This window comes from Armigeres subalbatus, chromosome 1, assembly GCF_024139115.2.
Source record: "Armigeres subalbatus isolate Guangzhou_Male chromosome 1, GZ_Asu_2, whole genome shotgun sequence".
NCBI classification, from domain to species: Eukaryota; Metazoa; Arthropoda; class Insecta; order Diptera; family Culicidae; genus Armigeres; species Armigeres subalbatus.
Window position 1 is genome coordinate 172,155,999 of NC_085139.1, and position 288,358 is coordinate 172,444,356.

The window sequence follows — 288,358 nt, forward strand, 5'->3', positions numbered from 1 at the left end:
GAGATATTTCACAATTCTTACTCAGCTATAACTGCAGGTGGCCACCAGACGGCCTTCCGAATAATTTGGAACATCCGTAAAATGGTAATTTTAGATATTTCGTCCTAGAGTAGCGCATTTTTTTCTAAACCGTTTTTGATGGTGGTCTTCGAGTTAATACACCCTGCTTTTGTAGACTACACAAAAAAAAGTCAAATTACAATTACGTCAATATATATAAAATTCATCATCATCATCATCGAGACGAACAAAATAGTTTATCAGTGCCTCAATAAATAAAAAATACAATTGTCCAAACAAACAATCCGTAGGTCTAACTTCGTCAAGATACAAAAATTATTGAATTATAAAAAGTCAACTAAGTAGCTGCTTAAAAGGCACCTTTTACGTGTGAAACACAAAGTCTCTTAAACTGTGATAATCTAATTGCACGTTTGATATGTGTAGGCATCGAATTGAAATAATTGATACCTTTAAAAAACAAAGAATTTTGTGTAGCTCCATGCTAAAAGTACGGTGTTCTTATATCTTCCGCGTTTCTAGTGTTATATCTATGAATGTCACTTCCTCTTTCAATTCTATTACATAAATATCGAGGCAATCCGTTAATTACTTTAAAAATGAACACCATTTTCAAATACACAATTCTTTGCTTCACCGAGAGCCACTGCAATGCATCCATAAAAAAAGATGAGGAAGTGAATCTGTTACATCGTAAAATCAAACGCATAATCTTATTCTGCAAACGCTGCAATCTCGATATTTGTGTCTGATTTGCTAAAAACAAAATGGAAGGACAAAAGTCCAAGTGAGGAGAGATGATTGATTTGTACAACTGTATTTTACTGACAATATTTAATCCGTTTTTCAGTCGACAGAGGATTCCATACTTGGCTATTTTCTTGATTACATTGTCAATATGTTGGTCAAATTTCAATGTGTCATCAATAACCACGCCAAGATATTTAATTTCCTGTACGCGATCAAGTGTCTCGTCATTAATTTTCACCGAAACATTATCAATTGAACGATTTCGCGAAATAATCTTAGTACTGTTTGTACTACAACCATCTACTAAAAGAATGCAAATCTTCATTCAAGCGTTCAATCGCATCTTCTAAGTCTCTAGCTGCAATGAATAACACAATATAGTCTACAAATAAGTTTATATCACAAAAACGTAAAACCCGTCGCATGTCATTTATATACATAATAAACAATAGGGGCCCCAATACACTTCCCTGTGGGACTCCTAGGGTGTTCTCCACAGGACGAGATACAGAATCATTAAAAACAGTCGGTTGAGTTCTGTCAGAAAAATAGCTTTAAAACCAATTGTATTCAGAACCTGAAATTCCAAAGCGCTCCAAAGTTTTGAACAATAAGGGCCTAGAAATTAACTCAAAAACGCGTTTAAGATCCAAGAACACAGCAACAATCGTATCTTTACGCTTTATGCTTTCTTTCCACTTGGCTATTACCAAGTTCAAAGCGGTTTCACATGAGTGACCCTCCCGGTATCCCGATTGTTCCGGCATTAACAAGTTATTACTATTTAAATACATAAGTAGCTGGCCTTTCACAACAAGTTTCAAAATTTTCTCTAATGTGTAAACATGTTGATAGGACGAAACTCATCGGCTTTAATCGTTCCAGCACCTTTTTGAATTGGAATCACTAATGATTCCTGCCAAACTTGCGGCACGTGCCCAGTTTGCAATGATTCATTTATCAGGTCCAGCAGGTTGTATCCGATGGCATGCATGAAAGCAATCTTGTATAATTTTAGCATGAACATTATCAATACCAGCCGTTTTCCTAAATTAAAACAAATCGTTTAAAGTTCTTGAAATGTTCGAATCTCAAGTTACTGTTAACTGGCTGTTTTATTTCGTCAGGTTCATCCACTAACTCGATAGATCGGTTAATGGTTGAAACGCTTTCGATATAATAATCACTGAATTTAGACGCAATTACTTCTTCCGTCTCTTCTAATGTGCCATTAAAAGTTATGGATCGCAGTTTACAAGAACTTGGTTTTAACAATATTTTAATATTTTCCATAACTCTTTGCTGTTGTTTTGATGCTGATAAATTTTCCTCTGAATATATTCGCATCGAGTAGGCTTTAAACATTGCGATTTTTTATTCCGCGCAACTTTGTACCTATTCCAATGACTTCCATTATTACTTTAACGAACAGAAGATCTAGATCGTACCAGCTGTTTGAATTATTCAAAGTAACTAATTTCTTTTCAAACTAATTAATTGGTACAGGATTTTAGAACGCCCGTGATAACAGCTGCTCTTTGATCTAAATTACCAGTATTTTCCCGAAAATCCACGTTTGTCTCGGTAAGGCTCGTAAGGGAAGATCCATTAATTACGTAACGCAAAAATTGGACTTTTTCAACCCCCCTCCCCCCTATGTCACACTTTTTGTATGAAGCTTCTGAAAATTTCGTATGGATCGTCACACTTCACTCAACCCCCCCTCCCCCCTATAAGCGTTACGTAATTTGTGGACGTTCCCTAATTGTTTGTTTCGAATATTTTCTCTAGCACTTAAGTTTTACCAAAGGGGCTGTCCACAAACCACGTAGACCGAAATTTCACTTTTTCAAACCCATCAACCCCCCCCCCCCAGTCCCCCCTAGTAGGCTTTCGTAGACTTTTCCGAAACCCCTTCCCCACCCCTTGAAGTCTACGTAGCCTTTTCCAAATTTTACAATCCTCATATGTGATTGGAAAAATATGGAAATCAACCACGTTTTAAGCAATTCAGCTATTCAATTCTATTTCCATGTAAACATTACAACAAAGTTCGTATTTCAATCAAATTGAACAAAATCCAACAAAACAAAAATCAAATTGAAACGAAATCAAATTTAATCCTCTGTCCATAACTCCTGAAATCAAATCTCAAAGCCACAATACGCCAGCCTTGGGCTGAAAGTCTCGATAATAAAGACATAAAAAAAATCTCAAAGCCAATTAATTTAATTACTGTTGATTTCAATTCCTCCTAGAGGTGTGTGCCACCATCGCCGACACTTTTGCCACTGATAAAATCTGTCACGCATCTGACCTATAATTCTCAACGCCGGTTCAAAATTGGGAAAACCGAAGAATTTTCAGAATTTGGAAACATTTCGAGTTGAAATTCTGACAATGTCAAGTTTTGCGTGGGAATTTCGTAAAACTTCCCAATTGATAACCTTGAAATAGTCCAAAGAACTCTCCGTGATAATTCCGATGCTTTTCTTGAAAATTCCATGCAATATCCCGCTGAATAATCATCTGTTGAAATCCCAAGACTTTTCTTCTAAATTCCAAAAGTTTCCCCGTTCAAAAAACCCGAGTAATTTTCCGTGAAAATTAAGAATTTTTTTTCGAGGTAATATTAAGTTTAAACGGACATTCCGAAATATTTCCCGAAATATTATTTAGATTGGGTTAAAAGGTTAAGGTTCCCCTAAGACGCTCTAAAATAATTAATCATTATTTAGATTGGTTTCCTACGATATTTTTTGATTTCTCTTGCAAATTTGGAGCAATTTCTTTAGGAAATTAAAATAAATCTTATGGGCAGAATTTTCTGAATAACTTTTGGCGGAAATTGTGGAGAATTTTCAGTTAAAATTTTTGTGAACTTCTCGTAAAAAAATCGAATAAATTTTCATGAAAACTAGAAAGGCTTTTTTACAAAAATTGCATATTTTTTTTTTGTGGAGACTCAAACTTTTTTAGTGGGAAATAATTTCTCGTGGAAGTTTTCAAAAATGTATTTAGAAATTCCGAAAATTTTCCATCGATAATTTCATCGAGAATTTGCATTATAACTGCCGAAGAAATTTACGAAGAATTTTCCACGATCATTTCGAATATTGTTCGAATATTGTGCTCATATGTCCAAAGAATTCCTCGCGAAAATTCCGAAAAATTCCGAAATTAATAAAAAAAAATCGAGAAAATCTCCAGTGAATATCCTGAAGGGTTTCTCGCGGAAATTTCGGAGAATTCCTTTTACAAGCTCCAAACAATATCTTTTGGGCATTCTAAAGACTTTTTCTGGGATATTCCAAAATGCTTCCTTTGTAAATTCAAAATAAAAAGATCCGTGGAAGTACGACATAATTTCCATAGTTTGCAAAGAAGTTCCAAAAATCAAAAGAAATTCTAGTAGAATCTGCAGTCAAATCCACGTGAGGATGTTGAAATATTTTCGAAAGTTTTTTTATAGAATACTTTGGAGATGCTCAACACAGAAGAACTTCCTGGTGAAATCTTGATAGTTGTAAGTTGTAAGCCGTAGTTCAGACTTTTACTTCAGGAAATCCAATTCCTGTTCTGGCGATTACTGGAACATGAGAAATATACAAAAAGATACAAAGTAGGCGAATGAAATGAGCCTGAAATCGAACCCAAGGCCTCCTGCGTATGAAACAGAAACGGTGAGATATCTAAAAAAAAACTAGTTAACACATATCTCATCACCTAGCGGATGTAATCCAAACTAAACAGTTTTTCAGAATATTGGTTTTCATTCTCGAACACAGATGTTTTTCATATTGGTTAACGTAAACGAACGCAGTTGCGTTAAGTTACTTAGATCACAACGTCAACGTTAACGCGATGCGTTGAATCAACGTCAACGGACATCGGTAATTTGCCCGTTCATTTGTCTTCGTACTAACTAACAATCAACACGTTTCCAAGCCAAATTGTGGTTTCCATGGAACATGGAAGCTTTTTTTTATGAAATCATAGTTCACCGCCGGCCAAGGGCGCCAGCCACTAGGGGGGCGCTGAAATCAAGAATCATCGTATGAACAGAATTTTACTAAGGGGCAGAAAAATTGGACTTTAAAGTCCATAGATCGATAGGAGAGATATTTTGAGTAATGTAAAGCAAACAATAATATTTCTTTATTTCCACATCAACATGTTATATGGAAAACTTTGAAGTCCTAATATCTATTCTGGTTCTGGACTTCCGGAAGCGGTTACAAGGGGCCAATTTGATAAAAAGTATCCAAAAGTATCATCTTCAAATTATTATTTGAGTGTAATACCTGCACCACGTAATCGGATGAGTTCCATTTTTCCACTATCACCCAGGGACCGTGATGTAATGCAGTAGTGAGGATAATTTACTTTCAATTTAAATTATTTGAAATAACTCAGCTTTCTCAGCACATTCTTTCAGGGGCTTCAGCTGGTTAACCAAAAAAACTTAACCAGGAAAAACTAGTAGGGGGAATAACGGCTTTGGCAAGTTTTGTTCTATTATTGCCAGGGGTTTTTTATGTCTGATTATGCTCAAATTTGGCCTAAACATTCTTTGCATATCAAAGAATATTGTGGTCAAATTTCATAAAATTTGGTCGACAAAAACCCCCTTAACAATAATAGAACAAAACCTGCCAAAGCCGTCTTTTCCCCTATGTGCGGTATAGGTTTAGTGGAGTCATCACGAAAACTTGAACCGCGTTTAAACAAGTGCAGTTTTCCCGTGTGCAAGTTCGCACTCAAACATGCATACTAGATCCAAACCGAGTTCATCTTAAACCGAACCAAAATTCCACCCGGTTTGAACACGAGTGTGCGCCCAAGTTCAAACACACGGGTTTGAACATGGAAGTTTAAACATCAGTTTACACACAGCATGCTGTTCATCTGTTCATATTGGTCAAGTGGTTACCCTTCTTGAGTAGCGGTGATGGCCTAGTGGTAACTCGATTAGGAATGGCACATGAATAGTTTTAGTTTTATAAATGTTACTTTTCAGCCCTTATCAGGTGGTTGCGCTTGGTCCGATATCTCAATATCACAACAATTTGTTTACTCAACATTTTGCATACAATCTTCATATATTATTCTTAATGCTCATAACAACTGAATATTATTTGCATTTTCCCGGTAAGACAACCGGCAGCCTCCAATGTAATGATTATTTAAAGTGTCCTTGCGTTTATGTTCTAAACGAGGTAAAATACATAAGTCTCTGTTCGTCTATCTAAAATGTAGCCCCTACTTATTTTATATCCGTTACATATGCAAGCACGCATTTTGTTTTGTTAGATACGATGGGATTGGCATATCGTGATTAAAATATAGATGTTGATTCCAAAAAGTTCTAATGGAACGTACACACGGTCAAGCAGTTTGACCAACATTGACTCCACCTCTCGTTTATTCAAACGTCCATCAAGTTTTACCAACAGCGACACGAACAATCAATTTATTCGACCAACAATATCACACACGAACGACCGAAGCGCCAACTTGAGTATCAACCGTCCAAAAATATATGGGGGTTTGTGCAACTTCACTACAAATGCTCAAACATGTTCGGCGATCCTTGACTCCACCCCCGACAACTCAAACCAAAATCAAACCGTTTTAATTTTTTCCAACCGAGCCGCCAACTGTCAAATGGTTGTTCGAACAACTTCACACACGTTCCAACAAAGCAGCAACTGAAGCGTTTTCTTGGGGGTGGAGTCAACGTTCGTCGAACTGCTTGACTGGTGTGTACGTAGCATAAGACACACTTTTAGTAGGGGTTGGTAACCAAAAATTCAAATTGATAGAAATTTAAAAAGATAGTAGTCTGATAGATAGGGGTCTGTTCATAATGTATTATATAAAATGTATTACTCCTAAAAATGTCGTGTAATTTATGAATGCTCTAAAGCAATAAAATAGGTACCATTTCAAGAAAAAGCTGGGACTTGTTGGTCCGTTGTGTACTATATCAAATACAAATATGCTTAGAGTACAGAGCCTTCTTTCGAATTTTGGCTTCCGGGGTGATTTAATAAACATTCTTCTACCCCTAAATAAATAAAAACACAAAAAAATGTACGGATTTTGTTTGCTTCGATAGTACGTACACTAAAATAACACGGATGTACGTAACCCTATATAATAACTATAGTAACATTTTTGTTTTATGCTTGTTTTATTACACTCTTGTAGAGTAAATTATGGTCGGCGTTATAAAACTTAAAATGTTACTTGGGAAGGCTTGTAAGCGACAAAATCTGAACACCACAAAACACGTACAACTTTTGAAATATCTCACCAGTGAGTGAAATATTTTCTACAGTGATGAACGTATGTCTGTACTATCTGAAAATGTTTTATGATTAGTATTACAAGTACTTCATGAATAAGGGCTTCGAAGAAAGCGCACGTTCGAAATCAATTATGTGCAGCCGCAACTAAAATCGAGAACTTTCGATTCGGAAAATTGCTAAAAGGCTTTGGTTTTCATGTAAGCACTGTTCATAGCGTCTTTAAATAGTTGTGAAATTTCGAATATTTTAGTTTATTTTCCAACGCTTCGTCACGATTTGTGATAAACTTTGCACATTGGGGAAATCTGATTTCAAAGGTAGAAAAAAGTCACAAGGAAGGATGGCAAAGGATTTCATCTACAAGTGTCGACAAACATTAGTTTCACGGGCCATAATGAACGCCGCTAAAAACATTTGGAGTAAGAGCCACCAACAGAAAGACTACTGAATAAGCTTAGTTTTAGCCTTGACTGACTACACATATCTATGGTTGCTACTCCGTTATTGACCAGTTTCAAATGTCCAAATGATCAATAATGGCGCAAGCCACGGTTAGGAATAGGGAAGGAATAGTAGGTAGTTTTTGCTATTTTAAAACCGTGTCTGCGTCTCCCCAAAAATCACAGGTAGGATTCGAGAGCATTCATAAATTACGTAACGCATTGAGGAGGGAAGGGGCGTTCTAAGTGAAGTGTAATAATCCGTATGAAAATTTGAGATGCTTCATATAAAAAGTGTGTCATAGGGGGGAGGGGGTTGTAAATTGTCTATTTAAACGATACGTAATTAATAAATTGATTCACTCTGATGAGTGTCAGTGCCCTATTTTGGCCCAAAATGTCACTTATGAACTTTCTCAAACAAACGATTCATTTACACATTCTATAGCAACCGATCTACGACTGCTACTTTGGTTTAAAAAATCATCGATACCACGTGAATAAATAATGAATAAAACTATTCCAAGATCCCACCCCTTAATCGAACGTCGGCAATGAAATAAAATTGTCAACGCTATTATTTTTACTTTGCGATGTGGTAATGTTTGCAAGCCAAATGTTGAACTTAATAATTTCGACTCCGTTATGCTTCTCCACGTTTGAGCCTTTGAAATAAATAGAACATGAAGAAATATAATGTATAGCATTTGATTCATTCCTTCTTCTTTCTTCCTCTTCCTTCTTCCTTCTTCCTTCTTCCTACTTCCTTCTTCCTTATTTTTTTTCTTCTTCTTTCTTCTTCCTTCAAACAAGACTCATCAATTTAATAACTTTATCAATCGTAAACAAATTGACTTATCATCAAAATATATCTATTCTGCATGTACAAGCAAAACTGTCACTTATTTGCTTGAGCTTCTATCAATATGGAATAATTATGCTTTCATGGGTAGTACTCCCATGAGCTGAATCGCAATGACATAACGACATAATTTAATTTCATTACATTCCTCTCGATACACGATTAGCGAGAACAGTTTATGACATTCTTGTCCACTTTGAATTCAAAATGTGGATCATTCTTCGCGTGATTGCATTCGAAATGAATTAATTCGTTCTCTACACAGCGCAATGATGAATCTTTCAGAATGCGGCAGCTGCCAGAGGGAAAGCAGTCGACAAGTTTATTAAAATACCACAAATCCATATGCCTGTCACAGATTGTCATGAAGTTCTTCTTGCTCCGGCATATAACCCCTGCTAAAAAAATCGTGCACCCTTGTACGATAATTAGGAACACCAATGCAAAACACGCATCCTAGTTGATGCGGTACCGTGGAAAATTTCAAGCGTTCCACTTTTGTGTCGGCCTCGGCTTATTGTTTACCCAAATTTTATCGGTCAGTGCGCCATGTGACACAAAGCAAAAACAATAAACTCCAACAATGAATCCTACCCTCTTCAAGCATGTAGCCATAATTTTTAATTTAGTTCATTGTTTGATCTGATTTTCATCTTTATGCTACAATCGATTGAAACAATGAACGATTCGCGAGTCCTTTCGGAAAATTTTACGCTTTTCTTCCACCAGCGCTACCAGACGTTGTTACTTGGACGACCGAAAAGGGGGAAAGGACTTATTGGCGAACTGCCGTCACTTGAGTAAGGCACCTTTGCATTTTTGTTGCAGGAGGGGAATAATTGTTGGAGTGGGCCCTCGAGGGCGAACAAAATGTTGATACATTTGAAGTGGCTTTATGATTTCGGAGCACGACTGTTTCGGTGTCGCGGCGGGAATAAATAATGGCAAGAGCAAGAGGTTTCGAATTGGAAATCTGTCGCATGCATCAGAATTTAGCCGGCCGTTGTACTCTGTAAGTAGTAAGGTATGTACCTCTCGTAGATGATGATGCTTGAACTGTGGCAGTTCATAAAAGTTCCCGTCGTCGAATGGGTTAGAGTGGCTGTTTGGTTTCAATCAATGAGAATTCTCACGGTTTTGTCCTTGCGTATTTGATCACCTGGTACGATTTTGCGGGTATATTGCGGTTGGCTACCCTACAAAGTACAAAACACATCTGATAATAACTTTTGGAATAAAACACGGTGGAAAAACTAACTTCCCTTAAAAAATTAAACATGTTCCAAATAAAGTTTAATAAATGTCCATAAAGAAAACAGAGTGTAAGAAATTACGACATCAGCACTTCCACGCGACGCGGTGACATACTCCCGCACTCTGACGTAGAACCGGCCTTACCAGGGAAATTATCCGTAAGATCCAAACTCATATCAAAATTGAACATCTTTGTACCACGCATATGTATCAGTTCTATTTTTAGTCTTACTAGTTATATAGGAATTCTATAATGCTGTTTTAGAGATTGTTAATTTCGCGATAGAGTTATGGTCGCACAACTGCTGATTCGTATTTTCTAACATAACTAATTTTCATTACATAACTAACCTCGAAATATTCTTCTTTATTATAATGCTATAAAACACACAAGCAAAACATGGTAAAAAATAAGACTCAATTAAATTATTATCAAAGTTACTATAAAATTTTGCTTAAAAGGTGCTATCTAACGAAACCGTTTTTTCCTCCCCAAATGCCGTCTGAAATAAGCGCTCAATTCACACCTCTCCTATGAACTGTTTCAAGTACAATCGAACGTCAATTTGTCAGATGGATAAATAAACGGATGGACTTTTGAAACATCTGCAGCAGAAATTCATTGACGTTTCCCTCGAAAAAGACATCATTGTTTGTAAATCACTGTGAAAACCACTCGAAATCATTTGCTTTCTCATACTCTTCATTATTATGCTGATTGCCGTTACTTCCTTCCTCCAACAGTTTCTGGCTACACTCAGCTACCGACGGAGCTGCTCGAGTGTCGTATAATTTAATATTTAATATAAATATTATTTTTTATACTTATACCAATCCTAACGAGCTTTCGTTACCTGCGCCTGACCTGTCCTCCTTGTGTTTTTCATTGATGCAGGGATGCGATAATCCTGCAAAGTATGCAAAGGGGAAAGTTTTTTCAACTCCACGCACCGAATGCATCCCTCTGTCTGTCAGTTTCAGCTTATTATCAATTTTCATCGTAAATGATGATAATTGCATTTTTCTAAAGACCTGCGTACTTGCTTGCAAAACTAAACTTTGCCTTCCGTTTACCTGAAGGCACCAGAAGTGAGCCGATTTAGCCGATCAAATCAAAAAAAGGATGCGCAGTAATCTATCGTTTGACACTGTTGCTGTCCGTCGTACCAGCTTTGACGATTTGCTTCACTCTTCCTTTCGAGCTAGGAATCAAATATCCTACCGACTCTACTAGGTATGGGCCGTCATCAGCAGGCTTGATGTGTAAGCCCGGTTGAAATTCGGCTTTCACGCAAATGAAAGAAAAACTGAACGGACAGAAAGAAAATAATACCTTGCTACTAAATAGGGACAACAAAGTCAGTTCAGTTTTTGGCTTTAAGCATCCTTTGGTCTTGCGCCGCACTCGGTTCGCCGAAAAAAAGATGAGCTTCGACCGGGCAGAAGCCGCAAAGGCGTAATACCCCAGATAGATACAAAAAATGTCAAAACGATGGTAAACAATGAGGGTCTGCTCTTTTCTGTTCCAGGCTTAATTATTTTCAATCCGATCTATTAGCATGAGGATTTGCACTCACGAAGATGACGTGTTCAGGTGAGTTGTCTTTAGAATTGCGACGACTTGAGAGCAGATTGGATAGAATTCCAAGGATTCTGATGGGACCCTTTAGTTTATGATTGAAAACAGTCAAACACTTAGGACTTCGTTTGTGAACTAGCATGCGATGTATCGAATGATTTCAGACAAATCTAAAGATTTTTTAAATATTTAACGGAACCCAACAATGATGACAACCCGGATAAAAATTAACAGTAGCTTGTATCACATAACCCATTGAAATACAATAGATTTTGTGGTAAACAATACAAACTATTGTACGCTTATTGTAAAATATTCACGGTTGTTAAAGATCTTTATTGTACTTACATTAGAAGTACAATATATTCAAATGTTACCGATACATTCTATTATATTTTTATTGTTTGCTTATGTTTAGTATTGCTTATCCAAAAACTAAACAAATTATAAAAGTATTCTACCTGGATGAACAGGAAACCCGTCTTAAAGAAAAAAATAATAATTTTGGAATATTTCATGGATTTATTATATTGATGAAATAACAATTGAAAACAATAAAATAACAATAGCTTTGCTTTTAAATGAAAAAAACCCGACTTAATCCACCTACAGTGAACGCAACCCTTCTTACACTTTTGAATGGTTGTGTGTGCCCAGTGCATATTACAATTTTTGTAGCTTTCGTTTAAAGATAAAATCGCACAAATCGGTCCAAGGACGACTGAGATCTTGTTGGGACATATTTTACCAATGTGTAAAGTTGATACGTCTAATGCTTTATGTTCGTATTTCAGAGATATCTCCGGAACCCAATGTCTAATTGCAAAAACAAAATACAATGGGTTCAATGGCGAAGTCATAGCTTTCGTTTAAAGATAAAATCATGCAAATTGGTTTACAGACGGCTGAGATATTTAAGTGACATTATTTTGTTAGTTTTCTGAAAATACACTTCATGTTCGTATTTCTCACATATCTCTGGAACCAAATGTCCGATTGCAAAAAAAATTGAACTTGTACAATGACAATATCATAGCTTTCGTTTAGTGTTAAAAATCGTGCAAATCGGTCCACGGACGGCTGAGATCTTGATGTGAGATTTTTGTAACGCACACACATACGCACACACGCACACACGCACACACACACACATATATGGGCCAAACACAATGTATACTTTTGCGTGTGTTTTGACAGTTTTGCCATGGGAAAACTGTCAAACCGCACGCAAACGTATCCATTGTGTCTGACCCAATACATACATGTGCTCAGTTCGTCGAGCTGAGTTGATTGGTATATACGACTTGGGTCTCCGAGCCTCGGATAAAAAGTCGGTTTTTCAAGCGATCTTTATACCCTTCTTAGGGTGTAAGAAGGGTAAAAAGGGAAATTTCTGGAAATTTAATAATTTTTAAAAAATACAAAAAGACTGCAGATTTGATTTGCCGCCTTAAATGGCAATATTACAGCGTTTCTTTAAGCCCAAAAGAATTCAAATCGGGTCATAGACGGCTGAGATATTGGTGTGACAATTCTTCATTAGTAGTCTGAAAATATGTCTCATATTCGTATTTCACAGATATCTCTGAAACCGAATTTCCAATTGCAGTTAAAAAATGAATGGGTCCAATGACAAAAACATAGCTTTCGTTTAAAGATAAAATCGCACAAATCGGTCCAAGGACGACTGAGATCTTGATGGGACATATTTTACCAATGTGTGAAGTTGATACGTCTAATGCTTTATGTTCGTATTTCAGAGATATCTCCGGAACCCAATGTATAATTGCAAAAACAAAATACAATGGGTTCAATGGCAAAGTCATAGCTTTCGTTTAAAGATAAAATCATGCAAATTGGTTTACAGACGGCTGAGATATTTAAGTGACATTATTTTGTTAGTTTTCTGAAAATGCACTTCATGTTCGTATTTCTCACATATCTCTGGAACCAAATGTCCGATTGCAAAATTGAACTCGTACAATGACAAAGTCATAGCTTTCGTTTAGTGTTAAAATCGTGCAAATCGGTCCACGGACGGCTGAGATCTTGATGTGAGATAACGCACACACATACGCACACACGCACACACGCACACACGCACACACACACACACACACACACACACACACACACACACACACACACACACACACACACACACACACACACACACACACACACACACACACACACACATACATACATGTGCTCAGTTCGTCGAGCTGAGTTGATTGGTATATACGACTCGGGTCTCCGAGCCTCGGATAAAAAGTCGGTTTTTCAAGCGATCTTTATACCCTTCTTAGGGTGTAAGAAGGGTAAAAAATATGTACCGATTCTCAAGTATATATTTCATATTGAAGGTCAAGAAATATTATGTAATAAAAATTTAAATTAAAAAAATGAAAGGGAACAAAAACTTTTGCTTATCATTTAACTTCGAGAATGGGTGGATTAATTTGAGAGTGTACAGTTTTGTTTATAATTAGTAGAAAGACGAAAATATTGAAACTGTATAGAGCAGGAAGTGTCTTTTTAATTACTGTTAGTGGTGCTGGGCAAACGGTGATCGCTTCTGAATCGAGGTAAATGTCTGAAGTGTTATACTACAAACGTTCAATGTACAGTCGTGATCCGCTGCTTGGGCTCGGCTTCGGTCACAATCTCGACCCAACTAACGAATTCTGTTTTTTAGTTGGGTCAAATGACATCAATTTGAACTCGTGCATTTCAACTTGAACATCGCAAATGATGTCCAATGACGTCAAAACCCATTTTCGGCGTTTGTATTGAATTTTTATGTATGAATGCTTTTTAGTTGGGCCATGGCCCAACCAGCGGAGGCCCAACTAAAAAATGACCCATGTATTAAAATCCCAACCAGCGAATCACGCCTGTAATGGACGCAGTGGTTAAGTGTTATCATCATAATACCTGCGATGATATTGATGCGGGAGAATCTTTAAAGTCCTTAAATCTCAATTGTCGAAGCAATTCGGAACATTTTTGGTAACATGTATCCTTGTTCCTTTTTAAAAATGAAGCTTGATGAAATACTGCTGCTCGCTGCCTTCACTGATTCAAGATCGTTCAGCGGCTATCATTGGCCAATCTTACCAACGGGATGTAATAAGAACTGATGCAGGTATTTTTTTCTGATGTACTTACTCTAATAAAACTGACATTCTTTTATAATTTACATTTTCACAGGTTTATATCTATATGTATGTGTTCAAGAAAAACTTCGATCCACCCATGCAAGGAAAAATAAGTTAGGCTTGACAAAACTCCTCACCCTCGCTAGAGTCAAATAAAATCATCATCAGCAAAATGCTGCCTTCGCGTCCTCACAATTGAGTGGAAGCGTAAAAAGCAGAGGTGCAAAAACGCAGAGTGAGGAAAAGCAAAATAAAAACACATGTGAGTGAGGCGTCGGGCGAAAGAGCATTCATTGAGCCTCCGGAGCGACGCTTTGTATGTGATAAAATCTTGGAGGCTGTTTTGAGTGTGAGTGTACGTGAGTGACGCACCACAAGAAAAAGATGAACAGATAGACTCGCTCTTGTTTTGCGACGCACAAGCTCGGGTTTAATGATGCACAATGTTGTGAGTTTTGATGCTTATTTCTGCTCCTCAAAAAAACTCTTGCTCTTGCTCATTTTCTACTCGGCGAGGAGTTTTTGGCAAGCCTAGGAGATAAATCAAAATCCCTTCCCTTGTAGCAGTAGTTACGGCGTGGTTAACGAGTAGGGTAAGACGGTATAATATGCCCCCCCTAAGGCAACTCCTTGATAACTTTTTACTTTTCAACGCAATTTATGCAAACTTTGTTTTATTTGGTAGTCCAGTAAGTCGCAAATGCATTGCCCGTGAGTAGTCATATAAAAATATCACAGATAACACGTTATAAAGCTTATATGGAAAGTCGTGAAAAAATGGATTTTAAAAAGTGCCTGGGCAATACGCCCCACCTTAACCAAAGACGTTTCATAGCCCTTCATAAGTATTTTATCAATCCCTTAATAAAAAGGTTACAAATCCTCATACGCTTGACATTAAAAAACCAACAAAAGTCCATTTAAGCAGGTGTGAATCACATTTCAATATTTTCCATACAATTTGGAAGCAACTGCTGCAGGCTCGCTGCGCTTGTGTCCAGTTGGTAAGGGCATATCGTCCTGCCTACACTGGGGCGTTTTGGCCAGTGAAACATGTTTTCGAAAATCGTTACATTTTTGAAGATGGAAGCAATTTTTTATCATATTAACCACTGAGAAAAATTATTTTGTTGCCCAACTGAGTGTTCCAGTGCAAGTTTTGCGGACAGTATGCTGGAGTCGCTCCAGAATGTTGAGCAAACAAACATGAAAAGTTACATCAAAACTGTAACTTTTTGTATTTTGCTATTATTTTCATTGTGCAATACAAAAATATTTCCACATTCACATAGTATGATGAGTTTACAAATACTTATAGGTATCAACTGATTCTGACCCTTAATTAGTTGTAGTTTTCTAGAAATCAAAGGGGGGCGTTTTGGCCAGGTGGGGCGCATTATACCGTCTTACCCTATAGCGGACTGCGTCATTCTAACGTCAAATAACAGCAAAGCGAGTTAAAATAAGAGAAAAAAAGTTTGAACTGAATTAAAATTATTTTCAAAATAAAACAATTTGTAAAACAATTAAATGTACATATTGTATTTTTATTGTAATATTGGAGTATAATGTTTTCTAAAACCTGTTGTTTTTCTATTGTAAAACAATAGAAAAAGTAATTGAAAACCTTTAAAACACAATGTTTTCTATTGTTTTGACCCTCGAAATCATCCCATTGAAGAACCGTAAAATCAATTGTTTTGCTCCGAATTTTGTATGGAAAATTTTCGATTTTTTTATTGTAAAGATACATAACAACCCCCCTTTTTTATTGGAAAAGTCCCATTTATCATTCATTTTATCGTGGAAAACCATTATTTCCCATGTGATTTTATTGTCAAAATTCCATTATATTTAATGGTAAAAAGTATGTTTTAAATGGTGCTGGAACAATAAAAATTATTATATTTTAATGATATTTTTTATCCGGGAAGCCCTTCTAATATTTCGTTTCAGCTTTCACTAAAAATGATTCGAATTGAACAAAAAAAAAATAAACAACACCGCGGAATATAAAATATGTAATAATCATAAGAATTACTCCAAAAACGAACTTTTTATTTTATGGTTCGAATAAATTGGGAAAAATTTAAATGCTCTACAACTACAACTGGCTTAACCCTTTATAAAGCACAAGAAACTAAACAATAAATCACCAAAAACAACAATAAGACACAACGTTTACATGGTTTAGAACTCAAACGTATATTTGTGTATACATGCTCCATTCATATCAAATGTTTACCCTGAGACAAATCCTTGATAAACTCCAGAAGTACAACTTGCATACACTACAACGGCATGAAATATGACAAATTATGCAGAACATGGTTTTCCGGCGAAACTGATAAGGCTAATTCGTGTAACGTTGGACACATCGTAATCAAGTGTAACGGTTACGAATGAAATATAGACATCATTTGTTACCTTAAGAATTCTGTTCAATATAAGGTAAATATGGGTGAATATAGTTGTCGCGCTTTAGAGATCCGGTAGAACAGAGTTGAATTATTGGCGCAAATGCATGTGAAAGTTAATAAATTTGAAAAACTAATAAATTGATAAATTAATAAATTTTAAATTCAAGAACAAATAAATTACATAATTGATAAATTTAGGATTGGATACATTCAAAAAAGAACAAAGGAATAAATTAATAAAAATAATAAATAAATGAGTAATTAATAATAAACAATACATTAAAAATGAATAAATAACCCTCTACAACCCAAATTTTTGTTTTCGTTAAAAATCACTACTTTGCCTCCTGAAATCGATCTAAACACGGTTTGGGTATCAAAAATTTTTGATTCCCGATTTTATCAATTTTACACTTTGATTGTTTAGAATTTTGTTTTTCAAGTTTTTTTAATCCAATCAAATAATTTCTTTGATCTAAGGTACACCGGGGCAAGTTGAAACGGTTTTTTCAAAGTTGAACTTTGAAGTGCTATAAAAAAATCGCTTTTTAATAAATTTTGAATCCGTTTGCGGTGTTTGCTAGTTCGGGCCAAAGATTATACATAAAAAATAAGCAACCTCACCAAACTTTTTTATAAATATTTTGTATATTGAAATTACTTTTTTATGTGCATCGTTTCAACTTGCCCCGCGTATCGGGGCAAGTTGAAACACTGCGCTACATACAGAGATAAGCTATTTTCTCCGTATTAAAATCACAATATATGCACTCAGTGAGACTCAAGATGCACGAGGTTGTAAAGGTGACTAAATTCGCATAAGAGTCCCATGTAATTTTTTTATGATTTTGATTTTCTTTCTAGAAACTAGCCTAAAATTGTCTCCTGTTTAAGAAAAACTGATAACATAGTAGGCTTTGTTCTAAAAATTTTAAAACCAAATCCCAAATTGTGTCGCCTCATCTTGATGTTTACTCGCATAAAAGTCACATTCCAGATATTGACATTCTTTTATTCAAAAAATAAACTCAAATATGATCCATTCAATTGTCTCATATCAATATATACCGTGGGACATCGGAATCCGTACTCTAGACTAGACTATAGAAATCGAATGCAAATGAAACGTTTGTCATTGACAAGGGAACATGAAGGCTTCTACTTTTAAAGTGTTTCACATTTACACATAAAAACTACGAAAAACATGAGAATATTATGAATGAAATCAACTACTCCTGAATCGAAATCCGTCCACCGCGCACGGATTTTGAATCAAAGGATCATAATCCGTACAGCTATTTTTAAACTAAATATTTAAATTGAAGCAGACTGATTAAACAAACTACCATTGTAAATAGTTCAATACGCACCTTGAAAAGCGATCCCTTCGATTTGTAGTCCACTTATCTTATGTAATGATTCGCAATTAGCAATTAAAAAACAGTTACCTCTGGTGCAATTATGCTCTACCCGTAGAACAATGGCGGCAGAAACTCCGCGTTTGGTGGGTGGCGACTTGTTTTTGATTTTTTGTTGTTTTAATTTCAAAGCCTACTTTCCATTTCAGTGCCCTAAAAGCTTACTATCAAGTAGGGGTAATGACGGCTTTGGCAGGTTTTGTTCTATTATTGTCAAGGGGTTTTTTTATGACTGATTATGCTCAAATTTGGCCCAAACATTCTTTGCATATCAAAGAATATTGTGGCCAAATTTCATAAAATTCGGTCGACAACAACCCCCCAATAATAGAACAAAACCTGCCAAAGCCGTCTGTTCCCCTATCTGAATTTTAGAAAAAAAAATGCGAGGGAGACGTTTTGAATCGTTGTTTCAACTTGCCCCGCACCACACATTTCTATTTGCCCCGATGGGTTTAAATTGCGGAGCAATTTCAAACGACCGAAATACAAAAATGAAAACGGATCTCCCATCGATTTTTCATAATCATTATGTTTGTTCAACATTGAATGATTACCTACCGTGAAAATTTGAGGAAAGCACTCTTTCAAACATCATTTTGAGACCTGTTTTATTGGTACGTCAAAAAGTTGGTTAATATTTTGCAAAGGGCGAAAAATAAACATAGGCAGGGATTGCGTTTTTGTAGCTGCAATCTTCCGGGAATGGCAGTCAGAAGGTGCGTTCAGGGTAGTAGTTTGTTGTAAAAAATAATCAGGGCATTGGGTCATAGCCGATCCAAATTACAGCTTCCGTTTCAACTTACCCCGCATTTCAACTTGCCCCGGTGTACCTTATTTTTTTTATTCTGACTTATTGCAATCAGGGTTCGTAATGCTCACTCAATCTCAGGAGCACATGATTTTCGCTCACAAAAGTTTTCGGGGAGAAATCGCTTTTCGGGAAAGAAAAACAGCCTGGAGAGTGATGACAATTTTTCGCTCACTTCGATTGCCGCTAAACGTTGGCTTGCTCTTTTTCTTTCATATTCGAAACTTTTCGTGGCATCATAAATGCAAATTGTAGTAGCTTATGTGGAACAAATAACTTAATGCTTTCATACAGATAGCGTGGTGGTGTGGCTAGAGTGAGTGCATCCCCACAGCTATTATTGTTACTATTCTGGGTTCGAATCCCGACGCGGCCATACAATTTTGTAATTGTTCTGTGATAATTCTCGCGAAAAGTGAGTGAGAGGTAAAAGTAATAAAACAAAAAAGGATTTTCATCTAATAGGGTAAAGTGACCCCCAACCAATAGTGGACCCTCCAGCCATTTTTGCATTAGTACTGCACAATGTCAACATTTTGCTATGAAATTCTATCGGGAAAACTTACCTTACAGTCCTATGATTTGATTACATGCATTAGAAATGCTATGGAAAGTCAAATTAGATGATTTTTTACAATTCTATAAAAAATAAAGAAGAGAGTGTCCATTATAAGAATATTTTGGGGGGTCCATAATAGGGAAGAAGAACGTCCCGAAACGGGACATGAAAATCAAATGAAGTGTCGACTATAGGGAAGCAATTTCCTATTATGGACCCCCAGGGGGTCTACTATAGGGCGATTTCAGTTAGACTTTAAAATGTTAATTTCAACGAATAACGTCGTGTATTTGGGTGTTTAATGTGTGTATCGTGAAGAGGGGATGCAGAGCTTGTTGATAGATATCAAGCAGAGTTAATATGTTGAACATTTCTAAAACTTTACTTACTTACAGGAAGAGCAAAATTCCGCTACTAGGGGCACTATTGGGCATTTTATCCTAGGTAAGATTTTCGTTCATTTTCCTATGCTAATTCTAGAGAAAAGATTGATGGGTGAAAGATGATCCTCAACATAAACAACGAAACAAGATTTTCCCTTGGCCCGAAAAACGCTTGCTTTGGTCTCATTGAAATGAAAAGTCGAAACCCTGATTGCAATTTTCAAATTTTCAGAGCTAATTTTTCATTTTCCGTGTAACGAGTTGGATAAATATTTTAGAGTGCAACATTCACCACTATAATCTTCTATTGAATAAGGTTAGTTGAAGACTAAACACTAAACTACAAATATTTTACTCTTCAAAGGTATATGGACGAAAACACAGATGAACAAAATATAACACAAATTTCAACATTTTTTATGAATATGTAGAACTTTGAAAATTAATTTTTAACCACATGTATGTTTAAAGCATTGAAGTTCATATTATTTATCTACAAAAAATAATCAAAATACCACGTTAAAAAGCGGTCTTGGACATTAGAGGGTTAATAAGCTAAAAATTTTTAAAAAGTAATAAACAAATCAAATTGTTAAATTGGTACATAATGAAATTATTTATTCAACTAGTAAATAGATAAATTAATGAACTAATATGTAAATCAATAATTGACTAAATTATTGAGTATAATGCATTCAAAAATGAATGAATCAATAATAAAATGAAAAATAAATAAATTAAAAAGTTAATAGACCAATTATAAAATAATAAATTAATTAATAGGCTAATTAGTTAATAATCTAAAATACTGATGAATAATCTAATTGGTAAATAAATAAATTATTAATTTAAAAAATAATAAATTAGAAAAAAATTAAAGTAAAGAATATGGAAATGCATAAATGAATTAATTAATTCAGAAATTAATAAATTAATAAACTTAAAAGACATTTATGGACTTATTTATTTATTTATTAGTTTATTTATTTATTTATTTATTTATTTATTTATTTATTTATTTATTTATTTATTTATTTATTTATTTATTTATTTTTCTATTTATCTATTTATTTATTTATTTATTTCTTTATTTATTTATTTATTTATTCATTTTTTTATTTTTTTATTTATTTATTTATTTATTTATTTATTTATTTATTTATTCATTTATTTATTTATTTATTTATTTATTTATTTATTTATTTATTTATTTACTTGTTTTTTTATTTATTTATTCTTTAATTATTTATTTATTTATTCATTTATTTATTTATTCTTTTATTTCTTTATTTATTTATTCATTCATTTATTTATTTATTTATTTATTTATTCATTCATTTATTTATTTATTTATTTATTTATTTATTTATTTATTCATTTATTTATTTATTTATTTATTTATTTATTTATTTATTTATTTATTTATTTATTTTTGTATTTTTTTATTTATGTATTTATTCCAGTGACGCGTAAATATCGTATCAATATTGACCAAGCCACAGAGGTCTAGAGAGCAAACTTTTATTGAACACCTTCCAGTCGTTGAATTTGGCCAGCGTATTGTGGTCTCCAGACAACATTGGCATATTCCAGTTTCGACCTAACGAGTCCAACGTACACAGCCAGTACTGCATGCGGATCGTCCAGATCCCTTCCAAACCTTTTTAATAAAGCAAGCAGGTGCAGACCTTCCTGTACAATCCGATTAATATGCTCGATGAACATGAGAGCACGATCAAGAGTCACTCCAATATCACGGACGGTTTCCACTCTTGGCAGAGCGTCATCACAGAACTTTTGGTAGCGTTGACACTCAGCCCATTCTCTCTGCAAAATCTTCCAAAATGCTGAAAATCGGTTTGTCATTCATTTATTTTGTTTACATCTAAACGGAAAACACTAAATCAACAATTTGACGACACAATACATGGTTCGAGGCCGCATCTCTCCATCCTCGAATGCGCCCCACGCTCGCCAAGTCGTTTTGCACATGGTCTGCCCACCTCGCTTGCTGCGCTCCACGCCGTCTCGTACCTGCCGGATCGGAAGCGAACACCATCTTTGCAGGGTTGCTATCCAGCATTCTTGCAACATGTCCTGCCCATTGTACCCTTCCGGCTTTAGCTACCTTCTGGATACTGAGTCCACCGTAGAGCTGGGCGAGCTCGTGGTTCATTCTTAGCCGCCACACACCGTCTTCTTGCACAGCGCACCGCCACACCGCCACACACCGTCTTCTTGCACTCCGAGTGCTTGCAAGTACTCCTCGAGCATTGTCCAAGTTTCATGTCCATAGAGGACTACCGGTCTCAGCGTCTTGTACATGACACATTTGATGTGGTGGCCAATCTTTTTTGACCGCAGTTTCTTCTGGAGCCCGTAGTAGGCCCGACTTCCACAGATGATGCGCCTTTGTATTTCACGACTAATAGCCTATTCAGATTGGGCTATTTATGACTTTGTTAAGTGAGAGGGTATCCAATTATTACGAGGTGTTCAGACTGCAGCAAGATAATATATCTTGACGTTTCCATGTTTCCTCATTTGCACGCTAATACAGGGTTGAATTCAAGGAGAGTTTTAAAATTTAATTTGCGAAATCAAGCATTTGTGTGGCGACAATCGAACATTTTTTTCTGAACAAAGTTTCTACGAAAAAAAAATATAAAATAAAAAATATGAAAAGGGTTTTTCGAAGAATATTTGAAGCTCTCATTAAGGATAATGAGCGAAGCTACATTCATTAGTTGGCCGTTCTTCGGGGAATCGGACTATTCCTCAATTTATTTTTAAGTTTAAAAAGTATTTTGATGCTGTACTATGATTGAACGGAGATTTGATAGAAAAATTTAGATGCTTTCGGGAATTCTAACAAATAAATAAAAAAAGGACGATTGGACCAATTTTCAAGAAATATTATCGAACTAAAATGTATTTCCACCAGTATCTCCATGTATGAAGGGCAACTCAGCAATTTAATTTTTTTTTTCAAAAATGGAAACTGAATCATTGCGTTCTACTCGACAATCAATGATACAGCTTCTAACAAAATCGAATCGTGTGAATGTGATATAATTTAAACTGGATTTTGGATGAATTAATGCATTATCAATCCATGTTTTATTTAAGGTTATTCTACTTTATATATACATCCCATTCAAATCGTACAGTTGTCCCTCGTGAAAAATGTTGAAATCCAAAGTATATTAAGCCATTCAAGGAGCAGAATTGAAACAATTTATGAAATCATGTTTATTCATCAGATATATTCGTTTACAACCATTCCTACGTTTTAAATTGTCTTCCGCATTGGCCCTTGAACTTTGAAAATTTATTCGATTTGTTCTATTAAATCTAGGTTTAAGTTAAATACTTCATGTTAATTCTAGAGAGCATCTGTTTTTTAAACAATTCATGTTGAATAAGTGGAGAATAAATAATTATCATCATTATTTTTCATCATATAAAATGATTTCCACAAAACCATCACAATCCGAGTTATTCTTCAGCGCTCAGAAGATTTACATCTAATATGCATTCGACCCTGCTGCGACAGAAAGAGCATGACTGTCAACTACGAAACGAAATGAAAACAGATAGAATTTTCTCTCTGGCAAAGAGAGCGTGACGCTTGTCAGTTTTGTTTTGTTGAATTTCTCCCTGCATCCCAGTTAGAACGAAAGCTCTCTCGTAATAATTGTTCGTAATAAATTCTTCATGACTCTTTTTAGCGGGTATCTTTTGACAGCGCAAAATGTATGGAATATTACGTAAATAATGACATCATAAAGCGTATTTACCCTGAAACACCAATTATTATGTCATTAATGGCGTAATCTGAATAGGCTATAACATTGTTATCAGCCACCTTTGCAAATGTTCGACCGACAATATCCATGTCATCCGCGAAACAAATAAATTGTCTGCATCTGTTGAAAATCGTACCCCGGCTCTTCGCATGACACCTTCTAGTGCAATGTTGAACAACAGGTTGTTCGCCCGAAATCTTCACACAGTTTTGCACATCATCCACCGTTGCTTTGATCAGTCTGGTGAGCTTTCCAGGGAAGCTGTTCTCGTCCATAATTTTCCATAGCTCTACGCGTTCTATACTGTCGTATGCCGCATTGAAATCAACGAACAGATGATGCGTTGGGACCTGGTATTCACGGCATTTTTGAAGGATTTCACGTACAGTAAAGATCTGATCCGTTCTCGAGTGGCCGTCAACGAAGCCAGCTTGATAACTTCCCACGAACCCATTCACTAATGGTGACAGACGTTGGAAGATGGAATCTATGACAAAAGGTCGAAGGACAAAACGTCGAAAGACAAAAGGTCGAAAGGACAAAAGGTCGAAAGACAAAAGGTCGAAACTGACAGAAGGTCGAAAAGACAAAATATCGAAAGGGACAAAAGGTCGAAAAGGACAATAGGTCGAAAGGGACAAAAGTCGAAAAGAACAAAATGTCTAAAGGGACAAAAGGTCGATAAAGTACAAGTTGGATGTATTCTAAAGGAATTTGTTAAATGCATTTATTTTCAAGCAGAACTAACACACTCATCTCATCAATCAACGTTGAAGAATGAGCAATTTTCAAAGAAGGAGTAAACCAATATTTTGAATATCTAGATAGTTCTGTTAGAGATAATTGACCAAAAAATTATTGAATGAGTGCAAATAATAGATGGAGATCTAGATTTTCTAAATGTCACTTCAATCTGTCTAAATAGTGCAAGCCGCAGCCACGCAAGTGTGCGCATTACAAATACACCGGTGTGTAAAGGCTCCCACAGGCCTAAGCAATTTCATTTCCGAGAAGGCGACAGCTTGTTGCCACGATTCTATCGTTGGGTTAATGCTAGCATTGCTCCATTTACGCTTCCATACCAACAAATAAATTGTCTGCATCTGTTGAAAATCGTACCCCGGCTCTTCGCATGACACCTTCTAGTGCAATGTTGAACAACAGGTTGTTCGCCCGAAATCTTCACACAGTTTTGCACATCATCCACCGTTGCTTTGATCAGTCTGGTGAGCTTTCCAGAGAAGCTGTTCTCGTCCATAATTTTCCATAGCTCTACGCGTTCTATACTGTCGTATGCCGCATTGAAATCAACGAACAGATGATGCGTTGGGACCTGGTATTCACGGCATTTTTGAAGGATTTCACGTACAGTAAAGATCTGATCCGTTCTCTAGTGGCCGTCAACGAAGCCAGCTTGATAACTTCCCACGAACCCATTCACTAATGGTGACAGACGTTGGAAGATGGAATCTATGACAAAAGGTCGAAGGACAAAACGTCGAAAGACAAAAGGTCGAAAGACAAAAGGTGGAGAAGACAAAACGTCGAAACTGACAGAAGGTCGAAAAGACAAAATATCGAAAGGGACAAAAGGTCGAAAAGGACAATAGGTCGAAAGTGACAAAAAGTCGAAAAGAACAAAATGTCTAAAGGGACAAAAGGTCGATAAAGTACAAGTTGGATGTATTCTAAAGGAATTTGTTAAATGCATTTATTTTCAAGCAGAACTAACACACTCATCTCATCAATCAACGTTGAAGAATGAGCAATTTTCAAAGAAGGAGTAAACCAATATTTTGAATATCTAGATAGTTCTGTTAGAGATAATTGACCAAAAAATTATTGAATGAGTGCAAATAATAGATGGAGATCTAGATTTTCTAAATGTCACTTCAATCTGTCTAAATAGTGCAAGCCGCAGCCACGCAAGTGTGCGCATTACAAATACACCGGTGTGTAAAGGCTCCCACAGGCCTAAGCAATTTCATTTCCGAGAAGGCGACAGCTTGTTGCCACGATTCTATCGTTGGGTTAATGCTAGCATTGCTCCATTTACGCTTCCATACCAACGGCCACAGAATCGTAGTCGCCAGGCAATAGAATCGCGTCAAGATTGTCTCGTCGCGTGTGTTTGGGGGAACCTTAATACATTCCGGTGTATTTAATGTGCCGCGTGCGCCATTGTGAGAGAACGAAGTGACATTTTGAAAACTCAAATATCCATCTGTACTCATTGAATGAGTTTTATTTAATTGTTAAAAATTGTAAAAAATTAAAAAAAACAGAGTTTTGCCAATTGTGTAAGGCAACTCTGGTGCGGGATTGATTCTCTCCGTTTTAGTTTCTTGTCTATTTCGACCTTTTATGCCTTTTGATCTTATTGATCTTTTATTTCTTTCGGCCTTTTGTCCCATTCGACGTTTTGTCCCTTTCGACCTTTTGTCCCATTCGACGTTTTGTCCTTTCGACCTTTTGTCCCTTTCGACCTTTTGTCCTTTTCGATCATTTGTCTTTCGACCTTTTGTCCCTAACCCGGAAGATGGTCTGGGATATCACTCGAAAGTTCTCACACTCCAGCTTGTCGCCTTTCTTGTAGATGGGGCATATAACCCCTTCCTTCCACTCCTCCGGTAGCTGTTCAGTTTCCCAGATTCTGACTATCAGTTCGTGCAGGCAAGTGACTAGCTTTTCAGGGCCCATCTTGATGAGCTCAGCTCCGATACCATCCTTACCAGCTGCTTTATTGGTCTTTAGCTGTTGGATGGCATCCCTAACTTCATTCAAGGTGGGGGCTGGTTGGCTTCCATCGTCCGCTGAACCGACGTAGTCATCTCCTCCGTTGCCTTGACTTTCACTGTCTGTACTCTCGGCGCCATTCAAATGTTCCTCGTAGTGCTGCTTCCACCTTTGATCACCATACGATCACCAGACGTTCTCTAAGTGTGGAGGGTCCGGGTTCAACACCCGTCTTTGACCGATTTTTTTGTAAGGTTGCTGAGGTTGTCGAAGTATACAGCATTTCACTCCTCGATGGGGGAGTGTAAAATTTGTTTCAAAGTAGACACAAACACATAAAAAGTTCCTATTTTCTCGTGAATGGAGACCTGATGCAAAGTCCTGCCGTTTACTTAATGCAATCTGTGCATATGTCGCAAATTATGGCAAACTGTACAGAAACTCTTGTTGGGTGTTCTATCAAAAGTTCAATTCTGGAGCGGTCCTATAGCCTTTCCGTAGACTTAGTGCACGAGAAAGGCAGAAATTGAGCGATTGAAAATTAGGCTGAATAATGAAGTTCCCTCCATTCCATCAACCACTTTTTAATGAACTGCGCTCAACGTCAAAACATACAAGGGCAGAAGCTCAAAAGAGGGACAACAAAGCTGCACGAGGCCCGGTGCCAAGCCAGTGCATTATGCGGTGTGTAGTGAGGCAAATCATCACTGCAATAAAATCATAATTTCCCTTTATCCCCTGCTTACAGGCCGTCATGTCGAAAGCAGTGAACGGAGCATAGCAGAGGGTAGGTTTATGTCTACCACCGACCGACCGGTGAGAACAGAGCTAAAATGTCAATTTGTCAGCTTTTATTTCTTTGCCTTTCGTTCAGCACAAAAGCGTAAGCAGTTAGAAAATGATGTTGAGGATTATTTTCTTCACTTTACTTTCGCAACTATGTGGAACTGCCGTACGGCTGAATAGTGTCCATCTGCGAAGTACAGAAATGGTTTCCATCATGGAAGCTTTAAGAAAATTAGATAAGGAGAAGTTCTCACCAATTAGACAGCAACAGTAGTTTGAGAACATTGACAAATTACAAAATACAGTTTTCTTATTTCTTCCATACTGTGCTTCCAAAAAATATTGATCCCTCTCTACATCTATACATAATGTATGGTTAACAGTAATGTTTTGATGTTCTTTTCTCTTTGCCTCTCTTGTATGGAAATTCTTAATCGATTTTCTCACAATGAGTAAACTTCGACGGGAACAATGCTTTCACCTAAAAAACGAATTTTAAATTCTATGTATAAAATCTTAGCATACACAATTCGGCAAGGTAATATTACAAAAAATTACACCTTTTTTACAAGGGACACAATATCTTCTTAGATAAGAATAATTTGTTTTTAATATTCATTTTTATTATTTATACTAGCAGGCCCGACCTGGCCATGATCACATAGTTGACGTATAAGCCAAAATGACCAAAACACACTTTTTTGCGGATATGGATTCTTCGTACGGTTTACATTACATTCTTTTGAATCAATAAAATAATGTTTGTTTGCTAAATATTGTTGCCAAATATTTTGATTTAAGACAATCGCGATCATTCAAAAGGAAGTATAATATAAAAGAAGAATGAAAATCCATTAATTATGTAACGCAATGATTAGCCATTTGTGTCACACTTTTAGTACACACTTTTAGGAGCATATCTAAATTGTGTATGGGAAATTACACTTATCTAAATCCCCATTCCTCCTCTAGTAAGTGTAGTAATTTATGGGTATTTTCTAAAAGTGCATATCAGAACCAAAATCTAGCTTTATTTTTTGCGTGACAGAAGAGGTCTGCCACTGAGGACCTACCACATAAGAATTAGTGCGTGTTAAATGGCTTTTTATTTGTACCTCAGCTTGATAATATTGGTATGTATATTTCGAACACATTTACCGGGAAGGATCCTAATATATTCCAGGTCTGTTATTTTAGTTTTTACAATTGCAATGCAATTCTTATTCAACTTTTTCATTACCTTACCCGGACAGAACTGAATTATAAAACATGATATGGACTTTTATGTAAGATTTAAAAGAGCAGGCAAAAATATCAACAACAAAAAATGCACCGAAGTGTTATTTACATATCAAGATGTATTATGGATAAAAACAAACTAATAGCTCGAGATATTAATCACTTCTTCTAAATACCATTAACTGATAACCTCAAGATATTACAGAGCAAATTTGGATATTGTCGTCTGATATTTTGTGCTTTTATATCTTACATATAAATCATTCCCATATCTCATTTTGCAATCTAATCACAATTGATTTACTTCTAATTCTCGTCTACTCGGGTATTTTAAAATAAGGATTGGAACCATTTTGCTTCAAATTTGGTTGGAACGAGGGCTTTGGCCAATACATGAAAACGGTAACTGCTTGCACACTTGTTACAGAACCATTCTAATGCTGTAATAGTGCAAAAATCCCCGTACGGTACTGATTAAATTCTTTGCGACACGAACTCTTCCACACATAATTTTATCTTTAAGGTACACCGGGGCAAGTTGAAACGGTTTTTTCAAAGTTGAACTTTGAAGTGCTATAAAAAAATCATCCTTTGATATATTTTTAATCTGTTTGCTGTGTTTGATAGTTCGGACCAAAGATTATGCATAAAAAATAAGCAACCTTACCATACTTTTTTATAAATATTTTGTATACTGAAAATATTTTTTTATGTGCATTGTTTCAACTTGCCCCACATATCGGGGCAAGTTGAAACACTGCGCTATATACAGACATAACTTAATTTTGCCGTATTAAAAACAAAATATATGTACTCAGTGAGACTCAAGAACCACGAGGATGTTTAGGTGACTGTACCGCCAGGATTCGCAAAAGGGTCCCATGTACATTTTTGACGGTTTCTATTTTATTTCAGAAATTAGCTCAAAATTGTCTCCTGTTCAAGAAAATCAAATAGAATAGTAGGATTTGTTCTAGAAATTTGAAAATCAAGTCCCATTTATGTTGTCTCATCTTGATATTTACTCTCATAAAAGGCACATTCCAGATTTTGATACTCCTTTGCACAAAAATAAACTAAAATATGAGACTCTTATGCGAAAAAGGGCAGTATACAACAATGTCACAAACGTAATTTTCAGGGACCAAATTCTAGAGATCGCACTTAGCTGAAAATTTATCACACGCAAAAAAAGCGTTCCCGAATTCGTGAACCAGCAAAAATACACCGTGATTTAATTCATGGATTCGGAAACACCAGTCACGTTTTCCAGAACGTTCCAAAACCCGTGACTGTGTTTCCGAATCCGTGGTTGTTGTTCACGACAAAATACACCGTAAACTTGTTAGTTCACGAATTCATGAACGTTTTTTTTTTGCGTGCAGAGATTGATTACGTCCTACTGGTGACCACTCGGATTACTTTTCAGGATGGTTCATTAGTTGGCTCACTTGAATTGTGTGCCTAATTAATTCGGTTGTGTCTTCTCCATAAATTCACATTAATTAACCAGCGTATCTCTCATAAACTCCTCGATTAGAGAAAGAGGGGACTGGGAAGTGAATGGTGGAGTTACTGAAATGTTTACATGCTCAATGTTTCATATTTTTGAGTGCCAGTGATCACTACGAGGAGAAATTGATTACGAATCTCAAAACTAGACCATGCAGTTTAACCATGACCGTTTTTATCCTATTTTTTAGTAAACATTGTAGAAGGGCATTCATGACGGGGTGGGCGGAAATTTATTAAATTTATTATCAGAAGTTTGGACCTTTTCATAAATTTATGTTCTCCGGATGTATTTACGGACCATGTTGAATTTTGGAAAAAAAATATTACTTTAAATTGTGAGGGTGACGTTTTGAATCGTTGTTTCAACTTGCCCCACACCACGCATTTCTATTTGCCCCGATAGGTTAAAAATGCGGATCAGTTTCAAACGACCATATTTCAAAAATTAAAATGGGTTTTCCATCGATTTTTCATAATCATTATGCTTATTCAACATTGTATGATTGCCTACCATTCAAATTTGATGAAAAAACTATTCCAAACATCATTTTGAGACCTGTTTCATTGGCACGTCAAATAGTTGGTTTAGATTTTGTAAAGGGTGGAAAATAAACAATGGCAGGAATTGCTTCTAGTAGCTGCAATCTTCCCGGAATGGCAGTCAGAAGTTGCGCTTAGGGGAGTAGTTTGTTGAAAAAAATAAACAGGACATTCGGTCATTTCAGATCTAAATTACAGCTTCTGTTTCAACTTACCCCGCATTTCAACTTGCCCCGGTGTACCTTACCACATAATTTTAATTTTCACGGAAAGAGCTATCCGAAAAACCTTTCCCGGAAACTCGAACTTTTCAAAAGATTTCCCTTCTTCAATCAATAAATCGTTGGAACTAACTACACTTATTCTTTAGCGCTTTATAACTACACGTAGTAGCCTGGTTTTTACGCCATGTTATGGGAACAAACATTTCACAAAACGTTTGTTTGATCGCATAAACTGCCGTATGCATATTTCGACCACTTCAATCAAAGGAATAATAATTAATTCCCCGCGGCCTTAAAATAACTACTAATATTGTCCATTTAGACAGATTAGTTCATGTATTTTGTTGATTAATATGATAATTCGGGTAAAATTAATAAAAATGCGTTTTCCCAACATCGGTGGTGCTGGTTGTTACATCAACTATGAAATCATGGGCAGCGACGAACTTCGTTTCGCCTAAAATAGATATATGCACTGTTTAGTTCTCGAGTTATGTAGAAATGTCTGTTTCATTTGTATGGAAGCCCCCCTTACCAAAGGAGGGAGGGGTCTCGAACTGTCTTAAGAACCTTCCCCGGCCCCAAAATACCTCTGCATACAAATTTTCATGTCGATCGGTTTAGTAGTTTAGGAGTCCATAAGGTTCAGACAGACAGAAATTCAATGTCGGGCGATGCTTTTTTTGTGGGCAACTTATTTCAAAACAAAAACTATGACTTTAATTAATGTAAAATTTCCTTGATCAACACTTGGGTGTCTTGTTGATAGTTTGATCTGAGAGGGTGAACGTGAAGCTTCCTGTTTTACAATAATTGTTTTGTAAGTCTTGAAAAAAAAAACACAGTTGGTGTACGTCGAACGCGTAACACTCAAGAGGTCAAGAAATGATAGATCGATTTGGACTGTCTTATTTTTATTTTGTTTATCATAAATGTTTTCCTCATAATGCTTTCTTAATTCATTTATTAATCATTTAATCAAATTAATTAATCAATTTATTAAAACCGGTAAACGGCATTCATTCGGAGTGCCAATTTTGTTTCACAGGAAAACTTCGGAATAACAAAGTACGAAGCAAAAAAAATAGGGACTTCAAACTTCTGAAAATGTTCAAAGATAAAATGTGTCTTATTCTTTACTACTCTTCCCTGTACGAAACGAGCCACAAAACTTCGAAGGCTTGCTCCAGCAATGACGAAAATAGTAAGAAACTGGGTCACATGAAAATTCCTCACATGACAGCAAGAAACGGCACGCATATCATTGTTTGGTGTTTCAATTTTCCTGGCAGAAGATTATCGGAATGCGCAAATCTCTAATGTTTGTAACCGAACACAGAACAATGATCGGATTTCGTATGAAAGGTGGCAAAAATATATATACTTTTTTTTACTTCGCCCATATTTAATCTTTCTGTGGACATTAAAAATCATTTGCACAAAAACACATCTTCTATGTGCCAGTGAAATCAGTTTTGGCTGAAATGCAAAATTGGAACATTTTAAAACAGAGTTCAATTGAAATAAATGTACATCAGACCGTTGTGCATTGCAGGAAAGGTAGGCTACACAAATCAACTAGTCAGATACCTTCCCTTGTGTCTTGTTTTCATCCAAGCGATTTCTGTCTGTTTTTGCAATTGCCTATTTTCAGACCCGGATGCATACAGAGCCCAGCTATATACATCCAATTCAGAGAACTGGATATCCTGGTCCTATTCATATCCAGTGATGCGTAAATTTGATACATTTACTGACACATCTTTCATGTGAAGTTCTGATTGCAGATTGCAGAGGGTCGATAAATCGCCCGATGACGACTCACGTTTCATTGAGTGAAAAGGCAATTGGTTGCTGATATACGATGAGTCTCAAAGTCAACGGAAGCTGTGAAAACAAAAAAAAGTTAGAATTCAATGCACGTTTTTGTCAGTTTCTTAATTTTATGTGGGAATGTTGTAAACAGACGCATTTTCATTGGAAAAATAAAAGCATTTCAAACTAGAGTATGTAAGAATCGTGTGCTAGAATTGGCCCTGTTATGAACCAGTTATATTTGCGACATTTCAATCGACTTTGGTTGCAACAATTTTATTGTGATAGAATGTGGTCCTACAGAAGAAACAATAACTTAATTGGTGGTACCAATATGCTTTTAAAAGCTTTCGGTGCCAACCAATGCATGAATTGATACATTTTGAGTAGAGCGCACAATGTTACTTCATCCCAACATAGATACCTAGTTATCCTCTATCGACCGGAACTTACCTTTACCGATTAAAATGATTTCTCTGGCTATGTATTAATTATTAATTAAAATACTGCCTATTATGAATACAAATGAAATGTAAAAATCGCTTAAAATTCCAAACGAATTGATCCGGATCTGCGTCGCCAAACGAATGCGAACCGGCAATCGTAACTGTAAAAAACAAGTTCGGTAACATTAACCTCGGTGCTCGTTCATAAACATTTAGTATCGACCAACCAGTACCTGAAGGTTAATCACTGTACCATTCACAACTTGACGACATTCTCGATTTGCGTGCTCCACATCTCCTCACAGCGGCCGCCACGCGTTTCCCAAGCCGCTTGCATAGTCTGTTACAATTCGGTGGAATTCTTCACTAGGAGTTGACAGCTTGTATTTATAACTAGACGTTAGTTCTCGCAATATACAACCGTGATTGCACCAGTTATCGAAAGCGAGAGTGAATACATTAAATCATTGGTCGTTTTTATTTCGAAGCGCGCGCGTGCTGGAAGCGGGACCGGAGGAAAACAAGTTTTCGCGCTTATTATAGCATTGGAATCGTTTGTTCAATCGCGCAAGACATTTCCTTGTTGCCCACACGGCGCGCGCGCACCCTCCAACCACCCGGTCGCGTGTGAGAGGCGGACTTTTTAGATGCTCGAGGGGAAGGCGTCTTTCAGAACCAACAAATTAAAGTTAGACGGAGAATGGCCTGCGGAAAGAGCCCAGACTGAGTCTCAAATGAAATTGAAAGCGCTCGACAAGCTGTTTGGTGCGGTTTCAGGAAATCGTGCAGCTTTGGTTTTCTTTTGCAGATATTGAAACAGAGTTTGGTCAAGCATGGCTAATCCGTTTGATGGCGAAAGGTGATTTGAAAATCAATGGATCGAGAAAACTATCGGTATTGCATTACGGCCACTGTATGGAATGGTCCAGTACAATTGCTCAAGTGCTAATTGGTGAAGGGTGCTCTATTCGGTTGAATGATTTCTCGTGCATCAATAATAGGCGGAAAAGTAGTGTTTTTGAATCTTTTTTCATTTGTTTCAGACTGATTACAATTACTTTGTTCCGATTGATTGATTTGCTTGAGAGAAAAGTGTAATAAGGTTTCTGTAAATAAGATCTAACTATAGCGTAGTGTAGATGCTATTCATCAGTTAAGTGTCTCCTACGAAAATATATCACAACAAGCAGTAACTCTTACTCGACTACATAAACAAACAGTTGAACAGAACTCGCACGGGTCTGAATAGGAAATAGGATCTTGCAGGTTTCAAGTGAAAGGGGCTTTGGGAATCTTTAATCGTTCTGTAGTTGCACGCATTCTCTCGCATACTCGCTCACACTCTCTTTGACTTGCTTTTAGGATGAGGAATTAAACCTTATTGAAAGTGTAGCTAAAACCATCAGGAGTTCTGTTCAATTGCAATTTGCCTGGAGGCTGGAATCGGTGTGGAGCCTGAGTGGTCCATTCCTGCTGTGGCTGAGGGGCAGCTTGGTGGTAGTTCTGAGCCACTGGAGCTGGGGCTGGCTGCGAGCGGTGATAATTCTGAGCTGGAGGAGCTGGCTGGTGATGATAGTTTTGGGCGGGTGCAGGTGTTACTACGGGAGCTGGGGCACCACGGGAGTGTTGCTGGCTGAATGAGGGATCGTTCCAGCGTGGGTCGTACTGTCCATCTTCATAGCCTTGGTTGTCGTAGCTGCGGCCCTGATGATCAAAGTTAGCTTGATACTGAGGCTGAGCTGGTTGCTGGTACTGAGGCTGAGCTTGCTGCTGGTACTGAGGCTGAGCTGGTTGCTGGTACTGAGGTTGGTACTGTGATTGAGGAGCAGCATGAGCAGGCGCTGGTGGACCAGCTGGTGCTACAGGCAAATGATCTCCCGAAGCTTGGAATCTACAAGAATGATCTTATTGCTTAGTCATCATATTTAAAATTAAATACTATGCGTCGTTTCACAAACATACCCATTTTTGCCAGCAACATAGGAGATGGTTCTTCTTTGACCTGATGGATCAACGTAGCTGTAGGATCCTCGGCGGTTGCCATCAGCATCCGTTTCCTCCTTGAAGTTGGTTCCGTCTTCCTGATCGTAAGCTGCACCGAATTGGCCATCACCGGCTAAGTATCGCTGCTCGCTGACGATCGCAACTGTCTTGGGGTCACGGTTATATCCATTGTACTGGGCGCTTGCCGCTACCAGCAATGTTGATACCACAATCTTCAAAACACAAACAAAATGCAAAAAAATAATTACAATCACTGTTCGTTCATAAATGTCCAATAATCACTCAATAAAGGTCCATATGAATGCCTCTAGTTCACTTTCATTATTCATTAACAACACTCACAAATCTGAACATGGTTAGTGAAGCGGTTTCTTTTTGTTGAGATGAAATATCCTTGAGGTTTCCTTGTGTGGTAAACTGCTTCTATTCAGAAAGCCTATACACCAATAGTACACACGCACACTCGCGGATTGTCACAGATCCTGATCCCGGGAACGCGGATCAAGACTGCCGATAGATTCACTGCAAAGAAAGAACTGATTTTGGCCAGGACTGACAAGTGGCTTTTATACGAGGAACCATTGTAGTAGGTGCACAAACCTTGGGAAACGGACCCGAGACTGCAACGAGTCAAAAACCGCCATTTACACACCCACCACTGCTAGTACTCGTCGGCGGGGTTCGGTAGAAAAAAATTAAAACATTATTGTGGTTCAGTGAGAGCGAGAGAGGATAGTAACAGCGAAAAAAACGTGGATTGATCTACTGTTCTGTATCAGACGCGAGCCGACCAGCCTAACTAGCCAGCCGATTGTTGTCACTACTGGGCCTCATTCTGGTTCGGTGAATATGTGAGTACATGCACAAAGTAGGAGCACAGACTGTTTATGCTCGCGCAGTCGGAACCATGTTCACTAGCCCAGGAATTTCTGCTGCTTACCTTTGATACTAAAAATCAATTGCATTCATAGTAGTACAGTATGTTATTACATTTGTTTGAAAAATAGTCAACTGAATAACTTATATATGGGCACATTATGATGAATGAACTGAGAGTCAATTTTGAGAAGTAACAAAAATAAATAGATAGTGACCAGAACTATACCATTTTGGCTCAAATACTATACATGGCTCATATTTCGAACACTTGTTTATGAATGATCATTTAAACTTTAAACGCGTTATTATTCAGATAGGACCTTGAGTTCGTTTTTAATCCTGATCATCCGTAAAAAAACATTTGAAGTATTAGTTTTAGTGCGTTAAAATACCAGTGTTTGCAATATGAGTTAAGTTCGGGATTTGATTGTCAAAATGCTATCTGTTTCTAATGGTTCACTAAATCGATGGATTTCAACCTAATGCATGTTAATATACATATACAATATCGCCGTTGTTTTAATATGGTGATGTTAAAATAAGTTACCTAAATTAGTATTCGTGTTCACGGTCCGCTCTAGTATGTTTTCCAAATTCATCAAGCTTAACTGCCGGATCAAAACGTTGCCAATAATTTGATTTTATCAACATTTTCATGTGACTGAAAACCAAAACCCCTGATTTTTGTAATTGTAATTGTAATTGTAATTTATTAACTATAGGTGGAGCTGTTAGTTACCTTTACATCAGGTCAAGAATTTTCAGCAACTAATCCACTCGAAATCCCTAAATAGCTATGGTTTTGATTGCTCAATGAGGGGTAAATCAGGTTTGAAGGAATTTTGAAGTCACAATTATTTTAGGCAGCAAAATCGAATTTCCATGAGAAATTTTCCATAAAAAATAAGGAAATTGTCAATAAATCAGGGTGTGAGCAACAAATAAATACCGCCATCGGGGGTGACAATGGGTCTGGGGGTGAGAATGGGTCATCGCTCTCACCGGCAGCCTGGAGGTCGTAGAGCAAAATCGTTCAAAAAGGTCTCTTATATTTAAGTCTTCTTGCCCTCAGATACATTCAATCCATTCTACAAGCATTCTAAGTAGTTGAAACAGTGACCCATTCTCACCCCCATTTGACCCATTGTCACCCCCGACGACGGTATAAAATTTCCACAAATAATGCAAAATTTCCATAAACAATTGAGAATTTTCCACAAAACAAAAATAAATTAGTAGTAGGGTAACCGTACCCTTAGTGGAGGTAGCACCAATAGTGGAGGTAGTGGGGTTTTAATGAGATTCATCATATTTATACAGTTTAAGATGGTTTCAGTTGATGCGTCGTGCTTTAAATATCCTGTTAAATGCAACTTCTCTTAAGATTTCGCTTGAAAAACTATTGAAACCAATGATTTTCCTTAACAAAATTGACTCCCTTGCACCTATAGTGGTGCAACTGTACCAATAGTGGCGAGTCTCATAAGAAACCAGTGGATAGCACCACTATAGGAACCAAAATTAATTTTTACCGCCACTAAAGGAACAGTGTTCCCATAGTGGTGCAAGCAATATTCGGTTATTGTTGATGTTAAATGACATCTATCTCATTGGGGTTAGCAAATTTATTAGTTTATCTATTGACTAATATATTAAAGCAGTAAATTTTCCATAATTATCCATTAAAAAAAATATTTTCTTTTGTGGATCTACTAATACCTCCACTATTGGTACCATTACCCTACTTTTAAAAGCATTGCAATTTTAAAGAAGAATTTTCCATAACGAAATCAAAATGTTCCACGTTAAAAAAATACAAAATTTTCATAAATAAATTAATATTGGCAATATATCGGAGACGAGCCAGCCTCGGGCTAAAAGTCTCCTTAATAAAGACACAAAAAAAAAAAAAAAATATTGGCAATAAACAATTACAACATTTTCCACAAAACAAATATTTTTTTCCAAAAAAGTTAAAAAAATTCCACAAAATAATCAATAAAGAGCAATTAAAAAATTAGAAAATTCCCATGAAAAATACAAAAAAGCAATAAAATTGATAAAATTCTCATGAACTTTAAACGCTTTCAAACAGAAGGCCATCTATGGATAATGATCAGTTTTATTGCTTTTTATATTTCCTCATGGAAATTTTCATTTTTTTTAAAGCTCTTTATTGATTTTTTCGTGAATCTTTTTTTATATTTTTGTTGAAAAAAATATTTACTTTGTGGAAAATTTCAATTGTTTATTGCTAATATTGATTTATTTATGGAAATTTTGTATTTTTTTTCGGTGGATCATTTTGATTTCTTCATAGAAAACTAGCTGACCCGCCGAACTTTGTCTCGCCAAAAATTGGTAAATTTTCTGATGCAATTCTAAAAAACAAATCGGTTCTTCAGAATGATCTCTCATTTTTTTACAACTTTGTTTAATATATATAGATGATTAGAGGTGTGCGCCGCCGCGCCACGCCGCCGCTGCCGACATTTTTGCATCGGCGCGCCGCCGTTTAAAAATTGTCACGCCGCTTATCTGTAATTTTTCACGCCGATACAAATTTGAAGATGTCCGCAGAATTTTGGAAGTGGAAGAGGAAATTCTGAACATTCAATGGAATTCCTGTATAATTTCCTGACCCATCACGTTGGAACACCAGAGATTTTTTCGTGAAGATACCAATGATTTCCATGTAAATCCCATACAATTTCTAGTTGAAACTTTGAAAATATCTCCGTAAAAACTAAGAAAAACTTTGTGTGCAAATTGCGAAGGATTTCCCTTTGAAATCCAAAGAATTTACCATTGAAATTATTTTTAAATGAAAAAGAGGCGTCCAGCAGAAAGTCATATGGCCGGAGATCACAAGGCTGAAAGCTGTTTCGCCGAATATGTCGTTTAACCGAAAAGACTATTTGGTAGAAGCCTACCCGAGCAAAGATTGAGAGCAAATCGATAACTTGTTTCAATGTTGTGAAATAATGGATTATTATTACTTAGCTTGATATCTTTTTGGTCAAAACGACCACGTTTAAGTAACAAAACGTATAGCAGAAAAGGCTTACTGTGACATCAAATCGAGAGCTATTCCTGCTATTATTGAGAGCAAATCGAAAACTAATTTTGATATTGGTTTCCGATAACAAAATAAGTACACAGTTTGATGTCATATCATTCAATTTAGTAATCTACAGCAAAATTAGATCAAAATATGTAATCAATCATGATTATTCATATTTGAAAACAAATTATGAATCAATTTTAAGTCAAAATCAAAATATGTTTTATATATGCACTCATTACGTTTTCAGACTTTGCTAGGGTATCTAGCCCAAAGTTATTTGGCCGAGAATGTCATTTGGTCGGATAGTTTCTTTGGCTAAAAAAATGGTTAGCTGAATAGCTTAATTGGCCGAAATAGTCATTTGGTCGAAAGGGCCATTTGATCGAAATGGACATTCGATCGAAAGTTCGGATGCATCGGTCATTTTGGATATTTTCAACACATTAACGGGAGAATCTTTTGAATTTCGCCAGAAAATTCTTCAAGTTTTTCAAGAATATTCATTTGGAAATTATTTTCAGAGTTTTCACGGGAAGTTGTTCAAAATTTCTTTAGGAAAATATTCAGAATATTCACGGAAAGTTACTATTGAGTTCTGTTGAGAATTTTTCGAAATTTAAACTTCCTCAATCTAGATCATTTAAGATGGATAGTTTTTTTATTTTTTATTAGATTGATTTTTTTCGCAAGGAGAAAGCCATCAGTAGACGGCTAGATTGGCATAGCCAACTTTAAAACAGATTTTTTTTTTTGCAATATCCGCGGGAGACTGTGGAATTTTCACGAGAAAAACTTCGGCATTTCCAATTCTTCAAAATTTTTTGCAGAAGGTGGTTCAAAATGTAGATTTCAACGAAAAATTCTTTGGTTTTCAACGGAAAATTGCTCGGAATTTTTAAGGAATGTTTTTGGATTACTTCAAAAAATTCTTTCTATTTTCGATAAGAAATTCTTGGGAAATTCCATTGACGGAAAGCGACAGACGGGTAATTTGGCCGAGAAAGCCGTTTGTTCTAACAGGTCGTCTGGCCGAAACCATCGTTGGCCGGAAATGCTGTTTGGCCGAAAAGGTTTTTGACAGAATGGGCCATTCAACCGAAAATGTCATTTGACCATTGAACAAAATTTCGTAGCCTCTCTACTTTTAAGTCGATACTGGCTTTATTGTTATCTGGTCGAAACAGGTTTGACAGAAAATGTAGTTTAGTCGTAAGCGACGTACAGGAACATTTGGCCGGATTTTGACCGTAACAGTTTGTCTTAACAGGCTGAAAAAGTCGTTTGATTGAATACCCAACAAACAATTAGGGCTGAATAAGCTAGTTTTTTATTGTAGAAGACTATTTTTGGTTGAATAAGCGCTCTATCAGCTCACAATGTTTATTACGAAAAATATGACGGAATTGAAAAAAAAAAAAAAACGTTCGGCCGAATAGGTAATTTGACAGAAATTGCCATTTGGCCGGAAGGGTATTTTGCAGAAAGGATATTTTCGTGTCAAATGACCATTCCTACCAAACGGCGATTTTGGTCTAATGATTTATTTGGTTAAATGATTTTTTCGGCCTAATTACCAGTTCGGCCGAATGTTCCTTTTGGCTGTATGTCGCTTTCGGCCAAACTACATTTTTTGTCAAACCATTTTCGACCTGATAATAGTTTCGGATAAACGTTCAATTCAGCTTAATGGGATTTGATTAGATGACTTTTGGCTTTAAGACCAGTATCGACTTAAAAAGTAGACAGGTTACAAAATTTCGTTCAACGGTCGTTTGACAAACAGGCCTTTTCGCCGTAAATGTCATTTAGCCAAACGAATGGACATTTTCGACTAAATTACCCGTTCGATAATTGACATTTGACCGTATGACCTGTTGGCCCAAACGACATTTTCGGCCAAATGACTTATTCTGTCAAACGACCATTTAGGTCAAACGGCATTTTCAGGCTTATTACCTATTCGGCCAAACGACCTGTTAGGGTAAACGGTTTTTTCGGCCAAATTATCAGTTAGGCCGCTTGACGCTTTCGGCCAACTGAATTTCCCAAGAATTTCTTATGGACAATACACTAGTCGTTCGATAACTGCAACATGTTTTCGTTTCACTTAGCAAATGCAGCTCAAAACGTTCTAAACGTCCAACTATTGTCACGTCCGACAACGTTAGATGCAATATAAGTGCATGTGATTGTGCAGCGCAATGCAGCTATCATCGAATTTCAAATCGTTTCGAAGTTTAGCGGTCCGATAACTACAAAACTAATGTAGCTATTGAATTGCAGTTAGAAAGCATTGCAGTTAAATAAGTTTCAGTTGTCAAACATCTAATGTACAAAAAATTTCCAAAAATTCCTTAAAAATTCCGAACAATTTTCCGTTGAAATGCAAAGATTTTTCATATTAAAATCTACATTTTGAACAATCCTCCGCGGAAATTCTAATAAAGATCCCGTCAAATTCCGGAGACTTTCTCGTGAAAATTTCCATAGAAATTTCTTTGAAAACTCCTTAGAGTCTCCAGCAGAAATTCTTAAAAATTTACAGTTTTAACGTTAGCCATTCCAAATCAGCAGCGTTAATTATTTTAGTCTGAGAAAGCCAACGTTAAAACATCCATTCTATCAGTCGCACTTTCCTACAATTATGAAGTAAATTTCGAAGAATACTCAACAGAAACTCGACAAGAACTTTCCGTGTATATTCCGAGAATTTTCCTGATGAAATTTAGAACAATTTCTTGTAAAAATTCTGACGAGTTTCTCATGACGAATTTTCTGCTGAAAGCTTCTCTTGGTAATTTTATAGATTTGTCTAAACTTCAGAGTAGTTCCCGAGGAAAATCCGAAAATAATTACAATTAACTGCATATTATTCGGCAACTCGAGGACCTTTTTTTGTTGAATATCTTGGCTGTGCATATGCACAGCACATGTTTCGAAATGGACAAACTGATATGAAATTTGCGAAAAAGAATCCACGTGTCATGGAGGAACTGGAACTCTCAACCTCCTACTCTCTAGATAGGCGTGATAACCCCTACACAACAAGACCACTTAAAGGTCACGTTTGCGGAAAAACCATCAGAATCCAACATCAGAGTAGCAACCTCCATCGCGGTTAGCTCTTTTTTGCAAATTGAATATCTTTCGGATGCTTGATTTGTCCTAAATAATTTCCAAATGAATATTTAGGAAAAAGGCAAAACAAATTTTTAAGGGACGTGATAAAAAAAAATCGCCATGCCGATTCACGCCGCCGCCGCCGATGAATATTGGACCGGCGCACACCTCTATACTGCCGTGTCAAGCATATCTGTCCCATGTCGAAAAATATGCAACTGAGAAAAATGCGATTGAAGTTGGAAACATATTTTTCAGTTTGTAGCTAAATTTCCCCATGAAATTTTGATTAATAAACGTATATCGATGAAAATAGTGTATTTCTAATGGCTTAGTATGTTTCAAAGGATAAACACTGTTTTTTAGTGAAATTTATTCAGTGGGACATTTATGCTGCAAAATTGAAGACAAAATTGATAATTCCAAGCATATTTGTCCCAGTGCTAGAGTATCATCAGATTACTATGCGCTTAGCAAAAGTTCAGTTGGGTCTGGATAATAACCTGATTCAAATTAGGGATCATACACATATTACGTAAGCAATTTTTCTGGGTTTTTTGACCCCCCCTCCCCCATGTAAGATTTTTTTTCATACAAATGATTTTTTATTTATATGGTGCGTAAGAAAACGACGTACCCCCCCACCTCCCCCCATAAGTGCTTACGTAATATGTGTACGGCCCCTTAGATGCATTAGGTCTTTTCAAAGCGTATTGTAGTAAGGGGCCGTACACTAATAACGTAAGCTTTTGGAGGAGGGGGCTCTTACGCTCCACAGAAAAAAATGTGTATAAAAAAGCTGACATGGGGACGAGTGTGTCTGATATTATACCTTACATAAGAGTAAGGACAGTGAGAATTGGTTCCTATACATAATTTGATCTTGAAATAAATTCAGGATAATTATTTATGTTTCAGCGCAGATGGATTTTTGGAAGAAGCATCAAAATCAGGTTCCGTGGTAACTCAATACCGCAATACTGCGAAGGTGTTTGATGATTCCTATGAAATTTATTTCAGATTAGCATCTGATGTGTCGAGTGGAAAATTCCACCTGCTGTATAAACATTTGAAAACACATGTTTAGGACAATTTTTTCGTAATAAGTTGCACTCGACGGGAAATTCGGCCCAATAGTTTGCTATTGAAAATCTTTTAGTCACTTCGTTCCGAAGCTATTGCAAAGTATTATCGTGTTAGCCTCACCATATACGAATGCAAAAATGGAAATGCCAATAAGGAAAGAAGAAAAAGTGTAAATAAATACATAGAATTCGAATAAAAATGAGAGACTATTCTCACTTAAGTTTTAATATAAATATGCTAACTATGCTTCAATCATTACTTTTCAATTTTCATGATGTACAAGAAAGTCATCAACGATGTTAGGTGGATTAACCTTTTTTACCCATTGAAACTATACCACAACTCATATTCTATCTCTGAATGATTTGATAATGAAAATTGGCCTCTTCGAAGTAATTTAATACATGTTGTATGAAATTTGTTTCAATGGGACAGTTATGCTTGGAAATTCTACAATGGGACAAAATGACCCGATATTTTTTCGCCAAGTTTTCGAACAAACTATATGTATTTATTTGTTCACAATAAAATATACATTAATTTAGAACGTTTGTTGCAAAAAACTCATAAATGATAAAAATCGACATGGGACAGATATGCTTGGGACGGCAGTATAGATGATCAAAATTTTAAAATTCCGTGCAAATTGTACGAAAATCTATTTCATCAAAAAGATTGAGTTTTGATTTTCAAAGCCTTCCAATTTCATTATAACGTTTTTCCACGTAAAAAGAAGAAGAAAACAAATATAAATTAGCACAAATTGGGCTGTCTATTCCTGTGTGATGCGCGGTCGTAGAAATGCCAATTTTGTTTTATATATATAGATGAAGAAGAAGATTTTGCATTTATAATTGAAATTTGCTTTGAAAAGCGCTAATTTATTTTTGTTTTGTGGAAAATTCTTAATTGTTTGTAAAAATTTCATGTTTATTTATTGCTCATATCCTAATTTCTTTATTGGCAATTTCCTATTTTTTATGGATTTTTTTTAATTTTTAAGATGGCATTTGTACGAGTTTTTATTTTAGTCATTATTTCATTATTTTCAAACACCGGGAAAATTGGCTCCGCAACCTACTGGATTACTGCCAAATCCAGTATCGATCATTGAAACGTCACTCAATAGTGGAATTAACATCGGCCGAAAAATGGAAATGTTTTTTTCTTCAATTCAATTATTTTCCCCCTTTTTAATAAAGCTGTTCTGGTTCTTCATCTCATAGCTTATATATTTATCTCAAAAACATAAAGTAATGAAAAAATATTTAATTTGTACCCTAGAGCCTTATTAATTATTTTTAATAATATGAAATTGTTACAATCAGATGAAGATAAGAAGATAAGAAAAATGTGAAATGATAATGAAAATTTATAAAATGTTCAAAAACATGTTCCGAGTTTTCAAGGAAAAATCTATGGAGCTTCCAAGGGAAATCGTTTGGACTTTCCAAATGTTATCAAATGTTTTGAATTTCTGAGGGTAATTATTAGAAATTTTAGTGAAATTACCACTGGAAATTGTATCAAATTTTTGGGAGAAATCTATCTTTATATATAAAAATCAATCTAAGTATGTATGTATGTTCGCTATCTACTTCTGAACCACTTGGCCGATTTCAACCAAATTTGGTACACACATTCTCTATCCTCAGGGAAGTTAACAAAGGGAGTGGGAGGGTCATTTGGTAAAAGGGAGGGGTGATGGGAGGGGTTTTGTCAAGCAAACGCATAATTCTGTGTAACTTTCAACTCTCATGACCGATTTCAACCAAATTTTGTACACATATTCATTATGGGGAGACAACTATGTGAGAGTGTAATTTGGGAATGGGAGGCGGGGTATTTACCAGAAAACGGGTAATACAGCGTAAATTCTGAGCCCCTGGACCGATTTCAACCAAATTTGGTACACACATTCTCTATCCAAAAAAAAATAGCAAAGAAGGCAGGGTGGTCATTATAAAAAGGGGGAGGGGTTGTCTTTGTTAAATGAGCAATTCAGTGTAACTTCCTACCCCCAGTACAAATTTCAACCAAATTTTGTAAACTTATTCACTAATTCACTAAGAGTAGCCGATTACAGTGAAGGGTTATTTGGTGTGGTGTTGTTCAGAAAACGTGCAATTCAGTGTAACTTCTGAACCCCTGGACCGATTTCATCCAAATTTGGTACACACATTCTCTATCCTAAGCAGAAGATAACAAAGAGGTGGGATGATCATTGGGAAAAATGGAGGGTTGTCTTTAGAAAACGAGCAATTCAGTGTAACTCCCAACCCCCAGGATCAATTCCAACCAGTATTGGTACACATATTCTTTATTTATAAAAGATGTTTATTGGAAAGGTAGAAGGGCCAAAGGAATTTAATAGAAATATATTGATACAGGGGTACAATTCAATGAGCGGTAGATCTACCTCTGTGGGTTCCGTGCTACAGCATTGGACATTTTAATAGCATAATTTACTTTTCAGTCCCGAGTAAAGCCGGGCACATATAGCTTTTAGCTATCTAAATATAACTCAATGTTTGTATGTTCGTATGTATGTTTCTGTGTATGCTCCAGCATAACTTCTAAACCCATTGACCGATTTTAACGATCAGTTGTTGTTATTCCGCTGAAACATCTGTTTGTCTCCTGTTTGCTTCCCCGGAATTCAGATAATTTTCGTGTAAAACTACACAAAAAAATACTGTGCCGCCCAAAACTACACTTCTAATTGTTTAATCGAGCTGGCGATTACAATATCGAATATCGTGAAACAAGAGTTTTTGATTAATTACTGTTGTTTTTTCGCCACTATAAAGACGTTAAAGGGTAATTGGCAATCTTCTTCAGTAGAAAACAATGCAGTGCAATAAGTGCTCTCACACCATCAACCGCAACAGTGAACGAATCGTCATGTGTGAAGGGAAATGTGCAAAACGGTACCACACCTTTTGTGTTGGATTATCAGAGCCGACTGTATGCGCATTATCAACAAAAAAAAGTTATATGGAATACCGCCGACAGTGAAATTGAATTATTGGTTCGAGAATGTCTTGAAATTCCTGTTTCGAGTATGATTAGTACCGAAAACTAGTACTAAAAAGACAAATGTTTGAAAATTTAGATTATATCTCGTTTAAAATTTCTGTTAGTAGCAAATACAAATTACAAGCTTTAAAGCCTGCAACGTGGCCGAAAGGTATAAAATTCAGAGCATTTGAAAATCAGAGTTTTGCCTGTAAATGTAGTAGTTAATATTAAATTCCATGTACATTTTGCTGTTTTTTCTTGTTTTGTTGTAATGATTTTTATATGTAATTATGTTGATATGTCGTGGTTCTAATTCACAATGTAAGAGAAGTAGCTGTTATTTGTTATCATTGCTTAAGTACAGTTGTATCTTGTAAATATTTAGTTCAATACCACCATCATTGGGACTATACATAGTCTGTTGATGAAGTTACCAATAAACAATCAAACATAAACAATCAAACCATATTTCGAACATGCATTCTTTATCTTAAGGAGCCGACGATAGGGGAGTTAAGGATGCTCTTTGGAAAAGAGGCAGGGTTGGGGGAGAGAAGTATTGTTTAGTTATCGATCAATTCAACCCTTTATCGAAATCATGGTTTGCCCAGTGAAAAGCAATGATTAATGTATTTCCTTCTGGATGGTGAATGTGATCCCTTCTTTAAAAATAGACGTTTGCCCGGAATAAGGCATCGGATGTTTTTCCTTTTTTTAGAAATAGATGTTTGCCCGGAATGGGTTTGCTCCTATAATGAAATCTGCCTTCTTTTGATCAAATGATGAAGTATCAATAAGAAAACACAATAATCCTGTTGACCAATTATAACCGGCCGGCCTGTCAGGATTCCCATTTTAAAATGGGTGGCTTAAGCGCCACTCCTTTTAGGAGACCACCCAGCAGGTTTGCCCGAACTGAGACACTTCAGAAGGAGGGGTTGAGTTTCCCGAACTCGGGAGGGAGGCTGACTGACTACCAGATTGGGGTCAGATACCGGCTATACCATCTAAACTACGGAAACTAATCCCAGGAAACGTTAGAACTTATAACGTGAGGGGAATTCATCATCATCGGTCCCAGTTGCTCATACGATCCGAAGTGGACGAGACTAGTAATTGTCCTCAGAAAAACCGCCAGTTTGTGATAATAAATTCTGGGTACAGCAGTACAATCTCAGGATTGCGGATCCGAAAGTTTAGAAAGCATGTTGACCTCTCTTACCAGCTGCTTATTTAAAGCGTGCAGTCAAATCGCTCCCAAGTTCGAATGGAGTGGGCTTAGCCGAAAGGGAAAGGTCAACGGATCCTGAATGGAAACCTGACCAGGTCGATGCCCGCTAATAGCATCGCAAATTTGCATTCGATCGTGATTGAGTGATTTTTTAATTTTCGGCGCTTGTAACTGAGTTGGGGACTCATCTAAGCAATCGTATGCCAGTTGCAACTCTGTGAAGAATGTGATCTAGTGCGGTGGACAAAGTTTATAGTTAAAATTTAAAAAAAAACGAATGAACATGCAGAAACGTGAAATAACGAAAACCAATAAATATTTACAGTGAAAAGAAACATTTAAAGAGCGTACTTGTTACACAATTGGTTTATTCATTTTCCGATTGTGAAAAAAATGCGAATCAAACTGGCAATTCCGAGCAAGGCCGGGTACATTCAGCTAGTTGTTCATAATTTCCACGGGAAGTTCTTTGAAATTTTTAAATTCTTCGGAGTTTCAACAAAAAAATCCGGCTTTTCCAAAGAAAAATTTTCGGGTTATCGGGAAACTGTTTAAAATATATATTTAAACATGAAATTTTTTGAATTCCAACAAGAAGTTCTTCGGATGTTTCATACCAAATCTTTGGAATAGAATAGAAAACTCTTTGTAACTTGCCGTTTTTTACTTCCATGGGATTTTTGACGTAAACTACGTCTAAGGGGAAGACTCTGATACAGGGTGTAAAACGGAAATTTCCAAATTCGAGACCGTCACGAAATTAGGATAGATTTCAAACGCTAATAGCTCCTTTATCTTTTAATGGATTTTCGAGATTTTATTATCAATCGAATCGGCAGCTCTCCAGCAATTTTTTAAGCCTAGTTTTACGTAAAATCATTAAAAATTCCAAATCTTTTCCAAGCTAGTAAAATTTCACAGTTTCGTTACGACCGCCGTTTGCCGTTGGCTCTTGCGCTCTACTTTTGTGCGGTGATTCGCACAAAAAGTGCAAAATAGAAAGAACCACGACAATGACCGGGGTCGGAGCAAAAAAGTAGTGTTTATGAAAAATTGCTACAGATGCTGGACATGTTCATGTAAGCAAGAGGTGAATATTAAAATTGATTACCAACAAGGTTACACTCTAACTTTTTTGACAGAAATTGAGTGAAATTTCTGTGGGATCGTAAGAGAGAGCAATGCAATTTTGCTCAGTCACTGAGTAGGTGAAAGTTAGCGTTAGTTAGGCAGCATGGATTGGTGTCCGATCGAACATGATTTGCGGAAAAACTACACATTACACGCGGCAAAACGTTTACCAAAACAAACCTCGTTACCTCCTGACCCCGTATATCCAACATCCCAATGGCTGTAATTTGACTTAGCACGCACGCGCGGTTTGAAGTTTGTATGAGAATTACTAGGAAAACAGTAAATTTTTCGGAAAACCGTTTTGCAACGTTGGACATTAATATCTAAAAATATATGAGTACGTTGGCAACATAGGAAACTTATCAAGTGAATAAATCGTCTTTATTACGAAACAATTCGCTGCTTGCAAGAAAAATTATTAAGTCGTGGGAAGTTCAATTGAGCACGTAAAAGAATAACATATCAATAATGAGCTTTTTTATTTTCTTTATAACTTTGCTTACGAAAATCCGATCGATTCGCAACAACAATCGTCTCACAGATTTAGCAATATTCTATAATCTTCGGGTTGATTATATTTAGGGGAGATTCAATTTAACAAAAAAAAACTTTAACTATCCGGATTATGTTTCCTTTTACACCATACTAGCAGAACGTACCCTGCGTTGCTTGGGTTTTTACGTTCAACGTTCGAAATGTCATTTTTTGCATTGATTGCGAGCGACGCCGCACTCTAGATCATTTTTCGAGCATTAGGTTTCCTCCAAACTCGCCCTAATATTGTATTTGGCAATTTTCCCAACTTTTCCTTTAAAATTTACTAAGCTTTTGCATATAGAAACACAGCTGATCCCAATACGAATCGATTAGTGAGGAAATCTCGCAAATCGGTCATCCTCTTCGTGAGTTATATTGCCTCAAAGTAAGAATAGATAGAAGAAAGAAACACAAAATATGAGTATTGACCATTGATGATTCATACAAACTATATTTGATCATTTGAACACGTTTTTCGACGATGAATTTTGGTGAAAAATTATACGATTCAGAAAAATGTCTCATAGTACCGGACACTATTGCATCATGTTCAAATGTGACTAAGTTCCTGTTACATGAGTAAAGACATCATTCAGAATAGTAATATTATTCACGTGCTTTAAGTTGTGAATATTAAAAATTGTTAGTGGAGCTTATTTGATTCTTCAGCATTTTTTACATCCTAATCCAAATTCCCACCTTTTTCAATGTCCTCTTCAATTTTTGTTTCTGCTAATTTCTGTGGCTTTCTTAGCAAGAAGAAACAATTGAATTAAAGTAAGTGTAACAAAACAGGTGTGAAGAATTTTTATTCAACTTCAAATTTTGTACAAAATTTATCACATGAAGATCTGATATTCCTTGCCGATAGAAGCCTTTTCAATAGCTTCCTTTTGTACTTAATAAGATGAAGGAGGGACCTCTGCAAGTAGTGTCGTTTTAAGAAGTGTCCGGTATTGGGATGTGTCCGGCGCTGGGAGATCTCCCCCTAAATAGTTATTGATCCGCCTCACGAAACGATCTCTCACATACGGGGCGATTTCTATAGTAATTTCCATACAAACTTAAAACTGCTCGTACTCAGCTATATTATAACCAATTCAGTTGAATATTTAGGCGGTACACCAAAACAGCAAATGTTATCGTTCAAGCATAAGGGAGCGCAAAAGTCAAAATTTCAATCACTCTACACCCAAAAAACAAATCTGACAATTATTGTATAAAATCTGGGCATATACAATTCTGTAAGCTTTTTATACAAATATTGTATTGAAATAATACAAATCTGTATTATTTTAATACAATATTTGTATAAAAAGGTTACAGAATTGTATATGCCCAATTATTATACAGTTTCTGTAAGGTTCTTATGCAGAACTGTATTAAAATCTGCCATCCCCTGGTTGGGTGTAGGCTCTAACCAAAATAATTATCTTATGATCTGTTTTACGTAGTTTACGTCGGGCGGTCGTATCTTGTATATAACCCTTCAGATTTTTTTTTGTTAAATGGCTTATGTATCCGGCACTGGAGAATCTCCCCTAAATATAATCAACCCGAAGATTATAGAATATTGCTAAATCTGTAAGACGATTGTTGTTGCGAACCGATCGGATTTTCGTAAGCAAAGTTATAAAGAAAATAAAAAAGCTCATTATTGATATGTTATTCTTTTACGTGCTCAATTGAACTTCCCACGACTTAATAATTTTTCTTGCAAGCAGCGAATTGTTTCGTAATAAAGACGATTTATTCACTTGATAAGTTTCCTATGTTGCCAACGTACTCATATATTTTTAGATATTAATGTCCAACGTTGCAAAACGGTTTTCCGAAAAATTTACTGTTTTCCTAGTAATTCTCATACAAACTTCAAACCGCGCGTGCGTGCTAAGTCAAATTACAACCATTGGTATGTTGGATATACGGGGTCAGGAGGTAACGAGGTTTGTTTTGGTAAACGTTTTGCCGCGTGTAATGTGTAGTTTTTCCGCAAATCATGTTCGATCGGACACCAATCCATGCTGCCTAACTAACGCTAACTTTCACCTACTCAGTGACTGAGCAAAATTGCATTGCTCTCTCTTATGATCCCACAGAAATTTCACTCAATTTCTGTCAAAAAAGTTAGAGTGTAACCTTGTTGGTAATCAATTTTAATATTCACCTCTTGCTTACATGAACATGTCCAGCATCTGTAGCAATTTTTCATAAACACTACTTTTTTGCTCCGACCCCGGTCATTGTGGTTCTTTCTATTTTGCACTTTTTGTGCGAATCACCGCACAAAAGTAGAGCGCAAGAACCAACGGCAAACGGCGGTCGTAACGAAACAGTGAAATTTTACTAGCTTGGAAAAGATTTGGATTTTTTAATGATTTTACGTTGATAATCAATAGTTTTGGAACTATTGAAACTAGGCTTAAAAAATTGCTGGAGAGCTGCCGATTCGATTGATAATAAAATCTCGAAAATCCATTAAAAGATAAAGGAGCTATTAGCGTTTGAAATCTATCCTAATTTCGTGACGGTCTTGAATTTGGAAATTTCCGTTTTACACCCTGTATCAGAGTCTTCCCCTTAGACGTAGTTTACGTCAAAAAAAAACTTTGCATTTCGCGTTATAACAAATGCTATTAAAAACAAATGCGGCGATGAAGCTGGGTTTCTAAATTTTTGATATAATAAACTTAACATAGGGGGGTCCCGTAGCGTAGTTGGCTACACGTTCGCCTTACAAGCGAATGGTCATGGGTTCGATTCCCAGCCCCTCCACCAAACCCTCGTCAGTCGCCGGATCCGCAGCCCATACGGTGGCGTTTGGGGTACGCGCCTTACCGTCACGGCTGCCTGATGACGACTGACAACATGTTCTTCTCGGAGGCATTCCTCCAACGTTACCCGGATAAATGGCAACCGAACAATGCAACGATCAATGGATACACGACATGGACAAACGGACACAATGGACTCACGACGAGATGGACTGGCACCGACAACAATAATGGTAATAGAAATATAAAAATAGATTATGTGTGGATTCTGTACAGCAGAATAACACAGTAGATCTCGGCACAGTAGCGGTTAAGTAACACAGAGTGCCTAACAAATAAAGAAAGGAATAAAAAAAAAACTTAACATGGTTTATGTGGAAATCCTCTCTCTTGTCGACTTGAATAGAAATACTAGAATAAGAGATCGGCGAAGACGCCATCTTGTTTCCAATCGAACCGTCAAAAGCGGTTCCAATTCGATTTGTTTACTTTTTGCTTCCATAAGAAGCAAGCAAAAAGTTCAAGTGCTGCCAGTATAATTTTCACGATTTCATGCATTTTCATACGTTGCCATTTCGACAGTTTTTCACTCCGCCGGTTTCTGGTTATAGGGTTGCTAGACTTGAAGACTCTTGTCGACAAAAGTTTTCAATGTCAGTAGAAAAATGAAATAAGCAATCTTCAGCATATCGTGAAGAAATATGCGACCTTTTGCAATTAAGGGAGTAAACACAAGTGGAAATACCTCTAAGAATATGTAAAATTTAAAGATAACTTTTGTTATATGTAAGATGGAATGTTACAATGTTCAGCAAAAACATGTAATTTTGCTTGTTTAACAACTTTGTAGAAGAGACGGAAAATGGGTAAAATCTTTGGAAAGAGTAAGAATGAAACATTTGATTTTTATGGGGTTTTTACATAAAACGTCTTACGTTTGTTATATATAAGAGATAGAAACTCGGGATGTTCAGCAAAGTTGCTCGTAATAATATTTGCTACAACTTTGCGGAAGACACTACGTGTCTATCTCATTCTGGTGGAAACATAATTTTCTCAACTAACTTTTAGGGGGAATAATCATCAAACTGTTTTTAATTAAAGATGCGCTCCTAAATATCTTGAAACTTCTGTGAACAAACCCTATATCTAAAATAAACACTTTTCGAGTTTTTGTATTTCGATCGTGAAAATGACGAAATAAAACACTGTGCCATCTAAGAGATAGTGATTAGTACCAAATCAATATCTGTGGTAACGGATGAAAGTGCTGCTACTCTAATACCATAGTCCAGGCTGTTCTAAATTAAGCTCGAAAACACGATCAAATACGCATTAATTTTTTTGGCCGCACTAAGCAAAAATAAAACCATATCGCGCGAACTATCTGAGTACCGAGAAGAAGCACGATCAAACGTGCGTTTCAGCGAGAAATAAAATCCCAATTCTGATAGACGACCCAGCATACTTAATATCGTTCAAAATTATCAAATGTTTTCAAAAAATTACAAACTTACTTTATTCTTACTCTGTCTAGTTGTAGATATAAACCCCTAACACCAACAAAAATACATTTCGTTGCAACCGAGACGATGCATGTAGCGACAGATCACATAATCTTTGTTTCTCTTCAAAGTCCATAAAAACAAAGCCGGCAGATTGATTTCCTCTGCAATTTACAATATTCTAGTCAGTCACGGAATAGCAACTCCAGAACACCACAAACTTTGTCACTTTTTCTTGTCGACAAGAGAAGTTTGAATAGTTAATAAAAGTCATGAATGTGGATATTGCAATCAATCATGATGATAAAAATGTGATTGAAGCTTTTAATCAAATTCCCTTTCTTCCTGGAAGCGTCCATTGATCGTTTAATTCCAACAACTATCTATTCCGGTTCTGTAAATGTCAAGGATCGCAACATAAAAAACCAAAACCACATACAAAAGAACCTGCCATGGTCCCGATCAAAAGTACGGAAAGCCTTCTGTAGAAATAACTGGTAGAACGAAGTACCATTCGAAAAAAAACAAGTTCTGTCTGCGAGCAACTTCGACTTGTTGATTTCAAGTAAGCATGCATCATTCCTTCCACCGACCAGAAAAGGTAACTTTGCGGTGAACTGATCATGCGATAAAGGTGTGGTAATAAAAGCCTGGTCGATTCTCTACAAGTCTCTCACGCAAATTGTAAGCTGCTGCCACCGCACCGATCGACGGTGTTCCGCGTTGACTGGACGAATCGTTTCAACGACCTACGTCAGGCCGCGCCGGTCGGTCGGTGGTGCATATGGGTACGAGAGAGCGAATCGGTTGCAGTCGAACAACTTTTTGTAAAACTACTAAGAATTATTGATTCAATTTCAGTAGCCCCACGGATTATGGCTCTAGAGCTTCAAGCGAGCGTACGTCTAGTTCCGAGTTCCAGAGCGTTTTGTAGCAGGTTTGGTTCCGCACTTAAAGACTAGTATTTATTAAAATTGTTGACATTGAGCGTTGCATTCACTCTGTACAGATAAGAGTAAGTGAACTCTTGTATCTATAGAGTGACGAGAATTTAAACATTTTTTTTTATATATTTTTAGTAATGTTTATACTTTGGAAAACAAAGAGATACAAAGGAGACAAAGAAATCATTGTAGACAAACATGACAAAGAAAACAAACAAGACAAAGAGGACGAATAAAACTTATTAAACAAAAAAAATAATGAAGACAAATAAGACAAAGAAAGCAAAGTTGACAAAAAGACACAGGTGAGAAAACAGACTAAAATACAAAGAGGACAAAGAAGACAAAAAATACAAACAAAATAAAGAAGACAAAGTAGTCAAAGAAAACAAAAAAGACAAAGAAGGCAAAGTAGACAAAAAACAAAGAGGACAAATGTATGCTACGAACGTGATATAGGTGATATGTAGTCCATATATTGATAGGAGAGGAATATGTTCCCAATGCAAATTTGATGCAACTCTAATTTGTACCATTTGTACCATTATTAATAACATGCTACTAAATTAATAATATTAGTAAGAGCAATAATTTTGACTTAATCTATGCCTATCACACGTGTTCACTGCGGTAAAGAAGCACAAATGTTAAATAAAACGATTTACGCTCCAACATTTGGTTTTCGATTATAACGTTCTTGGTTCTTGTTATGAATTCAATGAGCAGTAACCCTACCTACACCATGATTTAACCTAATTGAAAAAGGGGACGTGATGACTCGAAGTTGATTTGAAATTGTTTTTGAAGGATTTAATTATAGTATTCAATTTATTTTTATTGAAATGTTCTCAACAGGCTTCCAACTTCCAATGTGTTCCCTTACATAATTCCCTAGTCTTTATCAATCCTGCAATAAGTCATAGGCAAATCAAACAGCACCACAAAGAAGGAGAAAAAAAACAAAACCATCATTCATCAAACACGAACATTTTAATTATATGTTTACACATTTCGGTAATGTATCGCAAGTCAATCATTTAATTCACTCCACAACGTGCGTCGTTAGTATGCGAAACGCAGTTCTTCAATTACATATGGTTTTCCAGCTGAATAATTTTTACGCCATAAGTTACTTTTTTCTGTCCACTTCTTACACTGCACTCAAACGATATGGTTCGATAGGGGTACACATTAGTGCGTGAAATGTTAACATCCAGAAATCGTCATAACTGTCGCAAACTGTTTATACGTAAAAATGTAAAATAAATTAAAATAATTCCAGATCATCCTGTAATTGGAATTTGATTGTCCATGTACAGTTTGATAATTCCACAACGGATCGAATTGAACTTCCTTTCAATTTTCAACACATCAATATTCATGAGATCGACCGTGTACTTGCCCCACTTGTGCCACTTGTAGCTACAGCTAAACAAATATGCCTCTATTAGCCGTGACCGTTGCAATGTGCGCATTGGCACCCATGGGGTGGATAGCGAATGGAATGCACCTAGTTCCATTGCCACTATTTTCGAAATATAAACTAGTCGTGATCACTGCCGTCTAAGATAATTACAACCCTTCAGTTACTGGTTGCTGTGAAAGCCGTTTAGTTTACTTTGTTTGTATATCTGATATATTCCTTCTATTTCTCACTTCTGCGTTCTGCATCCCAAATCCGAGCTGCACTCAAGCAACCAACTTTTACCATCCTGATATGTTCATTTCTATTACATACATAGTGTAAATTTTGAAAATAAATAAGTTAAAGACATTGTAATTTCTGCATGGTTCAATTCAATCAGTGGAAAAATCCTAACTGACAGAGGCAATTGAAATTAAACAAAAGAAAATTAAAAATGGGTTATACCAAATAAAGGAGATATAGAACAACTAAAGAGATACTTCCGTATCACCGAAAGCAAACCTGAAGACACCCAAATGGTGAAACTTGCAACCAGATAGACCATGCTCTGGTAGATGTGCGTCATTTCTCGGATGTTTTCGATGTATGGACATTCAGAGGTCCTACCATTGACTCTGATAACTACCTCGTTGTCAGTACGATTATTTTATTTTACTTTATTTTTTTGTTTTTGTATCTTTATTAGGGAGGCTTTCAGCCCTTGGCTGGCTCACCTCCCAGTACGATTCGATCATGACTGTCAACTGTATCGAACGAAATATCATAACGATTAATGCAATTTTCGGCGGAAGGGGTATCGACTGAATACCGCCAGAAGCTCGGCGAACGTTAGTGACAACATCAATCGATCCTTGGAGCGGTGAGCACAACAGCACGAGAAGTGATATAGGCACTGCCAGATCATGTTGGAGTCGGCCATCTGCGTACACACCTTGCAGATGCGAAAGTTACAATGTAACAATTGTGGTTCTAATCTCATATTCGGTTCCAATTGTTTTCATCGATTCCGAGTAGAGATGTCAAAAATTAATCGATTACTTCGATTAATCGATTCATCGTTGTGATAATCGATTAATTTTGAATCGATTACTACCCAACGATTAATCGATTCAATAATCGATAGGAATCGAGAGTTATCGATTAGTTACTAATCGATTAATCAGGATTTTACGACATCATAAGGATGTCGCTAATTAATTAATTACTTCGATGAATCGATTAATCGTTGTGATAATCGATTAATTTTGAATCGATTAATATACAACGATTAATCGATTCAATAATCGACAAGAATCGAGAGTAATCGATTAGTTACTAATCGATTAATCGTGATTTTACGACATCTCTAATTCCGAGATGGTCTAGCGCTCTCCTACTTGACACAATTTGTACAACCACGTTCAGGGCAACACTTCCACAAAAATAAACGGAAAACAGTTTCGACAGTTCTATTTCACACACCGGCAATAGTTCTATTCTCACTTCTAGTATTGAATAAAAATTTTATGCTCTGGTGGCAATTATAATAGGACGACCACACCAGTAAATAGCTAGTGTCTCTGGATAGCATGTGAAGTACTCCGGATATTGCAAAGTGAAAGATGAAAGTATCCGGTTTCGGACAAGAACATGGCAGAGACATCCTTCAAGGATAGTTCTGAGTATTTAAGTGTCTCATGGCTGTTAAAATAATTTTCTTAAAAGTTGGGCGGTTTCCATTTATTTTCCATTACTTTTAGCCGAGTTTTCAAGGGTGTCCACAAGCAAACCACAAAATTAAATATCCACAAGTGATGGAATAAATACAAAATTGGGCCAATAGTCGAACTTCTGCCCCTACTTCATTTATCTTTTTTTGTTTTTTCTCGGTGGGAAGAATCGACCCTAACTGGTCTGGGAGACCTTGTGATTCAGTGGGCGTAACAAGACACCCAAAAGTCCAGTTGTATTCTAGTTTTTTATTCTAGATTTCGTTGGGGTAGATTCGATATGGCGTTTGGGGTCTTCACTGGGGGAGTTAAGCTGAGGCACGATGGGACACGTGATCCCTCGCGTGATCCACCAAATCAAACATTTTCCCTAATATTTAATTAAATACCGTAGATCATCGAAATTTGTACACTTAAGCACAGTATGTGAAAAAGACTCTGGAAAATAGGCACCGAATGCAAATGAAACGTTTATTGTTGATATAGGAGCACGAAGGTCTCTACTTTTAAAGTGCTGCACATTTATACATGAGTAACTACGAAAAATATGATAAAATAATGATTTAAATCAACACCTTCTGAACCAAAATCCGCCCATCGTGGACGGATTTCGAATCAAAGAATCAAAATCCGTACAGCTACTTTTTAACTAAAAATTTAAATCGAAGCAGACTGATTGACTAATCTACCACCGTAAATAGTTAAATGCGTACCTACCTTGAGAAGCGATGCTTTTGATTTGTATTCCGCTAAGCTCACTTCATTAATCGCAATTTGCTATTAAAACACACTCACTTTCGATGCAATCATGTTCTACATCCTTAAAAATGGCGCCAGCAACTCTGCGATTGGTAGGTTGCGATGTGTTTTAGATTTGTGTTTTTTTTTTAAATTTCAAAGCCTACTTTCCATCTCAATGGACTAAAAGCTTATTGTCAAGTATATTGATATCTCTTGAGGTGGACGAATTTCGATGCTGTATAAATTTCGGTCCCCCACAGTACACCAAAATTATGCTGAAAAATATTTTTCTATATTTTTTTCTGAAATTGATTTCCATCAATCTTGGAATTTCTTTGGAAATTCTACTAGTTATTTCTCCGAAAATATTATTGGAAATTCCATTGTAAATTCCTGTTAGAATTTCTTCGGAAGTACCTTATTCCTTTGCGAAATCCTTCCGAAAATCTGTTCGAGAATTCCATAAAAAAAATCTTCAGGAATTTTTCCCATTACAGGAATTCTCTCCAGGAATTATTTAATTCCTTTTGATATTCCTCCAGGGATTCCTTCGAAAAACCCTCTGAAAAGGCCTTTGTGCATTCATCTGGATTTCCTTCGGAACTTCCTTTTGCTATTAGTAAAACCATAGAAAATTACTTCAGAAATTTCTGCAGGAATTATTCCGGAAATTTCACTGTAAATTTTTTTTCCGGTAATGTATTAAAGAATGGAATAGAAAATCCCAAAGAAATTTTCGGAAGGGAATTTCCAGATGAAATTTCCAAATGAACTCTTGCAGTAATTTCTTAATGATTCCTAAAATAATTTCTGAATGAATTTCTGATTTCCGAAAGATTTTTTTTAAGGAATATCCAAAGGCCTTAAGGAATTTCTAATTGTCCTGGATGAAATTCTGAAGAGATTACTAAGAGGAATTTCGAAGGAATTACAAAAATTTCTTCCAGGAGTTTCGGAAAGGATTTCTTAAGGAATTACTGGAAGAATTTGTTTAATAAAAACCTTAAATAATTGCTGATGCAAAGCATTAAACAAATTGTAGAAGTTCCTAATTCAATTACGGCAGGAATTTCTAAAGGAATTTATGAAGAAATTCATAAAAGGAATTCTCCAAAAAACTTTTTGGAAGGTTTGCCTGAACAATTTTCGTAGGTATTATAATAGAATATCGGAAGGGGTTTTCTTAAAAATTCCAAACAAATTTCCAATGGAATTTTCAAAAGAACCCCTGAAGGACTTTCCGAAAGAATTTATATAAGAATTTGGGAAGAAATTCGCAAAATAATTGGTAAAGGAACCCTCGGGTCGAGTGAAGTGCCATCTTCGATAGTTTGCAGTAGTCATCGAACAAGTACAGTGCGTGTTTTATTCGTCGCGAAAACGAAAAGATATTCATAAGGTAATCGGTGAATCGCTCGCTTATATTGCGCTGCGCGTCAATAAATACAATCGCGATACTCCACAGTTTACAGTAGCCAGGATTAGGAGTCCCCGGTCTCTTGTAGCAATGAGTGTCGAACTAATTTTCCTACACTAATCCTAATTGACTCACAGGGGCTGACCCCCAAGCACATGCCGGACAGAATCTAATATGTTGCTCGAATGTTTTACCAAAGGGTAATTTTGGAACGCTAAATTTCATTTTGAGGTTAGAATTGTTATCCAACATATACTACTCGAGTACTTCTGGAGGCATAAAAAAATCGATTTTCGACTTTTCCTTTGGTCTCCCCTTGGAAAAATTTTCATGGGTAAAAATTTCAAAACTTTGATGAATTTAGGCAGTGCACAGGGTTGTAAATATTCGGCAGCACTGGATGAAGGTGATGTTTTTTTATATCATGTTTTTATTTTCTTCCTGCTTTGAAATCAACCTCACTTTCCCGGAGAGGCAGAAAAGTAAACAACAGAACTCACATCACCCACTGCGCCGCGAAGATGAAATTTACCACAGCAAAATGTACACATTCACCCAGCAAATTGAAAAAAATCACCACGCGTTTAAATGGGCCACTCACAGTCATACGGTATGGCGCGAACTGAGCAGCTTGTCAGAGCGATTTGTGAGTGGCTGAATGCGTAATTGAATGGTCGGTGGTGGAACTGATTTTTCGGCTGCACCCAGTCGCACTCACCACGGCGGCGATGAAGGCGACAGCAGATTATACTGAGATCCATGTTTTTCACTGCATTGACTGTGAAATATTTCTACCCTGTTAGGCACCCTTAAATCATGTCCGATTGAGCTCAAATTTTACATGGGGTCATATTTTGGGGTAATGAAACTTGTAAGCAATTTCTTGAAATTCGAAAATGTCATTTTCATTGGCACCCTATTGTACAGAGAACGCAATAAATGGGGCTTGTGACTAGCTACCCATTCTCAATGTACACGTTTCTTGAGCTCAAATATCTAAAGTCAATAACGGTGCTGGCCACGTCTTTACGGTCATATAGGATGGAAAGAATTGTTAGTCCTACTCTCGTTGCTACTAGAGACCGAGAACACCTCTGCATCTCCACGATTGTCTTTTGATAGGATATCATTTTAGTTACAAAGGATAATTTATTTGGATTCACTTCGGTGATGCGATCTTTGGGATGGGAAAAATAACACTAATTCGCTGTCTCGCCACGAGAAAAATGTTACACCATGCACGCCCGGTGGCATATGAAAACGGAGGAGAAACGATTTGGACGACCGAAAGGACGCGCAGTACTCGATTGTACGACAATTCCCCGAAAACCAATTCCCCGAATGCAATTTTCCCGAATGCAATTTCCCCGAATGCAATTTTCCCGAATGCAATTTCCCCGAATGTAACAATTCCCCGAATGCAATTTCCCCGAATGTAACAATTCCCCGAATGTAACATTTCCCCGAATGTAACAAATCCCCGAAAATAAAGTAGTTTTTCCAAACACACAATTGTCATCGACTATTGACGCCCGAACAGAGCAGCGTTCAAAGATTTGTTCCAGAGTGTCTCTTTGGAGATGCCGAACATGACCAAATCTTTCGATAGTATTGTATGCCCTTGATATTCTTTACTGTTAAATTATATATCTTATTGTTAAATTATAAAGATATTATAATAAAGTGTTTTCCTATTCATTTTTTCTAAAATATTCGAACATAGGCTGAATTTATTTGGTGGAGCAGAATTGCGAACATAAATTCCGTTTGAAAGCATCATGGTAAAAATTTGTGAAATCAAACTCCTGGCCTATGTAAGGTCTATCTCTTCTTAAGAAGTTGCTTTAATCGTGGATATGAATCCTTAAAAAAATAATGCGTATGCCCGGAATAAGGCAATGGTGAATGTGATCCCTTCTTTAAAAGTAGTACATCTACTCGGAATAACGCAATGGATTGATTTGATCTCTACTTTGAAAGTAGGTGTTTTTCCAGAATAATGAAGAAGTGAATGTAATTCCTTCTTTAAAAATCTGTATCTACCTGGTATATGGAAACGGTAGATGTGATCAATTCATTAAAGTTAGGCGTTAGCTCGAAATAAGCCAAAGTAGAATGAAATTACTTTTTCAGAAGTAGAAATTTGCCTGCAATAAGGTTATGATAAATGTAGTCTCTTCCTTTGATGTAGACGAGTTTGGCTGGAATAGATATAATATATGAAATCGCATCTAGCAATAAATATCAATTATATAAACCGAAAAAATGACGTGTTCATTCAAAGAAGGCAATATCTCCTCCATTGTCCTTATACTGCGTAGACGCGATCATTTAAGGAAGGCATTATCTCCTTCATTCGCTTTACTCCAGGCAAACGTGTACAATTGAAGAAGGGTCTATCTACCCTCTTTGTCTTATATTGGGCAAACGTGTTCATTTTAAGAAGGCATTATAACTCGTCTTCCCCTAATACCGGGCGAAGCGATTATAAAAAAAAACATTATACCGGATGACGCATTAATTTTCTTCCTTTATCTCTATCCTTCTTCCTAATTTTTCCATTCTCTCTTCCTACATCTCACTTCGTATTTCGCTCTTTCTCGCTCCTCACAAAACACTTCTTGCATCATATTTTTCACTTCTCACTTCTTACTCCATACTTTTCACTTCTTACTATGTACTTACTTCTCATTTCTTACTTTTCACTTCTCACTTCTCACTTCTCACTTCCCACTACTCACTACTCACTACTCACTTCTCATTTCTCACTCCTCGCTTCTCACTTCTCACATCTCACTTCTCATATCTCGCTTCTCACATCTCAATTTTCACTTCTCACTTCTCATTTCTCACTTCTCATTACTCACTTCTCATTACGCTCTTCTCACTTCTCACGTCTCACTTTTCAATACTCACTATTCATTTTTCACTTCTTACTTCTCACTCGGCCTAATGACGGTTCGGCATACAGTAAAACCTCCATGAGTCGATGTTCCATGACTCGATATCGACTCATGGAAGCAAATTATGCCATATTAAAAAAATATTTCCTGGGTTACTTAGATGGTCCCTTCAATCAGCTTCCAAAGGATTTTCTATTCCACATCACGAGATTTCCATGAGTCGACGGTCCCTTCTACATCGCCTCATGGAGGTTTGACTGTAATTGTCTTCGGCCCAATGTCCCAGCATCTTTTTTTTTACAAGTTTTAAGCGAGTTGTCCCGCGACCCTCACTTTTGTTGCAACTCAAAATTGTGTCAAAACCCAATTATGCGACTTTATGTTAAACGACACAGATTCCTTTTTCAGTTTTAGTTTTATCTGCACTGTGGAAACAATTCGGGGAAATGTTACATCCGGGGAAATGTTGCATTCGGGGAATTGTTACATTCGGGGAAATGTTACGTTCGGGGAATTGTTATTCGGGGAAATTTCGTTCGGGGAAATTGCATTCGGGGAATTGGTTTTCGGGGAATTGTCGTACAATCGCAGTACTCTGTACTGTCTTGCCCGATAGCTACTGCAAACAATTGAAAATCTCATTTGTCACGACCGGAGCAAACCGCAATACATGCGCATGAGCCACCGAATATTTATGAATTTATGTTTTATTGCTTTCCAGACGACTGAAACACGCACTGCACTTACTTGCTCGATGGCTACGAGTGTGCGCTTACTGAGATTGTACGACAATTCCCCGAAAACCAATTCCCCGAATGCAATTTTCCCGAATGCAATTTCCCCGAATGTAACAATTCCCCGAATGCAATTTCCCCGAATGTAATTATTCCCCGAATGTAACATTTCCCCGAATGTAACAAATCCCCGAAAATAAAGTATTTTTTTGCAAACACACCCGAACATGATCAAATCTTTCGATAGTATTGTATGCCCTTGATCTTCCTTATTGTTAAATTATAAAGATATTAGAGTAAAGTGTTTTCCTATTCATTTTTTTTTCTAAAATAGTCGAACAAAGGCTGAATTTCTTTGATGGAGTAGAATCGCGAACAGAAATTCCGATTGGAAGCATCATGGTCAAAATTTGTGAAATCAAACTCCTGTCATATGTAAGGTCCATCCCTTCTTAAGAAGTTACTGCCCGAGCAGCACAAGTCAGGCAAAAATGGTTGCAGCAACTTGATTGTAATAAAGTCCGATTACATGTGAGTTGCAGTTACCTACGTGGAACATGTGTGCTGCTGGGGTGTAATCGTGGATATGAATCCTCAAAAAATAATAATGCGTCTGCCCGGAATAAGGCAATGGTGAATGTGATCTCTTCTTTAAAAATAATACATCTACTCGGAATAACGCAATGGATTAATTTGATCTCTATCCTGGAAGTAGGTGTTTCCCAAAAGTAATGAAGAAGTGAATGTTATTTCTTCTTTTTATATCTACCTGGTCTAAGAAAACGGTAGACGTGATCTATTCATTAGAGTTAGGCGTTAGCTTGAAATAAGCCAGAATAGAATGAAATTACCTTTTCAGAAGAAGGAATTTGCCTGCAATAAGGTAATGATAAATGTAGTCTCTTCTTTTGATGTAGACGAGTTTGGCCGGAATAGTTATGATATATGAGATTGCATCTGGCAATAAATATCAATTATATAACCGAAAAAAAAAATTATCGAATTAATCGACGTGTTCATTTAAAGAAGGCAATATCCCCTCCATTGTCCTTATACTGCGTAGACGCGATCATTTAAGAAAGGCATTATCTCCTTTCTTCACTTTACTCCAGGCAAACGTCTTCAATTGAAGAAGGGTCCATCTACCCTCATTGTCCTATATCGGGCAATCGTGTTCATTTTAAAAAGGCATTAAAACTCGTCTTCTTCTAAAACCGGGCGAAGCAATTATCAATAAAAAAACATTATCCCTTTCCTTCGCCTTATACCGGAAAACGCATTGATTTTCTTCCTTTATCTCTATTCTCCTTCCTCATTTTTCCATTCTCTCTTCCTACATCTTCGAATTTCGCCCTCTCTCGCTCCTCACTCACACTTCTCGCATCATATTTTTCACTTCTCACTTCTTACTATGTACTTCCTTCTCATTTCTTACGTTTCACTTCTCACTCCCATGTCTCACTTCTCACTTTCCACTACTCACAACTCACAACTCACTTTTCACTACTCACTTCTCACTTCTTACTTCTCGCTTCTCACTTCTCACATCTCACATTTCTCTTCTCATTTCTCACTTCTCATCACTCACTTTTCATTTCTCACTTTTCATTACGTTCTTCTCACTTCTCACTTTTCACTACTCACTTTTATTTCTCACTTCTTACTTCTCATTCGCCGTAATGACGGTTCGGCATAATGGTCTTCGGCCCAATGACCAACAATTTATTTATTTTTTTACAATTATTAAGCAAATTGTCCCGCGATCCTTACGTTTGTTGCAGCTCAAAATTATGTCAAAAGCCAATTATGCGACTTTATGTAAAACGACGCAGATTTCTTTTTCAGTTTTAGTTTTATATGCACTATGGAAACAATTCGGGGAAATGTTGCATTCGGGGAATTGTTACATTCGGGGAAATGTTACGTTCGGGGAATTGTTATTCGGGGAAATTTCATTCGGGGAATTGGTTTTCGGGGAATTGTCGTACAATCCTTACTGAAAAACACGACTGAACAAGGAACAAACTTTCACTTTCAGATTTATTTTCTCACCCGCACAAAGCAGAACAAAATTACGGTGACCGGCCGATCGTTTTGCCTTCCACACAAAGCAAAACTAAATTTCGACGACCGGCCGATTCGCTTACTGGAGAAACACGACTGGACAAGAAACAAACTTTTATTTAATATATGTGTAAAATTAAAAAAATACGAGCTTCGCAAAACGAACGAAAAAATTTGAGGTTTTGTCCGGGTTTTCGCCATTGTGTGACTGTGAGGACGTTGCTGGTATCGTTATTAGTCTTGAACTTAAGAAAGTCCAATGTACAGTGAGAATAGCTTCCTAGTCCCAAGAAGACTAATAATTTGTTGAAGTTTCTAGGCCAATTACGACTAGCAATTGCGATGTGTACAGTCAATCAAGCTAAGCTAAGCTGAATAATTGGTAAAGGAACTCTCGAAGGAATAACTAAAAGAATTTCCAAAAGAATTTCTTAAAAAAATATCGAAAGGTATATCCACAAATAATATGAAATTTCCAAAAAAAAGCCTAAACAAATTCCCGAAAGATTTCCGAAGATATTCCTAAAACATATTCCACAGGTATTCCAAAACGTGTTTCCGAAGAATCTTCAAAAGAAAATAATTCGTAAAGGAATTTTCGAACGGAATTTCCAAATTGAATCCTGAAGGAATTTCCAACAATCTTAAATTTCTGCTAGAATTTCTTTGAAAAATCAAGATTTTTTTCGCAAATTTTTAAGATTTCTTCTGCAAATCCTCCGGAAATTACTTCGGAGAAATTCCAGAAATTCTTTTGGAAATTCCTCAAAATATTTCTTCAAAAAATCCAAGATAGAATTATAAGAAAATTTCGAAATTTTTCAAGGATTTTTTTCGGTAGCCACAACACTTACGGAAATTGTTCAAGCGATACATTTGGAAATTCCTTAAGGAATTTTCGAAATAAATTTAAGGATTTCTGCCTGTACTTTATCAAAAAATCCCTTTGGAAATTCTAGGAAGAAATTCTTTGAATTTGCTTCAAAATTTTCCCTCAGGAATTTCTTTAGAACTTCCTCCAGGAATTCTTTCAAAAATTCTCGTAGGTATTTCTCCGTTTTTTTAGTAACTCTTGCATGAATTTCTTTAGACTTTCGGAGATTCCATTTGAAATTCGTTCTGAATTTATTACGAGAATCTCTTCAGAAAATCCGTAAGAAATTCTTTTATTCATCCTTCGTAAATTTAATTTGCAAATTATGTTGGGAATTTCATCGAGATTTTTTAGAAATGTCTCACAAAACTTCTTAAGAAAATCCTTTGAAATTTTTATTAGAAACTACTCCGAAAATTCCTTTAGGATTTCTTATTTCATTCTTCCATAATTTTCAAGAAGAATTCTTTCAACAAAATTTCCGGAATAATGACTGTTGAAATTTCGAATGGATTTTTACATTTTTTTACTAAAGAAAGTTTGGGACGGCTTTTCGGGAGGTTTTACGAAAGAAACCCAGGAGGAATATTTAAAAAAAAACTACTGAAGGAAGTTTATAAATTATTCCTGGAAGAGTTCCCGAGGATTCACTTTTTTTTGTCTTTATTTGAGAGGTTTTCAGACTCACCTTTTGGAAACTGTAGAATTTCCAAATGTATTTCAGGAGGAATTTCCAAAGAACAATCTGAATAGATTTTGGACAAGCATTTCTAAGCGAGTTTCTGAAGGATTATTGAAAGAATTTCCAAACAAATACTAATTGGAGTTTTCATATAAACTTTAAGATTTCCAAAAGGATTCCGTTAGAAACATCTGAAAGAATTCTTTCGGAAATTCTGCCAAGAATTTGTCCTGGAACTCCTTCGAAAATCTAGACAAATTCTGTTTTCAATCTGGAATTAAGACATGCCAAAAAAAAAAATATCGGGATTGCAGTCGATCCATCATCATACTTCTCCGGATAGTTTCGAGAATTCCTTGGGAATTTACTTAAGGAGTTTCTTCGAAAATTACTTCAACAATCATCCAGGTTTATTTCATGAATTTATTCAAAAGTTCGTTCGGAAAATCCTCCCCCAGGAATTTATTCGGTTGGTCACCAACAAATTATTTCAGATAACCTTAAAAAAATCCTTCAAGAACTCCATCGTAAATTTGTTCTCTCTACTCAAAGATTTCTTCAAAAATCCTTAGCAAATTAATCAAAAATACCTTCAAACATTCTTTAAAGAATTCTTTGGAAAATTCATTGAAAAAATTGTCTGAGAATTCTTTCAGAAACTTACTTACTTACTTATTAGACCTCTTCATGTTCTCAAAATGTATCAAAAATTCAAACGGTCAGCTCAGAATCACAATTCTTATGCTAAAGTAAGTCTCCTGTCAAATTTTCAGCTTACTTACTTGATACTTGATGGGCTACAGCTCTTCGATGAACCTACGCCGAATGGAGTATCCTTCTCCACTGGACTCGATCCTGGGCCAATCGCTTCCAGTCGCCCTGGACATTGAGCGCCCTCAGGTCCTCTTCAACTGCAAAAAGCCATCGTGTACGCGGCCTTCCACGAAGCCTGCGGCCTCTTCCGGGTTCTCTACTAAATATTATCTTCGCTTGACGTTCTTCCGGCATACGAACAACGTGACCAGCCCACCGTAGTCTGCCGTGTTGTATAAGCTTAATAACATCCAGCCCTTTATACACCTGGTACAATTCATGATTCATGCGACGCCGCCAGATACCGTTCTCCTGTTTACCGCCGAGTATTGTCCGCAGCACCTTACGCTCAAACACTCCGAGAGCTCTCCGATCAGCCTCCTTTAACGTCCATGTCTCGTGGCCGTATAAAGCCACCGGAAGAATCAGAGTAGTATACAGCGCGAGTTTTGTTTTCGTTTGCAGACTACGGGACTTAAGCTGGTTACGAAGTCCGTAATAAGCCCTATTTGCAGCAGTAATACGCCTTTTCACCTCGCGGGTAACATCATTATCGCACGTAACTAATGTTCCAAGATACACAAATTCTTCTACCACTTCAAATTTTTCACCATCAAGCACTATTTCGCTACCACCACCACTAATGAACCCACGTTGATTGCCAGCGACCATGTACTTCGTTTTGCTGGTATTGATCGTGAGTCCAATCCTCGCTGTCTCCTTCTTAAAAGGCGCAAAAGCCTCTTCCACGGCACGGCGATCAATTCCGATAATATCGATATCGTCCGCAAATCCCAGGAGCATATGCGATTTTGTGATAATGGTACCGCTTCTTTGCACACCAGCTCTCCTAATCGCTCCCTCGAGCGCAATATTGAACAGTAGGTTCGAGAGTGCATCACTCTGCTTTAATCCATCCAAGGTAACAAATGACGTCGATATTTCATCCGCAACTCTTACACTTGATTTCGATCCGTCCAACGTTATACGAAACAGCCGTATCAGTTTCGCCGGAAAACCATGTTCAAGCATAATTTGCCATAATTCATTCCGTTTCACTGAATCGTACGCCGCCTTGAAATCAATAAACAGATGATGTGTCTGCAAGTTGTACTCCCGGAATTTATCAAGGATTTGTCTCAGGGTAAACATTTGATCCGTCGTTGATCGGCCCTCACGAAAACCTGCTTGGTATTCGCCGACGAAGGACTCTTCAAGCGGTCTCAATCTGTTGAACAGGATACGGGACATAATTTTGTAGGCCGAATTAAGGAGGGTTATTCCTCGGTAATTGGCGCACTCCAGTCTGTGCCCTTTCTTAAAGAGAGGGCAAATGAGGCCGTCCAACCAGCTAGCAGGCATTTCCTCGTCTTCCCATATTTTCGACATAATATGATGCAGAACCTCATAAAGCTGCTCACTGCCATGTTTGAGAAGTTCAGCCGGGAGCTGGTCCTTCCCCGCAGCCTTATTGTTTTTCAGCTCTTTGACAGCTTTTTTAACCTCATCTAGTGTAGGTGACTCCACAGCTTGTCCATCGTCGCTAATATTTATTCTGTTCACCGATGCACCGTCACTTCCTCCATTCAACAAAGCCTCGAAGTGTTGCTTCCACCTGGCAGCCACTTCAGTTTTATCTGTCAGCAAATTCCCTTGTTGGTCGTTGCACATGACGGGAGATGGCGCTGTCTTTCTCCGCACACCATTGACAGACTCATAAAACCTCCGCATATCGTTCTACTCCATTTTTTCCTGCGCCTCACTAATAACTTGTTCTTCGTACTCTTTTTCTTCCTGCGGTGGGTTCGTTTTTCGGCTGCTCTTGCTTCCTTGTACCGATCTCTATTCGATCGGGTACCTGACACCAACATCCGGCTTCTGGCAACGTTCTTCTCGTCTGTCACTCTCTGACACTCCACATCGAACCAACCCGTCCTGGGTCGCCTCTGTGCAGTGCCTACCACTTCTCGTGCTGTTGTGCTCACCGCTCCATGGATCGACTCCCATAGATCGTTGATGTTGTCGCTAACGTTGATTGCACTTATCCGTTCGTCGAGCTTCTGGCGGTACTCAGCCGATACTCCTTCCGCCGACAATCGCTGGATATTGTAACGCATCGTTCGCTGTGATCTTTCGTTCGATACAGTTGACAACCGTGATCGAATTTTACTGACAACGAGTTAGTGATCTGAGTCAATGTTCAACCTCTGAATGTCCGCACATCGATAACATCCGAGAAATGGCGCCCATCCACCAGAACATGGTCTATTTGGTTGCAAGTTTCACCATTTGGGTGTCTCCAGGTGTGCTTTCGGATGTTCTTTCGTGCAAAGTAGGTGCTACTGATGGCCATCCCTCTGGCAGCAGCAAAATTTACTAGCCGTAGGCCGTTGTCATTGGTAGCGGAGTGAAGGCTCTCCCTACCGATTATGGGACGGAAAAAGTCCTCTCTACCGACCTGAACGTTAGCGTCTCCGATAACAATTTTCACGTCATGCTTTGGGCACTCTCCATAGGCTTTATCAAGACATTCATAAAACGTGTCCTTCACGTCGTCGGATTTATCGTTTGTCGGTGCGTAAACGTTGATTAGGCTGTAATTGAAGAATTTGCCCCGTATCCTCAACACACAGATTCGTTCGCTAATGGGTTTCCACCGCATCACTCGCTTCATCTGCTTGCCCATCACTACGAAACCAACTCCATGCTCTGCTTTTTCACCGCCGCTGTGATAGATGTTATACTTGAATGCAGTATTGGTCGTGGGGTCCACGGCTCGGAATTCACGTTCTCCGGATCTAGGCCATCGGACTTCTTGAATAGCAGCCACGTTCACTCCAACCTTCTGCAGTTCACGAGCCAAAAGGCTCACTCGTCCAGGTTCATTTAGGGTCCTGACATTCCAGGTACCGAGTTTCCAATCATAGTCCTTATTTCGTTGCCGGGTCGGTTGCCAAACATAACGTTCTCTTTTTCTTCTATCTCCATTTTCGTGGTATTTAAGAGGCTTCAGTAAGCTACCTTACCGGGGTCGCGTTACCTACATCGCGATGATGGGGCTGCCACCTTAGGTATAGCTGACGCGATACAGCATTTCGTTAATCAGCCGCTGGGTACCAGGCAGACGCTGTTTGAGCCGCACCTCCTGGTGAACAGACGCTCGAGGCGTACCTTCTCACTCTAGCTGATGTCAGAAGGACAACAGTGCCCAGGCTGCACTACCAGCGAAGTACACAACCCTTAGCTGGCGGTCTTTTGTCATCGGACGACCCGTGGAAGAGTGAGATAGGGACTTGTGGGGACCAGAGCTCTGTTGGGCGCTCCTTCCTTGATGTCAACCCACCATTTTGCAGCCCAAAAAAAATTTCAGCTTATTCGGATAAAATTTCAAGGTGGCTCAAGTCGATTTAGTGTTTTTGGGCTATTTTCAATTTTGGAAAAAATCTAACAAGAGATATAAACGTCGAAAACTATCGCATCAACCTCTATACGGAAACTTTTAGTGTGCTTTACAAGTCTTGTGAACATTGCGATTCATTCCGTTCACGTTTTGTCCATGTTAAAGTGATTTACAAGCTTTTAAGTGCATAAAAATACTGTTTCCCCAAAAAGTCGTTGTTCTACAAAATTCTTGAGTTTATGACAAATGATTGTTAATTTATTATATTATTATTCCTCTTTTTTCCCTGAAAATTTGAGTAATATAATTGCCCATGTGTGATTCACCGTTAAATTCTTAAAAATCAGAAGCTGAACATGTGTCATAAATTTGCACGTTAGGATTTCTTCAAGCAAGTTGAAGTTCTTATTGGCATTACATCCCCACACTGGGACAGAGCCGCCTCGCAGCTTAGTGTTCATTAAGCACTTCCACAGTTATTAACTGCGAGGTTTCTAAGCCAAGTTACCATTTTTGCATTTGTATATCATGAGGTTAACACGATGATACTTTTATGCCCAGGGAAGTCGAGACAATTTCCAATCCGAAAACTGCCTAGACCGGCACCGTGAATCGAACCCAGCCACCCTCAGCATGGTCTTGCTTTGTAGCCGCGTGTCTTACCGCACGGCTAAGGAGGGCCCCACTAAGGTGCGTTCACTTATCTGCCTGTTTTTCCAGATATTTCTTAAACTATGACTATGACAACATAAGACATAAGCTAAGTAAATTAAACTAGGAGCAAATTTTAGAGAATGAAGGTAATATTGAATCTTCCGGTGATGTCTTTTATAACATTATTTTTGATATTATTATTGACGAGGTTCCAAAAAGAAGAAAACGACGGAGCAGAAATTCAAAATATCCAACTTGGTACAACAGGCAAATAAAAAATTTAAAGAATCGCAAACAAAATTTACATAAAACTTACAAGCTAGACAAGACGAATGAAAATTTGGAAAAATATTTAGACATCTGCGATCAACTAAAATTAGCACTTGATGTAGCATTTGAAGAACACAACACGAAAACAGAAAACGAAATAAAGTCCAAAGATCTTCTTGAATTACGTAAAATCAAAATCAAAATCAGACAATTTTCCGTTATCCATGGATTTAGATGAACGCGTTGGTAATTGCTCGGAAGATATCTGTAATCTTTTTGGAGATTTCTTCCAAGAAATATACACCACCTTTTCGGAACAAGATCGAGACCTAGATTTTTTTGCGCCTATCAAAGAATTCGCTAGGGATATCGGTGTTAATCAGATCATGGTGAACGATATTCTAAACGCCCTGGTCCTGACGGTATTCCACCGATATTTATGAAGAGTCTGGCTAAAGAGCTGACGGCACCTTTGTTTTGGCTCTTCAGATTTTCGTTGGAATCTCATATCTTGTGCCTATCTTCAAATCAGGCAAACAATTTGACATTAGTAATTACCGTGGAATAGCCATTTTCTCTTGCATTCCCAAACTTTTTGAAACTATTATCAATGAAACCTTATGTTCACAACTTAACGGGTGGTCACTAAAAAACGGGAATTTCAATACTTCAATGTTTTTCTATGAGAACACTAATGCTACCAAAGAAATATTTCCATAGCTAAATGAATCCTTAGAATATTTAGAAAATTGTCGCCCACACACTTTTACTCCAACATGTTCAGTTGTTTCAAACATGCCGTCAAAATAGGAAGGATGCACCCGCATTGTACAATTTTTTAAGCGAACAAAGATCGTGGGAAAAGTATACGGTGAACACTTTTGAACGTGGAAATGTTTCGGAAACTGTTAAAGAATTTTAAGTAGACCGAGCTCCATGGTATTCAAAGGACATTGGAAGGTCAAAGACACGAAGCAACTCATCAATATGATCAGAAGCATCATCCGGAGATGGCCGCCGTCCAACGGTCATGTGATACCTGCAAGATTAAACTACGCCGCACGGCGAACCACGGACTATATGCTATTATTCATTAATCTAAGTTTAAAGACTAAGTTCAACTCTTAATATAACGTATGTCAGATTGAACTGTACTTCTTTGTAGTTTTCTTCCCGAGCCATTATTTTCATTCCCGCTTTTTAGTGGCCACCCGTTAAAAACAGAATTACGAATAAGCAGCATGGATTTTTCAAAGGTCGCTCTACCGCTACAAATTTAATAGAATTCATTGATTATTATCTTAATGCATTGAATAATGGTAACTACGTGGAAGCTCTATACACTGATTTTAGCAAGGCATTCACATTCCAATGTTACCCTTCAAATTTCAAAAAATTGGAATTGAGCCAGGACTCCTTAGATGACTTAAATCTTATCGCACAGACCGGCAACAAATAATAAAATTTAACGGAAAGAAATCCAATCCCATTCAAGTCACTTCAGGAGTTCAACAAGGCTCTCATCTTGGCTCTCTTTTATTTATATATAATATGTAAACGAAATTACGTTCATTCTCAAAAATGTAAAGATTTTAATTTATGCCGATGACATAAAGCTATTTATGGAAATAAAAAATGAAGACGACAGAAATGCAACATAATATCATTCAACAGAAAAAGAATAACACCAAATACACAAATTGTACTAGGGAACAATACTGTAGAAAAACACGAAAGAGTGATTTGGGAGTGATTTTAGATTCGAAACTAAATCTTGTTGATCATTATAACACAATCATTCACAAAGCTAAAAATATGCTAGGCTTTATCAAACGTTTTTGCTTCAACTTTCAGGATCCATACACAATCAAAACATTCATATGTACCATCTATACTGGAATATTGTAGCATTTTATGGTCGCCTTATTCAACCACACATGAAGAAAGAATAGAGTCAGTACAAAAACAATTTCTATTATACGCTCTTCGTAAATTAGGTTGGACGTCATTTCCTCTTCCATCTCATGAAGCACGTTTCATGCTTATAAACATACAAACATTGAAAGAGCGTCAAGAATGTGCAACGGTTTCATTTGTAAACGATATAGTTTCTCAACGTGTTAATTCAACTGAAATTTTATCGAAATTTAATTTTTACATACCCTCTCGGCTAATCCGACATAGAACATTATTTTTAACCAACTACTGCCGAACAAATTACGCCAAATTTGGGCCTCTCAACCGAATGATAGCTGTTTACAATCAACACTGCGAAACAATTGACTTAACAATGTCTCGGCATAACATTAGACAATATTTTCAAAGAACAAACATTACAAATTCAGCAATAAAAATTCAAAATCAAAATTATATATTTATTTATTTATTTTCAGACTAAGGCCGGAGTGGCCTGTGCTGCACATAAAAGACTTCTCCATTCAGCTCGGTCCATGGCTGCACTTCGCCAACCACGCAGTCTGCGGAGGGTCCGCAAATCGTCCTCCACCTGATCGATCCACCTTGCCCGCTGTGCACCTCGCCTTCTTGTTCCCGTCGGATCGTTGTCGAGAACCATTTTCACCGGATTACTGTCCGACATTCTGGCTACGTGCCCGGCCCACCGCAGTCTTCCGATTTTCGCGGTGTGAACGATGGATGGTTCTCCCAACAGCTGGTGCAACTCGTGGTTCATTCGCCTCCTCCACGTACCATCCGCCATCTGCACCCCACCATAGATGGTACGCAACACTTTCCTTTCAAAAACTCCCATTGCGCGTTGGTCCTCCACGAGCATCGTCCAGGTCTCATGTCCGTAGAGAACTACCGGCCTTATAAGCGTTTTGTAGATAGTCAGTTTGGTACGGCGGCGAACTCTATTCGATCGGAGCGTCTTACGGAGTCCAAAGTACGTACGATTTCCAGCCACTATGCGCCTCCGAATTTCTCTGCTGGTATCGTTATCGGCGGTCACCAGTGAGCCCAAGTACACAAATTCTTCTACCACCTCGATTTCGTCACCACCGATAGAAACTCGTGGTGAGTGGCTTACATTGACCTCTCTTGAGCCTCTTCGCCTACTTCGTCTTCGACGTATTGATGACTAGTCCAATCCGTTTAGCTTCACTTTTCAGTCTGATGTAGGCTTCCTCCATCCTCTCAAAGTTACGTGCCATGATATCAATGTCGTCGGCGAAACCAAATAACTGGACGGACTTCGTGTCAATCCCTGCCCTTCGTATTACTCCCTCCAAAGCGATGTTGAATAGCAGACACGAAAGACCATCACCTTGCCGTAACCCTCTGCGCGTTTCGAAGGGACTCGAGAATGCCCCTGAAACTCGAACTACGCACATCACCCGATCCATCGTCGCCTTGATCAACCTTATCAGTTTATCCGGAAATCCGTTTTCGTGCATTAGCTGCCATAGCTGGTCCCGATCGATTGTATCATATGCGGCTTTGAAGTCGATAAATAGATGATGTGTGGCACGTTGTATTCGCGGCATTTCTGCAATACCTGACGTATGGCGAACACCTGGTCTGTGGTAGAGCGTTCACCCATAAATCCCGCCTGGTACTGCCCCACGAACTCTCTTGCAATTGGTGTTAGTCGGCGGCATACAATTTGGGAGAGTACCTTGTAGGCGGCGTTCAGCAATGTGATTGCGCGGTAGTTGCTACAATCCAGCTTATCGCCCTTTTTGTAGATGGGACACACGACACCTTCCATCCACTCCTGCGGCAGAACCTCATCCTCCCAAACCTTGGTAATCACCCAGTGCAGCGCTCTAGCTAGTGCCTCACCACCGTGTTTAAACAGCTCTCCTGGTAGTTGGTCAACTCCAGGGGCTTTGTTGTTTTTCAGCCGGCCGATCTCCTCCTGGATTTCCTGGAGATTCGGAGCCGGAAGTCGCATGTCCTGCGCGCGTGCTCCTAGGTTCATTACCATACCGCCACCGTTGTCTGCCATATCGCCATTCAGGTGCTCTTCGTAGTGCTGCCGCCACCTTTGGATCACCTCACGCTCGTTTGTAAGAAGGTTCCCGTTTATGTCCTTACACATATCGGGCTGTGGCACGTGGCCCTTACGTTAACGGTTCAACTTCTCATAGAACTTTCGTGCGTTATTAGCGCGGTACAGTTCCTCCGTCTCTTCACGGTCTCGATCTTCCTGCTGGCGCTTTTTCATCCGGAAAATCGAGTTTTGTCTGTTCCGCGCCCGTTTGTATTGTGCCTCGTTCGCCCTCGTGCGGTGGTGCAGCAATCTCGCCCATGCTGCATTCTTCTCCTCAACTAACTGCTCACATTCGCCGTCATACCAGTCGTTTCTCTGATCCGGAGCCACCGTGCCTAGTGCAGCGGTTGCGGTGCTACCAATGGCGGATCGAATATCTCTCCAGCCATCTTCAAGAGATGCTGCGCCTAGCTGCTCTTTCGTTGGGAGTGCCACTTCCAGCTGCTGCGCGTAGTCTTGGGCTAGTCTACCGTCTTGTAGCCGCCCAATGTTTAGCCGCGGCGGACGACTCCGACGCGTGTTGATTACCGTCGAGAGTTTTGAGCGTAGACATACTGCAACTAGGTAGTGGTCGGATTCAATATTCGCACTGCGGTAAGTGCGTACGTTCGTGATGTCGGAGAAGAATTTGCCGTCGATTAGAACGTGGTCGATTTGGTTTTCCGTTACTTGATTAGGTGATTTCCATGTGGCCTTGTGGATATTCTTGCGGGGGAAGAAAGTGCTTCGGACTACCATTCCGCGGGAGGCTGCAAAGTTTATGCATCGTTTGCCGTTGTCGTTCGATACGGTATGCAGACTATCCGGTCCGATGACCGGTCTATACATTTCCTCCATTCCTACCTGAGCGTTCATGTCACCGATGACGATTTTGACGTCCCGCAGTGGGCATCCATCATATGTCTGCTCCAGCTGCGCATACAACGCTTCTTTCTCGTCGTCGGATCTCCCTTCGTGTGGGCAGTGCACGTTGATGATGCTATAGTTGAAGAAACGGCCTTTTATCCTCAGCTTGCACATCCTTGCGTTGATTGGCTGCCACCCAATCACGCGTTGGCGCATCTTTCCCAGCACTATGAAGCCGGTTCCCAGCTCGTTGGTGGTGCCACAGCTTTGGTAGAAGGTAGCCGCTCGATGCCCGCTTTTCCACACTTTCTGTCCTGTCCAGCAGATTTCCTGCAGCGCTACGACATCGAAATTGCGGGGATGTAATTCGTCGTAGATTATCCTGTCGCAACCTGCGAAGCCTAGCGACTTGCAGTTCCATGTCCCAAGCTTCCAATCGTGATCCTTTATTCGTCGCCTAGGTCGTTGCCGATTGTATCGAGTCGTATTATCTTCTATGTAGTTCGTAATAGTTGTTTTTAAAGGCGGCTATATTATCCTGTCTCGTCGGAGGGCCGTCGTGTCAGGGCTGTTTAGCGTCCCACCTAACACCAGGACTTGGGCTAGGTATTCCGTGTTTTCTTAACGCTATCATCCTTATTTGCTATGTTACATTTTTAATTATTATTAATGCATTTCAATTGCCTCTGGCAGTTATAATTTTTCCTCTGGTTGAATTGAACCATGTATTAGGAATTACAATATTTTCAACTTAAACTAAACTTAACCCAATTTATACTTAGGGTACAAGCGCATAGGCAGTCCTTGCTTTCTTGATCCGTGCGCCTATGCCGATGTTGGTACAAATGTGCTTTCGTATTAACTTTTATAATACACAAGAACAGCCCTACAATCGCTGTGCAGATTAATCTGCTTTTTTATTGTTTCATTCATAAAATTACTTAAGTGACAATTTTTAATTTATATTCTAGCCACTACTCGCAATTGCGCCAAATGAAATAAAATGCATTCCGTTTCATCATATCGTGACAAACTTTCAAACGCTCAGCATATATGTTTCGTTCATTAACTACTTTGCCTGGTGTGAATAAACACATTTTTGGCACTGTTGATTCACCAACTAAATTCTGCAGACCAGTTGCCGACGACAGGGTGTTCGTCGATAAAAGCAGTTGAAAGAATGCGAGTAGTGCACGTCGTCGTGGGGAATTTCAAACCAATACTATACACAGTCAAGCCGCTGCTGTTGGGGGCCATAAACCGCAATTATGCGTGTTAAATATCAAGCAGTTAATTGTTGCTAATCGATTTTTATTCCTCCTCCCTGGTAGAAGAAACTTTCAAATGAATGCCAAATTGTACAAATAATAATTACAATTTGAGAGGAATAAAATTAATTACTATCAGTTGTGCTGAGTGTTCAATTTAGCAAAATTATGTCAAACAAAAAAAAATTTTTTTAATATTAATGTTTGTTTTTTTCCTATATAATTTGAAATCGCACGAATGACATAGGAAATAATAATCAAAATCTTAATAATATGTTATTTGAAATATACTTACCTACATAATGTACGCTGTAATGTGTAAGAAATGTCTTTATTTTATTATTCACTTCTACTCGATCTATTTGCTCATAGATTTGGACGCCAGTCATAGCTTAAAACTTCCATTTAGAAGGCTATAACATTTTGGGTGAATGAATTGTCTGACATGCCGATTTTAATGTTCCCATGTTTCAAAACATTTTTCAATATCATTCAACGTTCAACGCTGGTGGCATATTGACATATCAACACAATAAAAACGCTCCAGTTGATCTTCTCTAGACAAAAGCAACTCGCATCCGATGCGGGTTTAAAGACACAGTTCAATGAGTTTCGTCTTTCATTCTTGGAATAAGCTCTAGCATCAACGATGTCACAGAAGCTGTTTGTCAAAATTTCCACTAATCGTTTTAAACCGGAGAAGGGAAAAAGTTCTCACCTCTAGGTGGTCCAACCGATGAGTTGTGCTGCGAGTTGAGTACCCACCATATGCAAGGGCCCATCCACTTTTTTCCAACGACGATGAGGAACTTTACGCATCTATGCTTCTAAATCCGCCAATTTGTTGCGCGACCCTCACGCCTCACATCATTTGAAAGGGCAGAAATATAAAATCTTGAGACTTTATTAAACGCATCTCTCCAGAGAATCGACACATTTCAAGTGCCTTTGAATTATTATGGGTGCAGGTTTTTCGCTACCGGAGGGGATTTTCTCGATTTGTTCTTCGTCTAGCTGATTTTTCTCACCACCTTCTTGTGTGGCTTTGTGGCAGTTCAAGAAAACTTGAAGGTTTTTCAAGTGCCACCTAATTTGCTTTGACTGGACAGCTTGAACTGTGTTCTCAAGTTCATTGATAGAAACTGTGTAACGAACGCGGTTATTGCTCATGAGTTTAAGTTTTTCACTATTAATGTCATAAGACTGGGACGAAGCTTTGACCGTACATTTGATCATAACTTTTGCCACCATGGGCCGATTTTCAGAAATTAAATGGTTTTACCAATGGAAATTGTAGCCCTTTCGGATGCCGTTCTGGAATTACGTGATCGGAATCTTCAGTATCCGTTTCCCAATTCATGGAAACCATACTTTGCGCCAGAGATGGTATCCTCCCCGGTGATTTTCGTTGTACGGTGCATGCTGCACCGTTCACCGTGTGGTGTCAAAAATTCACCGGCGAGATCAAGCTGAACATCGCAGTGTTAGGGTGTAAAGTACACCGCGGTGAGCCTCCGGTCTAGGTAGGGTAAACTGGGGTAAAATGCACCCCGGGGCACAACGACCTTTTGGCTTTTTTGGCGGTGTTTCAGACATACTTTCAAGAATATTTACTGCTGGATTTGTAGTTCGAGATTCAAACTATATGTACTGTTGTGAATACTCTCGAAAAACTGACGAAAATGTCCTCAAAAACGTCAAAGGGTCGTTTTGCCTCGGGGTGCATATTACCCCAGTTTCCCCTATTTTTCGTGTTGGAAATTGTCTCGACTTCCCTGGGCATGAAACTATCATCGTGTTAGCCTCATGATATACCAATGCAAAAGTGTAATTTGGCTCTGAATCTAAATACATCTTCTTCTTTTTCTTCTTATTGACATTACATCCCCACACTGGGACAGAGCCGCCTCGCAGCTTAGTGTTCATTGAGCATTTCCACAGTTATTAACTGCGAGGTTTCTAATCCATATTACCATTTTTGCATTCGTATATCATAAGGCTAACACGATGATACTTTTATATGCCCAGGGAAATCGAGACAATTTCCAATCCGAAAATTGCCTAGACCAGCACCGGGAATCGAACCCAGCCACCCTCAGCATGGTCTTGCTTCGTAGTCGCGCGTCTTACCGCACGGCTAAGGAGGGCCACAAACACATATGAGGCCACGTGCTGATCGACGGCAGGCATTTCTCGAACGTTAGAGTCATTCGACGGCGGATACCAGGCAGGTTTTCGTGAGTGCCGATCTACTACGCATTAGCCTTTGGATGATCTATGATGAATTCCTAATGAGGAAAAACATGCAGACTCACCATCTGTTCATTGGTTTCAAAGCAACGTACGATTGAGTGAAGAGAAATAAGCTGTGGCAGATAATGTCTAAACATGATCTTCCGGCAAAACTAATTAGGCTGAAACTTGCAACGCTTGATTACTTAAAATCAAGTATTTAGATTGCAGACGAAATGTCAACCTCGTTTGTGACCTTGGGTGGAAGCAAAATGAAACCGGTTAACTCCCTCATCTGCTTCCCGATCACCATGAAGCCGAATCCACGTTGCTCTGTCGCCGCCACTGCGTTTTATTAGATGTGGTATAAAAATGAATTGTAGAATAGAGGTAGACCTAGTGGTTTTGGTGCTTGATGGGAATGTGTTTTAAGTTGTTGAAGATTTTGTTTACCTTGGAACGCTTGTGACATGTGACAAAGGCGTTTCATGTAATGTAAATAGACATACTGCTACGTAAAGGCCCTACTACTACTACATCACCAGCTTAGGTCTCGCAACATGCAAATGGAAACGAAATTCGCTCTGAATAAAACACGCTTCATGTCCGTAAAGGGCCACTGATAGAGTGTTCAGATGAAGTTCATATGATGTCTTTTTGGGATACTACTAATTTGGAAATATTTTTTCTAGTGTGCCGTTGTAAGTATGTTCGAAGCAGGAATCGATAAAGTGGAATTTTACCCTTTTGATGCAATATTTAGAATAGATTACCTGCATTTGAGGTGCTTACAGAGACATACCAAGAAAAGCTTTCGTTAATCATTACAGCACAAGGCATCAAAAGTAAAATTTCATTAAATTGAACAATAATTTAGTATAGCAAAATTGGAATGTACAGCCATTGTAGAAGATTTTGTATGGTCTACTTGACTTCAGAGCTCTTTGTCTCTCATCTTGTGCATTTCAACAAATCTTTTTCATTGAGCCTTTTCCAATGAAGAGTTCATAGAGTGTATCAAAATTAAACATCATTTCAAAAAAAACTTAAAGGTTTATTTAGGACCATCCTCTCCTGCTCGATTTAGCACCCAAAGGTGTTTCTATGGTATACCGTAGGGTTCCGAGGTAACGTTTATGTGAACTTTCGCATGAAGTAAAAATACTAATGAAAAACGTCAAAATTGAACTCTTAGAGCATGTTTTTCCTCTCTATCATACGATTATATATTCTTCTAACATAGGCGAAAATTTAGTTTTACAAAATTTCAAAAAATCCATACTTATAACATTATAGTTATACATTTTAATACTCATAGTTTTGATTTTTTTTAATCATTCGTGCCTAAATAATTTCATTCCGTTCATTTCGACAAGTTTAAGTTCAACATTTGCTGATGTTTTCATCGATGGTAGGTCAGAAAGGATCTACCCTTACGTCTGAACCACACCGCATCGCTGCCGATGGCTTTTCATCCCTATCGGTTAGCTTTCCCTCCGCAATGATGCCTTTTCAGTATTCACGGGATGTTTCCCTATTTGGATCCGGTGAAGCATAACACTTTGGTGCTTTATGCTCGACGCACAAACAGATATATACCATGCATCCGAGACGCAGTCCTTTGCGCTATGAACACATGGAAATAGCCAGAATATAGAGCAAATAACGACCCTCTTATTGTCGATGATCTCTTGTCTATTTTTTTTCTTTGCTGGAGTAATCTCTTCGTGCAGCTGTAAATTGCAGTTAATATACACCGTTAAATGAAGTTGTGGTAGAATAGACAGTACATCACTTCCCAACTGACAACCAACGAAATCACAGTGTACCGAAATAATACGGATCAAATCCGATCGGAACGCTCAGATAAAGCGCAAGCGGCGTGTGGAGAGAATGGAAATTAATCCCGAAACTGCCAATATGCCACTAAATTGTGCCTTTCTGACTGACGAAACGTGTCTAAAAATAGACTTATGGGTACCTTCATCACAGTTTTTCGCACATATAGCGATACCGCCGTCTTTTAGGAAAAGGAACTTTGTGACTTTGAAAACCGGTTGGATAGAACTGTCTCGCGAGCACATTGTTAAGGTGGGTTTGTTCTAACTAGGGCTACCAGGCACTACTTAGTCATTAGCAACTGACTCACTGGCTCATAATGTCCTTGAACAAGATCGCGGTTTCCAAACACAGGCCACCCGACACACCGTCTATGATCTAAAACCAATAAAATTAGTACTTATTCAATGCAGTTCCTGATTGTGGGTCAGCGAGTGCGATTCAAGTACATATGTGAACGATATGTATGTAAAATAAACCAGTTTAAACAGTTGTTCAATTTTTCAAATTGTTACTTTGACGCTGAAATGGCTTCTAAGGGATGATCCATTAATTACGTAACGCAAAAATTGGGCATTTTCAACTCCCCCTATCCCCTATGTCACACTTTTTGTATGAAACGTCTGAAAATTTTGTATGGATCGTCACACTTTGGCCAACCCCCCCTCCCCCTCAAAGCGTTACGTAATTTGTGGACGATCCCTAATAGTGAAGTAGGAAATTCGAGTCATTGGGACCTATTTAGCTAATTGCTTTGAATCGTTAGAATTAATTATTGTTACCTGCTATTTATTCAAAGTATTCCGTAATTTCAATATACAATACAATTGCTCCTGTTTTCAAATAATGTAAAGTAAATATTCTCAATTATTTTAACAAACGATTACTCTTATGATAGCAGTAAATGGAGTCGTTATGATAAAATTGTACAGAATTACATAGATTTTAAATTAATGGGATTGAAATGGGAGCTATGTGATGAAGTACTGAACCGTTCCCGTACGCACCTTAGAGATCTGGTAGAAAACAAAATTGATTTATTGCATGTGAGAGTATGTATTTTGTGGCGAAAACTTAAACGTGAGTAGTAACTACTCATTTCTATCAGCCAATAGAATAATATGATTTTGTTATTTATGTCGTGGAGACCTTGAAATTTCTAACACTATTTTAACAAAGATTTTTTTAACAGTTTTGCGTAAATTCTTACAAATCCACATGTTCATTTCATTAGGTAAATCCTCTTAAAAGCTTGTAGGGTTATGTTTGTGAGCAGTTTGCATTTTAAATAAAAAATATAGTGTTGTGGCGTTTATCCCTCACAATCGTCATAGATGCCGCAAACAATCAGGATGATACGCCGCATTTCAATGATATATTATAATTATGTGGGAAAATCATGTAAAATGTGAAGACCAAGATATTGCAAGGGATTGGAAAGAGAGTCTTGCTCAAAAAATCCAAACGGCCTAGGATATTTAATAATAACATGCTCCAAACAAGCACAAGGAACGATTTCGAGCTAATATGCGTTGTTTTTTATTGTTTTCCTGCATGATCACTACAGAAACTATCACAATAAATAGAAACAAACTAATGGGCGCTCTAATCCTTCGTTTTCGATTGTTATTTATATGAGCGCATGTTATGAATTAGAAAAGCAGTTACCTTACGAAAGAAAAGGTCTGGAAGCACATTACATTACAATACAACATTACAACATTAAGGCACCTTCGAATGTCTTTGAATGAAAAATGGAATACATATGTGCAATTCTTAACATTTTGTGTAATTTATTGTAAGATAAAAACAATTAAGTAAAAATTATTTATAATTAATATTCTAGATTGTAACAAAGTAGAAATAAGAATCACACGATGATATTTTTTTGTCTTTTTTTATAGAAATATAATTACAAGAGATTATACTTTTTAGAAAAAAACATCTTGTATTGCATTGCCAAAAAAAATATAATCCAACGTTTCCAACGTGCAGCGTCTCTCCCTGAGGTCTATTGACCTCTTTTTCAAATGTAAATATAGTGCAGTCCCATTTTGATGTTGGACAACGTTTCACCCAAAGGTTCTTCTTTTTCTTCTTGTTCTTCTTCTTGTTCTTGTTCTTCTTCTTTTATGGCTCTACATTCCACATAGGCGTAACTAGAGTTCCGGTCTAGTGGGGGCCATGGCCCCAGCTGGTGAGAGATAGTATTCTAAGGGGATATAGAACACTGCGTGCATAAGCAGCTAAGGGTTTTTTTAAATGCCTTTACAGTTTATTTGTCTTGTTGTTATCATCACTCACGTCGGTGAGTCGCTGGCCCCTCATTAAGTAGATGTCATATCATCATTTCCTTCCCTTCCCTAGTAACGGAGAAGATGAGCATGGCCAACAATGGTAGCTTTCATGCTTTATCATTTTGGACCTGTAATTGGGTTGCTATTAAATCCCAAATAGTAATTACTCCGGAAGTTCCTCTAGGAGTTCCTCCGGAAATTCCTGCATGAGTTCCTCCGGAAATTCCTGCATGAGTTCCTTCAGAAGTTCCTCTAGGACGATAGAGGTATTGGCTTTCAGTCTTTTGGGATCAAAAACGGGGTTTTATGTTTTCATCCGACGTTTCGGACACATGTATTGTGCTTTTTTCAAGGAGTCTGTGAACAATGAATATATTTATGTTGTGTTTATGTTTTATGCTTAGTGTACTTACTAACTATGTTCCGTTTTGTTGTCCCATTAGCCCTCAGCATAGGACGTATTTGTCACCACGATTCGCTACAACAAGAAAAACGACGTTATCCGGAGCAGTTACTGTGTAGGCGGTCAATTTTTGATCAATTAATCTTACTTTGCCCTGTCTTGTGTGAGGTATGGCGGAAATTTGAATTGACCCGGCTCGCAGAAACTTTTTGTGCACCTTTTTATTTGGCACCACTTTTACTTTGGTTGTGTCGAATTGTGTTGTGATGGCTGTCCTATCTGTTGTTTTTCAATGTATGCAGTATGCCGGCGTACGCACTGCTCATATTGTCTTATTGTCATATTGACTGTGTGTTGTGTGTTTACAATGTGACATGTTTCGAGAATGTGTATATTTTGTTTCTTAAAACTATGGTCTAATATTTGTGTGCGGTCGAATGCAAAGACGTGTTGGTTGACGATGGAGTGATCGAGTAACGCTATTCGTTCCCGAAGGCTAGCTACCTCTTGGTCCTCCGCTGTTTTGCCTTGATCCCACATGCTTTGCAGTCTATTGGAACAGGAGCGGTGGCTGGAAATCCTCGTTTTCAGTTTGTTTGACGTCATACCTACGTAGCACGCTGGACAACTTTCGCATGGGATCCTGTAAATCACATTCGATCGGTCGCCTTGTTCTACTACATCTTTCACCGGCGGCAGCATCTTTCCGACGGTTTTTGCATTCTTTGTGCTGATGCTGACGTTCGGATAGTCTTTTTTTAAACTTTTTTTAATTTTGTTTGATAGCTGTCCGACGTGTACCATCGACCGATACACAGTTTCATCATTCGGCTTGACGTCATCATTGGTGGTGACTTGTTGTTCTCTCGATCGATCAATCAGGCGGTTTATTATACGTGTGGGGTAACCATTCAGCTTGAGTTGGGAGAAAATTATGTTTTTTGTGGTTCTTGTGTCTAGGTTGGTGGAGAAACCCGTCACTCGGCGAATGAAATTTGTGGCGTTTTTGATCCCAAAAGACTGAATGCCAATACCTCTATCGTAGCCATCTTAGTCGAATCAATTAAGAAAGTTCCTCTAAGATTTCTTCCAGAAATTACTCCGAAAGTTCTCCCAAGAATTCCTCCAGAAGTTCATCCAGGAACTCCTCTGGAAGTTTCTTCATGAATTCGTTCCGAAGCTCCTCCAGGAATTCCTCCGGAAGTTTCTCCATGAATTTGTCCGGAAGTTCCTCCAGAAACTTCTCCGAAAGTACTTCCAGGAATTCGTCCGGTAATGCCTTCAATAAAAATTCAGGTATTCCTTCGGAAGTTCTTATATAAATGTTTGGGATGTTTGTTCAAAAAATACCCGAGAAGTCCTGTAGCTTCATATATAGTTACTCATAGAATTTTTGCTGTAATTTTCTCTAAAGTTCCTCCAAAAACTCCTCCAAATCATAAATTATTCAAAAAAAATCTACAAAAATTACCACTAGGGCTTTTCAGATATTTCTTCCGAATTCCTTCTGGAATTCACATAAAATTCCTGTTGCTGTGGGTAATTCCGACGGGCCTGAAAGGGTTAACACATACATAACGTAACATACACGAGCTAATTGAAGCCAAAGCGGTAGAAAAAGGAACGGCCATAACAGATTTGTTAATGGTTCTCTACAGAAGGTATGAAGGAAGATGGTTTTTCTTTCTAGCGCAATGAAATTTGTGTATGATTGTATAATTGTGAAAGATTTAATGTGAGAATTTGTTGAGTATTGTGAATATTGTAGTGTAGTGCAGATGATGTATTCATTGTGTTATTTGTAAATCATTGCTGTAACGAAGTCTTTGTATTGAAGTCCCTGTTTCGACATCGTCTTGCATAAATCATATTACCGTTACCTTACCGTAAGTTTGTTCCTTGGTAGTTTGTAAATTTGTTTATAATTAAAATTAATTGTTAATATAGAATTGTCCGCTAGCCTATAGAGGTAGAGAGAAGAAATAGGCTAGTTGCTGTGGGAGAAAACTAGATTGTATGTTTATTGTATTGTTTATATGTTTAATTATTAATGTAAAATATGTATACTTTTAGTTGAGTTCGTTCACCAACCCACTTGAGATCGTTTTCTCGCACCCGGAGGGTGTAACAATTCCATTAAACCCATCTCCTGAAATTTTTTATTCGAAAAGTTGTCCAGGAATTCTTGAAGAACTTCTGATGGAAATTAAATAGCGAAATCTAGATCTAGAAAATCATACGCACATCCTCTGGAAATTCTTCCAAAAAAATCTATCCTAAAATTCCTCCAGGTAATCTCCCGGAAATCGTTCACAAATAAATTATTCTGGGAATAAATTTGTTTTGCAAGAACTCCTTTACAAACTTATTAAAGAACATCCCAGGCAATTCCCACGGAAAGTTCTTCAGAATTTCTCAAAGAATTCGCCCATAAAACCTTATACCCATCCTAAATATCATAAAGAAAATACTCCGAAAATTCCCCCCTTTCTCTTTGGGGCTGTTCACAAACCACGAAGACTGAAATTTCACATTTTCAACCCCCCCCCCTAGTAGACTTTCGTAGACTTTTCCTAAACCCCTCCCCCACCCCCTTGAAGTCTACGTAGACTTTTGCAAATTTTACATAATATAATATGTGATTGGACAATCAAAAACGAAATCAAATTTAATCCTCTGTCCACTGCTCCTGAAACCAAATCTGCAAATCAATTAATTTAATTTCTGTTGAATTCGATTCCTCCTAGAGGTGTGCACCACCGCGACCCATAATGCTGGGTAGACACCTGTACGTGGTGTGTTACGGGGTAAGATCTACCACAGTTACATTGCCGGCTACAGGCAAATCCTGAACCAACGAATATCTTCCTCATTATCCAACTCCGTGGTACTAATGAGGGTGCCGCGTGGCCTCTCGTTAAGCAAGTACTACATCAACACTTCCTTCCTCTCCCTAGTTACGGTGAAGATGGGCGTGGCTAGGAGTAGTAATCCTCATGCTTTTGTTATTTTTGTTTAAGACTGGAATCAAGGACAACTCCCGTAGACGTAGACTTTTTCAAAACCCCTCCCTCCCCCTCATGAGTCTACGTGGTTTATGGACAGCCCCTCTCCAAGAATTCTCTCAAAAATTCGTTCAAAAATATTCGCGAAAATTCCTTCAAAAACTCTTCCAGAAATATAACTATTTATTTCATTTCATTTATTTAGTTAACATCTAAACAGATAGCACTGAATCAACAATTTGACGCCACAATGCACGGTTCGAGGCCGCATCTCTCCATCCTCGGATACGCCCCACGCTCGCCAAGTCGTTCTGCACCTGGTCTGCTCATCTCGCTCGCTGCGCTCCACGCCGTCTCGTACCTGCCGGATCGGAAGCGAGCACCATCTTTGCAGGGTTGCTGTCCGGCATTCTTGCAATATGTCCTGCCCATCGTACCCTTCCGGCTTTAGCTACCTTCTGGACACTGGGTTCGCCGTAGAGTTGGGCGAGCTCATGGTTCATTCTTCGCCGCCACACACCGTCTTCTTGCACACCGCCAAAGATGGTCCCTAAGCACCCGTCTCTCGAATACTCCGAGTGCTTGTAAGTCCTCCTCGAGCATTGTCCATGTTTCATGTCCGTAGAGGACAACCGGTCTTATAAGCGTCTTGTACATGCGGCATTTGGTACGGTGGCGAATCTTTTTCGACCGCAGTTTCTTCTGGAGCCCGTAGTAGGCCCGACTTCCACAGATGATGCGCCTTCGTATTTCACGACTAACGTTGTTGTCAGCCGTTAGCAAGGATGCGAGGTAGACGAATTCCTCGACCACCTCGAAGGTATCCCCGTCTATCGTAACACTGCTTCCTAGGCGGGCCCTGTCGCGCTCGGTTCCGCCCACAAGCATGTACTTTGTCTTTGACGCATTCACCACCAGTCCAACTTTTGTTGCTTCACGTTTCAGGCGGGTGTACAGTTCTGCCACCTTTGCAAATGTTCGGCCGACAATGTCCATGTCATCCGCGAAGCAAATAAATTGACTGGATCTGTTGAAAATCGTGGCGCTAACATCGACTCTGACCACTATCTGGTGATGGTTAAACTGCGCCCAAAACTATCCGTCATCAACAATGTTCGGTACCGACGACCGCCGCGGTACGACCTAGAGCGACTGAAGCAACCTGATGTCACCACTGCATACGCGCAGCATCTCGAGGCAGCGTTGCCGGAAGAGGGTGAGCTCGATGGGGCCCCTCTTGAGGACTGCTGGAGTACAGTCAAAGCAGCCATTAACGACGCAGCGGAGAACAACGTCGGGTATATGGGTCGAAGGCTCCGGCTCTCCGCATGACACCTTCTAGCGCAATGTTGAACAACAGACACGAAAGTCCATCACCTTGTCTTAGTCCCCGGCGCGATTCGAACGAACTGAAGTGTTCGCCCGAAATCTTCACACAGTTTTGCACACCATCCACCGTTGCTTTGATCAGTCTGGTAAGCTTCCCAGGGAAGCTGTTCTCGTCCATAATTTTCCATAGCTCTACGCGGTCTATACTGTCGTATGCCGCCTTGAAATCTACGAACAGATGGTGCGTTGGGACTTGGTATTCACGGCATTTTTGAAGGATTTGCCGAACAGTAAAGATCTGGTCCGTTGTCGAGCGGCCGTCAACGAAGGCGGCTTGATAACTTCCCACAAACTCATTCACTAATGGTGACAGACGACGGAAGATGATCTGCGATATCACTTTGTAGGCGGCATTAAGGATGGTGATCGCTCGAAAGTTCTCACACTCCAGTTTGTCGCCTTTCTTGTAGATGGGGCATATAACCCCTTCCTTCCACTCCTCTGGTAGCTGTTCGGTTTCCCAGATTCTGACTATCAGTTTGTGCAGGCAAGTGGCCAGCTTTTCCGGGCCCATCTTGATGAGCTCAGCTCCGTTACCATCCTTACCAACTGCTTTATTGGTCTCTAGCTGTTGAATGGCATCCTTAACTTCCCTCAAGGTGGAGGCTGGTTGGCTTCCATCATCCGCTGAACTGACGTAGTCATCTCCTCCGCTGCCTTGACTTTCACTGCCTGTACTCTCAGCGCCATTCAGATGTTCCTCGTAGTGCTGCTTCCACCTTTCAATCACCACACGTTCGTCCGTCAAGATGCTCCCATCCTTATCCCGGCACATTTCGGCTCGCGGCACGAAGCCTTTACGGGATGCGTTGAGCTTCTGATAGAACTTGCGTGTATCTTGAGAACGGCCCAGCTGTTCCCTGTCTCCTCGCACTCCGCTTCTTCCAGGCGGCGTTTCTTCTCCTGAAAAAGGCGGGTCTGCTGTCTCCGCTTCCGTCTATAACGTTCCACGTTCTGCCGGGTACCTTGCTGCAGCGCGACCGCCCGCGCTGCGTCCTTCTCCTCCAGAATCTGTCTGCACTCTTCGTCGAACCAATCGTTCCGTCGACTTCGACCTATATACCCGACGTTGTTCTCCGCTGCGTCGTTAATGGCTGCTTTAACTGTACTCCAGCAGTCCTCAAGAGGGGCCCCATCGAGCTCACCCTCTTCCGGCAACGCTGCCTCGAGATGCTGCGCGTATGCAGTGGCAACATCAGGTTGCTTCAGTCGCTCTAGGTCGTACCGCGGCGGTCGTCGGTACCGAACATTGTTCATGACGGATAGTTTTGGGCGCAGATTAACCATCACCAGATAGTGGTCAGAGTCGATGTTAACGCCACGATATGTCCTGACGTCGATAATGTCGGAGAAGTGCCGTCCATCAATCAAAACGTGGTCGATTTGTGATTCTGTCTGCAGTGGTGATCTCCAGGTGTACCGATACGGGAGGCTGTGTTGGAAGTAGGTGCTACGAATGGCCATATTCTTGGAGGCGGCGAAATCAATTAGTCGTAAGCCGTTTTCGTTCGTCAGCCGGTGAGCGCTGAACTTTCCAATAGTCGGTCTAAACTCCTCCTCTTGGCCAACCTTCAAATCTCCTATGATGATTTTGACGTCGTGGCTTGGGCAGCTGTCGTACTCACGTTCCAGCTGCGCGTAGAATGCGTCCTTATCATCATCAGTGCTTCCGGAGTGTGGGCTATGGACGTTGATATCCGACTTTCCAATCGTTGCCCTTTAGTCGTTACCGGGTCTGTTGCTGTTGAATCAATCCGTTTGCTCTACTTTCTTGATAGCTGTAGAATCTGCTGTAGGTTTCCTTACCAGGGTTGCGCTACCTACATCGCGTCGTAGGGGCTGCTTTCTCAATGCTGACACATGCAGCATTATATGCACAGTTTAGTTTAGAGTCCCTCGCTGGCACTCGGACGATGATCAGCCGCCCCTAACATGGGTAACATACACTGTTGTGAGCCGCTCCTAACATGGAGGACAGCATACGACTATAGCTCCCACCGGAGTTGGCTACCCGATCTTCCCAAAAGTTGCTCGTATCCCGGCCAGCGCCACGAGGAGGTAGGGATAGGAGTTGCTAGGTAAGAGGCTAACGACCGCAAAATGGGGTCTGTTTTATTCCTACAGGTACGCGAAGTACCAATGGTACACTTTACCCAGCATTTGTCGTGCCGAGTTCTCGACAAGTATTCATTAAAATAGACTGCTCTATGGTAAACAGTCAAAATCCACAAAAACTAGCATGGGATAATTATGCGTAGAGGGCTGTGTATAAAATCGTTAATTTATTCTATTCCAAGCATGCAAAATATGTGAAGCACTCGAGTTCATCGATGATTATTTATAGGCCATTCATTATATATTCTCCGGTGTCTTACGTTGGCTTTCAACCAACACTCTCACTAGTAACTTAATTGAACTCGGTGGCCAGCGCATGGGTGCGCTGTGCAAATCATCGAAAAAAAAGTCTAGGTTCGAATGCAGGTCAGATCTGAATACATTTTTTATCAAATGTATAACATATTCTGGAACAGAATAATATTAAAAATAAATTCATAAAATCACGCAGTAACTAATTGCACCAATACACGTGTAGATACTTCTTCCAAACTCTCCAAAGCAATATTATACAGGGTACTACTGTTCAGTCTTATATACAATTGTCAGAGGCGTAGCGTCGACTCCCAGCGCCCTTGGCGAAACCGGCATTGGGCGCCCCTTACTTTCATGCATGTACAAAACAAATAGCATAATAAAAGCTGGGATATTTTCAAAATCAACCTTTTTTACGTGGTAGATTTAATAAATCTTCGTTTTATGAATTTCTTAAGCCTCTATAGTCTGCATATGTTTCAATAGGTGTAAGGATTATAAAAAAAGCAAGAACATTTCTAAAAATTCCTTTATATAATAATAAACCTACGCAAATAAAAAACAAGATCCAGTAGTGAGTGTGTAACTGACTAAAAAGCCAAACATCCTTGTTGTGAGTTCACGCACTCACTAGTGGACCTATCTAGGCCAAATACTGGACTTGGTAGGGTGTTTTTCGACTGGATAAGATGTAATACTCGGAAGTTGAGTTTCTAAGTCTGAAGAACCAGAATGATGATTATTTTTACTTGCCCGACATTTCGGCCGATGGGTTGTGGTCTTTTTCAAGGTTAGTAAATATAGTCTATCGTCTAAAGTAAATAATTGTAAACCATGTTCACTCAGTGGTGGAGAGGATGCTTTTTGTATTTTTTTTGGAAAAGTGATTTTATGATTGGTTTTGTTTGCTAACATACAACAACTGCAACGTGGTGCAAGTTAAAAAGACTTGTCCTGATTCTTGTCCAACTTCCGAGTAAAACTACTGGTCTTTGAATGAAATTCAACTTTGGAGAGAGTTGGTAGAAGGTAGGAATAGCGATTGGACCAAGTCGTATCAAAACAAGCTCCGGTCTCATTCGGATCAAGATTTACCAATTCGTAGAGTGGGTCTATCAATAGTTGGTGGCATTGGTTGAATTGGCTAGGCCAATAAATTTCAACTTCGAAGAAGATCAGTTGCCATCATCGTTCGATGCAGATTCTCGTATTCTTTACATAAGTGCATCGTTTAAAGCGTTCCCACATTCCATAAGAAAAAAATTCAAATTCAAAATTTAATCGAACCCGATATTGCTTGTTTTTCACCCACAATTGTCTGGTTTAAAGGAATCGAAAATGTCACTGGATCAAATACGATTGCTATGGTTCGAATTTATCTCAAATTTAAAAAAAAAACTCCCTATCACTACTTCCGAGTACCTATCTATTATTTGAAGAAGGCTTAGATTTCTTAGTCACGAACAAAAATTATCCGCGTTTCTTACAGTCTACTCTGTGTTTCGCCTTTGGCGTATTGAAGTTCTTATCTGGGCTTCTTTTCCAGAAATTTGTTCCATTCTTCTTTTCATTTGTATTTCGTGTTCCTTTCAATTATTCACATCCTTTTTCATTAGGCAAATGATAAAAAATAGTGGAACCGACGTTCTGATACCTGTATCAGTTATTGACGGGAAGGAGCCTTTCGGAAATTGATCAAACGGTTGATTACGGATGTAATTCCCGAGAATATCGTACGTTAAAAGCTAGAATCTTAAATACTTTGAGACTGTAAATTTGAGAATATAATATACCAAGGCTTTTTACACGGTTTGATTTTAGCTGATTGAGACCCTCAGCATCAATAAAACAATGAGTTAACCTCACCAAAAAATTCACAAAAATCGAAAAAAAATTCAAGTGGTATCCAACCGCGTGAAGGTAACCTTGATAAGATTTGTCATCATTTCCCATAGTGCAATTCTGGATTTCGGCGCCCCACTAAGGCCTGGCGCCCTTGGCAGGGGCCAACCTGGCCAACCACACGCTACGGCGCTGACAATTGTATATGCCATCTTCTTATAGAATACCTGCATGTGAATAATGCAGAACTGTATTAAAGTCGGTCACCCTTTGGTTGGGTGCAGTTATTTCATTTTTGACATACCGGGACTGATTTGCGATTTGGGCGTAACTTATTTTGGCGAATATGTATCCGATAGAATAGGTTTTGCTCTTGCAGGTAATGGAATTAGTTTTGGAGAAAAATGCTTACATTCTACGGAATCCACAAAACAATGTTTGTCTACAAAATAAGTTACGCCAAAATCGCAAATTTGTCCCGGTATGTCAAAAATGAAATAACTACACCCAACCAAAGGGTGACAGACTTTAATACAGTTCTGCATTATTCACATGCAGGTATTGTATAAGAGGATGGCATATATTGTATTGTATTACATTAACAGTTATCTTAAAAAAAAAAATCCCTGTTATCATGCCGACAGAATGTTTGAAATTGTGATTGTTTTTAGTTTCTTTGCGTGATAGTAATTATCAAGTGATGTAACAGTTATAGGCAATAACCTGTGTGCTCGCGCGAAAGCAACGAACGCACAAAAACAAATTACGCATCAGTTTAGCTGCGTTAGATGTCTAACGCTACGCTAGACAAGTATCCTTCTTGCGCGAGTGGCTACCACCTAGCGTAGATAACTGTTATACGGTTGTTTTTAATTGGTCCACCTCATCATCATGTTCGAACTGATGAACCAACCGATGAGCCTTTACATTTTTGAGAGGTTTCCTCTAAAGTTGACCAGGACAATCAAGTCTCTTGAATTTTTGGTCGTCGTGAGAAGAAGTTCTATTGACCAGTGACAGAAAAGTTAAAAGCTAAAATAATAAGAAGTTAAAAAGATTAAGCAGTGATTTGTCTGCTAAAAGTATAAAGTGTTTGCGGCTCAAATACATTAGACAGAAGAGTGAAGTGATCGGCACAAGGCCGGCCGTGAGCCAAACCACGTGGAGGCAAGGCCACCAACACCTGATTGCCGCCATTACAAGTGAAGTGCGAGTGCAGCTAAAACCTCCGCTGGCAATTCGTCGGTGTCTCGTACGGACCAGGTTTCCGGTCCTGTCGACATCTCACGGGATTCAGAAGGGCAGTGCGTGAAGCAGAAAAATCGTCAAAACCAGCGTCGTAGCTCGTGCGGTCGAGAATCAACCGATTTTCGCTTTCTGGTCTCCGAACCGGATAATATCAGCCTTCACGCCGCCAGCTAATCGTCGTCACCAGTGGTCCGTTCGTCCAAATACGGTAGCAAGTGTTTTGAGTTCCCATTGCCGACATCGCCAGACCATCTGCCGCCAGCGGCGCAGCTACGGTTGCCTAATACGAGCGGCTTGCTCCGCGAGGAAGTTTCATGTTTGAAAAACGAACAGCGTGGCCAACATCTTGGAACCTTCGAGTTTCAACACGCTGCCGCATCGCATTGTCTCCCCAGGAATTACCTGCATCGCCAAGCTTCACCACGTCGCCGTACCACATTCACCGCCTCTGGTGAATTGATTGCACCGTCAAGCTTCATCTCGTCGCCCTTGGCGAATTCACCTGTACTACCACATCGCATCGTTTCCCCAGGTGAATTACCTGCATCGTCAAACTTTGCCACGTCGCCGCACCGCATCCGTCACCTCAAGCTCCATCTCGTCGTAAGGCGCATTCGTCGCCTCTGGCGAAACCACCGGAACCGCCAAGCACTACCGCACTGCAGTATCGCATCGCCTCTCCGGCCAACACTGCCAAGCCCGCCACGTCATCGAAAGCCACCGCCAACCTGGGAGCAACATCGCCGCAAAAGTATCACTAGAAACAGGTTAGAACTATCCTTAGTATTTTATATTGTATAAAATTTCCTAGTGCGCGCACGGTAGGGTATCAGGTACCGCAATATTGTATACATTCCCCGAATACAAATACCATTGAAAACCATACTTTCCGTCTAGTAGATTGGAATACGAAAACCAAATTTCCAGGTCTGATTGTTCCGTTAGTTTTTTAAATTTGATTCACAGTCGTTCTTTAGTGTTGAGTGGATCGTCTTACAACCCGCCCTGAGATAGATAGCCGGGCAAGCTACTAAAACGCGCGTTTCCACATCACACTCAGTGAGTGTGTTGGCGCAAAAGTGGAATTCGTTTTCTTTGGTAGCAGGGAAGGTTCCGGGTCGATCGCAACAGAAGGATAGTTGTGCATGCGTATTTTTGGATAAATTTTCAGTTCGTTTGGTTGCGATAATCGCTAGCGCACTATAAAAGTTGTCGTAGTTGTGACGAAGCAACCTTGGTCGAGGCAATACAGTTTTCTTCTTTTTATGGTATCGTTTCGTTTGGCCAAACACCAGGGTGACTTTTCGTTACAGTGATATGCGTGAATTCGTCACGCAGCTCACATTAGACAGATTAGCCAGATTACATTGCGTCGACGTTCAACAATTACGAATAGCAACATGAAAACCTACGAATGACGAGCAAAGTGCACACCGCAGTTGCTGACATTTGTGTTGCCAAATATGGTTGAACAATACGCAGCCCAAAACGAGGGTTGATGATTTATTGCCTTTCGGAAAATAACAGAAAATGTCTGCGCTCATTGATGGTGTGTGCGACACACCAGAGCACAACTAAACAAGGGATGTGAAATCAAAGCAAAAATCCAAATTGATTTATGGCTAAAATGGAGATTTGTTTCACTGTATTTAAGATGGATGCGTTCGTATTAGTTGTGCTAGGGCAGTACACTAAACTTCCTCCTTACAGTAAGTTGGATGACTGGAAAACCGGTTCAGAAGTGATTGTTCCTTTACCTACTGGTTGAAAGTTGTAGGGCGGGTGTTTGATAAAGGGAAGTATAGCTATAAAACAAGTACATATAGTAGGTATACATATTCTGAATCCACTAGCTATCGACCAGATGACAATGACAGCATGCAAATACAAAAACTGCTTTAAATTAAGATCTGTTAAATAATTCAAATCACCAAATTCACATTATCAAAATGCATTGGTCACAGATGATCATAACATTACTATTTCTTTTCCAACAATGTTCATTCAGCTTATGTTCAATCACCTGGAAAATTACTCATTCTTGTTTCAAATCTCGTCTATTAGGAATCCTCAGCCAAGTTAGCGCAAAGCTAAAAGGTAATTATTGCCAAATTGCCTTTAAAACTTTCTAATCCTTCTCAAAGAAAGAAACACTGCTTCGTTGGATATTATCCAGAAGAAAATTAATTAGCAAAATCTTTCTCAACAATGAGTTTTTTTCTGCAGCTCAGATCGTTGCATTTACCTTATGGCGAACGAGAGAAGAATCAACACCGGAAAAGTGCTTCAGGTAAAATGTATTTTATTTCAAGTGCTGCCTCTCATGCACCCCTACGTCCAGGGAATACCAACAAACTTTTTGATCTCATGAATTACTTGCTTTCGATTGTACCCATCCATGATCACTACCGCAGCAAATGATATGAAATCACCCATAAACTTGCCCACCTGTTACCGACCGATAGCAGAAATTTTCCCACAGGTCTCAGTTCTCATCCCGTTGTAACAACTGACTACCTCGCGCTAGTAGGAATGTTTTCCTCTACCCATCATGATGTTGATGATGGTACACGATTGAATTCCACCCCCAACACGATAGGGAGAGTTACAACTTCCGATGCATGCTGTGAGGGCAACCTACCGCCTGTTTTGTGAAGCACCCAAACACCCCATAGTAAACGCTCAATGTGCTTTTATCATTAGCGTCACGGTTGAGTCGTTCACATGGATGACATTGGACATTAGGTAACTAAAAACAAAAATTTGGATTTTTTCGTGAATATAAAGACGTGATAAATTAGGTCTGAACACGTAAAAGGTAAGAATCACATTCGTCATTAGGAATGCCTAGGTGGAATATTTAAGTTTGGGGGAAAATGTCAAGCTTGTTATTTTGGATTCTGTATTTTACTAATATTCCGAATTAGCACCGAATTCGGGAAGAGTTATGAATGTTCTAAATGTACCACTTAACTAAAAAGCAATAGGGACACGGCAGGTATTTTCGTCTGTTCGTCATAGTCTCGAAAACCAATAAAAGAGACGCTTTTTTGTAAAACTCATACGTACCAAATCGTAAGCTCAGAAGAAACGTTCTGCTATAGTGGAGTTCTAGCAAATGTACGTTGCTTTCGTTGGTTTTAGCCCCTACGACGATGGACGGAAATACCTGCCGTGTCCTTACTCGTCTAAATCTTGCACAGAAATCTATCCAGTGGTACGGTAATGAAAATAACTAAATAGTTCACGGTTGAATTGAAAAACCAACCTGGCCAAGATCGAGTTCGCTCGTCTTGTGATAAATAGAAAATGAGAGCTGGGCGTTTCATTATAACCTGCTTCTTCTGTTACTCAAAATGCTATTTCTGGCAAAAGAATGTTCCGTTTTAAAAATGTTAAATTACAATTTGTAAAATACTATTCAAACCCGAAAAAGTAATTTTCTATTTCGTTGCATTTCGAATCAACACGTTCCTATTTTTTTACTTCGTTTCGTTTAATCATGAAAATTTGTATTTTTGCATACCTTTATTATTATAGATTAAAAATACCATTAACTGTTGAAAAGATGTTGGGGATAATGATAGCACAGACAAACAGACATATCATATTGAACATTCGCTCATCAAATTCATCGTCGTACAAACACTAACGACATCTGTTGTTTTCACCAAGTTGAGCAAATCACGAACCAGATGGCGGTAGCACAGACAAACAGACATAACACTCGTCAAATTTCCATCGTTCACTGATTTACTGGTCAATTCAAATAATCATTAGTTGGCCAATCGATCACTCGTGGCGCGCACATCGTTTTTGCTCTAGTTTGACGTTTCCTCACTACCGCCATCTGGTTCCTGATTTGCCCAACTAACTGAAATCAATAGATGTCGTTAGTGTTTGAACGACGATGAATTTGATGAGTAAATGTTCAATGTGTTATGTCTGTTTGTCTGTGGCGGTAGTGAGCAAACGTTAAACCTGAGCAAATTTGAAGCGCGCGCCACGAGTGATCGATTGGCCAAATAATGATTATTTAAATTGACCAGTAAATCAGCGAACGATGAAAATTTCACGAGTGTTATGTCTGGATGACAGCTTTATGAGTATTAAGCGAACAAATTCGAAAATATGAGAGAAACATCACCTCACAACACATATTGATTTGGGATTAATCGTTATCTTTTATCTGGAAGCAAGGCACTCTCCAACAGTCGAAATCTGTACTGGCAACATCCTTGCAAATGCTAAGGAGGGGAAGGATGATTAATTGGAAAGTTGTAGCGAATTGTACGATCTCTCGTAGGTGTCAATCTTATTACATTACAAAATGGGGTGCATTTTCTCAATCTCAAACATGTTTGGCTACATTACTGTCAAAAAATGAATCTTTGATTATATTCCTTTGCCAGCAAAAGGTGTTTTGCAAGTGAAAAAAGAGGTAGTCTGCCTCTATTGCCTCGAATACCAAGAACAAACCTCAGTTTCCAATTTATTATTCATGTAAGTATGAAATCGTTGAAGTAATGCAATGGTATGTGAAATTTGAATACCAGTTATCTTTATACAATATTATACCTTGGCACACACAACTGGTAAAGCTCGAAAGCTTGAAAACATCGTCCGATAAGCTTTCGCCCTATGATCTCAACTAAGAAGCAGTAGAGCTTTACACGATTAGAGCTTCGATTTATTGTGTGCAAGCTTGATAAAGTTCAACAGTCTTGTTCCCATTTTTCCCGTTTACGTTCGCATGCGTTTCGTGACACTTTTACTCAGATGCTTTTGGAAACAAAAAAAGTGGAAAAAAAAAGCTTCAATGCTTTCAGTACGCTGCCAGTTTTTGATCTTAGGGTGAAACGCATAAGAATAGAATCTGGAAATCTACGCTTTCAGAGCAAAAATTCTCAACACTGGAGATACTTTTTCAACTATGTATTCCACGTTGCTACATGCGTTTCGGATTCTAACTCTTTTGTTCTTAAAAATAAAACAACAAGTGAACCTGATCGTCGAAACATATTTTACGTTATTTCTGTAATATATTACCACAGATAAAAGACATTTAAGCTAAAACAAATTATATTGAAAATCTCTTATCGATTCGCCTAGAGATCAGCTGTGTTTACATTTCTAAAAGGCTTGAATTGTCGCGGGGATGATCGTTTGGAAATCACCAAAATGCAAAAACAGATGATGAGTTGTAAATAAATTCAAAACAATTGTACAGAAATCGATCTAGAGTGCGGTGCTGCAATATTTGACATTTGAAAAGCAAAAGCGAAAGTATCCAGTAGAAGCATAAGTACAGGAATGCTAATGGCGCTGTTGTCAATGAATACTTTTTTTTAAATTTTGCTTAAATAAGCTAAGTCCGGCCATTTATGATGCACTATGTTGTATTGAATATTTCAATTCATCAACAACATTGGTTTAACATTTATAGTACCGGTAACGGTACCGGTACCAAACTAGATGATGGTCACGCGATCAGGAGCGACAAAAACAATCTTAGGCCCGATGGCCACGTAGCGTCTTTTCAACGCTGCGTGCACACGGCGTTAAAAGGACGCATGTGTGCATCGGGAAAAAGCGGTAATGCAGCGTCGCCGCACCGGTGCACACCTGAGTTTTTTCAACGCCACGTGCACGCAGCGTTGAAAAAACGCTACGTGGGCATCGGCCCTTAGGTGCCTGCCAGAGTAAACGCGACGTACGACGCGACGCGACTCACGTAAAAGAATAACAATTATTATCAATGAACTGTCAAATTGCGTCGCATCGCGCTGTCGCGTTTACTCTGGTTTTTTCTCCTTATACTTATGAATCAACTGACTATCCCGATTGGCTAGTGTTTAATATCATAGTCATGTACGTAACAGTAACGACATGTGCCGCATTTGACAAGTCTCCTGCTCATTTGGAACACGATTTTGTATGCGAATGACAGATGAATCTTGTTCTAACTCTGATACTGTCGACACTTTACATTACACCCACTCTATTTAATACGTGTTCACACACGTATCCAGGGTGTCTACTACCTGGAAAAACCTGGAATTATCAGGGAATTTCTCCCCACCTGGAAAATACCTGGAATTATCAGGGAATTCCTGACATAATCAGGGAAAATTCAATTCCCGGCGATCATGAGTAAAATTATCTCAAAAGATAAAAAAAATCTAGAAATATTTAAATAAATATACCAATATAATCTATTAAAAATGTAGTGAATGTTAATCGTTGTTCCGCATAAAACGTTTTGCCATCTTGTAAAAAATCCAGGGGAATTTTCGCAGCTATTCTTGGTGAAATCTAGAAATTTATTCGGGAAATCATTTAGAGATTGCTTCGTAAATTCCTTTGAGTATTCCCTCGGAAAACTTTTAGAAATATATTAAAAAAATACTAAATTAGTTAGGATTTTTCAAAGCAATTCCTGGAGGAACTTCCGAAGGAATTTCGTGTTCAAATTTCCAAACAATTATTCAAAGAAATCACTTGAGTGTCGTTAAGAATGATTAACAACTTTTTAAATTATTTTTGGAGGAAATTCCAAGATAGAAACCGAAAATAATTCCCAGAGGAATTTCAAAACGAAATTCCGAACGATTTTTCGTATGGTTTCTTTAAGAAATTCCCGAAAGGGAACCTGAAGGAATTTAAAAAAAAAGTGTGGAGTGATTTGTGAAGGATTTTTGTTAAAGGAACTGTTGAAAAAATAGCCGTAGGATTCCCGAATGGAGTTTCTAAAGGTATTCTCGAAGTATTTCCAAAGAATTCTTAAGAGCAAAATATCCGGAAAAACTCCTCCAGGCGTTTTCTTCAAGATACTTCTGAATAAATTCCTAAAAAATCTCAAGGAATTAAAAAAAAAACCGAAGCATTTTCCGATGGTTTTACAGTGAAGCAGCGCTAGTGGCGCTATAACCATTGAAATTATTCAGCCAAAATATGCTTCAATAAGCTTAAAAGCCTATTCAGATTTTAGATTAGATTATTTATCGTAATAAATATCGTGTTAAAGCGGAGAAAGAAAATTGAATGTATGGCGATGGCATCAGTTTGTTGTTGATATTTATGATCTTAAATGGCGTAATCTGAATAGGCTATAACTTGACCCTTTGACACTTATAGTACCGGTACCTTGGCTGCTAGGTCCAAGCAAACTAAATGGTGGTCACAAACTAGAGACATTTTCTCCGAATCTCCGAAACAATTCCTTGAGATGTTTTCTAAAGTTTTAGCAAAGAAATTTTTAAATTAAATCCTAGAGGAAGTTCTGAAGCAGTTCTTAAAATCCGGAGGATTTTCCGATGGAATCTATGGAGATATTTTCAAAGGAATACCTGGAGGAATTTCATATGTGATTCCGGAATGAATTTTGAATGAATGGCTGAAGCAATTTCTGGGTGAACTTGCGAAGGAATTCCTGGAGGAATTTCTTAAGTAATTTACAACATTGTTCTTGTGAAGCCACCAAAATATTTTTTAAAATAATATTTTTCGCAATATTTACTTTTTTTAATTGATTATTTTGCTGCTAAAATCTATATATGGCACGTTTGTTCTTTCCTGGAAATTAATGTAAAACACCTGGAAAAAACCTGGAAAAATCAGGGAATTTTGTTTTTACAGATGAGTAGACACCCTGTTATCGCATACCAGCCAAAAGCCCCCTATACAATGTAGTGGCACGAAAATAGAAGCGGCAGGATTTGATAGTTATCCCATTTATGTTTTCCATCAAATCATTCCGTTTGCATCGCCGTTCCGCTGATTTGCGTTTTCGGCTTTAATATCTGTTACCTATGCTATGTTATCCCGACTACAAAATGAGTAACATAAATTATTCGAACTATTAGCGTAAGACACGTCAATAAGATATCCCAATAACCTATTAAAAGCCTGTGGTATTCAAATAATGTTTTCAACTGATTTTAAAAACCGAGTGATTTGGTATGTAGATATTGAGTTAATAACTACAACTTTGCTCAATATTACCAAGCACAAATTTCAATATTCAAGGTGTAGCAGAGAATATTCATCAAAAATGATGATTTATTATTCATTATGGAATTTAAATCAACATGTTGGATAGATGCTATCCCTATTCAAGCTACGGAATTTTCTTCTGCTATGGCTCTACAGTCCAACTGGAACTTGGCCTGCTTTTCAACTATGTGTTCTATTAGCATTTCTACAGTTAATAATTAAAAGCTTTCTATGCCCGCCAATATATGAGTATGAATCTTGTGTGGCAAGTACAATGGATACGCTATGCCCAGAGAGTCAATAATGTTTCCCACCCGGAAACATACTGGACCGGACCAAGAATCGAACTCGCCATCTCCGGATTGGCAATCCTACGTCTTTGCATGCAGGGCTATAACTGGAGACCCAGGAGCTACGGGATGAAGAGTGAAAAATCTATATACATAAAAATGAATTTCTGTCTGTCTAAACCTTATAGATTCCGAAACTACTGAAATGGTCGGCGTGAAAATTTGTATGCAGAGGTTTTTGGGGCCGGGGAAGGTTCTTAAGGTGATTCGAGACCCCATCCCCATTTGGAAAGGGGGGCTCTCATACAAATGAAACAGAAATTTCTGCATAACTCGAGAACTGAGAATAAATCAATTTTAGGCGAAACGAAGTTCATCGGGTCTGCTAGTACTTAATAAAAAGTATTTCCATGTCAGGTCAAACATTTAATATATTAATATTTAATATTTAACATATATTAATATTATTTAATATTCACTGTAAATAATGTATATGATGCCTCATAACAAAATTCTTATAAGAATAACTTTTTCGAAGAAGTTATCTTGTTTAATGGTATTGCAAACAATTCCTACAGATACACCTTCGCCTCGTCACATAAGCATATTAATTCCACAAAGAACAGATATTGAAGCAAGAACAAATTTTATTCAAAATTATGTGTAAACTTTTGAACTGATATACATTGACTCACTATCGCCATCTACCGAACTGATTGCGGAAGTACATACGGACGCAACTGATTACCAACCATCGAGCGCAGCCAATACCTTTGACAGCTGCATTCGGGCTGCGTTTTAGACTGAACTGATCGTCGTGCCATCTCCTATCCAGCTTTTTACGCTAACCATAAATCAACTATGGTAATTCAGTTTTGACAGATGCCGTGAACTGATATTATAGCGCAATCAAAGTAGCATTGAAGGCATGCTCAATAACTGACATGTCAAAAATTTTCGCTTCGAACTAGTAGGATCTAAACACATTTATTAATCCTAAAATTTATATATATTTTATTTCCAGGCTCATTACTCCGGTACGGTCCACGGTTCTTTTCAACTAGATTCTATAAGAACTGAAAATTGTCTGAAAAACTGTCTTTATTTTGGCCTGAATTTGAACTATTTGGATGGACTTTAGCGATTAGCTTTATTCCAGGAAAATGTGTAATATATGGGCTAGGGATAGTACTCGAATAATATGAGGATAATTGAATTATCTCAATTCGATTGAGGATAGCTGTCACATCATTCTGTCATATCATTAGGATATGCTCATTTAACACCTTCTTCCTTTGCCGTCTCGGCGTAAGAATCGGTTTTAGAAGTGCGGGAAATAACACGGTCTCCGAATTTCTTATAAGTACAAGCGAGGATTGTCTAAATTGAAAGATTACGCATGAAAACGAAAAGATAAAAATAATTTTAGTCGAGAACTGTCTTTGCATATAGAAAGTAAAGCCCGAACTTACTTACTTTACTTATGGATCCTGTACACCTCCGGTGGTGCAAAGGGCCGACTTGAAAGATCTCCATCCTGAGCGATGCCCGGCTATCGCTTTAACCTGTTGCCAGATTAGATTTCGGTCGACTTCTTTTATTTCTTTATTGAGGCTTCGCCGCCATGAGCCTCTGGGTCTGCCTCTGCTGCGATGTCCCGCTGGGTTCCAGTCTAATGCTTGCTTACAGATTTCGTATCCGCCCCTACGTAGAGTGTGGCCGACCCAGCCCCACTTCCGATCCCGAATTTCTGTTGCTATCGGCCTCTGGTGACAACGACGATGGAGCTCGTTGTTTGAGATCCAGTTGTGAGGCCACCATGTCGATCTTGGTACCGCCGTCTGACGCCATTTGGCTACCAAGATATTGGAAGCTTTCAACATTCTCCACTGGTTGCCCGGCTACTGTGAAACTGGAAGGAGTCACCGTGTTTACATCCAACGATTTGGTTTTGTTGACGTTGATGACTAAACCTGCCGAGGAGGAGCGATCAGCAAGGTCGTTGAGCTTACTCTGCATATCAGAGCGCCGTTGCGCGAGTAGTGCAACGTCATCCGCCAATTCGAAGTCGTTTAGGTGCTCCATGGTTATAGGCCCGAACCACCATACGAAATTTCGTTCGGGTAATCTAGGTCTGGGTTAATATATGACATCAAGTTTCTGCTCCTACATTCCCTCCCTCTCGGTCAAGCCATCTTCAAAATATTTCTACTCCAATTTCATTTCCTTTGACATGCTCTGTATGCCAGCCAAATCGTAGCTTTGTAAATGATGCATGAACAGTTGGTCGGGGTTCTGCCAGATCACACCAAGCACCAATGAAAAATTTCCAGTTTTCTTGCCAAATTTTTCGTGTGACAGATTCAATTAATAACAAGTCACATCGGACATCGTTCGACGCCATAGCGAAGGATATCCTACAATAAATGTACGCATGAATTAACGTAGAATATTTTCCGTTTTCCTTTTGCGAAAAAAATATCACAAGTCAGTAAAAAAGTCGCTTGGTGCGGTTTGGCTGAACCCCGACCAGTTGTAAATAAAAAGCTTTTCCAATTGTTGTTGTCCTGTTTTGAATGCATGTCCATCTAAAATATAAAGAAAGTATTAAACACATAGCAAAATATCTTGAAGCATTAATAAAAAATAGATTATTGGATATCAAAACAATACCAATATTTTGACGTGTTAGTTTTTTCAGCTAGTTTCCTAAGGTTACTAGGATTTCAAATACCATAAAATCTGTACACGGTAAATGTCAAAATCAACTATGGTAATTATCCGCAGCTATAATAAAAAGCTGGATAGTGATTGCTAATTGTATTCATTAAAGGTTCCCCCAAACACACGCGACGCGACAGTCGCGACGCGATTCTATCGCTTGGCGACAGCGATTCTGTCGCCGTTGGTATGGAAGCGTAAATAGAACATTGCCTGCAGCGAGCCAACGATAGAATCGCGGCGACTAGTTGTCGCCGTCGCAGCGATGAAATCGCTTAGGTCTGGGGGAGCCTTAAATTGAATATATTTGAATCAACAGTTGCAGATGTTTCCACACGTATGGGATACCAGCCTCAATCAGTCCTATTCTTGTTTACGGACGAACGAATGCAATTCGTTTGAATCGTTTCTCCATTTGATTTTGCTAGCGGAAACGAGATTGCGCATCAGTTTTCGTTCGAAAGCGCTTTCGTACGTAAGCAAGACTAAGGGTGAATATCTGTCATCTGTGTAAATACCAAATACATCAATAGTTCTCAACTTTAAGATTACTTAGTTAAGTATTCACCATCAGCATTTGCGTACCATGTAGCTAACTTTATCGGCAGCGGCATCATGCTGTTTTTAATAGGCGGCAACGGCGTGGGTAGACATTAAAAATAAAATTTTCATTGCTGTTTTTGTTACGACGCGTTACAACTGCTTCTTCTGCATTTTTAAATTTTGTTTTAACGTTTGTGTGATACTTTGCAGAGCCCCAATGCTTAAGTACTTTATATTTTATAGAAGTTGATGAAAATCATGGCATTTACAGTTAGCAGGACAGGACAAGGATTTCAATATCCCAAAACATCTCTCACTTCCCTTAATGGTTAGTTGTTTACCTTGGGCTACGAGGATATCCAAAAGTTGGGTATCTCAGGAGGCGTAAATTTCTGAGCGACAAAAAACTATGTGATCGATATCTCGTAAACTGATCCTCCCTTACATAAGTTGCTGTCGATAAGGTTTATTTTGTAGAAATGTGCACTTAGTGTACAGTGATGGGACATTTTTCTTGACACCACGCGAATAAAAACTTGTCTTATGTCCTCTTTAATAAAAGGTGTCGCCTACAAGCTACTCTCCCAAATTTCATGGCCGAACGCTCTACTACGGACCAGGTGTTAGCCGTATGCCAGGTTTTGCAGAAATGTTTCCAATACAAAGTGCCCACACATCATCTATTCGTCGACATCAAAGCCGCATATGATACAATCGATCGAGACTAGTTATGTTAAGGTGATTATACAACAAAGCCACAAATCGGCCATCTTGGGGACCACGCGCTTTTCCAGTACCATTACATACATAGTGGCGATACAATGGTAGCATCATTTACTTTTGCCAAAATAATCGACTTAAATTTCTGGTTTGGAATTTTGGAAATGGAGGTAAAAAAAACATGTGATGATTTCGAAATTCAACATATGACCACCTTAATACACAAGCATGGATTTCCGTGCTAATACACAAGCATGGATTTTTTTCATCAAACTGATACGTTTGATGAAGGCGACGATGGATAGATGATGGTGTTTCATGCCATTCACTCAATCGATTATTTATTTATTTTATATAAGGTCAACTTTTCCCATATAACAACCCATATTTCCCACTATGCGTCTCCGAATTTCTCTGCTGGTATCATTTTCGGCAGTCACCAGTGAGCTCACGCACACAAATTCTTCTACCACCTCGATTTCGTCACCACCGATGCAAACTCGCAGTAGGCGGCTCACATTGTCTTCTCTTGAACTTCTTCCTATCATGTACTTCGTCTTCGACGTGTTGATGACTAGTTCGATCCGCTTAGCTTCCCTCTTCAGTCTGATGTAGGCTTCCTCCATCTTCTCAAAGTTACGTGCTATAATATCTATGTCGTCGGCGAAGCCAAATAGCTGGACGGACTTATTGAAAATTGTACCACTCGTGTTAATCCCTGCTCTTCGTATTACCCCTTCCAAAGCGATGTTGAATAGCAGACACGAAAGACCATACCCTTGCCGTAACCTTCTGCGGGACTCTAGAATGCCCCTGAAACTCAAACTACGCACATTACCAGATCCATCGTCGTTTTGATCAACCGTATCAGTTTATCCGGAAATCCGTGTTCGTGCAATTGCCATAGCTGGTCCCGATCGATTGTATCATATGCGGCTTTGAAGTCGATGAATAGATGATGTGTGGGCACGTTGTATTCGCGGCATTTCTGCAGTACTTGGCGAATGGCGAACACCTGGTCCGTGGTGGAGTGTTCGCCCATAAAACCCGCCTGGTACTGCCCCACGAACTCCCTTGCAATTGGTGCTAGTCGACGGCATAAAAATTTGGGAGAGTACCTTGTAGGCGGCATTCAGCAATGTGATTAAGCGGTAGTTGCTACAATCCAGCTTATCGCCCTTTTTGTAGATGGGACACACGGCACCTTCCATCCACTCCTGCTCTGCCGTAATCTGGAAAAGCCATTTTACAACATGTATGTTTTCCATTTTTTTGTTAAAGAGCTCGATGAGTAGTACTCGTTAACACCATTTTTGGAAAATGGCGTATACGTCACTTTTTTCAGATTACGGCAGTGCGGCAAAACTTCCTCCTCCCAAATCTTCGTAATGACCCAGTGCAGCGCTCTAGCCAGTGCCTCACCACCGTGTTTAAATAGCTCTCCTGGTAGTTGGTCAACTCCAGGGGCTTTGTTGTTCTTCAGCCGGCCAATCTCCTCCTGGATTTCCTGGAGATCCGGAGCCGGTAAAATTATGTCCTGCGCGCGTTCTCCCAGGTCCATCACCATACCGCCATCTTCGTCTGCCACATCGCCATTTAGGTGTTCTTCGTAGTGCTGCCACCACCTTTGAATCACCTCACGCTCGTTCTTAAGAAGGTTCCCGTTTATGTCCTTACACATATCAGTCTGTGGCACGTGGCCCTTACGTGAACGGATTAACTTCTCATAGAACTTTCGTGTGTTATTAGCGCGGTACAGTTGCTCCGTCTCTTCACAGTCTCGATCTTCCGCCGGAAAATCTAGTTTTGCCTGTTCCGCGCCCGTTTATATCATGCCTCGTTCGCCCTCGTGCGGTGTTGCAACAATCTCGCCCATGCTGCATTCTTCTCTTCCACTAACTGCTCACATTCGCCGTCATACCAGTCGTTTCTCTGATCCGGGGGCACCGTGCCAAGTGCAGCGGTTGCGGTGCTACCAATGGCGGATCGAATATCTCTCCAGTCATCTTCAAGAGACGCTGCGCCTAGCTGCTCTTCCGTTGGGAGTGCCACTTCCAGCTGCTGCGCGTATTCTTGGGCTAATCTACCGTCTTATAGCCGCCCAATGTTAAGCCGCGGCGTCTGACTTCTCGCGTGTTATACACCGTCGAGAGTTTTAAGCGCATACTGCAACGAGGTAGTGGTCGGATTCAATATTCGGACTGCGGTAAGTGCGGACGTTCGTGATGTCGGAGAAGAATTTACCGTCGATTAGTACGTGGTCGATTTGGTTTTCCGTTTCTTTGCTAGGTGATCTCCATGTGGCCTTGTGGATATTTTTGCGGGGTGCTGCCATGAAGGCGACAGAAAATCAGCATCGAGTGAACTGCCAGCGTCAATGGCATAGAAGGCTCGGCCATCGCGACTGGGCTGCCACAAAGCGGATTCTAATCGAAGGTTTGCCAACCGGATTTAAGGTAAGCGACTGTGATTTGAAGACTATCTGTGAGACTTGCTTAGAAGGGAAATCGAGATCCATTCCCGTAAATTGTTGATCGGAAGTCAAGGCAGATTCTGGGCATAGTGCACACGGATGTGGCTGATCCATGATCCCACTGCGCCACGCTACTTATACGTTCGATCCATGATCCCATTGCGATAACGTCGACGGCCATAACATCCCACTAAGATGGAGAACGGGATGAATACGGAAGGCGTCGCACCTTACCTGGTATTCCAACAGTTGGTGAATTTTTCAGGCCGGTTCACACGTGCAGCACTTTTTCGGTTTTTGTTTTTGATTTTGAAAATAGTAAGAGGCACAGTCTATTATATATAGAGTTACGCAAAGATCTACCTATTGAACTGTCAAACCGTCTACCAATCGAGCAAAGTAAACAAATGCTTGTTAGTAAGGCGGAAGTATTGTTATCGCCTAATAGCGAATCAAAACGCAATAATTGAAATGTATTAGATTTGTTCTAGAAACAGCTTCAAAACACTTCAATACACCCCCTAATAAAGTAGCAACAAGAAACTCACGTGTTTGCAATCTATGGCTGACTTAGTTATTGAAATAAAAAGCTTTAGAAGTGAACACTCCCGTGAAGCCACATGAAGGATTGAACAAAAATGAAAGTTGCCAACATAATAAAAGGAACATAATTCAGAATAAGTGTAAGAGGATACTCTTTGCGCAACTATTTAATCCGAAACTTTGGTTGAGGCTTAAAAAAATATGGGTTCTCTGGGAAAGTTGACCTTAAATAGGCTAAAGAACCGACTGAGACCATAAAACGAGATACAATTTTTGACTGAAAAGGTCAATTGACGACTTCAGTCACTTGACCGGGAATTATTTGCTGGAAGCATAAGTCAGAAGCAGTCGGCGTTTGGCAATGTGGCGTATGTACGCTTGGGAGATTATGTTCTAGATGCAGTAGATGAAAGAGCATCTTGTGCATTTGAAGAACCCAGTAGCTACCAAGAAGCTAACGTACGAGTTGGTTTGTATACCAAAAGGAATAAAACTTCTGGGCTCTAAATAGGTCTTCAAACTCAAAAGTGGTGAAAAGGGTGAACCAGTAAAGTACAAAGCCAGAATAGTAGGTCAGGGCTACTCGTAGAAAGAAAGAGTGGATTTCTCCGACGTCTACGCGCTAGTCACGAGTCAAACCACATTTCGTACGTTCCTTGTTGTTGCCGCGAACAAGAACTATCATGTCCACCACTTCGACGTTAAAACTGCATATTTTCACGGCACTCTCAATGAAGAAATTTTCCCGAGGCAGGTCGACAGCAGTTAGTGTGTAGATTGAGACGGCAATCAGTGAGGTGCTGGAATTGGCGTCTGAACGATGTCCTTTTGAAACTTGGATTCAATGCTGGATCAGTGTTTGAACGTGCGAAAACGGGAGTTTGAGGTATTCTTGCTCGTCTACGCGAATGATTTTCTGCGTTGTTATGAGAAAGTGCAATATTGTAGATTTTTCAACAGTTTAAAAGCGGAGTTTTAACTGACTTCATTAAGGCCAGTGCGTAATTTATTGTATCTCGAAGTAAAGCGCACTCAGGGCTCCGTTCAGGATTCGCCTATATCATTACAAAGCAAAGCTCAACCAGAAACACGGGATGCAATAAGCTGAAGGGATGAGATCGCCAATGGATCCAGGCTACCTGCGATCTAAAGAATGTGGTGAAGTGTATGTGAATGTCACTCAAACCCCGCTACCATCCTATGAAGGTAGTTCGGTGGGCCTTCTTGGTTGGATTGGTTTGCTGCCAAACGAGAATTACGCTACCTGGAACAGACTAGCGATACTTTCTGGTCATTGGCGGTTGAACGGCTATTCAGATGCGGACTGGTCCGGTGATCCTGACAATCGGCAATCAACATCTGGATTAGTGTTCTTTTTTTGGTGGATCAGTATGTTCTTGGGCGAGCCGTAGAAAATCGAGCGTGGCATGGCATTGAGCGAAGCGTGCGAAGAGGTGGCTCCGAGCACTGCTAGAGGATTTCGGTGAAACGCTTGCCGACTGTAATTCGAAAAGACAACCAGGGATGTCAATCCTTTGTCAAATGCGAAAGGATGAGCCGCAGGTCAAAGCACATCGAAACCACGCAGAAGTTTGTTGAAGAGTTGTGAAATAAGAAGATCGTGGAGTTGGTGTGCTGTCCAACGGACAGTATGATACCGGACGTCCTTACGAAGCCGATGGGCCCGATTTAGCATGTACTGTTTTTTGACATACTTGGTCTGCAACTGTGAACAAAGATACTGTCCATTGAGGAGGATGCTGGGACTACAATACACATACCCAAGGATGTTATAGATCATTTAGTAATTCGCATTCGATCATTTAGTGGTTTGTCAATAACTCATTCCAGAAGCTGAATTTCAAAATGTGTTGTATGGTGGACTCTTAGTGCGAAGGTTTTTCTACAACTCTGCCAAATAGCTCGTTGTTTGAATTCCACTAGTATCCGAGTTATAGCTATAGTATCCGAAACTTAGACTAAATGGTAACAAAATTCCAATCATTTAGTTAAAGCTGCTGCAACTAGCGCTATAACATCGTCATTAGTGGAATTCTAACAACAATCCATTAGGCAGAGTTGTAGAAAAACCTTCGCACTAGAAGTCCACCATACAACACATTTTGAAATTCAGCTTCTGTAATGAGTTATTCACAAACTACTAAATGATCGAACGCAAATTACTAAATGATCGATAACATCCTTGCATACCTTCGCGTCGGTGCACCCCCGTACTCTATTTCTATAAACGAGCTGTCACACATTCAACGTGTGTAGAGGTATTTACAACTAAACGAAACGTTGGGAACAGAACTGTTAAATCTTATGGATTTTGCCATGACTTTTATCTCCTAGTACAAGTATTAATCGTGAATCCAATTGTTGCTCCTAGCGGTTCTCTGAACACCAACTCTCCTATAATATGTCAAGGGAGGTTAAAAAATACCTGTCCATTTTTTTAGGAATTTAGGAATTTTCGATATAAAGTCGAAAATCAATAAAAGAGACACTTTTTAGTCAAACTCATCCGTACATAATCGTAAGGCCAGAAGGTTCTGCTATAGTGGATGTCGTGACCCAGACGAGGTTTCTAGGCTCGTCCGTTCGTCGCAACAATACTCAGCAAACTGATCCGCACTTCGTTTTTTTGACACGATCATTCCGAAATGTTTTCGTGGTAGATTGAATCAATATGTCTTAAAACCCAGGTAGCTCGCTACACATTAAAAATAAATGCACAACAAAAGAGAATACTATAATAAGAAATTTGCTGATAGCTAATATCACAATGTAGTAAAGTGGATCACTTTTTTCGATATTTTATAGACCTGACCTTATCTACTACATTCTTCTCCTCCTTTACTCTCCGATGTGTAATAGACGTAGAATGACTTTATAGCTATATTGTTAGTCCTTGAATCATTTTTTTTGTTAAATAAATTACAATTTAAACCTTTTTTTCCCAAAAAATAAAATGTATCACAATCAAACCGTAGCGTTGGATTTCCAAACCAAATACAATCCAACTTAATTCTAATTCTCTTTTTTCAATTTTCAATTCTAGAGAAATGTTATGCAATGTCTATCCAATCCAAATCCAATCCCAATTCCATCGAAATCCAAATACAATACAAATCCAATCCAAATCCTATCGACATCCAAATCGAAGTCTAATACAAATCCAATCAAAATCGAAGTCCAATCCAAATCCATTCCAAATTGCTTGAGTTCTAGCAAATGGACGTTGCTTTCGTTGGTATTAGGCCCTACGACGATGTATGGAAATTACGGAAAAATCCATTAATTACATAACGCAAAAATCGATCATTTTCAAACCCCCTCCCCCTGTCACACTTTTTATATAAAGCATGTAAAATTTTTGTATAAGTCGTCACACTTCACTCAACCCCCTCTCCCCTCTAAGCGTCACGTAATTTATGGATGCTCCCTATATGCTGTGTTCCTACTTGTTGAAGCCGTGCAATTATCCGAAAGTTACACTAAACGATCAAAAGACATAGACACTTTAAATTCTTGTTCAAAGGAACAAGATATTTCAATTCCAATCCTAATAGTTTTGCTTACTCTCGGAGTATTGAACCGAGCAGGAAAAATTGAAGAATGCATTATATATTTGAGCTTAGTACATCACGACTTTTGATTGAACTAAACATTAGATCAATTTGTGTTTCGAGCTGATATCGACAAACAATGCTAGCCAGTGTTTTATCTAAATATCGTAGCAGTGAAGGACGAATGTAATTGAGTTGTTTTTCCGCTATAATTGAGCTTTGAATGATAGTTATTAAATCCTACGATACTTTGGATTTGGAATCAATATTATTCTATTTATAGACAGCATAAATAACACAAGGAATATTCAGCGAACAAACTCATCGTTAGGAGAACACTAGCCACATGGCGGTAGTGGTCCAAACGTCGTCGATGCTAACCAATACCGATATCAATTGACCAATTAAATTTACCGGTGAATTGATGTACGTTGTGATTTTCTCGAGTTTTATGTCTTTTTGTTCAAGCCAAAAATTTGCAAAAAGATTTCTTCCTAGGTTTTTTCACTGTGCTCGGAATTAAAAATTAGATTTTGCAATTCAAATGTGCAATGCTGAAGCAACTTGCAGCATGCCCACCCTGTGATCGATTTCTTCACAGGTTTTATCGGTACCGGTTTAGCCTTCTATCCTCAATTGGCCACGATTGCAAATAAAACAATAAAAACATTTGGTGCGTTGTTTCCATACTATTGAAATTGATAGATTTTCTTTAAAGAATTGTTTAATTAAACGAAATAAGTACAAAATCATTTCACACACCTTTCAAATATTCAAGTCTACATAAAACACTTAGCTAGTTATAGTCCCTTATTCGATGATCTTTCTCATATTGAATAAAAAGTTCTACAGGAGTATCAGCCGCATAATAGCTTGGCTTATAAACACGTGATGAACTTGTAAAACATAAAAAAAATCGCGATAATAAAGATTTAAAAAAATTGGCTTAGAATCCTCGCTGTTGATAACTGTGGAAGTACTTAATTAATAATAAAACACTGGTAAATTGTATCAGAGATTTTGTATTTTAGTGGTTATTAATTATGTAAGCATGATTGCTATGGACGGATTGAAAATATATCTAAGGCACTAAATCGCCACCCCTTTTTCATTTAATAATAGCCATTATAGTCGATAGCGGGAAACTTGCTATTTTTTTGTTCTCTGAATATAGTTTTAGGTTACCAATTATAATCAACTCTAAATGTTTAGTTTAAAATTCTTTCATAATATTGTGCTGAGCAGTTGCACTGATCTGTGAAGGTAAATCAGTTTTTAATATATAATGGCACTTCTTCTGGCGCAAAAAGGAATAGCGTAGATTCATTTCAAATCATTTGACGTTGTAGAATGATGATTATCACACATCACATTTTGCAAAGATAATTTTGATTTTACTTATGTATGATAAGATTCCGTATTCTGATGTTGACATTTTTTAACAAGTTTGCATTATAACCTTAATACCTACTGTCGTCTACTAACTCTATCAATGAGATGAAATATTGTGCCTGAACTACGCTACACTTGCAGTAATTAATGTTCAAGTTGTTGCTCCGACAGAGCAACTACCATGATCAGCACATTACTGTTTTCTGATGATTCCATCACCGTAATGTAAAATACACACAAGATGCTAATAATTACCAATCGAACAAATCGAATGACTGGCCAGCCTCCAGATCCGATGCGGCAGCCTCATCTTCCATCATTTGCTTCGGGGAAAACTAGAATTAAAAACCAATTTTCATAGTCTGCCCGTGGTAAACACATATGATCGAACAAATTATAATTAAATTAATCCGCCAAATGACAAATGACGATTATTACGAAAGATCGATGATGAGCATGTTTTACACTCACCGCAGGTGATGGAGTGAGAATTTTAATTACCCTCTTACCTTCTTCTGCCGCACGTCTTCCCAGTTGTAATTCTTGTACAGGGCAATACGCTGCAGCTGGAGGAGCGACCGCAGCCGGTACTGAGGCTTCGTTTCCAGCAATCGCTTGAGAAGATCTTGCGCGTCCGCAGGAAGATCATTGACTGAGTCCGGAAGCAGATTGATCGAGGCAGAGGTTGTACGGTGAACTTTGGCACGTTCTATGAGCTTATCGACAGTCTCGAATTTGTTGAGGTATTTCGACAGGTCCAGCTCGGGGTACTGAAAGGACAACAGATGGGTGTTATTGATTAACATGGTAATTAAATCTGTTCATTAGTTGGTAATATAAGTCTGTAAAATTTTTGTTTTTCTTAAGATTCGTCTAAAACGATTTAAGTTATCGTTTGATCTTATTTGTGAGTAACATCACCTTTTACGAAAAATTTGCTAGACTAAAGCCTTTTATTATTATGAACAAAGGTGTAGCAATTAGAAGCTAATATGAGCATAAGCATGATGACCGTACACTTCGCTGTTGCTTATGTGCGATAGGTCAGAACAAAGCAATTGCACAAAGAACCATGACGGCTTTGGCAGGTTTTGTTCTATTATTGTCAGGGTTTGACCACAATATTCTTTGATGTGCAAAGAATGTTCAGGCCAAATTGAAGCATGATTAGTTATAGAACCCACCCCCTCCCCCCAACAACAATAGAACAAAACCTCCCAAAGCTGGCATTTCCCCTACTTACAGAAAAATTTCATTTATGGATGAGCAGAAACTATTATAAACATCAAGACAAATCTCAATACATACTCTGAGGTGCTTTTTGGAATAGGTTTCTCCTTTACAATCCCCGAAACCTCCACGATTGTCAGTTTAACCTCTGAAAAACCTTCAAACATCTCATTATATTTGAAACGTGTAAATGATGATAGTATTAGATCTTTTAGTTATCCATATGGTATTTTCTTTCCATAGTGCCATAATCATGGGTAGGACAAGGGTAGATATTTCCATGCGTAGGACATGTCCTACTTGTCCCACCCACTCCCAGCGCCACTGATCCAGAGGAATTCCTGGAATAACTTCCAGGTGATTTCCTGGAGGGACTTCCGGAGAAATTCATGGAAGTAGTGGTTGCGCCGCTGACAGTTTTTGGCATCACACCGCCTCCGAAATTTTTGCACGATGGTTCAAACTTGTAAAAGTTTGAAAAAATAAATAAATGCATTGGAGGAACTTTCAGTAGGAATTCTGAAGCATTTTCCATATCTGGAGGAAATTTCGTGGATACTTTGAGTAAAACATAAATGAGATCCGATTAGCTTTCCCGCGGAAATTTGGATGAATTTTCTGGACTTATCAATAGTGGACCCCCAACCAAAAGTGGACCCTCCAGCCATTTTTGCATTATTACTGCACAATGTCAACATTTTGCTATGAAATTCTATCGGGAGAACCTACTTTACAGCCCTATGATTTGATTACATGCATTGGAAATGCTATGGAAAGTAAAATTAGATGATTTTTCACAATTCTATAAAAAATAAACCCGAGAGTGTCCATTATAGGAATATTTTGGGGGGTCCATAATAGGGAAGAAGACCGTCCCGAAACGGGACATGAAAATCAAAAGATGTGTCGACTGTATGGAAGCAATTTCCTATTATGGACCACCAAGAGGTCTACTATAAGGCGAATTCAGTTAGACTTTAAAATGTTAATTTCAACGAATAACGTCGTGCATTTGGGTGTTTTATGTATGTATCGTGAAGAGGGGATGCAGAGCTTGTTGTTAGATACCAAGCAGAAAATTTCTAAGCCTTATGACAGGAAGAGCAAAAATTCGCTACCAGGGGGTCCACTATTGGGCATTTTACCCTATACTTTAAGCCCGAGTTGACTTATCTCTTATCGTAATTCAGAAAATATACATAGTTTTGCAGATAAATATTTTGTGAAAACTGAGAAAAGTTTTCCTACTTATCTTAGAAGAATTCAGGATGTTTCTTTGTAAAAAGTCACATAAATATATGTGTGTTACGGTGTTACAGTTACGTGTTTACAGTGTTATGATAAACTGGGATACTTTCAAGGTGGTCGATGAATTTGTCTACCTTCAATTCTGGCAAGGCAAATGATTCTTGTCATACTGTTTTTGGTTTTTGATAAAACCTTGTTGCGAGGTGCGTTTGTCAGTAACAAACTCTGTTGACGACAAAGGGTATATTGTTAGGTGTTGACAATGGCGCATCATTTGTGGAAAACGGGTCTACTACGGGCGCCAGAAGAAACCACGAGCTCGCCCAGCTCTACGGCGGACCCAGCACCCAACCAGCGGATGGCAGATTTTAATACAGTTCTGCATAAGAACCTTACAGAAACTGTATAATAATTGGGCATATACAATTTCGGAAGATTTTAATACAATTGTTGTATTGAAATAATACAGATTTGTATTATTTTAATACAATATTTGTATAAAAATCTTACAAAATTGTATATGCCCAGATTTTATACAATAATTGTCAGATTTGTTTTTTGGGTGTAGACGTTAGCTAAAGCCGGAAGGGTACGATGGACAGGGCATGTTGCAAGAATGCCGGACAGCAACCCTGCTGGTGTTCGTTTCCGATCCGGTATGTATTGTCGGCGTAGCACTAACTTAGAATTCGGAAGTCGGGACTTCCGAACCGAACTTTCTTCCAAAGTTTTATCTGTCAAACTAATTGTTGCGTTGTTTAGCGCATCTTTAGGCGAATCCAGCGCACTATTTCCTAAGTTGGGAAAGTTGCCTGTATCTGGAGAAAAATCCCACATCGGTATAAAAAACGTTCTAACTTTATTCCGGATAGACAATAAAAGACGGCGTGGAGCGCAGCGAGCGAGGTGGACTGACCAGTTTATTTATTTATTTATTTGCTTGATCACCAGTTGCAGAACGATTTAGCGAGCGTTATTCGCAGACAAGGACGCAGACAAGCATAGTGCCAATTTCACTATCATCACCCTTTGCTATCTCTATTATCCTTCTACTTGTGATTATATGAGAATTAAACCATTTACATAGCACAGAACGAGGATTATAATAGTCTTCTATCACTCTTTCTCTCATGTGGTGTATAGTCCAGATGGCTAGCGCGTCAGTCGAATTGCGCTAGGCATGGTGTAGGGCTAAGAGTCAATTCTCGTCTCAGGCCAATTTTGTTTTTTAAGCAAAATAAAGTTGGCAAAATATGTATAAAGCATCGTTCCTCAAAATAGATTCTTTGTAGACACAAACACATACCTAGTTCTTTTTTCTCGTGACCAGAGACCTAATGCAATGGCTTGCTATATTGACTTAATGCAATCTGTGCATGGGCCTCCGCTTAATGCAATCTGTGCATGGAATTCATGCAAGATTGTCATAAAATCATGCATTCTCTGGTTGGGTGTACGAACGAGCGTGAGGTGATCCAAAGGTGGCGGCAGCACTACGAAGAACACCTGAATGGCGATGTGGCAGACGAAGATGGCGGTATGGTGATGGACCTGGGAGAACGCGCGCAGGATATAATTCTACCGGCTCCGGATCTCCAGGAAATCCAGGAGGAGTTTGGCCGGCTGAAAAACAACAAAGCCCCTGGGGTTGACCAACTACCAGGAAAGCTATTTAAACACTGGCTAGAGTGCTGCACTGGATTGTAGCAACTACCGCGCAAGACCTACCTACAAGATACTCTCCCAAATTTTATGCCGTCGACTAGCACCAACTGCAAGGGAGTTCGGGGGGAGTACCAGGCGGGTTTTATGGGCGAACGCTCCACCACGGACCAGGTGTTCGCCATTCGCCAATTACTGCAGAAATGCCGCGAATACAACGTGCCCACCCATCATCTATTCATCGACTGCAAAGCCACATATGATACAATCGATCGAGACCAGCTATGGCAGCTAATGCACGAACACGGATTTCCGGATAAACTGACACGGTTGATCAAAGCGACGATGGATCGGGTGATGTGCGTATTTCGAGTTTCAGGGGCATTCTCAAGTCCCTTTGAAACGCGCAGAGTGTTACGGCAAGGTGATGGTCTTTCGTGTCTGCTATTCAACATCGCTTTGGAAGAGGTTATATTAAAAGCAAGAATTAACATGAGTGGTACAATTTTCAATAAGTCCGTCCAGCTATTTGGCTTCGCCGACGACATAGATATTATGGCACGTAACTTTGAGAAGATGGAGGAAGCCTACATCAGACTGAAGAGGGAAGCTAAGCGGATCGGACTAGACATCAACACGTCAAAGACGAAGTACATGCTAGGAAGGGGTTCAAGAGAAGACAATGTGAGCCACCCACCTCGAGTTTGCATCGATGGTGACGAAATCGTGGTGGTAGAAAAATTTACGTACTTGGGCTCACTGGTGACTGTCGAAAGTGATACCAGCAGAGAAATTCGGAGACGCATAGTGGCTGGATATCGCACGTACTTTAGACTCCGCAAGACGCTCCGATCGAATAGAGTTCACCGCCGTACCAAATTGACAATCTACAAAACACTCATTAGACCGGTAGTCCTCTACGGACACGAGACCTGGACGATGCTTGTGGAGGACCAACGCGCACTTGTAGTTTTCGAATGAAAAGTGCTACGTACCATCTATGGTAAGGTGCAGATAGCGGACGATACGTGGAGGAGGTGAATGAACCACGAGTTGCATCAGCTGCTGGGAGAACCATCTATCGTTCACACCGCGAAAATCGGACGACTTCGGTGGGCCGGGCACGTAGCCAGGATGTCGGACAGTAACCCCGTGAAAATGGTTCTCGACAACGATCCAACGGACACAAGAAGGCGAAGTGCGCAGCGGGCAAGGTGGATCGATCAGGTGGAAGATGACTTGCGGACCCTCCGTAGACTGCCTGGTTGGCGACGTGTAGCCATGGACCGAGCCGAATGGAGAAGACTCTTATATACCGCACAGGCCACTTCGGCCTTAGTCTGAATAAATAAATAATAAATTAGTGAGCACGTGCAGTTTGAAGTTTGTATAAAAATTACGATGAAATCGTTCCTCGACGCTTCCCATTAAGCTCTAAAAGTATATAAGTAGGCTAAGACGGTAAAATATGTCCCCCTCTAATGTAATAACTTGAATACGGCAATCCAATAACCTGACTACGTCTCCGTTATGCTCAAAAATTTTGAGCCTTCCAAATAAAATACTGTTGCAGATATGCTCTTCATTTTAAAAATTGATTTTCAAAGCGTAGAATAGTGTATAAAATCAAGCAACTGACATCATAGTATCATATTAACCTTCAAAGACCCAGGGCTAACGGTTTTTTTTAAATGGCTCGCATTCAGCCCCTGATCCTTAAAATTTCTCGCGGTTACGTTTGTGCTCAATGGGAATAGCTATATTTTTGCCCTTATACATTTTCAAACTGAAATTCTTGAAGGAAGGATGGTTAGTTGGACACCTACTTAAGAAAGATGCAGAAAATTCTACGACCTCTCATAGGTGCCACGGGAGGTCTTGGATTTGTTAGTGTGGATAGTTATAACAGTATGAATCGTTTTGGTAAAACGTGAAACACAGAAAGAACTAAGATAGAAATATAAAGTAGGAAAGGGACGAGCCTGGACTTTAATCCACGACCTCCTGCTTATAAGGCAGAAGCAGTAGCCACTTTAAAAAATAATATGACAAATCGTACATAACTTTTTATAGAAAAATTATACCCCTGAGAACTTTCCCAGAGAATACATATTTTTTGAAGCCTCTAACTATTTTAAAAATCGAAAACAAAAACCGATAAAGAACAGCATGTGTGAATCGGCCTGAAAAATTCACCCGATGTTCGTTCAAAATCGGGCCAATCTTAAAAAACAACGCTTTTCCGATTTATGTATTAAAATTAAAAAATACTTTTTTCTAAATACTTATTTAAATATTATTTAATAAGCCAAATAATCGATTGAGCGAATAAAAATTTTTGACGGGAATGGTCAATTATGCTTATGGATTCTAATATATGTTTTTAAAGATATTCACCTTTTTCAATTCTTCTTCTTCTTCTTCTTCTTATTGGCATTACATCCCCACACTGGGACAGAGCAGCCTCGCAGCTTAGTGTTCGTTAAGCACTTCCACAGTTATTAACTGCGAGGTTTCTAAGCCAAGTTACCATTTTTGCATTCGTATATCATGAGGCTAACATGATGATACTTTTATGCCCAGGGAAGCCGAGACAATTTCCTATTCGAAAATTGCCTAAACCGGCACAGGGAATCGAACCCAGCCACCCTAAGTATGGTCTTGCTTTGTAGCCGCGCGTCTTACCGCACATCAAATGTTATTCTTAAAAGCTACAAGCCTCGTGTTACCCCAATTTCCCTTATTTGTTATGTAATTCGTCAAGTTCGGAGTTACAAATAATCGACAAAACATAACACATTTGACCTCAAGTTTAGCCAAAAATCGTGTTATGTGAGCTCTGTCTACTGTACGTCGTTGGGAATTGAGATCTTGGTGATTTTACCCTTCGTTCTCATATTCCGTGAATTGCCTAATAATAACCTCACATGACTAGTTTGATCTAGAATTTTCCAGGGAATCGAAGGGAGCTATCTTTGTCCAGCGCACCACTGAAGAAGCTAAAATATTGCTCATTTCCCCCACGTTCTATTATTTTCTAACTATTACCCAAAAGGCTAAGGGCCAATCTTTGCACTATTCCCCAGAAGGTTCTACGACTTGTGTCAAAATTTCAGCGTAATCCGCCCACACCGAACCTAGATATTGAATTTATTCGCGTTATGGACAATTTTTTTCCTGGTTCAGTTTCGGATGAAAAGACACTTTAAATTGAAAATTCAATTTGGGTAAAAAAAACAGATTTTAATACTGGAGTTGTATATAACAAATGTACTTGGTTTTCGTCGATTTTGGCGCCTATAGCGGAAATTAGAACATGGGCGAAAATACTTGCCGCGTCCCAAGCATCGATATGTGTGTTTGTCACGTTATCATCACATTACCTCGTCATGTGGTTGAACCTTACGAACTCATATTATTTTGTTGGATTGAAAAAAAAAACAAATCTCCCATCAACTTTTAGTAAAATTCCATTCCGTTGTCCTTATGTTCTTATCACTCAGCAATGAGTACAAATGATTATTGCAGGTCATTACAATATATGCACTTACCTACCTGAGAGTGGATAGAACGATCACGGTTAGTCATCGCCTAATTATTCATTCAAAGCCAGTACAACCTATAGAACACAGCACAGAGTCTAAATGCGTAAGCAGCCGCAAGCTGTTTTGTTCGTGTTCCGATCCAGATATGAGCGAAATAATTATCAGTGTGTCCCGTCAATGAATCACCGGGACTGTTTTTTATACACCGCATTGGCGACAATCGTTGCTTATTAATTTACAGGACTCATAATGTGTGAAGCCAAAGCTACCAGTCCGAATGTGCAGAAATAAATTTCTACTATTCATCCTATTGGATTCCCGAAATATAATTACAAAAGAAAAGACGATGCACATTATTCTCGGTGCTTATTAAACAATTTATAATCCATTCGTGCAATCATGAGCAACGAACGAGAAGAACGGTTTATTTATAGAAATTGTTCCTTTACCGGCTAGACTGGGCTAGAAGTAATTTCGCTGTCTCTCTGATCCACTGTGGAAGCGTTAGCATTATCATTTACTGCCTAGTGCCCAACCTCAAGATCAAGCGAGGCGCCTACATTAAAAATTCTAATCACATCTTGATTGCCATTAGGCTCACTTAAGGCAGGTACTCATCGTTCGTCATCACCAAGCTGCTGATTCCACTTTCCATTTAGCAATTATACGAACGATATACATCTAGCTGAGCCGGTTGTATAAGATCCCATGTGTCGGATTCGTGCCATTTGTAAGAAATAAAATATATTTTGTTAGATGATAACATCCATCCATTGCCAGTCTAGTCTAGCCTAGTCTACACATAAACAGCCCGTTTTGTGAAAGAATCCTGGAAAGTGATAGATTCGACTATATCGATCACTTTTCTTGTCAATATTAATATTTGAAGCACTACATAAATGAATTTCAAACATAAAAGCGGCCAGGCATACTGTCCAGCGTTACTGAAAACCCTTGTGAAAATCAATTCTTGAGGACAAGCCTTCCGGAATCCAAAACTAAATGCACTCGCGTTTTCAAGGGCATCCCATTCAAAACGGAAGTTTTATCATTCCACGCATGCTGCAACGAGTAAAGCTGGAATATTAAAAATGACAGTTCTGCGTGGCTTCCGTTTTAAATGGGGTGAAAACGCGAGTACATTTAGCTTTGGATTCCGGGAGGCTTGTCCTTAACTTACTAGTTGGCCCGTGTTGAAAACATTCCACTAAAAAGAGCTTAATTTTTTTTCTGTCAAAATTTGATGATTTTTCGCCTCGTTGGTAAGTTTTTATTTATCATCAGACTAAGGCCGGAGTGGCCTGTGCTGCACATAAAAGACATCTCCATTCAGCTCGGTTCATGGCTGCACTTCGCCAACCACGCAGTCTGCGGAGGGTCCGCAAGTCGTCCTCCACCTGATCGATCCACCTTGCCCGCTGTGCACCTCGCCTTCTTGTTCCCGTCGGATCGTTGTCGAGAACCATTTTCACCGGATTACTGTCCGACATTCTGGCTACGTGCCCGGCCCACCGCAGTCTTCCGATTTTCGCGGTGTGAACGATGGATGGTTCTCCCAACAGCTGATGCAACTCGTGGTTCATTCGCCTCCTCCACGTACCGTCCGCCATCCCCACCCCACCATAGATGGTACGCAACACTTTCCTTTCGAAAACTCCCAGTGCGCGTTGGTCCTCCACGAGCATCGTCCAGGTCTCGTGTCCGTAGAGAACTACCGGTCTTATAAGCGTTTTGTAGATAGTCAGTTTGGTACGGCGGCGAACTCTATTCGATCGGAGCGTCTTGCGGAGTCCAAAGTACGTACGATTTCCAGCCACTATACGTCTCCGAATTTCTCTGCTGGTATCGTCATCAGCGGTCACCAGTGAGCCCACGTGCACGAATTCTTCAACCACCTCGATTTCGTCACCACCGATAGAAACTCGTGGTGGGTGGCTCACATTGACCTCTCTTGAGCCTCTTCCTATCATGTACTTCGTCTTCGACGTGTTGATGACTAGTCCAATCCGTTTAGCTTCGCTTTTCAGTCTGATGTAGGCTTCCTCCATCCTCTCAAAGTTACGTGCCATGATATCAATGTCGTCGGCGAAACCAAATAGCTGGACGGACTTCGTGAAAATCGTACCACTCGTGTCAATCCCTGCCCTTCGTATTACTCCCTCCAAAGCGATGTTGAATAGCAGACAAGAAAGACCATCACCTTGCCGTAACCCTCAACGGGTTTCGAAGGGACTCGAGAATGCCCCTGAAACTCGAACTACGCACATCACCCGATCCATCGTCGCCTTGATCAACCGTATCAGTTTATCCGGAAATCCGTTTTCGTGCATTAGCCGGTCCATAGCTGGTCCCGATCGATTGTATCATATGCGGCTTTAAAGTCGATAAATAGATGATGTGTGGGCACGTTGTATTCGCGGCATTTCTGCAATACCTGACGTATGGCGAACACCTGGTCTGTGGTAGAGCGTTCACCCATAAATCCCGCCTGGTACTGCCCCACGAACTCTCTTGCAATTGGTGTTAGTCGACGGCATAAAATTTGGGAGAGTATCTTGTAGGCGGCATTCAGCAATGTGATTGCGCGGTAGTTGCTACAATCCAGCTTATCTCCCTTTTTGTAGATGGGACACACGACACCTTCCATCCACTCCTGCGGCAGAACCTCATCCTCCCAAACCTTGGTAATCACCCAGTGTAATCACCCAAAACCTGCCAAAGCCGTTAGTCCCCCTATATAATCGGTTCTCAGGACGTCTGCTGTTTTTTATACTACCAGTACTTATCAACGAGGCGAAAAATCATCAAATTTTGACAGAAAAATATTTTAAGCTCTTTTTAGTGGAATGTTTTCAACCGTCTAAGACGAGTTAAGCATTCTCCATTTAATTCCACCAATTATTATTAATTGTTGGAATTAAATGGAGAGTGCTTAACTCGTCTTAGACGGTTGATCAAATTTTGATGTAAAATGTTCGGAGGATTTTTCAATTAAAGTTAATTTGGAAGTCCTTGCGACTTCGGCTTCAAAGTATTATAATGTAGAGTCTGGGAGCACTAGTGGAATAGATGTGAGAAGCTCGATTGAGCAACACGCTACGTGGTGGCTAAGGAGAGGAGGGACAAGGCAACTTAGGGAAAAGAAAGAATAATAACGAGTGTTGTGAGGAAAGACGCGAATAATAGTGCTCTGTGAAATTTATATATTGTTGTTCAATTCGGTAAAAATCCCGAAAAATCAACTACGAATTGAATGGCATGCTCGCAGCACGTCCATGTGCCCTACACTTTTCCAGGAATCAAAGCTACATAAACATTCCAGAGAACCCCTTGTATAAATGATAAAATAATTGAATCTATAATCTTCGGAGACACTGACCATCTAACTGGAAGAATGTTAGAGTTAAATTGAATAATGTCGACACTCTTTTGAATGTAAATAGCGTCTGTTCTGCGTGCATCAACCTACAAAGTCTGCGTGGCAGTATTTTCAAGTTCTAGCTCAATTTAATCTCATTGTTGAATATTGCACCATAACGCTATCCACTTTGCATTGATTCACGCTCTGATTGGAGCCTACCGTACCCAAGTACGGCGTGGCACTGATTTCTGACAGTCCAAATGGAAAGATGCCAGATGATAGTACAAAAACCTCAATTATAGCATAGAACTTGTCTTTATTTTTCATACGATTGCATAAGATTAAAAAGCGACTAAAGTCTAATAAAACACTCACGGAAATACAGAATAAACACATGCAATTTATTCTATTGGATATAAAATAGATTTATTTCTTGAAGCTTATTTCAACAAGTAACTAATACAATAGCTTCCAGCTTCCACTTATATCATGTTATCTTACCTGGACTATTCGTCATATTTATACATAAACGATAAAACAGAATTGAATAATCCAGGAGCAGCTGCGAAAACGGAATATTCCATGGTTGGAGGTTTAGGAATCATCATGGTGATATTCCATGCTAGAATCATCCTATTGAGACATGCATGTGTTCAATTGGCTTGCTCGTATGCAACGGTCCAGTCCATTATAATTATACTGATTGAAAATAATGTATAACATGTCATCACCCTTATCACTTTAATAGTCAGTTATATATGTCTAATATAATAAAAGACTCATGCGAAACGTTCAATTGGCTTCTTTTGTTTCTTTTAGGATTCTGATGACTACGGCATGTATTTCTACAAACTTTATCCTGTATGTTCACCGACTGCGGTATACATTATTCATCATAAGTGCTGCATGCAATTCAAAAACACACGAGCAATGATGTATGATAGCAAATCAGATAAAACGACGATTATCATACCCTCAGGAACTTTCCTTCGACCACACTACCAAGTGAACGGTCAGGATGTGAAAGAACAGCCAAGCGCGCTTGATAAAATGAAATTTCATAATTTAAAATTTCCGGCTGTTTATGCCATTTAGTGACCGACGACGCTTGGTGTCTGTTGCACATTCTCACTTTTCTGGTAGATGTCTGTGAGTGTCATCAAGCGCAATTGTGGATAACAATCAAGGTTATGCAACATAAGTTCCTAGTTGATTGTTGAGCATAGATGACGTTACAATACTTTTAAGGTTTGAGACATTCTTACGTTAGAAATGATTGTCTGAGTAATGTTTTTGACAACATTTTGTTTTTTTTTCGACGTATGTATATCGGCACACCAAGAGTTAATGGTTTTGAGACAGAATTATAAATGATATGGATCTTCATTCATAACTGGTAGAAAAGATAGTTTACGATTATAGAACCATGTACCTATTGCAGCGGTAAGAAAAAAAGGCAGTTTGCGGGAAAAACATAAACCAGTATTGTAGATTCAGTTGAAAACCGAACTGAGCTCTCGCGACAATTGCATTTTTTCCCATTTCCAAATGTCGCAACTGCATCGCGAGTGGTGCGCATGATGGCGCACGGCTATGACATAAATGCGCACCACTCGCGATGCAGTTGCGACATCCGGAAACGGAAGTAAATGCGATTGTCGCGAGAGCTCAGTTCGGTTTTCAACTGGATCTACAATATACACTTAGAAAAATGACACGTACGATTTTCAGAATATATGACAAAAAGTCGAAAGACAAAACGTTGAAAGGGACAGAAAGTCGAAAGGACAAAAGGTCAAAAGGGACAAAAGGTCATAATGGATAAAAAGTCGATCAAGAACAACTTGATAACCAGTTGGGTGTATTTTAAAGGAACTTATGAAGTGCATTTAAATTCAAGCAGAAGTAATACAGTCATACAGCCCGATTTTCATAAGACCAATTTTATAAGAACATTTCATAAGAATGGAACTGTAATAATCGTAAGTCATTGTTTCGACAAATTCTGAATTTAAATTGGTTATCCAGCGAGGTGGTTTCTTGATGCGTCGATAGACTATAATCACGCGCCTCGTAATCTGAACGTCCATGGTTCGAATCAGGGCAATTTTATTATATATCATGAGATCGTCTTATGAAATGCATTTCATTAGAATGAATAGTTGAAAATCAGCACAATTTCTTTGTCAAAATATGAAAAGCATAACTTATGATGCTCATATCATACGATCAGTTTCCTCAGTGCACAATTACATGTCTAGTCGATTGAATCGGCTAGCTAACGAGCATTCTACAAATTTTCAATAAAGCCATCAGGATTAGAATTTCCAATACAGAGAACCTAAATGTGTTCGATTCTTCGCCTGGGAAACAATCGGGTGGGAAACATGCCCGACTCTTGGACATAGTGTTTTAATTTTGCTTAACAAGATACAAATTCATGCAATGGCAGTTGAAAATTAGGCGAGTACTAATAGGAATTTAGAGCATTATTCAACATATTAAAGTCAAATTCAGTGCGAAATATCTGCACAACAAATTCTTAAAACAGAATTATATAGCAATTACATATAAATGCTGTGGTTTTGCTGAAATATGTTTGCAGATCAGTTCAGTTTCAGATAGAAAAACGAGCGTTCCCGTTTTTCGCCCACGTTTCATTTCAAGTTTTTTCGCTATTGTTTGTTTGTGGCGCACTGCACTGTGGCATTCATTCATTTCATTTATTCAGACTAAGGCCGAAGTGGCTTGTGCGGTATATAAGAGTCTTCTCCATTCGGCCATGGCTACACGTCGCCAACCACGCAGTCTACAGAGGGTCCGCAAGTCATCTTCCACCTGATCGATCCACCTTGCCCGCTGCGCACCTCGCCTTCTTGTGCCCGTCGGATCGTTGTCGAGAACCATTTTCACCGGGTTATTGTCCGACCGGATTTGCCGGCACGGCAAATGCTGGGTAAAGCGTACCATTGGTACTTCGCGTACCTCAAGGAATAAAATAGACCCCATCTCGCGGTCCTTAGCCTCTTACCCAGCAACTCTTATCCCTACCTCCCCGCGGTGCTGGCCGGGATACGATCAACCTTAGGGAAGATCGGGTAACCAACCCCGGTGGGAGCTATGGTCGTATGCTGACAGGGAAGGGGGGTTTGCTCCTCTCCCGAGGTGCAAATCTTATTGAGCGTCTGTTCTCCATGTCAGGATCGGCTCACAACAGCGTCTGTTCTTCATGTTAGGGGCGGCTGATCATTGTGCGAGTGCCAGCGAGGGACTCTAAGTGAAACTGTGCACCATGGTCCACCGGAAATAAGGAGGAATGGTCCTCCGGAAATTTAGGGGGTTTGGTGTCAGGCCCTGCAAGCCAGCCTTTAAAAACATAAGCAACGAACAATCAACAAGAGAGTACGGACCGGAAACATCGGCGAAGACCACTGCGACGAAAAGAGACTAGCGATTGGAAATTCGGTTCGTGGAACTGCAAATCTCTCAGCTTCATCGGGAGCACACGCATACTCGCCGATGTGCTCAAGGACCGTGGATTCGGCATCGTAGCGCTGCAGTAGGTTTGTTGGAAGGGATCAATGGTGCGAACGTTTAGAGGTAATCATACCATCTACCAGAGCTGCGGCAACACACACGAGCAGGGAACAGCTTTCATAGTGATGGGCGATATGCAAAGGCGCGTGATCGGGTGGTGGCCGATCAACGAGAGAATGTGCAGATTGAGGATCAAAGGCCGGTACTTCAACTTCAGCATAATCAACGTCCATAGCCCACACTCCGGAAGCACTGATGATGATAAGGACGCATTCTACGCGCAGCTGGAACGTGAGTACGATAGCTGCCCAAGCCACGACGTCAAAATCATCATAGGAGATTTGAACGATCAGGTTGGCCAAGAGGAGGAGTTTAGACCGACTATTGGGAAGTTCAGCACACACCGGCTGACGAACGAAAACGGCTTACGACTAATTGATTTCGCTGCCTTCAAGAATATGGCCATTCGCAGCACCTACTTCCAACACAGCCTTCCGTATCGGTATACCTGGAGATCACCACTGCAGACAGAATCACAAATCGACCACGTTTTGATTGATGGACGGCACTTCTCCGACATTATCGACGTCAGGACATATAGTGGCGCTAACATCGACTATCTGGTGATGGTTAAACTGCGCTCAAAACTATCCGTCATCAACAATGTTCGGTACCGACGACCGCCGCGGTACGACCTAGAGCGAGTGAAGCAACCTGATTTCGCCACTGCATACGCAGACAGATTCTGGAGGAAGAAGGACTCAGCGCGGGCGGTCGCGCTGCAGCTAGGTACCCGGCAGAACGTGGAACGTTATTGACGGAAGCGGAGACAGCAGACCCGCCTTTTTCAGGAGAAGAAGCGCCGCCTGGAAGAAGCGGAGTGCGAGGAGATGGAACAGCTGTGCCGTTCTCAAGAAACACGCAAGTTCTACCAGAAGCTCAACGCATCCCGCAAAGGCTTCGTGCTGCGAGCCGAAATGTGCAGGGATAAGGATTTATTTATTTATTTTTTTTTATATTTATTTCAACTGACATTAATTGTCTTATTGAATTAACTCTATTCATAATTGATATACATTTCGACAATCATTTGCTAAAGCAAGGTGTACAAACTACACATGTGATCAACAAAAACAAAACAAAAACTTATAAAAAAACAGTACCAGATATTTGCATTGATGATCATATCCATCATCGAACAGGCCTCCATGTCATATTCGAAAAGTCTTCAAATTCCCGGCATCGGATTCCTTTTGGCCACCTCGAAGAATGCAAAGCGTGTAAACGATGGCAACCAGCTAGTTCAACTTTAAAAGATATGAAATCCAACGTGGTAGCATCCCTCCAGGTTGGTTTCAAGCATTTGATGCTCACGATATCTTCGACTCCAATTGAATCAGCAATCATTCGCACAACTTCGTCCTCGGTGACATCATTGGCAATATATGACAAATGAAGTTTAATGGTACTTGCAGTTTCGGTGTAATCTGACATAGATGGAGTAATCTTAGTAGATGATAAAGGCGGAGTTGTATTACCCTTGGTTTCCAATTCCATATCCGGTGACCTAATCGGCGGAAAACCTGATGAATCAGTCTCATCAGGAGCAGGAATAGTTTTGGATAAGAGTTGATTGATCTTCTCGTTCATTCTTGCGATATTGGCTTCCATGTCTTCAATTTTCTTTTCGACTGCTCGATTCAGTGAACGAATAGTATTTACGGTCTCTCGAAATCTAATATTTTCCATTAAGTTACGGCAATCGTCACATATCCATAGAATGTTTCGATGTATGCATATTTCGCCTTCCTCGTTCGGAAGCCCAACGCACCTTGCATGAAACGGTCGAATACCAAGGCAAAATCCTTCACACTTGACAATAGTTTCATCTGGCAAACACTCGAAATGGCACTTATTGCATTCTTGCACCATATTTTAAAACGTTCGTGGGCACTGGCGAGTGGTGGTAGCTTATTTTCGTATGTGTATTTTATTTCTCCCGTGCGACCGTTTGCAATCCAGCGACAGCAACAACGACAAACAAAAGCGAGAGGCCTACGAGCAACGAATTTTATAATTATTGATTAACAAGTTTAACAGATTAATTCGATCACTATTAATGCACAATGGAAATTACAACCCGATCAATTTAATAGCGTTCTTAAAGAGTTTTACGCAACAGAAAAAAAACGATCCACTCACGACCAGTGATGGGAAATGTACAGTAAAACACTGTGATTATGTGAATGTTTACATTTTATCCGGTCAAATTTCATGCACCGCACAAACCGAAACAGGTTTTCAAAAAAAATGTACGCCTCATTGTGACATTTTTTTGCCGATGAGGCAAACTGTTTGTTTGCTTCTGCGTGAGAGTCGAGCCGTCGGTGCGGTCAGCATTTGCATAAGATTTCTTGTTTTGGTTCGTGCGCAGTGCAAACAGAACAGAATCGAGTTTAATTTCCTGTGGCGCAAAGCCTAGAAAGAATACTAGCCGTTGGTACTAATTTATTAGTTCTAGTCTCTAAAATGAACAAGGAATAATGAAATTATCATTTACCACCAAAAACGGTCATACGTCGGTGAAATGAGCGTACAGAAATATTTTTCGTGGGGAGAGAAAATAATAAAATCATGTGCTGACTGTCGTCTGCTTGGTCGTGGCTGCTGCTGCAGCTGCCGTGCTTTTGTTTTTCTTTGACTGCGTGGCAGAATGAATGATAAAAAGAAATGTCAACCGTTCCCATCCCTGCTCACGACGATGCAACAGTCAACAGTCAACAGGATGGAAGCATCTTGACGGACGAACGTGTGGTGATCGAAAGGTGGAAGCAGCACTACGAGGAACATTTGAATGGCGCTGAGAATACAGGCAGTGAAAGTCAAGACAGCGGAGGAGATGACTACGTCAGTTCAACGGACGATGGAAGCCAACCAGCCCCCACCTTGAGGGAAGTTAAGGATGCCACCCAACAGCTAAAGACCAATAAAGCAGCTGGTAAGGATGGTTTCGGAGCTGAGACTGCACAAACTGATATTCAGAATCTGGGAATCTGAACAGCTACCGGAGGAGTGGTAGGAAGGGGTTATATGCCCCATCTACAAGAAAGACGACAAGCAGGAGTGTGAGAACTTTCGAGCGATCACCATCCTTAATGCCTCCTACAAAGTGATATCCCAGATCATCTTCCGTCGTCTGTCACCATTAGTGAACGAGTTCGTGGGAAGTTATCAAGCCGGCTTCGTTGACGGCCGCTCGACTACGGACCAGATCTTTACTGTACGGCAAATCCTTCAAAAATGCCGTGAATACCAGGTCCCAACGCATCATCTATTTGTTGATTTCAAGGCGGCATACGACAGTATAGACCGCGTAGAGCTATGGAAAATTATGGACGAGAACAGCTTCCCTGGGAAGCTTACCAGACTGATCAAAACTGTGTGAAGATTTCGGGCGAACACTCCAGTTCGTTCGAATCGCGCCGGGGACTAAGACAAGGTGATGGACTTTCGTGCTTGTTGTTCAACATTGCGCTATAGAAGGTGTCATGCGGAGAGCCGGGTGTAACAACCGGGGTACGATTTTCAACAGATCCAGCCATTTATTTGTTTCGCATGGACATTGTCGGCCGAACATTTGCAAAGGTGGCAGAACTGTACACCCGCCTAAAACGTGAAGCAACAAAAGTTGGACTGGTGGTGAATGCGTCAAAGACAAAGTACATGCTGGTGGGCGGAACCGAGCGCGAAAAGGCCCGCCTGGAAAGCAGTGTTACGATAGACGGGGATACCTTCGAGGTGGTCGAGGAATTCGTCTACCTCGGATCCTTGCTAACGGCTGATAACAATGTCAAACGTGAAATACGAAGGCGCATCATCTGTGGAAGTCGAGCCTACTACGGGCTCCAGAAGAAACTGTGGTCAAAAAAGATTCGCCACCGCACCAAATGTGTCATGTAAAATAAACATGTCATGCTAATAAAACCGGTTGTTTTCTACGGACATGAAACATGGACAATGCTCGAGGAGGATTTGCAAGCACTCGGAGTATTCGAGAGACGGGTGCATAGGACCATATTTGGCGGTGTGCAAGAAGACGGTGTGTGGCGGCGAAGAATGAACCACGAGCTCGCTCAGCTCTACGGCGAACCCAGTATCCAAAAGGTAGCTAAAGCCGGAAGGGTACGATGGGCAGGGCATGTTGCAAGAATGCCGGACAGCAACCCTGCAAAGATGGTGTTCGCTTCCGATCCGTCAGGTACAAGACGACGTGGAGCGCAGCGAGCGAGATGGGCAGACCAGGTGCAAAACAACTTGGCGAGCGTGGAGCGTATTCGAGGATGGAGAGATGCGGTCTCGAACCGTGTATTGTGGCGTCAAATTGTTGATTCAGTGTTATCTGTTTAGATGTAGACTAAATAAATGAAATGAATTGTCCGACATTCTGGCTACGTGCCCGCCCCACGGCAGTCGTCCGATTTTCGCGGTGTGAACGATGGATGGTTCTCCCAACAGCTGATGCAACTCGTGGTTCATTCGCCTCCTCCACGTACCGTCCGCCATCTGCACCTCACCATAGATGGTACGCAGCACTTTCCTTTCAAAAACTCCAAGTGTGCGTTGGTTCTCCACGAGCATCGTCCAGGTCTCGTGTCCGTAGAGGACTACCGGTGTAATGAGCGTGAGCCCAAGTACACAAATTCTTCTACCACCTCGATTTCGTCACCACTGATGCAAACTCGCGGTGGGTGGCTCACATTGTCTTCTCTTGAACCTCTTCCTATCATGTACTTCGTCTTCGACGTGTTGATGACTAGTCCGATCCGTTTGGCTTCCCTCTTCAGTGGCATGTTCATCACCTAGTCCCGTTATGGGAGACACTGCGATTAGCTTGGGCGCGAATAAAACTCGTAAGCGTACGTCGAAGTAGTTTGCTTCCGCTGATAAAAATGTTAAGCTTCTCTCGAACAACAAGCTCCCCTCGCTGAACGATAGGGATACCGGCAACCCGCTAATAACGTTCAAGAAAAGGAAGAAAACTCTCCTGAGTGAAGGGTGACCCGACAGACTTGCGACCCGACCTACGGAAGTTTATCGTTCGGGACCTGAAGTGCACCTTTCGGTGATGTGTCGAAGGTATAAAGCTGATGAACGATATAATCACGAGAAGGTGCTGGAGTACCTGAATACCAAGCGTTGCCAGTACTACTCGCACGATGTTCCTGGTAGCGACCCCTCAAAGCCGTGTAGCTTGGTTTCAACGACGTCGATGTCCAAGTTCTGAAGCAAGCTCTGGAAGACAGCGGAAAGAAGCTTCTAACATATGCAAGATCGCCCGGCATAAAAAATCCCGGCTCTACTGAGATCAGTTGTACCTTATGCAACTCGTCACGGTTTGACGACATTCAAGAACGTTCATCTGATCAGGATCATCAACAGTACCGTCATCGAGATGCAGCGGTGACCACGGAGTCAAAGAATGCGATCAGATGAAAGAAGCAAGCCCTAAGTTTGTCAACTGTGAGAACGAGCACCACTACCAAAAAGGCCTACTCGAAGCGTACGGGGTTATGCGAAACCGCATGAAAGCCTCTTCCAAGAACCGTCCAACGATTTCGACACCATCCAACTCCCCCACCCACGGCCGATTTCGGTCCTTACACCGCTCAAAACGCAGAAATGTTTGGTCCATACTTCAGCGACTGGCCGACGCTCTCCCTTACGTTTCGCCGGCAAAAAGATGAACTACCTCTACCCCCGGAGGATCCCGCATCCCTCTACACGCCGAGGCAGTTGGGGCCTATTTTCAGTCAACTTGATGCTCGTCTTCGAAGCTGTAAAGTCCTTGTCGACCAGATCTACACCCTTTAAGTCATTGACAATGACAACTAGGAAGGGTCTGGTTAACTGGAACGCTTGCTTGCTCAAAAGAAAAATAATTAAGCTCAACGATTTCCTCTAGGAGTCTGCCTCATGCTGCCGTGCTTCAAACTTAAGATCATCGAAGCCGTTGGAGTGGAAGTATCTACCTCCGTCGACGTCATCACATTCTTCGTAGCTTATTGCCTCATGCAAATCAAAACCGAAGATGGAGCATCCGAAGATCTGCAAAGAGACATCATCGAGTTAACGCAGAAGCAGGAAATCTCAACATCAAGCATGGGGCAGCCACATTGCTACATTCAAATTGGCGCGATATTGTGCAACGATGACATGGAGGACCATTACACCACATTGAGCCCTGTTTGTCCCATCCGGTTGATCCCATCGACAACTTATAACATGGATGACCTCATCTTTTAACTGGTAATTTACCAGGAGCTCAGCTTGGACCACTACCCGCTGGTGACTGAAGTTGGGTCTTCCGTCAGCTGTTCCGGCGAAAGTATCACCGAATTGAATGGGAGTAGTTCGTCAGGGTCATCAGGTAAGCAACACCCTAACCGCTGAAACACTCACAAAAGATTTGATCCGTCTGCGAAATGTCATTCGTAGCCAGTTCCTACATAGTGTGTTGCCTGCGCTTAATACTCGTTGCAACCGCATGCCTAAAGTTATCCATGCCAGAATGATGGACCTTCGATAATAATAGACAACAATGGCTCTATGAATCGCTTCATAATTCCTGCAGAGAAAGGTGCAGAGGTCGTATTTCGTCAGCTCGCACATCGTCAGTCCACACGAAGCAGCCCTTAATGAGTATGCGAACAACATCCATCTAACTCCGAAGAGATGTTAGAGATTTTACTTGACGAATTTAAGGCCTATATTAAGTGATAAAAAAAATTAGGGCATATCCCGAGTAGCACAAGTCAGACAAAAATGGTTACAATAACTTGATTGTGACTGAATCTGGTCACATATCAGTTGCAGAAACCAATGAGGAACATGTGTGCTGCTAGGGATGCTTCCACAGCATGCTGAATCTCGAGCTCAAATGTATGAGTACTCCGATTCTCAAGCACCTATCGCTGGTCTTTAATCAGTGCCTCCGACTCAGCTACTTCTCACCATCCTGGAGGTCTGCGAAAGTCATCCCCATCCGGAAGCCTGGGAAGAATCCTTCCTCTCTCAAAAGTTAGCGTCCCATCAGCCTTCTCAGGGTTTTCCAAGCTATTATAAAATGCGATCTATCGTCGACCACTTGAGTCTGCCGAACATCTTACTCGAGGCACAGTTAGGTTTCCAACACGTTCGATCAACCGTATACCAACTGACCCGAGTTACCAACATTTTCAAATGTAACAAGTTTGATTCTTAAACCTCTGCCACAGTTTTTCTCGCTGTTGAAAAGGCATTCGACAAAGTTCGGCATGATGGCCTGGTGTACAAACTAAATCGCTACAATCTTCCCAGCAATCTGATGAAAATCTGTCGGCGCGGACATTCCGGGTTTCAATCAGCAGAGCGAGTTCCAAGTTCCAATACGTACGTCATCAACGCGGGCGACTTCCAGGGCAGTGTCCTCGGACCCCTGCTGTTTGACCTGTTTACATCTGGTATGTCAGAACCTCCAAAAGCGGCATTTTGTTTCGGTTGCAGGTGGTACCTTCCTCGATTACAAAAATTGAGGGGTCAGAGTGCTAGTGACAAATATCATATATCTTGACTTGACCTTAGACAGCTAGCTTATTTTCAGGCAACAGGTTTACATTCACAAAACAGTGACCAAGTGTAACGTTTTGTTGAAATTACTGTACCACTGATCAACCTTCGTCGTTCGTTATTGTGCCTGAAAAACTGTCTACAAGCAAATCATCCTCCCCGCGATCGGCGTATCACATCTCCCTGGGAAGCTTACCAAACTGAGTAAAAGAAACGGTGGATGGTGTGCAAAACTGTGTGAAGATTTCGGGCGAACACTCCAGTTCGTTCGAATCGCGCCGGGGACTAAGACAAGGTGATGGACTTTCGTGCCTGTTGTTCAACATTGCGCTAGAAGGTGTCATGCGGAGAGCCGGGTGAAACAGCCGGGGTACGATTTTCAACAAATCCAGTCAATTTATTTGTTTCGCGGATGACATGGACATTGTCGGTCGAACATTTGCAAAGGTGGCAGAACTGTACACCCGCCTGAAACACGAAGCAACAAAAGTTGGACTGGTGGTGAATGCCTCAAAGACAAAGTACATGCTTGTGGACGGAACAGAGCGCGACAGGGCCCGCATGGGAAGCAGTGTTACGATAGACGGGGATACCTTCGAGGTGGTCGAGGAATTCGTCTACCTCGGATCCTTGCTAACAACTGATAACAATGTCAGTCGTGAAATACGAAGGCGCATCATCTGTGGAAGTCGGGCCTACTACGGGCTCCAGAAGAAACTGCGGTCAAAAAAGATTCGCCACCGCCCCGAATGTGTCATGTACAAGACGTTAATAAGACCGGTTGTCCTCTACGGGCATGAAACATGGACAATGCTCGAAGAGGACTTGCAAGCACTCGGAGTATTCGAGAGACGGATGCTTAGGACAATCTTTGGCGGTGTGCAAGAAGACGGTGTGTGGCGGCGAAGAATGAACCATGAGCTCGCCCAATTCTACGGCGAACCCAGTATCCAGAAGGTAGTTTAAGCCGGAAGGGTACGATGGGCAGAGCATGTTGCAAGAATGCCGGACAGCAACCCTGCAAAGATGGTGTTCGCTTCCGATCCGGCAGGTATTACGAGACGACGTGGAGCGCAGCGAGCGAGATGGGCAGACCAGGTGCAGAACGACTTGGCGAGCGTGGGGCGTATTCGAGGATGGAGAGATGCGGCCTCGAACCGTGTATTGTGGCGTCAAATTGTTGATTCAGTGTTATCTGTTTAGATGTAGACTAAATAAATGAATGAATCTCCCAGGAAAGGGTCACTTGACATGTTCAAACAGTATGTTAAACCACACAATAAGCTGGTGAACATAACATTAATTTTACTACTACTACAAATAAATATTCTTGAAAGTTGAGTATCATTCACATTTATTATAATTGAATAATTAAATTGTTTGAGAAACTGCATAAGTCCATTTTACACAATTTCGAGAAAACAACAAAAAACTGTTTTTGAACAAATTGGCGAACCTTTCGATTTCTTCGATACAGATCAATAGTTTTTGGCAAAACTCAACACCCTGGGGCACTTCCAGTGCAAAAACTGTAAGCAGTACTCCATAATTGCTCTTCAAAGTGCGTGGACATATGTAGTTTCTCAAACAAACGAAAAAAAAAATCATACATTCTGGAACAACATTTTTTTTTTTCGTATTTTTTCCCAGAATACGTATTTTTGGAAGAAGATTCAGAATATATAAAAATCTCATTTTGGCCAAAAATGTTACATATGCAGTTTCTCAAACAAACGGTTCAATTGTTCAAAGACTTAAACATACGTAGCAACATTTAAGTGTGTAGTGGTTTTTGACTCCAACCTACTTGGCTGCAAACGATATGTGCCCAACATATGGAGGACTATCTAACCGTAAGTTTCCGGAAAAAATGAAATGCTGTTTGCTTTCGTTGCGAACGTGTCCTATCACACGCTTCTGATCTGGACATAATGAAACAGAACATTCTCTACCTACAGTCGAATCAGAATGAGTATGCATCAATCTGGACATCCATTCACTGAGAGTATATTATGATGCTACTTTGAACTTGCTAAAATATGACGAGAATGACTTCGAGGATTGATTTGGCTCAGGGGGCCTTCCTTACCCTAGCGGTAAGATGCACGACTATACAGCAAGACCATGCTGAGGGTGGCTGGGTTCGATTCCCGGTGCCGGTCTAGGCAATTTTCGGTTCGTATACGAATGCAAAAAATGGTAACTTGGTTTAAAAACCTCGTAATTAATAACTGTGGAAGTGCTGAATGAACACTAAGCAGCGAGGCAGCAATGTCCCAGTGGGGGATGTAATGCCAATAAGAAGAAGAAGAAGAAGAAGAAGAGATTTGACTAAAATTAATTTTCATAAACGAGATAATGTATGCGAATTCAATTAGCGATGTGATAACTAAACAGTGAAAAACAGACATAACAGTGAGAAATATTGCATCGCATAAGTATAGCTTTTTCAACGACCCTTGTAAAATGTATGGTACATGGCTTGTTATTTGTGCATAAGCGTGTATAGTAGGGTGGCTCAAATTAGTATGGAAAAAACTTTGTGCAATTTTTTTGATGGGCCGCCCTCTTATTCGGTACTATTTGATGCCCTGATGCTCTGGACAAAATTTCAGCCAAATCGGTCAATGTTTGGGCGGTGCTAAAGCCGATGGAAGTTTATATGGAAAAATGTATGCAGTAACATCCAAAAACAGTAAATTACAGCTGGACTACACAACTTACGATGAAGAACTATGATACTTATTCAGATCTTGGAGAATTTAATACAGAATGTTATGCAGAAAACCGCGAGAAGATTCGAGTTTGCCCTGCTAAGTTATTAGCATTTCTCTGCAGTAAGGTTTGAGTAAATTTCGTTTCTTTTACCTTTGAAAAGAAATAAATTCACCCCTACAACACTCCAGTAAAATGCTAATATCTTTGCCTAATAAACTCAAATCTTCTCGCGGTTTTCAGCATAACATTCTGTATTTTATTTTACAAGAACTGAATGAGTATCATGGTTCTTGATCGTAAATTGTGCCGTCCAACTGCAAATCACTGTTTTTGGATGTTTCTGCATACATTTTTCCATATAAACTTCCAACGAGTTTAGCACTGCCCAAACGTTGACCGATTTGGCTGAAATTTTGTCCAGAGCATCAGGGCATCAAATAGTACCGAATAAGAGGGCGGCCCATCAAAAAATTTGAAAAAGTGTTTTTTGAGCCACCCTAGTGTATAGTTATTAATAGATCTTTACATTTTTTCATACAGGCTTTTACAAATGACAAACTGACCCTACTTATATAGCAGAACGATGAATATTTACTACACATTTTTCATTATAAGCAAATGGTGATCACATCAAGATGTTAATAACTTCGCAAGTAGACGAAGTTTTAGTCCACGCGTATAAAGATGCGGGGATTTTGGAAGATAGATTTCCAGGTAATTTTCCATCCATCAACAACGTAATGATTCATAATATGTTAGCAGCATTTTACTGGCTGGGAAGAATAGAATTAGCTCCAAATGTGTTGATTATGCTGATTGTTGTGGTGGAATAACGAATGTAAAGTTCACCAGATCACGGGCGAAACGCAAACGAAAATTGTTTACATCTCGCTGTCAATCAAATGAATCATCGTAAGCAGTATAGGACTCTAAAAAATGTTGTGCGGAGATAGCTCGTTAACTTGTTTTTGAGAATTAGAGCAAAACTAATTTTACCTGTTTACCGAATTACGAATCAATGTTTTTCTTCGAGATTCTTCGCCTCCCGTCCAGTTCAAGGTGCAAGGGGACGATTAGCTCAACTTCTTTTATTCATTTATGCCATAATGAGCCGCTGGATCTGCCTCTGCAACAACCTTCTGATGGGATACCAATCTAACGATTTTTTTTGCAGATTTCGATTCCACCATTACGTAGGTATGCATGGTGTTGTCCTAACAGAATTTCATTTGCTACCGTCCTCTGGTGACACAGACGGTGCAACCTAGCATTGGAGCTAATGGCTAAGTATTATGTGCTGCATAATCGGCGTACGTTGATGAACAACTTAACCACGTTTTACAAGCGGATAGAAGTACAGATTTCACGTTGGGATTGAAATTCGGATTTCGGTACGTTGTGTTTCATATGCTCCTTAAAATTGATCCTTGAACTTCATATGTTGATATTGTTGATATTATATTATCAAAAGTTATTAACTGCGAGGTTTCTAAGCCAATCTATCATTTTTGCATTTGGTCGGGGTTCAGCCAAAACGCACCAAGCGCCAACGAAAAATTACCGATTTTTTTGCTCAAACTTTCGTTCAGCAGATTTAATTGATCGTAAATCGTATCGGATATTCCTCAACGCCATAACTGAGGATATCCCACTGCAAATCTACGTTTAAATTGATATGAAACTTTTTCCGTTGTCCTTTTACGAACAAAATATCACAAGTCAGTCGAAAAGCCGCTTGCTGCGGTTTGGCTGAACCCCGACCATTTGTATCTATGTCATGAGACTTACACAATGACACTGTCATGCCCAGAAAAGTTGGGAAAATCCGAAAAAAAATAGTCTGGAACGGAAATCGAACTCTGCTACCTTCATCATGATCTTACATTGCAGCCGCGGATCTAACCCCACGGATGAGGAAGGTTCTTCAAGGTCGTAGACCTTACTTCGCATGTGAGATTATCGTTACGCTAAGAGTCTGACAGGCTTACTGACGAACTATTTCTAAATCATGAAGGTCCTCCATTGGAATAATATCTGAATGTTTAAAGTTTTCAATATCTTGGCAGCCAAATAGCGCCAGACGGCGGTATCAAGATCGTCATAGGCTCATGGATTAAGAAAACAAGAGTTGCCTTTGCGAGTTTAAGAAATAGGTATCTGAAAAAAAAAACAGGCAGAACGCATCGAAATCCGAATTTTCCTGTCCTCCCGTGCGAGTAAACTTGTTTGCGAATTTGAATGATTGCATCACGCTTGAGCTTATCATGCTAAATCGCATCGTTTTACTTATTTGCCAAAAAATCATTTGGCTCCAAAAAGCGTTTAAAAACAATTTGATGGTAATTTATTGTTTACACACGCAAGAGTATCCATTGTTATATGCCACCGATTAGACCCCAATAAACTTGTTGTGTGGGGGCCCTCCTTAGCCGTGCGGTAAGATGCGCTGCTACAAAGCAAGACCATGCTGAGGGTGGCTGGGTTCGATTCCCGGTACCGGTCTAGGCAATTTTCGGATTGGAAATTGTCTCGATTTCCCTGGGCATAAAAGTATTATCGTGCTAGCCTCATAATATACGAATGCAAAAATGGTAACCTGGCTTAGAAACCTCGCAGTTAACAACTGTGGAAGTGCTTAATGAACACTAAGCTGCGAGGCGGCTCTGTCCCAGTGTGGGGTTGTAATGCCAAGAAGAAGAAGAAGAAGAAGACTTGTTGTGTGGCATCTCCCCTTATGCTGGAAGTAATTTAGTTTTGTTCGAAGGATATCTCGCTTAACTTTTCAAAAGGACCTAAGTAACATTTTTTCATGAATTAATTTGAATAGCGCAATCAACAGAACAACATGAAACCTTTTGATTGCAGTACTCAAATAAATCCATGAAAAAATTGTTACTTAGGTCCTTTTAAAAAGTTAAGCGAGATATCATTTTTTCCTTCTTGGAATCGCGCTCTGCCAACCCGTTCTGTTCCGGTGTATACCAATCGGTTCAGCTCGACGAACTAAGGTGATGTCTGTCTGTGTGTGTGTATGTGCGTGTGTAGTGTATGTACGTGCGCAAAAAACTCACTCATTTTTTATTCACTTATCGTCAACCGATTTGTTCGCAACAAGTTGCATTCTATGGCTAATCCTGTACCGTTGTTTCAAACTTGGCCCTATCGCCCTATCGCAGTAAAAACCGTGGCAAAAAGCTCACTCATTTTTCGGACACTTAACCTTCACCGATTTGCTCGCGACACGTTACATTCGACGGAGAATCTTATCCCGTTGTTGTCTATTTAAAAATGGCCTGATCGCACAATTCACTCATTTTTCGGGCACTTAATCTAACCGATTTGCTTGTCTTTCCTATTAAAAATCAGCCGATCGCACTATGGGCTTGATTTTTACCTTTCTCGTACACTAAATGTACCGAAAAGCTATAATTCAGAAAGCCCTTCCAATTGCTATTATTTATTTTGATTTTTCCAATACATAGTTATTATTCGTAACGTTTGTTGAATTTTAATTCTGTAGACATGCTTAAAACGTTGAAGTATTATTCTAACAGTGACAATTTCCATTCGTTTTGATTATTCAGTACCAGGGCTGTTAACGTTAATCCAGAATAACGCCGATAACGTTAACTTTTCAAATATTCAATGGCGACGGTGTTGCGTTGAATTTTTGACAAATCAACGTCAACGTAAACGAAGAACGTTGAATCAACGCCAACATTGATTGCATTGTTCATTTTCACCCAGGAGTGAAAGTTTTTCTATGCGGCACTGCACGAAAAAATCTCTTTCTCTTTCGTTATTCATAAATTTTGATATTTACTGGCCTTGTTGTTTTCTAATTTCTTTCCAGCGAGAAAGAGACAAAGCAGTCCGTGCAGTGCCCTATTCTTGTCTCCAAATCCAAATAATTTTCACCTCGCGTTCTCAGAGGCACCAGTATCAACGAAGCTTTGCTGCGTCGCAGCAAGCATGTAATAAAAATTCAAAGGTGTCGCCTATAGATAGTGGAATATATAGATGAGCGAAGATAAATCCTCTGTCTCCAAACGAACTGTCAAACGTGTCTCCAAACGAGCATGACGTCACGATTTCAATGGAAACGTTAAGGGCTGTGACGTCATATGCACGTGTGCACGGGCAAAAAAATCGACTCAGTCATGCTTTCGCTCATCTATAGATTCTACTATCTATAGTGTCGCCCAATCGGGTTGTACGCAAAGATGACGTAAGACTACGTAGCCTCATCTAATGGATTTTATACGTAGTAGCAGAACGGACCCTGAATTACTTAGGGACTGGCTATAAGTGTTACGGTATGTCTATTGTTTTCATCGCGGAACTTTAAATCGATTTTTATATATTTGTTTTGGATTTACACATTCTCTATCCAGAAGACTGAAACATCATGCGAAATTTTCATTTGTTGACGTTTGTGACTGGAAATGCGCATTATTGAAAATAAATAATTTTAGCAAACACCAGAACAGCTGAAAAAAAAACTGTTTTTGAGTGGGTAGATTGAATTGAAAATTAATTCAGAATACCAGAAATTTGAAAATTATTCTTTTCTTGCTAAATCGAATTTTACTCTTTGTTTTTCATTTCATTTATTTAGTTAACATCTAAACAGATAACACTGAATCAACAATTTGACGCCACAATGCACGGTTCGAGGCCGCATCTCTCCATCCTCGGATACGCCCCACGCTCGCCAAGTCATTTTGCACCTGGTCTGCCCATCTCGCTCGCTGCGCTCCACGCCGTCTCGTACCTGCCGGATCGGAAGCGAACACCATCTTTGCAGGGTTGCTGTCCGACATTCTTGCAACATGTCCTGCCCATCGTACCCTTCCGGCTTTAGCTACCTTCTGGATACTGGGTTCGCCGTAGAGTTGGGCGAGCTCATGGTTCATTCTTCGCCACCACACACCGTCTTCTTGCACACCGCCATAGATGGTCCTAAGCACCCGTCTCTCGAATACTCCGAGTGCTTGCAAGTCCTCCTCGAGCATTGTCCATGTTTCATGTCCGTAGAGGACAACCGGTCTTATAAGCGTCTTTTACATGACACATTTGGTGCGGTGGCGAATCTTTTCGACCGCAATTTCTTCTGGAGCCCGTAGTAGGCCCGACTTCCACAGATGATGCGCCTTCGTATTTCACGACTAACGTTGTTGTCAGCCGTTAGCAAGGATCCGAGGTAGACGAATTCCTCGACCACCTCGAAGGTATCCCCGTCTATCGTAACACTGCTTCCCAGGCGGGCCCTGTCGCGCTCGGTTCCGCCCACAAGCATGTACTTTGTCTTTGATGCATTCACCACCAGTCCAACTTTTGTTGCTTCACATTTCAGGCGGGTGTACAGTTCTGCCACCTTTGCAAATGTTCGGCCGACAATGTCCATGTCATCCGCGAAGCAAATAAATTGACTGGATCTGTTGAAAATCGTACCCCGGCTGTTACACCCGGCTCTCCGCATGACACCTTCTAGCACAATGTTGAACAACAGGCACGAAAGTCCATCACCTTGTCTTAGTCCCCGGCGCGATTCGAACGAACTGGAGTGTTCGCCCGAAATCTTCACACAGTTTTGCACACCATCCACCGTTGCTTTGATCAGTCTGGTAAGCTTCTCGGGGAAGCTGTTCTCGTCCATAATTTTCCATAGCTCTACGCGGTCTATACTGTCGTATGCCGCCTTGAAATCAACGAACAGATGGTGCGTTGGGTCCTGGTATTCACGGCATTTTTGAAGGATTTGCCGTACAGTAAAGATCTGGTCCGTTGTCGAGCGGCCGTCAACGAAGCCGGCTTGATAACTTCCCACGAACTCGTTCACTAATGGTGACAGACGACGGAAGATGATCTGGGATATCACTTTGTAGGCGGCATTAAGGATGGTGATCGCTCGAAAGTTCTCACACTCCAGTTTATCGCCTTTCTTGTAGATGGGGCATATAACCCCTTCCTTCCATTCCTCCGGTAGCTGTTCGGTTTCCCAGATTCTGACTATCAGTTTGTGCAGGCAAGTGGCCAGCTTTTCCGGGCCCATCTTGATGAGCTCAGCTCCGATACCATCCTTACCAGCTGCTTTATTGGTCTTTAGCTGTTGAATGGCATCCTTAACTTCCCTCAAGGTGGGGGCTGGTTGGCTTTCATCCTCCGCTGAACTGACGTAGTCATCTCCTCCGCTGCCTTGACTTTCACTGCCTGTACTCTCAGCGCCATTCAGATGTTCCTCGTAGTGCTGCTTCCACCTTTCGATCACCACACGTTCGTCCGTCAAGATGCTCCCATCCCTATCCCGGCACATTTCGGCTCGCGGCACGAAGCCTTTGCGGGATGCGTTGAGCTTCTGATAGAACTTGCGTGTATCTTGAGAACGGCACAGCTGTTCCATCTCCTCGCACTCCGCTTCTTCCAGGCGGCGTTTCTTCTCCTGAAAAAGGCGGGTCTGCTGTCTCCGCTTCCGTCTATAACGTTCCACGTTCTGCCGGGTACCTTGCTGCAGCGCGACCGCCCGCGCTGCGTCCTTCTCCTCCAGAATCTGTCTGCACTCTTCGTCGAACCAATTGTTCCGTCGACTTCGACCCATATACCCGACGTTGTTCTCCGCTGCGTCGTTAATGGCTGCTTTGACTGTATTCCAGCAGTCCTCAAGAGGGGTCCCATCGAGCTCACCCTCTTCCGGCAACGCTGCCTCGAGATGCTGCGCGTATGCAGTGGCGACATCAAGTTGCTTCAGTCGCTCTAGGTCGTACCGCGGCGGTCGTCGGTACCGAACATTGTTTATGACGGATAGTTTTGGGCGCAGATTAACCATCACCAGATAGTGGTCAGAGTCGATGTTAGCGCCACGATATGTCCTGACGTCGATAATGTCGGAGAAGTGCCGTCCATCAATCAGAACGTGGTCGATTTGTGATTCAGTCTGCAGTGGAGATCTCCAGGTGTACCGATACGGGAGGCTGTGTTGGAAGTAGGTGCTGCGAATAGCCATATTCTTGGAGGCGGCGAAATCAATTAGTCGTAGGCCGTTTTCGTTCGTCAGCCGGTGAGCGCTGAACTTTCCAATAGTCGGTCTAAACTCCACCTCTTGGCCAACCTGAGCGTTCAAATGTCCTATGATGATTTTGACGTTGTGGCTTGGGCAGCTGTCGTACTCACGTTCCAGCTGCGCGTAGAATGCATCCTTATCATCATCAGTGCTTCCGGAGTGTGGGCTATGAACGTTGATTATGCTGAAGTTGAAGAACCGGCCTTTGATCCTCAACCTGCACATTCTTTCATTGATCGGCCACCACCTGATCACGCGCCTTTGCATATCGCCCATCACTATGAAAGCTGTTCCCAGCTTGTGTGTGTTGCCGCAGCTCTGGTAGATGGTATGATTACCTCTAAACGTTCGCACCATTGATCCCTTCCAACAAACCTCCTGCAGCGCTACGATGCCGAATCCACGGTCCTTGAGCACATCGGCGAGTATGCGTGTGCTCCCGATGAAATTGAGAGATTTGCAGTTCCACGAACCGAGTTTCCAATCGCTAGTCCCTTTTCGTCGCAGTGGTCTTCGCCGATGGTTCCGGTCCGTACTCTCTTGTTGATTGTTCGTTGCTTATGATTTTTTAAAGGCTGGCTTGCAGTGCCTGACACCAAACCCCCTAAATTTCCGGAGGACCATTCCTCCTTATTTCCGGTGGACCATGGTGCACAGTTTCACTTAGAGTCCATCGCTGGCACTCGGACGATGATCAGCCGCCCCTAACATGGAGAACAGACGCTGTTGTGAGCCGATCCTGACATGGAGAACAGACGCTCAATAAGATTTGCACCTCCGAAGATGAGCAAACCCCCCCTTCCCTGTCAGCATACGACCATAGTTCCCACCGGGGTTGGTTACCCGATCTTCCCTAAGGTTGCTCGTATCCCGGCCAGCACCGCGGGGAGGTAGGGATAGGAGTTGCTGGGTAAGAGGCCAAGGACCGCGAGATGGGGTCTATTTTATTCCTTCAGGTACGCGAAGTACCAATGGTACGCTTTACCCAGCATTTGCCGTGCCGTTTACTCTTGTCTGTCGTATTCATTGCTGACGGCCGTCATTGTTAGGGGAAGAGGTTCGGTTGTGGGCACACTTTTTTCTTTGATCCATAACTTTGCCCCAGTTGATCTTATGACGACATTAGTATATCAATGTAGTGTGTTGCGGTGTAAGATCTACCAAACAGAGCCCTAGCTTAATCCATTTTTCTAGCTAGGGCACTAAGTTGTGGTAATTAAGGATTCATCGTATTTAGTCCCCGCTACCAACAGCAGTCTCAGAAATAAAACATCATTATTGTTACCTTGCAGACAGTTGAAAGACTCGAATTCCTCTTGTTTGAGGCTAGACTGTATGCAGCGGAAACAACTTTTCAAGCAATTAGTTAAAAAAAACTCGGTACCAGGTCCTAGGCTGAACTGGAAAAATCGAGTTAGGGGTTTAAATACGTACTAACTCTTCTTGAACTGGTGATGATGGTAGTGAGAATAACACACGGAAGTTCTTATTAAGGTACACCGGGGCAAGTTGAAATGCGGGGTAAGTTGAAACGAAAGCTGTAATTCAGATAGGAAAAGACCGAATGCTTTGATTTTTTTTTTCAAACAAACTACTCGTCTAAACGCACCTTCTGACTGCCATTCCCGAAAGTTTGCAGTTTTCAAAGGCAATCCCTGCCATTGTTTATTTTTCGCCCTTTGCAAAATCCAAAACAACTATTTGACGTGCCAACGAAACAGGTCTCAAAACAATGTTTGGAAGAGTTTTTTCATCAAAATTTTCACGGTAGGTAGTCATTCAATGTTGAATAAGCATAATGATTTTGAAAAATCGATGAAAGACCCGCTTTAATTTTTGTATTTTGCTTGTTTGATATTGCTCTGCATGTTCAACTCATCGGGGCAAATAGAAATGCGTGGTGCGGGGCAAGTTGAAACAACAATTCAAAACGTCACCCTTGCAATTAAAAGTATTTTTTTCCATAATTCAGCATGGTTTCAAAAAACATACATTCGAAAAACACAAATTTATAAAAATATGCAAACTTCTGAACATAAATTTAATAAATTTCCGCCCATTCGGTCATGGATACAACCCTCCTACAATCTCCTCTAGAATAAAAAGGGGTCATGCTTAAACTGCAGTTTTGAGATTCTTAATCTACGAGCACTGACTCTTAGAAAAATAAAACATAGAGTATGTAAGCATTTTGTTAACTCCACCTTTCGCTTTCCCAGCTGCCTATTTCTCCAATCGAAGAGTTTATGAGAGATATGATGGCTGGTTAGTTAATGTGCATTTTTGAAGAAGCCACAATAGAATTAATCAACTGCGCAATATACAAGTGAACCAAATAATGAAGCATCCTGAATACTAATCGCCAGTAGGAGGAAATCAATTTGATAAATTTTCAGCGTAGTGCGTTCTCCAGAATTTGGTCTCTGAAAATACGTTTGTGGCTTTGTTGTACACTGCCCTTATTCGCATAAGAGTCCCATGTCATTTTCGCCGACTTGAGTAATTTGCATTTGATTTTATCAAACTTGTTTTACATGGAGAAATACAAAAAAAATTAATAAATTGAAAAAAAATTGGTATCTTTCCAAATTATTGACAAAAAAATCTTCATCCGTATTTAATGCTGTGGGACAATTAAATGGAAAAAAAATAAGATTATTTTTTGTGTAAAAGAGTAGCTATCAAGGTCTGGAATCTGATTTTTATGCGAGTAAATATCAAGATGAGACAAAAAAAGTGGGATTTGTTTTCAAATTTCGAGAACAAAGCCTACTATTTCATCAGTTTTTCTTAAACAGGAGACAATTTTCAGCAAATTTCCAGAAGAAAATTAAAATCGTCAAAAACTTACATGGAACTCTTATGCGAATCCTGGCAGTTTTATAGTCACCTTTACAACCTCGTGCTTTTCGAGTGTCACTTAGTACATACATTTTGTTATTAATACGATTCGCGATTCGCGGGGCAAGTTGAAACGATGCATATAAAAAAGTAATTTAAATGTAAAAAATATTTATAAACAGATTTGTTAAGGATGCTTATTTTTAATGTATAATATTTGGCCTGAACTAGCAAACGCCGCAAACGGATTTAAAATATACCAAAGGGAGTTTTTTTTACAGCACTTTGAATTTCAACTTTGAAAAACCCGTTTCAACTTGCCCCGGTGTACCTTACTGAAAAAAATAAAAAAATACCAATAAAAAACTAGACGAATAACCCTACTACTAGCGAAGAAATTAGTTTGATTTCATCGATTTGAAAAACAATATTGACAATTTTGCAAATTTGACATTTCTGGACATTTCAATTTTGTGGTTCGGTTGTGGGCACCCTTGAAAATTCAGCTAAAAATAAAGAAGCATGAATAAAAACCACCCAGATTTAAAGAAAAGGAATAATTTATTCATTCTTATACCCAGAAGGCACTTAAAAACTCAGATCAATCCACCTAGCAGTGATGATGCCTACTACGGTGCATCAGAGAGGATGTAGAAAAAATCACATAAGAAAGATCTAAAATAGCACTTTAGGTGAATGGATTTCAATTTTCCATTGATTGACGTTTTATTGATATGCATCACGATCAAAAAACCTGATTAATCACGCTAGCGGTAAAAGTGCCTTGCCTCTTCATTACAAAAAAAAGACAAATTTTCGATAGAAAACAATGGGACAGGATTCCCCGTCGAATGAAACTTATTGCAAGCAAATCGGTCAACGCTTTGTTTCAAAAAGTGTGTGTGTATAATAAATATACATGTCCAAAGAACATAAATATGAATTACTCGTTATTTCAATCAATTATGTCTAAATAATTATAAAAACTGCATAAAAACTTCATTAATAATAAGTGAGGGGACAACTAAAACAATATTGAATGATTTGTCAATAAAATGAGGGTGCCCATAACCGAACCAAAAAGGGTGCCTACAACCGATTTTCATAGGCTGTTTGGAATGTGAAAAAAAGAGGGCTAAAATTTTGATGGCAATCGTCTTGAGCCTCAAAATAGATTGAACTTACTGTATGAATACGCTTTGGAACTCACTTTTTGAATTAAATCACTTCAATTTAAAGCACTTTAAAAAAGGCAAAGGAAACGTTCGTATTGTTTTTTTGTAAAAAAAAATGGTTTGCTCCTTGTTCAAAGTAAATATGCCTATCCGGTTTGATATTGAGCACAAAACATCATGATATTGTAGCAAACAAATGACGGTTGTCAAAATAACAGCATCTGTTATCTGTCAAAAGATACGTAGGGGTGCCTATAACCGAACGGTGCCCACAACCGAACCTCCTCCCCTATTGAATTTTCTGTCGATTTGAAGAAAATTAATCTTGAATCAACTCTCTTCTGTTAAATATGGTGGTCCTAACAAGAATCGATTTACGTTTTTTATGGTTGGGTTAAATTAAAAATACGCCATGTTAGCGATTGAAAAGTCGTATTATTGGAAATATATCGGTTCTTTGCTGGACCATTATTTTACACAAGAGAAGGTAGATCCGAAAATTTTGTTCAAAGTGCAAAATAATCATTTAGCGATGAAGGAAAGTTGACCTTCGGTAGCAGAGTCGGAGGGTGATGATGCAATACATTTGAATGGATTGAATCACTAAAAGCAACCAAGCAACCTCGCCAAACGCCGATGCCACCGAAACAGTCCATTTTTACCATCATCCCTTTCTATCTAGGAAATACCTGCCTTTCCAACAACTGACTGCAACCAAATCTTTGCGTTTAAATTTCACTCCGTACTCCGTGCTCCGTGACGGCAACTCCATGACTTTTCGCTAAGACGCCACAGTTTGGAATAAATTTTCACCATTGCCTCTGATGGTGCGGGGTCGAGAGAGAATGAGAATCTTACCAGAGCTGTATCCGCTATGTGTGAAATCTTGTTCGAACTGAAGATTAGATCCAAATCCGCAAGTTACTTGATTTTGATGTCTGTGCTTGCGAAGCATGTACGTGATTGGTTGTTTCACCTATTTCTAAACTTTCTAAACTTTCATTTTCGATAATAAATAGTTAGAAATCAGTATTTTCAGCTTAATACAAAGAAGTGTTCACTCATCCTTGATCGAATGGTCCAAAAAAATGGAAATCCATCGAGAAACGGCTGAGATATTGAAGTTCAAAGTCTATCATATTTTAGTGACGTGACTTCAATTTTAGCAATCGCAAAGTGAACCCCAATATAGAAAAGGCAGACGTAGTACTACGTCAAAAGATGACAGCTGCGCGTTGCTTCAATATTGAAAGTGGTGCTCTTGAAAACGCGAGGTGGAACAACATTGGATTCCAAAAAGTTCGTCCTTAAACATTCAAGGTTTTCTAAAAAGTGAGGATGATAATAATGATGCTCATATTCTGTTCAGGTATACTTCATAACTAGATATAATATAAAACGAAAATATAATACGTGAGCTTTGATATAAAGATACTGCTCTTTGATCGATAAAGCACTATTTCTAACTTCTATTAAAACAGGGCGCATTTAGGTTTCTGATTGATTATCTTTTCAAATATAAATGCTTAAAGTTAGATTACTTTCAATATTTAACATGATATCATTCCAAAAATGGCTTGATTTTGATCACACCCAAATTTGGTCTGGCTTTGATTTCATCTACCATCAATTTGCTAACAGGTCATGCATGAATTTTGACACATTTAACAATAAACAAAATTTTATATTCAAAAATAATACTGAAAACAGCTATACGACTTCCATTTTCATTTTTCTGGAAGTCTAATTATAATTAAAAACTTGTACTGTCGATAAACTTTTCAGTGCAGGGCCAGTTATAGATTTATATTTGTGAAATAAATGCATGCAATCAAATATGATGGAAATAATGGGATCTAGCCCCATTAATAATTGCTGTTTTGACTTCTCTAACTTTTCGCGATTTATTTTATGAGTGAGAAAGGCATTATCATTGCTAAGTGGATTGATCTGAATTTTTTGTTATGGTGTTGCAAACTTGATCAGCGTTCGTGATCAAAATTCTGTCCTACTCTTTGTCTCTGTTCTGTAACATACTCGCGAGCAAAGTGAGTACCAGAAAAACGTATAGAAGGTTTGCGAGTATGCAGCGTTTTTGGCAGACCCAGGAGAGGCACCCACACGCCCACGCTCGCATGTCCCATAGGCATGAGCGCTTCACTTTCTTATCCAGAGCCGAGAATTTTTGCCTTATAGGTACACAAATCAGTTTTAATCGCTACATCGCGGATTTGGCTTTTCATGAGCTCGCGGTTGTAGAAGCTTTGATGATGACAGTTCATTGGTCATCTACGCGGCAACCTTCCAGAATATCTGCAGATTTAGAGAAATGATCTGCTAGACAAAGATATAGATTATTTCAAGCGAGATTCATCAATCTCACGAACTGTGACTGATGACGGCCACCTATTGAGATTTCTAGGTATCAAGCATTAAGTATTTATACATGTTGGCAAAAAATATACTTAAATTTGTTTCCCGATAGGATAGTTTTATGTTCTAATTACGTAAGAATTATCCTTCTCTGCAACGTACGATTGTTTTCTACAGCAATTTAAAAACACTTTGCTCAAGAGAATGTCGGATCCCCTCTTCTTGCATGCCCTTGTTTAATTACACCTAAGATGTATAATGGAAAAGCTCCTCCAAATGTAGTCTTAGCGCTTTTGAGATAGGTGCTAAAGGATGACGGTCACGTCGCGTCTCATTGTCGAGTTAAGAGCAGTTTCTCTTTTATGTCGAAACTCATCCCATCAGGAAAAATTGCAGCGATGCACACATCAATTACTGATAAAACATAGCTTCATTTTGTGTTTTTCATCCTCTTCGTACAGGATCGTGTCCTGGAGTTGAGAATAATCCTAGGCTGCATTAATGCCATAAAAGCATAAACACTTGAGACAGCACAGCAACGCTATCCGCTCATAGACATAGCCATAAATTCATTGTAGGAATAGGAACAGGAAACGCTTAGCTTATCCGTATCGTCTCTGTCGTACTTCTTTTTTTTCCTACACTACATTGGCAACTATGTGTTACAATATTTCACCTAGCATTATTGGCGATAGACTATGTGACAAAATAGTTTTGCTTTTCTCTGATAAAATCTCTAGAGATTCACTGAAAATCATTAGGGCAAGCGGTCACTCAACATTTCTAATGTCGCGAATGAATTTAACTAGATGTATCATGGATAATTGAGTAAGCACAACTGTGCGGAAAATAAAACCACTTCCTAAAATATCTGCCATTACCACATGTGTAACATTAAAACCAACGATTTTTTATTTCATAAATATCATATCATAATTGAAGGTCGTAGTCTCAAATGAATCTCCAATGTGGAGTTGCAGCAGCCACAAAACCGATACCAGAAATACCGCCCATCTTATTTCAAGATTTTCAAGTTTTGTTAAAAATGAAGCATATGCATTAATATTTTGTAAAATATAATATGGTTTGATTATTCATCAAAAAATCTGAGACATTCTGATAAAGTGAACGAAACTTTAAAGTAAAACATATAGCCTAAGTATTTATACCTATGAGAAAGGGTAAAACACAAGCTCATTACTTTATCTGTTTGAAGCAAACCTGGAGAACAAACTTTTTCAACATCCACCTTTTTATAAATAAAAGATAACTTCTTTCTCATAGGGATACTCAAAATCAAATCGATTGCCTTGAGCTTATATATCTTGAAGACGACACAATGCTGCTTAGTTTTCAATAAGGTCCTAACATAAACTATAAACCGAAATAGCAACGACAGGTAAATTATTTTTCCCATCAAATATTCGACATCCCCGCTATTGAAAGCGAGTTATCCCATATTCTCAATCCATAATAAATATTGAATATGCTACCATGCTATTTATAGTTCCACCCCGTATATATGAGTTGACCTCCACCGCCTCGCCGGTAGCGATTACGTGACCCGACCTCCGATCCCGATGAAGCAACAAACAGGCATCAGAACCGAAGGTTGTAGGGTATCTGTTCCCATATTAATAACAGCCCGTATATTAATCCCAACCGTCGATAAAGCAAATAGAAAATCAATTTAATTACAATTTCTTACATCGTATGTACACAATAATGGATGGAACACATTCTTGAATGTTTCGAATATTATTCAAGATATTCTTAAAGTAATGTTTTAATGCACAAGAATCAAATTATTAAAAGATAAAATTGTTATGCACTTTTATTTTCATTTTCCTACCTCTGAACTGTTGGTTTGATGCACTGCTCGATTGCTACTAGCAGATTCATCCGTTTTCACGCTGTTGTTTTCCACTCAATTTCAAGCTAACACAAGTGTATCCTTTCGAAATTCACTTCACAACACATAAAGCACATCACATTTTCACTATACATATAATTATATTTGAAAAACCGACGCGATTTCCTATAGTTTGATATAGGTTTATTTCGAACAACGTCTAAATTATCCTTGCCCGTATTCCAAACTGTTTACATGCCTTGCAGTACTCTCAAGGGTTGCCGACCTAGATTTTTATTTCAAAAATGCTTGAATAAACTTCTACTGTGAAATTCAACTCTTATGCTTATAAAATAAGGTATATCGAAAAGATAATCTACGACAAACATAAAATTAACCTGATAAGTTGAAAAACTACAACAAAAACTGCAATTTTGTAATTATATTTCAACTCGAATACAACACATTGTAGAATTCGGCATCACTGCAATCATATCGTTACGTATACACACAAGAGATAGTGTGCGTATTTTATGTTGGAAACAGTATTATTGATATAGGTACAGGCATAGGATTAACTATTTTTGAATGTTATTGAAATAGGTGCATGGCGGTGATGATGTTTTTCAGCTAAATACTTCTATAATGTGATAATAATTTAATTTTTGAAGTTACCAAATTGTTTTCAATTAAAAATTACGTGAGCCGAGCATAATTATTCTCTTGTTTCTTGATTATTGGGTGAGAAATCAATGCATTTTATATGCGCATTGCCTTATTGTTATTGATATAGGAACAGATACCCTAGTTTGAAATTGAATTTCACTGAACTTTGGCTTTGGCCGTGCTTGCTTTTTCCTTTTTCGAAAAGCAACTAGTGTACATGTTTTCGTTTACGATGTTTCCTTCAACATTCCTCAGCTGGATACGTGATTTGTCGTTTTCTTCAGTTTCTCTTCCTTCGTGTAAGTTTAATTTCAGTAGCATTTCAATTATCGATTGCATTCTTGACATTTTTAACATTATCATGCGTTATAAATATCCTGCGGTGCGAATTACCTTGTAATCATTATCTATCGTAATAAGAGAAAAAAATAGCATTGAAATACTGCCATAGTAGGTGTCAGCTAAGTTCATAATTATAATGAAGACAATATAATCCTACTTCCTCGATCACTAATTAGACTGTGAAATTTTGTAAATTTTCTGATAATCAAATTTTGTTATTAAATAGAAGGATGTGATTTTCGAAATGAATCGCACATAAAACAGCTTCTGAACGATAAAAACTAAATCCAGTTCAGTATCCACCAGATATTGATGCAGTTATACAGCACGAAAAAGGAGCCAAATCAACGATTCTCCCGACATGCATAAACACAATGTCATACAACGTGAATCCAGTTCTAGAACAATCCCACTGAAAAGAAAGGTACAGCTAAAGAAAGCAAAAAGGTTGTCACGTCAATTAGAGAACAGCTCAGAATGGCGCCGGTTGAGATATTTTAAAAAAAAAGGAAGTTGCGTCAGCACCAGTTGCAGGGCGCAAAGATAACAAAAATATGTTTCAGGAATAAATGAATAAATGGCATGCTCAACAACTCAAAACAGTCCTGTTGTCTTGATGAGTGTTCCTGCCGGTGCAGCTCTACTGTTTGGGTATAAAGCAGTGCATGTTGAAATAAGAAGAGAAGAAGGAGACGTTGACGTGCTGGAAAAATACTAATCTTTAACCAGCTTACCTTTCGCATTTCGTTACAGAGGAGGACCTATAGGAAATACTGATAAATTTTTTTTTTCAAATTTGAAAACATAATACAAAATGCACAAATAGTTACTGGTTGTTAATAACTGAAAAAAATCAAACAAGCTTGTTTCGAGCAAAAATAAAAAAGTATCAAAAATATGTTACATATACATGAAATACAGGGGTTAGGCAAAATGATTGAGATAGGCAAAATTTGGCCCAAATTCAAATCCTTATAACTTTTTGAAAAATTGATGAAATTGGACAAAACCGGAAGCATTCGACGGTAAATTTAGTCAAGATTTAGGAACATGTGCGGTCACGAATACTGGCCACCGGACACCGGAGATGTTCCGGATTTTCGGAGGCCATGTCAAAAACACATTTTTTCTGCCGCTCGTATTTTTGTGTGGTTTGAAGTTACATCGATAAACAATATTTTCCAAGAAACTAGATCTTATTGAAAATTGAATGCGGGCTGTTGCGCTAAGATCCGTTGAAAAATATCCGAGATATGGCCATTTCAGTGAACCTGGTTCCGGATACTATGGTCAATTATGTATATCCTTCCAATCACGTATATATTATCCGGTACCATATCAATATTGGTATCAAACTTCAAGATTTTTCATGGAGATGCTTCAGGAAGCATATGCAGGACGATCAGTTGCCCTGACCACTCTGTAGTAGGTTCCAGGTGCCCCGGAGGAAGTGGCCAATTTGAAAAACGTTCAGAACCCTATCAATATGGGTATCAAACTTCAAGATTTTTCTTGGAGATGCTTCAGGAAGCATATTCAGGACGATCAGTTGCCCTGACCACTCTGTGGTAGGTTCCAGGTGCCCCGGGGGAAGTGGCCAATTTGAAAAACGTTCAGAACCCTATCAATATGGGTATCAAACTTCAAGATTTTTCATGGAGATACTTCAGGAAGCATGTTCAGGACGATCAGCTGCCCTGACCACTTTTTAGTAGGATCCAGGTGCCCCGGGGGAAGTGGCCAATTTGAAAAACATTCAGAACCCTATCAATATGGGTATCAAACTTCAAGATTTTTCATGGAGATGCTTCAGGAAGCATATTCAGGACGATCAGCTGCCCTGACCACTCTGTAGTAGGTTCCAGGTGCCCCGGGGGAAGTGGCCAATTTGAAAAACGTTCAGAACCATATAAATATGGGTATCAAACCTCAAGATTTTTCGAGGTGATACTTTTAAATGCATTTTAGAACCAGCAGCTGTCATGACCACTCTGTAGTAAGTTCCAGGTGTCCTGGGGAAGTGGCCAATTTGCAAAATGTTCGAAACCATATCAAAATGAGCATCAAAGTTCAAGGTTTTTCATGGAGATGCTTTTGGACTCTCCTCCAAAACGCTCATTAGACTGGTCTACCTCTATGGCCACGAAAGTTGGATGTTGCTGTTGGACGCGCCCTTGGAGTTTCCGAATGGAAGGTGTTGCGGACTATTTATGGTGGGGTGCAGATGGAAGGCAATGGAGGTGGTGGTGGAGGTCAATGAACCATGAGTTGTAGCTGTTATGAGAACTACCCACACGGTACAATTTTGGCGGTTACGATGGGCCGGGCAAGATGCCAGAATGTCAGACGATAACCCGATTGAGATGATGCTTCGATAATAATCCGACCGGTACAAGAAGAAGAGGCGTACAGCGGTCACGGTGGATCGACCAAGTGGAACGCGACCTGCGGATCTTTGGCAAAAATGAAAAACAGACGTCATATTCAGGATTTGTCATCATATCAACAAATCCCAAGTAACATTTTAAGTTTTATTCCCCTCTTGGAATGGTTTTCAAGATCAAATCATAAGAACTAACAATAAAACTCATAACTACACGACAACCTTCTGATGACTACTATAAGAGTAAAATATGGCCAAGTGGCCCTCTCTAGATAACCACTATAAACCTCTTATAAGAGTATTTGAAAAACCCTTTTTGAACCACCTGCAAAAAAGGGAATTTGGCTGCGGCAGCTGTCAAAAATGTTTCTTTAAAAAGGGAAAAAATATTGCGGGAAATAATAACTAAATGGACTGATGATGAAATTCGTGAAGAGGATGCCAACAAAATAAAACTTATCAGGTTTGTTTTTCAATATACTTTCTTTGAAATAAGCTGCGCTTTCGATTTTATGGTGAAATCTAGGTAAAAAATAAGATTGCATACCACGCGCCGGAAAAATAATGTAGTTTAGCGTTTCAAGCTGAAAACAACTAAAACATCAACATCGTAAATATCCACCTAATATGTCGATGTTTCTCCTAACTCCAATCATTTAGCTAGAAAAGTGGTCCACGCGATGAAAATATCATTTATTTATGGATTTCAGCGATAAATTTCACCGACCTGAAAATACTTCTCCTTTTCCAATATGGCCATCATGCATCCCGAGCAGAAAAATGTTGCTCTTATTTCACACCGTTATAAACTCTTTGCAATGCAAATATTCTTATTGGGGTTATTCATTTGACCACATTACGACTAAAAATTGTGGCTTTGATCGAGCTTTGAAAATATGGCTTATTAAGCTCTTTACCACAACCGTAGAGTTGCTCATAAGATCAATCGGAATTAGACGTTTGAAGCTTTTCCAGTAGATTTATGAGTGATTTATTGATAGTAATAAGAGCGCCAATAAAACTGAAAACTAGTCATGGCGGTTGCTGTCATAAAACCACTACCGTGGACCCCCGGTAATATGACCGCTTTTAATCTGAACACTTTTTAATTTGAACCCCGTTGGTTTGAACATCGTTCAAATTAAAAATGGTTCAAACGTCATTTAGCACGTGGAATCGAGAAGAAAAATAAAACATCTTGAAACGGAACGCAGAATCAAAACAAACCAGCAAAGAGAGCGGCCAGAAACCAGTTTTTCTGATGCAAATAGAGTAACTAGAAGTTCAAATTAAAAATGAACCCCGTTAATTTGAATGAGGTACCGTTCAAATTATCGGGGGTCCACGGTATAAGAATTAAATAAATCCAACAAGAATGAAAATTGTTACTTGGGATACCTTGTCTTCCAAAATAATTTGATAATCGGCAGGCTTCACTTTGCCTTAAGTGCCATAATAGGACCATGGCCATGTCAAGATACAGCACCCCACACAATTGCTAAGTCATGCTTGCGACCTGCTGCCATTGATGGCAGGCCATCTTACACTTGGTCGATCCACCGTGACCGCATCGCGCCTCTTCTTCTTGTACCGGTCGGATCATTATCGAGCACCATCTCAATCGGGTTGTCGTCTGACATTCTGGCTACATGCCCGGCCCACCGTAACCGCCAAAATTGTACCATGTGGTAGTTCTCCTAACAGTTACAACTCGTGGTTCATTGGCCTCCACCACCACCTCCATTGGCTTCCATCTGCACCCCACCATAAATAGTCCGCAACACCTTCCATTCTGAAACTCCAAGGGCGCGTTGGTCCTTCGCCAGCAACATCCAACTTTCGTGGCCATAGAGGCCGACCAGTCTAATGAGCGTTTTGTAGATGGTCAACTTCGTGCGGCGGCGAACTCTATTCGACAGGAGAGTCCAAAAGCATCTCCATGAAAAACCTTGAACTTTGATAATGAGTATTGAGTATTTGATATGGTTTCGAACATTTTGCAAACTGGCCACTTCCCCAAGACACCTGGAACCTACTACAGAGTGGTCATGACAGCTGCTGGTTCTAAAATACATTAAGAAGTATCACATCGAAAAATCTTGAAGTCTGATACCCATATTGATAGGGTTCTGAACGTTTTTCAAATTGGCCACTTCCCCCGGGGCACCTGGAACCTACTACAGAGTGGTCAGGGCAGCTGATCGTCCTGAATATGCTTCCTGAAGCATCTCCATGAAAAATCTTGAAGTTTGATACCCATATTGATAGGGTTCTGAATGTTTTTCAAATTGGCCACTTCCCCCGGGGCACCTGGATCCTACTACAAAGTGGTCAGGGCAGCTGATCGTCCTGAACATGCTTCCTGAAGTATCTCCATGAAAAATCTTGAAGTTTGATACCCATATTGATAGGGTTCTGAACGTTTTTCAAATTGGCCACTTCCCCCGGGGCACCTGGAACCTACCACAGAGTGGTCAGGGCAACTGATCGTCCTGAATATGCTTCCTGAAGCATCTCCAAGAAAAATCTTGAAGTTTGATACCCATATTGATAGGGTTCTGAACGTTTTTCAAATTGGCCACTTCCTCCGGGGCACCTGGAACCTACTACAGAGTGGTCAGGGCAACTGATCGTCCTGCATATCCATGAAAAATCTTGAAGTTTGATACCAATATTGATATGGTACCGGATAATATATACGTGATTGGAAGGATATACATAATTGACCATGGTATCCGGAACCAGGTTCACTGAAATGGCCATATCTCGGATATTTTTCAACGGATCTTAGCGCAACAGCCCGCATTCAATTTTCAATAAGATCTAGTTTCTAGGAAAATACTGTTTATCGATGTAACTTCAAACCACACAAAAATACGAGCGGCAGAAAAAATGTGTTTTTGACATGGCCTCCGAAAATCCGGAACATGTCCGGTGTCCGGTGGCCAGTATTCGTGACCGCACATGTTCCTAAATCTTGACTAAATTTACCGTCGAATGCTTCCGGTTTTGTCCAATTTCATCAATTTTTCAAAAAGTTATAAGGATTTGAATTTGGGCCAAATTTTGCCTATCTCAATCATTTTGCCTAACCCCTGTAGCCTTGTAAGCAAAAGGCTCGGGTTGGAAACTTTCTCGACACCCAAGGCCTACCCGGGCAGAAGCCATGAACACAATAATAAATGATATGGATTTGATTGATATGAGAGATAAAAGAACAGGCAACAATATCAAAAAATTGCACCGAAATATCATTTAAATACCAAGATATGCTATGGATAAGAACAAACTAATGGCACATGTTATTGATCACTTCTTACAAATATCATAACTTGATCTCCTTATGATATTTTAGTGCGAAATATTGATATTGTCGTCTGATCTTTTATCTTTTATATCAATCATGTCAATATCTCATTTTGCTATCTCATCAACATTTGATACAGTCGACTCTCTACATCTCGATGATCTATATCTCGATATCTCTCCATATGCCGATGGTTTTCCCGGTCCCTTCAATCTACATATATTTGGGCATTCTACATCTCGATAACCTCCCTACACACCTAAAAATAATCATGTAATTTTAGGTGCTGCGACAACGACATATACGAGCGTCACTTTTGACGTAAAATTAGGTGATACTTTAATCTTACATCACAACTTTATTGACAAAAAAATTGAATGATTAGAACGAGAATCGAACATAAGCCCGCTGAGTGAGAGCCCAACACGTTATCACTCAGCTATCTTCATCTCTTGAAAGAAGGGTGATCGAAGTAAAGCATGTTCCACGATTTACACTGAACAAGTATTTCACTACATCAAATCATCGACTGCAAGAGCGTTAGGTGCGTCGCATCGGGTGCTGTGTTTGGGTTCCATGACATGTAATTTTACATCATCTAACATTGAAAAATATGCGATTCAGTTTATGTCATATGGTTTTGTGTCATTTTATTCACATACGTCACCTGTAATATTCATAATTTTATCTTAATTTTATTTTTTAACTCCTTATGTCGATATGTTCAATTTTTTTTGTTTCGTTGTCGTTTTTCATAGCAACGATTTTTTTTGAAATTAATTGCATATTATTCGGCAACTCGGCCGTACGAAAACCATTTTTTTGTTAAATATCTTGGCTGTGCATATGCACAGCACATGTTTCGAAATGGACAAATTGATATGAAATTTGCGAAAAAGAATCCACGTGTCTTGGAGGGACTCGAACCCGGAGGTTGAGAAATTTTTTTTTGGATCTGGTACCCATTTAAATTTTCCTTCCATTCCTCGATCTCGACTATTTTCGTCTACTCGGGTAGTGTATCCATTGTACTTGCTACACAAGATACATACTAATGCAATGGCGGGCATAAAAATGCTTTCAATTGATAACTGAGGAAATTCTAATAGAATACTAAGTAGAAAAGCAGGCCAAGTTCCAGTTGGAATATAGAGCCATTGAAGAAGAAGAAGGTACATGAAAATACAGCACCCGTACACAAGCATACAAGCATCATTTAAATTCGTCTTATATGCCTGGATTTGAGACGCAAGTGAAAGACAAATACTCGACATAATTGGGCTGTTACCGCGGCTGGGGACATCAGAACATTTGATTCAAACTCCAGAACAGTTTGGAGACCTTACAACATCTCATATGCCTGGATTTGAGACTCAAGTGAAAGACAAATACTTGGAGGACATAATTGGGCTGTTACCGCGGCTGGGAACATCAGGACAGAGAACATTTGATTCAAACTCCAGGACAATTTGGAGATCTTAGTACAACTCATATGCCCACATTTGAGATGCAAATTAAAGACAAATACTCGGAAGACATATTTGGGATGAAACTGCGTCTGAGGAGTCTAGGGAATTCTTGGATGACCTGGAAAGGAACGGTTGCTTAAGGCATATTGAGTTTGGTTTAATAGATCATATAGGGCATGAACCATTTTTAAAAGGAGATAACAGCCTTTCGGTAACGCGGGTAGACCTCAAGACCTATTACTCCAGGGAATTCTTAAATGACCTGGAACGGAATTTGGTTTAATATATCAAATAGGGCATGAAACATTTTTTAAACGAGATAACAGCTCTTTCGTTACGCTTGTAGACTTTAGGTCATTGGTTACGCGTGTAGACTCCAGGAAACTCTTGGATGACATGGAATGGAACAATTGTTAAAGGCAAATGATGAATAAATAAAGCATTTACTTTGTTCTTTGGGTTTCTAAGAGTGCCTTCTTATAGGCTTACTTTTGGATGTCAATAATGTTTCAAATTCTTTCAACGTCACGTGCCGTAAAAAGGAGGCCGTAAAACGAAGTGACGTATAAAAAACTGCCGTAAAAAGAGGGTTGAGTGTAACCCACAAATTCGAAAAAAGTTCATCAAGCTGACGTACCGGAAGAAGTGGCACATGCATACAGACAATGTTTCAGAATTTTTGAAATGATGTAAATTTGAGGAACATTTTTTCTATTGAAAAAAAAAAAACACCATGTAAATTTTTTGTGTTTTTTTTAGTTTTTACTTTTTCTTCTAGGCCTAAGATTTTATAAAAAAGTAGGATTCAAGAGAATATGATGACTGTTAAACCGGCGCATTTTAAAAAAGCATATGATTAAAAAATATGTTATTTTTATCTTCCTTGTATACTAAGTGCACGTAAATGTTTTATGTACGTTTTAATTAAAGCATGTTACATATATACTCCCGACCAAAAGTTTGAGTTCACCCTCATAAAATATAGGCTAAAGTTTTTGGCCGTTTTTTCGCCGTCTTATATCGGATTTCAGGTATTGTTAGCTTAATACAAAGAATATAAGTAGATCTTGCATCGTAGGTATTCTAAACTAATTTTTTTTTTGTGCTAAAATATTGCATTAAGATACATTTTTTTTTCTTAAATTTATGTGATAAAAATATGTTGATTTTTGTCAAATTTAAGCTCACAAAATCTTGAAATATAAAGTGGAACGGAATCCAACTTTAATCATCTTTGAGATGCATTGATGAAATTTCGGAGAAAAAATCTATCATTTTTAAAAATCAAAATGTTTACTCAAGTGCATGGTATCCATCGGCCAAAAGTTTGGGTTATACATATATGGTATAAATACGACCAAAAACTTTTGCCTATATTTTTTGAGGGTAAACCCAAACTTTTGGCCGGGAGTGTATATGTTTTAGAAGTCCGGGTATCCATGGTTGTATAGACCAATCGGCTCATTGAAAATGGACTAGTCTGCGCTGAACCAGCCCAGGGATGAAAACCTCATTAATAAAGAAATATGGACTGGATCGGACTATGGGTTCAACAGTTATGACCAAATTACTATTTTTAAACGCAAAACGTGTAAAAAAACTCATTCAGTTTTTGGGCACCAGCACGCTACAATGTAATTGGTTTATTAATAATTTGGCGTTAGCTGTGATGAGCTTTATGTTTATTTAATAAATTACTCTGTTAAAAAATAGCGTTAAATCAGTTAAACTGTAAGACTAAATATTACGTAATATTAATTGTATTTCATCTGCTAGAAATTGTTTAGCATTTGAAAAAAAAACTCTAGGAATTCTTTGAAATGGTTTTCCAACAGCATACTGGTATTCCTAAGAAAATCCGAAAAAGTATGATAATGGATCGACTGTAATCTCGATATGTCCAAAATTCTAATACGAAATTTTAGAAACTTTCTTAGGAATTTCCGAATGAAATTTCCAAAAGTGCTACTGAAAAAATTTCAGGCATTTCTAAATTTTCCCAGGAATTTCTATGAACATTTCTCCAAGAATTCCAACGGAATTTCCTTGAAGGATTTATTTGGAAAATCCTCCAGAAATAACGTATAAATCCAGTAAGTCCTTTAGGAGTTCCTTAGAAATGAAATTTTTTTAAGGAATACCTACTTCCGGACATTTCATTTGGAAGTTCTTCGGAAATTCCTTTCGAAATTTCTACACAAATTCCTTTTTTCTAGTAATTTCTCATGGAATTACTTCGGAATTTACCACAGGATTTTTTATACCTCCAGGAATTCCTTAAGAAGATTTTTCAGACCTCCATTCTGGAATTCTTTCGGAAATTTCTTTAGAAATTTCTTCAAGAATTCATTCGGGAATCTCTGAGTATGAGCATGAGCATTATGACCGCACAATTCGTAGTTGCTACTCCGTGATGGACTAGAACTTGCGAAATTGTACAGGGAACACAATAAATGGGGCTTGGGATTTGCTACCCATTCTCAATGTACACGTTTCGGGAGCTCAAATATCTAAAGTCAATAACGGCACCGGCCACGTCCTTACGGTCATATAGGAAGGGAAGGATTGTTAGTCCGACTCTCGTTGCTACTAGAGACCGAGTATACCTCTGCATCTCCACGATTGTCTTGGGATAGGATATCGTTTTAGTTTCAAAGGATAATTTATCTGGATTCGCTTTGATAAGTGATGCGATCTATGGGATGGGAAATAATACTCTCGCTGTCTGAAACTTTCACTCTCTAATTTATTCACTCACCCGCGCAAAGCAGACCAGAATTACGGCGACCGGCCGATTGTTTTGCCTTCCGCACAAAGCAAAACCAAATTTCGACGACCGGCTGATCCGCTTACTGGAGAAACACGACCGGACAAGAAACAAACTTTCACTTTCTCTCTTCAAGAATTCATTCGGGAATCTCTCCTGAAAATCATTTAGAATTTTTTCTAGAGATCTTTCGGAAATTTCATTTTTTTAATGCCTTTGAAAATTCTTTCAAAAATTTTAGAATTCTTTAATCCTTTGGAATTTTTGCCTGAAACCTCTCCGAAAGTTTCTTTAGGATTTTCATGTGAAACAATATCGTGCTTTAATAAATTTCCACAACAATTATTACCGCATGCATTTTAAAAAGCCATCTTTTAAAATGAGGAAGAACTATAAATTCCCCAATATCAAAGTATGCAGATCAATCTGTTATGGATCCCAATTTTTCCCTCATTCAAAAATACAGTTATTTAAAAATGGTTATTTTTTTCAAGAAAAAGTGATATTTCGCATTCCACCAATGTACACTGAGAATTTATCCGCACATATTTTTCGGCGAAAATAAAAAAATTGAGATTTCTATGTGCGAAACCGACTTTTTTCAGAGTGTGTTCAATGTAGGCTGACCATATATGGTACGTACCATTTATTTACCATTGATTTAATTTTTACTATGTGTTTGACAGTTGATGAAAAAAAACAAGAATTCCTCAGGAAGAATTGTTTCTCAGACAGTTTAAATCAATATTTCATGTTATTAAACCAATCAATATGATTAAGTTGCAGCAAACACATTTTAATTTTAAAATTTGATTCCTTCTTGATTCATTTATTGCTTTTGATTCCTTCAAAGTTGATTACATATTTTTATCTTCGTTCCAAATTTATAAAAGGTCTGTTCAAATATTACGTAACGCAATAGGGGGTGGGGGGTTGTTTAATTTTTGTTACGATTTGTTACGCAAAATATGGGGGGTCGGTGTCCTTCGAAATATTGTTACGAGTAACAAATTAATTGCACAGCGAAAAAAAAAGTGTCAAAAAATGTTTGTTTTCTTTAAAATAGCATAATATATACAATGCATAATAATTTATTGTAACATGTTTTAAATCCTATCAAAAATCTTTTTGCCTTTCTCGTATACAAAGTATACGTAAAGGCTATAGGATCACTCCAAAACCGAACTTTTGATAGAAGGCTCGGAGACCCATAGTGTTATATACCAATCGACTCAGTTCGACGAATTGAGGTGATGTCTGTATGTGTGTATGTATGTGTGTGTGTGTGTGTACAAAAATGTGAGACACACTTTTTGGTACTTAGCATTATTCGATTTGCTCGCAACAAGTTGCAGTCGACGCGGATTGCAGTCTTGTTGTTTCCTATTGAAAATTGGCCCGATCGGTCATTGCGTTCCAAAGTTATTGAAAAAACATTGTTTTTCTGCCAAGGGTCCCCCCTTGGGAAAAAAAATTTCAAAAACGAAAAAAAATTTTTTTTTTCAAAGATTGCAGCAATGCATTCAAATGACCGCAAATACAAATGAATGGATGGAAAAAGTAAAATCTATCCCTCTGAAGTGCTATTTTGACCTCTCTTATGTGTTTTTCTAATTATTTTAATGCGCGAGAAAGGCACCACCAACACTAGGTGGATTGATCTGGGTTTTTTTTTTTCAAAAACAAATATTTGTTACGCGTTACACTAAAGAGTGAGGGTAGTTTTGGAAATTGTTACAGATTGTTACGAGGAGGTGGGGGGTTCTCAAAAACAACGTTTTTCGCGTTACGTAATATTTGAACAAACCTAAATTCCACTGATTATCTGAACGAAGTTCAGTCAATAGTTAAAATAATTGTGAATCTTTCCAAATCTCTTTTAATCGAATATTTTTATTTATGTGTTTTTAAACTTCAGCAATAATTTAAAGTATTTTTTATAATTATTTAAAATATTTTTGAATCATTTACTGCAAAAAAAATAATGATGTGTTTTACAAATTATAGAATAGCTGTGTAGAAAATTTATAATCAATTAAATAAACTTGAGTTTAAGGTAACCTCACAGTCACAACTCGGTGGAAGTTTCTGTCGACTTTTGTTTGTTGTATGCATATTTTGGAAGCGGAAACATCAATAACAATAGTGCCTCATCACAATAAAATAAACAGAAAAATTAGAATTTGGCTTAGTATTTCCTATCTATCGATCTTTTTCAACAATTCGGTGGTTTACTTGACATTTCAGTTTGTATGTTGCCTTTCTTCAACGTTTGGATCTTTTTCAAGGATTATGCAATTAGTACATACACATTAACACATTATTGATTATAAATTTTAAAAAATGTTTTCTTATAGTCAAATTTTAATTTTTATATTTTAAAATTGACAAATTTGAAATTTGTCGGTAATGTGTTGATGATATACTATGTTGTTAATGTTTGTAATGTTGAAATTAAATTACATAATCCTTGAAAAAGATCCAGTAAGGATCGAAACGTTGGAGAAAAAAAAACATATTGTTGTTTTTCACTAAAAAAAACAGACCGAAACACAGAAAAGTACATCGCATCGATCGATCGATCGACAGCATGAACTTATTCACAATTTTATTTGCAAATCCTGCAATTAGGCTTTCAATATTTTACATGTCCCCTTTTGCAAATGTGTTTATTCCGTTTTTCATCGGAATGACCATTCAATGCGAACGATATAATGCAACAAAATACTCAAAATAGCTACACTGCCACTTAGCGTTCTAGTACTTATCCTTCTACTGTCTGCGCACTATTACACGGCTATAGGTAAACACTCCCAAAAAGGGCAGATTTACAAATAACCAGAGTAACTAAATTATTAATGGCAATACTGTGGAATCAAGGTGATGATAATTTTCCGAACCATGTTCTACAATTTTGAAAATACCTCCTGTTTGCTTTTTTAATCCTTATGTTAAACATTTTAACACAGAAGGAAATATTTTTTTTATTGAAATAAAATTTCCTTTGAATGAAATTAAAAATTATACGAATAATAACGTGGCTTACTTTTTGTCTTTTCTACAGTGGACAATATACAGCATGGACTACTTGTTGAATGCAGATCACTTCTAATATTAACATACTATATTCTAAATTAGAACCGATCCGCTCCAGAACTCTACACATCGAAGGTGTGATAATTAGCGCACGCTTCTTTCATGAAGTGGAGAAGTTATCCACTTTATTATAACTGAAAAATTCACAAAGTATTATTATTTATTTGCGTAGACTAAGGTCGAAGTGGTCTCTGCAGTACATAAAACTCTTCTCCATGCAGATCAGTCCATTGCTGCACGTCGCCAAACACGCAGTCTACCTCACATTCTTGTGCCTGTCGGATCATTGTCGAGAACAATTTTCACCGGATTACTATCCGACATTCTGGCTACGTGCCCGGCCCATCGCAGTCGTCCCTCCAAGTGCATGTTGGTCCTCCATGAGCATCGTCCAGGTCTCGTGTAGGGGCTACCGGCGGCGAACTCTTTTCGATCCGTCTTGCGGAGTCGAAAGTATGTATATGAAATATATGTTACCAAAACGTCGGATTAAAACGTTAAACCCGTTTTTGAGCATAAGAAGACAGAAAGCCATAACCTCAAATAACACCATGATAGTCGATCTCTCCTAGTAAATTTATATCTGTTATAAGAAATCGGATAATTTTTTTTTCTGAAATCCGATTATGTATATCAATTAATTATATTACAGACAACTCGTCTATCTCAAACCCTTGTAGGTGTATTTGGCGGGACCATCATCATCATCATCATCATCATCATCATCATCACCACCGAAATAAATTCATGATGGGTGGCTCACGCTGTTTTCTCTTGAATCTCTTACTATCAGTCTGATGAAGGATTCTTTCATCTTCTCAAAGTTACGTGCCATACTATCTACACTCCTCCCTCCCTAACCGTGCGGTAAGACGCGCAGCTACAAAGCAAGACCATGCTGAGGGTGGCTGGGTTCGATTCCCGGTGCCGGTCTAGGCAATTTTCGAATTGGAAATTGTCTCGACTTCCCTGGGCATAAAAGTATCATTGTGCTAGCCTCATGATATACGAATGCAAAAATGGTAACCTGGCTTAGAAACCTTGCAGTTAATAACTGTGGAAGTGCTTAATGAACACTAAGCTGCGAGGCGGCTCTGTCCCAGTGTGGGGATGTAATGCCAAGAAGAAGAAGAAGTAGAAGAAGAAGATATATTTGTTTTAGTTATTTAATTACTATAGTATTACCATATTACCCCCTTACAATAATAATTAGAAATGACTTTTTTTTCTATTACTTAATCCAATCTAGAGTGTGCCAGTCCAACAACCATCGGCGGCGGCGTTCGTCGTAGTTTTAACCGGTAGCGGAGGCATTTTCGGCATGATACTGCCTCACTATCTCCCGTTCGCTCGAAAAAATCAACTGAAGTTTCGAGAAATTTTCTCTTTTTCACGGAAGTTTTTTTTTCTAATTTAATTTTCAAAGAAAATTCAGAATTATTACGAGAAAATCCATTGACATTTTAAAATAAAATTCTCTTAAGCTTTCACGGGAAATTATCATTTTGTTTTACATCAAATTCCTTTGAATTACGGCAGGCACGGGCATTCTTCAAAATTTACGCAAAAATTGCCATCCGAGAAAAAAAATCAAAATTTTCATCAAAAAACCCATAGAAATATTTTGAACTTCCTGAGGAAATTCTCTTTAATTCCTACGGGATATTCTTTTGAGTTTTGGATGGAAATTTTCATACGTTTTCTAATTCTTAGAAATTCACATTTCCACAAATCTTTTTCTAATGACTAAACAAAGTTTATTTATCTAATCAATCATTGGAACACGTCTAATATATAATTGAATTCGCATAAGGAAGGTATGCAAGATATTACACGCGTCAATGTAAAGTGTTGAGTTATTAAAACTATTTGTGATGGCAGCGCACACATCACACCATCCGCGCTACAGAGAAAAAGGATCTTAAACATTAAAAATACGACATTTCAGATTCATTTTGAAGTATTTTTTTTTTTCACGGAATACATTGCAATTGATATTTTTTGTGTTACTTTGTTCTGATTCAATTTATCGATATCGAAAGCAAAAATATCGAATGACCGATATTAGGGTGGCTCAAATTAGTATGGGAAAAACTTTTTTCAATTTTTTTGATAGGCCGCCCTCGTTTTCGGTTCTATTTGATGCCCTGATGCTCTGGAGAAAATTTCAGCCAAATCGGTCAACGTTTGAGCGGTGCTAAACTCGTTGGAAGTTTATATGCAAAACTGTATGCAGAAACATCCAAAAACAGTGAATTGCAGTTGGACGGCACAACTTACGATAAAGAACTATGATACTCATTCAGTTCTTGTAGAATTAAATACAGAATGTTATGCAGAAAACTGCGAGAAGATTAGAGTTTTCCCGGCTAAGTTATTAGCATTTCTCTGAAGTGGAGTTTGAGCAAATTTCGTTTCTTTTACCTTCGAAAAGAAATAAAGTCACCCCTACAACACTCCAGAAAAATGCTAATATCTTTGCCTAATAAACACTAATCTTCTCGCAGTTTTCAGCATAACATTCTGTATTTAATTCAGCAAGAACTGAATGAGTATCATAATTCTTGATCGTAAATTGTGCCGTTCAACTGCAAATCCTGTTTTTGGATGTTTCTGCATACATTTTTCCATATAAACTTCCAACAAGTTCAGCACCGCCCAAACGTTGACCGTTTTGGCTGAAATTTTGTCCAGCGCATCAGGGCATCAAATAGAACCGAATAAAAGAGTGGCTTACTTTTTGTCTATTCTACAGTGGAAAATACACAGCGTGAACTACTTGTTGAATGCAGATCACTTCTAATATTAACATACTATATTCTAAATTAGAACCGATCCGCTCCAGAACTCTACACATCGAAGGTGTGATAATTAGCGCACGCTTCTTTCATGAAGTGGATAAGTTATCCACTTTATTATAACTGAAAAGTTTCACAAATAAATATTATTCAGTTGCGTAGACTAAGGCCGGAGTGCAGATCAGTCCATTGCTGCACGTCGCCAACCACGCAGTCTACCTCACATTTTTGTACCTGTCGGATCACTGTCGAGAACAATTTTCACCGGATAACTATCTGACATTCTGGCTACGTGCCCGGCCCATCGCAGTCGTCCCTCCAAGTGCATGTTGGTCCTCCATGAGCATCGTCCAGGTCTCGTGTCCGTAGGGACTACCGGTCTAATGGTCTATTTATTTATTTATTTATTTATTTTTTATTTATTTATTTCGTCAACCGACGTAGACTAGTACATATACAATATACATGTTTTTCTTTATTTTCTTAATGCTATAAATACGGTATTTTAGTGTATAAAAATAAAAGTAGTTTGGTTAAGTAGTGTTTAATTTTGCGATTTAATGTAAATTTAGATGTGTAGGTTTCGAATTGTGACAAAATATTTTTTTAGGTTCTGCCGAGACATTGTAAAGTCAATAGTTTCGCAGTGTTGATTATAGATAGCCATCATCTGATTGAGAGGTCCGAATTTTGCATAATTTGTACGGCAGTGATTAATTAAAAATGTATGTCGATGACGCAGTTGTCGAGATGGTATGTAGAAATTTAATTTCGATAAAATTTTTGTTGAATCAATACGCTGCGAAACTATATCGTTAACCCTTGTGTGGCCGGCTGGGTACCCGGGTACCTTTTTGGAATCCAATTCGCGATATCTAAATGAATTTTCATAGTAGGAGGTTGAAACTCTGTCATATCCACAATAATGACGGCCAAAATCGATTGTACGGGTTAACTGAAATTTTGATTAAGGAGGGGTGGAGGGAGGGGTTCCGACATTTTTTTACCCTCTAAATGGCCGGCAGGGTACCCGGGTACCCACGAAACTAAAATGCTTATATCTTTAGCAATTGTTAACCGTTTTCAACCGTTTTGGGCTCATTCGATTCAGAATTTTGTCCTTTATCATGCTGTTTTAGGATTGGACCGGACCGGTCCCTCGGATCACCGGGAAATCCGAATTTCTAGGGCATGTCCTGCATAGATTATACTGATCGTGGATATCGGTAAGTAATCAGCAATATGGGTATCAAACTTTTTGATATTTCATCATCAATTTTCAAGGGAACATCAACAATATGGGTATCAAACTTCTTGAAATTATTTCCAGCGTGTGTTCTTGACAAGATGACTCCGGAGTGACCATTTTGGAACAAGTTTCCCGGGTGGGGAAGGTTGTGGGGTGTTTGGTCAAGGTTGGCCAAAAACATTTCTCACTGGATCCCCAACAATATGGATGTCAAAATTCTTGAAATTTACACAGCAGACTGTTGTTTATTATCTTGGTTCCAATCCAACAGATGTGTGAAAATTTGAGTGGCCATTTCGGAACAGGTTCCCAGTGGGGCCAAGAATGATCATGAACATTTTTCAATAGAACCTCAACAATATGGGCATCAAACTTCTTGAAATTACCTCAGCAGTTTGTTTCTGATTGTTTTAGAGCCACCAGACGTGCTGACTTTATAGTTTTCATTTCAGGATAGGTTCCCCATAGGGTCTTAAGTGGCCATAAATACTTGTTAATATAAATAAATATAAATAAAAAAATAGAAAGCTGCAGTATTTTGTAATCCGTGTGTTGAGAGCAAAATCATTACAAGGACCACCCTTTGCCACTAGAAGGCAACTAAGTGGACCACCGAAAGCACCAAAACATCCGGAGAAATTGCCGATTCTGAAAGTTTATCTTAGAAAACTGTGACTTTTTAGAATTTTAGTGTTGTAGCAATGAGCGAGCAAAATCAATACAAGGACTACTCATTCATCCCGGATGGCCACTAAGTGGTTTTTAGAAAGTGCTGGAACATCAGGAGAAATGACCAGGTGTAGAAGATTATATTTTGAAGTAGCAATTTTTTTTTATAAATCTATTGTTGGCGTAATGCCAATTCTAGAAATCCGTCCTAGAAACTATTACTTGTTGTAGCATTGTGAGAGTAAAATCATTGCATGAACAACGCATTGACCACCATTGGTCATCTGGCACTGAAGGTCCGGAACACCCATAGTAAAGACAAATTATTGAAACCGTCCTAGAATACAGTGGTTTGTTATGAATGTGGGAGCAAAACTCCACTAAATGATCCTCCGGGAACTCCGGAACATTCTGAGAAAAGGGCCAATTTTTTAATTCATCCTCGTAAGCCGTACTGTTTCACAAAACGATTTATGCATCAAAATGAGACCAATATCATTTCAAGAACCGAATGTTGACCCCGGGAGGCCACTAAGTGGTGCTCCAGAAGCTCCGGAATAGCCGAAAAGGTAATCAATTCTAGAAACTTGCCCTAGTAGCTGTTTGCGATCAAAATCAATTCGAGGATCATTTATTGACACCGTGTGGCCGTTAGGTGAGCACCTGGAAGCTTCGGAATTTTCGAAGATGTGCCAATTTTTAAGTCGTCCTAGAAAGTTGTGAGTTTTTAGAAATCGCTTGTTGAGAAATGTGAGAGCATAATTGATGCAATCTAAACGGATAGCCACAATACATCCAATAATGCTGCGACTTTCAATAAATCGTTCGTTCACTTCAAGTGATGGAATAAAATGGGATAGTATGAAATCGTCTTATGACAAGTGAAGACACTTCACTAGAAGCTCTAAACAACCTTTGACTGACGTATTGTAGAGCTCCACAATTGTCAATCTTGGGTGATGTTCCTCCAGTTTTCATAAACGTTTAGAGTTCCCAAGTCCGATTCCACCGCGTGCAGCAGCTAGCGTGTTCGTGGCCTTCAGCGAAGTCACTGGCCTCTATCCGGATCTCTGGTGAATATTGTTTTTGCTATTCTTTCTTCCGACATTCACACTAAGTGACCGGCCCACTGGAGTTTGCCGTATTTTATACGATTCACAATATTTTCTTCTCTATACACTTGATACAGCTCGTGATTCATGCGTCTGCGCCACACATCTTTTTCTAGTTTCCCATCAAGAATTGTACGTAGCACTTTTCGCTCGAAAACGTCAAAAGCTTTCCTGTCCGCCTCTTTTTACATCCTTACGAATCAGAGCAAATTTCGTTTCCAATATTCGAGGAAGCCCCTATTCGCAGCAGCAATACGTCTTTTCACTTCACAGGAAACGTTATTGTCACATGTCATGTGTTCAAAGGAAAACAAATTCTTCAACAACTTCCCCATCAAGCACTACCTCAGCACTAACACCAATAGGTCTACCTTTATCTTTACCCGCAACCATGTACTCCGTATTAGTAGAGTCGATGATTTAGCCTATCTCCTAAGCCTCCAGCCTCCAATCTATCTCCTAAGCCTCCACTACTGCCCTGCGATCGAATGTAGTCAATGTCCTCCGCAAAGATCAGGAGCATATGCGACCATGTGATGATAGTGTCATTCTTCTGCACACCAGATCTCCTAATCACCCCCTCGAGTGCAATATCTATATACATAAAATTGAATTTCTGTCTGTCTGAACCTTATAGACTCCGAAACTACTGAACCGATCGGCGTGAAAATTTGTATGCAGAGGTTTTTGGGGCCGGGAAGGTGCATAACTCGAGATCTGAGCAGAGAATAAATTAATTTTAGGCGAAACGAAGTTCATTGGGTCTGCTAGTTAACAATAAATTTGAAAGCGCATCACTATGCTTCAATTTCTCCACGGTCACAAACGCAGTTGATACGTCGTCTGGAACCCGAATACTTTATTTCGAGTCATCAAGGGTTGCACGTATCATCGTAATCAGCTTCGCCGGAGAACCATGTTCTGACATTATCTGCCACAGCTAATTTATTTTCATTAAATCGTACGCCGCTTTGAAATCAATAGACAGATGGTGAGTCTGCAAGTTGCATCCCGAAATTCATAAAGGATCATCTTCAGGCTAAACATCTCATCAGTCGTTGATCGGTCTTCACGGCCAGACAGGTAGATTTTGAAACTAGAACGAAGAAACTGATAGCCAGTTTCTTCATCTATTGAGGGAGCGCATCTAGTTACAGATTTTTTTTGTCACACAGATTATCAGTGGATTGAGAATGCAAGTCAATGCAGAGAAGGGGGTGAAATGATGATGCAATCACTCGCCCACTGCAAGCCGAATATACCTCTGCACTTGCCACGAGTTCGTACGGAATTTATTGGAATTTGTGGGTCAAGGTTCGAGAGACAGAGGTCCGTTTTGGTTAACGAGCTGCCAATGTTATAGATAGAAAGCAACTGATGGAATTTCTAATTGGATGTAGGAAACGAGCTCTTTAGTTAATTAGTAGAATAGTCAAATTGAAGGTATGAGAATAGAAATGGAAATGGTATGGAAGTCCATTTCCAGTTCTAGCGATTGCTAGAGATAAATATAAAGAAAGATACAAAGTAGGAGAATGGAACGGACCTTGGATTGAACCCACGACCTCCCGCGTATGAGGTAGAAGCAGTAGCCTTATGACTACCAAGCCCGCTTTCTTCTGCTTCTCTTTTTACTTTGTTACAAAAAAATTGTTCACGATTACGCAACTGTTGAAAACAAAATGTAAGAAATGACGATTGCTTCGGTATTTCCGGTATTTCAGGAGGACCTCTTGGTGGCCACTCGGGATCAATGAATGATATTCGCAATCTCGCGCTTAGAATCATAAGGGCGTAACTGTTTTGATCAATTTATCTTCGACGAGTTCATGGTTCTAATGAAGGATGATTGCATCGTCTACCTGAAGTAAATATAAAATCGATGAAGAAAAATCGATCAATACAGTTATGCCCCTATGACTCTAAGCGCGAGCAACGACTCTGCTTCTATACTGCTATTACAAACAATTTTCGAAAGTTTCTAAAACGAACTGCAATAATTGATCACTGCTCTGGATGTCCCTGCACTTCTGGAGCACCATTTGGGGACCACCAGGTAGCCCTTGCATTAATTTTGCTCTCACAATAAATGACGAATTTCAAGAACTAACCACTGCTTCGGATGATTCGGAAAACTTAGTGTCCACCTGGAATCAATTGATGGGCCTGGATATTACTTTACAACGGATTGTTAATAAAAAAAATGTGCAAATTTCTAGAACAAACTTTCGTAGTATCAGATAGAGGCCACCTAGAATCGAAGAGTAGTGCATGTATTGGTTTTGATGTAACAATGTTAAAACAAACGGTTTATGAAATGTCACATCTGTCTAGAAGAATTTCTGGAATCGATCACATCTCCGAGTGTCCGGAATCTTATGGTGGGTCTCCTGCTGGTCACCCGGCGTCAATGAGTGGTCCTTGCATTGATTTTGCACTCACATTGCTAGATAAGTGGATTTAAAACAAAATGCGGCTCTGAGAATGCTTATGAACATTCCTGACTCCTCAGGGAACCTATTCCGGAATTGGCAATCCGGAGTGAACTTGTTTGATGAACCCAAATAGATCAGACATAAACGCTTGAGACAATTTCGAGAAGTTTGTCACCCATATTGTCGGGGCTCCAATGAGAAATGTTTTTGGTCAACCCCAACTCCCGGGGAACCTGTTCCAGAATGGCCACTCCGGAGTCAACTTGTCTGGTGAGCCTAGGACCATGGAGGACATACGTAAGAGTTAATTTCATGAAGTTTGATACCCACATTGTTGATGTTCCCTTGAACAATATTCATGGCCACCTATGACCCCTCGAGGAACCTGTTCTGGAATGGCCAATCAAAAGTCTGCACTTCTGATGGACCCAAATCGATAAAAATCAATCTAGTGATGAAATTTCAAGAAGTTTGATACCCATATAGCTGATTAGCTACCGAAATCCACGATCAGTTTCATTTATGCAGTACATGTTCCTGGAAATCCGGATTTTACAGGAATCGAATTGACCGGATCGGTTCATCCTGATAACATCTTTATAGAAGAGAAAATTCTGAATCGAATAAGCCCAAAATTGTTGAAATCGGTTGTAAATTTCCAGAGATATAAGCATTTTAGTTTCGTGGGTACCCGGGTACCCTGCCGGCCTGTTAAGGGTGTTTTTTTTGCTGGCCACACAACGGTTAATAAATGAAACCATTGCAGTTTCACGACGCTCTTTCAAAGATTGAATGTTTATAAGCTTGCAGCGTGCCTCATATGATGGAAGTGGGAATGTTGTCCAACCTAATTTACGAAGAGCAAATAATAGGAATTGTTTTTGTACTGATTCTAATCTTTCTTCGTGTGCTATTGAAAATGGAGACCATACAATGCTGCAATATTCCAGTATCGACCTTACATAAGCAATATATAATGTTTTAATTGTGTATGGGTCATGAAAGTTATAGCAGAAACGTTTTATAAAACCCATCATATTATTTGCTTTATGGGCTAATGGTCTAATGAGCGTTTCGAAGATAGTAGGTTTGGTATGGTAGCGAACTCTTTTCGATCGACGCGTCTTGCGGAGTCGAAAGTATGTACGGTCTCTCCTGGTAAATTTATATCTGTTATAAGAAATCAATAAAGAAAATTTTCTTTATTGAAATCCGATTAAATGTATATCAATTAATTATCTTACAGACAACTCGTCTAGCTCAAACCCTTGAAGGGGTATTTGGCGGGACCATCATCATCATCATCACCACCGATATAAATTCGTGGTGGGAGGCTCTCGCTGTTTTCTCTTGAACCTCTTACTATCAGTCTGATGTAGGATTCCTTCATCTTCTCAAAGTTACGTGCCATACTATCTACACTACTATCTACACGACACTCCCTTATTAGAGCTTAAAACGTGATTTTTGCTGCGCACGATTTGAAACTAATATTTTGACCATAACTTTTAAACCCACTGTTCGATTTGGTAAATTTTCAGTAGGGAACACTGGGACAGGATTTCCCTCAGATGCAACCAGGGCTGACAAAAGTCATCGTCGTAGCCCGAAATGCCATAGTAGCGACGATTTGGAGAGTCTTCATTGCTATGCACTATGCGTTGATATGCATGACATTAACTTTCGTCGTGCAACTAAATTTTCATGATTACAGCAAAGCACGAAGACTTCATACTCTTTTTCTTCAAGCGGTAGCTGCCACTCGTGGATTTTCTTTAAACTTTTGTACTTAATAATGAATTTGAACTAACGTATAAAGGCGTAAAAAAATATTTCGATACATTTATGTTACCAGAATTTCTACTATATGATTATTAGAGACGCAATTCTGGTTTGGATCAATCCATCTATAGCGACGAGCAAACAATTATGTGAAGAAGTGACTACGAAAATCGTCATGACTTTTGATTGCGCGACTATCTTCGTGGTATGCATGCGGTACGAAGAAACCGAAAAGATGTTGCATTGTCTAATGTTATGACGGAGACTATATTTTTTGCTTTCTTCATTCGACGATAATGACTATTTGTCAGCCCTGAATGCAACTTGTCAGTTTTTGGTGCACATTATAATGGAACTGAAAATTATTTTTGATTATTATTTTTCAAATATTATGAAATGCAATCATCAAATGATTCACAGAAAAACATCCCAAATTATCCCGGCATCCTTGTCGCAATAGAGCGAGCAGCAAAATTGTATTCTCGTACAGGAAGTATTATTGTCGTTCTACCTCGTGCGATATGCCGCCTCGCTGGATCGGACATCAGAGGGTAGACAATCCGAAGCCTATTCTAGCAGAGTAAGCAGAGATAGGAAATTTTGCCGCTGCTACCTCTCCTCACCCGACTCGACACACCAGCACGGGACTCATCACTACTGTGGCATGGCTATAGAGCAGAGAGCGAAGAAGACCAGCATCAGCACCAACCTCCCACATTGGCCATATACCGTGTCGTGTAGGTACCGTGCGTCGTCAAAGGTATGGAAGAGTTTCGTTCGCTCAGCTCTGAGTATATGCATGCAGTTCTTCGGTTCTTTTGCAAGGAGCAGGTCAAGCCTATATAAGCAGCTGCCGACAACGAAGCTCGCGTTAAATTCTTGCTCGTTATCAAAGCGGATAGAAGGTGATTATCGTTCGTTCTGAATCAGTTTTCGGTTGTTTGTTCTTCGAATGCACCACATTAGGAAACATCACATTGTGTGTGAGCTATGAGAATTATTTGCTGATGTGTAGGGATTGATCAGTGCAGTGTGCTCTCCTGGATATTGCTATTCAGTTTACAACAGGCAGAAGTTCTAAGTGAAAGTTGTGGTGAATACTAACGAATTTTGTTTTCTTTTTATCGACTGGTGTGAATTGAATTATACCGGCTAATTTGCAGATAAGCTTTAAATCGATCAGGATATCCAACTCGAAACGATTGTGTGATATTAATTGTTAAACTTGCCGTTACGTAAAAGAAGAGGATAATATCAGGTAAGAACATCAATTCAACATAGCATTGAATCATATTATCTTGTACACTTTATAGCTTCTTAAACTAACTTGAGTATGCCATAGATAGCATAGATTAGTGGTGAGTTGTCGACAGTAAGCAATTTTTGCTATACAATAAATAGAATCGAATAGAATGTTGTACAAAAACGACATTGTATAGGACTACTATTCCAGTATTTCGCATTACATATAGCTAACATTTTCATCCTATCAAATATCTAAGAAACCAGAACAAAATGAAGCTTGGATAGTTCCGTTTTTTGCTATTCCTTTTTTCAACAGTGTGCACGCCTTTAGCAAAAAAAAACACGAAACTGGCATTTTATTCGTTTGTTACGAAATGAGATGATTGTTTTTTTTACAGTGAGAAGAAAATTGGAACAGATTCCAAATGCTTATCAGTGTGAGAGAAATAAAGAAAATATTTTTTTAGTTCGATTCGTTTTTTCAGCATTTTTGCTATTGTCTTTCTCTAAAAAAAATGATGTACTGAAATGCTACACTTTCACTAAAAATATGGATATAGGGTAACTGTACCCTTAGTGGAGTTAGCACCAATAGTGATGGTAGTGGGGTTTTATCAAGATTTCTCGTAATTTTACACTTTATGATGGTTTCAGTTGATGCGTCATGCCGTTAATTCAAATTTTCCTGTGATATTGCTGTTAAATCTAAATTATCCTAAGATATTGCTTGAAAAACTCTTGAACACAATGTAAACCTATCTTAGCTACTCTAGCAATAGAGGCAAGTCGCATAAGAAATCAAAGGAGAGCACCACTACGGAAACCAAAGTCAAATTCCATCACCGCTAAGGGAAGTGTGTACCCATTAGTGGTAAAAGCAATAATTTTTGTTGACAAATTTATTAGTTTATCTATTACCTGAAAACTATACATTTCGCTTGATTATAAATTTTTTAATATTATTTTCTTTCGTGGATCTACCAATACCCCTCCACTATTGCCGTTGCCGTTTCATATTTTATAGAGTTGGGGTTCTGCATTTACACTTTTTCACTGTCCTGTTATATTTTGTTAATGAAACATTCAAAAGTGGATTTGAAACACTTTGTGATTAATTAGATATGCTGCACGTTGGTTGGCTTGGGTGAAAAATATTAACTTTCTTCAGGCGCTTGGTGTCCAACCATGAGTTCAGATTGTTTGAGATGAACTTCGAAATACATGTTTTATATAGTTCACTTAGTGCATTCAACGTGCAAGTAGAATGTGGTATTCAAAAATTGTGATAAAAAATAATGTAACCAACCACATAAATAGGCAGCTTGCTAAATCCCAAAAATGCAGCTAAGTAGATACATTCATAAACACATTACATTCAATATTCATCGTTGAAAGATTGGTATAGATAAACTCAAAATTCAAATCTGTTTTTATAACTAAAAATCATTTTGCCCCTTCTATATACAGATCAAACAGAGAAGGTTAATGAAACTTTATTGATATTCATTTTTAACGAACTATAAACTGTGCATTGTCATACTCATATCTGATAAAAAATGTTATTTTTAATATGATGTATGGTGTTTTTACAAGGTTTAAAATGAATTTGTGAATGATGGTAACAAGCGATAGGGAGTCATGAAAAATGTCCAAAGTACAGTTTTATAAATCTTGGAGCCATATTATTCTGCGCATAGTTAACAAACTCATTACAGAGACTTTATCAAGTTATAAAATCGTGAAAGCTTGAAATTCTATTTTCGCGAGGGGTTTATTATTACCTCTTTATTAAACTTTTTTCAAACTTCTTTTTTGTGTTGAGCGTAAATTACCCAAATCCCCGTTTTCCTCCACCCTGAACCCGTACGTATATTGTGTGCGCCCCTAAGTTATGTTATAAATATAAAGTTACAAACAAACGTCGTATGTGTTAATGGTGGAAAATCAGAACAATGCACCTGGGGGTAATGTTGCTTTTCTTATGAATTATGAAATTTAATGAGATAACCTCACGAGGGAGGTAAAGTAACACTTTAAGAGGGGCGGTCAAATTCTATTGTTTTCATCAATCGTTCATCTCAATTCCCTCTTGAAAATGACAAAATTCCCGAGTTGAAATGTCGGGTAAATAAAAAAAAAAGTTGTGAAATTTTAAGACTGAATAGCCAAAAGATATTTTAGATACTAGATAAAGATTGTCGCTGTCGTCGCTGTCCGGAACATCTGTTGCTGGCGAGGATAGGGGAGCTAAATGTCAAAGAAGGAAAATCCATACGATTTGGCAGTTTTATCTAGTAACTAAAATATCTTTTGAATAGCCGCTCAATAAATATAAGAATAGTGAACTATATTAAATCTGGAGCTCTCAATACACTTTTTTTTTTCAAGAAACTCTGCACATAATTACATGCACGAGGTCCTTCTTCTACAATGTTTATCAAAAGGCAATGTTCTTAACCGCGTTTTCAAACTAAGGGATGTAATTAAAATTTTCCTCAAAAGAATGATTTGCTTGCCAATCTCAATGAGGAAGGATGGCAGAAATGTCGCACTTACCTAACAGACATTTTTGACCAAATAAAAACGCTGAACTTGAAGTTACAGTCAATGCGGTTTTGCCTGATCCAATTAAGAGACATCTTGCAAGCCATCGCGGCAATCGTCAGCGACGTAATGTTAATGTCAGAAATATTACAATGTTTAATAAAATGTGTACTGCGCAGTTTGATTGAGGATGGATCAACTAAATTAGATGCAGCTCTCAAATTGAAACTCAGGACTCATCTTGACTCACTGGAGCAATATTTTGATATATATTTTCCTAAGCTTGTTCGTTTTCATTTACATTCGTTGGCCTTCCAGAATGGTTTATCGTCTCGTGAATTATTCGGTAAAAAAATTTGAGTCAGTTTTGGTGTGCAATATTCGAAGCCAATCCCAAAGTCTTGTGCTAAGCTTTCTAGATGCTGAAAATTTTTTTACATAAATAACTATGCAAGAGTAGATTTTGAACACATCTCTAGATAAAGACCATAGCATGAAACAGATTTGACATTAGTGGCGATTTGAGATTGGGTTTATCAGACGCGCAACCTCGTATATCGAAGTTGGTATCATAATGGTTTCATAATATTTTAAGTAAGCCAGTAATGCATATTGTTTTTTGAATAGCACACTTTACAAATCGTATGTATTGCGCGTGCAAACAAATCTTAGACGACACCCACGAGGATTCTGGAGCTTTGTCAATTCTAAACGGAAAAGCGCGGCGATCCCATCGAATGTATATCTGAATGCATCATCTGCTACGTCTACCGATGAGTCTCTGTTTGCCGAGCACTTCGCATCAATATTCGCATCGAGTAGGACTTCATGGTTGGAAATCGAGGAAGCAATCCGGGATGTTCCTGTTAATATGGTTGAGCTTGGTTTATTTGCCGTCAATCCATAAATGGTCTCATTGTTCACGTTCGTTCGTAGTTGGTCCGGATGGTTTGCCTGCAGTTGTAATCACCCTTATCCTTGTTTACGTACGAACGCGCTTTCGAACGAAAGCAAATGCGCATTTTCGTTTACGCCAGCAAAATCAAATGGGGAAACGATTCGAACGAACTGCATTGGTTCGAAAGTTTCGTTCGTCCGTAAACAAGAATAGGGCCGTTGTGTGATATTTTCAATTAATCACTCCGGCATGCAAAATTTCCTCGCATTTGGAAGCAGTCGTTTGTAACACCCATCTTTAAACTCGGTGATAGCCACAATGTTGCTAAAATTATCATGGAGCAATTCTATATGCTACCAAAAACTATATATCCACCAATCAACACGGATTTCTGCCCGGGCGATCGGTTGCCACGAATTTGTTGAGTTTTACATCGATGTGTATCTCGAGTATGGTGGACAGAGCGCATGTCGATACTATTTACACCGATTTGAAAGCAGCTTCCGATAAAATCGACTACAAGATTTTGCTACACAAGTTATTCCGTCTTGGAATATCTATGCAACGGGTATCTTGGTTGAAATCCTAATTTATGTATCGGCAACTTCGGGTGAAGATCAATGGTTATGTGTCAGCGCCTTTCACAAATAGATCTGGTGTGCAAGGTAGCAATCTTGAACTGCTACTGTTCGTGTTTTTCTTCAGCGATTCTGCTTTGGGTCTTGGTGAATGGTTCAAACTTGTGTACGCTGATGATATGAAGCTTCACATTGTTGTACGAACGTTGGACGATTGTCAGGATCTACAAGTATCGTTACCTCTATTTGCCGAATGGTGCTGTAGGAATAAACGAGTTGTACCGTATCTCCATTATTGTTCGTACCGTATCTCCATTATACCCCCGATCTTCTATCCATGATGAACTTCCGTTCACTGGATAGATCATTGCGGAATACTACTCTACTACAACCACGCTACTATCGAACATTGTTTGGATATAATGAATCGATCTCGGCATATATTCGCGTATTTACGGCTGACGAAGATTTATTCGAGCTCAACGAACCAACCATACGTTTTGTAAATCGGACAGGGCTTGGATGAATAAAGCAATGAAGACGAGGACCGATGCTTCATCACCAAGGCCTGAAATCGGGTTAAACGATTGTTAAACTAGTAAACAAAATTATTTACATTAAGACTATTTGAACCGTTTGTTTGATAAACTGCGTATGTACATTTTTGGCCAAAATGAGATTTTTCTTCTTCTTCTTCTTCTTCCAAAAATACGTTTTCTGGCAAAAAAAAAGGAAAAAAAATTTGTTCAGCAATGTATGATTTTTTTGTTTGTTTGTTTGTTTGAGACACTACATATATGTAGACATGTGCGCCGCCGACGATTTTGGATCAGCGCGCCACCGATCATAATTTTGCCACGCCGATGACTTATCGCAATAAAAAAAATAACTTAAGTCGAGTCGAGTAAAATAAGAGATACTGAAGCTGGCATTACAATTGAAGACGAAACACGTATTTGTAAGACATTACAACGTGGTGGAATTGATTGGAATAGTACTAAATTCGTGTTATGTTAGTTGTTAGAATGTTGTTGAGGTGGAACTCGTCAGAATTCAATTTCAAATCAACCTCAAGTGGTGGAGTCTCTAAGACAGTGTGGTGACAAACATTGATTAATGAATAGGTTGGTTGATTAGTTGTGAATTTAAATTAGGCTGTATCTAGTAGATTTAATCTACTAAGTAGAATAATACAAAAAAAATGTTTAACTGGTCTTTCGAATTCGTCTAAACCAAAGCCTCATTTAGTCGGGCACCTAAATCTGTAAGCAGTGTTGTCCTACACTATGTGCAAAAAATTCTGCTCTTTGATTTTACTCCATCCAAACGATTTTACAATCTTAACTAAGTAAGTGCAACTAATAGAAGGCTATTTGAATTTTATAAATGTTCATCGTTTAGTTTAGATGGAGTAAAATCAAAGAGCAGATTTTTTTTTGCACAGAGTGTGTATTGTGTGTCTGTGTCTGTATCTACGAAAATGTTGTTAGGAATCCATTGGGAGAATCGTTAAGGAATTCCTTCGGAAGTTTCTTTAGCGATATCTCCGAATATTTCTTGAGAAATTTCTCAAGAAATTCCATTTGGAGTTTCTTCAAAAACTCTCTTTAATTTTTTAAAGCAATACCTCCTTATGAATTTCTTCGGCAATTATTTTATGAATTACTTAGATAAATTCTTCCAGAGATTGCATAAGGGATTTCTTCCAAATTTTCCCAAGGAATTTCTTCAGAACATCTTCCAGCAATTCCTTTAAAACATTCTCTGGAAATTCTTCCAGAACTCCTCCTTCCACTTTCCTGCAGCTGCAGGAATTCCATCGAAAATGCCTTCCATCAAAATTCATCATAGAAATTCTTTCAGTAATACCTTCGGATTTTTTCAGTGTTAGTTGTTTAATTTGTTTGTTTTATTTTTTCGAAAATTCAATTAGCAGCTCCATCGAAAACTATTTCATTCTCTTATTAATTTTCTATGGATTTCCTAGAAGAAATCTAACAAGGAATCCCGGAGGCTTTTCGAAGAAACTTTTAAAGAAATCCCTGGTGATATATCCAAAGGAATTTTTGGTGGATTTTTTTTTAGATTATTCAAAGAATGAATTTCAAATTAAAAAAAAAAGTTTTTGAAAAAAATTCCTGGATGGTTTTGTGCAGGAATTTCTAAATGAAGTTCCGAAGGCATTTTTAACAGAGAGCCTGAATGGATACTCGAAAATAATTCCCTTTTGAAGTACTTGAAGATATTTTGAAGGTTTTTCTAAACGACTTCCCAAAAGAATTCCTAAAGGAACTTCCCTAGGAATCCATAAAGGATTTTTTTAATGAATTTCCGGAGGAATTCTCAAAGGAATTTATGAAGAAATTTCTAATAGAATTTCAGAGGAAATGCCTACTGGTATTTCTGAAGTAATTCCTAGATTTCTCTTCAGGAATTCCATCGGATTTTTTTTTGTAATTCTCCAAAAAATCCTATGGAGATTCGTCCAGGAATTCCCTCGGAAATTGCCTCAAGAAGTTCTACAAAAACTCCTCCGGAAACGAATTCCAGAAAGTCTTTCGGAAATTCTCTCAGCTATATTTTGGAATTTCTCTCAGGAATTAGTTCGGAAAAAGTTCCTTCAGAAATTTGTTTAAGAAAACCTTGGAAAAATCGTTAAGGTATTTTCCCGAAAAATCCTTCTAAGAACTATTTTGGAATTTCTTGCAAAATTCTAGGACGAAATTTCCTTAAGAAGTCCCTGAAGGTTGTTTTCAAAGTAACATCTGGAGGAACTTTTGATAGTCTTAGAAATCTTCGAAATGTTTTAGGAGTTCCTTAGGAAATTGTTGCAGAATTCCAAAAAATTCTCTAAAAACTCCTTCGGAATTTTATTTACGGATTACCTCCGAAATTTCTTTCAGCTTTGGAATTTCTTTGAAAATTATTTTTTTATTCCTTCGGAAGATTATTTTAGGAATTGCTTCGGATTTTTTTTAGTAATTCCTCTAGGAGTTCTGAAATTCCCATAGGAATTCTTCCAAAACTACGTTAAGCAATTTATAGAGATTTTTTCCGGGTAATCCTTTGATAATTCCTCCAGTAAATTCTTTTATCGAATTTTCGAAGTGTTTGAGTTGAAAATGGTGGAAAATGGTAAATGGCGCAGACGAATGAATGAATCACGAGTAAAACCAAGTATACTAAAATGCAGACATAGGCATAAAGTAGATAAAAAAGTAAATAAAGTAGATTACGATGGTTTGATCCCACGACCCCAGTTCGCATGACAGGTGCCTTTCCTACTGAAAATGTATTGTGAGAGATCGGCTGGTACCTGGTGCTGGGAATTTGGTTCCATCAGTACCCGCTAAGCTGCGGTGGACGACGGAGGTCCTTCGTAGCTTAGTAGGGAAAGCATCTGTCATGAGAATCTATCACATGTTGTACATATGCATAATCAAGTTTCAGACAAAAAAATCATATTTTCCTCCAGAAATTCTTTCAGAAACTCCACCAAGAACTTTTTTTGGCATACTTAACCAAATTTCAAGAAAAATATTAGAGTTTTTCTGAAATTTAGATATTTTGAGATCAAATCGACTGAAGTGTGTCAAAATCTTGAATTGGAAATAACTTTTGAAAAAAGTTATTAACAAATTACTTCTATGACACCGAAATCTAATTATAATTTGATCAATAAAAATCAAAGAATAGCAAAATAGTGATGATTCAAATAACATTTTGAAATCAGGTATTGATTAGTATCGCCGGCAATTGACTATTTTGAATATGCTGTTTGATGATCGGCAAACGCAGAATATTGCAATTTTAATCCATGACTGGCGCACAGGTCTACATATATGCACACACTTTGAAGAGCAATTATTGAGTACTGCTTACAGTTTTCGCACTGGCAGTCCCCCAGGGTGTTGAATTTTGCCAAAAACTATTGGTCTGTATCAAAGAAATCAAAAAACTCGGTGCCAATTTGTTGAAAAACAGTTTTTTATCGTTTTCTCGGAATTGTGTAAAATGGATGTATGCAGTTTCTCGAACAAATGATTCATTTGCCAGATAGACCATCGCAAATACAAATACAAATAAGGTTCAACAATGTTTCATCAGATATGCCCTCTGTCGACTTCGTCGACAATGACGCTTCAGCGGACTACTCGGCAAATGCTGTTTTCTGTGATTAGAAATTCAATAAACATCAAAATAGTACCTGTTCCGGGGTCAATTTGAGAAAAAAATGTATTATCAATAACAATCAAATAAATATATGTACAATGTACAATTAAAGGTCTAACCTGGTGCTCCAAATTATTTTCATATTATTTGGAGAGTTGCATCCCATATCTCGCTGTAGAAACTTTTTCGTAATTCTACTTTTTCTTTTTTGACTTTTCTCCTAGCGTAAGAATATAGCAGCTGTCTTAACTAATGTAGACTAAATGCAAATATAACAGAAAACATATTTGGGGCTGTCCATATACCATGTGGACAGGTTTTGGTCAGTTTAATATACCCCCTCCCCCAGCATGGACAACTGCTCATATAAATTCTCAAAAACTTGTATGAATCGTGGATATTCGCGTCCTCCCCTCTAAACTGTCCACGTGGCATGTGAACAGCCCCTTTACGGAAGGTGATTGATGGACTAAAATCTGATGTGAAACCTCGTCTTTGAACGTCTCCACAAATAGAGAGAACTTTAGTTATTTTAATTTATTCTTTGTCTACTATTGTTCGTTTATATTTTTTTTATTGTAATAACACACATACAGACAACATCACAATTCGTCGAGCTGTGTCGAATGATATATAGCACTATAGATCTCTAAACCTTCTATCAGTAGTTCAGGTATGGAGTGATTCCATATTTAGCCTTTACGAATACTTTTTTTTGTCATTGGCTCTGACTGCCACATATGTATAAAACAATTTTAGAAACAAATGAAAAATTGAAACATATAAAAATAGAAAGTAAAAATCAAGCGTAAAGTTATGACTCGCCCTATAATATGTTGTTTCACATAATGCATCGATTGATTCATACGAATTGTGCGTTTCTTTTCTACTGAATAGCAGATGGTTCAAAGAGAGCGATGCCTACCTAACGGTTCTATAGTGCATCGCAATTTTATATGCTCACTTGTGACTTATGCGGGATGTATCATAATTAAAACCATTCAGCTGGATCCGATTCCCTACGCCTGAGCTGATGCACGAGAGTAGCGAGCATTCATTAGACATTAGATGAGATTCAATAGATACTTTTAAGTGAGGGAGATATGAATAGCCGTTGTACGATCAATAACCTCTCTTTGAATCAACTGGAAGTTCTAATGCTGGCACAGTCATGCTGCAGCTGCATTATCTTGGATTGAATTAACAATGTTGATGATTATCAATACGAAAATTCTGCTCATAAGGGTACTCGTAGAAAAGTATTGAGTAAGCCGTCAATGTTCCAACTAGTGTACGAAAAAGGCAAAAAAGACTCAAAGCGAAACTTACCAGCCAATACTAAATTATCAATTACCATAACACGCGATGCCCCCCATAAACATGGTCATATCGACAGCAATTCAATTCACGAGAGAAAGATGCAATTTAACCTGCTGACCCATGACTCATCGAATTAGCATACTCATGCAATTGATTGTAACCCGGGAAACCACCCACCAGCATCCGTTTGTCGGAGTAAGAACTTCCAATAGGCAGAGCTCGGGAAAAGAACACATGCTACATCGCGAGCGCGCCCATAATGCGCAGATTGCCGTTCCATCCGATCGGGACGGCGCGCGATGATGGCGGCGTGGCAACCAGTCAACAAACCGGCTAAAATAATTTGCAATGCTAAGCACGCGTGATCGCTAAATTTAATGCGCGCTGCGCTGGCTTTGATGCAAATGCCCCCCCGAACCGACGACGACTGCCAAGCTACGAATTATTATGAGCACCAGCTTCAGCTTGCTTGACATACATGCTGAGGAACTAAGGTTCTAAGATGAACCGGATAGCATCGAATTTTTGTCAATGACCAGAATGGGAATAATTTAACGTCCGACTTGGACCAAAACGTGTTTTCAATCTTGAGCTTCAGTTTAGAGCAGTGTAGTGCCAAGCAAATGGCTCAAAAGCGCGCAAAATATAAATTTTCTTGATATTCAAAAAAAAAACACAGGAGACGTATGACAAACATAAGCGTAATTAAAAAATGCACAGTTTATCAATTTGTAAACAATGAAGCATTTCAGAAAGATTATAACATCACTCCACGAACATTGCGTTCGTGAGACCCGTAGTGTTATATGTCAATCGTCTCAGTTCGACTAATAAGAGAAAATCCGGACTTTTTCGCTTCCAAAGATGGACAAGATCGGGCTTTGCGGTCTGGAATCTAAGACTAAACATTGTTTCTCATATCCTGTTTTTAAATCTATACCTTTTCAATTAAAGATAATATGGGTAGATGAATTATAAAAAAAACCTAAACAAGGCCAGCCTCTCAATTTAGAGGTCTAACTAGCATTTTATCAGGCAATAGAAGGATTGCTAGCCCAGCCGAATTGTATTTCTTGTGTGGCATACCAAATGATCGATCCCATACGGGATCGAGAATCGAACTCCGATTGGCAATCCTTCGCCTTTTGCTCGCAAGGCTATAACTGGAAACCCCCGTGCGCTTGTTTGAATTTTTGCGCTGCGGACTTCGTTATTGTGTCTCTACACAACGACGACGGTCGGTGCAAAAGTGGTCCACGCTTGAATTCCATGATAATTGGACCGCGCGCGATCGATTGCGGCCTTTGTGAATTAAGATGGAGAAAAATACTACAAATTGCTTCCTATTGAAAAAAGGCAGAATCCAATCAGAGATCCACGCTGTCTGTGGCGCGCGCAAATTGGGGTAGGGAGAATCTTCGGAAGGCTGAACTTCGCTTTAATGAACAGTTTAATTTATCTCACCAACCCTCGAGCTTGAATCGCTGTTGCTTCGCTGAGCCGACGAAGAGACTGGACCGCTCCATAGGTGTTCGCCGATCATGATCGCGACCTTGAGCTGAAACCTGGCCCGTTCGTCTTTGATGGTTTGGTTTGCTTTGTGGAGATACAGCGTTTGGTTTTGCGCATTTTCTCGGGCACCGAATTAAATTTTATGGTTGTCGAACGAAGTGTTTATGGTTTCCCTATTAGTGTCATGATGGAGATCTACAGCGCTTCGCGAGTGTCAATGACACCGGCAGGCTGGTACCGAGTTGCATTTGGTTTCGAAGATGCTTTCTTGCTTGCTGCTGCAGCTTCTGGCGGTACCTACAAATCAATCAGTGGAGTCGACGTGATGCGGCGCAAAAGTGCACCACTTGAGTGTCAGCTGATTCAAGAAGGCTTTTGTTGTGTTTCGTGCAATCCAATATCACACTCGCCTGGTGGTGCTTAGATTATTATGAGTTATTATGAAACCAATCATGAGCCCGCACCGGCTTGAAGGTTCTAACAATTACTGTTTTTTTTTTCTTTTACGTACTGCTTCGTGGCATTGAGCGCTAGATAAAGCAAATTACTTGCTCTAAGTATAGTTTTATAGATGTACCATAGTAACACACGGAAGAACTTGGTTGGTTGACATTTGGGCACCCAGTTAGGATTCCAAATGTAGCGTAGTATTTTATTGGTCTATTATGATGGTTTATAAACTACTAGAGATATACTAGAGAAAAAAAAAAGTTAGGAACGTTTGGACAGAATACGCTGTTGGACCCCCCTGAAAAATCGAACTTCAAATCATTCGTTTAAGGAACATGATAATTTCATATCCTAGACATAATTAAAGCACAATTACGACTGAAACAGAAATACCTCATTGAAAATTTAAAAATGTTTTACATAGAAAACCCAAAATTTAACAACCAAGAAATATATGTAGGTGGAAGCAAGGATGTTATCGATCATTTAGGAATCTGCCTTCGATCATGTAGTAGATTTTCAATAACTTATTCCAGAGGCTAAATTTTAAAATGTGTTGTATGGTGGACTTCTAGTGCGAAGGTTTATCTACAGCTCTGCCTAACAGTTCGTTGTTTGAATTTCACTAATAACGGAGCTATAGCGCTAGTAGCAGTAACTTAGACTAAAGGATTGCATATTTTGTTATCATTTAGTATAAGTATAGCAACTAGCACCGTAACTCCTTTAGCAGTGGAATTCGAACATCGACCTGTTCAGGACAATTGTAGAAAAACCTTCGCACTATAAGTCCACCATACAACACATTTTGAAATTCAGCCTCTGGAATGAGTTATTGACAAAGTACTAAATGATCGAAGGCAGATTACTAAATGATCGATACCATCCTTGGGTGGAAGTAATTAGGGGAAGAGGTTTCTAACCTACAATGTACTAAGCGCCTCCACACACTATCCAGAATACTAATTCGCAGACGCGTGTTGCGTTGTTCCCTAAGAGCTGCCAACTAAAAGGCGTTAACACCTAGTTTTAGACAACGGACATACAATTTACACAACACCCAGTGGACCAGTGCAGATTTTTTTGTCGCTGTTAAGAAAAGTTTTCTTTCTTTTTTTATCTTTTTTTTTTTGAGAGCACGCACGCAGAGCACGCAAATGAACCTAGACAAGTGAAGCCGCTAACCAAACGGCGACGTTCTTGCTATGATCGACGCCACCCTGGTTACCTTGCAAGTCTGACATTCCTTCATCGCTTACCGAATCTGTTATACGGAGGTTAAAGACATAGTTGAAGAACATCGTTCGAACTTCGAATTCACGTTTTCCATAAAAAAAATTGTATGTAGTTTTCTTCCTTATGGCATGGCAAAAAACCCACATTTTTTTAAGCCTCGCTAATAGGGTGGCTCAAAAACACTTGAGTCAGTTTATATGGAAAAATGTATGCAGAAACATCGAAAAACAGTAATTTGCAGTTAGACGGTACAATTTACTATGAAGAACTTTGATACTCATTCAGTTCTCGTAGAATTAAATACAGAATATTGATGGTGATGATGATACTACCATCTATTGTAGCAAGGCACCTGCCGATAGCACTGGCCATATCTGACAAACGATTTGATCATGATTATATTATTATTTGTATTTCATCAAACTCCTGTATGAAGGGCCAAAAATGGATGGGGTGGTTCCATAAGCAAATACGCTTATGCGAATCCACGGGACGAGTAGAGAATCTCCTTCCAGAAGAAAGTTCGTACAAACAATAATACAATTAAGCCCTCATTTCCCAGATTGACCCAATAGATGGGGAGAAGAGCCCGCCCTTTATCCACGAAATGTTAACAATAGGAAGTTGACAATTCCACTCTTCCTATCCAAATCGCTTCAATCGGGTGCCCTGATGGTTATTTTATATGGTAGAATTAAATACAGAATATTATGTTAAAAACCGCGAGAAGATTAGAGTTTTTAAGGCAAAGATATTAGCATTTTACTGGAGTGTTGTATGGGTGAATTTATTTCTTAACGAAATTTGCTCGAACCGCACTGCAGAGAAATGCTAATAACTTCGCCGGGCATATACTAATCTTTTCGCGGTTTTCAGCATAACATTCTGTATTAAATTCTCCAAGATCTGAATGAGTATCATAGTTCTTAATCGTAAATTGTACCGTCTAACTTCAAATTACTGTTTTTCGATGTTTCTGCATGCATTTTTTCATATAAACTTCCAACGAGTTTAGCACCGCCCAAACGTTGACCGATTTGGCTGAAATTTTGTCCAGTACATCAGGGCATTAAATATAAGCTGACCAGACGTCCCGCGTTTCGCGGGACAGTCCCGCATTTCCGCCATTTGTCCCGCGCTGAAAAGAGTCCCGCGAAATGTCCCGCGTTTCACTTATTTCAAGACAATGTCCCGCGAAATAAAGAAATATTTAATAAATAGCAGTAATTTAGTAAACTTTCTTCAAGAACTTATAAGATTTTGGAAATTTATTATATTGATTAATGATTTTCGATTTTCGTCTCATACAAAGCATCGCTCCGGAGGCTTGATGAGTGGTCTTTCACCCAACGCCACGGCCACACTCGCATGTTGTTTAAACCTTTTTTCTGCGACCAAATTATATTTCTTACACCTTAAATAAAATTATCATCAGTAACAAACAGAGTAAAGCCCCAAACGCAACACAACGGAACGGCAACAGAAACGGAAAATTTGACAGAAAATATATGGGCTAAATATAAAATTTTCCGTATCTATTACCGTTCCGTTGTATTGCGTTTGGGGCTTAAGGAAGAGCTTAACAAATTTGTTTAGCTCTTCCTTACTTTGTTTGTTACTAATGATAATTTTATTTAAGATGTTGGAAATATAATTTGGACACAGAAAAGATGTTTCTCCAAGGGTTTCTCATGTTGTCATCAACGTCATTTGTATCTTTCCGTCTTCCACAAAATAATAACTGTGATAGTGCACAAGCACAAGCACTCACTTAAAACACGTGTTTGTTGGTTTCCAATTTTATTTCGTCCTAAACTCTAGCGAGTTTGAGGAATTTCGACAAGCCTGCTTTGGTGTATTCTAGTGATCCTAGTCAAATCCTCATGGACACGAGAACGAGGATAGATATTTAATTGGATACCTACTAAAAGAACTACAATAAGTGAAATGGAAGATTTGAACGTGCTATTGAGGAATATTATAATAACTGAAATGAATAACTGAAATCATTTCAAAATTCACAGAAATAATAAATTTTCGAGATTTTTCGGCTATACAGACTGATTTATAAGAACAAATTTTTAAATTTTGTCCAACGTTTCGGCATCGAGTGCGATGCCTTCTTCAGATAAAAAAAATTGTTTGCTCTTTGTAACGGAACGCCTACCGTACTTAACAAAAAGCGATCATTTTTTTCTCCTGGAAGAAGACATTGACCCCGATGACGAAACGCTGGACAAAATTTAAAAATATGTTCTAATAAATCAGACTGCATAGCCAACAAATCTCGAAAATCAACACTACAGTATAAGTCAACAATTAGAAATAATAAGAAAAATAACAATGCTCCTTTGGCACAGATTCTGACAGTACTCAATGCTCGATGTAGGATCCCTAGCTCAACAATTTCAACTCACATCGTGTTCGTATGTTTTTATTATTACAGTAAAAACTTCAATTGAAATCTGAGCAAGTTCGACGAATTTTAAGTAGCTCGGATCTTTTTGTGCTTCAAGCTTATGGAAAAATTTATGATAAATCGTCTGTCAGTTTGCGGGGAATAATAAAAAAAACCTGAGTAAGATGTAGGGATTTTAAGCAAATTTGAACACTCTGTCTAATTGCACAAAACGAATAATACGATCACTTTGAATGTTAGCTAAATGAATCATGCAAACAATACAAATAAGTTTAACTATCAGGAATTCGCACTGTTGTAAAAAATTGAACAGATTCATTCACAACAGAAGTAGGATTGTGTGATTGATCTAGGGCCAAACGAGTCCCAGAGGGGTTTATCAAATTTTAAAGTTTTGACTTAAGCACATTTTTGAATAAAAATAAGGATTTACAAAATTTTGTCCCGCGCTGGCACAAAATATATCTGGTCACATTAATCAAATAGAATAGAATAAGAGGGCGGCCCAATGTTGGTGGAGGAGAGAGGTGGAGTCAATGTTGGTCAAACTGCTTGACCGTGTGTACATTCCATAATGGAACGTACACACGGTCAAGCAGTTTGACGAACATTGACTCCGCCCCCAAGAAAACGCTTCGGTTGCTACTTTGTTTGAGCGTGTGTGAAGTTGTTTGAACAACCATTTGACAGTTGGCGGCTCGGTTGGAAAAAATTAAAACGGTTTGATTTTGGTTTGAGTTGTCGGGGGTGGAGTCAAGGTTCGCCGAACATGTTTGAGCATTTGTAGTGAAGTTGCACAAACCCCCATATATTTTTTGATGGTTGGTGCTCGAGTTGGTGCTTCGGTCGTTCGTGTGTGATATTGTTGGTCGAATAAATTGATTGTTCGTGTCGCTGTTGGTAAAACTTTATGGATGTTTGAATAAACGAGAGGTGGAGTCAATGTTGGTCAAACGGCTTGACCGTGTGTACGTTCCATAAGAAAGATGCAGAGAACTCTACGATTTGTCATAGCTGCCACGGAAGTTTTTGGAATATTTAGTGCAAAAGGAACAACGGTACGGATCGTACAAAACGAAACAAAAATTATGAAGATTTAGGTACAACGAACCTAGGATTCAACACTCGACCTCCTGCTCATAATGCAGGACTGTGCTCTCTGAACTTCTAAATATTTTTTCTACAAAATACGTAGATTTTCATACTTGATGTGCGTATTCATAAACGATTTTTGCTATGGAATTCGACAGCGCAAAAAAAAAAATAGCCGCTTGAGAAACAATTTATAGGTGTTTTCTTATTTTTTTTCGTCAAATTTGTGTATGGATGACTAATGAGCGATCAAGTCTCCTCATATTGAGGCAACAAGTCAAAATCCAAATATCCTGAAATTGTGTTGGAATGTTGGCATTTTTATCAGTACAGATCATTTAGCATATTTATGTCCTTGTACTAGGAATAAACTATAGCATTTGGTCATTATTGGAATAAGTTGTTCATATTTTGCGAGGCCACTATAAACAATCTTTAGGAGGGATAACACACAGTAAATAATATATTAAATAAGGTTGTCAATAAAAAAAACAACTCGTCACATAACGATCATTTGTCTAAAGGATCTATTATAAAAATACGCTGACCTTTTGCAAGAAAAAGTGACTTTAGTGACTTGCCCGAAAAAAGTGACCAAGTCACTAAAAAGTGTCCCGCTACCAGGCCTGCGAAAAGACGAAAATAATGCCTGCCTTAACCCTAGATCTAGAACACAGAACTTCTTGTTCAGGATCACCAAGAATCCATCGAAGAAGATCACCAAATCCATCGAAAGATAAAGGCGCTAGTAACGTTCAAAATATTCCCTTCCAGCGTAACGCTCTCGATTTCCAAAAATCTAAATGACACCCAGTATAGTAAAGAAAGACGTAAGTCCTACGTCAAAATGCTAGAACAAAACTATTTTAGTTCTCGATAAAACAGGGGGTGATCAAGTATCCCCACCTTCCCCTACCTACCTTCAAACCAGGTCGTCGAGGGTCGATTACTCTGAAAACGAATTTTTGTTTTAAAGACCGAAGACCCAACCAATTCAGTTCGATGAATCAAGGTGATGTCTGTCTCTGTATGTGCGCACTTAAAAAGATACTATTTTTTAGGCACTTATCCCTGATTTGCTCGCAACAGGTTGTTATCGGTTATTCAGTCTCGTTCTTGAAATTGGTCAGATCGGTCATTGTGTTCCTAACTGTATAATGCTCATTTCTCCTTTTGGTCCTACGGTGCTAATGCGGTACAAATGCCGTTAGCTGGATTAGTAAGGATTTTGTTCCTGATACCATCAGAAAACTACACCTTGTTACAAACTGAAAACAAACTATCCAACTATAGCAACGCAAAGTATACACTGCATTGAATTAGTGTCTAGTGTTTACGTTGAATGTTATCTGACGCCGCTCTTGCGCCACTTCAGAGCAACGGTCTTCCTCTCTAGAGCACCGTCATATCAGCAACATGCTCTGGCGTAACGAGCACAGCTTCTCCAACATTGACATTGCAACACTAGAGGTATAAGTACGATTACGACAGGGAACAGAAGAGTCGGAATCTTTTTTTTTTATCACTGAACAAAAGACCGCCAGCATCCCTACCATTCGGGAAACAGGCGAATTGTGCTGCTGTCGCATCAGTCTATAGCTACATCTCAGCAGAACAATATTTATGTGCGTAGGAAGGAAGCACAACTGGAATGGAATAGAACCGGGCGTATCTGACTATTCGTTCATCGGTATGTGCATAATTTAATTTACTCCTGTTTATTCGACTGTGTTGAGATTATGACAACACATGAAAAGAAGGCTTCATGCAACTGATTTGACATAATATGTACAACAGCCGCTTTAATTGAAATTCAGAACCAGTCGCATCAATAATTTCTGAATTCTAATTAATTTCCAGTTCTGTACAAACAGTAAGGCTATCGAAAACTTTTTGCCATGTTAAATATTTGTCGTTTTCCACTAATTTTAGCTATGCCAAATAACATTTGTTCTTAGTTTTTTCATAGGTGATTCCTTCCTATTGAAATCTTTGAAAAAAAAAGTCCTGGGAAAGAGAATGTTAAAATAGAGGATCACTCGACTCCTGGATCGATGAAATCCGCAGCAGGATATAAGCTGCAGGACACCGACGTGTTAAAGCATGTTGCACATTGCACAACGCTTATCATACGCATTGAGATGCACACATTTATTTATTCAATACGCCTGTATACGCCTTCGCCTGCTCAAGACGCAAGGAGCGTATGCGTACGAGTGGAGTCATTATTCCGCAGTCGCCCATGAAGAGCGCATAAGCGCGCGCTTTTTCGTGCGTGGATAATCGACTAACATACCATTTTGTCGTTAATGTATAGCACCTGCTACTGGGACTATCCGTCAATAGGTTTGAAAACCCTTAATAATCCACCTTAGCGGTGCTGGTAACTTTCTCGTATATACCAAAAAAGCATAAAAAGAAAGTAAAAATTGAACTAATGGATACTTAGGCCTCATTATTCCCATTAATTTATATCCAACGCAGGATTCCTAAACTTAATTCGCATTATCTTCTACTTTAATTCCAGAATGAAACTTCAATTAGTTCTACTCGCAACTCTGTTCGCGGTGGCGTACACGTCTCCGCTGCCGCAAGCTGTGGAAGAAGCCAAGGTACCGGCACCAGTCAACGATGTGCCTGTAGTACCTACAGTAGCAGTAGCAGCTGAAGAACCATCTCCTGATGTCAAAGAAGCACCGGTGACCACAGAAACAGAATCTGATAGCGCTACTGAATCATCGGTCACAACAGAAACGGCAGCCGACCCTGTCCCTGAGGAGAAATCAGCACCAGTAGCAGAAGAGGCCAAGAAAGAGGAGACTCCCGCCGTTCCAGAAGTCCAGGCTGGTGCCACTAGTGATGCCGTTGAAGCCTCGGAAGTGGCAGCGGTAGCTACTGAAACCCGAGACAAATCTCAGGCTCAAGTAGTCGCTGAGGAGGTGAAAGAAGATGCCGTGAAACTCTCCGACGCCGTTGAACCCGCTGCTGTCGCCTCAGATGAAGCTGTACCTGCTGCTCGATCGAACGACGATGAGGAGAAGAAAGACGAAACCGCGGCCACAACCCTGGCCCCAGCAGCCGCCACTGAGGCCGAAAAACCCGCAGATAAAGCTGAGCCTAAATCAGCTGCACTAGCTGAGAAACCTGCTGAAGAAGCCAAACCAGCAGCATCTGATTCGGCTGACGCTTCTGCCGCCACTACCACTGCTGAAGCTAAAGTAGAAACGACCACTGCTGCGGGTGCTGTTACTACGAAGCCAAAAGCAGACAGCTCGGAAGAAAGCAACGAAAGCGTAGAATCGGAGGAGCAAAAATCTTAAAGCTATTTGTGTAAGAAATAACTTTCTTTTTAAGACATAGTACGAGTGCCAACGAGAACCTCACCCCTACAGTTGCTCTATTAAATGTTACAATCCAAAACGACCCATAGATTTGCTCAACAGAAATTAACTTTACAGTCTTCTAGACCATTATCAGATCGCAACCAGAAAAAAATTTCACCGCAACATTGCCTCGAAATTCAATTACAAATAGAGACAAGTAGGCTCAACAATCAATACAACGATCTTTGTAGATTCTTATCAACATAGTATTTTAATGTCTATAGTTATAATGTTAGGAAAAGTAACAAAAACATCGGGATAGTTTTAAATAACCGAACAACATTTTAGCTGTACCAATCAGTGTCAAAGTATTGAATAGCGGTAATCGTAAATTGGTACATCAAATAAACTGTTTATATCCACTAAATCTATACTTTTATTCCAGAATGTGATAAATGGCTTTGTAAAATACCTACTTGTTGGCAAAAAGGTGAAACATAATTGAAACGCATTGTATTTCTGTTAATGGTTCTTAAAAAAGTATCACCTTTCACATATTACACTTAGACACTACAGCGTAATGCATAAATCTAACAAATATGGACAAGAATTAGCCATTCATTTACTTGATACTATTTCCGTTTCCAATTTATTATCACAGGACACACAATTTACAAAAAAAAAACCTTACACAAGACACACAATTCACGAAAAAAATTTAATTAAATTAAGTTTAATCAAGTAAAACTTAACAAATGTATGCACAAACAAAGCAAACCTTAATATTAGATATATGAAGGCTTGTGAGTCGGTTGAAGAAATGTTTAGACATGCTGCAGTCAGTGTAGCAATACACGCACGCATACAACTGGATAACTAACATCCCGAATTCGAGAATCCTCATACATAATTGGAAACAATAGCTACAGGGGCAAACTGCAGCCAGAAGTTGTTACTTGCACTGTGGGCATACTTTCAAATTTCTGTGTAGACTGAAAATTATACAAGAAAATATGACGACTGTTGAAGGAAAGTGTAATAAAAAAATAAATTGAAAAATAATTTATTAAACATATGTTCATCTATTTTATTTCCCATGTAGCAATATCCGAAACCATTTTCATTTCAATACGTTAATTATTATGGAGGCTATGTAATTAACACGTACGTCCTATTCCGTCTATTCCGTGATTAACCGCGGTCTTCTGGAATCGATCACAAATTTCCTCTAGTTCTAGGAACCGATGTCAATTCTCGTGGAATAACCATAGTTCATAGGGGCCTTCCTCTGTCGTGGGGTGAGATGCGCGGCTACAAAGCAAGACCATGCTGAAGGTAGCTGGTTACGATTCTCGGTCCGGTCTAGGAAATTTTCGGTTCAGGAATTTTCTCGACTTTCCTGGGCATAAACGTATCATTGTGTTAGCTTCATGATATAAGCTTAGCCTTATGATATAAAAACTTTTCAGTTAATTACTGTGGAAGTGCTTAATGAACACCACGCTGCGAAGCGGAAATATCCCAGTGGATAAGAAGAATTATAGTTTCGCAAATTCGTCTTGCACCTGTTCCACCCACCTAGCCCGCTGCGCTCCACGCCTTCTTTTGCACTTGCCGTGTCTGATACGAACATCAATTTCGCAGGGTTGCTGTACAAAATTCTTGCAGCATGTCCTATGTATCTTAGCCTTTCAGCTTCAGCTGCCTTCTGAATAGTGGGTTCACCGAAAAGAGAGCACGGTGTTCATCCTTCACCGCCACACACCGTGAATCATTTTTCAGCCGGTTGAAAGTTGGGTAGGAATTGCAGAGTGAGAAGTTTAGACTTCGTCTCAGGCAGCGTTAAGTGCATCTTCGGAGTACAACGCATCTTCACTGTCATCCCGAAACTCCTAATTTCAAGCAGGCTATGCCGGATACAAACCCCTAAGTTGAGGCACATGGGTTCGTCCTGTTAAATCTTCCAGATCTATCACACAACAAAGACTCTACCCAAGTAACATTTCGAGTTTTATTCCGCTCTAAGAATGGTTTTCAAGATCAATTTATAAGATCTAACAATAAAACCGAATAATACACGGCAACCTTCTGATGACCTCTATAAGAGTAAGATTTTTTTTTGTGTCTTTATTTCAGCCCGAGGCTGGCTCGTCTCCGAGAGTAAGATATTGCCAAATGGCCCTCTCCAGATAACCACTATAAACCTATTATAAGAGCATTTAGAAACCCTTTTTAAACCACCCGCAAAAAAAGGAATTTGGCTGCGGCAGCTGTCAAAATGTTGCTTTGAAAAAAGAGAAACATAACTTTGCAGAAAAATAATAATAAAATGGATTGTTGATGGAAGTTATGATGATGACAGCAAAATAATTTTTTTTCAGGTTGTTTTTTTTTCGATTCATTGAAAGGAAGTGCGCTTTTAATTTTATGGTCAAAGCTGGTGAAAAAATAAGTTTGAACACCACGCGCCGGCAGTATAACGTAGTTCAGAGAAATAAATCAAAAATATTCATTGCCACAACATCTAGGATGTCCACTGAATCGATTAGTACTTTTGCCCAAAATATTAATAAATAAAATTATTTATCAGAAAACGTATGATACGCGGTGAAAATATCGTTAAATCAAGAATTTCAGTGATATAGGGGAAAATACCTATTCTTGGCAGTCTAAGACATTCGCCAAATTGAATGATAAAAATAATGAATAATTACACTAAAACACAGGTACAGTTTAACTGGTATACACTTGCATGCTCTTTCTTTGATGATTGGTGTTCACTAAATATAACAGCTTTCACCACAAACTCAGTAAATTTAACATAATGTAACAGGTCAATGTTTCTTCTATTGGCATAGCAATTTCTTTTATCAGCAATGAGTTTGCTCTCTTCAGCAACTAGACATGGAAGTAGAAAACTGGTAATGTATTGGTGCCAAATGCTCGTTGTTTATATCCTCCAGTAGTAAAATTCATTCATATTAATCGGCCGCACGCTCATCTCGCTTCACTCAATTTTGGAACAAACTTTATTGTTTATCAAAACTGGCGTAAAACAAAACATGAATTTTTAGCCTTGGCATCAATTTTATGTCATGTAGGCAGATAGGCAAAAGCATTTAAACACATTGTAAAACAAATTTAACCCTTATGCGCCCATAAAAAAACAGTCGTGAATGGCAGATAGGGTACCTGTGTACCCAGATATTGACCTTTTTATAACTTTTACCATTTTCAACCTATTTGAATAATGTTGGCCATTTTGGAAAAGGGAACTTATGTGCTTTTTGTCCGCTGCTAAGATTTACATCTCTTTTCTTTTGTAATGCCTTAGAGTCGTAAGCAAAAGTCTATCAACCAGTTTCAAGTATACAACTTGCTCTTTGCGGTCCTTACATGATATGTTTGTTTCATCAAAAAAATCATGGTGGTTGTGCACAAGACACGACCGCTCGACGTAAACTACGTAAAACCAAATCTATACACATAAGAATGAATTTTTGTCTGTCTGCCCTTATAGACTAGGAAACGGCATGAACATTTGTATGCAGAGGTTTTTGGGAACGATGAAGATTCTTATGATGGTATTAGAACCCTCCTCTTCTGGAAGGGGGACTCCCAAATTAATCTAAAAAATGGAATCCAAATTTGCAAATTTCGAATACTTATCCGTCTTTTAAATAATGTAAAAAATATTTAATTAATCAATTTTAGGTGAAACGAAGCTCGTCGGTTCTGGTAGTATAGTATATTAACAATATATTCCACATCGTGAGTCTTCAGATGTTGAATAATGGACAGCATTGTCCTATCCAGCCGCTGGAGCCACCCCATTCTTACATAATTACGTTTCACAGTTGAATAATAGATAATACCCTAAAAGTAGGCAATTATTTATGGTAGAAATGCGCTATGTAGGAACGGGAATGGTTATGATTTTTTTAATGAGCTTGGAAAGTATTGAAGTTGCAAAAAGAAAACGGTCCTGTCAGCCACATAAGGGTTAAAATACTACGGTGTTGCTATCACTTTTGATATAATTCATGGTCTGCGTAAAAATATGAATAGAAGCATTTATATTTTAACACTTTTTTAAATAAATGCCATCGCCGGATATTTTGTTCGTATTTTTGCTAAAATCATATCACATAGAATTGTGCGTGGTATTTTTTAGCGTGTGTTTGATATGCTCACAAACACATTCTCTCGCTCTATTCCGAAGTGTGCTGCTGTCAAAGAAAACGAACAGTCCCGATTTTATTTAGTGAAACATAGAGCAAATATCGCATAAATTTGCTTTTTGTGGTGATAATCAAGTGGTGATAAAGTGTAAAAAGTAGTTTACGTACTTGATTTGCGTGTCATACGCAATAAAGAGGAAAAACAGGCGATCCAAAAAAGTAAGTAACAGTTTGCTTTTCGAGGGCTGCTTTCTTTGGCAATGCAATATTGGCAAGGATTTCGTAGGTGCAAATTTGTTTTAGTGATTAACACATCAAATCTTGCTACTTTTACACAAACAACTTATTCAAATGAAAGCTTAGACTTGAAATTGTGTGATTGAATCAAAATTATGTTCATAAATAGTTTATGTTTGCTGGAAAACGCAAATATTGTTGAGGGTGCCAACAACTGTCGCACCCTGCCAATGCCGTATTCTACCCTATTTCACTGACTGCGAAATGCTACTTCATTTTCAATATGGCCATCATGGAATTTGATCAGAAAATTTTTACTTTTATGAAGCACCGTCATAAACTCTTCGCAATGCAAACATTCTTATGGGGGTAATTCATTTGACCACATTATGACCAAAAAATAGAGCTTTATCCGAGCGTTGAGAATTAGATTTATTACGCTCTTTATCACAACCATAGATCTGTTCATATGGTCAATAGGCATTTGACGTTTGAAACTAACTACAATAACCGGCATAATAAAAAGCCCCCTAGCCGTTTTTCTTACAAAATGGTCAACTTTGGAGATTTAGATCTCGATTGCGTGTGAACCAATTTTGCTGAAAAGCAGCAAGTGGCTTAGTGTTCATTAGCTTAGTGTTCATCGCAGCTTAGTGTTCATTAAGCACTTCCACAGTTATTAACTGCGAGGTTTCTAAGCCAGGTTACCATTTTTGCATTCATATATCCTGAGGCTAGCACGATGATACTTTTATGCCCAGGGAAGTCGAGACAATTTCCAATCTGAAAATTGCCTAGACCGGCACCGGGAATCAAACCCAGCCACTCTCAGCATGGTCTTGCTTTGTAGCCACGAGTCTTACCGCACGGCCAAGGAGGGCCCAATAGAATTCAAGATATTTAAAAAATAAGTTCAATCGAAGGTAATTGCCTATTTCCGGGGATTAAACCACCCGACTTGGACGTTAATTTACAATGTTATGAAAACTCATATGTGGATATTAGAGTGGGGCGTTATGGTCATTTTTTCAAATCAATGGTTTTTCGAAACCACTCTGGGTCCTGAACAACTGGGATCGATTGGTTGCTTCCTCGCTTTCCGCATCGCGTTTGAAGTTTGTATGGAAATTAGTATGGGAGAACGTATATTTTTGCATTTCTACTACTAGAGGTTTCAGTTCATCGTAAACCAAGTGGCACATTGCGTTAAAGTATAACCCAAAGGATGCCGAAAAACTTTCCTGAAAAAGGCACGTTGCTGGAACGTCCACGAAAAAAGTTATAACGCTTCAAAGATTGAGTGTTCAAACCATATGCAAAAAATCGTTTATTCTGCCAGCATTGCCGAACTACGTAGACTAATAATTTAACTGAGTGTTATTTCAAAATAATTGATCTTGTAGGGCTTTAGAGCTAATGGGAGCTATCCGGAATCATTTCACAAAGAAAAAAAATCCGACAAGAAGGAAGATGGGTTATGCCCTTCGATAACCATAGATCGTCCGGTAGTGCTGGCAGAAACATTTATTTCTTGCATATGGTTTGAACAATCAATTTTCGAAACGTAATAACATTTTTTGTAGACCTTCCAGCTATGTACCTTCTTCGGCAAAGTCTTTCGGCATCTTCCAGACTATATGCTAACGTATTGAGTCACGTGATTGATGATAAAATAAAGCCGCTAATAGCAAAAATGTAAAAAAGTACGTTTTTTCATACTAATCTCCATGTAAATTTAAAACGCGATGCGGCATGCGAGGTCGCAACCAATCGAGCAAATATTTTGCACAGTTGATTGGGGTCCCAGAACGATTCAGAAAAACCTTGATCTCACTTGATCGGACGAAGTTTGCGTTTTTCCATACAACTGCGCCCCACTCTAGTGTATATGTACGTTATGTGGAAGATATTTACTTGGAAAATGTATTGGAGGTAACCACTTTCCCTTCGATGGGACTCGAACCCATGACCCTACAGTACGCTAGACTGGTGCTTTGTTGGTTAATTGGTTAAACTAAGCTACGAAGGACCTCCGTCGGCCTTCGCAACCTAGCAGCTACTGAACGAGCTCGAGATTCCCAAATTGGACGCATAGTCAAATCACTCGCAATCCATTTCTCAAGCCAGCACTTCCACATGTGTATAGTACACGTCCACATTAGAGGAGCGTGAGTATTTAGAATGTCTGGCGGCTGTACACATTCTTCATCAGCAACTGTACTGATCAAGTGAGGTTATGTAAGCTATTTTCCAGTCGGTCTTCAAGCTCAGACCCGACCGCATTGCGTAGGCAAGAGCACGCAACTCAGGTTCAGTTCAATCGAAGTTAATTGCCTATTTGCGGGGATTAAACCACCCGTCTTGGACGTTAATTTACAATGTTATGAAAACTCATATGTGGATATGTACGTTATGTGGAAGATATTGATTTGGAAACGACGGAGGTCCTTCGTAGCTTAGTTGGTTAAAGCACCAGTCTAGCGTACTGTAGGGTCATGGGTTCGAGTCCCATCGAAGGGAAAGTGGTTACCTCCAATACATTTTCCAAATCAATATCTTCCACATAACGTTAAAAAATAAGTTTTTGTCAAAAAAATCGTTTTGGTATTACCGCGATGATCAAGTGTGGTCAAATTCAAGTTATATCTGAGCACTGGTCAAATTTTCAGCTAAATTGGTTCACACGCAATCGAGATCTTTCCTCCAAAGTTGGCCATTTTGTATGAAAAACGGCAAGTGGGCTTTTTTTATGCAGGTCACTATATGTGAAAAAATACATAAAAAAAACCTCTACTTTTAACAGTTCCAAATTATGCCAAATGTCCGTTATGCCAAACGACACACTTTTTGTTGCAGTTTGAACTTAGGCCAAATATCCGTTATGCTCAATGACCGTTATGCCAAATGGCCTTTATGCCAACTGACTTTATGCCAAATGAACCAGACCCTATAGAAAACATTGTTTGATACTGCTGACATACAAAGCGAACGTGACTGAATGAGCATCCCTAGTTATCAATGCTAAATTTTATCATCCGAAATACCATGTCCCATTCTATTAACCCCAAGTCTACTGCGGGTGTTTCAGTCCCCCCGCTACTAACAATGTTGTCTCAGCACAGAACACCTGAACAGCAATTCGCGTCGATGATGATGACGCTTTGCCTGGCAAAGGAGTATCTTCACAGGTCTGGTTAAGTCAAGTCCTCTGTGGTTTCCGCTTCGGTTGTTGTCGGGATCGACCGCCCCCCGCTACCGTTATTGGTGCTGCAGCCACCATCGTCGTCGTCTTCTTCTCCGTGTCTTGCCTAGTTTCGTTACGTTTCGGTCTGGTTCAGCGCATTTGGTTCGACGCACGTATGATTGACTCGCGCACGGCAAGCACTGCTTCTACCCAAAGAAAATGTTGCGGTTGACCAGAAGACCCGTAACTTACATGATTCTGATGTCCGTTTTAGGAATGCACGAACGAAATTGGTTATTATCTGAAATTTTTACTGGCTTTGAAAAGAATTGAAATGTATATTAGCTTATCGCGAATAATCTTAATTTTCAATGAAATTGCAAAATTGCTGGAGTCGATTGAAATACATATAAATCTTCACAGGTTGACTTCTTCTTCTGCCGAAGAATCAGTCAACCTGTTGGCTGAATTTTTCAAAGGTGTTTATAACAATAATCAACCATCGGTGACAAATGGGGTGCTTGACAGAATAATGGAATATGATCTACATATGCCTCTCATTGAAGTGTCGGTGGAAGACGTGTTTAGGCGGTTTTCAGATTTGGATGCTCCTAATGGTCCTGGTCAGTATGGTATTCAACCGTTATTCATCAAGCAATGCGCTCAAGCACTTGCTTTGCCAGCATCTATAATCTTCAATCGCTCTTTCTCTACCGGAGTATTTCCAGAGTTATGGAAGGTAGCATCAATCACTCCAATTCATAAATCGGGCACCTTAAACGACGCAGGAAACTATCGTGGAATTTCGATACTAAATTGCTTTTCTAAAGTGCTTGAGTGTTTTGCCCACGATACTTTGTATAGAGCCGTAAGTCCAGTTATTTCCGTGCACCAGCATGGGTTTGTGAAATGCAGGTCCACAACAACTAATCTGATAAGACGAGCTCGGTGGTCTAAACGAAGCAGGCCATTAACATAACACTATTTGGCCTAAGGTCATTCGACATGAAGGGCATTTGGGATATTTATGAACAGCATCAGAAAAACCTTTCATAGAAAGCATGCTGGGTATAGAACAATGGTAATTGTTACCCTTCATCGGAATCATGGTTTGCCCAGTGGAAAGCAATGATTCATTTGTTTCCTTCTGGATGGTGGATGTGATTGCTTCTTTAAAAGTAGACATTTGCCCGGAATAAGGCAATGGTGAGTGTGATCCCTTCTTCAAAAATGGGGGTTTGTTCGGAATAAAGCATCGGTGGATGTTTTTCCTTCTTTAGCAATTGACGTTTGCCCGGAATAAGGCTATTCAAACCAACGATCTCTTTTTCAAGATCAGTCAATGCTTCCAAAAGCCTTCTTTAAATCAAATAATGAAGTATAAATAAGTTAACACAATTACTCTGTTGACCAATTGGTTTTATCTTTTTTTGATTGTGAAAAAAATGAAAACCAAACTGGCAATTCCGAGCAAGGCCGGGTACATAAAGCTAGTAAATAAATAAATAAATAAAATCCATCGAAAGAGAAAGACGCTAGTATCGTTCGAAATCTTCCCTTTTAGCGTAACGCTTTTGATTTCCAAAAATTTTAATGACATCCAGTATAGTAAAGAAAGACCTACGTCAAAAATTAGCATAATGGAAAAATTCAGGAGTGCTCATCCGGCCCCGTCCTCCCCTAAAACATCTGAAGTGAAGACAAATTTTTGGGGGTATGCAATATTCAATGTAGGTGTTGAAATTGAGAACAACTTTCGATTTTTTTGGCTGCTTGGTGCAATAACCAACAGTAAGCAAACCCTTCTTCTTTTTCTTCTTCTTCTCATTGGCATTACACCCCCACACTGGGACAAAGCCGCCTCGCAGCTTAGTGTTTAATAAGTACTTCCACAGTTATTAACCGCCGCGTGGTTTCTAAGCCAGGTTACAATTCTTGCATTCGTATATCATGAGGCTAGCACGATGATACTTTTATGCCCAGGGAAGTCTTGTAATCTTGTAATCTTGTAATCTTGTAATATCAACGCACCCTCTGACCATAGCCTATCTGCGTTGTATTTAAATACCACTGAGCGATACGTCTACTGGGCAACACGTCCGGTGTGCACTGCACTAAGATCTCCTTAGATGCAACCGGACCGAGATCTTACTTAAGGCTCCCAAGGGTCCGTTTCGTTGTGATATGTTGCCATAAAATAGAAATATATGCACTTGCTTTTCTAATCTACGGAATATTTAAATTTACTAATGATATTGATTAGTGACAAGTAAATTCATTCATCGATCAGATTAGAACGAGCTCAGTGCAATTAAAATATAAACGCAATACTTATCTGCAATTCACAGAAGATGTTGGGATTGTCCTTGAAGTAATCACGTTGTGAACACAGACTTCCTGTATTGACGGTGGTTGTTATGAATATGAATACCACTGCTGATACCGGAACAATAAGATTTTCTTCATCACTGGTCGTCTGGAAAGAGGTAGATAAAAGAATTGGGCCGCTTTCACTCGCCGGCCCGCAAAACATTAGTAAGTAATTAATCTTACTACAAAGACAAAAATACAGTTCTAATAATTCTGTCTTATTAATGGATATCACACATGCCCATCTGATACTCAACCAAAAACATATACTCAATACTTAATAAAATGATAACTGTATATAGTTTCTATTATTGTCCATATATACCTACTATTCAATCTAGGATTCCAAATCGGATAAATTAATTCAGTTGCTAACTAAAAGCTTATCCTCAACGCTTTGGCTGTCAATAGTCTCCACAATATGAACCTTAAAGGTTATAACTTTGTTCAATCCTACATCTGTTTATATTAAAACTCAATCCTAACTGCCCCGAAACCGCTTTCAACACATAACTGCCCCGAGCACAGCCACTACATGCGACCCACAGGACCCCAATCGAGGACGGCCTACACTATACCGTTGTGAGCTTACACCCTCTCCTGGGCTGTGCGACGCTGAAAACATGCTCCTAACGTTTGATGCCTAAAAATAAAAATAATTAAACTAATTACACTAAATCTTACACTTTTGATCGAACTCGGCTGACATTCGCGTTAAACAATGTGTTCCATGAGTGCTGATCACTCATGATAACGCCCCGAATCGGCGAATAAAATTCAGTTTAACGCAGAGTTTAAACCCTCTCTTGCGCTAAGTAATGCTGAAAACCTAACTTCTAGGAATTTGATTCGTAGAAACAAATTATACTGAAATTGGTGCGTGGCAAAATAAGTTATACTATTAGCTAATTTAGTTAAACCCTGACTACCCCACATTATACTGGCCCGTTTGGAGTCATCCAGTGGCACTTGGTCTTAGCATTCGTTTTCTTTTAAATTCTATAACAATTAACCACGCTTACCCCCATATTAGTAATATGTAGAACGAATGCTTGACTATTACTATACTAAGTATAGTAAAAGACCGGAAGTAATAATTGGGCCAGCCACCACCACTTTTATGCCCAGGGAAGTCGAGACAATTTCCAACCCGAGACCGGCACCGGAAATCGAACCCAGCCACCCTCAGCATGATCTTGATTTGTAGTTGCGCGTCTTACCACACGGATAAAGAGGGCCCCTAGTAAGCATTGGTAACATAATTTTGATTAGAACATAAATTCATCATTTTTTTTTATTAAAACTGTTTATGATGCTCACGAACGGCACTGACCAATCTAACCCTGTGAACCACTTTACCATTACCCTATATCTTTTGTCGTGTTATCATGACTAATACGACTCTTCGACTTATAAATAAGTACATAATAATTTATTTCTGTGAAGATAGTTAAAACTGGACTTACCTCTCCTGTATACATTTGGCATGCCAGTGTACCAAGTGCCCACCAATCAACAGCATGGCCGTAGGGTTCACCTTCCAGTATTTCCGGAGCTGTGGATGGAAGGAAGTGCGGCAACCACACGAGAAAATAAAACATAATTAGCGAAACCAAACAGCATATAGTACTTACCTGAAAAAGGAAAAATCTATAAAACAGTGAAACAAGATTTTCAAATTGATTAAAAACAGTACAGAAGTTGGCTTTCTTTCACACCAACAAATTCTATTTGTTTTATTTTCTTGTTTTATTTATTGAGCATCTACAATTCATCGATGCATCTCCTAGCTGTGTTCATCATTCATTCGTTTGCCCGAGTTTAACATATCTACACTGAAAAAAAGAATTCTATCTCATCTTTACGTTAATGACTTACTAACGGTTAAAATGTACAGTTTGTCCGTTGCTTTTTTTGTTTTACAGTATTTAACACGACACGCAGTTTGCACTGATCTCTTAAAATAGTGACACCAGCGGACACTGGTGCAATTATTATTGAAGCTAAGTATAATAATCTTATTTTTGCCATTCTTTCGGTCGCTTAGCTTTCTATCACATTCCATCCTCATGAATGGTTCTTTTGAACCTTTGCATGACTAACATAATTCATCGATTACCGATTAACTTAAGAAAGAACGAGCTGTTGTTGCAAATGAACTGTGCATCATAAAGGGTGATGTTTAAGCTTAGCTCGATTTCAGTTGTACGACTTAACCTAATGTCCACGCTTATTTTACATACATTCTAGCATCTTTTATAATGCCATTTAAAGCTGGTAACGATTGCAACGCCAATGAAAGCATAGTTATAATAGCACTTAAATATTATAATTGTACTTATAATGGTTTGCTTCCATTGATAGGGTTACTTTCATACAAAATATATTCGGATAAAAAAAAATCGTTTATTGAAAACAGATAAAAATAATGTGGTAGAAGAAGGGGATAGGAAAGTTGCTGAACCCTTTTAGCCTATTAATTGATAAATGTACAATATCTGTTGTGGGAGAACAATCGACTGTATTGAATGATAACTTGTAAAACAATACACACGACATCTTTCATATTTTTAGATGATAATTCAACAAATATGAGAATCCCAAGTTGATAATTGATGAATCGCGTCTAATTATTCGACAGTCAATTCAAATTTAATTCATTAACAAAAGTTCAGATGAGTTCAATTGAAGAAGCATCTTATATATGTTTGATAAAATCATAAAAGTGTCATGAATAGCACCGGTTTTCTATTCGTATAAGTGAGTTACGCGATTACAGGCAAAATAATTATGTTAATGAATCGTGTAACAAAAACTTTTCTGTTCATTTTTGATGAACAGATCAAAAACTTTTGGGAATACAAATTGTATGCTCATTTAATGGTCACAAATATCGATTAGTCAAAATAAAACGATAGATTCAGCATTCATTGTTAATATAATTGTTTTAATGTTTATGGTACAGGCAAAATAATTATGTTAATGAATCGTGTAACAAAAACTTTTCTGTTCATTTTTGATGAACAGAGCAAAAACCTTTGGGAATACAAATTGTATGCTCATTTAATGGTCACAAATATCGATACCACAAAATAAAACGATAGATTTAGCATTCATTGTTAATATAATTATTTTAATACATCTTAACAATTAAGGCGTTATCAGAAACTCAAACGATTACTCGAAATAAAATTGAAAGCAAGCCCATCCATACGACTCTACTACACCGTCAGCTTATCCAATTACATCATACTGTACCTACTTCTTAAAAAGCCTCACTGAGCGTTCCAAACAAATAATGCAATCGAATAAAGCATTACACATATCCACATCATATTAGAGTAGACGCTAACAAACGTTACCATTGCTAAAACGAACTTCCAACGTACAGTCACAATGAAATTTCCTTGAATAACTTTTTGACTGTTTTGCCCACAGAATTCATGCTGGGCCCGGTGGTGGTAAACTTGAACTGGAACAGATACGGCTGCACGTCCGGATAAGAAGTATCAAACACCGAATCCAACTCCGTCTGATTTGGAGTTTTTGGCAGGTAATCGTGTCTATTCATCACCTCTGTTATGTAAACTATCTTATCCGACAGAGTATCCCCCACTTGCTCACGATAAATCTGTCGATCGTCCTCGTTCGTCAGATTTACCAATTCCAACTTAATGGTCCACACTTCCCAGGGGATGTTTTCGGACAGAAATGCCCACCGTCCTTTCTTACGTTGGAAAAATTCTAAGCTAATCTGTCCTGTCCCAGAGCTCTCATTGCTACGCAACTGACGACTAAACTCACCAATTTCGGTCTTGACCTTCTCATCCAGGGTAGGAGAAGTGCAACAAACGTAGGTGAAGTCGATAAAATCACAGTCCACGTCCATGTAACCGATGGTTCCAATAGAGTACATGGCTTCCCCGGTATACATAAATTTTCCCAAACTACGATGAAACAGAATCGTATGGAAGATGCTTGAAACAGCTTCGTCCACCTGACGACCTTCCATCGTCAGATCGAACGTTTGCGAACGAGCATTCATAATGATTCCAAATTGCCACCACTACATATATCTAATGAAGCACTTTGCGCTTTTTAATCATTGAACTCCTCCCTATTGCTGGACGCAAGTGAGCGTATAACTAAACAAATTATTCCTGCACACGATCAAGCGGTTCGCTCACAGAAGCTAAGTGTTATCTCTAATTAGAACGATGATTTACCCATGTACTGCAGAGTTCCGCATAGGGTGCGCGTCCGGCTTCCTATGCTCAACCACTTGCTCAGTCCAAAGTCGATCAAACGCACGTGGTAGTCCTGATCGAAAAGCACATTCTCCGGTTTCAAGTCCCGATAGATAACTCCCGCTTGGTGGAGAAAATCTGTCAAATAGTGGAATGGAAATCTGGTAATCTTGAGGTGCCAATATAAAAGCTAACGTGAAGACTTACCTAATGCAAGGGCGATTTCAGCTATGTAGAGTCGCACAAGATCTATAGGGAATTTTTTGAACCTCTGGAATAGCTCTCCGTTGGCGTAGAAGTTAGATACTGAAAAGAAAGAATGAATAAGAAAACATAATTAGTCATAATGAATTATGCCTAACGTACATTATGTCTGAGAAACATTATGCCTAACGTACTTATGCCTAACGTCGCGGACCCTTTTTGATAGATGTTTTCTTGGTCTTGTTGGGAGCACCAGCCATAATTATTACCAGGTGATTTTTTAATTTTCAAGCTTTCCTTTTTTAGTTTAATTTGCAGGATGAGACAGACCTTAAAATAAAAATGCTTTCGGATTTGAACCAGATGATGTTGGCAAAGTACAAGTCATAAGAACAAGCAACAAACAATGCATTGGTATTGGCATGAAAAGCTCTCATTTCTGAACTGGAAGCGCATATGAACCAGAGTCTATTATATATAGAGTTGCGTAAAGAGTCAAGTTAAATCTACCAGGTGGGTGTCATCCATTGGGCTACCCTAAATGGCATAATGCCGTTTGGAATTACAGTCAAACCTCCATGAGTCGATGTTCTATGACTCGATATCGACTCATGGAAACAAATTATTCCATATTGATGGCTACTGTGATGGTCCCTTCAAAGAGCTTTCCAAGAAGTTTCTGTTCCACATCTCGATATTTCCTTGAGTCGATGGTCCCTGCAATATCGACTCATAGAGGTTTGACTGAAATCCATTTGGCATAACGAGTTGAATAGCCAGGGGCTATTTGGCATAAAGACCATTTGGCATAACGACCGTTTGGCATAATGAAGAAAAATAGTCATAATGATTTTATGGCCATTTGGCATAACGACCATTTGGCATAATGACCATTTGGCATAATAATTAAAAGAATTATAAAAAAAACTTTAGGCAGAAGCTTGATTTACATCTGTATTATTGCCTTATTCTGGGCAAATGCGTTTTTAAGGAGTGATTTACTTTTTCTCCTAATTCCGAGTAAATTTTAATTTAAATGGATTTAAATGAAGAAATAATGTACTAATTTGCTTATTCCTGAAAAATGTGATTTTTTATTTTTTTTTATATGCGTACTTGGAATGGGGGGATGTAATGCCAATAAGAAGAAGAAGACTTGGAATGGAGGAATGATCTACTCATTAGAATTCTTCCAGCCAAATGCATGCATGCTTTCTCGTTATAAGAAAATATGGAATCATCAGCTCATTAGTCTTATTCCGATCGTATGCATATAGAAGACATCATTTACGCTTCGACTTTTACGTTCTTGAAAAAATGGGTCACTTAGTCTTCTACCTTTTCCGGGCAAATGCGTACTTTTAAAGAAGGGATCATATACTCTTTTGCCTTATTCCGAGTAAATGACTTATCTAGCATATGCGCGTCAGCTACTACGACGGAAAACATTTACAAAACTACGGCGAAGCGCATCTCTTGTCAAGTTATAGGCAAATACTGATGCCATCCTATTAAAAACTCTCTGCTGGGCAAATGTAAGTTGCGAATCCAGGAGAACTCCCAAATCTTTCACGCAATGCACTCGGTTGATGGTTGTGTCGAGAAAAGAGTAACTAAACCAGATCGGCTCCTTCTTTCGTGAAAAAGTAATTACCGAACATTTCGGCAGATTGACCACAAGTCGGTTCAGAGTACACCAGTTGGTAAACACACTGATCTGGTTTTGGAGGGATTGGCAATCGGCTATTGAGCAGATGCAAAGGATAGCCGTGGTCCATCAATTACATGGTGAACATTGTTGAAGTAAAGCAGGAAAATTAGTGACACCAAGTTTCTGCCCTGCGGTATACCAGACGAAGCGCGGAAACAATCTGGGCGACAATCGCCTAAAGCAACCACAAGCTGGCGTCCGGTCAGATACGATTGAAACCAATCGAGAAGATTTTCAGCGACTCCAAGTCTGTCAAGCTTGGCGTTTACAATTTTATAGTTCAGCTTATCGAATGCTGCAGAAAGATCCGTGTATATCACGTCCATGTGAGTGCGTGCAATCATGCTATCCGAGACGTACGACGTTAGGCACAACAAATTCGACATTCACCTCGATATCACCGAGCGATTGATTCGCTAATGGGACGTTGCTGGCAATGAACCTAGGAGCACGCGCGCAGGACATGCGATTTCCGGCTCCGAATCTCCAGGAAATCCAGGAGAAGATCGGCCGGCTGAAAAACAACAAACTACCAACTACCAGGAGAGCTGTTTAAACACGGTGGTGAAGCACTGGCTAGAGCGCTGCACTGGGTGATTACCAAGGTTTGGGAGGATGAGGTTCTGCGGCAGGAGTGGATGGAAGGTGTCGTGTGCAGGCTAGAAATATTTCACAGTCAATGCAGTGAAAAACATGGATCTCAGTATAATCTGCAGTCGCCTTCATCGCCGCCGTAGTGAGTGCGACTGGGTGCAGCCGAAAAATCATTTCCAACACCGACAGTTCAATTTCGCATTCAGCCACTCTGACAGGCTGCTCGGTTCGCGCCTTACCGTATGACTGTGAGTGGCCCATTTAAACGCGTGGTGAATTTTTTCAATTTGCTGGGTTGTTGTTGTTGTATTTGATTTATTTAGGTGACCTTTTTAACTTGTTGTCATTTAAGTCACCGGAGGATAAAATTACAATACATTCTTATATCTAGTCACTGTGGATTTATCGTTCGTGTTAGCCTTTGGTCCGGGTTCCCGTCAGGTTGGTTGTCTTGATTCCCTTATGCTGCGTAGCTCGGTGGTTGGCTTATTCATCGTGTAAGTATTTTTGCTGATGCGTTAAATTTCGTGGATCAAATTCGTTTTCGTGAGGTATGATGCTGTTTTTCTAAGTTCATTGATATCGTTTACTAGGGCCAGGTAGAGTGACTTGGCGATATTTTCTTCGATACGGTGTTTGCTGAATTTGGTGCATTCCAGAATGATGTGCTTCACTGTAATTGGGGAGCCACATGCTGAGCAGGTGGGTGCGGCTTCCTTGCGGGCGTAATGTCCATGTGTAATTCTAGTGTGACCGATTCTGAGTCGGGTAATAGCTTTGCTTTCTTCTCTGTTCAACGAGAATGATGTTGACCATTCGCTTGTATCATATTTTATTTCTCTCAAGTGTCCGCGGTTATTGTGCCAGGCATTCTCCCATGTTAGTCTTGTATGGAGTTTAACTAGCTTTTTGTAATCATCGTATGGTGTTTCAATATTGGTGGATGTCTGTGCTGCTGTGGCAAGTTTCGCTAGTTTGTCGGCTTTTTCGTTGCCAGTTATGTTGATATGAGCTGGTACCCAGCACAGGTCTAAGCGGCCAGGGTTTTGTTTTACTTTGTTTTTGATATCTTCTATCCATGGGTGGTTAGAGTTGTGCCCTTTAACTGCCGCGAGGCCATTTTCGGAATCGCTGAATATGACTGTCAATTCAGTGGGGTTGAGGTCAATTGCTTTATTTATTGCGTATGCTTCCGCGCTGAAGATGGATAAATGTTTAGGAAGATTGATGCTAATTTCATGGTCACTCGAGTATATTCCGCTTCCCGTTCCTTGTCTGGTTTTTGATCCATCGGTGTATATGTGTTTGTGGTGGGGGTATTTGAGTTTGCATGCTTCGAGAAAACGGATTCTTTTTTCGGTGGGTGTTAGAGTATTGTGTGTGGTTATGTTGACTCCGTTTATTTGTTTGATGGTGCTAGTGTACAGGTTGGGGAGATAGCTTTGCGGCACATTTGTTTTGTACTATATAAGATAAGTGCTTCAGATATTCTAAGATCCAATGGAAGTTGTCCACTTTCTGCTAACAGGCTTTCAATTGGGCTGGAGTGAAATGCCCCAGTGGCTATTCGAATTCCTTGATGGTATATGGGGCGCAGTCTGTTGAGATCGGTATCTTTAGCTCGGCTTATTATAGGGCCTCCGTATATAAGTCTGGGAACAAGCATGGTGTTTAATATCCATTTCTTCGGATATATCTTCGATCTGCTCCGAAATTTGTGCTGCTTATACTTTTCATCAGGGCTAATATTCGTTTACATTCATCTCGCTTCGTTTGAATATGATGTTTGAAGTTGAGTTTGTGGTCTAGCCACATTCCTAGCAGTTTTGTCTTCTTAGTTGGTTTAATTGGTTCTTTATCAAGTATGGCAGGAGGCTGTTTTAGAAGTTTTTTCCGGTTTCCAATGTGCATAATTGACGACTTTTGAGTAGAGATGGTAAATCCAGTTTCAATGCACCAGTCTTTAATTCGGTCTAGGATTTTTTGTATCTTAAAACGGGTCCATCTGGCGCATCTTGTGATTACGGCGATGGTGATGTCGTCTGCATATAGTTTGATAATGGTGTTTTTGGGTATCCAATCGTTTATGCTATTGATAGCAACTAGGAAGAATCTGGACATCTGGACGATAACATCAGATAACAACAACATAACTGACCCTCAACAGATTGCGGAACACCTTGCCAAACACTTCACCAAAGAATCATCAGACAGCGCATACCCACTCACCTTCATTACTAAAAAGAATGCTGAAGAACAGCAGCCAATCAATTTCCCCACAGCAAGATATTCACTGTACAACAAAGAATTTACTTTGGAAGAGCTTATATACCATATGGACACACTGAAAGGATCCTCACCTGGTTCTGATGACATCCACAATCAAATGCTGAAAAGACTTCCACTATTTATCAAGAAGAAATTACTTGCATCATACAATAACATTTGGATCAATGGAATATTCCCCAACACCTGGAGAGAATCTCACCTAATCCCAATCCCTAAACCAGGAAAACACACAAACGATCCAAAAAATCTTCGACCCATATACCTAACAAGCTGTGTGATGAAACTTTTCGAAAGAATGGTCAATCGCAGACTAATGAACGAACTCGAAAATAAATCAGTCCTGGGACCTAATCAATTCGCTTTCCGGAAAGGAAAACAAACAACTGATCCCCTTACAGAGATAGAAGACATATGCACCCAAGCCATAAATGAGAAAAAACACGCAGAACTTCTTTTCCTGGACTTAGAAAAGGCATACGACAGAACCTGGCGCTATCTGATACTAAAAAATCTGTCAAAAGCTGGCATAGGGGGACACATGGCTACCTTTTGCCAAAAATTTCTCGAAGAAAGACGTTTCAAAGTGCTTTATCAAGGGCATTTCTCCTCTGAACAAATTCAACAAAACGGAGTACCACAAGGATCAGTACTTGCTGCCACAATTTGCTGGGTGAATGTGTACATTTTGCTGTGGTAAATTTCATCTTCTCGGCGCAGTGGGTGATGTGAGTTCTGTTGTTTACTTTTCTGCCTCTCCGGGAATGTGAGGTTGATTTCACAGCAGGAAGAAAATAAAAACATGATATAAAAAAACATCACCTTCATCCAGTGCTGCCGAAAATTTACAACCCTGGTCGTGTGTCCCATATACAAAAAGGGCGATAAGCTGGATTGTAGCAACTACCGCGCAATCACATTGCTGAACGCCGCCTACAAGGTACTCTCCCAAATTTTATGCCACCGACTAACACCAATTGCAAGAGAGTTCGTCGGGCAGTACCAGGCGGGATTTATGGGTGAACGCTCTACCACAGACCAGATGTTCGCCATACGTCAGGTATTGCAGAAATGCCGCGAATACAACGTGCCCACACATCATCTATTTATCGACTTCAAAGCCGCATATGATACAATCGATCGGGACCAGCTATGGCAGCTAATGCACGAAAACGGATTTCCGGATAAACTGATACGGTTGATCAAGGCGACGATGGATCGGGTGATGTGCGTAGTTCGAGTTTCAGGGCATTCTCGAGTCCCTTCGAAACTCGTAGAGGGTTACGGCAAGGTGATGGTCTTTCGTGTCTGCTATTCAACATCGCTTTGGAGGGAGTAATACGAAGGGCAGGGATTGACACGAGTGGTACGATTTTCACGAAGTCCGTCCAGTTATTTGGTTTCGCCGACGACATTGATATCATGGCACGTAACTTTGAGAGGATGGAGGAAGCCTACATCAGACTGAAAAGCGAAGCTAAACGGATTGGACTAGTCATCAACACGTCGAAGACGAAGTACATGATAGGAAGAGGCTCAAGAGAGGTCAATGTAAGCCACCCACCACGAGTTTCTATCGGTGGTGACGAAATCGAGGTGGTTGAAGAATTCGTGTACTTGGGCTCACTGGTGACTGCCGATAACGATACCAGCAGAGAAATTCGGAGGCGCATAGTGGCTGGAAATCGTACGTACTTTGGACTCCGCAAGACACTTCGATCGAATAGAGTTCGCCGCCGTACCAAACTGACTATCTACAAAACGATTATAAGACCGGTAGTTCTCTACGTACAGGAGACCTGGACGATGCTCGTGGAGGACCAACGCGCACTGGGAGTTTTTGGAAGGAAAGTGTTGCGTACCATCTATGGTGGAGTGCAGATGGCGGACGGTACGTGGAGGAGGCGAATGAACCACGAGCTGCATCAGCTGTTGGGAGAACCATCCATCGTTCACACCGCGAAAATCGGAAGACTGCGATGGGCCGGGCACGTAGCCAGAATGTCGGACAGTAATCCGGTGAAAATGGTTCTCGACAATGATCCGACGGGAACAAGAAGGCGAGGTGCACAGCGGGCAAGTTGGATCGATCAGGTGGAGGACGATTTGCGGACCCTCCGCAGACTGCGTGGTTGGCGAAGTGCAGCCATGGACCGAGCTGAATGGAGAAGACTTTTATGTGCAGCACAGGCCACTCCGGCCTTAGTCTGATAATAAATAAAAAAAACGTTGCTGGCAGCGGTGGTCACGACATCAACAGGTATTTGTTCGTCTTCAAACACACTGGCGAATTTAGCTGAGAACAGGAATACCATGGACGATGGAAATACAGTCTCTTTGCGCTGTTCATTTACGTAGCTCCAAAAGAACTTTTGGTGAGACCTTAGTCGATGTATCCCTCTTTGGTAGCGTAGGAAATGATAACGACTGATCCGCTTATACTCGTTGTTGAGTCTGACATAGTAGAATTTGAGTGGCAACGTACGATGTTTCGTGTAACTTCTGAGTGCAGCTTTCTTGCATCTTTTCAGCGACCGGAGAGCATTCGTCATCCACGGGATCCGAGAGTCTGATCGAACGGACTTTTTTGGGACATGCCTGTCGGTGATGTACACCATGATGTGAGAAAAAGTTTCTGCAGCTGAATTAATGTCCACTGGATCGAGAATGTGTTCCCAATCCATATTTGATAGCACTTCAGTAATACTGCGATGGTCCGCCTTATGGAAATCATACGACACCACGGTTGGGGGGTTGAAGGAAGCACCCATAACATTATCTTCGAAGGCAATCACTAGAGGGCGGTGATGAGCAACATCATTAACTAAGGGTGCAGGAGCCAAAGAGATGGAAGGTGCCGTGGTACGACCACTCACGAAGCAGAGGTCCAGAGAGCAATTATTCTCGTTAACCTCGCCATTGATTTGAGATAGCGTTGCGATACTGTAGTTATACAAAAGTTTAACGGCACCTGCGTGGAACGTGGAGCTTTCAAGATCCGCACGGAAAAAGCCGCTGTGAATAGGAGTCCATGTAATGCTAGTAAGGTTAAAGTCGCCCAAAATCATAGCCTCATCACAAGGCGCGGCCATATCTGAAGCACAAGATACAGATCGGCAGTGTGTGTCAATGAAATCCAAGTCGCGAGTCCGATCCGGAGGAGTGCAGAGAGATGTACGCGTGTCTTGTCCAGGAGACTTTTTGGATTTGAGTCGCCGAATAAGCTGAGCTACCTCCTTCTGACGAATCAACCAAGAGTGCTCCCCAGTCATGAAGGATTGGTCGATGGTTGTACCTGAATCGTTTAACGCTGCCACGGTTTCGGGATTGTCTGCAATTTGGTTGGTGTGGGACCGTGAAAAACTCAAAGCCAGCAGTTGAGCTTTCTCCAATGAGGAAGCAACGATGTTATTTCCTTGTCATAAGGGTGGACTATACTTAGTCGATTTCCGTAAAGCCTTCGATATTTTCCAGAGAGTGACGTGTTTGTCGTTTAATGTTTGGTAAGTTCCGCGAAATCGCTTGAAGCTGGCTTGTTCGCATTCTTCTCTAATTCTTCGGTTTAGGGACAGCACTATATCCTTGTAAATTGGGTCTCTTCGCCGGTACCACTGTCGTCGCCGTTTGTTCCGCAATGCGATTAACCTTCTGGTACTCTCAGGAATTGTTGCAGCTGTGCACGATCGTTGCTGAACTTCCGGTACCGAAATTGATTCTGCCTCCAGAAGAGTCGTCGTAAGAAAGTCTATAGCAGCATCATCTTCGGCTTCACTGTTGAGGTTTATGAAAGCTGGGTTTAGTAGGTCCAACTTTACGTTGATTTCGTATTGGAAACGGAGCCAGTCAGCAGGCGCGTAGCATCTGTACTTCGGCATTATTTGAACCACAGTGGATGTGAGCCTGACGTCAAACCTGAGTGGCAAGTGATCCGATGACAATTCGTTCAGCGTGGTTGGCTTTGTCATGTCCAATAGGTTGTTTGACAAAGTAAGATCTAGGGTCGAAGGACGATGCGCCCCGTAGAATGAAATGTGAATGTGTCAAGAGAATGGATAAAAAAGTTATAGATGGCTCCCTCCTGAGACAATATTGTGCCAGCTTTATTAGCCTTTGAACAGTTCCATTGACGGTGTCGTGAGTTTAGATCGCCCACGACGAAGAATGGTTCAGTCCACCTGGTAAGTGTGGAGATGTCTCGCCGAAATTGAGTCCAGATGGATCGTGTTGCGCACCACCCCCCATCCCCCGGGAGGTATGTGGCGATAACGTGTACACTACCGTTCGTTGTGTTTATCGAAATGCCTATGCTTTCGATGATCTTTGTCGAGATACTCAGCTCTGCAAACTTGATAACTTTTCGAATGGCAATCATTACGCCTCTCCCTCTTTCGGCATCGTTGGAATTACGGTCGGAACGAATGCAGCAGAAATCAGGATGGTAGAAAGCGTGTTTTTGTTGCAGCCATGTTTCAGTTACTACTGCAACATCTACGCGGTGTCGTTGTAGGAAGTCAAAATTCCATTCCAGTTAGCAAATTGCAAGTTGGGTTGATTAGACATTGTACGGGTACTTGGTTGTTAGCTCGAATAAAGCTAGAAGTTGTTAAGTGCTCGGAACTAAGTTTTTGCGGTAAAGGAATGTATAACAAGGTTTAGGAGGAAAACTACTTATACTACTTATTGGTACTTATTAAAAAAGTTCATAATTTGTTAGCCATAAGTGATAGATAAATGGTTTCTTCGGCAAAGTTGCTCAAAATTAATTACTCTACAACTTTGTGGAACATTGCACAATTCTATACCAAAAAATTAAAAAAATAATATTATGAACTTCTGAAATGTAGGTACCACCCTAATGTCACTACATGGAAAAGAATCGTCAAATAAATATGAGTTTTTTCCCCGAAGATACTATATATCTAAAACTAATAGTTTAGGCGCAAATATTGTTGTCTTGCTAGATTCGACTCGGTACCATTGTGTATTGCATCATGACATCATATGTGAGTATGTATTTTTTTACCCGTATTCAAATGACGAGTGAAGTTTCATGAGGGCAACATTTACATTGCTCGTACAATCGTTTATTGGCGATGAGCTAACAGTCGTCATTTAGCTAATGCTCAAAAGCAATTACTGTAACTGTAACTGCCACATTTCTAAAACAAAAAGAAATGGAACAAAATAATAAATACTTACATAGAAACACCTTTGTTTTAGACTGCCAAAAATTTAAACATTTGGCTATAAATGGATGATGGCCACAGATTGTTTGGATATCAACTTCGTCTTTCAACTGGCGAATAGCGTTACAGTTGATGATCTTGAAAAGAAAGCTTCGTTGTATAACACAAATCCTGTCTACTGAAATAAGAAACACCAACCTCTGACTTGCTCAAAACCTTCAACGCAAAATCCTCCGAAGCTCTCCTCACCCTGTGCACCTTTCCAAAAGCCCCATTCGCAACGTGTCCCACGAAGTGAAAGCGATGCACCGCGTTGCAATCTACCGGGAAGTGTGGCAGAAAAAGCGACTCGGCATTCGAGACTGGCCAGCAGGTCCTTGCCAGGAGTCGAGCGTCTGCAGCAGTTGATTCTTTCCGCCTGGAGAAGAGAATTAAAAAAATGAAAGCCTTGGTTAATCCAAATAGTGGTGTTGATGCTTTTGTTATCCGTTTAAATGCTAAAATCATATATGAATACATAGTTAGGTTGGGCACTGTCACGTCAAAAGGTTTTATTAATCGCATTCTTTCAAACTTATTGTGTGAATACTTTTTAGTCCAAAGCAACATGTTACGAGAAAACCGGAAGGGTAAGGTAATTTTTCCTTGGCATGTTTTTGAATTCGTATTTTGCACATATGCCTTTAACAATTGTTTCATTTCTGGTTATCCAAGAATTCTCTGGCAGTATATGCCTTAAACTGGGGTGCTAAGGTACGACCCGTGGCTTCATTTTTATTAGAGCCCTGTATCGCTCCGCAGATGTTTCAACGACCCTATCAGGACCGAGCTTATATGAACCCTTGAGTTGCCTTATCGCAATGAATAAAAAAATAACTCGTTTGAAAATCGTGCACATCGCTTTCACTACCGCCCAACGTCTGATAAGAAATTCACATACAGTAGGAGGATTGGAAGCGATCGACGTGGATGGCCGGATAGTACACTTCGTTGAGCGAAGGAACACTTTGCCTCGGACATCCCTTGGTGGTGGCCCGATGTTTGTCGCTGCAGTTGATGCACTGTAGATCGGCCAAGCTGTCGATTTCTGTCGTCACTTCTTCACATAATTGTTTGCTCGTCATTATAGACGGACTGATTAAAAACATAATGGCGTTTCAAATTGACAAATAGTAGGAACTTTGGTAACATAAATGTATTTATAACATTTATAACGCCTTCGTACATTACCTCAAATTCATTATTACAAAGAATTAATAAAAATCTTCGCATGGCAGCGCAATTCTGTTTCATTTGTATGAGAGTCCTCCTTTCCAAAGGAGGAAGGGGTCTCTAACCATTTAAAGAATCTTCCCAGGCCCCAAAAACCTCTGCATACAAATTTTCAAGCCAATCGGCTCAGTAGTTTCGGAGTCAGGGGCAGAAATTCAGCCTTTCAGCCCTAGGCCTAGGGGGGGTTGCTAATCGGCTGAGGTACGGATGTTGATCGCATGTAGCAATATAAAATACATCCGTGTCACCGACTTGCCGCTAGAGAGTGATAAAAGCTAATAGAATGGCACTCGGGCAATACTCAATAATAGTTTAAACAATTTGTGGCATCGTGGAGTTTTGAATTAGGCCTTTTAAAAAAAGAATCTGAAAAAAGGTCAAACGCGTCACAATTTAAAAGGGCTCACGCAGGTATTCTACCGACAAAGCCAGTAATATATCAACCAACCATTCATATTGTCCTTAACCGATTTTCTCGCAATAAGTTGCGACAAGGGACTAGTTAATTAACATTGAATTTGATAACGAACAGCTCTTGCGTTCATAAGTTATGAAGAAAATGGTGATTCGATCCAAAAATGTCGTTTAGTGCGAAAAACAAACATAACAAAATAATGTTTTTGTTATTGTTCAACCATTAACCTTGAAACTCTTATTCATTTATAAGGCCTGTAATTTACAATGACTTACCTTCTCCGCGAAACACGACTTAGTGGACGTCTGCAATGTTGATCAAAAGTATCTCTTTTCAGTGGCCAAGAACTGTGCAGCGACGAACAGGAGAGCGATCTATAGATCCTCCGAAAACTTCCGTTTAAACGAGTGGAGAAACCCTCTAAACTAGCTGAGCGTTCGAGTTTCTGTAATGGATGCAAATGCAAAGCAAAATAACAAAATAATGTTTGTTTTTCTTCTGAGCTCTCATAACATCAATTTCTTACTTCAAGTTCCGACAAGTTTGCTACATGTTTATTCCTCTATCTTGATGACAATTTTCACCTTTTATTCATTTTAATAAGTTGAATATAAAAGGTAGTGCCATATTATGACATTATTTATATTTATTTGTATTCGATAGTACTTCATTTTATGAGGTATAGTTTATATTTTGGTATTGTTTACTCGCACCCTTTGGTACTAAAAAATAAAATTAAAAAATCCTACCTGTTCCTGATATTTTCGTTGAGGCTTTTTTCCTGCTGCCAACAAAGGTGGTGCAAACAAAACTGGCAATGACGACGTTAGGGATGATTCTTCGATCCTTGTTTCAGCTTCGGGTCTGCTCCTGACGTTGCCCATAAAAAAATGAAGCTAACAAAGACGCTTCTGCCTCAAACCCTTGATAAGGCCAATTTGAAGCGTGCAAACAATCTTATACTTGTCACAGAACAATAACACTATTATAATTATTTATACTAATGCTATGGATGTGCAAAAAATAAGGGTTTTCCCATAATTATATGTTTTTCTACAAAACTAATTTTTGTTTACTCTTTCTTCTGTTGAAAATTTTTAATTTTCTTCGAATGACGTTTTCAGATTTTAGGTAGCATTGGGCGACTGAGCCGTGTGCGTCAAATAAAAAATGTACACGACAAACGAGAATTTAAGCCTTTTCATGTTACACACACTGCCCATACGCTTACATCAATTAACCTATTTAAATATGAGTACTTGATTCACCCATATTTGGGTATTGCACATTTCACTCATATTACGAGTCAAATAAACTGAGGAAATCTGTAAATTTCACAATCATCTGAGTTTCCGAGATCCGGAAACTGTTCCGTTCCGGCGGTTTGTGAACCAATCCAGATGCAGTGGAGAGTGTACACCTGTTGTGAAAGCCACACATCCTGTTAACAGGTGAGTTTGAATTGTTATCCATGCCTCTAACGTTCACAAAGACACTCCATTTTCCATCTTGCAGAACCATAGTCCGCCGAAACCAGACAACATTCAACTCACGGGTATTCAAACAGATATGCATATGCATGGTTCCCCTTATAGATAGTGGAATATATAGATGAGCGAAGATAACCCGCATAATAAAAAACAACATGTTATATGGTCAGAATCATTATTACGATGTAAGATATAGCTTCACAGTTTACGTTGCGGTTATCGAATACTTTTCGATCGATTCAACCATAACTGCTCGACATCATCACTTAATGTCAACATATAACATGTTGTCTCAAAAATGTTCTTTATTTCCTGCATTATATGTCAACATTTTATCATACTGTTGAGCGAAAATTTTGCACGCGAAGACAGACGATTTTTTATGGTGACATAACTTAACAACCCATTCAACATATTGTTATTTGCGAGGTTATTTGTCAAATAACCGTACCCCAAACTGTTAAAACTTTATATGAGATTGTTCATTTACAGTTGTCAACAGTAAAGGATACTGTTGTCGACCGCACGGGAAAATATCCATGTACAGTTTGTAATTATGCGGGAAATCCTCTGTCTCCAAACGAACTGTCAAACGTGTCTCCAAACGAGCATGACGTCACGATTTCAATGGAAACGTTAAGGGCTGTGACGTCATATGCAACCTAAAAACTAAATTCAAAACCTGATTAATCCACCTAGCGGTGATGGTGCCTTTCTCGTGCATTATTAAAATAGTATTTTGGCCATTACTCTTGAGCCCAAAGTCCGATCTGGACAATTTTCAATAGGAAACAATGGGAGAGTATCCTGCGTCGAATGAAATTTGTTGCGAGTAAATCGGTTAAGGATAAGTACCTGAAAAATGAGTGACATTTTTTTGGGTTGGTGCGCACAGACACACACACATACACATAGGGGGCAGCAGGGACTTTGTCCAAGGGCTTGACGACCCCTCCCCATGGCCACTGCGAGTTAGACCGGGACCATCGTCCCTAACCCCTAATCCCAAGGCGTCAAGCGACCCGTGCCGAGGGGATGCATGGCCAGGGGGGTGAAATAATAAGCTAGGCCTTTAACGGAGCCTGTGGGGTACTTGGGCACCCCCCACAGTAATTGCCCCTTACCGCGTCATGCTGGGCTCTGGCGTGGTGGACCTCTTTTCCCGAGCAACTCGTGGGATCAAAATGGAAAACCAAGACAATTCTTCAACTAGTGGTAGTAGTGTAGGCGACAACCCCTTCGCAAGAGGTGGGTTGTTTAGGTCTCCGCCTAGGAGGCCAGAGGCAATAGTCGGCAGCTCAGTGCGTAGCGCCAGCGTGGGTCACTTAACCTTCCTCTCGGCTAAAAAAACGCCGGTAGAGGTTATTGACGGCCCATGGCTTGTGGAGGCGATGAACCGCAAACGCGATGGGCTCTCGGCCTTCGAGGTGGCGACGGAACAGCTGGACGCCATCATCGACTTTGCGTCATCGAAGCATAATATCAGTAAGGATCTCAAGAGGAGCTTGCAGAAACTTCGAAAGTCGATGTTGGACGCCAAGCTGGAAACGGCGGTCGGGACGGCCAAGTTCGAACCCGTGAAATCCATGGAGTCGAGGTCTACCCAGACTGAGGCCCAAGAATTCGCGGATTTGGGCAAGGTCGAATCGACCGAGGGCGTGCCAGCGAAGACGGTGGTGCCAAAGTCTACCAAGACTGAGGCTCAAGTATTCGCAGGCACGTCGGGGTGGCTGCTCCAAAGGAGCAGACACAAAAACGGGGGAGACAGTCTCCAGGGGATGAGCTCCCTGGGGGCCGCCCCAAAACGCGGAGGGTTACTACCCCGAACAAGGGTAGTGGGGCTGGGAAGCTGAACCCCGGCCAGGTACCTCCAAAACCCGGGGAGGAAGGACCTGGAAAGGTCCGTCCACCCAGGAAAGACGGTGGTAAGGGGTTACGGCAGGCTGAGAGCTCTCAGCCGCCCCAGACCAGGGAAATAGAGGGGGATGACCTGGACCCTGGTCAAGAACAAGAGGAAACCGAAGACGTCAAGGGCCGAAAAGAAGGCCCAGGCGAATGAGGGTAGCAAGAAGTCTAGGGTAGGCGCCAATCGCTCCAGGGGCGATGCCCTAGTCATCAAAACGGACGAGGCTAAGTACTCGGACGTCTTGAAGGCGATGAGGAGTGACGTCAAGCCCGAATAAAATGAAATTTTACAACTATTTTTCAACTTATCGTTTTTGGAGTATAGAAAATTATTGTTGAATCGTTTATGGAATCATACCAAATATCGTACGTTAATTATAGGATGAATGATATTTACGATAGGCTCTATAATATTTGGATTTTGGATGATACATTGAATGGGTTGTTAAGTATCGTTACCATTCAAAAACATCAAATTTTGCATGTATTTTTGCAAAGCAATTTTATCATGAATAATTTGTTTATCTTCAATTTTTTTCATGTGATCATTAGGTGTTTGATAATATTCAACAAAAACGATCAATAGTACGATTTTTTAACGATTCAACTGTTAATCGAAATTAAGCACTGTACGATAATTATTTAATTATATGATTACTGTATTATACTATGAATATTATTTCACAAATCTCTATAGTGTAAAATTTACATTTGCGTTCTTTTTTCAGTTTATAATAAGCCAATACTATGAAAATGTTCTATTATTTTTTATTTATTCCCGTTAATTACCTTATATAGTTTCTCTACTATCTTCTAAGATCAAAATTATTGAGGAATTCATAAATATCGGTCAAATATTTCGACATTCGTCTAAACGTTCAGTGATGGGATGATTCTGCCACGCTCTCCGCCATTACCGAGGGTGGAAGGCTGGATACTTTGAGGTGCGTTTTCAGGACCATTTTCGTGTACGGATGTACACTCAACAACTTTACCTGTGAATTATATTAAAAGAATTAATTCATTTAGTGGGAATATAGTGGGAATCATGAACCATGATATTTATTTGCGCGAGAAAGTGATAAAGTTACGCAAAGCAAAAGTGTGATTTGACAGCCCATTGTTGATAATAGTTACTTTTTCACGTTCGCCCAAGACTTGCCTTTTAACACCTTATAAATGTCAATGCCCCTACATTATTAGGTGACATACCTACATAAATTTCAAAATGGTCTGTTTGGTCGCAGGGTCGCAGTCTTGAGCTCAGCGAATGGATATCTTTTCTTAACATTCATTTTTTTTTTCAAGTTTGGACCACGCTTGCTCTCACGTGAAGTACCTAGTAAAAAGTAACTTACGATATGCCAAAGATTATGAGCAGAACGGAGGTATTAATACTGTCTAAGGGACCAATCACTACCAACATACATCGGTCCAATAATTAGAAGCGATAGGTCATGCCGCAATACAATCATGCGTTTGATAGATTTCCATTGGAAACCTGTCAAACGCAACGCAAACGTATCCTACACGGTTAAAAATCAACACGCTCAATTTAACTGTTCCATCTATTGAATGATCAACTTTAAAATCACTATTATTGAAAATGATATTCCTTTGATTTTGAAGTGATGTCACACCTTTCACAAGTGTGTTGAATGCAGACAATTCCATAACATCAACACTGTTGATCAAAGTGCTACTCACTGGATGTTGAAATGATTAGCACTTCGATCAGCACCAATAATGTCTTCACTAGAATTGAAAGTGCTATGCTATTGAATTCACAGGTTCAAGGCTATTTATTTAAGAGTGGAGCAATATTGGTGTTGTTCTAAAAATAGATGACAGTTCTTTCATCTGTTCTGCTTATTTCAAGAGGTATTTCGAAGTGTGAGATGGAGTCATGGTAAGACGAAGGACTTTCAAGCAAAGGTATGTTATTCAAATCTGAGCTGAGGTAATTCTATTTTTTATTTTGTTGTTTTATATTCAAAACATTGTGCACGTCAAATGGAAGTGGTGGTCTTTGAATGCGACGAGCTCAGCTATTGATATTGATTTGATTCCAAAGTAGTGCATATTCAAATGCAGAACAGTTCGCATGGACGTGTATATTTTTTACCGTGTACGTGGGGCACTCTTTAATATCTCTATCGGAGTTCCGGCATTCTGACACAATCTTTAGCATACCGTTCAATCAATGTTTTGAATCGAAATTAAGAGCAGAATAAATACGTTTGCGTACGTTTAGAAAGTTTGTCCATGCGAAAACAGTCAAAACGTACGCAGACATTTCCATTTTGCTTGGTTCTTCTAGGCCTTAAAGTTATACACGCCAAACACCGTAGATTATTACCTTTGCAGCAGATCCTGACGGATTAGAAAAGATTCCCTTTTCTTTTTATACTGATAAAATAAAGCTACAACTTACATGCATTTCAGGTTGTTTTAATAATTTGTTCCCCTACAAGATCATCATCGGATCCCCGTCATCGAGAAAAAAAAACTGCCGTCGGCAAAAATTTCAAAAACTGAAAATGGAAAAAAACCTAATTTTATGCAGTCGGGTGATGAAATCATATAATGTATGATTTTTTTTTATCACATACTATTTATCATTTCCCATTCTATAGATGATTAAATGAACTTTTATATAGTTATCGGCTGATTTATTAGGAGCTGAATTGTGTATTTTTGGGTTTATTGATCGAACCGTATCAGCCGAAACCTATATAAAAGTTCATTTAATCATCATACAATGTTCGGTGAAATTGTTCTGTAGCATACCAACTGCCGTTTTTTGCAATTCTGATGTCAATCGAGCAATCAGAACCAATTTCCAGATCGAATGAGTGACGGAGGTGTATTTTCCTATACATTTTGTCTGAAATCCCCATACAAACTTCAATTCAAATGCGCCAGCTTATGCAACAAGCGATTGAGCTGAAATTTTCAGAGATTGATTTTCTCACCAAAAGACACAATCCTGGGGGGTGCCCCGTGGAATTAGACAACTTTTTGTATCCTGGGCCAGTCTATTGTACATGAATCGTACAGCTTATAATGATTACATGCGGAATGGAAAACTTATAATTTTAGCCATTCATTCTACAATTTATTTCTATGCGGGAGCTCGGTGAACTCGGCGCCGACGTACTCGAGCTAAAGCGGGGCGTCTCGCGAAAGGGCGCCGCCTACAAGAAGTTGGCGGAGGAAGTCCTAGGCGAGACGGTCAAGGTGAGGGCACTCACGACGGAGGTGAATCTAAGGGTTAAAGACCTGGACGAGATCACCGAAGTCGAAGAGCTCGTCACGGCACTGCGGCGACAGTGCGAAGTGGAGGCATCCACCGCAGCCGTTCGGCTACGGAAAGGTCCGGCAGGGACACAGGTAGCATTGGTTCGGCTACCTGCAGCGGACGCCTCGAAGGTAGTCAAGTTAGGGAGCGTCAAGGTGGGGTGGTCGGTATGCCCTGTGGGCATATATGAGCAACCAGAAGTTTGCTTCAAGTGCCTGGACCCGGGGCACAAGCAATGGGACTGCAAAGGCCCTGACAGAAGCAAGCTCTGTCGACGCTGCGGATTGGAGGGACATAAGGCACAATGCTGCACGAACCTTCCCAATTGTTTGATTTGTTCCAGCAAAGCTGCGAACAGCAAGCACTCCATGGGGGGTTCGATGTGCCCGGCGTTTAAGCGTGCTGCAAAATCACACTGCAGGTAACGCAGCTAAACCTGAACCACTGTGATGCAGCCCAGCAACTGCTGTGTCAGACAGTTGCTGAATGGGGGACGGATATCGCCATCATAGCAGATCCTTACCGGGTACCCGCCAGGAACGGTAATTGGGTCACCGATGGGTCTAAAATGGCGGCGATATGGACAACGGGGAAATACCCAGTCCAAGAGTTGGTGTCTTCGACACACGAGGGCTTCGTCATTGCCAAAATCAACGGGGTCTTCTTCTGCAGCTGCTATGCGCCTCCTCGATGGTCGATCGAGCAGTTCGGTCGAATGCTAGATTGTTTGACGGCTAACTTGATGGGGCGTAGGCCGGTGGTGATAGCGGGGACTTGGGACGTGGAATGGGGAAGCCGATCCACGAATCAACGGGGGCAGATCCTGCTGGAATCACTGGCCATGTTGGATGTGGACTTGGCTAATGTCGGTACCAAAAGTACCTACAGCTGGAACGGTGCCCAGTCGATTATCGACGTTACGTTCTGGAGCCCTGGCCAAACGAGTAGTTCGAACTGGAGGGTAGATGATGGCTACACTCACAGCGACCACCTGGCGGTTCGCTACAGTATCGACTATACGACCAGCATTCAGCGGACGGAAGAAGGAGTGAGGCCTAGTCCTCGTATGTGGAAGACATCATACTTCGACGACGAGGTGTTTAAGGAAGCGCTCCGCCGCGAGCACAATACTCTCGGTCTGAGCGGCGAGCAGCTGGTAACAGTACTCTCGCGTGCATGCGATGCCACCATGCCTAGGAAAGTCCACCCTAGGAATGGGAGACCACCGGCTTACTGGTGGACTCAAGCAATTGCGAACCTGCGCCGCGCCTGCCTACGGGCAAGGAGGCGGATGCAGCGAGCACGCACAGAAGAGGAGCGTGTTGAACGACGGGTGGCGTTCGTGGCTGCTAGAGCCGCTCTGAAGACTGAGATTAGATCAAGCAACAAAGCCTGCTTCGACGGCTTGTGACAAAGTGCCAACGCGAATCCATGGGGTAACGCCTATAGGGCCGTAATGGCCAAGACACGTGGGGCGATGGCCCCTACAGAGCGGTCTCCAGAGATGCTGGAGAGGATCATCGCGGGGCTCTTCCCACGTCACGACCCAAGTCCCTGGCCTCCCTTTGTGGAGCTGCCACGGGCCAGGGTGGCCGACGAGGGAAGAGTAACGGTGGCGGAACTTGCGGGGATTGCACAGTCCCTTAGTGTAGGTAAGGCGCCAGGACCGGTTGGTATTCCGAACCTGGCCATCAAAGCGGCCATTGCCGAGGCTCCCGAGATGTTCAGATCTGTTATGCAGAGATGCCTGGACGAGGGAGTCTTCCCTGAAGCATGGAAAAGGCAGAGCTTGGTCCTATTGCCAAAAGCGGGAAAACCACCGGGGGATCCGTCGGCATATAGACCAATATGCCTGCTTGACACGGTGGGGAAGGTGCTCGAGAAGATCATCCTCAACAGGTTGTTGATACGCACGGAGGGTGCGGATGGTCTATCGAGTAACCAGTTTGGCTTCCGAAAGGGTAAGTCGACCGTAGACGCTATCTTGTCGGTTACCAAATCCGCGGAGATAGCTATCCAGCGTAAGAGGAGGAGTTCGCTATTGTGCAGTAGTGACTCTCGACGTGAGGAATGCTTCAATAGTGCCACTTGGGCAGCTATTGCAGATGCGCTCCTGCGTCTTGGAATTCCCAGTACCTGTACAAGATTCTCGGAAGCTACTTCCAGAATCGAGTACTGGTATACGACACGGAGGCGGGTCGGAAGTGCGTTGACATAACCTCAGGGGTTCCGCAAGGTTCCATACTGGGTCCGGTGTTATGGAACGTCATGTACGACGGTGTCTTGAGGTTGAAGTTCCCGATGGGCGTGGCAATCGTCGGCTTTGCTGACGATATTACGCTGGAGGTCTACGGCGAATCGATCGAAGAGGTGGAATTGACTGCAGCCCACTCGATCGCAATTGTGGAGGAGTGGATGAGTTCCAGGAAGTTAGAACTGGCTCACCACAATACTGAGGTGGTTGTTGTTAACAACCGAAAGTCGGAGCAACAAGCGATGATAAGGGCAGGCAACTGCGCAGTCACCTCTGAACGCTCCATCAAACTCTGATCGATGATGATCGACGATAAGCTCACCTTTGGTAGCCACGTCAATTACGCCTGTAACCGTGCCTTCACAGCTATAGTGGCATTGTCCCGGATGATGTCCAATAGCTCTGCGGTTTATGCCAGCAAGCGCAAGCTTCTGGCTAGCGTCGCTCTGTCCATACTGAGGTATGGGGTGCCAGCTTGGGACACGGCCCTGCGTATTAACTGCTATAGAACGAAGTTAGAAAGTACGTATAGGCTCATGTGCCTAAGACTTGCGAGCACGTACCGTACCGTGTCGCACGATGCACTTTGCGTCATCACTGGTATGATGCTTATCGACAAAGTTATCGGTGAAGACATAGAGTGCTTCGAAATGAGCGGCACGAGAGGCATCCGTAGGACTGTCAGGTTGGCCTCAATGGTCAAATGGCAGCGTGCGTGGGACAGTTCCACTAAGGGTAGATGGACACATAGGTTGATACTGGAGATAGGTACGTGGGGAAATCACTTTCCACCTGACCCAGGTCCTTACAGGCCATGGTTGCTTCAGACAGTACCTACACCGGATCGGACACTCGGCCTCGCCCGAGTCCGGTGTGCGTAGGTTTAGAGGAAACGGCGGAACACGTGTTGTTCGTGTGCCCGCGTTTTCGCACAATGCGTGACCACATGCTTGCCACATGTGGTCTGGACACTACCCCGGACAACCTAGTTCGGAGGATGTGTAAAGATGAAGTTGGCTGGAACGCCGTTTTATCGGCTATCGTCCAAATCGTCTCGGAGCTACACAGAAGGTGGCTCGTGGACTCGAGGAATGGCTAGTTCAGGCGCAAATAAGAGGTGGTCCAAGGGTTCGGAGTCGGCTTCATGGGTCATACCGGTGGTCATGCTCTGTGGTCGAACTCGATCCTTTTATCGAACAAGTGGCCCGTGCCGAGGGGATGCATGGCCAGGGGGGTGAAATAATAAGCTAGGCCTTTAACGGAGCCTGTGGGGTACCTGGGCACCCCCCACAGTAATTGTCCCTTACCGCGTTATGCTGGGCTCTGGCGTGGTGGACCTCTTTTCCCGAGCAACTCGTGGGACCAAAATGGAAAACCAAGTCAATTCTTCAATTAGTGGTAGTAGTGTAGGCGACAACCCCTTCGCAAGAAGTGGGTTGTTCAGGTCTCCGCCTAGGAGGCCAGAGGCAATAGTCGGCAGCTCAGTGCGCAGCGCCAGCGTGGGTCACTCAACCTTCCTCTCGGCTATAAAAACGCCGGTAGGGGTTATTGACGGCCCATGGCTTGTGGAGGCGATGAACCGCAAACGCGATGGGCTTTCGGCCTTCGAGGTGGCGACGGAACAGCTGGACGCCATCATCGACTTTGCGTCATCGAAGCATAATATCAGCAAGGACCTCAAGAGAAGCTTGCAGAAACTTCGAATATCGATGCTGGACGCCAAGCTGGAGGGGGCGGTCGGGACGGCCAAGTGTAAACCCGTGAAATCGGTGGAGTCGAGGTCTACCCAGACTGAGGCCCAAGGATTCGCGGACTCGGTCAAGGTCGAATCGACCGAAGGCGTGCCAGCTAAGACGGTGGTGCCAAAGTCTACCCAGACTGAGGCTCAAGTATTCGCGGGTACGTCGGGACACAAAAACGGGGGAGACAGTCTCCAGGGGATGAGCTCCCTGGGGGCCGCTCCAAAACGCGGAGGGTTACTACCCCGAACAAGGGTAGTGGGGCTGGGAAGCTGAATCCCGGTCAGGTACCTCCAAAACCGGGGAGGAAGGACCTGGAAAGGTCCGTCCACTCAGGCAAGACGGTGGTAAGGGTTACGGCAGGCTGAAAGTTCTCAGCCGCACCAGACCAGGGAAATAGAGGGAATGACGCCTCCTGGACCCTGGTCAAGAACAAGAGGAAACCGAAGACGTCAAGGGCCGAAAAGAAGGCCCAGGCGAATGAGGGTAGCAAGAAGTTCAGGGTAGGCGCCAATCGCTCCAGGGGCGATGCCCTAGTCATCACGGCGGACGAGGCGAAGTACTCGGATGTTTTGAAGGCGATGAGGAGTGACGTCAAGCTCGGTGAACTCGGCGCCGACGTACGTCGAATAAGACGTACCCGGATGGGCGAGATGATACTCGAGCTGAAGCGGGGCGTCTCGCAAAAGGGCGCCGCCTACAAGAAGTTGGCGGAGGAGGTCCTAGGCGAGACGGTCAAGGTGAATCTAAGGGTTAAAGACCTGGACGAGATCACTGAAGTCCAAGAGCTCGTCACGGCACTGCGGCGACAGTGTGAAGTGGAGACGCCCACCGCAGCCGTTCGGCTACGGAAAGGTCCGGCAGGGACGCAGGTAGCATTGGTTCGGCTATCTGCAGCGGACGCCTCCAAGGTAGTCAAGTTAGAGAGCGTCAAGGTGGGATGGTCGGTATGCCCTGTGCGCATATACGAGCAACCCGAAGTTTGCTTCAAGTGCCTGGACCCGGGGCACAAGCAATGGGACTGCAAAGGCCCTGACAGAAGCAATCTCTGCCGACGCTGCGGATTGGAGGGACATAAGGCACAATGCTGCACGAACCCTCCCAATTGTTTGATTTGTTCCAGCAAAGCTGTGAACAGCAAGCGCTTATTTGGGGGTTCAATGTGCCCGGCGTTTAAGCGTGCTGCAAAATCAAAGTGCAGGTAAAGCAGCTGGCTTGCTCGGCTTCGCCCGAGTGTTTGGTGTGCGCAGGTTTAGAGGAAACGGCGGAACACGTGTTGTTCGTGTGCTCACGTTTTCGCGCAATGCGTGACCACTTGCTTGCCACATGTGGTCTGGACACTACCCCGGACAACCTAGTTCGGAGGATGTGTAAAGACGAAGTTGGCTGGAACGCCGTTTTATCGGCTATCGCCCAAATCGTCTCGGAGCTACACAGAAGGTGGCGCGTGGACTCAAGGATGGCTAGTTCAGGCGCAAATAAGAGGTGGTCCAAGGGATCGGAGTCGGCTTCATGGGTCATACAGGTGGTCATGCTCTGTGGTCGAACTCGATCCTTTTATCGAACAAGTGGCCGCGCGAAGAACAACATGGTATCGTCGCTTTCGCGGCGTCGGTCAACCGGGCGGGTTCCGAGCCCGAGGACGGAAAGGGGTCCTCGTCAAGGCTGTGGCAGGCGTAGGCCTCGCGTCGGCAAGTCCTTCTGTGTGCTGGCGAATAGGCCCTATCGCAGAAAGGTCAATTTGGGGTGCACGCGGCATCATCATTCTTGATACCAGTCATGCAGAGGGAAGCAGGCGCGAAGTCGACCCTGCCCACCTTCCGAGGACATAGGGCGTGGTAAGGCCACCTGGAAAGCCGGCAATGCGCTGGCACGATACCATGGTGTTCTTCTAAAAAAGCGAGTCACGATGTTCGATGCTGCAAGGACACGCAGCTAACCTCGAGGGTGCGTCATGCACTGGCCCCCTTTGAAGCATTACTTTCTGGTTGTACCGAAGGGCCGATAGGCACTGCGGCAATGGAAACGGTATAACTGGTCGGAAATGCAGTCCCTCCTCCCTCATTGGAGGTGGCCCCTAACCCAGCACTTCCTGGTCAACCCAGGATGTCTGTTGAGCAGATTCCCCCTCCATTGTTTAGGAAGAAAAAAAAAACACACACACACACACAGACATCACCTCAATTCGTCGAACTGAGTCGATTGGTATATAACACTATGGGTCTCCGGGCCTCCTATAAAAAGTTCATTTTTGGAGCGAACATATAGCCTTTACGTATACTTTGTATACGAGAAAGGCAAAAACATGTATGATTTTTTCAAAAATAACTGCCAATTAGCTGTTCTTAAAGAAACGCTAATAGACAAGATTAAAGTCGATAGGCGACCCTTGATTTCATAAAGCCATATTGCCAGTTTCAAGTAGAAACATCCTTCACTCAGGAAAATCGACACATACTTTATGGCAAAAATTCATGTATTTTGAAATATGCATGTCATGCGTCGGCACATATTTAATTGCATACAAATTCACACATAGATACTATGACCCACATGAATACTATGTGTGAACACTCATGCAATGCATGTGGGCGCGTGGAATATATGTGTCGAAAATATGGAATCCATTTCGCTACCCCCATTGCAAAAATCCATGTGTGAACTCATGAATATAATGTGGAGTTTTTTGTGAGTGTTTGTTTTTACTTAAAACATCCAAATCAGCCGTTCGACACAAAAACAATGTTTCACGGCACCGGGGTCGCCAACCGACGAATAATAATTCCGCATAGATCACTTATTAAGCAAACATATGGAATTTCGAGTCAACGAAATTAAGCAGTCCACCTTTAGTGGAAGGAAAACATGATCCAACAATAATTTTAAAATGCTCAGAGAAAAAAAATGATAAACAAAAAACAAGCATTCCGATGGAATCATATTATGCAGGCCACCCCTTTGGTGGAAGAAAAGCACGCCCTAGCAAAAAAACCAGCAATAGCAATAATCGAAAAATAAAATATAAACAAAACGAATCGAGGGTTCTTGACCGAACCAATGTAAGGGCCATACAGGGGGAAAAGAAACAACGGGATGTGAGAATGTAAAGAGGCAACACACTGTCGGATTTTATTTTTCTTTTCTTCACTAACAAGAACACTAAAACACCATTTAGGAAGTGAAAGAATATTTTATTATTTTTTCAAATTCTTTTCTTTTTGTTTACACTTTTCACATCCGTTCTTCATAACTATCGTCACAAAACTGAGCTACCTTCTTCTACCTCTATGATGTGAAGCGAATCTCTCGCTCCGCTCAAATACATTTGTTTCTCTAAGTTCTCTCTCTCTCTCTTGGAGTGACACTCTAATGAATTCTCGAACATAATAATGACAGATTTTTTTTTTGCGCATTTTACGCTTTTTCACTAATATTTCCATGTCAATCAACTAATAACTGGAAATAGTCTAGAAATCTATATTATTATTCCAATTTTTATTTTATATTATTATACTGATCTCTACATCCTTCCCCTCTTCTACTCTCAATCACTAAACCGTCTTGATATACATATAGTATCAACATTAAATTCATTATAGTATTCCATGGTATGGCTGGCAAAATTTGAAGCTCTGGAAAGATGAAATTAGTTAATATTCAATTGAACACATTAATGATTTGAAACAATACTTACCCACGAAATTAAACAAGAACGACAATTTAATAATGGATAAGGCTTACCACGTCCCAGAACAACAATCCTGCATCAAAATCAGAAAAAAATATGGAAAATCTTCTCCGGATCTCTTCTCTACACCTCATAGTCTCTAAGTTCTAACTCTGTACACATATTGCTCATTGATCTTGGTCATGCAATCATGGATAGAGTTTACCATGCCCTAGAACATCTATCCTGCATCAAAATCAAGAAAAATATCAAAAATCTTCTCCACATCTCATAGTCTATAAGTTCTATCACTCACGCATATCACTCATTGATCTTGTTCATGCAATCATGGATAGAGCTTACCAGGCCCTAGAACATCAATCCTGCATCAAAATCAGAAAAAAATATCAAAAATCTTCTTCATATCTCATAGTCTCTAAGTTCTAACCCTGTACACATATCGCTCATTGATCTTGGTCATGCAATCATGGATAGAGCTTACCAGGTCTTAGAACATCAATCCTGCATCAAAATCATAAAAATATCAAAAATCTTCTCCACATCTAGTAGTCTATAAGTTTTATCACTCACGCATATCACTCATTGATCTTGATCATGCAATCATGGATAGAGCTTACCAGGCCCTAGAACATCAATCCTGCATCAAAATCAGAAAAAAATATCAAAAATCTTCTTCATATCTCATAGTCTCTAAGTTCTAACTCTGTACACATATCGCTCATTGATCTTGGTCATGCAATCATGGATAGAGCTTACCAGGCCCTAGAACATCAATCCTGCATCAAAATCAGAAAAAAATATCAAAAATCTTCTTCATATCTCATAGTCTCTAAGTTCTAACTCTGTACACATATCGCTCATTGATCTTGGTCATGCAATCATGGATAGAGCTTACCAGGCCCTAGAACATCAATCCTGCATCAAAATCAGAAAAAAATATCAAAAATCTTCTCCACATCTAGTAGTCTATAAGTTTTATCACTCACGCATATCACTCATTGATCTTGTTCATGCAATCATGGATAGAGCTTACCAGGCCCTAGAACATCAATCCTGCATCAAAATCAGAAAAATATCATAAATCTTCTCTACATCTCATAGTCTATAAGTTCTATCACTTACGCATATCACTCATTGATCTTGGTCATGTAATCATGGATAGAGTTCACCAGGCCCTAGAACATCTATCCTGCATCAAAATCAGAAAAATATCAAACATCTTCTTCATATCTCATAGTCTCTAAGTTCTAACCCTGTACACATATCGCTCATTGATCATGGTCATGCAGTCATAGATAGAGCTTACCAGGCCCTAGAACATCAATCCTGCATCAAAATCAAGAAAAATATCAAAAATCTTCTCCACATCTCATAGTCTATAAGTTCTATCACTCACGCATATCACTCATTGATCTTGGTCATGCAATCATGGATAGAGCTTACCAGGCCCTAGAACATCAATCCTGCATCAAAATCATAAAAATATCAAAAATCTTCTCCACATCTAGTAGTCTATAAGTTTTATCACTCACGCATATCACTCATTGATCTTGGTCATGCAATCATGGATAGAGCTTACCAGGCCCTAGAACATCAATCCTGCATCAAAATCAGAAAAAAATATCAAAAATCTTCTTCATATCTCATAGTCTCTAAGTTCTAACTCTGTACACATATCGCTCATTGATCTTGGTCATGCAATCATGGATAGAGCTTACCAGGCCCTAGAACATCAATCCTGCATCAAAATCAGAAAAAAATATCAAAAATCTTCTTCATATCTCATAGTCTATAAGTTCTATCACTCACGCATATCACTCATTGATCTTGTTCATGCAATCATGGATAGAGCTTACCAGGCCCTAGAACATCAATCCTGCATCAAAATCAGAAAAAAATATCAAAAATCTTCTTCATATCTCATAGTCTCTAAGTTCTAACTCTGTACACATATCGCTCATTGATCTTGGTCATGCAATCATGGATAGAACTTACCAGGCCCTAGAACATCAATCCTGCATCAAAATCAAGAAAAGTATCAAAAATCTTCTCCACATCTCATAGTCTATAAATTCTAACTCTGTATGCATATCACTCACTGCTATTGGTCATGCAATCATGGATAGAGTTTACCATGCCCTAGAACATCTATCCTGCATCAAAATCAAGAAAAATATCAACAATCTTCTCCACATCTCATAGTCTATAAGTTCTATCACTCACGCATATCACTCATTGATCTTGGTCATGCAATCATGGATAGAGCTTACCAGGCCCTAGAACATCAATCCTGCATCAAAATCAGAAAAATATCAAAAATCTTCTTCATATCTCATAGTCTCTAAGTTCTAACTCTGTACACATAACGCTCATTGATCTTGGTCATGCAATCATGGATAGAGTTTACCATGCCCTAGAACATCTATCCTACATCAAAATCAAAAAAAATATCAAAAATCTTCTTCATATCTCATAGTCTCTAAGTTCTAACTCTGTACGCATATCACTCACTGCTATTGGTCATGCAATCATGGATAGAGTTTACCAGGCCCTAGAACATATATCCTGCATCAGAATCTAGAAAAATATCCAAAAATCTTCTCCACATCTCATAGTCTATAAATTCTATCACTCACGCATATCACTCATTGATCTTGGTCATGCAATCATGGATAGAGCTTACCAGGCCCTAGAACATCAATCCTGCATCAAAATCAAGAAAAATATCAAAAATCTTCTCTACACCTCATAGTCTCTAAGTTCTAACTCTGTACACATATTGCTCATTGATCTTGGTCATGCAATCATGGATAGAGCTTACCAGGCCCTAGAACATCAATCCTGCATCAAAATCAAGAAAAATATCAAAAATCTTCTCCACATCTCATAGTCTATAAGTTCTATCACTCACGCATATCACTCATTGATCTTGGTCATGCAATCATGGATAGAGCTTACCAGGCCCTAGAACATCAATCCTGCATCAAAATCAGAAAAATATCAAAAATCTTCTCCACATCTAGCAGTCTATAAGTTCTATCACTCACGCATATCACTCATTGATCTTGGTCATGCAATCATGGATAGAGCTTACCAGGCCCTAGAACATCAATCCTGCTTCAAAATCAGAAAAAATATCAAAAATCTTCTTCATATCTCATAGTCTCTAAGTTCTAACTCTGTACGCCAGAGTGTAAAATAATCGAAAATTTTTGGTGAAGTCCATTTTTCTTCATTTGTCAGTTCACTTCCGACACATTCATAGTCGGCTCTGGACAGTCAATATTCAGTTGAATATTAGTCATTGAATATTTATGCGCATTTTACAAAATGATAAATTATCTGAAATCTGAACAAATGAGTGGTTTCAAATGAGTAAAGTGATTTATCACACAGGACTGAATCCGATTTTCATCCGCGAGGCACTTTCAACGGTAAACATCAACATAAACAATGCTAATTATGTTTTTTTTCTGCACATAGTAAACACACTCAGTGACAGTCGAATGAATGAGTTCGTGGAGTAGTCGTCTGACTATGTCATTCTATGTTTTGAATATTCATGCGATGTTTGTCAAAATTCGGACTGAAGTTGCTTCATGAAGATGACTTTTTTAAGCTCTGCTGTACGCATATCACTCACTGCTATTGATCATGCAATCATGGATAGAGTTTACCAGGCGCTAGAACATCAATCCTGCATAAAAACCAAGAAAAATATCAAAAATCTTCTCCACATCTAGCAGTCTATAAGTTCTAACTCTGTACGCAAATCAGTCACTGCTATTGGTCATGCAATCATGGATAGAGCTTACCAGCACAAGTCTCGAACATGTGATCTTTAGATTTGCAGGCGGGTACTCTACCACTGTACTATACTGCACATCTAACTCTGTACACATATCACTCATTGATCTTGGTCGCGCAATCATGAATAGAGCTTACCAGGCCCTAGAACATCAATCCTGCATCAAAATCAAGGAAAATATCAAAAATCTTCTCCACATCTCAAAGTCTCTAAGTTCTAACTCTGTACGCATATTACTCACTGATTCTCAGTGACGCACCAACCCGATCGAGGACTGGATTTTCTCTCAACTGATCCAACCGGATCAAACGTCCCCTTGAATGCAGAAGGCATCAGTGACGCACCAACCCGCTCAAGGATTGGAATTTCTTTCAACTGATCCAACCGGATCAAACGTCCACTCGGATGCGGAAGGCATCAGTGACGCACCAACCCGCTCAAGGGTTGGAATTTCTTTCAACTGATCCAACCGGATCAAACGTCCACTCGGATGCAGAAGGCATCAGTGACGCACCAACCCGCTCAAGGATTGGAATTTCTTTCAACTGATCCAACCGGATCAAACGTCCACAAGCCATCTGTGACGCACCAACCCGATCGAGGATTGGACTTTCTCTCAACTGATCCAACCGGATCAAACGTCCACTTGAATGCAGAAGGCATCAGTGACGCACCAACCCGATCGAGGATTGGATTTTCTCTCAACTGATCCAACCGGATCAAACGTCCACAAGCCATCTGTGACGCACCAACCCGATCGAGGATTGGATTTTCTCTCAACTGATCCAACCGGATCAAACGTCCACAAGCCATCTGTGACGCACCAACCCGATCGAGGATTGGACTTTCTCTCAACTGATCCAACCGGATCAAACGTCCACTTGAATGCAGAAGGCATCAGTGACGCACCAATCCGATCGAGGATTGGATTTTCTCTTAACTGATCCAACCGGATCAAACGTCCACAGGCCATCTGTGACGCACCAACCCGATCGAGGATTGGATTTTCTCTCAACTGATCCAACCGGATCAAACGTCCACAAGCCATCTGTGACGCACCAACCCGGTCGAGGATTCGACTTTCTCTCAACTGATCCAACCGGATCAAACGTCCACTTGAATGCAGAAGGCATCAGTGACGCACCAATCCGATCGAGGATTGGATTTTCTCTCAACTGATCCAACCGGATCAAACGTCCCCTTGAATGCAGAAGGCATCAGTGACGCACCAACCCGATCGAGGATTGGATTTTCTCTCAACTGATCCAACCGGATCAAACGTCCACAAGCCATCTGTGACGCACCAACCCGATCGAGGATTGGATTTTCTCTCAACTGATCCAACCGGATCAAACGTCCACAAGCCATCTGTGACGCACCAACCCGATCGAGGATTGGATTTCCTCTCAACTGATCCAACCGGATCAAACGTCCCCAAGCCATCTGTGACGCACCAACCCGGTCGAGGATTGGACTTTCTCTCAACTGATCCAACCGGATCAAACGTCCACTTGAATGCAGAAGGCATCAGTGACGCACCAATCCGAACGAGGATTGGATTTTCTCTCAACTGATCCAACCGGATCAAACGTCCCCTTGAATGCAGAAGGCATCAGTGACGCACCAACCCGATCGAGGATTGGATTTTCTCTCAACTGATCCAACCGGATCAAACGTCCACAAGCCATCTGTGACGCACCAACCCGATCGAGGATTGGATTTTCTCTCAACTGATCCACGTGACGGTTGAAGATTGCATTTCATCACAACTGATCCGTTACAAGAAATCTGGATTTTCTTTCTGCTGAAGTCAAAATTTGAACAAATTAAAACAGAGTACTTAAAACAATGATGCGGTTGCAGCAATACTTCAACAATTTACCTCAACCGTTAAAACGCAATTCACAATGTCCTGGTTTTTTTTTAAATTTATAATATTGAATTACTTTAAAATTTACCACATTTTATTATGTTCGTTTGAAACTATTAGTATACTTGAAACTATTAGTTTATTTCTTCAACAGCTCTGTGTTGTCAGAATTAAAACAAAATCTTCAACAACCCTGTGTTGCTTGTCGGTGCAAATAAATATACATATTTATTTTGATAATAGTTTATTTGAAATTAAGTTCATTTGAAAATATCATTCTCCAACAGCCCTGTATTGTAAAAATCATAACAAAATCTTTAACAGCCCTGTATTGTCACATCATCCATTTTTTTTCTTCGGCACCAACTCAAAAAAATAGAAGCAGAAACCGTAAAATATAGGAAATAAAGGAACTTACATGAATAGGGCAACATCGAAACCACGATCAAAACACAAAACAAAGCGTCAATCAACAAAACCATAAAATGGCACCCGAGCGGAAACACTTTTCATGAAAACACACTTGCCATGATTAGGGAGCGTAGATGCACTACCGACTTGGCCATTGTCGGATTTTATTTTTCTTTTCTTCACTAACAAGAACACTAAAACACCATTTAGGAAGTGAAAGAATATTTTATTATTTTTTCAAATTCTTTTCTTTTTGTTTACACTTTTCACATCCGTTCTTCATAACTATCGTCACAAAACTGAGCTACCTTCTTCTACTTCTATGATGTGAAGCGAATCTCTCGCTCCGCTCAAATACATTTGTTTCTCTAAGTTCTCTCTCTCTCTCTTCTGGAGTGACACTCTAATGAATTCTCGAACATAATAATGACAGATTTTTTTTTTGCGCATGTTACGCTTTTCATTAATATTTCCATGTCAATCAACTAATAACTGGAAATATTCTAGAAATCTATATTATTATTCCAATTTTTTATTTTAAATTATTATACTGATCTCTACACACACCACCCCAGGAATAGGGCGAACATTTAGGCGCCTGTAGGAAATATTAACCATTGTAAGAGCTAAGCAGAGAGCTTTTTGGTGGGGAGAAACTTTGGTGAGAAAACAGAGTAAGACAAAACTCAACAAAAACAACACTCAGAAATAGGATGTCGCGTGACATTAAGAAGCAACACGTAAAAGCACTTGAGGGGTGCAACATTTTCTAGCAAGAGAGTATAGAAGAGAGAGAGATAAGCCTAACTGGCGCTAAGCCGCGTTGATGTATAAGAGTAAAAATAAATGTCTAACCTACACTCAGGAAAATCCGAGGGGCTGTCAACTTATGTATTTACGATTCATCTGCCTGAATTGATAAGGCGTATTGAGGAATTATTTTGAATTTCCGTATTTTTTGCCGTATTAATGTATTTTTGTGTATTTTTGTATTGTGGTGTATTAAGTTCATCGTTAATTGTATTTTCCGTGAATTTTTCACCGCGAATTGTATTTTTCGCATATTGTTGAAGGTATTTTTTTCATTTCGCGTTCACATCTGTCAAAATCATCAAATTGCTTACTTCACGTTCGACGTAAAGATCATTTCTGTACATTTTTATCGCCAATCAAATAAAAACATTTATTTACGATAATGGAATATTATTAGTAATTACAGTATGAAGACTTTGTTTGCTATGTTGACATCGAGATTAATATTTAAAAAATGAGTGAAAGCAGCAACAATATTATGGCCACGTTCTTATCATTCGGCAACCCATTGGAAAAGATTTCGATTTGAACCGACAGTGCTTTGTCAATCTGCTTCCAATTACATTTTCCATCGTCTTCGAAGGTTGAATACGTTGAGCAGCCAACTTAAGAGATGTTTCGGTCATCTTGTGCTGTAAATGAGTGGTTGTTTACCAACATAAATAAACTTACAATAATAATAATCAACGTACCTTCAAGAACATATTCTCTGGCATTTTTTGGTAACTCACGCAATAGGTTCCAGTGTCCTGTGACAACCAGGAAACCGTGTGGATTTGCCATACAAAATATGAAAGTTTTCGGCTAATTTTACAAACTCCTATAAGTTTGCAAGCAAAGGATTTCAGCTAGACTTTGTATTCATCCAAGATTATCTTTTATACATAGTGGGAGCGAATCCCACAGCTGTCACATTTTCTAAATATAAATAGATTGGTTCCAACAAATCTTCCTCCATGCTATTCCAAAAGGAATTATCAATGTCCAGCTCGGTTACCGTCGGCGGGGGTGACAATGGGTCAAATGGGGGTGAGAATGGGTCACTGTTTCAACTACTTAGAATGCTTGTAGGATGGATTGAATGTATCTGAGGGCAAGAAGACTAAAATATAAAAGACCTTTTTGAACGATTTTGCTCTACGACTTCCAGATTAATATTTAGGAAGCTCGTAAAAATGAGTGAAAGGATCAAAAATGTTATGGATCACGTTCGTATCATTCGACTCATTGCAAATTGATTCGATTTGAAATCCGAAATTGTCTTAATTATGTTGATGCGAGCAAATCCCACAGAGAGATTGGCTCCCCAAAGATTACCTCCACAATATTCTAAGAGATTTTTCCATCTCGATTGTGTCCATCCTCCTGGGGCAGATACCGCTGAACGAGTCGGTAATAGTGGAATGGAGATTACACGCCTACGCAAGTTGTTTTTCCTTTTTTTTTTTCCAATTTTCCTTTTCAAAACAATATGTAACTCCATTTCCATATCTGTCAAAATAAACAAATTGGTATTGACTGGTATTGACGTATTTTTGGTGAATCGGCGTATTAATCAGGTAATAAAATTGTACTTTATGTCGTATTGACGGATTGTCGGCGTATTGATGAATTATTTCGAATTGAAGTAACAAAAAGAATTTTTGTATTTTTTAGGTATTTTTTCATGTATTTTTAGATGCATGTATTTACAATTCAACTGATTTATAGAGTTGATTGCCCCTCGGGAAAATCGACACATACTTTATGGCAAAAATCCATGTATTTTGAAATATGCATATCATGTGTCGGCACATATTGCCGATTTCATCAATTTGAAGAGTTATGTGTAGATTGTGATTTGCCCGCTTCTTTTTCTCACACTCACTCTCATTTCGCGTTGATGGATTTTTGTTACTGAAATTTACCCAATTATAACCCATTACTCGTTAGTCACATGTAAGCGTCTACACTAAATCGATTCCCGCCATGATTTGACGTCTATTTGTTTTCAGATTCAGCACTCACACACAAATAGTATATGGAAAATCAAACTTTTTTGAGTGTATTGAGTGTGAGAAAAAGATGACTGTGAGAAAAAAATCTCGCAAAACTCTTATAAAGTGCAAAAAGCGCAATACTTAATTGCATATAACTTCACACATGGATACTATGACCCACATGGATAGTATGTGTAACCACTCATGTAATGCATGCGGGCGCATGGAATATATGTGTCGAAAATATGGAAATCATTTCGCAAACCCCATTGCAAAAATCCATGTGTAAACTCATGAATATAATGCGGAATTTTTTGTAAGTGTAAGGGGTAGGGTATGTAAAGAGAAAATTATGGCCCGAGAAGTGGGAGAATCTCAAATGGAAAACTATGTAAAACGTAACTATGTAAAACATGAGTGTAAATGGTAAAGAAAAATAAATCTAGAATCTAAGATCTTATAAATAAGGTAAATGATGAATAAAGGAGTTGAGTTGTAAGTTGACAGTGAATTTGTCTGTTTTAAATGTCCCTCCGTTTACAAAGGATCTCGTCCCTAGTCCGCTCGGTTCGTGCACAGGGACGGAAACGGCCATAGAAGCAGATTCCACCAACATCTCGAGCTGGTGCCTGCGATCTTCGCGGATCGCGCTATTTTATCTATGTACTTCGACACCATCCAAAGAGTCTGACGATGACTAAAACTGCAGGCACCGCACACGACGATGACAACAGAAGAGGAAATTGTGCAGCTATAGAAATGATGGTCGCAATTGTATTGCTAATGGACCTGGTGATGAAACCGCTGATACCGAGTCGAGTGGAAGCAGTCGAATGGAAGGACATCATTTAGGAGGTATGTGTCTAAGTGATCCTAAAGATTGATTACGTAAAGAGGATTATATTGCCCTTTCGCCTCAGAGTAAATCGTTGAATTCAATATGCCAGCTTCTCCAAGTGTCAATCTTGATCTTCGGAGGAGGACTGCTATGCACTGAACGAAACATCGTTGGATGTGTACTGCTGACCAGATATGGATGCACCGGAAAGTAACGATGATCGTGCGCAAGGTAATAGCAATTACCGAGAAGAGTGCAAAATATTCGCGATAGCGCATTCAAGGCCCACCGAGATCTTAACGATCTAGATTCCTGATTCGCACGAGGAAACAGTTTCCATTTTGCAATGATCATTATCATCTATCTCTTAAGACATGAATCCTGCTTTTACCAGTCCAACAGTAATCAGTAGCACCGGTATGGTGTCAGTAAGTTTTTAAATCAAGGATTATGTATGTATTTGAAATACTATTTTAATAAAAAAAAGTAATAAATATTTACTTTGTTAAACAATTATTTCGGTAATTCCAATATTTTGAAAATCTCAAGCAAAAGCAAAACAATGAAAAATTACCCAAATTTGGGTGAAATTCACTATAGATAGTAGAATCTATAGATGAGCGAAAGCATGGCTGAGTCGATTTTTTTGCCCGTGCACACGCGCATATGACGTCACAGCCCTTAACGTTTCCATTGAAATCGTGACGTCATGCTCGTTTGGAGACACGTTTGACAGTTCGTTTGGAGACAGAGGATTTATCTTCGCTCATCTATATATTCCACTATCTTTAAAATTCACTAATAAACCGCTGTCATTCAAGTACCTATTTATGGGTGAAGCTCGGGGTGAAGTCGGTTTACTCATATATAGGTAAATGTCACTTTACCCATTAATACGTATGTGCACTTTTTGGCGATTATAGCTAGAGTGCTTTGAGAATTAGGTCGTATGTGCCAAAGAGAGTCTCTCTTTGCCTCCATTCTCTTTCGATTATTACAGATCTATAATAAAGTTTACTTCAGATTTCTTGGCAGATATCTAAAGATTATAGCTTTGTCTAGCGTTCTGAAGTGAAAATGTGGCAAAATATGCAAAACTAGCTTATGTACAAGCGAAAGAGAGCGTGAACGAAGAGAGCCTCTCTTTTGCACATACGACCTATTCTCAAAGCAATCTAGAGGTACTATTCATGTTTGGGTGAACTGAAGTAAGCGTGTAGGAAGTAGCATGATTCAAGTTCTCCTGTTCTGCACATAAGACTCTAGAAAAAAAAAAACACAAGAGCATTTTCCATTAAAAATTTCCCAAAAACAATTACGCAAAAGTGAGTAAAGGAAATTACTCCTCGACCGTACGATGTCCCTCGTATTTCTGAAGAAACGAAGTTTCTAATACAGCTGCGGAATAGACGTCGTCGTCAATGGATGAGGACGCGGGATCCAGTACTGAAAGAAACAGTTTCTATATTAAATTTTCGTATACAACAACAGTGCGCTCAAACTAAATATAGAAAATTTTCCGAAGTATTGCAGTCAATGGATCGTAGGGACCACTCAATTTGGCGCATTACCAAAGCATTGAGGAACAAATGCAAGTATAGTCCACCCCTATACGATGGAGATATACTTTTGCTACACCGAGTGAAAAGCCAAATTGCTTGCTGCCAGCTTTGCACAGTCCCACAACAACCAATTGGAGAAATGACAGGGAAACCATCGAAGCAGTTAAGAGGTCCGTTGACGCTATTGACCAGCTCCCACTAGATGCCCAACATTTCTGGTTAATCAAACCAAAAGAAGTCGGCAAACTAATCCGAAATTTAAAATCAAAAAGCCCCTGGGCATGACTTGATCAGAAACTGTTTATTAAAACAGCTCCCAAAGAAAGGCTTAATTTTTCTTGCCAAAATATTTTCGCCTGCCTCAAACTATCATACTTTCCATGCAGTTGAAACATGCGTTAGTGGTTGCTATACCAAAAGGGAACAAAGGATGCGACGAGGCCGGAGAACTATAGACCAATCAGTCTGTTCCCAACGGTCTGCAAAATCTTTGAGCGCATCATACTGGATCGCATAGAACGTCACCTAGAAACAACTTGTATCATACCCCATGAACAGTTTGGCTTTCGTAAAGGTCTTTCTACCAGTCATCAGATCGTCCGATTGGTCAAGGAGGTAAGGCGAAATTTCGAGCTAGGAAATTCCTCAGGGTTAGTGCTTCTCGATGTCGAAAAGCATATGACTCGGTTTGGCATGATGCAGTTCTCCACAAAATGGTGCAAGGAAACTTTCCTAGTTACATAGTGAAAGTTATTCGGGACTTTCTTGAAAATCGTACATTTCAAGTTATGGTGGATGGTTGTACGTCTGATCGTATGCCAGTCCCTTTCGAGTTCCTCAGGGTTCCGTACTGAGCCCAACCCTGTACAACATTTTTTCCGCCGATCTCACCAAAATAGATGGAGTCCACTACTATTCCTTCGCGGACGATACCGGATTCCTCACTTCACATCGCAATGCTGAAGTTGTCGTAAGAAAACTCCAACAAGCCCAAGAAAGTATCGAACAGTACCACAGAAGATGGAAAGTGAAAGTGAACCCACGAAAATCCCAGGCTATCTTCTTCACCCGCAGAAGAAGTCCAAGAAACATGCCTCAAACTCAAGTGAAATGTTGTCAGCAAGATATACCATGGTCGCCTAATGTAGGATACCTCGGTGTAACACTAGACAAGAAGCTAAATTTTGGCAATCACGTTTCAACCTGTATTAGCAAATGTGATAAGCTCACGAAGGTACTCTATCCCCTCGTAAACCGTCGCTCACGTCTAGACTCCAACATCAAGTTACTGCTGTACAAAACCGTTTCCGGCCGACGGTGCGTACGGTTTTCCTGCATGGTACGACTGTGCCCGTACCCATCGGAAGAAAATTCAAATTAAGCAGAATCGGCTGCTCAAAGATGATGTAATCTAGACTATTATCACCCCACTGAAGACGTGCATCGTCTCATCAAGATTAAACAAGTAGATGACTGGTTTCAAAGACTGATTCCAAAGTTCCACAAGTTGCCTTTTGTCGTCAAATCCTTACTACGTGAATTGGCCGCCATATAAATCTATGTGATACCTATTGATTAAGCTGTGACCATTCTACATCCCCATCTCCTAACTAAGTTCGAAGGTTTTTCTAGCAATTTTTTCCTTCTCCAGGTCCTTTTAAAGTTTTTTTTGCTATAAATGCACCAAGGGTGCGACTTGAGTAATGTTACTGTTATGTAAGGTCATCCGTGTCTCAGTAAAAAGTAAAAATAAGTGAAGAAAAACGTATGTAATAGTATATAAGTGACAACAAATAAATAAATAATAATAATAATATAATAAAAATAAAAAGTAGAGTAAAGCATAAAATTCGAAAGTCATTTCACGACTCACTTTGCAGGTAGATTCAAAATGAGCGTGTATACACGCTCATTTTGATTTTGACTTCACTGGTGAGTAGTTTTTATTACTGTCTCTTTCTTTCCCACAGAAATTTTACCTCACTTTTGAAAAGTGAATGTAAAATTTCTGTGGGAAAAAGAGACGGCAATACAAAACTACTTCCTACTATTGAAAGAAAAAGCGGATGACGAGTTGGAGTTCGTTGACTTATCGTGAGCGTGTCGACGTGTTGAGCTGTCACACGAAAAGGCTTTTTTTTTCTTTCATTTGTTGTTGTTTTTTTAGGTTGTTTTTTGTGTCATTTTTTTTGCTTTTTTCGACAGGCGTTGACATATTTTGGTAATGCAGTTTTTGTGGTTTTTGTCACAAATTTTACAATTTCAATATAAAGCTAATTCTTCAGTCTAATATTCTGAAAGTGATTATTTTTGAAGTTACGTATTGCTGGATTGATTTGGATTGATTTGGATTGATTTGATTGATTTGATTGAATTTGATTGATTGGATTGATTTGATTGATTTGGATTGATTTTGGATTGATCACTGATTTGATTGATTTGATTGATTTGACTGACTTGATTGGATTTGATCATTTGGATTGATTTGATTGACGGATTGATTTGGATTGATTTGATTGATTTGAGATTGATTGATTGGATTTTAGATTGATTTGGATTTGATTTGGATTGCTGATTCGGATTGATTTGATTGGATTTGGACTGGATTTGGATTTGATTGATTTGATTGATTTGATTTGATTTGGATTGATTTGGATTGATTTGATTGATTTGACTGGATTTGGATTGGATTTGGATTGATTTGATTGATTTGATTGATTTGATTGATTTGATTGATTTGGATTGATTTGGATTGGATTTGATTGATTTGACTGATTTGGATTGATTTGGATTGGATTTGACTGGATTTGGATTGGATTTGATTGGATTTGGATTGGATTTGATTGATTTGGATTGGATTTGGATTGGATTTGGATTGGATTTGGATTGATTTGACTGATTTGATTGATTTGGATTGGATTTGGATCGATTTGACTGGATCTGGACTGACCTGGACTGACTTGACCGGATCTTGACTGATCTGGACTGACCTGACCGACCTTGGACCGACCTGACTGAACCTGACTGGATCTGACTGGATCTGACTGGATCTGACCGATTCCCGACTCGGATCTTAGATCGACTCTGACTGATCTGGACTGAACTTGACCGACCTGGATCAGACCTGGATCGATTTGGACTGACCTGACTGCGTCTGGACTGATCTGACTGACCTGACGGACCTGATCTGACCTGACTGACCTGGACTGGATCTGGACTGACTTGGACTGAATCTGGGACTGGATCTGACTGGACTGACTGACTTGGACGGATCTGGACCGATCTGACTGATCTGGACTGACTTGGACTGGATCTGGACTGGATCTTGACTGGATCGGACTGGATCTGGAATGACCTGACCGACTTGGACTGGATCGGACTGACCTGGACTGATCGACTGACCTGGACTGACTGGACTGATCTGACTGATCTGACTGAATTTTGACTGGATCGGACTGACCTGGACTGACCTGATCAGAATCTGAACGATCTGACCGATCGGACTGACCTGACTGGATTTGACTGGATTCGACTGACTCCAGACTGGATCGACTCTGACTCCAGACTGACCTGACTGGGACTGGATCTGACTGATCTGACTGACTTGACTGACTCCTGGACTGGATCGATCTGGATCTGATCGACTGGACTGGATCGGACCGACCTGGACCGACCTTGGATCGACCCAATTCGATCTGGACTGACTTGACTGACCTGACTGACCTGACCGGATCTGGACTGGATCTGGATCGATCTGGATCGATCTGACTGGATTTGACTGGATCTGACTCGGATCTTGACTGGATCTGGATCAATTTGACTGGATCTGTTCCGATCTTGACTGGATCTGACTCGATCTTTAATCTGATCTGACTGGATTTGACTGACTTGGACTGGATCTTGACTGGACTCTGGACTGGATCTTGACTGATCTGGACTGACCTGACTGATCGAATTGACCTGGACTGGACTCTGACCGATCGGACTGGATCTGACTGGATCTGGACTGACCTGGATCGACTGGACGGATTCCTGACTGATCGACTGACTTGGACTGGATCGACTGACTTGGACTGACCCGGACTGATCTGGACTGATCTGACTGGATCTGGACTGGATCTGGACTGGACTGGACTGACCTGGACGATCTGACTGATCGGACGGATTCGACTGGATCTGACTGGATCTACCTGATCTTGATCGATCGGATCAATTCGGATCGATCGGACGGGATCGACCGACTTGGATCGACCTGACTGGATTTGACTGGATTTGACTGGATTTGATTGATTGGATTGATTTGGATTGACTTGGATTGATTTGATTGATTTGGATTGATTTACTGGATTTGATTGATTTTGATTGGATTTGATTGATTTGATTGATTTGATCGATTTGGATTGATTTGATTGATTTGATTGGATTTGAATAGGAAATGTGATAGTATTTATATATTGGGGTTAGATTTCACCGATTTACATTGATTTGGATTGATTTGATTGATTTGGATTGGATTTGGATTGGATTTTGGATGGATTTGAATGGATTTGGATTGATTTGATTGATTTGATTGATTGGATTGACTTGATCGATTTGATTGATTTGGATTGATTTGGATTGGATTTGATTGATTTGATTGATTTGATTGATTTGGATCAATTTGGATTGGATTTGATTGACTGGATTGGATTTGACTGGATTTGGATTGATTTGATTGATTTGATTGGTCTTGACTGGATTTGGATTGGATTTGATTGATTTGGATTGAATGGATTGACTTTGATTGATTTGATTGATTTACCGATTTGACTGGATTTGACTGGATTGGATTGATCGGATTGGATTTGGATTGGATTTGATTGAATTTGAATAGAAATATGATAGTATTTATATTGGGGTTAGATTGGTTGGATTTGGATTGGATTTGATTGACTGGATTTGGATTTTGATTGGATTGATTGGATTTGATCACTAGATTGATTTGAATAGAAATATGATAGTATTTATATTGGGGTTAGATTTAAGGATTTGGATTGATTTGGATATGATTGTATTTGATTGGATTTGGATTGATTTGATTGATTTGAATAGAAATGTGATAGTATTTATATTGGGGTTAGATTTGATTGGATTTGTTATCGGATTTGGATTGATTTGGATTGGATTTGGATTGGATTTGATTGATTTGAATGGATTGGATTGGATTTGGATTGGATTTGGATTTCGATTTGATTGGATTTGATTGGATTTGATTGATTTGGATTGATTTGATTGTGATCGATTGAATTGATTGATTGATTTGATTGGATTGGATTGATTTGGATTGGATTTGATTGATTTGATTTCGATTTGGATTGATTTGGATTGATTTGAATGGATTTGGATTGATTTGATTGGATTTGATTGGATTTGATTGGATTTGATTGGATTTAAATTGGATTTGGATTGATTTGATTGATTTGATTGATTTGATCACTGATTGATTTGGATTGATTTGGATTGATTTGACTTCGATTTGATTGGATTTGATTACTTGATTGATTTGATTGGATTTGGGATTGATTTTGAATATTCGATTGATTTGATTGATTTGATTGATTTGATTTGATTTGAATTGATCGGATTGATTTGATTGATTTGGATTGGATTTGGATTGATCGGATTGGATTTGGATTGATTTGATTGATTGATTTGATCGATTTGTATTTGGATTTGATTGATTTGGATTGGATTTGGATTGATTTTGATTGATTTGATTCGATTGGATTGATCGGAATAGAAATGTAATAGTATTTATATTGGGTTTAGATTGAAGGTACACAAAGTCCTATCGTAAAGTAGTTAGGAACTTTGACCATTATCCAGGAGGATCTATAGAATAATGCTGATCAGCCTTTTTTGCTACTGCAATCAAGACCTCCACCGCATGATTTTCAACTGTTCAGTATCCCACGATTATTTCTGACTACGGTGTGATGTGTTCAGAGAAGTTGTGCGGAGAGTTGATTTAATAGTTTTTAAACCAATTTTAAGAATTATTTAGGTTCAATTTAGGTTCAACAATAAAACTTTGTTACCAAAATAATGTTTTACCCGAGATCCCGAATCACTTGCACGCTATATGACGTTGTTCTGCACCTTTCTTAGTTCATGGTTTCCTAAGAATAAGTGTTGTTTTATAGCATAAGGTAATAAAATAAAACTGTCTAAAAATATTTCAAGATTGTTCACTTCAGCAGATGTTCTCGGCTCAAACAGAGCAAGAGAGCTCAGCTCCAATGTTTACAACGAAAAAACAAAATACATTGGCATTTGACCCGATGGTGGAATATACAGGACACGAGCAATGCTAAAGTTTCGTTTTATGGGTACAAAATAAACAGCGAAAATTCTTATACCTCTGTTACGTCAAAATCATGCCCGATGTTTCTCTTCTCGACAATTATTCACTGATGCGTTATGTTGTTGCGAAGTTGCAGATAAGTAAGTAATATATTAGAACCGAAGAGAACCATAACAGAGCGAGAGATAATACGATTTATGCCTATTTCTTTACCTCCGTACAATGTGCGAGGAAACCAAAGAGTACGGACGGGATTATCTTCGCCAAATTTTGATATGGAGCAAGAGGGTGGTGAAAGTTGTTCACTTGACTCCTCGGTTTGCGACCGAAAACGCAGAGCAGTGATGAAAATTTGTTGATAAATGAAAAAGGTTGTTGAGAACTGAGTGGTGCAAATTGTTCAAAAAAGGATATCCAATGGTGAAAGCTTGGTTGAACGAGCTGGTAAGTCGTGGACAATCTGCAATCAGTGTATTGCGGAAAACGTAAAAATCAATTTTTCCCCATACCGATTTTTGCAGAGAGCTTGGAGATGCTGAAGGTTTATATGATTTCACAGCCGTATATCCGAAAACCATTATTTTGACGAGGGAGAATACTTGATCCCACATCAGACCAGTGCACGCCAAAGAAATGGCAGGCGCGGTCAGTATGAAAGGGCAATATCGCCCGTTCCACTGAATTATGTCATGAAATTAAAGGAGGCACACAAGGCCATAAATTGATACTACTTAGAAAGGATGAAGAAAAATCGATATCATACTGCATTTTAAATAAGGTTCAGCATCCTGTGGTTCGGCGAAAAAACTGAGAGGAAGCCATCAGATACTTGAAGGATGACATAAACTATTCTTGGGTAGTATATTTTTATGTCACATTTTGTATTCATATAATGCCGTGAATTGAATATTTATGTCATAAATATATACACTGGGTATTTGTACGGGGGATGTATCGTCGGTTAGTATGTCGCCATGCATAATAAGTTTGCATTTTTGGCAGGTTGATCCCAACTTCCCTGAATGGCTTCTCAGAGTCCAGTATTGAGTCGTTGCGATTGTTCATCGATAAAGAAACAACGAATATCAACCGTGATGAGCTCATATAGAACGACTGGTAGAGGAAAAAATTAAAATCGAAAGATATTGAAGGTAATGAAACATTTTTGCTTCAAATTACTATTTAAAAATTATTATTATATATTATTGTACTGGTGAAGGTGGCTTATGACATTTGTTTTATCTTTGGAGGTAAAGCTGCTTGAGTTTAACGCCTTGTTTGAAATATTTATAAAGGAACACAGGGGGAATAAATTCAGTAAAGTTTGGACAGTTTGAACTAATTCTTTTTATTTTACCTTTGTTATATTTCTATGAGAGCCCTGATAGTGAAAAGTGAACTCAATGAAAGGCAACGGTAGTATCAAACAATTTGAAGAACATTCTGCAGAATACATTGGTATGTTACTTACAATGATAAATATTTTAAAAATATAGCAATGTTTAATTTTTGTTACAGAATCGATTACAAACAACAAAGATAAAAACTACTATCATTCGCCGGTTTCTTCTAAACATGAAAAACTAACAAAGAAATCCAAATCTAGCCCTGCTGTAGGTGCAGCAAATAAATTCCTCAATTCATACAAGAAAGTCCTAGCAGCATCCTGTCGTCCAAACTCAACGCAGATGAACTGCTAAACAGTCAAGAGAACAGTGTCATCTCGGAAGTATCCGAAGCAGATGCCACAAATACGGGCCACCACGACGACGCAGAGACGACTACTACAAGTGATGAAATAACCGGGTACTCAAGAGAGATGAGGAACCTCAGAAAACTGAGTAAATTGCAGAACCCGAGCCTCAAACAGATTACCAAACGAACCAGAAACCACCAACAATGATGATATGACAGCTAGTGAAATGAGCCTCAACCCAAAGAATCATCAACTAAAGAAACCACGGCGATCCAGATACAATCGCCGAAAGTCAGAAGGAAATTCCATTTGGTGAAAATTGAACCACCAGATGTATCAACTGGTAGATGCCATTCGTACTATCACGAACCTCAGCCGAAATGTTCTGTGTCGCGCTACGCGTTGTTCTCAGCGAATTTGGAACCATTGCTTCCTCAAGCCAATAGTCAAACACTTAGAACCGATAGCAGTGCACCTAACGACCCCTAATTGATGTGCCAGATTCTCTGTTAGCCCAAACTCACGACGCTCGTAGACTGCGAATTATTAACGGGCTTTCTGATTGTAAATGACTGGAGCAGCGCACGTGGATGCTGCATGAAGATGAAGCCGACATCAGCCATTACTTGAATGAGCTGATAGGAATCTCTAACCGGATGCCGATCCGAAGATCTGCTGTAACGAGATGGGTGTCGATCACTACCAAAGTGTGACTGATCTAGTCCTGTATTACCAAATGGAGATGCGCTGGTCAATCCGGGAAAACTGTTGTTGAAAGCTTCTACAATGTGCCATCTGGATTACACTACCGTTGATATTCTGTTGCCCCAGCGTCTTTGGAAATCGTCCAAGACATGATATCCAACTCGAAGGATGTGGAAAAACTGCAAGAGCTGGCCAAATGTTGATTATTGTGTTCTCTATTGGTCGACGTATGCCAATCAATCAGCAAGGTAAGAACTTTGATGTTGCAGAGGTCCTTTTTTGATGGGCCGGTTCTCTTATTCTGTTCTATTTGATGCGCTGATGCTCTGGGCAAAATTTTAGCCAAATCGGTCAACGTTTGGGCGGTGCTAAACTAGTTGGAAGTTTATATGCAAAATGCATGCAGAAACATCCAAAACAGTGGAATTGCAGTTGGACAGCACAACTACGACAGAAGAACTATATAATTATTCATATCTTGAAGAATTTAATACAGAATGTTATGCGCAGAAAAATCAAGAGAAGATTTGAGTTTGCCTGGTTATAATTAGCATTTCTGAAGTGGGTTGACCAAATTTCGTTCTTTTACCTTAGAAAGAAAATAAATTCAAATTCCCTTACAACACTTCAGTAAATGCTAATGACGTCCAACTGCAATCATCACTGTTTTTGATGTTTCGCATACACTTTTCCATAGGCCCAACGAGTTTAGCACGCCCAAACGTTGACTGATTTGGCTGATATTTGTCCAGAGTATCAGGGCATCAAATAGAACTGATTCAAGAGGGCGGCCCATCAAAAAATTTGAAAAAGTGTTTTTTGAGCCACCCTAATGCATATATTAATGGGGTAGGATTGCTAATCCGAATATGGTGAGCTAGACACTCGTTCAGGCCAAATACTCTGGGTTGGAAACATTCTCGACTTCCTTAACATAGAGTATCATTGTGCTTGCCACGCAATAGGATTTTATTTGAATAATAGTCCAATAAATATAGCCTCTATACATATGTTATAATATATTTCAATGTCTATTTCATTCTTTTTTTCAGAACATCTTCGATCCGATTTTGTTATTTTCCTGTTAAACTTGATTGAAAATCCACCTGAAACGGATGTCCATAATGTACTGTCGACATCATGATTAACCTGATTTATCATTCAATCTACAATTTGAAAGTCGACAATGTAATATTGGAAGTTGATGAACATTCAAACGGCATAAAACGTTCGCTTGAAAAATATTGGTCTTCTAATTAATCGAGAAGGTAAAAAGAAACACGTAGGAAATTGTGGTACCAGAAAGTTTAATTCTTATTACAATTACAGAGGACCCTGTCCATACTCTTGAAGCACACACCCCAGCTCACATCAATCCAGCGAAATGTTATAGATCTATTTAGCAGGCTTGAAACTGCTTCCCATATTTACACCAACGATCAAACGAATTTAATTGATATTTTAGTACGACAATTGTCGGACTCTTCTGCAGGCGAACCGGTAACATTCATGAACTCTATACTTTCATCCCACTCAATCTATTCATTTGAAACATTTTTTTCCCAGATTCGCAATGGTACCTAGAGCTGTGTTACGGAAAATCGTTCGAAACACCGGCTGGGCGTGAACAGCAACATCAAAAGCGATCTGATCAAGATATTCACGCGCATCTTCTGCGAAGAAACGGACGCAGCGCTGGGATCAACAAATCGTGCGCGAAATCGCCAACGAGTTTCCCAAATTTTCAAAGCGTGAAAGATGACGTCTTCAGTAACAGACGCACCCGGCAGTCACTACAACTTGACGGTGCCCTCAGTAGCAATAGAAGCGTCTGAATGGCATCAAAAAAACTAACCTGGGCAAATGGATACCACAAAGGTATACACAACTTGCGGAGATATTTGTTTGTGTTTTCATTCGTTAATACAGGAAGTTGAGTATTTACCTGAAAGCGATGGATATTTGGTTACCAAAGATAGTTTTAGACTAAGTAATGCTTCACATCTGATGTTCTTCGAAGTAAGTAGATATACTCAATTATAATTCTCCTTATGAAAATATGACAAAAATCGTGACGGAATCCAAAGAAAGTCGAAAAGACGAGAACCTGCTAAGGACAAAACGCCAAGCCTCACTTTTCAAACCTAAATATTTATTTGAATCGATTTAAATAATTAATCTTCTGAGGCAACATTCAATGATTTTGTTGTACTGTTTCCCTCTTGCGTCTAAGTAGAATTAATAGATCGAGCGTAGCGCTCGCTAATCACACGATTTACATAGTGTTGGTGAAATCTTGAATTACCCTGAACGCCTAATACTTGAGGATGGACTAAACTCAAAATTAACCCTCAAGGGTAAATTCAAAAATTGTGCCATGAAAATAGCTCTGGGTGCCTACCGAATCGACAACTCGATGACTGAGTTATTCCCAATGGTTGAACAATCTTTTCGGAGTTTGATGAATCTGAAAATAAGACACACATAAAACAATTACGAGCATTTAAACTAAAACTTATAACATATTCAGGTTTCTATCCGAAAATACATTTACACATGTTCACATTACAAGCTAACATTTGATAGAGTATGGATTCCTTATAAAGAAAGATTCAGATCCTGTTTACATTGGTTCCAGTTTGAACATTTTTTCTGGTAAGAGAGCAAGGCTACGTTAAGGGATGCTAACTCTGAAGTCACCCAACAGTAAGCCAACATTACAACGTGGGAATTGAGTAGTACATCACTCTTAAATGGTCTACTGGAAACAATTGCGATCTTGTTCATACAAAGAGTAGTAATTTTGGTCGTGAATAAATCATTATGAGCAAAGCGATAGCTCTCAAAAAGTCTGCCCGATATCCATATCGATTTCTAATCAGTTTGCTAGATGTTTGAATGTCTCTAGAAATCCAGGAGGAGATTGGCCGGCTGAAAACAATAAAACCCATGGGGTTGGACAACTACAAGAAGAGCTGTTTAAAACGGTGGTGAGGCAATGGGTAATTACCAAAATTTGAGAGGAGGAGGTTCTATCGCAGGAGTGGATGGAAGTTGTCCTATGTCCCATCTACAATCACATTTCTGAACGCCGCCTACAAGGTACTCTCCCAAATTCTATGCCGTCATTCATGGAAGAACGCTCGACAACGAACCAGGTGTTCGCCGTACGCCAAATATTGCAAATATATAATGCCGCGAATATTATATCTATTCATCGGCTTCAAAGCCGCATATGATACAATCCATCGTGATAACCTATGGCAACTAATGCATGAACACGGATTTCCAAACTAATACGTTTGGTCAAACCGACGATGTATCGGGTGATGCGTAGTTCGGAGTTTCAGGCATCCCTCGTGTTCATTTGAACGCTATTCAACATCGCTCTGGAAGGAGTGATAATGAAGGGCAGATTGATATGGTACGATTTTCACGAAGTCCGGTATTTTATTTTTTTTAACTAATTTTATTTGCTAATAGATAATTATTATCTAATACATGCATTCATCTCTTAGACTAGGTGTTCCGTGTTTTCTTAACACTATCATTGTTATTTGCTATGTTACTTTTTAGTTATTATTTATACATTTCAATTGTCTCTGGCAGTAAGGATTTTTCCTCTGGTTGAATTGAATTGAAATGTAGGAATTACAATGTTTTTAACTTAAACTAAACCTAACCTGATTTATACTAAGGGTACAAGTACTAATCTTGCAATAGAAGATTGCAACGATTTTTGTCTAAAATTGAAATTATTTTATTGACATTTGTTACAATGTCTCAATATTGGAAATTCTATGAAGTTCATTGATACTATACCACGGAGGCAACTTCTCAAAATCATAAAAAATCAAATTCAAATTCAAAATTCTGTTTTGAATCCTCTGAAGTGCCTTTCTGTCTGGTATTGGTATAACTAGTCCATATTGGCACAGCATACAACATGGCAGGTCTGGGGAATTTCTTTTGTAACCAAAAAGCCTATTCTAAGATGAAGGTTTTGATTTTCATTTATAAATGGATATAGACACTTAATATATTTGTTAAGATTTGGCTGAAGGCCTTTTAAAAGTTAATTTACATCTAGCAGAAGTCCTAAATATTTGGCTTCATAGACCAATCAATTGAACCCCATTCATGGCGACAATATGTCTGCTAGAAGGTTTCAAATAAGAAGCTTTCTTGGCTTATGTGGGAAAAAATTAACTATTTTGAAGTTATTCGGGGAAATTCTTCCATTTTCGCAAGCAAGGAGAAATGTCCAAACTTTTTGTATTCACTGCAACGACACGACGGCTTTCTGCCCTTTGACTGAAAAGGCCTGTGTCATCTGCAAACAAAGATTTTTGACACCCTGGTGGTAAAATCAGGTAAGTCAGATAAAATGTTATACAACATGGGCCCCAGAATGCTGCCTTGGGAATACCAGGTTTTACAGGCAATTCATCAGATTTAATTCTGATAGTTTACCTGCAGCGAGCGATCTGATAAATAATTTGGATCGCTTAATGAGGCACAGAGAGGAAAATTAAAATTCATCAATTTACAATCAAACCTTTCATGCCAAACACTGTCAAATGCTTTCTATATCAAGAAGAGCAACTCCAGTCGAATTTCCAGATTTGTTGAGCCGAATCAAGTTCGTAAACTCTAATAACTGATGAGGTTGAATGCCCATGGCGAAAACCAAATTGCTCATCAAAGCAAAAAATAGAATTAAGTCATTATTATGAACCATCATTTTATTTGAAATACCAAACAGTTTGCTTATTGAAGAAAGCAAACTGATTGGGCGATAACCAGAAGCCCCAGCTGATTTTTGTCCGGCTTCAAAATAGGAACAACTTTTGGTGTTTTTCCATTTATCTGGGGAAGTAAGTTAAATTGAAAACATTTGTTAAATAAATTAACCAAAAAGGATGAGCTATCAGAAGTTTTTGATAAGTATGTAGAAAATACCACCAGTCACCCGGGCTTACATTTTAAATTCTAGTAATAGATTCTACTATCCAAATTGAACCTAAACGAAGGGTCAAAACATTATCTTGGTTGAGAATGTCTTCGAAGCCCGTGTAACCTGATCCTCAATTGGACTAGTGAGAACTAGACTAAAATTATGGGCACTCTCGAACTGCTGAGCACGTTTTTGAGCCTTCGCTATTTGTAAATAAAATTTTATTTCCTCTTGCCGCTGGAATTGCTTGAGGTTTTAAAATGTTCGTTAATTTCCTAAAGGGTTTTGAATTGAATCCAAACTGAGACATTATTCTCTAAGTTGGTATTTCTCAGAATAGCGAAACGTTTTTTAATTTCATTTTGGTAATCTCATCTCGCCAATAACTTTCAACGCGGGATCGCGAGTTCTTTGGTTTTGCCTTCGCTCACATTTTAAGACGGATCAGTAGCTGGAGATCATCGTCAATAATAATGGAGTTGAATTTAATTTCACTTTAGAATTGCACGCTCTGGCTTCGACAATTAAATTTGTCAAAGATACGAGAGCATTATCAATATCACTATCGAGAGGAATATCAACATCAAAAATTCCTATCGATATAAGTTTGTAGGGCCGATTTATGAGGGGAGGAAGGGCCCTGGGCCCCCACAAAATTTTGTACCAAACCAACCTTTTTGTATTTTGGGGACCCTATATACCGTCGGCCCGTGTCTTATTTCGTCTAAACTGGCCCCGTTAGTTTGTATATAATGACGAAATGATGTGGTTGAAGAATTCGTGTACTTGGGCTCAGCGGAGACCTTCGATAACCATACCAGCAACGTGGTGCAGATGGAAGAAGGTTGCCGGGCACGTAGCCAGAATGTCGGACAATCACCCGGTGAAAATGGTTCTCGATAGCGATCCGACGGACACAAGAAGGCGAGGTGTGCAGCGAGCAGGGTGGATCGATCAGGTAGACGTTTTGTTGATCAGCGTGTATGGGACGTGCCAGCCATAACTGATTCTATGTAAACGACTGTTATGTACTGCACATGCCACTAAAGAGTCCATAGGCGCTGTTCCATACCAACACTTTAAGCAACTCGTCTTTGTAGCTACGTAGCTATTTAGTTACAAGATAAAGATTGTCGCTGTCGTCGCTGTCCGGAACATCTTTTGCTGGCGATGATGAAGAAATGTCAACGAAGGAAAAATATATACAATTTGACAGTTCGGTACCTAACATGTTTCCCGGATATAGAACAAAGGGAACCGAAGCGACAATCTTTATCTTTGTAAACTAAAATATCTTTTCCGATCCCCCTGACGTCCAAACACAGGTAGGCCATGGCCGCTTTGAATCCAATTCTAATTAGAACTCCATCCAGTTGGTACCACCGAGAGAAATGTTTTTTTTGAATCAATGGGCTTTTGACGTAGCTAATTCGTCCCGAAAAGTGGTCAAGGGGCTAATAACTTAGCCGTCTTCCAACCGATGTTAGAGATTCTAATGTTACTCTATTGGCGAATTCTTTAAGATTTTTCTAACTACAGTCGACTCTCCACATCTCGATGATCGAGATAGGGAGAGATCGAGACATAGAAAAAAGATGTGATGATGAGTACTAGATTGAAAACATTAATTAAATATTTGAAGTGTCAATTCTTTGAAATATGATTTGACAACAATTTTCTTTTCTTGGCCTTGCCTTGCCTAATACAAATTGTTTTTCCACACGGATCGCGGATCTGCCGTTTCTAGTATTCCCGCAATTCCGTTGTTCAATTTATTTAACATAAACGAAATCGATCGACATTAGATCACAAAATGCGTTGACGTGTTTAGTTTAGTAAAATCACCGTGCTTACGTTTGGTGTGTATTTCATCTATGTACAACAGACAATGCATATTATTAAATTATTAAGAAAGAATCAGAAAGTTTTTGTTTTTCCCATAAAATGATTATTAATAAATGCTTATCTCTCGATGGTAAACTGATAATATTGGAATTGAAGCCAAGTTTTTTTTAAATATACTATTTATTTACATGTTTATTATTTCAGTTTTCATTATATAAATTCTGCGTTACAACGTTCATTCAAGAACCTTTCAACCGCATAGAATTTTCGAAAAATTTCCGGAGGTACATTATCTGTAGCCGCTAGTGCGTTATGAATAGATTGCAGATGAAACCGCATGGACGTTTCATTGATCTCCATGGGTGTACACAAATGCTCATCAGGTTCACTAATAGAGTTTTCATTGAAACAGTTATCAGTAACTGATTCCGAGACACATTCCAAAATGTCTGAATCAGTGATCACATCGCTGCACAGCACATTTGAATCAATATCGCAATACGCTTGAAAAGATACCTTTGAATCTAGGTCAAACATTTTTGTATCAGAAGCACGATCTGATTATTGATCCTGATTCAACGTCTTCTGGGAATATGTCTGGTCTTTAACAGAAAGGAATCCACCTTCCGGAAGCAGTTCGATATTGTTGATGGTTTGAGGTCCATTTCCCCAGGCTCGAGATGGTTTATTGCATCCAGTACTGTAATTTCTGAATAATCCTAAAATTGTTGAATGCCATAATTAGATTTTTTAAATAATCGCGAAATGATTTTGATTATTGGTCATTACCTTGGTTTGTCTCCATTTCGCAGTCGTCGTTTTACAAGAGAATGGATAATGGTACTTGAGTGTTTTCGATGATGCTGATCCAACGGTTGTAGTAATTGATTTAGCGTTCGGCGGAAAAACATTAGTGTGATGCATTTGAGTTATGCTGCACAGCTGTTGGATGAGCTGTACAGTTATCAACGAACATCAACACCTGACGATCTTCTCGTTCGAATTCTTATCCAATCCAATCAACCACTTTTCGAAAATAATGGAAGTCATCCAGGCTTTCATTGCTTTCATACAATACAGAAATGGTTCACGTTCTTGAAGCAACACGGATTTCGGCTTTACCAATAAATCAATAAAGGTAATTTTCGCTACCATCCATGTTAGTGGGCATTGGCCACATGACGGAAAGCCTCTGCTTAGAATATTTTCCACCCTGGCAAATTTCGTTCTGGAAAGCATAAGTTTTGTCCGGAAGATGTTAATTTATAAACAGTCCTGTTTCGCCAGCATTAAAAATGTTTTGAGGCTCGTAAATCTGGAAATTAGTCCAGGAAGCATGTTTTTCATCCAGTCATCGGTCATATTAGCCCACACGCTGGCGCTTTCTCCACAGAGAGTAGAAATGAAATGAAAGCTTTTATGTTTTACGAATTTGGTCAGCCACCCAGAACCAACTTTGAATTCATGCAGATTGAAATGCTTAGCGAATTTTGCTTTTGTCCTGGATAATGGTCTTCTGATAATGGCAGGTTATTTGCACGTGTTTGCTGTGTACTAAAATCATCGACCTTCCAACCGTGAATCTGCCACTGATTTAAACTTCTGCGCAACAATGGATTGTTTTTCCTATCCAGCCATTTGCTCTTTCTTTCCTGATCATAGAAACGGTGCTCTGTGGAAGCCGGTACGTTGCGGCAATTTCTGGAAATCTTTTTCCGGCTTCATGCTTTCGATAACTTGTAGGCGTTCATCAAGAGTCAGAACCTTAAGTTTCTTTTTTTTTCATTTGACTTAAACATTTTGAATTCGTAAATAACAAAATTAAATGCAAAGCATAAACAGCAAACGTCACATTTAAACAATGGATGAATACATAGAAAGTCTAGTAGCCTGTGACTGTAAAAGCACATCGACACACAAGGAGAGTGAATCCCGAACAAAAAATAAAAAAAGAAATGCATCGAGATGAAAGGAGAGATCGAGATAAGGAGGATATTAGACATGAGAAGGAAAAACTATATGAAAACTGAAGCGACCAAAGGAACCATCGACATAGGGGAAAATATCGAGATGTAGAACATCGAGATGTGGAGAGTCGACTGTATTAAAAACAATGGTTAAAAGGAATTAAGTTATTGAAAAATTGAATTTCGCCAGGCAGTGTTGAAAATCGGTAAACCATCCAATCCCGTATGTGCTTCGCAAACATAGACACCAAAAGCAACTAATGGGCTCAGTTTAATCAATACTTCACAATAAGTAGTCACGTAGGCACAGCAGCTGACGCAACGATTGGGAACATAATTATCGCCTGGCCGTCGCCAACAGCAGCACTCAGCAGAAAATAAATCATCGAATGGCCGTCAACGACAGCAGCAATCAAATGAAATTTCCACGCAACGATCGGACTATCATTTGGTTGCTCTTAGTGATTAGAAAGGCGCATTGTGAAGAGTAAACCAGTTCTTTTCTGGACCAACATTTTAAGAGAAGAAAGGGTGAAGAAATGGCGAGGTCTCATGATGTCAGTGGCGATGCTGAAAACTTAGTGTTCGTCAGACAGCAGTTTGATTGCTGTTAGTGAGTAGAAAATCGGCATTTTCAGGACCAGTATTTGGTCGGGGTTCAGCCAAACCGCACCAAGCGGCTTTTCGACTGACTTGTAACATTTGTCTGCACAAGGACAACGGAAATAGTTTCATCAATTTACACATTTGCAGGGACATCCTGCCAGTTATGGGGTTGAGGGATATTCGATGCGATTTGCGATCAATTAAATCTGCTAAACGAAAGTTTGAACAGAAAAATCGGTAATTTTTCGATGGCGCTTAGTGTGATTTGGCTGAACCGCGACCATTTCATAAAAAAAAGGTTTGATAGTTTGATTTGAAATTTTCTTCCAAGATCCTGATTTTGTTACTGTTATTGTTGCTGTTATAGGCGCATTATTGAAAATAAATCTATTCTTTATAGAACCATCATTTTATTCAAGACAAGGTTGAGCCGAGACTAGTTTTCTTCAAAGTACACATCTTGATCGCTGGAATACGCCAGAAATTTGCCGTCGGCAGCAGTTTCACAAGCGCTCGTCTATTCGCGCGGATGGCTAGTTAGCCTTGCGAGTAAAAGCGTAGACAGGGTTTGCAGAAATCACTCTCAATAAATAACGAACAACAAGGCAAAAACTGTTCCGAATGAGCGATGATAGCATGATTTATCATAATTGTATACAAGGGCGAAAAAACAGAATCGGATAGGCAGCCTCACAGAGAGGTGATGATTTTCGCCTGTTTATCATCGAAACCAGGCTCCCCGCGTTCGAAGCTTTTTAAAAAGAAATTAATCATGAGGTATAGCCTCCCGAACCAGTTCTTTATCATGACAGCTTGCGAAAAAAGTCTATGCATACATAGATGATAAGTGAGAAACTTTTCATTCTCTTTTGGATTCAATCCCTGGATTGCCAATCCGGAGATAACAAGTTCTATTCTCGGTCTAGGATGTTTTCTCGACATAATGAAGCATAGTGGAGGCATAGTGAAGCCATTGTTCTTGTCACACAAGATACTATTCATGCAATGGCGGGCATAAAAAATCAGAAGGATTGTTTATAAGATACGACGCAAGGAAGACGTTGGACAAATTTCTCATAGCTAATCAATTAAACTCTCTAGCCCCACCCCTTCGGTGAGTGTTATGGTTGCCCATAAAATTCGCACCCATAGCGACTAACAAAGAGGCGGAACAAATGGGCCTTCTTTATTGATTACAAGAAAACTGCTTCCCGCGCACGCGGGCCATTCCGTTCAAGATGTCGCGGAAGTGGAGAGCGGTTCCAGCACCAGAAAGGAAGGAAATTTTATTCGCCGAATAGTCGCCGTCTTCAGCATCAGCAGTGGAACTTTCTCGCAACATTCGGTTACTTGTTTCGCTTTGATGGCGTCTGCCACAATTTTCCACAAAATCCAAACTATCTAGTGGTTTCTGTTAGTGATTCGAAAAGCGCATCATTGGGAATAAACCACCTTCCTAGGTCAACATTCAATATAAGAAGGAAGGAAGGATATTATATTATATAGTGCTGACAATCGATGTGGCCTATCAGCCATGAGCAGGAAACCTCTGAACTCGTTTGAGGGTCGTTGGAACTCTCAAAACTCGTCTGGTCCAGTTTCTGTCACCATCTCATAACATCGTTATTTCAGACTATCGAAGGTGACTGAAGTGTAGTATTGCTTCCTCTCTAGTTAGTTATTCCGTCACTACACCAGTTGGCGACACACGCTGTTCATTGTTGTGGACAGTTATTCATCTGAATTAAAAATTCTGCCATGCTGGTATCAAACAATACAGCTCATAGTGTGAACACATAGTTATGAAAAATACTAATATTCATACTCATTTAAAGAACAATAGTTATACTGTCTTTACTAATAGGTCAAGCAGCTGTTTTAACAAGAAAACATTTGAGTAATTAAATAGGGTCTGGTGCGTCATCATCGATAGCCCTATTTCCATCCCATCAAAAATAAAGCAAATGGAAAGGAATTTGTTTGTTTATTATTTTTGCAGGATTTTTTCAGCAGTGAGTAATGCATGTTGACAAAAAAGAAGGATGAATTTGGTGCCGTATTTCTTTGTTTAGCGATGAGATGGATATATGTACAGTGAGATGGAGATCGGAGCAGTTCCCCTATTTGAATTTTTATCATTATTTATCTCAGAGTCTAGAAAACAAAGGCCTCAGAATTATCTTTTTCAAAAAATACTATGAAAAGCGTTTATTTCGTAGTTTATATAGCATTATTCTTATCTTCATGAAAAAAGCATAGCTTAATGATGCCATTGAACATGACTATATTTACTCTGAGTAACGTAAACAGGCTCCGTGAAAATGGATTAACAATTCATTTGTAGATTTTATAAATTTTAAGACGACTAACATAAGACATACGAAAAAGTAAACGGCGGTATTGTTGGTTTTAAGACCTTAGAAGCGGAAATGTTTATTTGTCCGCGTAACTGAAATGATTGCATTAACTAATGCTACAAAAAGATTTCAAATTAATATTGTTTCCAAATAATTCAACTTTCCGAGAGGTATTTATATAGAACTTATTGCGCATACCTTCAATAATTTAAACAAACGATTTTGAATAGATATCAAGACGGGTATTAAAAACATCAACGATCTCGATACTAACACTTTATACTTTTGAAAAAAAGGGCATAAAATGCAAAACTACTCATACAGACGAAATTAATTTGACTCTAAGTTATTCGTAACAAGATTCTTTTGTGAAAAAGTCCTTTTGTTCATTTACCGCTGGCCGCAGTAATTTAATAATTACCCAACAAACAAAAACATCATTTGAATTACATCGAATCAGCATTCCGTAAACTTTTGCCATAGAAAATGCATAATTAATCGTTTTTCTACCGGAAACGTGGTGCTGTTATCAAGGTTTATAGGAAATGAGTAGATTTGAAATATTTGTAAAAGTTTTTGTTTTCGCAAATGGGTTCTAGAATCATTAAACATACACTACCCAGATGATACCGTTATTGAAGTTTAACGAACCTTAATACACCCACTCTATTTGCATAGTTGAAAGTGAAACAACATTTTAATATCCAAACATAACTTTTTAGATGAGAAGGAAATTTAACAAACTTTGAAAAGCTACTGAAGGCCAAAACGAAAAAATACAAGACAGATACAATGCCAACATAATTACACAAATTTTAACAGAACTTGGAAGGACAAATAAAAAACATGTCTAAATGATCTATGATAAAGCAAAGAAGTTATATTTTGGTAGGTTACATAACGCATTTGAAGTTTAACAGATATAGCAGAAGAAAAAAATTAAAAAGAATAATAGAATGTAAAACTTTTGAAGATTTGTTCTGGAGCTGAGAGAACGGTAATTATGTTTTGAACCATAGGGGGATCAGTTGCCAATAAATATTATATAATCAATGGGTTGCACCAAATTTGTTCGATGACAAAATCCAAGAATATCGTATGGCCAGAGGATTGTTTGCGCAGCCGCTTCGGGTTTCGCGGTTTAGCGCTTTAGTTCAGTCTCGAAACCCATGAAATGCCAATCTGGGTTCGACCATTTAGTAGTCGGTCATCAACTCATTCAGGCCAAAGGTAAGGTGGAGAGTTTGCAGTCACGAGCAAGTGAGTGCAGTGCGTGTTTCCAGTCGTTTTAGGTTATTAACTAGCTGTTCGAAATTACAGTGAAGTTGATTTTTTAATCAGTTAAACCCAATTTTAAAGTGGTGTGCTGAAATAGCGCCCGCGATATGAAAAACAGCGCAACTACTTCCGAAGTTAGGTTTAACGTACGGATTGTGAGAAAAATCCAACTTCGCTTTTCCCTCAATTCCGGTTTTCAACTGGATTGAGAATAAAATATCTATTCGGTGCTCGGTGGCTCATGCGCGTGTATTGCGCATTGCTCCAGATGCTGGTGACGTACTTCCACAATTCCTCCCGCATAAGCAAACTTTTCAGCAGAAAGCTCCAGCTATAGTAGTTATCACTTCCTAACCGTTCCATGCTGAATTTTTCCATTTTTGTTGATTAGCGACTGTGGGATATGGATTTTCCTGTTGTAGAGATGTAAGCAACCATTCAAATACTTATATCTCGTGTAACGCATCATAGCAAGCAATGAGCTGGTCAATGAGGTTGCCCAGCGACCATCCTCTTTCTTCGGACGTCTGTCAATGAGCGCACACGTGTGACAGATTCTCTGCATGCAGCGCAGAAGAACAACTGTTGATTATTCGGCCGTCCGTTTTCTTTCTTGCAAATGGCTGCCCCATATTGGCGATCCCAAGCAGGTTTGTCATTTGAAGTGACAAACAAAGCCGAATCTGGCAGCGAATAGTGAACGGATCGGGACCACCGTTTTGCAGGTACCTGTAAAGGTCCAAAAGTGAAAAGGATATCCACTGAAAAATGAGAGAATGGCAAGATACATAACTGAAGTTACGGAGTTGGCAACCGTCGGAACGAAATCCGAGGAATGCCACGACGTGTTGAACAATCGTTAGAAATAGTTGATGCTTTTGGGACAACAAGGATGGGTTGTTAAACGTAAATTGAAGACACTATGAAGTTTGAAAAGAGATGAAATGTCCACTGGTAATCCAAGATTACATCGCAGTTGAGACAAGTTATAAGGTTTGGCATCGCAGAATGCAGATGGCAATAAAAGACAACAGTTCTGGGGATGAAGATGGGATATCCACTGAAATGAGTTGTATTGCGTTACGGAAATGCATCCGAAAACAGTAAAATCCAGAAATACCACAACGTATTAGAACAACTGTCAGAGAAGATTGACGTTTTGTTCTGAGACACGTCAGATGGGGTTTACGTGTTGGGACAAACGTATTGAAAGCACCTTACATCAAAAATAGATGTTGCTGGCAAGCTTTTGTTGGTTTGATAGCAGGACATACGTTTGTTTCTTGGTAGTTCGTAGTTGCTTGTCCAAGCCTGAGAATTTTAAACACGAACGCCTTTTGATGGGGACAACAGAAGGAATAGTATGAACTAGCAGCCCTAGAACCAGAGACCGGCGGAATAAAACCTGACAAAATGGCAACGTATGAAAAGGTATGGAGTCGTACTTGTATGCTTGAATACTTAATTTCTTGAGTTCCACGATCAGTCCTCGAGGGTGACTCGATCTTGTTATATTTGTTAATTTGATTGATCACATCATAAAGACCATCAGGACGGGTGATAAGTGATGGACCGATGGAATTGGTGTAGAGCGCCCTGAGGAGGAATATATTTTGTTTGACGCGCCACGCCTAGCTTGAGCTCGAGCTGATTGATCGCTCAGAAGGTTAACGACAGACCAGATCAGCTGTTCTTGCACAAGGAACCAACAGATGTTTCAGACTAGCACACATCTTCAATGTACTAGTACTGTGATCTCATTTGTTAGATCATACTGGCGCCTGCCACGTCAGAATGCAAGTCAATGTAGGAAAGGGAGGAAATGATGATGCAATCACTCGCCCACTGTAAGCCGAATATACCCCTGCACTTGCCACGAGTTCATGGAATTTGTTGGAATTTCTGGGTTAGGTTGAAGGAGAGGCAGAGGTCCGTCTTGTATAACGAGCTGCCAATGATAGATAGAGAAGGTAACTGATGGAATTTCTAATTGGATGTAGGAACGAGCTCTATAAGTTCATTTCAATTCCAGCAGATTACTGTTAGAATACTCAAATTGAAGGTATAGGAACAGAAGGAAACGGTATGGAAGTTCATTTGAAGTTCTAGCGATTGCCAGAACATGAGAAATAAAGAAAGATACAAAGTAGGAGAACGGAATGGACCTGGGATTGAATCGACCTCCTGCGTATGAGCAGAAGTAGTAGCCATATGACTACCAAGCCCACTTCGAAACAAGAGAGACCACGCACGAACTGATTCATTTTATTACTGGCCGCGCAGAACACAATATTTCGTCCGACCACGGGATCGTTCTGCTGTCCGAAACAAGAGAGATCATGCACTGAACTGATTATTTTTATTACCGGCCGCGCACGCAGAACACAATACCTGGCTGATCGCGCGATCGTTCTGCTGTCCGGAACAAGAGAGATCACGCACTGAACTGATTAACGGCTAATGGCCGCGCAATGCAGAACACAATAATGAACTGGGCCACAGTGGCTGGTTTCCACCCGCCGCCGCCAGCACCGCGCCAACGTATATGTGAAAATAGGGCGCGAGTTAACCATCTGAAAAGTCCGTATGGCGAAAGGCATCTAACGCGGGTTTTCTCACGTTGTTCTTCAACGAAAACTATTTGGTACCAGTTATGGTGAAGGCGTCCACTACGCCTACCAAATATTTTTTCGATTAAGGCGCTCATTTTCAGAAATTAGCATTAGATGCCCTTCACACTGACCTCCAAAAGTTAACTCCTAGTGTGCCGCTGTAAGCACGCCCAAAGCAGGCGATTCATTCGGCCGATCGCGCCGATCGTTCTGCTGTCCGGAAACAAGAGAGATCACGCACTGAACTGGATTAATTTTATTACCGGCCGCGCAATGCAGAAATACACCGGCTGACCGCGCGATCGTTCTGCTGTCCGAAATACGAGAGATCACGCATGAACTGATTAATTTATTACCGGCCGCGCAATGCAGAACATAATACCGACTGCGCGATCGTTCCCGTTGTCCGAAACATGAGATCACGCACTGAACTCTTTATTGACGCGCTACGCCTATAGCTGACAAACGACTTTTAATGTTGTGCTCCGATTTCAGCTACAAAATCTCTGTTGTGCTTGGATTGCTGGATCACTTGACTTTATGATTACTATGAGTGCCGTAATAACAAACGATCATTCAAACAAATCCGATTAGCACCAAATAATCGAAACCACATTGAAGAGGGTTGATTGAATTCGCGTCCTCAATCGTTGAAGACCTTGTTGAAGACGCATTTCCGGACACCGAAAACATCAATTTAAGTACAAGAGTCAGTTGATGGTTAATGCCGTTATGCCGTTATGGAATAAGAATCTGTCTTTAATCCCTGGATAGCCTTTGGTCGGTAATTGATTTGTAACTCTAATTCTAAACATATTTACGATCGGCCTTGAAAAGTATTCGAAGTTTTTCGTTGACTTCTGTTACTCAAGCAAGCGAGAGCGTATACCAATCGCTGGTGTGGCTTGTAGACGTAACAGTACGAGAATCAAAGTCGATGTCCTGCTAATTATGTGCGTTTGTTCGGTAGCTGTTTAGTATAGCAGCTATCGACTTTGGTCGTATAGATGTGAAAGTTCCTATTTTATAATCGAATTTGATGTGCCATACTGTGAAGTAACCGTCAACTCTCTGCATGCGCTGAAGCGGGCACAAAGCCATGTCGACATACTGTTCCACCACCAAATTGAAGGCGTAGTCCAGAGGGATAATTCAGCGTATTTATCAGGATGTACCAAAAGTGATTCTTGGCAAACCTTAAGTTTAACGCGCTGCTGTTGTATCGTCGCGTCCAATCAAATGGGGGAACCTTCGAACGATCGTTGAGCTAGTTTCCAGGAGTACCTTTTTTTCCCTTTACCACAGAAAAGGCCGCTGAACTTTAGTTCTCTAATAATCACTGGCTGCTTTGATTTTATAGTTTCCATAAGTTCTGGAAGGTGTTAAATTTCTTCAGTCTGTGTAACCTCTGGTCAAAAACGGTCAGTCTTTTTAAACTTTTAATTCATCAAGGTGACCACCACTGTTGTCATATACATCCTGATCCAGACCTAAGGCTAGACTCAGTCATGTAGGTGAATTTAAAAAGGCTTTTGATTGAAATATTTATGGAACGTCCTCAGTTTAAAAATAAATTATCGACTACAAAGTAAGACCATGTCAAAAGAGTCAAGTTAGTTTCGACCTGTCGAAAAGAATTATTAGCTTAATATCTTTGAAGTTCTGGATGAGAGATAGTGTAATGCAAAATGATTGACTTAAAACCTTGGACTTGATAAAAGGTACTTTAAACAGTATTGCTTTGTTTAAACTCTTGAAGTACATTTTCCACTTCTAAATGTGACTTAAAACCATCATAAAACCAAATGTTACATTGGGGTAAAGCATGTTTAATGGAAATTGCTTTGGTGGTACATATTTGTAGGTGTAAAGTATCTCTGCAGCATTGCTAAAATAGAATGATTTATGCAGTCTTTCCATAAAAGTATGAGATAGCCATTTTGAGGAGAGGATATTTGAATCTTCTTAAGTCTTTACTGGCTGAGCATCATTTCTCCTGGAGTATGTAGTATCAAAGTTGAACAAAAATTCACATCGGTCACATAATTTCTGTAAAAATATTTTAAAAAGTAATGGATTTATATAGTGCGCTCTGACTTTACAGTTTGAAAATATAAATGTAAATAATAGTTATGGTTTGATAGTTTTTAGGAAATCAATAAAACTATTATACATTTTTATGAGAAGAAGGTGGCATGTGGACTATGGATTTTCCTGGTGAGATGTAAGCAACCATTCAAATACCATCTGTGTAACGCATCATAGTTAAAACAATGAGCTGGTCAAGTTCCTAGCGACCATCCTTTCTTCGACGTCCGTCACCGAGCGCACACGTGCAGGTAAGATCTCTGCATGCAGTGCAGAAGAACAATCCAGCCGATTATGGTCTGCCGTCCGTTTTCAGTAAATGGTGCCCCATTAGCGACAAATCCAATTGCTGGCGTCGTTCAACAAAAACTTCTGGTTTCCGGGTACTTATCCGAGCAGTTACCGAACAAAAAGCGAATTCTGCTTTTCCACGAAGTGCATAACTGCTGGTAGAGCGGTCCATAATACTAAGGGACACCCGTGGTAATTTAGAGGCCCGATGCAAGAGAACGCGGATAGTAGAAATGATTCTGCCATACCTGCAGTCAATTCTTCTATCAAAGAACACTCACTAGACAGAAAGATGTCTATGTGGGTAAAATTCAACAATCGCATTTATATATCATATAACATAGAATCTTCAATAAAACCTATACTCTATTTCATTATCATAATCCATAAATAACTTACATATTGTTTGAACTAATATAAAAGCATTCAAATTTGTTTTTTAATGGTGCAAATCCAAATTTAGCCGTTTTCAGTATTTAAGCCAACATTTCGGCGCATGCTTGACAGGTCTCCTGCCGATTGGCTGCGTTTTAACGGTCTGATTGGCGGCACATATCCGCGTTTCTCTTATTCAGGCTTCTAGTGGTACTTGTACCATGGTACAACAGGACAAGAAAATTTTTCCGGTTGAATCTTTTTATCGATTTTATATTTTGTTAATAACTCAATTGTTTCAATAGCTTCATTCATTTATTTAGTCTACATCTAAACAGATAATCACAAATCAGCAATTTGATCCCACAATATACGGTGTCTGAGCCGCACTCTCTCATCCTCGAATACGTCTCCACGCTCCAAGCCCGTTTTGCATCCTGTCGTCTCATCCTCGCCGCTGCGCTCCACGTCGCTCCTACCTGCCGGATCGGAACGACCACCATCTTGCAGGGTTGTAACGGTATTCTTGCAACATGTCCTGCTCCATCGTACCCTTCCAGCTTTAGCGTTACCTTCTGATACTGGGTTCGCGTAAGCTGTTGTTTCGGTTCATTCTTCGCCGCCACACCGTCTTCTTTGCACACCGCGTCAAAGATGGTCCTAAGCACTCCGTCTCGAATACCTGGTGCTTGCCAGTCCTCCTCGAGCATTGTCCATGTTTTACTGCCAGAGGATCATCGGTCTTATAATGTCTTTGTTACATATACATTTGATGCGGTCGAATCTTTTGAGTTGGACTTACGTCTTTCTTTATATATGGGTGTCATTTAGATTTTGGAATCGATGGTTACGCTGAAGGGAAGATTTGAATCGTTACAGGCCTTTATCTTTCGATGGATTTTGAAGATTTATATATCAATCGACCTGACACTCTCCAGCATTTTGCCTATTTCACTGAAACTTAAGATTATTAACGATAAGCTCCAGTTAATTTCAATTGCCTGTCAAGCCAGCAAAAAATTCATATAGAAATCAATCCCGTGCATTCCCAACACGGACATTAATGCGTAGCGACAGGGCTTCTGTCTGTCGGAAGATTTTCAGTATAAAAGAATGCGCTCTGCTGCGCAGAGAGTCATTAAATTGGTGACAGCAGCGCGTACTGACGCGCTTTTAGCTCGCGAATTTTTCGTTTGTTCGTCTTGTTCAGCGAAGTCCCATACAGCGATAGCATGTCACCAGCGGTAGAATGCCGGTGCGGTCTGCAAATATGATGAGAAGAGCAGTAACTTTTGGTCATCGGTCTTGCTATGATGATGGTCGCGTATGTGTCAGTCTATGATGACGTAATCGCCTAACCAACGCTCGAGTTCGGTAGCCTGGATGAAAAAGAATAAAAGAGATTTGGATCTGCTCATTCTTGGTGATTGGTTCTATAATACAATGATCCTGATGAGTATTGAGTCATGCTCATATGACTGATTCATATGTTGTTGTGCTTCTAATAAACGACAAGTACATTAAAACATTCTGATTTCATGTTAAAAATCAACTACACTGATGAAACAAAATTTGATTAAAACAATTACTTACTTTATTTAGTAGAAGTATTAGGATTATGGATGCAACAATCAGCAAGGTTAATATCCATTTAGATTAGAAAATTTTGCTGAATTATGTTTTAACTGCAGTTTGCGTTGGGGTTGATAGCTACATGATAACCATTCGTGCCATCCATGCAAATCGTACACACCTTAGGGGTACTTGATTCCGTGTCACGGTTGCGCAACATTATCGGCAGGTAGGGCACTTACTGCGGATATATAGTGATCAAGGTATCTAATTTTCGGGGCACTAAGCAGGTTGCACTGACAACCTAGATCACGCACGTTGATGCCGACGAGTTCACTACACCTCACACCAGGCTGGAGCCACCACCAGGCCTCCCTCATAAGGCTAGGCCGTGAGGTCCTTGCACAGTTGCCAGAATCTTACAAACTGGCATGCATCGCCCATTCCGAGGTTCTGTGGTAAACTCAGACCACCAACCAGTATCCCTAAGATGATAGACATTACAGTGTCTACGGTCCATTCTGCATGGATCATCTAACGCGGATGACATGCGGGTACCTTTTGGATGCAGTCCGTGGTCGGAACTGTGGAAGCTTCCCGTTCTGGCCACTCAGTTCTGGAAACAATGGTTTGGAGATTATCTGCCATCGATACATGCGCCGCACCAAATGGTTTAGTCCAGCAAACCCATTGAGTCGGTGATCGCTCGCTCAATCGTGGACCGAATTTCGCGTAACTTGCTTGGGCGGACGGGAGAGCACGTGTAAGTTTCACGGAGCTGAGCGTTAATACATGCGCTACCGTCCAGACAGCTCAGCGTATATTCACAGAGCGTCCAGCAGCGAGTTTCGCTGCTACTAGACGTAGGTCCCTGCAAGTCGATACATTCCTGGATAATCATTGGCGTATTCTGGGGAGGTTGATCCCGCCATCCAGGGATCCGACGAGCCCACTCGTCGCCCATCTCCTGTGAACGTGATAGTCTGTGAACGTCACACCCATAAACCGGTGAAAGAGGATTGGTCACGTACAAGAAAGGTCAGAAGACGAGCTCCTGGTCAAGCGCATTGTATTTCTCATCGTAACAAGATAGCTCGGTTGACAAACTTGAACTACGTCAAGGAATTTTTTCAAACTCAACCAAAATATCTTACAAAAATTGTTAAAATCTAGTTAGCTCAGTACAAAATTTGAATCCATTCACCACTCTAGAGTTGAAGACATCACGGTGAGATCCTTTTACGATTACTTACATCTTAAGCCTTCGATAAAGATACCTTCTATATCAGTAGGTAAAATAATAGCGAAATCTTCACTACGAATTGTTAAAATCGATTGCGAATTGGAATCACCAACAGTTGTTTAGTCATATATTGCTGAATTGAATCACTATTAACCTTATTTATAATTCCGCAGGAATTTTGTAACTCTTTCTTTTCTGAAATGCTAATCGAATTCACTGGTTCGTTTATCGCTCAACACTAGCATTTCAACAATGCTTGATTTAATGATTTTTGATTTAATGATTCAATAGTAATTGAAAAGTGCCAATGTTATAGTTCAACTATACTAATAAGTATATGGGAACAACTTATAACTTTCTAAAATAGGGCGAGCTGCTTAAAACTTCGCTGAGAAAGATTTTAAACACCCTCTTCCTTTTTCCTGGTGTCAAGCTTTTTTCGTGAGAAAAAGGGGCACTTGTTCATTTATCAATGGTTTCAAAAATGACCTGCTTTTGATGCAGTACGACCCACCCCTCTTAATAAATCCAAGCCGATTTGGCACTATATAAATCAAGTCGTACCAAAAATAGACATGATGACGCTTCGGGCCATGTAGACTTTCCGAAACCTCCACTTCCCTTGAAGTCACTGTAGATTTTGCAATTTTATAAAACACCAGTAGTGTGATAGAAAAATATGGAAATCAATCACGTTTCACATTCAGCTATTCAATCCATTTCATGTGAACATTGATAAAAATTAGAATTTCAAACATAACTAATCAAACTGAACAAATCCAACAAACAAAAAATCAACTCTTTCAAAGAATTTTCTGAATTATAGGAATAGTGATGAACCTCTTCAGTTTTTTTTGCAAATTTTCGAAAAAATGGAAATGGGAAAATTAGTAGTAGTTTTTTGCTTTCTCTACTTAATAATTGTTGAGGCTAATTACATTTCACCTCGAAAAGAATTTTATAGAAGCCCTGAGACCCATATAGTATTATATATCATCGATCTAGCCGACAGTTGATGTTATCATGTCTGGTCTGTCCGTGTATGTATGTGAAATGTATGTGCAGAAGCTATAAAACATTAGACAACTGTCATAGTAATCTTTAACTGATTTTCTCGCAATAAGTTTCATTGACAGGGACAAAGCCTTGATTGATCACTATTGGTTCTTATAACGATCGGTCATTATGTTCTCAAGTTAGTTAGTTAAGGCGTACTCGGACCATATAAACCCCTCATATAAGGTTGGTGGTCTTAACTTAAATGCGGAGAAAGGCACCACCAACGCTAGTGTGATTAATCTGGCTTTTACAAAACTTCAAATACAATTTATGTTAGTGGTAACTCCAATAGTTTTTAGTTGGATCAATAATCCTCGTGGAAATTTTCAACAATTTATTTAGAAATTCCAGAAATTTTCCATCGATAATTCCAATGAACTTGCATTAGATTTAAAACTGCCGAAGAAATTTACGAAGTATTATCCACGGGATAATAGGGGCCCTCCTTACATCGGTAAGACGCGCGGCTACAAAGCAAGACCCATGTTAGGTAGCTGTCATTCCTGGTGCCGGTCTAGGAATTTTGATTGAAATTGCTCGATTCCTGGGCATAAAAGTATCAATAAGGCCTCATGATATACGAATGCAAAATTGAATCATAGGTTAAACCTCGCAGTTAATAACCGTAAGTGCTTAAGTTAAACACTAGTGCGAGGCGGCTCTGTCCCAGTGTGGGTAGTTAATGCATAACAAGAAGAAGAAGAAGAAGAAGATCCATGGAATTTGAACAATTTTAGCTTATGTCCAAGATCTCCTCAAAAATAGCAGAATTCCGAAATTAAGAAAAATTTCAGGGACTATCAGTATAACCATGAAGGACTCCTCACGAAATTCTGGAGAATTCTTACAAGTTCTCAAAGAATATCTTTTAGCTCCAAGACTTTTTGTTAGATAGTGTCTTCAACTTGTCAAAAAGAATCGTTGAAGTACGACATAGTCTTAATTTCATAGTTTGCAAAGAGCCCTGGAAAATTAAAGAAAGAGTCTAGTAGAATTCTGCAAAAAATCCAAGTGAAGATTTTTAAAATTTGAAAGTTTATAGAGCAATTTGGAGAATTTTCTACCAACATCAAAAGAAAACAGACTTTGACTTTTAATCATATATTTTATGTGAGAAATGCAAGATATTGCTCGATGTTTTATGCAATAAAAACCCGAAATCCTAAAAAAATCAAACGAATGAACTTTGCACAAAGCTGCTGTATAAACCGTTTAAAAAAAAAAACATAAAAAGTTCAGTAGATTTTGGTACCCCCCATCCCTCCTCGTAGACTATCGTAGACTTTCTTCGAAAGTCCCCTCCTCCTCCAGAGGTCGATGGTTTATGGACAAGCCCTTCCCTGAAAAATTTCGTATGGAAATCGATGGAAATGAGTCATTGCTATGCCCTTGAAAAGAGAAATGCGTGAACGGTACCGCGTTATTTCTTTGTCGAAAATGTTATGAATCTGGTGAGTTTCGAGGTGTACTTGCAGATCCAGCACAATGTAGGGGAGATTAATTGGAAGAGTATAACAATTAAAATCTGATTGATACGGTACGGAAAAGTTCTGAATTACATATCTGGAAGCTTACCCATTTTTTGTAAATATTTCCAAAATGTACTCTATCATATAGCCATTCGAATTTTTCCCGTATCACATTAATCAGATTTTGAATTCATTTGTCTAGAATTTATTATAGCATTTTAAATGATTCTCCCATGCTGTGCTCGGATCTCGTAAGTTAACATGCCGGTGTCGTATTTTTACTTGGATTCCGCTCATCCTCAATTCCTCAGGTACTCTGTAGAGAATTCATGATAAACTACAGGGGTGAAAGTTATTTTCAGGAACACTTATAAACATAAAAGAATGACTAAAATTTCAATTTTTTTTGGGGTAAAACGTCGGTCGGGAAGCGATATAAACGGTGAAAACGTGATAAAATCGAGGGCAGACAAAATCGGGGAGCCAAACGGAGTCATACTGGAAAGTTCCTCCGAGTCCTCTTCTGAACGAGACAGATCCCATAGCTGATTGTTGATTTGGAAGCACCATATTTGAGCAGGTCCAAATTGGGCACTTATACAATGATTCATAAAAACTTTTTCGCCAAAATATATCACTGAATTGCCACTATACTTTATTTGCTCTTCTTCTTGTAATGGCATAAGGCTATATTATCGAAGAATCAATGTACCTGCGATTTGAAATATATGGAGATTATACTAATACGTCTAATTTCGCTCTTAGCCACAATTAAATTAGGACGAATGATCGTTATTTGCGCAAATGACTTCTGTGAGATATTTATCCTACCACCTACAGCGCATGAGAGTCATCTATGAGTAAGATTTCTGAAGCTTATAAGACATTGCAACATTCGAGAACGCATTTTTAACTCCAAAATGTTTATGGTCAAATAAGGCTCACAACGATTGTGATGTCCTTAAATAATCTTATCAGAGGAATATACAAGCAGTGTTTATAAACCTCAATAATTTCTCTCAAGAAAAGCATGTAGGCGTAATGATAGGCAAATGGTTGTACGCCTAAGGCGAACTGAATATCTCAAAAGAAAATGTTTAATTCAACTTTCGCATGGATCTATAAAAAATAGTCAATCTGTGTTTCAAGGGCATGAAATAAAAACCTGGCTTTTTATTTAATTTCATGTCATTGAAAAGAAGTCATTTTCTGTCAATCAAAAATGGCGGGTAAGATGGGTCAAACAAGGCAAGATAATACCTAAATAACTGAGATAATATTGTTTTATTCTCAACATTGAATTACACAGATAGATAGCTTCTTTATTGCCAATGATTATATTGAATAAAAAATAATTCTTTTAAGCCTTGACAAGAAATTAAAAATGTTTGTAAAATTCTATAAACAAGCTTTCTAAGTATTCCGGATAAAATGTACTATTGGTTCAATAGTGTAAAACAATTGAATTACAATACAATGTACGGTGTAATAATAGATACATTGTTTCTGACAGTTGTACATTGTATCAACACTGAGAATATAATATCAACATATTTCATGTAAATACTTTGAAATTGTTTTCTTTGAAACGTTTTCGTACATAAGATTCATACATTGATAACTTTTTGAAACGTTTCTTTACATTGCATATAACTGTATAACAATATTTGCCTCTATAGCGCCAAATATGCATTTTTTCCTTTAAATTGTATTGTTGAACAGTAAAGCCATTGCTCCAACTGAGAAATCAAAATCGTAGTTTTTATTATACAAATACAATAAAATCCACTGTATTTTTAACAGTTTGTCTCGATATTTCAACTGATATATTAACCATAGATTCTATTGTGGACGAAAAAAATAGGAAAAATATCAGATTTTGTATAGTTACGATACTTAACAACCCGTAAATTTCTATTGCGTGAAAACTTCATTGTTTCATTTGAGTAAAATAGTTCGCAATCAATGCATTCTAATGTATTCTATGGTTTCATTTACAATGTAATTCTATTGACAACTTAATTTATTAATAGTAGTGTTACAATAAATTGTATTTTATTCTACTTGCTTTGTATTCGGTTGTTATTGCTTAAAAACAAAAACTGACATTTTCAATAAACAAATTAACATCATTATGCTCGCAGCAACCGTTAAATTTAAACCAGCAATGGAAAATATGTTTTGAATACGAACCATGTCCCTTCAGTATAAAGGTGACCCATCTTTTGCCCCATTTAAGTTCATGATAGAATGTCTAATTTCTGTTCAAATTGATTTATTTCAACGCAGTTAGTATAACATCGCCACATTACTTATAATAGTCTACTATGTTACTAAAATACATAAATTTTACATTGTGACGAGATTACACTTCATCAGAAATTGTGTTTCAATAAGAAAAGTGAAAATATTTGCACCTGCTATACTACTAAAATAAATATTATCATCAAATCAGTGATAATAAAGTAGAACCAAATTATCCTCCTTACAAAGTCATAATCTCCACATTAAAATTTATATTGATGCTCAAAACGGCCCTGGTTCATCTTATTATCACGTGACCCATCTTTTACCCTGCCTAACCTATTCATATTTAGTTTTAACAACCTCTATTATTAGAATATTAGTCAACATTCGATTATTCACCAATTGTGTCCAGTCTACATGATAGTATGCCTTATGCTGTCTTTCACATTTTGGATGCGTTTTTGACGCTTTCAATGATGTTTGTAACTATGCAGCTTTCTTTGCTGGATTTAGAAATTTTGCGAGAAAATAATATATATACCGGAGACGAAGCAGTTTTAGGGCTGAAATTTCCTTTAATAAAGAAACAAAAAATATTATGTTATATTAGTATCATATAACTATTCACATTTATTTTCGTACGAAATTCTAATCTAGAGCCAATCACATTTTTAATTTTTATGTCAAGCTATCTGGGTACCAGTTTGCGGCAACCCTGAATATGAAATCAAACAAAAATATGACTGGCTTTTCAGGTATAACTAGTTTATGTTGTTAATAGTTATTGAAAATGTATATAAATAGGCCTACATTTTTTAGATATATTTGCCGGTCACGTAACATTTGCATATTGGTAGCTTCCAATGTTAAATCTAAAAAGGTTCATATTACAGGTTGTATTTTCTGTATCCTCTTCAGTTTATAGATTCAAAACTGCAGTTTACCAAAGAAAGTGGTGCTTTAAATTACACAAAATCACGCTTAGGCTGGTTATGTTATGAAATGTCAGTTAATTCTCCCGTTAGAATATGCTCATGATATGATTCTTACATCTCTAATTGAGAAGCATTTGATTGATGTGCAGGAAGAAAAAACTACATGCCATAGCATATAACTTGCAGGAACAACTGAACAGAAATAAATAAAAACTCGCTTTGTATAACTGCAATACTTGTTATTTTATAATCGTACAAAGGTCTATTAATTGTCAATATTATATTATAAATGCCTATATTTAATTGATCGAGTTTTAACATAGTTTGCAGAAAACAAATTAGAACAACTTCTTGTGTCAAATAAGGAGTATGGTAAAATTAGTGCACTCAAGTTGGGCACCTTAAGACCTTAGCATAAAACAAGATTAAAAACTAAGAAATAAACATTCATATTAGTTTCATTATTTTGTAGACACATTCTATACATAGTAGAAAGCTCATAAGAGAAAATTTGCATCCATTTTCAAATTATTTTTGAAATAATGATTTTTTAAATTTTCTTAATTGTCAAATATGGTGCCCATCGGAGTTTTTAATGCTAATCCTTAGGAGTGATGATCAGGAACAATCAAAAATAATCGTGTCATCACAGTCCATCAGTAGCAACTTTTTCGAATGTTATCTCTTCCGATCTATATTTTCAAAACTGAAATTCAAATAAACTACGCGGAAGTTATTTTGTTAATAAAGTTCCGGTGATAAAATTTCCTTTCAACGCAACTGGTCTTGATTTCTAAAATCGAAATACATGCAAGATGCAAAGAAAGATGTCTAATCTACGTTAAAAGTCATAGATTTAACATCAATATTTTGGGGGTTGTTTTCCGGTTTTCCTCACATGCTCACAAATTTGAAGTGAGAAATGAGGAATCAGTTATCTCATAATTTGCAAAGCTCACTCTAATTTGTCAAAGTCCAAACAGCGATTGAGCTGCTCGTTGTCAAATGTTTTATTTTACATA

The 288,358-nt window shown here is 39.3% G+C and overlaps 5 protein-coding genes and 1 pseudogene across 8 annotated transcripts in view; 3 read left to right on the forward strand and 3 right to left on the reverse strand.

Moving 5' to 3' along the window:
- Positions 1-34,092: 34,092 nt before the first annotated feature.
- On the reverse strand, positions 34,093-35,625 carry LOC134205528 (cell division protein ZipA). Its single transcript, XM_062680816.1, has 3 exons — positions 35,429-35,625; positions 35,045-35,298; positions 34,093-34,973 (listed from the first exon to the last, which is right to left on the reverse strand). Exons 1-3 carry the CDS (start codon positions 35,438-35,440, stop codon positions 34,454-34,456), a joined length of 786 nt encoding a protein of 261 aa, XP_062536800.1. The 5' UTR covers positions 35,441-35,625; the 3' UTR covers positions 34,093-34,453.
- A 79,623-nt stretch (positions 35,626-115,248) lies between these two features.
- Positions 115,249-227,156, reverse strand: LOC134205529 (serine/threonine-protein kinase S6KL). Its single transcript, XM_062680817.1, has 9 exons — positions 226,783-227,156; positions 226,309-226,478; positions 224,545-224,764; positions 224,360-224,483; positions 214,573-214,671; positions 214,345-214,503; positions 211,585-211,673; positions 115,584-115,844; positions 115,249-115,409 (listed from the first exon to the last, which is right to left on the reverse strand). Exons 1-9 carry the CDS (start codon positions 226,915-226,917, stop codon positions 115,326-115,328), a joined length of 1,341 nt encoding a protein of 446 aa, XP_062536801.1. The 5' UTR covers positions 226,918-227,156; the 3' UTR covers positions 115,249-115,325.
- Positions 180,116-201,221, forward strand: LOC134205530 (uncharacterized). 4 transcript variants are annotated; one of them, XM_062680819.1, is made up of 3 exons: positions 180,116-180,261; positions 180,520-180,614; positions 199,351-201,221. In XM_062680819.1, the coding sequence occupies exon 3, from the start codon at positions 199,352-199,354 to the stop codon at positions 200,141-200,143; it is 792 nt and encodes a 263-aa protein (XP_062536803.1). In that variant the 5' UTR covers positions 180,116-180,261; positions 180,520-180,614; position 199,351; the 3' UTR covers positions 200,144-201,221. The 4 variants fall into 4 exon arrangements, with proteins under 4 accessions (XP_062536803.1, XP_062536806.1, XP_062536805.1 ...); XM_062680822.1 differs by having other exon boundaries at positions 180,225-180,339; XM_062680821.1 differs by lacking the exon at positions 180,116-180,261 and adding an exon at positions 180,268-180,449.
- Positions 213,224-214,326, reverse strand: LOC134205531 (autophagy-related protein 101). The gene has a single exon (XM_062680823.1). It carries the CDS (start codon positions 214,161-214,163, stop codon positions 213,510-213,512), a length of 654 nt encoding a protein of 217 aa, XP_062536807.1. The 5' UTR covers positions 214,164-214,326; the 3' UTR covers positions 213,224-213,509.
- Positions 227,157-252,781: 25,625 nt separating the features above from the next.
- On the forward strand, positions 252,782-262,197 carry LOC134206752 (NCK-interacting protein with SH3 domain-like; annotated as a pseudogene).
- LOC134205532 (nudC domain-containing protein 1) overlaps positions 253,912-288,358 on the forward strand; it is a 47,889-nt gene continuing 13,442 nt past the window's right edge. The window contains exon 1 of the mRNA XM_062680824.1: positions 253,912-253,929. The gene's annotated coding sequence lies outside the window, so the exon portion shown is untranslated. The remainder of the gene's footprint in view (positions 253,930-288,358) is intronic.

What these genes read in the sequence shown, in the direction of transcription:
- LOC134205528 (XM_062680816.1), bottom strand. An exon ending in TATGTTGCTGGCAAAAATGG is followed by an intron (nt 34,974 to 35,044) that starts GTATGTTTGTGA and finishes TCATTCTTGTAG; the next exon opens with ATTCCAAGCTTCGGGAGATC.
- LOC134205530 (XM_062680819.1), top strand. Translation starts at nt 199,352, where the DNA reads ATGAAACTTCAATTAGTTCTACTCGCAACTCTGTTCGCGGTGGCGTAC.
- LOC134205531 (XM_062680823.1), bottom strand. Translation starts at nt 214,163, where the DNA reads ATGAATGCTCGTTCGCAAACGTTCGATCTGACGATGGAAGGTCGTCAG.
- LOC134205529 (XM_062680817.1), bottom strand. Translation starts at nt 226,917, where the DNA reads ATGGGCAACGTCAGGAGCAGACCCGAAGCTGAAACAAGGATCGAAGAA. An exon ending in TAAAACAAAGGTGTTTCTAT is followed by an intron (nt 214,672 to 224,359) that starts GTAAGTATTTAT and finishes CTTTCTTTTCAG; the next exon opens with TATCTAACTTCTACGCCAAC. An exon ending in AAGACGTGCGGCAGAAGAAG is followed by an intron (nt 115,410 to 115,583) that starts GTAAGAGGGTAA and finishes TTTTAATTCTAG; the next exon opens with TTTTCCCCGAAGCAAATGAT.